The sequence below is a fragment of the Homo sapiens genome, chromosome 1, assembly GCF_000001405.40.
Source record: "Homo sapiens chromosome 1, GRCh38.p14 Primary Assembly".
Taxonomy (NCBI): Eukaryota; Metazoa; Chordata; class Mammalia; order Primates; family Hominidae; genus Homo; species Homo sapiens.
The window spans coordinates 105,860,290-106,148,647 of NC_000001.11; the positions used below are offsets into that span (position 1 = coordinate 105,860,290).

Sequence of the window (288,358 nt, forward strand, 5' to 3'; positions counted from 1 at the left end):
CCAAAGGTTTGATGTAAATGTCTTGTTTTAATTATCTGAAAATTATTGTTAATTCAAAGTCATAGAATAAGAAAAATTTGTTTACTATAAACTTTGGATCAGTCCATTATTTCTATCATTGTTGAATTGTTGAGCAGAATAAGTACTGTATGAGTATCTGAGGCTCATACAAGTCATTTAATCTGTATGAGCCTCAGATAGTAGTATGATAATAGCAATAATCTACATTTTTATCGTTACTAGGATGGCTAGGAGGATGATTAAGTGTAATAATCTGGGTGTGAACATTTTTACGTAATGAAACTCAGAATTGATATTAACTAATTTGATCCATGTGTTAGGCCACTCTTTTTTCATTTCTATAAAGTAATACCTGAGGCTAGGTAATTTTTAAAGAAAAGTGATTTAATTGGCTCACAGTTCTGCAGGCTGTATAGGAAGGGTGGTGCTGACATCTGCTTTGGGTGAGGTTTCAGGTAGCTCAGAATCATGGTGGAAGTCAAATGGGAGGCAGACTTGTAACATGGCAAGAGTGGGAGCAAGAGAGAAAGAGGTGGGAGGTGCCAAAACAACCAGATCTCACATGAGCTCAGAGCAAGAATTCACTTATCACCAAGAAGATGGTGCTAAGACATTTATGAGGATATGCCTCAATCACCTCCCACCAGGCCACATTTTCAACATAGGGAATCACATTTCAACACAAGATTTTGAGGGCACAAACATCCAAAGCATAATGATCAATCACAGTCTCTGAACATTTTACTAAGGTCCTTAAGGCAGGATCAAGGAAAAGCAAAACAGCTCTTTGATTTGAATTAAAGGATCTTGTGCATTTTCCTTCATGGAACTTGATTTTAGGTTAAGGTATTGGAAACTTTTTTTCAAAATAATGCATAAATAAGGAGAAGTCATTAACCCTTGAGTTTAAGTATATATTTTTAGATTTCTAAGAGCAAATGACAGTCTGAGATAAATAGGAAATAGATGGATTTTTCTGTGAAACAAGTAAAACGAATCTTGACCGTTCATTGCAGCATTTGCACGGTACCCTGGTGATGTCCCTGAGGTAGCTGGGAGCAGGGGTGCAAAGAAACACATGGGGCTTGAATTTCTTGTTAAATATTTTTGAGAAAAGATTTACTCAGGTAAAAATCATATGAAAAATAATAAATTTAGAGGATGAGCTATGAACAAATCATGAGTCATCAGGAAGTCAGTGGGTCCACACAGAAACCGTAAGAGAGAAGGGGTTAGATACAAGTTTACTTACATCAAAATTTCCCTGGACCTAGGCTGATAGGACACCCATCTTCCATTCAGAGGAGGGACATAAATGCAGCCAAGAGTCTTATAAAAACTGAGAGTATGGAAAACAGTTCTGCCATCAGAGTTTACTCTTTTCTGTCATGTTTTCTTCACTACCTCCATCTATAGTTTGCATATTTTGTCTGCTAATTTGCCAGTCACCAAGTGGCAACCATCTTTAACATCATGACCCAAAAAAACTTGGTTACAATCCCTAACCTGGGACCACAAATCTCTGTTGTGCTTTTAATATATTCTACGAAAGACCTTAACCAAGGAGAAAAATGGGAGATGAAATCTAGTTGGCATTAAACTCACTAATGCTTACTCCCTTGCTCTGGAATGCGTCCACTGAGGAAGAGGTACCCTTTCTTAACTTATAAAAGGGCAAGCTACATTTACTTCTTTCATGGCGTAACTTCCTGTTCATTCGGTGTGTTATCTTTAGCCAAGTAATAACGTAAGCACAATGGGTTGTAGTATCTCCTGTGTCTTAGTACTATCCTTTTCACATAGTACACATTCCCTAATCACTTTTAGGATTATTATTGAATGAATGTCCCATGTGATAAAATCGATCCACATAACTGTTTATAAAGAACTTTAAGAAGCTGCTTGTGCCTATAGACTTTATGACTTTTTAAAAAATGTTAACTGCAAGATATTTTTTCCACTATATAAATTTCATGAATCATATTTAAAAATACTTAATTCATTCTAAATCCCAACTTCAAATTAGGTTGTCTTCTACTTTGATTTGCCTGTCTGGATTCTTTAATTGCTGTGATAGTCTCCATTGGAGTAGATAATAAAAGGTAAACGCCACAGGAAGGTGATTCAATCATTGTTTCTCACTAACAAAACTAAAGGTTCCCTACTTTGGAAGGGAAGAGGGAGTTTCTGTCATGTGGCAGATTCCATGTCTACTTGCAATCATTCTATTCCACTTACGAGTGAGCTAACTGAGTATGAGAGAACTTAAATGACTTGGTAAAAGTAACTCATCCTGTAAGTGCCAGAAATGAAAGTCCAGTATTCAGACGAACAACTAATTTGTCTGGATGGTATTTTAGTTACACTGACTGTGCTTTCACAATGATGAAGTATTTTGTTTACCTGGGAATTTCAGCTAATTATCTCAGTACTTTTTCAACATAATGAAAAATGACCAATTTGAGTGATTGTATTCTCCCCCAATTAGGTAACATTTTTCTCATTTAACTGAATGTGTTGACACCATTATTGCAAAGTCCAGAATTCCCAATTTCCTACTGAATACAGGTACATGAAGTAAAACACTAAGAACCATTCACATAAGCTAGGGAAAATTTACCACCAAGTATTTACATATGGCCTTTAATGAAAATAAGTGTTTGCTTGTTTTAAACTCTTTTTTAACTATTGCTGTTTTTTGAGAACTTAAAAAAATTCCAGGCCAGGTGTGGTGGCTCACACCTGTAATCCCAGCACTTTGGGAGGCCAAAGCGGGTGGATCACGAGGTCAGGAGATTGAGACCATCCTGGCTAATATGGTGAAACCCCGTCCCTACTAAAAATACAAAAAAAATTAGCCAGGCATGTTGGTGGGCACCTGTAGTCCCAGCTACTCGGGAGGCTGAGGCAGGAGAATGGCATGAACCCGGGAGGCGGAGCTTGCAGTGAGCTGAGATCGTGCCACAGCACTCCAGCCTGGGTAACAGAGCAAGACTCTGTCTCAAAAAAAAAAAAAAAATAATAATAATAATAATTCCACTGGTGATTCTCAGCAATCTTACATAATATTCACTTTCTCAAAGAAAATAAACTATTCAGTATTAAATTATGCCTGGAATATACATTTCTTTAAAAATCAAAGATATTTAAGCATGCCAGATAATAAAATTTTGGAAATAACTTACATATAGGTCTTTTATATATCTGTTAAAATATATGCAAAGAAAGCAGTGAGAATTTAGCCCTCTGTCCAGAAATGTTTATGGAAAAATATTTATATATTTATGTGTGTGTGTGTGTGTGTGTGTGTGTGTGTGTGTGTGTGTGTGTTGGTTTAGATTTTGCTTCAATAAAGGCAGTCAAATCACAACCTTGCTTAGAAATGAGACTTTTCTTCAAAAACTGTAAACAGGATTTTAGATACATATCTAGGCAATATGCAAATGTAGGCTTCTTTAAATCAAAGGTAGTTCTGGGCAGGTATTTTAACCATGAGTTATATAGTTTGGCTCTGTGTCCCCACCCAACTCTCTTCTCAAATTATAAGCCCTATGTGTTGAGCGAGGAACCTGTAATCCTCATCTGTAGAGAGTAGAGGAAGGGAGGTGACCAGATCATCGGGGCGGTTCCCTCCATGCTTTTCTTGTGATAACTAGTGAGTGCTCAAAGTATCTGATGGTTTTATAAGTGTTTGACAGTTCCTCCTATAAGCTTGCTCTCTTTTGCCTGCCACCATGTAAGATGTGCCTGCTTCCCCTTCCCCTGTGATTGTTTCTTGAGGCCTCTGTGTGAGTTCCTCCATGTGGAACTGTGAGTCAATTAAACCTCTTTCCTTTATAAATCACCTAGTCTCAGGTCTTTATAGCAGTGTGAAAATGGACTAATACAATAAGCAAATGCTTATTTCATGTAGAACTGGTAAAATAGGTTTAACTAATAATTAAATTAAACATCAAACCACCTCACTCATTTGTGCCATGTTCTTTAAACAAAAATTAGTTCTCCAATTACATAAGAACATATGAAGTAATTTTTAGTTATGCATTTCAATGTTTTTTGACATATTTCTGGTAAAAGAGTGCTATGTGCTGCTATTCTTTTTTAAAAGATGACAATTTGTAGATACATATTTAAATATAGGTATAAGTATACATATAGATAACAGGTATAGATGATATAGATAGTGATCACATGAGTATTTCAATGAACTGGAATCTTTAGTTATGACTTTATGATCTGAAGATGTTTTGATATATATATATATTTTCCATTTTAAAGAGCAATAGGAAAGGTAAATGCATTTTATTCTTTGCAGTCAAGATTATAATCTTTTAGAAGAAAACTATAAATACAGAAATACCATAATTCAAGGAATAAATGTGTAACTACAATAATATAGGTGGGAAGCACTATGATGCAGCAAAATAAAATAAATCAGCACTTGAATACGTCTCCCTGTGATGAGGTAGGCTATCTGTTGTAGCTCCAGGTAAACGGTGACCTTGCCAAATCATTGAAACATGTGGTACTCAGTTTTCATTTTCAAAAAAATCAGTGAGTTGGTCCTAGGTTCCTTTAAGCTTCTATTTTTGATAACAAAATTGCCATGGCAACTGGTTGGAACTTTCATTAAAAGAAAAAAAAAACCTGCCTTTTGATGAAAAAGGAAAAGAAATTCCAGAGAAAGCAAAGTGTATAACACACACACACACAAAGAATTTCTTGAGATAAACAAAGCCGAAACCAAACTAAATAAAACTAAGCAACAAAAAGCAACATGGGACAAAAGAAAAATGTTCTTTAGGAAAAACATAGTTTCAATTCAGTTGGAGTACAATTTTATGTCATTTCGTGATAAGCAATAGGGTGAGGGTTGGAGATAGTTGCAGAAATCCTGAATGTCAGAATGTTATTACATTTATAGTTAATTTGGTAGGGGAGAGAGATGGTCATTGAATTCATTTGAATATGACTGGATCTGTTCTGGCAGATTAGTGAGAATAAGGAAGACCCTCGAAAGGTGTATAATTAGAAATCTATGCAACGAATTCAGAACCAAATTAATGAGGATCTAAATTGACATGACAAATATGAGAATAGAATGAAGGAGAGAGGAAAGGACATTAAAAAGAACAGAATGCATAGGGTTTTTTGTGTAAGAGTGTGGATGGAGAAAATTTGAAAATTTAAATGTGAATACCTGAATAAATCATGGTGTTATTTAAAGAAGAAAATCATGAGGAGCGTGTCTTTGGGCAGAGCAGACTAAAACCAAAATAAAACTACATATAACCTAAAAGCTAGGAAAAAGATTGAAAATCAGTAAGATAATTTATTTATTCCATATATTAGAAACCCAAGGGTCAAAGAAGTGATTTGTCTAAGCCAGATGACTAATACAGAAAAAATGTTGAAACATGCTTAGTCAGAGGGGCTAGTACAGAAGCAGGTGAAAATATCCAATAAGGCAGTAGGTTACAACTGAAGCCAGCAGTAAAATTACAGTTTATTGTAAGAGTTAAATGATTATCTCACTAAAGTAATAATTTGGAAGAACCCTACAAAAGACTGCCTTCTTACTATGTCAGGGATCGCATAACTATTGCATTAAAATTTTAGGACAACTGATATTCTTACAACATCTTCAGATTACCTACTGTAAAAATACTGGAAACATAAAACATTATGAAAATATTTTCATACAGAATAAATTTTCTGTAACTGATACTGCTGGAAACAAAAAATTAAGTATTCTATCTTAAAAATATTCAGAAAATATATATTTCCTATTTAATGACTCCTAGTTTTTATAAATTTCAACACAGTGATGGGGTTCACTACATTCTACCCCAAAATATGGCATCTTGTCATTTGAGAAAATAGCAGAAGCAAGATCAGTCTTTCACTTTTCCCTGCCCTTCTTTCCTGAAGCAGGTCATAAAAACTACAAAGGATTATCTGACATTTTCCTGAAGTAGGTCATAAGACTTTCATTTAAGAGGTGCCCTCCCTATACCTAGAGGCAAAGAATATCCTTATCTCTGAACACACAGGGATACAAAGAAGAATCTGAAAAAAACGGGCCTTGCTAAGTTAGCCCTACTTCATTATCATTATATCATACCTTTTGTCCTCCAATCATATTCCTCCACAACTGTCCACTATTAATTAAATCTAAACATAAAAATACACGTTTTTCTATTTCTTGAAGTCTTCATTTCTCAAAACTCTCATGCCATTTAAAAGTTATAATCAGGAATTTGTATACTTTTCTCTTGTTAATTGGTCTTTTGGTATAGGAACATCATTCGTAATCCTAGCAATTGATAAGAAAACATATTCCCCCCCCCTTACAATTTCAAGTAGATGATCAAACATGGAGGCATCTAGATATAAATATGTTCTGTGGAGACCACCACTCAGCCATCCAGACATCTTTGAGTACTGAAGACCATTTCAAAAAGTTAAATAAAGTAAATAAACAAAAGGGGAGAGACAAGTGAAGAAGATGAAGAAGCAGGAGAATAAGGAGAAAGGAATAGGAGAAATGAAAGAAATAAGGGAACAAACTAGAAAAGAAGAGGGGAAGAGAGGGAATCAGGAAGAAGGAAGGAAGAAGTCACAAAATCTGATCCCTTTCCTCACATAGTAGATCAAGTGAGGATGTTCAACTAACCTATATTCTCAAATATATGAGAGACTGGAAGGGGTTTCTTCACCTCTGCCTACATTCTGTGCCTAGATTTAGAAACATGGCTCTCCTAAAAATAAGGGACTCTGGAGAAGGAAAGCAGAGTTGAGAAATGAATGCTTGCATTGCCTCTGCCACGTAATTTTGATTCTTCAGGTTAATGCCTCCTTTGCACAAGGTATTGCCTTCGTCTTCCAAGTAACTAACACATAGCAATCTCATTCGGGCTTCATCATGGCTAGCTCTGCAATAACATTATTTGCTAAGTGGATCATCTTTGAGAATATTTGTTTTTTATTAGACAAGAAAACATTTCTGATTTAAATAATAAATAATAAATTTATATGGAATGAGAGATGGTGAAATCTAGTAACCTCCTCCATATTATCATTAAATTAACAGCCACCCACTTTTTCTTCTAACACCAATTATGATAACAGAGAATATATTAGACAATTGTTTCAATGTACTTTGGAAAGAATACAATATGCACACACATATAATCATAACACAAAATTAATAAAAATAATTTATTATATTTAGTGTTTTTACTTAGAAAAAGTATCATGAACAGGGTATAACATTTCTTTTTCTCCACATCCTTGCCAAAATAAGTTGTTTTTGAATTTTTAATAACAGACATTTTGACTGGTGTGAGATGTCATCTCATCTTGGTTTTAATTTGTATATCTATGATGATTAGTGAAGACGAGCATTTTTACGTTTGTTGGATGCTTGTATGTTTTCTTTTGAAAAATGTCTGTTCATGGCGTTTGCCCACTTTTTAATGGGGTTATTTATTTTTTTCTTGTTGAATTGAGTTTCTTATAGATTCTGGATATTAGTGCTTTGTCAGATACATAGTTTGCAAATATTTTCTCTCCCATTCTGTAGGCTGTTTGTCGATTATTTTTTCACTGTGAAAATGCTCTTTAGTTTAAACATAATTTGTCTATTTTTATTTTTGTTTCATTTGCTTTTGATGTCTTTCTCATATATTATTTGGCAAGACCTACATCAAGAAGAGTTTTTCCTAGATTTTATTATGGGATTCTTACAGTTTGAAGTCTTACAGTTAAGCCTTTAATCAATAGTAAGTTAATTTTTGTGTATGGTGAGAGATAAAGTCCAGTTTCATCCTTCAGCATATGACTATGTAATTTTTCTAGCACTATTTATTTAATAGAGTGTCCTTTCCCCATTGTCTGGAGTCAACCTAAGTGTCCATCAACAGATGATTAGGTAAAGAAAATGTGTATATACACGCAGGCACACACACACACACACACACACCAAGGAATACTATGCAGCCATACAAATAGTATTGTGTCTTTTGCAGAAACAAGGATGGAGTTGGTGGCCATTATTCTCAGTGAAATTATTCAGAAACTAAAAATCAAGTATTGTATGTTCTCACTTACAAGTGGACCTAAATAACGGGTATACAAGAAAATACAGAGGAAAATAATAGATACTGGGGCTTCCAATAGAGGGCCAGGTAGGAAGGGGTGAGAGTTGAAAAATTACATAGTAAGTACAATAGTCACTATTCAGATGATAGGTAAATGCAAAGCCTAAACATCACCATCATACAATATATTCATGTAACAAACATGCACATGTACCCCCTGAATCTATATATATATTTTTTAATTTAAAAAAGGAAAAAGCATCATGGGTGAACATCTCTGATTTTTCCCTTTAATTCTTTAGAATTGATGACAGCTCTGTATGCTTTATGTTAATTAGTTTGCTTAAATTAAAACTCATTTTTCCTAAAATTATTATTATTATTATTATTATTTTCTGAGATGGAGTCTTGCGCCATCACTCAGACTGGAGTGCAAGAGCGCGATGGGCTCGGATCACTGCAGCCTCCGCCTCCTGGGTTCAAGTGATTCCCATGCCTCAGCCTCCCCCAAGTAGCTGAGACTACAGGTGTAAGCCACTATGGCTGGCTAGTTTTTGTATTTTTTAGCAGAGACGGGGTTTCGCTATGCTGGCCAGGTCAGTCTCAAACATCTGACCTCAAATGATCCGCACATCTCGGCATCCCAAAGTGCTAGGATTACAGGCTTGAGACACCGCGCCCTGCCTAAAATTATGGTTTTTAACAGCTTTAATGAGATATGGTCAATAAACAAAATGCTGCACATATGAAATGTGCAAAATTTGATGAGTTTGGATATACGCTTAAACCTGTCAAAGATCACCATCATTAAAGTAATAAACATATTCATTACCTCCAAAAATTTTCTTGTGCTCCACTGTTAAAATTGCCTTTAATTGTTGATAGCTCTTTTCTGTTCCTTATAACTTTTATTTAGCTAAATATAATTATAAAACTGGCTACTACTATTAGTACAACAGATTCATAAACAATTGTTATGAGAAGAGATTAATCCTGAAGACAATTCTTCTAGGAAAATATTTTAAATCAAAATACTTTTGGGTAATTTAGTGAACTGTAACTGTCAAATATGACCAGAGATACTTCTATTTATTATACATAAGTAACCCTAATTAATTTTGCATTGTGATTGTTTACATATTGTATAATATTATATTCCGAATAGGGCAAACTGTTTAGAATAAAATGTTTATTACTTAATAAATATTTATAATCTCATAAACAACTAGAAAAATTTCGAGTGAAATTAATAAGAAACAAATATGCTATGATCTCTGCTCTGTTTGCGTCATTCTAAATTTAAAAGAATAATAATAACAAATGTCTCATTTCACAAAGCTAAGGCACAACTTTTAATTATATTTTTAGGCATCTGAAATATAATATTAACAAATGGGTACTAAACAATATGAAAGTGCTTATAATCTAAAGAAAATAAGGATACTGTCTTCAATCTTTACATGAAATTTAAGTTTGTTTAGACATTAAGACCATTCTGTCCACATTTTCCTGTCATGTAGACAGGTTTATTATTAATCAAAAAAACTACTGGTTTCTGTATAACCAATTGCTTATTGATTATATTATGTATACAGGGATAATATTAATCAGCATTTAATGTCAACCACTCAAGAAAATTTAAGAGCATCTCTAATATTACATTAACAAATACTATAAGTTATTGGAAGTCTATAGTTTAAATATCGACTTCTGGTTTGAAATCTTTTCCAGTTGCTAATGCCACTTCTACGGCCCTGTAAACTTTCATATAAACATCTACAAAATACACTTATTACATACATTTGTTTGGCAATATGTACCATAATGTGCTAAGAAACACATAAGTCAAACAGAAAAGTTTTAGCTAATTGATTCAATGATATCTTTTCCCTTTTACTTTCAACTGTTATTTTAGATTCAGGTGATACAAGTGCAGGTTTGTTACATGGCATATTGCATGATGCTGAAGTTTGGGTATGATTGATCTTGTCACTGAGGGAATGAGCGTAATACCCAACAGTTAGTTTTCAGTCCATGTTCCCCTTCCATCCTACAGCCTCCAGGAGTCCCCAGCATGTATTGTTGCCATCTTTTTTTTCCATATTTACTCAAAGATTAGTTTCCACTTATATGTGAGAATGTGTGGTATTTAGTTTTCTGTTTCTGTGTCAACTAAATTAGGGCAATGGCCTCCAGCTGCATCCAAATTGCTGCAAAAGACATGATTTTGTTTGTTTTTATGATTTATATGTAGTATTCTGCGGTGTATATGCACCATATTTTTTTAATCCGGTCCACTGTTGATGGGAACCTAGGCTGCTTCCATGCCTTTGCAATCGTAAATAATACTGTAGAAAACATACAATTGCATGTGACTTTTTAGTAGAACAATTTATTTTCTCCTGGCTACATACTTAGCAATGGGGTTGCTGAGTCAAATGGTCTTCCGTTTTAAGTTCTTTGAGAAATCTCCAAACTGCTTTCCACAGTGGCTGAACTAATTCGCATTCCTACCAACAGTGTATAAGCATTCCTTTTTCTCCACAGTCTCACCAGCATATTGTTGCTTTTGACTCTAATAATAGCCATTCTGACTGGTGTGAGATGGTATCTCTTTGCAATCTTGATTTGCGTTTCTCTGATGAGTGATGTTGATAATTCCTTCACATGTTTGTTAGCCACTTGTTTGTCTTCTTTTGAGATGTGTTTATTCATGTATTTTTCCCACTTCTTAATGGGGTTGTTTCTTGGTTGTTGTGTTGTGTACGTTCTTGTTGATTCTGATGTTAGACCTTTGAGATATGCGTAGTTTGCAAATATTTTCTCCTATTCTGTAGGTTGTCTATTTACTCTGATGATAGTTTCTTTTGCTGCACAGGGGCTCTTTAGTTTAATTAGGTCCCACTTCTCATTTTGTTGTTGTTGTTGTGGCAATTGCTTTTGAGGACTTAGTCATAAATTATTTCCCAAGCCCAACATCCACAATGGTATTTCGAGATTTTCTTCTAGATTCTTAGAGTTTTAGGTCTTAAATTTAAATATTTACTCCGTCTTGAGTTAATTTTTGTGTATGGTGAAAAGTAGGGATCCAGTTTCATTTTTCTGCATATTGCTAGCCAGCTATCCTAGCACCATTTATTGAATAGGGAGTCCTTACCCCATTGCTTATTTTTGTCAACTTTGTCAAAGATCAGATAGGCATAGGTGTTCTGGTTTATTTTCTGATTATTTATTTTGTTACATTGGTTTATGTGTCTGTTTTTGTATCAGTACCATGCTGTTTTGGTTACTGTAGCCACAGCAAGTTTGAATTTGGGTAATGTGATGCCTCCAGTTTTGTTATTTTTACTTAAAATTGCTTTAACTATACGGACTCTTTTTTAGTTCCCTTTGAATTTTAGAGTTTTTTTAATTATATACAAATGGCATTGGTATTTTGATAGGCATAGCATTGAATCTACAGATTGTTTTGTGAAGTATGGCCATTTGAAAGATACTGATTCTCCCAATACATGAGCATGGAATATTTTTTCATTTGTTTGTGTGATCAATGAGTTTTTCAGCAGTGTTTCTAGTTATATTTCCAGGGATCTTTCACTTTTTTTATTAGATGTATTTCTAGTTTGTGTGTGTGTGGGGGGAGGTGGGTGGTGTGTGTGTGTGTGTGTGTGTGAGAGAGAGAGAGAGAGACTATTGTAAATGGGATGTGTTCTTGATTTGGCTCTCAGCTTGAATGTAATTGATATATAGAAATTATACTAATTTTTATACATTGATTTTGTTTCCTGAAAGTTACTAAAATCATTTATCAGGTGCAGCAGCCTTTTGGGAGAGTCTTTAGGGTTTTCTAGATATAAAATCATATTGTCAGTGAAGAGAGATAATTTAACTTCTTTTCCTCTTTTGATGCTTTTTAATTTTTTCTTTTGCTTGGTCCATTCTATTCATAAATCTATTAATTGTATTTTCAAATTTCTAAAGTGAGTTTTTCAATTCCAGTAGCTCAGATTAAATTCTTTTTAATATGTTTATAATCTTTGTTTCCTGGATTGTTTTGGAAGTTTCTTTGTGTTGATTTTCAATGTCGTCTTGGATCTTGTTGAGCTTCTTTGCAATACATATTTGGAATTCTTTACTTGTCATTTCTGAGTTTCCATTTTTGTTAGGGAACATTACTGGAGAGCTGCTATAATCCTTTCATGGTGTTACTACATTCAGATTTTCTGTGGTGCCGTGATTTTTATGTTGGTTTCTCCTCATCTCCATATAATGGCACTTCTAATTTTTGTACTTATTTTCATGTGGGTAGGATTTTTTCTATCTTTTTCTTTCCGTATAATATTATTGTGTTTTTCTTTCCCTTTCCCTTCCTCCCCTTCCCTAGTGTGTGTGACTATAAATAATATTGAGTAGAATTTTTGGCTTCCCTTCTGTGGTCCAATGCACTTCTGTCAGCAGGTTTTATATTTGATTTTGTGGTCTGACTTACAAGCCAGTAGATGGCACTTATGGATAAGAGCCAGCTGAGGCCAATGTGACTGGGTATATACTTGATCCTTGTTTCCTGAAAGAAGCTCTCTGTTGCCTCTATAAATAGGCTAATCTGTGGGAGTGCACAGTTGTCTGAACTCCTTGGTCAGCCCGATGTCTGCACAGGATGGATGGGGTGGCTCAGGCTGTTAATCCAGGCAAATGGCAGCTCTGACTGCCTGGATATCTGCCTGGGTGTGGAGCAAAGAAGGTCTGGCTGCACCACAGTGTCTGTGAAATAAGGATGAGACAGCTCATGCTGCCTATCTGGATGAGGAGACGCTCTGAAGGCCTGGAGATCTGCCTTAGTGTGAAACAGACAGGGCCCCCTGCACCTAGGTCTCTGAACAGGAAGGGTTGGTGGGTCCGACTGCCAATCTGGGTGAGTGGGCGCTTTGAATGCCTGCCTGGGTGTGGAGCAGAGAGTGGGCCTCTACACCACAATCACTGTCAAGAAAAGGTGGGGCAGCTCAGGCTGCCAAACAAGGCACATCAGTGCTTTTAGAGCACGTGTTTCAGTCTCTGGCCCAAGACTAAAATGCTTGCATTGCCACATTGACAGGTCACCAAAGAATGATTGACTTCATGTGCCCCTGGATTAAGAATGGCATCCTTCTCTTGGCCTTGGGTCTGGGAAAATGCCAGAAGCTTTTCCGAGTGTCTCTCCCTCCCAGAGTCTCCAAGCCTCTCCCCATGTTAGCTCCAGGGCTTGGGAAAATCAAAGTGCTCTCCTTTAGCCTGAGTTGCTTGGATCCCCAGTGGAAAGGTGAGTTATGGAGGGAGGGATTCTCCTCCCTCTCCTGATGTGTCTTTTTTGGCCGCCTGAGCTGCCCCACCTTCTCTTGACGGTGATTGTGGTGTAGAGGCCCACTTTCTGCTCCACACCGAGGCACGCATTCCAAGCTCTCTCACATACTCAGACTTCACTCACTTTTATTGGCTATACACTGTCACAGGGGCTGTTTGCCCACATTCTCCTCCTTGGGATCTGGTGTGACCATCATGATTTTGGTGTATTCCCATTTTCCTTTTGGAATTAAAGCTCAAAGAGTTGATTCTTGAGCTCTATTTTGCTCTTTTGTGGCATTTGGAAATAGCAAAACAGTCACAAAGATTTGATGAGAGGCTACAAACACCTAATCCACCATTTTGGGGATAAAAAAAAAAAGAAACTCAGTTTACTTTTTAATTTTTCATTCCTGGCATATTCTTGATGTTATCTGAATAAATACAGATGATTCTTTGAATGCAGATTTCATAATTAAAATTGTTAATTAAATAATAATTAAAAGTGTTTTAATAATAAAAGTCCACAATTAAAATTATTTTTATGCCATGTTTACTTATTATTTATTAAACATGCATTGAATAATTGCAATATATCAAAGAGTTTTCTGTTAGTGTGAGATATAAAACTATAATGTTCCAGTCCTCAAAAGGGGAAGAAGGGAATAATCCCATAATGTGTGTATAGTAATGCTAACATCATCATAATTATATAGTATGTTAATACTTTAATATATTACTGTTACATGAATTAAGTGTGTATATATATATATATATATATATCTTCATATCATAGGTGAAATACAGATTGATTAACTTGATCGGGGATACTTCAAGACAGGTTCCATAACAGTAATAAAAATTTCAGCTTGGTCTTGTAGTTTAGACATGGATTATCCAGTCTTAAAGGTGGCAGGATACTTTAAAAAGGAAAGAAGAACATTTCAGTGTTTCAAAGCATCTCTCAAATGGGAAAAGAACATGGAAATGACTCTGATAAGTAGAGTGAAACCAAATCATGAGGCACCATTTATGTTATGCTAATACTTTGGGCACTGAGGAGGGGTTTTAAACAAATGATTAGCATAGCCAAGTTTAATTTTAGAAAGTTCTCTTAATATTTGAATGCAGAGGATGAATAATAGGGAAGTGATACTATTATGCTTCTTCCCCTTTTGAGAACTGGAACATTATAGTTCTATATTTCACTCTAACAGAAAACTCTTTCATATATTGCAATTATTCAATGTATGTTTAACCCCCATTTATCTTAAGCCAATTCTAAATTTTCTTTTCTGCTTGGGCGTGGTGCCTCATGCCTATAATCCCCGCACTTCGGGAGACTGAGATAGGTGGATTGTTTGAGCTCAGGAGTTTTGAGACCAGCCTGGGAAACGTAACAAAACCCCATCTCTACAAAAAAAAATACAAAAATTAGCTTGGTGTGGTGGCACACACCTGTGGTCCCAGCTATTTGGGAGTCTGAGGTGGAAGGATTGCTCAAGCCTGGGAGTTCAAGGCTGCAGTGAGCTGTGATCATGCTGCTGCACTAGAGCCTGGGCTACAGAGTGAGACCCCTTCTCAATAATAATAATAAATAAATATTTTTTCCCTGTGGCATGTATCATTTTCTCAAATATGTTGTAATTTATCTGTTTATTATTTCTTTTGACTCTCTCCTCTCAAATGCTAAATTACAAGCGGGCTGGGATCTTCACTGATATTTTGCAAGTACCTAGAAAAGTACCTGGTTTAGTGTGGGCAATCTCTTATTATTTGCTCTAAAAATATGCATTGTGTTACTTTGGAATATTAGCTATGATTTTTTAAGATTTATTTTATACCCAGTCCCTTGACAAATTCTCTTAATAATAATATACTTTTTTTTTGTCTGTTGTAAGATTTTCTAGGTGTGCAAGTGTATGATCACTGAATGGACTTTTTTTTTGGTATGTGCCAATATCTGTACAAATGTCTTGTTTTTGACTTACTGCATTTAGTTGTACATCCTAAACAGAGATACACAAAATAACAATAGTCAATATTCTTGTAATTTTCTTGATTTGAAATAAAAAAGTAGATACCATAGAAAAGTTTTAAATTATGTTGAGGGACCTGGTGATTTTCAAGAAAAACAAAATATTATTGTGTCAGAAGTAGAAAAAACTATGAATATGGTTAGATATTTTTCAATGTGTCATAATTGTGTCTCACATACTTTTCTGTATTTTCTCTATATTCTTTAGTTTGAATATCTTCTATTAATTGTTTATTTATACCTGCATCTCGTTGGATCTCTAAATTTATCTCTTCATTTTCATGTTACATCCTAAATCTCTGCTTGTATCTCTGTTTTCCAGAAATGATCCTTATCTTAAACATTTTGCTCATGCCCAGGACACAGAAATGTTTCCCTCAAATAAGTGGATGTAGCTTTTTGACAGAATTTCCCCTCTCTGGAATTTTAGATTTGGTAGCCTTCCTTACTTCCAGAGATTTTGATACTCCTAAATAATGTTTGTGGTTTTTTTTTTCTTTTGTATTTTCCCTGGTTTTTTTCTAGTTGTTTATACAGGTGCATTGGTTTTCCCAAGGAGATAATTTTTAAAGCTATGAGCTTAGATGAAATCATTCAAGGAGTAAATACAGGTAGAAAAAGATAGCATTACCTGGAACTAAAAAGAAAAGTACTTTACAGTGAGAATCATGTACTGTAATGGGAAAACAGAGAAGTATGTATTGTATAGTTACACATAATTGAAAGGTTGCTGGCAAAGGATGAGAAAGTTTTCTGCTAATGTATTTTCTCTATGAAATACATAGCAAGGTTATTGATATTTGAAATGGGGGGAACTCTTGAAAGTTTTTGAAGAGAGTACAAACTAAAAAATAGTTACATATGAGAGTAGAGAGTAAATGGTTTAGTAAAATATAGTAAGATATCTTCTGACACTAAGGGTTCATATGAGGTGCTCAGTCTTGAGTGCAACATTAAATTAGTCAATATATGTTGTTTTTACTAGTTACACTTTGAGAGTGTAATTAAATATTTAAATCAAATTTGAACCACCTTTGCATTCCTGGAATAAAATCCACTCATTTTTTGTGACAAAAAATAATTTTCATTGTTATCTAGTCTCCATTTCTTTCTTTTCAGTAATGGAACCCATAGAGTTAAAACTGTGAAATTGGCCATCTGGCCAAACACTACATTTATTTAATCCTTCCTTCAGCTAACTGTGTTTTTAGGACAGAATACAGGCTAATGGACAATGAGTAGAATGGTATGTTCAATTTTTAGTTGATTTCATTAAAAAACAAGCTTCTTGTCCTAGTTTTCTCTTTTCCTGTCCCACTGGCTACAAATAATATCTGGTAAGCTCCACAAGCTATGTGTTATGGAGGGCATAGGTGTCCTGCTTGTCTATTTCACTAAAGGACCTACATGAGCTGCACAATTTAATATAAGAAAAGTACACATTTATTGCTGTTGAGCTGCTATATTTGGGGTGTCCTATTAAGAAGCGCATCTTCTTAGTTAAAACAATAGAATATTATGATTATAAATTACTTGCTAATACTTAACTAAAATATTTGTATTTATAGGCATAAGCAAAATATAGCCATTTTTCTCATTTAGTATTATTATCAGTCATTCTACTGACTATATATATTGGTTTTTCAAAATTGAAAATATTGAATGGAGAGTTATGCATATTTTGCTGTTCTGGATCATTGAAATAATGTTGAATTATCTATTCTTTACCAGATCATATGAACTCAGCTATGTAAGTATCTATTCAAAATGTCTATTTTAAAATATTGACTTTGGCTATATGCATTTCCAAATCTAATTACCAATTTAAGGATACTGGTTTGTCTTGGGTCAAATTTGGTTACTTATATTTTACTAAGGCATGAATTTCCTATAGTTTTTCAAATTTATTACCACAATATTTGATGTCTTTCTTATTAAAATTGTCTTAATATTTCTCATTATATTTTTGGTCCTCTCTCTCTTTAAGCTTGTTGATCCAATCATTCAAAAGATCAAATTTTGAATATTTTCCCCATTTTGATTTTATCCATACCAGATATTTACCTCTTTTTTCCTTTTAAAATTTATCTCATTGTCTTTTCTGGTTTCTAAATAATTCTCTTATATTTTTCTAAATTTTGAGCAAAATAAACTTTCTTACACATTTATCATGTGCCAATACTTCTGTGTCTTGAGCTAATTTTTGTCTCTCTTTTACCTGGTAATCTTTATATGTTCTGTTATCAATATTACATATATTGGTAACAACTAAGTTATCAATTTAAAGACAAAATTTAATCTAGATCTAGGACCATAATAACCAATGCCTTTGAAACTGGTAAATCTAGACATATTTTTGTAAGTGGATTTAGATATAAACTTGGTAGATTATAATCAAATATTTTTATTATTCAGTTAGATATTGTTTCCATTTGCAAGCAAGAAAACTAAAATTCAGTAATATTTACATAGCTATATTGATGAGACATGCAGATGTCTATTGATGTAATTTTACAGACGAGAAGCATGTAAATATCCATTGAAGAAAACAAAAGGTTTATAGTGTATTAACATACAATCTAATTTGAATGATTGCTTGTATCAAAGTAGCTCTCATGCCACATAAATATTTACATCTACTATGTACCCATAAAAATGAAAAATAACAGATTTTTAAAGTATGGAAATACATTTTAAAAATTAGTCAGAGCAGGCCGGGCGTGGTGGCTCACGCCTGTAATCCCAGCACTTTGGGAGGCCGAGGCAGGCAGATCACGAGGTCAGGAGATCTAGACCATTCTGGCTAGCACGGTGAAAACCCATCTCTACTAAAAATACAAAAAAATTAGCCAGGTGTGGTGGCGGGCGCCTGTAGTCCCAGCTACTCCAGAGGCTGAGGCAGGAGAATGGTGTGAATCCGTCAGGCAGAGCTTACAGTGAACCCAGATTGCGCCGCTGCACTCCAGCCTGGGCGACAGAGCAAGACTCCGTCTCAAAAACAAAAAAATGTATACAGCATACAGGCATTGGGTGCATTATTATTATTATTATTATTATTATTATTATTATTATTATTGATACTTTAAGTTCTGGGGTACATGTGCAGAATGTGCAGGTTTGTTACCTAGGTATACACATGCCATGGTGGTTTGTTGCAACCATCAACCCTTCGTCTACATTAGGTATTCCTCCTAATACTTTCCCTCTCCCAGCTCCCCACCCCTCAACAGGCCCCAGTGTGTGATGTTCCTCTCCCTGTGTCCATGTGTTCTCATTGTTCAATTCCCACTTATGAGTAAGAACATGTGGTGTTTGGTCTTCTGTTCTTGTGTTAGTTTGCTGAGAATGATGGTTTCCAGCTTCATCCATGTCCCTGCAAAGGACACAAACTCATCCTTTTTCATGGCTACATAGTATTCCATGGTGTATATGGGCCACACTTTCTTTACTCAGTCTATCATTGATGGGCATTTGGGTTGGTTCCAAGTCTTTGCTATTGTGAACAGTGCCACAACAAACATATGTTTGCATGTGTCTTTATAGTAGAACGATTTATAATCCTTCGGATATATACCCAGTAATGGGATTGCTGGGTCAAATGGTATTTTTAGCTTCAGATCCTTGAGTAATCACCACATTGCCTTCCACAATGGTTGAACTAATTTACACTCCCACCAATAGTGTAAAAGCATCCTATTTCTCCACATCCTCTCCATGATCTGTTGTTTCCTGACTTTTTAATGATCATCATTCTAACTGGCATGAGTTGGTATCTCATTCTGGTTTTGATTTGCATTTATCTAATGATCTATGATGATGGGCTTTTTTTTTTCATATGTTTGTTGACTGCATAGATGTCTTCTTTTGAGAAGTGTCTGTTCATATCCTTTGCCTACTTTTTGATGGGGTCATTTGATTTTGTCTTGTAAATTTAAGTTCTCTGTAGATTCTGAATATTAACCCTTTGTCAGATGGATAGATTGCAAAATTTTTCTCCCATTCTGCAGGTTGCGTGTCCAGTCTGGTAAGAGTTCCTTTTGCTGTGCAGAAGCTCCTTAGTTTAATTAGATCCCATTTGTCAATTTTGGCTTTCATTGTCATTGCTTTGGTGTTTTAGTCATGAAGTCTTTGCCCATGTCTATGTCCTGAATGGTATTGCTTAGGATTTCTTCTAGAGTTTTTATGGTTTTAGGTCTTACTGTTCCTGTGTTAGTCATTAATCCATCTTGAGTAAATTTTTTGTGTAAGGTGTAAGGGAGGGGTCCAGTTTCAGCCTTTTGCATATGGCTAGCCAGTTTTCCCAACACCATTATTAAATAGGGAATCCTTTCCTCATTGCTTGGTTTTGTCAGGTTTGTCAAAGATCAGATGGTTGTAGATGTGTGGTGTTATTTCTGAGGCCTCTGTTCTGTTCCATTGGTCTATATATCTGTTATGGTACAAGTAACATGCTGTTTTTGTTACTGTAGCCTTGTAGTATAGTTTGAAGTTAGGTGGTGTGATGCCTCCAGCTTTGTTCTTTGTGGTTAGGATTGTCTTGGCTATGCTGACTCTTTTTTGGTTCCTATGAAATTTAAAGTAGATTTTTTTCCAATTCTGTGAAGAAAGTCAATGGTAGCTTAATGGGGATAGCAATGAATCTATACATTACTTTGGGCAGTATGGTCATTTTCACAATATTGATTCTTCCTATCCATGAGCATGGAATGTTCTTCCATTTGTTTATGTCCACTCTTATTTCCTTGGGCAGTGGTTTGTAGTTCTCTTTTGAGAAGTCCTTCACATCTCTTATAAATTGTATTCCTAGGTATTTTATTGTCTTTGCAGCAGTTGCAAATGGGAGTTCACTTCTGATTTGGCTTTCTGTTTGTCTGTTATTGGTATATAGGAATGCTTGTGATTTTTGTCACATTGATATTGTATTCTGAGATGGCTGAAGTTGCTTATCAGCTTAAGGAGATTTGGGGCTGAGACGATGGGGTTTCTAAATATACAGTCATGTCATCTGCAAACAGAGACAATTTGACTTCCTCTTTTCCTAGTTTAATACCCTTTATTCCCTTCTCCTGCCTGATTGCCCTGGCCAGAACTTCCAACACTTTGTTGAATAGGAGTGGTGAGAGAGGGCATCCTTGTCTTGTGCTGGTTTTCCAAGTGAATGTTTCCAGTTTTTGCCCTTTCACTGTGATACTGGCTGTGGGTTTGTCATAAATAGCTCTTATTATTTTGATATAAGTCCCATCAATCCCTAGTTTATTGAGAGCTTTTAGCATGAAGGACTGTTGAATTTTGTCTAAGGCCTTTTCTGCATCTATTGAGATTATCATGTGGTTTTTGTCTTTGGTTCTGTTTACATGATGGATTACATTTATTGATTTGCGTGTGTTGAACCAGCCTTGCATGCCTGGGATGAAGCCAACTTGATCATGGTGAACAAGATTTTCGATGTGCTGCTGGATTCAGGTTGCCAGTATTTTATTGAGGATTTTAACATCAGTGTTCATCAGAGATATTGGCCTGAAATTTTCTTTTTTTGTTGTTGTGTTTCTGCCAGGTTTTGGTATTAGGATGATGCTGGCCTCATAAAATGAGTTAGAGGATTCCCTCTTTTTCTTTTGTTTGGAATAGTTTCAGAAGGAATGGTACCAGCTCCTCTTTGTATCTCTGGTAGAATTTGGCTGTGAATCCTTCTGGTTCTGGAATTTTTTTGGTCAGTAGGCTATTAATTGCTGCCTCAGCTTCAGAGCTTGTTATTGGTCTATTAAGGGATTTGGCTTCTTCCTGGTTTAGTCTTGGGAGGGTGTATGTGTCCAGGAACTTATCCATTTCTTCTAGATTTTCTAGTTTATTTGCATAGAGGTGTTTATAGTATTCTCTGATGGTAGTTTGTATTTCTGTGGGATTGGTGGTGATAACCCCTTTATCATTTTTTATTGCATCTATTTGATTCTTCTCAATTTCCTGTTTTATTTGTCTGGCTAGTGGTCTATCTATTTTGTTGATCTTTTCAAAAAACCAGCTCCGGGATTCATTGATTTTTTTTTAAGAGTTTTCCGTGTCTCTATCTCCTTCAGTTCTCCTCTAATCTTAGTTATTTCATGCCTCGGCTAGCTTTTGAATTTGTTTGCTCCTGCTTCCCTAGTTCTTTTAAATGTCATGTTAGGGTGTTGATTTTAGATCTTTCCTGTTTTCTATTCTGGGCATTTAGTGCTATACATTTCCGTCTACACACTGCTTTAAATGTTTTCCAGAGATTCTGGTATGTTGTGTCTTTTTTCTCATTGGTTTCAAAGAACATCTTTATTTCTATCTTAATTTTGTTATTTACCCAGTAGTCATTCAGGATCAGGTTGTTCAGTTTCCATATAATTGTGTGGTTTTGGGTGAGTTTCTTAATCCTGAGTTCTAATTTGATTGCGCTGTGGTCTGAGAGATGGTTTGTTATGATTTCCATTATTTTACATTTGCTGAGGAGTGTTTTACTTCCAATTATGTGGTCAATTTTAGAGTAAGTGTGATGTGGTGCTGAGAAGAATGTATATTCTGTCGATTTGGGGTGTAGAGTTCTGTAGATGTCTATTAGGTCCACTTGGTCGAGAGCTAAGTTCAAGTCCTGGATATCCTTGTTAATTTTCTGTCTCATTGATCTGTCTAATATTGACAGTGGGGTGTTAAAATCTCCCAATATTATTGTGTGTGAGTCTGAATCTCTTTGTAGGTCTCTAAGAACTTGCTTTATGAATCTGGGATTCATAAATATTTCTCTATCCCTTTATTGGTAAATATTTCTCCATCCCTTTATTTTGAGGCTATGTGTGTCTTTGCATTTGAGATGGGTTTCCTGAATACAGCACCCCCGTGGGTCTTGACCTTTATCTGATTTGCCAGTCTGTGTCTTTCAGTTGGGGCATTTAGCCAGTTTACATTTAAGGTTAATATTGTTAAGTGTGAATTTGATCCTATTATTATGATGCTAGCTGGTTATTTTGCCCATTAGTTGATGCAGTTTTTTCATAGTGTCAATGGTCTTTACAATTTGGTATGTTTTTGCAGTGGCTGGTGCCAGTTGTTCCTTTCCATGTTTAGTGCTTCCTTCAGGAGCTCTTATAAGGCAGGCTTGGTGGTGACAATTCTCTCAGCATTTGCTTTTCTATAAAGGATTTTATTTCTCCTTCACTTATGAAGCTTAGTTTGGTTGGATATGAAATTCTGGGTTGAAAATTCTTTTCTTTAAGAATGTTAAATATTGGCCTCCACTCTCCTCCGGCTTTTAGAGTTTCTGCCGAGAGATCCACTGTTAGTCTGATGGGCTTCCCTTTGTGGGTAACCCGACCTTTCTCTCTGGCTGCCCTTAACATTTTTTCCTTCATTTCAACCTTGGTGAATCTGACAATTATCTGTCTTGTGGTTGCTCTTTTCAAGGAGTATCTTTGTGGTGTTCTCGGTATTTCCTGAATTTGAATGTTGGCCTGCCTTGCTAGGTTTGGGAAGTTCTCCTGGATAATATCGTGAAGAGTGTTTTCCAACTTGGTTCCATTCTCTGCATCACTCTCAGGTACACCAATCAAACATATATTTGGTCTTTTCACATAGTCCCATATTTCTTGGGAGGCTTCGTTCATTTCTTTTCACTCTTTTTTCTCTAATCTTGTTTTCTCATTTTATTTCATTGAGTGGTCTTCAATCTCTGATATCCTTTCTTCTGCTTGATCAATTCGGCTATTGATACTTGTGTATGCTTCACGAAGTTCTCGTGCTGTGTTTTTCTGCTTCATCAGGTCATTTATGTTCTTCTCTAAATTGATTATTCTAGTTAGCAATTCGGCTAACCTATTCTCAAGGCTCTTAGCTTCCTTGCATTGGTTAGAACATGCTCCTTTAGCTTGGAGGAGTTTGTTATTACCCACCTTCTGAAGCCTACTTCTGTCAATTGGTCAAACTCATTCTCCATTCAGTTTTGTCCCCTTGCTGGTGAGGAGTTGTGATCCTTTGGAGGAGAAAAGGCATTCTGGCTTTTAGAATTTTCAGCATTTTTGCACTGGTTTCATCCCATCTTCATGGATTTATCTACTTTTGTCTTCGATGTTGGTGGCCTTTGGATGGGGTCTCTGAGTGGATGTCCTTTTTGTTTATGTTGATACTATTCCTTTCTGTTTGTTAGTTTTCGTTCTAACAGTCAGGGCCCTCTGCTGCAGGTCTGCTGGATTTCGCTGGAGATCCACTCTAGACCCTGTTTGCCTGGGTATCACCAGCAGAAGCTGCAGAACAGCAAAGAATGTTGCCTATTTCTTCCAATGGAAGCTTCATTCCAGAGGGCCACCCGCCAGATGCCAGCCAGAGCTCTCCTGTATGAGATGTCTGTCGGCCCTTACTGGGAGATGTCTCTTAGTCGGAATACATGGGGGTCATGGACCCACTTGAGGAGGCAGTCTGTCCCTTATCAGAGCTGTGCTAAGAGATCTGCTGCTCTCTTCAGAGTTGTCAGGCAGGGATGTTTAAGTCTGCTGAAGCTGGGCCGCAGCCACCCCTTCCCCCAAGTGCTGTGTCCCAGGGAGATGGGGTTTGATCTATACTTCCCTGACTGAGGCTGCTTCCTTTTTTTTTCAGAGATGCCCTGCCCAGAGAGGAGGAATCTAGAGAGGCTGTCTGGCCACAGCGGCCTTGCTCAGCTGCAGTGGGCTCCAGCCACTTCAAACTTCCTGGCAGCTTTATTTATACTGTGAGGGTAAAACCACCTACTCAAGCCTCAACAATGGTGAATCCCCCATCTCCCTACCAAGCTTTAGCGTCCCAGGTTGACCTCAGACTGATGTGCTGGCAGCAAGAATTTCAAGCCATTGTATCTTAGCTTGTTGGGCTCCATGGGGGTGGGACCTACTGAGCCAGACCACTTGGCTCCCTGGCTTCAGTCCCCTTTCCAGGGGAGTGAATGGTTCTGTCTTGCTGGCATTCCAGGTGCCACTGGGGTATGAAAACAAACAAACAAATAAACAAACTCCTGCAGCTAGCTCAGTGTCTGACCAAACGTCTGCCCAGTTTTGTGCTTGAAACCCAGGGCCCTGGTAGTGTAGGCACCGGAGGGAATCTCCTGGACTGCTGGTTGTGAAGACCATGGGAAAAGTGCAGTATCTGTGTTGGAGTGCACCGTTCCTCCCAGTACAGTCTCTCACGGCTTCCCTTGTCTAGGGGAGGGAAATCTCCCTACCCCTTGTGATTCCTGGGTGAGGTGACACCCCACCGTGCTTTGACTTCCCCTCCATAGGCTGCATCCATTATCCAGCCAGTCCCAAAGAGATGATTTGGGTACCTTAGTTGTAAATGCAGAAATCACCTGCCTTCTGCATCAGTCTCTTTGGGAGCTGCAGACCCGAGCTGTTCCTATTAGGCCAGCCCACTGGGTACATTGTTGAAGTATAACTTTTCTGATCAAACACAATCATTTGTAAATACAAGTCCTATATCATAAAACTGAATAAATAGGAGATTTAAAAATTATAGATTTCAAAAAATAATAATGAGTCTTTTAGATAGATCAAATCAAAGAGAGGAAAACAATTTGGGAAAAATCATGATAGAAGTATAGTATTTGAAATAATTTCCAAAAATCAATTCATGATAAAAATTTTAAACTATTAATTGGATATGAATATAAGTACATATAATTAAATTAACATTTTAATAAATATGAAAATTAACTTCTATAAGTTGAGTTAAAAGCTGGCTTGCCCCTTCTGTAATGTGAGGACCTAGTGAGAAGATACTCATGTGTGAACCAGGAAGCACGCCCTCACCAAACACCAAACCTGCTGAAACCTTGTTCTTGGACTCCCTAGCCTCAAGAACTATGAGATGTAAGTTTCTGTTTATAAGCCACCCAGTCTGTGGTATTTTTGCTATAGCAGTCCACATGGACGAAGACACTCTATCCAGATACAGGGTTCCAAGAATGCCTAGGAAATAGGTATGAAATTTTATTATCACAGGGGCTTATGCTAACCAGCTTCAAAACGACTCCCAGTAATTCTTGCTTGCTTTTTGGTATCCAATACATTCACACATTCCACTCCGCTCATGTGTGGGCCAGACCTAGTGACTTGCTTTTAAAAATAAAATATGACAAAAGTGTCACTTCACTTCTGAAACATGTCTATAAAAAACTGTACCTCTGTTTGCTCACACTTTCTATATCACACTGTTTGTATGGTGAGATCCACATCACAAGGAACTTAGGGTGGCCTCTGGTCAACAGCCAGTGAGGAATTGTGTCCTTAATTACAATAACCCTTGAGGAATAACAACCATATGAGCAAGCTTACTGTGCCTTTTAATGAGATCATAGCCCAGCCAATGTTATATTTGTATCCTTGTGAGAAACCTTAAAACAGAGTACCCAGCTAAATCGTGTCTGGATTCCTAACCATTGAAATTGGGAGATAATAAATGGATTTTTTAAGCCTCTATGTTTTGGGTACATTTGTTATGCCAAAGTAGATAACAAAAACAATTCTCCTTTAACTTTGGTTTCTCCATTAAACCCAGGAAAATCTATAAAAAAGCATAGGTCTGAAGCTGAGACTGAGTTTAAATCTGGAGGAACATATTTCAGTAGATCCCATTCTTCTCTTTTGCTATAATTCAGTATATATTTTTTCTTAGGCTGAAGCTTCATACAAAATTAAGTTATGTTATTTACCAGTGTCTAGTGGTCTTAGATACAGAACTAGCAAATGTCAAAGAGACTCATTCAGTACATGCTTTCTCTAAATTCTAAACAGGCTATTAGCTTTTGTCATACCATGATGATTCATTTGCTCTCTGGTTAAAACAAACAGGTTATTTCTAAAGAACCATTAACTCTTTACTATATATGGAATACAGACAGCTCTAATTGTTTCTATTTTTAAAATAATAATTTGATGGAATAAATTATGTGTTTGAATTTCTAATATTGAGAGGCTATCCCTTCTAGAAAATCTCAGTTTGACCATGAAATACTCATCTACTTAACTCAATTAAACTCAAAAATATACAATTGTTTATAAGGAGATCTGTTCTCACTATGATGAAAAGCATTTGACATGCAAAAATAGTCCAAACAACTTCAGTAAAGTAAAATATTTTTAAGTTAAGTACTTGTGTATTTTATACTCACCATAATCCTTAAATTGCTAAGAACTTTTAAGTAAAGTGGGAGTGGTGACTTACACCTTAATCCCAGCACTTTGGGAGGCCAAGGCCGGCGGATTGCTTGAGCCCAGGAGTCTCAATCTGGCTGAGATCAGATCTAGCTCAATCTCAGTCTGAGATCAGTCTGAGCTATATGGCCAAACCACATCTCCACCAAAAATCCACAAATTTAGGTGGGCATGTTATCACGTGCTTAGGAGTTGGAGGCTGCAGTGAGCCCTGATCTTGCCACCCCACTCCAGCCTGAGTTACAGAGCAAGACCCCGACTCAAAAGAAGTAATAAGTGGATTTGAGACTTACATTTTTATTGAGATTTTTGTGTACTTTTTAATACCTATTAGACTATTTATGTAGTTGAAAGTAATTCAGCAGCTGGGGGATCTGCTGATTTCTCCAATGAGTAAGGAAAGATATGAAACTGTATTTTTGAAGGTAGTCATAGGAGAAAAATACAGCATTATTGAAAGTACTCTATTGAGTTCAACATAGTGATATAGATGGAAAGGTGGATGGATGAGTGGACAGAAGGCTAGAGACAGATAAATGAAAAGATATAAAAAACAGAGGGGTGTATTTTACATAATCTCCTGTATCATTTATTCTTCCTTCCCACAGGATTTCTCTTCTGACTGAATTTTCGTTTCATGCATGTACATCTTTAATGATTTTTCTTAGAGAAAGTATGTAAATAGTTATATTCTGGGTCCTGGAATGTTCAGATTGTTTTCCTTTTATTTGGATGTTTTCATTTTTATATATCTTGATTGAGGTATAATTTACATACCATAAAATTCACTCATTGAAAATCAATGACTTTTAGCAAATTTATAGATTTACAAAATAATCTCCATAATCCAGTTTTAGAAGATTTACATCACACAAAAAAGTTCATTTCTGTGCCTTCGTAGTCAGTTCCTTTTTCTATCCTCAACCAGATGCAACCCCTAATCTGCTTTTTGTTTATATAAATCTGCCTTTCTGGACATTTTACAGAAATGTATCATATGAGAGTCCTTTGCACCTGGCCTCTTTCACTTAATGTTTCTGAGATTCATTCATATAACACAATGTATGCATAATATATTCTTTTTATTGCCTAATAATACACCATCGTTAAGTTACACCATGTTTTGTTCATCCACTTACCAGTTAATGAAAATTTGGATAATGTCTTGTTTGGAGCTGTAAGAAACAGTACTATTTTGGATACCGTGATGGTTAATACTAAGTGTCAACTTGATTGGATCAAAAGATTCAAAGTACTGTTCCTAGGTGTGTCTGTGAGATATTTCCAAAGAGATTAACATTTGAGTCAGTGGACTGAGAGAGGCAGACTCACCCTGAATTTGGATGGGCACCATCTAATCAGCTGTCAGCATGGCTAGAATAAAGCAAGCAGGAGAAGATGGAATAGCAGACTTGCTGAGTCTTCTGGCTTTCATATTTCTCCCATCAAATGCCTCCTGCCCTCAAACATCAGACCCCAAGTTCTTCAGCTTTTGGGCTCTTGTACTTACACCAACAGGGGCTCTCGGTCCTTTGGTCACAGACTGAAGGCTGCACTGTCGGCTTCAGTACTTATGAGGTTTCGGGATTCAGTCTGAGCCACTACAGGCTTCCTTGCTCCTCAACTTACAAGCAGCCTATCATGGGACTTTACCTTGTGGTCGTGTGAGTCAATCCTCCTTAATAAACTCCCTTTTATATACATATACATCTTATTAGTTCTGTCCCTCTAGAGAACCCTGACTAATACAAACACTGACATGCAAGAATGTTCTATGGACATATATTTTTATTTCTCTTGTGGAAATACCAAAAATGGAATAAAGGGGCATTTACTAAGGGTTATATGGTATATTTATGTTTAATTTTTTTGGAACAATGTGAAACTCTTTTTAAGATGATTGAATCACTGAATATTCCCAAAAGCAGAGTGAAAGTTGTAGTTTCTCCACATTATTCACACTTATTATAATTTATCTTTTGTATAAACATATGAGAACGGATATCTTGTGTCTCATTCTCATGGGTATATAATGCTAACTCATTATAGTTCGAATTTGCATTTTCTTAATGATTAATGATTTTGAGCATCTTCTCATGTACTTATTAAAACGGAGATATCTTCTCCAGTGAACTGTTCATGTCCTTTGCCTTTTTATTTATTTATTTATTTATTTATTTATTTATTCTTTTTTTTTTGAGACGGAGTCTCGCTCTTTCGTCCAGTCTGGAGTGCAGTGGCGTGATCTCGGCTCACTGCAAGCTCCGCCTCCCCGGTTCACGCCATTCTCCTGCCTCAGCCTCCCGAGTAGACGGGACTACAGGCACCCGCCACTGCACCCAGCTAATTTTTTGTATTTTTAGTAGAGACGGGGTTTCACCATGTTAGCCAGGATGGCCTCGATCTCCTGACCTCGTGATCCGCCCGCCTGGGCCTCCCAAAGTGCTGGGATTACAGGCATGAGCTACCGCTCCCGGCCATCCTTTGCCCCTTTTAAAAACTGGATTCTTTGTCTCACAGGTTTCTGAAATACTGTTAATTTTTCTTAATGTATATTATCTTTTTCTTTTTTTTTGGTTAACATTCCAAACATGTATAACCAATGAAGATGGCCTAAGGTTTTCTTTTTACTGGTATTCACTTCAGTAACTTGAATCCACAGATGTAAGCAGTATATAACCAGAAAGTTACAAGCAAACACAAATTATACATGCAAATTTCTGTTCACAAAGGTCACATGTGCAGGTACATGAAATAGAAGCATGCATCTAGGATTATGGCCAAAATGTTTTTAAAATGCAGAAATGTAAAATTACATCTTGAAAATATGAAAAGATGGTCTACACACTTCAAAAATCAAATGTTGCTTATACCAGAGATGTGTGACAATTACAGGGTTCAAGTGACAAGCAATAAGATCTCAAAAATTAATACTGGTCAAAGAGAATGGGAATATTTTTACATTTCACTGAAAATACATTGACTACTAGAATATGAAATCTAGCAGGAACTCAGGGGAAAGATTACAAATTCTAAAGCCAATTACTTAATATTTCTTATTACCTAAACAACAGAATTAACATTAACAGAAAACTGCACCTGCATTTGCATTGCCAATCTCACATTAATGAAGTTCCCCAAAAATGAAATGCAACCAAAACAGGTTCAAACTCCAAATGAAAGTCTGCAAGGCTCAGATTAAAACATGGAATGTTTCAGATGAAAGTAATGAAAATACTATTGGTTTTGTTATTTATTGAATGGAATAAAATGTTGACATTTCTTTGAAACTTGGAACTACTACATTTCATTTTTCCAAATGGTTCTACATTTTTTTCTTAGTGGTGCAAGTTGTCTTAAGTAGCTTAGGAAGTCAATCTCTACAAATTACTTATGTCTGTTGCCATTCTGATAAAACAAAAACTATTCATTAACTTAACCATATGTGTATTTTTTTTTTGCTGTAACACTGAACACATGAACAGACATCTATTATTTCTCCACTAAAACAAAAGAGTACAATAGTTTTCTTCTAACTATCAGTATTGTATTTAAGAAAGGTTAACATTAAAAACAAAGGACCATTATTTTCTTTGAAATCATTAAATCTTCTTACATATCTTAAGTTCCCTTCTGTCTGCGTTTGTCTGCAAATTTATTCAGAAATTTCTTTAATTTCTGATAATGAGGAAGGCTGATACAATGAGTATTCTTTGCAACTTCTTCATTTGTATAAGAGTGATCACAGCTTACAGTAAAACCCTGTTTTAGGTATCACATAGTCTATACCAACAGGAATATTGGGCTGATATGGTCCAATTCTATACTCTTCTGGGATTGTATAGTCCTCCTTGTTCTCATCACTTTGACCATCTGCGTTTTCAGTTGTATCTTTGTTGGGATCATCAGCATTCTCAGCAGATTCAGTACCTGGTTCTGTGTTTTCCACATTTTTAATTCCATTTTCCAATGCTGCTTCGTTTTCTTGATTAAATTCCTCCATCTTGTCCACTTTAATTTCAACCAAACCATCATCATTTCTGTCACCAGATTTAAATGCCATGCCCGATTTACGAAGTTCCTGAAGTTCCAAATCTTTCTCATCACCAACCTCATCTAGAGTGAGAAAACCTTCCATACTCCCTGGGAAACGACGCTTTTTAAGCTTTTTCTTTGCTGCTGCTGAAGCACTTGCATCGTTTTTCACAGTACCTGAAGGTTCCTTTTCTCCATCGGAAGCCATATCACCTAAATTAGCAAGATCAGTCTCGTCTCCCACTGAACTGCCACTTTCTAGCAGTGCTGCTGCTGCTGCTTCTTCATCTACAAGTAACTCATCTTCAGATTCAAGAAGCATATTCGGTTCCTGCTCTGTCTGGTCATCCTTTGTGTCTTTCTCACCATCTTCACCGGACTTCTCTTCTCGTTCTTTATCTTCGGTTGAACTTTCAGTCTTCTGGGAACCATCTTGGATTTCTTGTCACTTGGAGATTCTTTGCTGTCTGGAGTGTTCTTGGGCTGCAGCCGCTGCTGCCACCTCTCACCAGCGCCGTTGCTGCGGGGGATTGTGGGAGCTTCCGCGATCTGCTCGCTGGGAGAGAGAGTTGTCTGCTGGTTCTCAGCTTGAAGAAGATTCTGCAGTCCTTACTGATCTTTTTTCTTGGCGTTAACATTTTTTGAAGCAAAGTTTACCTGGCTTTCTAGTTTGAATTTTCTTTTTGGCCGTCTTTAAAATTTTTTTTTTTAATCTATAAAATAGACAAGAGCTAGTTCTGCAGTGTCCAAGTCATTCCAGCAGTCATCTCCCAGTAGGGACTAACAGGGTCATGGGTGTGACCTGTCTGCGGCAGGCATAGGCCTTCCTGCTGCTGTTACCCAGTCTTTAAGTATGCCAGCATCTCTTAGGAAGGATGAACCAGGGTACTGCACGCCTTGCTAGTTGAATGAATCTTGGAACGAATTCTTCATTGAATCAAAAAGGAGCTCATAGTGCACGGTCTTCTGCTAGTACTTCTTCCTATAATTTACAGTCTATATTTAACATTGGAAGTAGAGGTCCACTCCCTTTATCTTCTCAACACTGTGGAGATGCAGACCAGGCCAGTAACATTTTGGCCAGCTTTGGTCTGTCTCCTAGAGACTTAGATGAACTGAGTCGTTATCCAGAGGACAAGATGACTCCTGAGAATTTTCCCCAAATCCTTCTACAGCTTAAAAGGAGGAGAACTGAAGAAGGCCCTACTTTGAGTAATGGTAGAGATGACAGATCTGCTGCATAGGAGCCACCATACAGAGTACCTAGGGATGATTCAGAAGAAAAAAAGGCACTTTAGAAGAGATAGTTTTGATGATCATGGTCCTAGTCTCAACCTGGTGCTTGATTATGATCATGGAAGTCATTCTCGAGAATCTGGCTATTATGACAGAATGGATTATGAAGATGACAGATTACGAGATGGAAAAAAGGTGTAGGGATGATTCTTTTTTTGGTGAGACCTCGCGTAACTATCATAAATTTGACAGTGAGTATGAAAGAATGGGACTTGGTCATGGTCCTGACCCTTTACAAGAGAGATCTCTCTTTGAGAAAAAGAGGGGCGCTCCTCCAAGCAGCAATATTGAAGACTTTCATGGACTCTTACTGAAAGGTTATACCCATCTGTGCTCTATATGTGATTTGCCAGTTCATTCTAATGAGGAGTTGAGTCAACATATCAATAGAGCAAGCCACAGTCGTCGATGCCAGCTTCTTCTTGAAATCTACCCAGAATGGGATCCTGACAATGATACAAAACACACAATGGGTGATCCATTCATGTCTCAGCAGTCTACAAACCCAGCACCAGGAATTCTGGGATCTCCACCTCCCTCGTTTCATCTTGGAGGACCAGCAATTGGACCAAGAGGAAATCTGGGTGCTGGAAATGGAAACCTGCAAAGAACTAGACACATACAAAATGGCAGAGTGGAAACGAGCAGAGTTGTTCACATCATGGATTTTCAGTGAGGGAAAAACTTGAGATACCAGCTATTACAGCTGGTAGAACCATTTGGAGTCATTTCAAATCATCTGATTCTAAATAAAATTAATGAGGCATTTATTGAAAGGGCAACCACAGAGGATGCTCAGGCTGCAGTGGATTATTATACAACCACACCAGCATTAGTATTAGGCAAGCCAGTGAGAGTTCATTTATCCCAGAAGTATAAAAGAATAAAGAAACCTGAAGGAAAGCCAGATCAGAAGTTTGATCGAAGGCAAGAGCTTGGATGTGTGATACATCGCAGCAATTTGCCCCATTCTGCCTATTCTGATAGTGCTGTTCTCAAGCTTGCTGAGCCTTATGGGAAAATAAAGAATTACATATTGATGAGGATGAAAAGTCAGGCTTTTATTGAGATGGAGACAAGAGAAGATGCAATGGCAATGGTTGACCATTGTTTGAAAAAAGCCCTTTAGTTTCAGGGGAGATGTGTGAAGGTAGACCTGTCTGAGAAATATAAAAATCTAGTACTGAGGATTCCAAACAGAGGCATTGATTTACTGAAAAAAGATAATATATATTATATTCTCTATGTCCTTCAGATTTCTATCTCTGTATCTTAAAGTATATGGATGCCTTCTTCTGCCATTTCAAATCTTCCATTGAAAACTTCTAGAAAATCTTTTATTTTAGTCTTTTTACTTTTCAACTCCAGAATTTCTATTTGTTTCTCTTAGTGTTTATTTTCTTTACGGGCATTCTGTTTATGTTGAATCATTGTGATCATTTTTTTTTTAATTCTTTGAAGATGGTTTTCATTATTTTTTTGAACGTATTCATAATAGCTGCTTTAAAAGCTTTGTCTGCTAGTTTTAATATCAAACACTTTCTATTGGCTGCATTTTACTGGTGTGTGTGTCATATATTCTGTTGTCTCTTAACTTTTCATGGAAAAATTGTCATTTTAGATACTATATTTTTAGTGAATTCTAAGTTTTCTTCCAAAGGTTGTTTTGTTGCTCTTTTTTGTTGTTGTTATTGTTTAGCACCTTGCCTGGATTAAATCTGAGCAATCTCATGACATTTGTTCACAGATATTTCTAAACAATTTTTGGAATTTAAATCTAAATTTTTAAGTCTGAGTCACTAGGGATCGCTTCTGTGTTTACATAGCTTAGTTTTCATGTCATCATTAGGCAAAAGTTGTGCTTATACATCTTGAGTCTAAAGGCTACCACCCTTACTGGTGGTCATGTGTGTGTGTGTGTGTTGAAATAATGCATTCAAGGTGTTTCACAAGTATGTGTCACTCTCACTTTAGCTGGCCATCTTGTATCTTTTCTGAAGTTGGGCACATTCCCAGTTAGCCAGGAATGTATGGATAAATGAGGCCCACTGTAGTTTCTCCCACAAACATGCAGCCTTCCAGCCAACCATAGGAATATGTGGTGTGTTTATTATAACCTCTTACAGTTATTCATTTCCTGGATCTTTCTTTTAAATTTTTGGCTAATCTGTCAAAATTTAAATCTGGTCTATTGTTTCTCATACATAATCACAAGCTCTGGCTAATGGATATGCTGGCCTTTGTCATTCACTCTCTCTAAACTCGCTTATGTTACTGTCAATCTCACAAAATATATTCCTCTCTGAATCTGGAGATCCAGGGTCACAATGGGCTCTCTTTAGTGATGGGGTGTTTTGTTTTTCATGACTGGTCTCTGGTAGAATAACTGAGTCACTGAGGCTGAGTTAAGGGAATGAAGGAAGACTCAGATAAGAATGCCATAGTCTCACATTATTTTGCACAAAGGTTTAGTAGTTTTCATGTATAAACCTTTTTAAATTTGTTGTATGTCTTTGTATATCTTTACCAGAGCTCTGATATATATATTTTTATATATGTCTTATATAAAATATATATAAAAATATATATTTTATAAGCTTATATATATATATATATTAAATGTATCTAGCTTGATCATTGCTTTTAGGGAAGATGTGATGATATCCTCATCCCATCCTGCCATAAAACCCATTGAAATGTCTTTCTTTGCTCCTTTGAACAGACGTATGTTATTTCTGATGAGTGCAAGATTCTGACATTACAGTTTTGTTTTCCTCCTCTCACGTATCTATAGATTGTATTTTACAGTTTTTTACATTGTGTCATTAGTGATAGATTCAATGATTGTATGATTCTTTTTTTTTTTTTAAATCTCTAAATTTCCCCTCTGAAACTTTGTAGTATATATTCATTGTCCCTGGAGTTTAGCAGCTTCACTAAAGTTCAACTCATGGAATCTTTTTTATATATATTTGAAACTCAAGAGAATTTGCCTCTCCCTCTAATGATCACATTCAGCAAATGTTCTATTTGGGTTTCTTTTGAAGAGATCCAATGATATCTGTCTGGATTCAGTTTCAAGAAAAGAAAGACAGGTTATATATTTTGTATGGCCATTTATTTTAGCCTGCTGCTAAGAGATACAAGGGCACCCACTCTCTGACAAAAATATCTTAGAAAACTTGCTGTTTCAGAATTGCAATTGTGATTCCCTCAATATGCTGAAATTTACTTTCTCCAAGGAGAAAGTTGGAAAAAAGAGGAGTTTAAATTATATACTGAGGCCATATTTTTTGTTCATCCATAAAATGTAAAGAATCTGATCATTTTTAATATTTGATATAGTATTGTCAAAAGTCCAAATAATTTGAGACATTAGAGTTGAAAGACAGTGATAGCATATCATACTGCAAACTATACACCATATAGGAAATACATTTAAAATATTAACTTTTGAGCCCAGAATTTTCTTTGAACCTGTCTCTTTTGTGTACCATAACATTTGCAAGTTATTCTATATGCTGACATTTTTCAAAAACCTTTTATCAGAAGCAACCATATTCTGACCTAGGTGATTTATTCATTGTTTCTTATATCCCTCTCCTACCCCCAATTAGATTTGCTATCAAATTGTTGCCCACATATTTACAGAATCCTATACACACATATATCTACTAAGAATCCAAGATTATATGCCAAACACAGTGTTTTAAAGTTATTGATCAAAATATTTAATTATTTGCTTTCTGTCCCTGAAAAAGAAATTATGGCGGGCTTGTTAGTGTCTCTACTTGCAGGAGGATTTTACTTCCCTATGCTCTTGGACCTAGGAGTGGTCAGATAACTTTTTGGCCACTTCAGAGCTGATGTTTTAAGAACTCACTTGTTTTCTGTGTTTCTTTTTCCTCAACACCAACAATATTATAGATATGAGCTGCTCTGCCTATTACAGAGATGGAATTAAGGCAATGTGGTATAGAGCAAAACTGACCCACAATGACCATTTAACTTAAATGACACACATTAGTTTTTATAAGCAGATGAGAATTGGGAGTAGTTTATGATCAAAGCAAAATTTAGCTTATTCTGATCAACGTACCTTTAAAAAATACAGTTTTCTCATACTTCTTTTGAAAGGTCAAATAAAAATTCACATAGAATGTTTTCATTTTTTATTATATTCTCTGCAAAACTAATGATAAGAGAAGGCAGCTATGGTAAAGAAAACAATCTGCCTTTCTTATGTATATTGCCATTACTATTGAAATATTTCACCTCTGTGTTATTGAATTTTCTTCAGTTCTCATGAACTGCATTCCCAGACAAACTACAAATCACACACCAAGGATTTTATCTGTGTCTGCTTATTTAGTAGACTTACCATTACTCAGCTTTAATGAGACCTAGTCAGGCCCATAACCCTGCTGATTTTCACAGATATAAATAAATCCAAAGTCCCAGACACTGGGCTACCCAATTACAAACTATGAAACCCAGATATTAGAGGCACAGTGAGAATTGGTTGAGCAAATGAAAGAAAATGAAATAAATATAACAACAAGTAAATTATTTGGCCAAGCATTGCTCTAGGCCAGAACCAAAGAAAAATTTCTGTAAAGAGCCAAACAGCAAATATTTTAAGCTTTGCAAGCAATATGATAACTGCTGTTGTAGTGTGAAATCAGCTGCAGACCTACAATTGATATGAGTGAGACTGTGTTCAAATAACATTTTATTTACAAAATTAATTTAATATTTCTTAAATTGAATATTAACATTTTACTATATGAGGTATATTCCAAACTATACCATTTTTGAAACCTGTATATTTGTTGATATGAAGAAGCTTACATTTTGACTTAAGTTTAATTTGGCTAAAATAATTTATTTTATGATTATTCACAAAAATACTATAATAAATATTTTATTTATTCAGAATTAGCAATTTTCTGATAGGCAATTTGAGTTCAACAGTGAAAATTAAAGTCAACCTCAATTATATCTGTCACTACTAAAGGTCAACTATTAATCCGAGAAGTTGTTTTTATTTTAACAATGTAAATATGCATAGACATGGAAATCTGAATAATACCCAAAAATGTTTCAATTATAGAATAAGTTATTAGCCATGAGAAGTAATATTTGTTGCATGTAATAGCATATTTTCATTACAATTATAATCTAAGTAAAGTTGTATTATAATAAAAAGTATAGCAATATAAAATAAATACAACGTTAATTATTGATTACATTTAAATAGTTAATCTCTTCAGTTACATATTTTATGCTTATCATTAACTACAAACTACTTTAAATTGCATGTAATTAATATGCATTGAAGGTCTACTTAATTACTTTTCATTTTTCTTATATACCACAATTGTATATTTTAGGCCCTTATTTATCTTTTGATGTTTTATTTTCAATTTTTAAAAGTCAATAATAATTTATAATAATAATTATAGTAAGAAATTATGTGCCTGTAATTCCAGCACTTTGGGAGGCCAAGGCTAGTGATTGTTTGAGGTCAGAGATTCAAGACCCACCTGACCAACATGGTGAAAACACATTTCTACTACAAATACAACAAAATTACCCAGGCATGGTGGTGGGTGCCTATAGTCCCAGCTACTTGGGAGGCTGAGGCAGAAGAATCACTTGAACCCAGGAGGCAGAGGCTGCAGTGAGCCGAGATCATACCACTGCACTTCAGCCAGGGTGACAGAGGGAGATCTCAGTCTCAAAATAAAATAAAATAAAATAAAATAAAGAAAAAAATTATATATTAACTTGAAAGTAATATTAAATGTTCCTTTATCTTTTTTGTCTAAGTTTTGTTTTAACTTCCAGGGTACATGTGCAGGATGTGCAGGTTTATAACATAGGTAAACATGTGCCATGGTGGTTTTCTGCAAAGATAAACTCATTTCCTATGTATTAAGCCCAGCATCCATTAGCTATTCTTCCTGATGGTTTCCCTCCCTCCTCCAGCTTCCTCTAACAGGCCCCAGTGTACGTTGCTCCCCACCATGTATCCGTATGTTTTAATCGTTCAGCTCACAGTTATAAATGAGAACATGCAGTGCTTGCTTTTCTGTTCCTGCATTAGTTTGCTGAGGATAATGACTTCCAGCTCCATTCATGTCCCTGCAAAAGATATGAACTCATTCTTTTTTATGGCTGTATAGCATTCCATGGTGTATAAATACCACATTTTCTTTTTCCACTCTTTTGGGTTGTTACAGAAACACCAGAGATCAATTTATATGTTTATGCAAAAACAACTGTTTATGGGACTCTTGGGCTGGTTTCAGTACCCCCTTTCTATTTATCAATTCCTCAATCATGAGGAATCCAGTTGTCAATCCTTCTGGGTACTTCATGTTGAGGAGGGGTGTTGTCAGAAGCTCCATACCATGGTTGACCATGTAGCCACCCAGGAATCAAAGGTTAATCTAATATAGAGTTTTCTTCTGACATACAATATTTCTCTTCAGTCCACCACTTCCACCAAAGACAAATCAAAGAAGGACCAATCTACTTGAAAAATTAGCTTTAGTCCCATATACTTGGCTTGATTACCCACAAAAAATGTGACAAGAATCATTGTCCATATATACTCTCCCTAATTGGCTTTACTGAAACATCTCAAAGGTCATTTTGGTCAGAGCCCTGAGAAAATAACCAGTTCCTTCAAATGTGTCTCATTACAAAAGAAAACTTGTGGTTATTAACTGTATGCAAACAAACACAATACCATGAATTAAGACGTTTCACAAATAGTTTACAAATTCTGGAGAAATTGGGCAAAGAAAGAGAAACATGACTCAAATTATGTTTACGAAACTATACACAATACACTTAAAGTATGTTCCAAGGCTATAAATAGCCTAAAAGAAAAAGATTCTCCAGATTTTGAAAAACAAAACAAAAAGCAATATTTCAAATAAAAAAAGCCATAAAAAATTATTTCTGTCCTCCATTAGCTTAGCCCATGCAATCAACTCTTGTTCTGCTTCATATTGAGTTAGCAATCTTCACAAATACATCAGACTTTCAATTAGTGTCCTGAAAGTTTTCTCTCTAATCAAATGGAAAAGTCTCCAAGTTATCAGAAACCTGCATTCAAGAGTAATTTTCATGAACTCTTCCAAGGAAGCAGGCCTTGGACTGTAGCTGTTTATAAGCCAATTTTTTTTGAGAAAGATCAAAGCAAACCATCAATTGTGGATGACAAAAGTCTTAGGACAGCCATAGTTAAAGACACAGTTGACAAGAAAATGTGTTTTTTCTGCTGCATACAACAATTTAATATAATCATAATTATTACTGACGACATAAATATCAAAACATATCAAAATTTTAGTAATCTCATACAATCCTGGAACACACATTAACAACACATCTATAAGGAAGCTAAGCACCACCTCAGGTTTGACAATGCATCCTGCCTAATACTAACATAACAAACGAGTCTAATAAGACTAATATGTCTGTCTCTGGCTTCAGAGAAACTAATATTCAAAAAAGTTATTTAAAGGACAAAAAGACTGAAATTAGATCTTAAAAGTTTGCTGTTGGAAAGTGTCAAGTTTTAAGATACTTGATGACACAAAGTAGGATCACAGTCATTATAAAATAGTCATTCATTAGCCAAAATGATAAAACAAAAATGTTTACTCTTTAATAGAGAGCAAACACAGTTTCCCAAACAATAAGACCTAATACTTAAGCAGCATGAGGCCAACTAAATCTCTCTTCCCCCTCCATTTTCTCCCTGCAGTTTACTCAAAGGTAAACAAATAATTTTACCTGTTAATATTATACTTTGTTAAAAAGAGGAAACTAAAGCTTACCTTTGTATGATGTATTGCTAGTATTAAAGCAATTTCAATATAACCTTATAAACAAATCTAATTTTAATCAGTTTGACCACAAAGTAAGATTTCCATAAATTTTTAGAAATTTTTCCAGTTTTTTATTAAAAAGTGGATTAATGCTTCAAGAAAGCCTTGTTATCCCAACACCTGGGCCCAGAGGTTGGCCTTGCATCAGTGTGTTTTTGATTTTAATGTTTAATTTATAGAAAAACTCTGAACTAATCTTAACTCTCAAAATCAACCCTTACATTATCACTCACCCACCTCTTCCCCATCAGTCCCTGGTCCTAGAGGAATTGAATAGTTTTAATTTATGGCCCTGTGTCTCACAAAAGCAGTTCATTTTGATTGTTTCTTTCTCTCAGATCCAATGATGATGCTTCAACTGATGTCAATGCTCAAAATTTAGCAGGAGTCAGTGACTTTTTCAGACCCAGAAGTCAAAGCCCTGTAATTTAACAGCACAAAATTAGTTAATAAGGTATTTTAACTACTGAAAGTCCTATCATTTCCTCTGACATGTTACAAATCAAAACACTGTTATTTGGTGTTTAGGAGTTCGCACCTGCAGAACTTCGAGCTACTGTATAAAAGTAGTTAGGTTATTCACTGCATACATCTAATTACTAGCATTATAGTAACAGGACTGTGACCAAAAGCATAAAAAATGTCATAGATCCCATGCCAAGCATATCAAAGTAAGACAACTTACTTTTCTCTCCATCATTAAAACCTGATAAGTGAAATAAGAATAAATTATCTCCTTTCACTTAAATACTGTACAACAAAACAATAAAAAAGTAAGAAAGGAAGAGTAATTTCTTTTCAGCTATTTAAAAAGAGCATTATTGCATATTTCCAAGATTGGTTTCTAGATACAGTACTGACAATGGATTTGCTAACTTTTTCCACCAAAATCTTCAAACCAGTGCAATACTTGCACATTTTTTGTTTTTGAGTACACACATGAAGGCTCATAAGTAATAAAATGGTCGGGATCAAAATTCATTAGAAAGTCTCACATTTTTATTACTACTTAATTCAAGTGAATGTTACTTAATTTTAATAATGGTCAACACAACTAAATAAGTTTGAGAGAAACTTCAATCAATATAATTTTCTAAACGACAAGGCCAGTCTCCTGAACATTAAAACTTTGCACCCATATCACAGATTTTCTTCATTATCTACAGGAAAATATCTGAAATTTACTCAAGCTATTAATTGAATTGAATTGTCCAGGAAATAAACATCATTTAAACATTTTTGTTCTCATCTACTTTTTCAAATAATAAATAATGTACTATTTCTGTTCAGAACTTATTTTAAAAGTCTTTTATGTATTTGTAGTTGTTGCTATTGTTGTTGTTGGCCAGTAAGCTTAAAGCTCTCATAGATCTCTAGATAATCAGAAGCAAACAAAACCAGCCAAATTCCAAATGGCTGGTGTGCTCCATCAATTCCTGCAGGCCCAACAAACGTAGCCTAGGAATTTTAGATGAATAGAATAAATGGACTGGGCTTGGTGGCTCATGCCTGTAATCCCAGTACTTTGGTAGGCTGAGGCAGGTGGATCACCTGAGGTCAGGAGTTTGAGACCATCCTGGCCAACATGGTGAAAACCCATCTGTACTACGAATACAAAATTAGCTGGATGTTGTGGCAGGCACCTGTAACCCCAGCTACTCAGGAAGCTCTGGCAGACGAATCACTTCAACCCAGGAGACAGAGGTTGCAGTCACCCAAGATCGGGCTATTGTATTCCAGCCTTGGTGACAGAGTGAGATTCTGTTTCAAAAATTAAATAAATAAATAAATAAATAAATAAATAAATAAAGCAAATGATGACTTGCTAGAAATCCACAGGAAACAAAATAACTATTCACAGAACCAAATAAAATTATTCCACTAGAAAATAAAAATCATCAATGGTTTTATATTTTTGCATACACAAGCCATAAACCCAAAGAAGAAAAAAACAGCAACCAAATGAAAATCAGAAGCAAAAAAAAAAAACAGGAAACTAACCCTAAATGTTTCCAACTCAGTCTACCTTGGGGGCCACTTTTAGAGCCTAAAAGTCACATGATTAATATTTTATTCCTGATACACAATTCAGTGTCCTTAAGTCCACCAATATTACCACACATCCTATGCAATCAAGAAGTTCACTTTAGGCACATGACCAGTAATTACTCCAGTGCTAGAACTATCCATGAAAAACAGCAAACATAATATGTAGTAATGCAAGCATGTATGTGAGATTTGGCTCCACACTAAATCTGGCTTCATGCTTAGTTATATTAAAGAATAATTGCTAAACTGCCAGTACATTTCCTTACAATATTTCATATTTTAACTTAATCAAGACTAAGAGTTTTAACTACGAAAAGTTTAATTAGACAAATTTCTCCAATTGTCTGTCAGATTTTAAATAATATTTTGTTATCTAAACTTTTTCAACTTTCTATTTTCTCCATATGTGCATAAAGATAGGTACACAGAGAAACAGGAAAAACCACATATGACTTACACAGACTATCCACAACATGTCTGGGCTTTCCATTCAGTCCCAGATTTTTTCCTTCTTCTTAAATAACTAGTCATTTTATCCTAGGTCAAAAAATTAACCATACAATGTCTTTTATCATATAAAATTATCTTTTTTTATAAATTTTCTCTCCAAAAATGCATTTTCATATACATTACTTTCCTCACATCTCTCTCCCCTACTTACTAGTTCCTTACTACTATGTTTCATAAATAACCTTTTAAAGTCTATAATTTAAATTAACTTTAATATAACTTCTGAATTAGATAACATAATTCTTTGTCCCACTAATAACACATCTTTAGGTATATTTTATATATATAACTATATATTAACTATAATTCTTATCCTTGGTAACCTTAAATTTTAGTGAAAACCAAGGAAGTAAGATTTAGTGAAAACCAAGAAAGCAAGAAATCCTAAGCTGCCTATCAGGTATTAGCATTTTATGAATGTGAAGAATTCCACATTTTTTAGAACATGTTTCTAACCTTTTCTGAATTAGAAATGATGTAACCATTTGATAAAAATATTTTAAATTGCACAAAAACTTCACCTACAGCACTTATACATTCATATTTTAAGAGTTTATCTAGAATATTTATGTATTTTCTTGTTATCCAGTTTATATTCTGTGAAAATTAAGGTTTACTACCTGGACATTTTCACCAATGAAATTCTTTCACCAGAATATTCAGCTGTTTTCATTAAACCAACAATATTAAATCAGTCTTACTTATCAAAAAATTGACACAAAAATTGTTTTGTTGTGGCTAGATTTATGATTCCGTAACTTTCTGTGACAAGCCCTTATATCTCAAAATATCTAGCAAAGACAAATAGAAAACCCAGACAAAAATGTATGCTGACAATTCTGAGGGTATTTCATTTTTATTTTATCAATAATCTTAAAGCCAGGTTGCTTATTAAAGGTTTACTTAAGTCATGTGAACATGAAAAATGCTTGGACATTTTTACTTAATTTATGAGTGCTCTTTTATTTGTAAGCCGATTTGGTAGACATAACATGTGTGTTAACAAACATTGATTGGTTAAAAACCCCAATCAATATCCAAAATATATATAGATGCAAAAATATGTAACATAAATTTAGAAAATTGAATACCATAATAAAGAAATGCAAAATGCATTATAACAAAGTGAGGTTAACACCAGATATTAAGATCAGTTTAATATTAAAGAATCAATGTAATTTATTATATGTATAAATATATGACCAATCCAGAGATAGTAACCATGCAGTATTTGAGCAGTTTACTGTAAAAAAAACTGTTAACTACAACAGGAGTTGAAATTATTATAAGTTGGTTAGTAAGAAGTAAGCATATCTCCAAAAATTACTGAAGTAACAGACATCGTAGGCATTTCCCATAGGATTGAGCTATAGGAGAGCCTTTGCCTGCAGTTCAAAGATATAAGACTGAAGATATATCTTGGAGATGGCAAGACTATTGCTTACTGAATGACAGAGCAGTCACTGTGGAGATGCACTGCTGAAATTTCCTGAAAATCATTCCTCTAGAATTTGCCATATGTTGTTGAAAAGCCCTTCATGTGGAGGTTTCTAATGCAGACACTCTGCTGCAGTCTAAAAAATGAAAATGTAAAGAATAAAGAAAATAATGATTCATATATACAAATAAATACATATACGTAATGAGAAACATAGAAAACATCCAAAGTTACCAGTCTTGATTTCTGTAATTGTTCTCAAGGCCTTAATTTATATCTATAGCTTCATTCAAACTACCATTTCAGTATTTCCCTGCCCTTGAGTTCACCTCCTCTGGTCAAGATTCTTTTCTGTATTGACCTAAATCTTCATTCTCAGAAAGTCTGAAATCCTCAGTATGTGTTTTTTTGTTTGTTTGTTTGTTTGTGTTTTTTTTTTCTGATTTCTGAGATTTTCTATCAACATTTACAATTGGGCATGGATATACTTGGAAAGTGCCCCAGAGAATCTGCTGGGTTGTACATATAGTCTACTTTGACTTCATTATGTAGAAGCAATACTTTTTCACTTAAAAGTTAAGGTGAATCACTCCATCCTGTAGATTAATCCTCCTTTTTTTCCATTAGTTTAATGGCATAGGTAGTCCCAAAAGTCCAGGAGGTAGTCTCCTCTTTCAATTTAGCGAAACCATTAATTGAGTTTTCTTTCTAGATTCATACCACTTTGAGAATTACTGTCTCCAAAGAAACTGAGCTCAAACATACTATGCAGGAAACAATTATTCGGCAATTGGGTAGATTTTTAGGTATATTATGATTCCTATCATAGAGCCACTCCCATTTCCACATTTATTTTTTTCAGACTCAAGGATTCTGGCTATGTGGAAAAGCATACTATATAAAGAATTTTGATTTAAAACATATTGTATCCTGAAGTACATTTTATCCTTTTAGGCATCTCTCTCAACTGGTGTCAAAATGAGTCTTCAATATGCCAGTGTATCTTTCAATTAGGCCAGCTTCTTCAGGTGATGAAATGTGTGGTAAAACAAATGCATTACATGAGTATAAGTTTATTTTTGCACTTTACTTTCTCTGAAATGAATTCCTGATCATGCCTAATGTGAGAAATGACTCAAAGCTAAGGTATGTTGATCATCTAAGGTTCCATGGTTGGGCTTTCATTCTCTACCAAGACCCAGTAGCAAGTCAGAGTCTGTTTCTCAGAAGGAGAATAGTATCATCTGCTAAACGTGGCACAGATTTTATTAAAAATCCTGGAGATTTTCTCTGCAATTTTTCTATTTCTGCTCACCAGAGACTCATATAGCATTCCTATATGCTTCATACATTATAAATATTAATAAATCTGTTGAATTACAAGGCCCAATTATTAGAATGCCTTATACTACAGACTGAATGTGAATTTGCTGTGGAGTCGTCTTCTTTTGCTATCGTACCCACTTATAAATGGCTATCTTGTGTACAATTCTGTAGATGAACCAAAGCAGCACACTAAAAGGTAATATACAATACTTGAAAAATCCAAAATAGACTACTAAGTATTGTGCACTTTGCTCATAGTACATAATGAGAGGTATGATAACTTGTCTTTCTCTTTGGAGAAGCTATCTTGACATGCTCCAGAGCATTGAAATAACAAAACCTACACTGGGAAGGCAGGTTTATGAAATTGTGTTGGGTACATTTTCCACCTACTTTTTCATAAAATGTGCTTGTGGCTTCCTCCTTATCAGGTTTAATCAGTAGAATGTCATTAGCTTAGTAGACTACTTAGATGTTTTTTGAATTGTCAAGATGATCAGTCTCCCTATTGACTATATTATGACATGGAAAAGAATTGGCAAAGCCCTGAAACAACATTCTAGAACTACACTGTTGGACCTGCCAGGTAAAAGCAAACCACTTGCAGATTAGTATGGAGAATAAGGAATTAGTCAGATCTATAGCTTCATATCGAGTGACAGAGATTGTGATAAACTATATACAGTCTCCCTAAGATGACCATGTCTTAATGTCAGAACCTATGAATATGTTACCTTACATGGCAAAAGAGACATTGTACATTCATTAAATTAAGGACCTTCACAATGGAAGATTATCCTGAATTATCCAGAGACTCCCAATATAAACACAAAGGTATTTGTATGAGGGAGGAAGAAGGGTCAGAATCATAAAGAAAAGATGTGCTTGTCAGATGTAGAGTTCAGTTAGGAGAGAAGCTTCAACACTACTGGCTTTGAAGATGGAAAGAGACCACAAACCAAGAAGTATAGGTGACCACTAAAAGCTGAAAAACTGATGAAACAAATTCTCCACTAAAATTTACAGAAAAGACCTGAGCATTTCAAACACCTTGATTTTAGCTTACTAAGGCTTATTTTGGATTTATGATGGCCAGAACTGTAAGATGATACATGAGGTTTTCAGTCACTAAGTTTTTGGTAATTTTAAAGCACAAGAAAATTAAACAGTGGTTATGGTGATTTGTCCCAATAAAAATATCAAAACTACAAATGAAAATTGAGTAATAAATTCAGGTCAATTGCCCTACCTACTTAAGCCTTTATATCTCCTACTCTGAATTATGCCACAGATGATATGGCAATTCAGTCTCATTAACTATAGTCTACAGCTGAGTCCAAGTCTCAGTCAACCAAACAATTTGTGAATGGAGATATATCTACCTGCATAAGATAACATACCCCAGAATCTCTAATAAATTCACTAGTGACTATAGAAAAAAAAGATCAAAATAAGAATTATTACTCCATGGCTGAGATAGAATATCCAAGAAATAGCACCCCCTTCCCCAAAGACACATATGGGCCTTACAAAATATCCTTGGAGAGTACACAGCTGTGATTCACTGAAGGGCAGAGAAATGGCTATGGTGGACTTGCCAGAAAAATGTTTTCCAAGGTGTGGTGAAAGTAATTCATGGGGGTGTGTCTCACCAGGGGCAGTTTTCTACAAAACCAGCCAAAAGTGGTACCAGAAGAGAGAAGCTGGTTGCTAAATGCCGGTGGCCTCCATGCATAGCAGAAGGCAGGCAGTGGTGAAGCTGTGGGCACTACAGGAGCCTAGTGCCAGGAAAAGCCAGGTACAGTGCAGGAACATACCAAATGAACGCAAAAACAGCAGAAAACAAAGCTTTATATTCTGCAGTGTTTCTTCACCTTTCCTTATTGACAAAGCTTCAGTGTAAAATGTTAACAGAAAAATATTTAGAAGGGTTGATTTATTCTCACAGAGCAGATAAAAAGGGGAAATTTCTACATTAGAGATAATAAATCAATAAGTGGCACAGCATTGAAAACATCTAAAAATGAAAGACCATGGGACCATCTCAATATTTGCAGTTTATCCAAATTCAGTTTTAAATGTTTTTTAAATATGAACTATTGTGTGCTGAGTGAAAAGCCTTTAAAATGATATATTCTAGATTTCTATCAGTTTCATTTATTAAACATGTTCGGTCCACTCCTACTATGATCTTAAAATAAAAATATTGCCAAAGGATTGTCATTCGTTTTCTTAGCCATGCTATTGAATTCACAGCATTAAAAATTCATAATGATATTTCTTTCATTTGTTCTGCTATTTCTAGCTGTAAACTCGATTTTAAATTGGAAAATATGCTTACAATAAGTGTTACAAAATTGCACTTGCAGATATTCTGGAACATTTTTCATAAATAAAAATAAGCATATTTCAAGTAGAATTCCAAAATATAGAAAGATGATTGAATTTGATCTTGGGGGAAATCTCCTTTGACTAGAAATAAACTAATCACACATTCAGAGAAAAAATTTACATATTTTAGATACTTATGTATAAAACAGGATGGCACATCCTAAAGTAACTCAGAAGACAACAGCTGTAGAAGACATAGCATATATGTTGGCCCACAAAATATACATAGTTTTTTTGCCATATTTTATTTATTTGGGAAATAACTACACTTTGAAAAATGCAGAGTTAAGTTTTTCCTAGTGGTAGGCAGAATTTTTACAATAAATAATTTAATCCGTGTAATTTGATTATGTTAAATTTCAACAAAAAGACTTTCTGAGAAATGTATTCATGGCCCAGAGTATTATTTAAGTATTATTCTATTATTTCATATACAAGTATTAAATATGAACAACTACTGAAATGGCTACAAAAAAAGACTTTCAGAAGACTAGTTTAAGGGATGGTCTGATGTTTAAACAGACACTATGGGATTATAGTGTAAAAAACACTGAATTATTACTTTGCAAAACTATATGGTCTTTGTAAACAATTTACCAAAAAAAAAACTTGGGTGACTCAGATTATTAACATTATTTTATTAGGCCTTTCTTGCCTTGCTATAAAGAAATACCTGACAGTGAGTAATTTATTTTAAAAGAGAGATTTAATTGGCTCATGGTTCTGGCATCAGGTTGTAGGGAGGCCTCAGGAAGCTTACAATCAAGTTGGAAGACAAAGCAGGAGCAGGCACTTCATATAGAGGAAGCATGAGCAAGCAAAAGAGAGAGAAAAAGAGAGAGAATGGGTGGGGAGGTGCCACACATTTTTAAACCACCAAATCTTGTGTGAGCTAGGAGTAAGAGCTCACTTATCACCAAGGGGATGGCCCAAGCCATTCCTGAGAGATTCACCCCCATGATCCAATCACCTCGAAGTGATAAGGTCGGGGGCAAAGAAATTCTGGGCAGAAAAGAATGTGTCCCTGACAAAACCCTACCCTCAAGACAAAATACCTGATACCATGGCCCAGAGTGAAAAATTCTGTCCTTGTTTTTCTGCATGAATGTTGCCTTTTCCTAAACTACCCATGGCCCACCCCGTCCCCCATCCTGTGCCTATAAAGACCCTACCCTCAGCCAGAAGAAAGGAGAGAATCCGCAGGATGTCAGAGACTACGGCTGGATGTTGAAGAGAAGCAGTTTGACTTTAGAGGGACAGTTTGACAGTGTAACTTTGGCGAAGAGTCTGGCTGGAGATGGCTGAACTCCAAAGGAAAATTACCTACCCACCCAATCCCCTTTTTAGATCCTCTTCCTGCTGAGAGCCACTTTCATCGGCAACAACATCCTCTGCATTTACCATCCTTCAATTTGTTCGTGTGACCTCATTGTTCCTGGATGCTTGAGAACCACAAGTGTGGATACAAATTGCTGTCACACTGGCCCTTTGCTCTCACTGGCCAAGGGCAGCTGCCTCATGTGAAAGGGCGAAGGGCCCACTGAGCTGTTAACACTTAAGCCCTCTGCAGACAGCGGAGCTAAAAGAGCACTGTAACATGTGCCCTGGGGCTTCAGAAGTCTCCGGCACCCTGCCTGGATGCTACCATATGGCCTGCATGGAGTTCACTCTTGCCAGTGCCAAAAAGCACTAGCTCCAGCTACTGCACCCACTCCCCTGTGTGCTCCCTCCTGTGAGGGGTGTAATGCAGCAGGTCTGAGTGAGTGGAGTTTGATCCCACCAGCACTGAAGTGTCTGGGTGATTCCAGAGCTCACGCACTCCAGTTTCCAGCTCATTCACTCATGTACTCACTCCCATGAGGCGTTGACAGTGCGGCAGGCTGAGTAACTGAGGCACCATTGTTCCAAGTCCCATGAAGGGGTCAGGGAAATATCCTGCTTCATAAGGGAGCTCGTCTGGAATTTGTAAGAAGGGTGAGTAAATGTGGATCCGCTGGATCAGTCTCTTCACTTTTTTTCCAGACTTCTTTTCCCTCAGACTTTCCCCTGAGCTGTGCCATTTGCAGAGGACAGGTTGCAACACTGCCACCTATCTCTTTCTTTGGGTAGAAAGAATTTTGGCTCTGTTTACCTACACAGAGGTCTAGCCATTGTGTGGGACCAGAATAAAGTCCTGGGGCAACTAAAAGCATTTGGATGTGGCCAGTCCTTGGTGTTGATAGAAGGCCCCTAGACTACCCCAGTCCCTGACTGCCCATTAGAGTGTCAGCCATGACCCCCAGACTTTTCTATGATATCTTTCTCTTTCTTCTTTCACAGTTTGAAATGGCTTCTGTTTCTTGTCTTATAATGATAAGGGGTTTGCTACAAACTGAAGAAATGTTACTAATTAGAATGAGTGTTTGGCCCAGCCACCAGATATGCAATTCAGAACAATAAGATTTTCATTTGACCTTAGAGGTAGGACCACCACTCCAACCCCGATAGCTGCAAGCATGTGTGGTGCACAGCAGCTTTCCTCCTCACCTCCTCCCATTCCAGCTGGGGTGCTTGGAAGGGTCTGCAGCATGCAATTGCCATACCCAACAGCTACATGGGGCAGGAGAGAACTGCAGCTGCCACCAGGGCCCCACGGAAATACTGGCGGCCAGGGGCTCCATGCAGTTGGCCAGTGTTTCTTGCTCACTGTCCCCTCCTGCTATGGGCCCATATAGTCTTTTCTCCCCCGACCAAGGGATCCAGCTTGGTTAGAGCCAGAGGAACGATAGAGTAATTAAAGGAACCCATTTTCATAGAGCAAGAGGCTTTTTCCCCCCACTTAAGCTGTTTTTTTATTTATTTATTTTTTATTCTACGTTTTTTATGCAAACGGGCTTTTCTTCCCTACTTCAGCATTCTGCTTATAATAGGGAAGCAGTGGAGGAATGACTCCACTGGCTAATAGCTGCAAATTTGGCAAGGCCCCTCTGGGACTTAATCTAAATGAATCTATGCACTCCCTGAGAAACCTTTTTGGCCCAAACTCAATTCTAAACTTTGGGTTGAAGCCCTAAAGAGGAAAACCAGATCTGAGGGATCCAAAGCCAGGCACCAGGCATGATGTAAATGGGCAGGACTAATTCCTGGCAATGAAGGTCCCATTTCATGGAAGGAGGCCATGCTCCATGGCATAGATAAGGTCCAGGGAACCCAAACATTGTCAACAGTAGGGAACATGGAGGCGTAGGTGAGTGTGCATAATTCCTATTCTCTAGGCCCTCCCTGCTTCATAGGTGCAGGCCACAATGGCACACATGGGTGGCATCCATCTAAGAGTACCAGGACTCAGGGGAAAAAAGACAAAAGAGATAAATGGGAATGCCCATTTTCTTTCTCCTCACACCCCAAGTTTTTGCTGAAAGAGGGAAGGGACATGAGGGATGTCTATTTCCCTTTCTTTGAGAATAGGCAACCAAATATCTTCATCATCTTCAGTCTATACTCCTCTGGAGTGTATCCTGAATCACTGGGACTGCTTTGGTCCTCAGGCTGTAAAGAAAAAATGCCTTTAGCCCTTTGCACAAAGATTTGGCCAAATAATGATCTGCAGGAAGGAGTGTCTTGGCCTCAGGAAGGAACCATTCAGTTTGATACCATCCTGCAGTTGATGTTTTCTGTAAACCTGAGGGCAAATGGTCTGAGGCCCCATATTTGCAGGATTTCTTTATCTTGAAGGGTAGTCTAGACCTTTGCTGACAGTGTAGGATTGATCCAGCCCTCCTGTTTGCCATCTCAGGAGAGGCTACAAGGGGCAATTCCAAGAAACTAAAGAAATGAAACTGAGTGGCACCTCCACCTCCAGCAGAGGAGCCAACTCCCTCTGGCCCTGCCCCTCCAGGACCACCCTGTCTTCCCTATCCAGTTTCTCTCTCACTTGCCCAATCTGAGGAATCCTTACCCAAGACAAGCCCCAGTCTTACTCTTACCCCTCCAACAGGTGCCTGGTGAGCTTGGCTCCAGTAAGGTCCAGGTCCCCTTCTCTCTACAGGACTTAAGGCAAATTAAGGTGGATCTTGAGAAGTTTTCCCATGATCCTGACAGATACATAGAGGCTTTCCAGAATTTAATGCAAGTATTGAAATCTCCTGGAAAGATGTTGTATTACTTTTGAGTCAAATCCTGACTAACAATGAGAAGCAGGCCTTCCTGCAAGTGGCAGAGAGATTTGGGGGTGAGCTTTGTATTACATATAGTGTTAAGAAAGGGCCTGAATTTTATCCAGCTGGAAGAGAAACAGTACTACTGGATGACCTTAAATGGGATCCTAATGATGAGATGGGACAATGGAAGAGGAGACCCTTTCAGTGTGCATAATGGAGGGAATATGTAGGACTGGAACTAACCCTCTCAATTATACCAAGCTATCCATAATAGACCAGGGATTCGATGAGAACCCCACTGCCTTCCTGGAGAGGCTACGAGCGGCCTTGGTAAAACACACCATTCTATCTCCTGATTCAGTAGAGGGACAACTTATCCTAAAGGATAAATTTTTATGCAGATAGTCCCTGATATCAGGAGGAAGCTGCAGAAATAGGCCTTGGGACCAGACAGTATTTTAGAGTACCTCCTGAAATTGGCCACCTTGGTCTTTTATAATAGAAATAGGGAGGCCCAGGAGAGAAAAAGGCAATACAGGAAAGAGACAGAGGCTTTAATGGCCATCATGCAAGCCCACAAACTCCAGAATTCCCAAGGTGCACCTATTAACTGCTACAGATGCGGTAAGCCAGAGCATTTTAGGAAGGATTGCCCAGGCATCATCAGGAACCCACCTGAACCACACATAATGTGGCAGAACTGCTGTCTTCTTAGGGGGGTCTCTGGCTAATGGACAACTACCTCCTCAGGTATCAAGCTCTGCTATTAGAAGGATCTTCAGTCCAATCAAGAACCTGCCTTTCCTTAAATCCAGCCACAATCCTCAGGAAAGGTACAAAAGACAGATGATATTATCAAAAAGCACATCAGAAAACTGTCTTAGGAGACTCATCTCCCCTGGACAACCCTTCTCCCCATAGCCCAACTACATATTAGAAACAACCCTTAAAGATAGGTTTGAGTCCTTTTGAAATAATGTATGGAAGGCCTCTTCTCAAAAATGATTTATTGGTAGATCAAGAAAGTTCTGATTTGATTAAACATATACCTTATTTGGCTCATTTCCAACAGGAACTGAAACAACTGCCAAAGGCCCAATCCCTTGAACTAGGGCCACCTCTATTCAACTCAGGAGACCTAGTAATGGTAAAGGTACTTTCTTCCCTTTCTCCCTCTATAAGTCCAGATTGGGAGGGACCTTATACTCTACTTCCTTCTACTCTTATGGCAGTGAAAGTCACTGTAATAGATTCTTGGATTTATTGTAACTGAATAAAGGCCTGGGAAGCTGACAGTTACCTCCGTCAACCCAGAAGAACTCCCAAAGTACCAATGTGAAGAGATCAGGGACCTCAAGCTAAAAAACATAAAAGGTAAGTATTAATAATTAACCTCCCATGAGTTTCCTCTTTATAGTCTTCTCTATGCTTGCTGTTCTTACCTTTGTTCTGTTCTATGTCATTTTCAGAATGTTTATCCTATTTCATTTCTTCTTTCTGTAATCTTTGGTACTAGATTCTCTCTTTTTAACCCCTTGTTGTGCAATACACATATTTAATCCATGCATACTTAACCTTGTAAAGCTTGTTTCTTCTTGCCTAGAGGCCATCAAACTCCAAACAGTCAGACAACTGGAGCCTCAGATGATGGCTCTCTTTTGCCAGGGACCCTTAGGTAGACCTCTGGAAGAAATCTGAATGTCATTCTCTCCAAAACAATGCCCCCTGTCAGCAGAAAGTAGCTAAGATCAGTCATTATCCATATTCCAATGGCAGTTAGATGCGCCTCTTCAGAGTGGGGAAATGATAGGGACAGAGGGCAGAGAAATTTTAGGCAGAAAAGGGTGAGTCCCTGACACAACCCCACTGTCAAGCAGAAAGGCCCGAAACCGTGGCCCAAAGTGAGAAATTCTATCCCTGTTTTCCAGCTAGAATGTTGCCTTTTTCTAAACTACTCATGGCCCATCCCATCCCCATTCTGTGCCTATAAAGACCCAGAGTCAGCTGACAGAGAGGAGACAAGCAGCTGGATGTCAGAGACTACGGCTGGATGTCACAGAGAAGCTGCTTGACTTCAGAGGAGCAGCTTGACTTCAGAGGAACAGCTTGATGGCGTAACTTCAGAGACGAATCTGGCCTGAGATGGCCAGACTCCAGGCAAGATTATTTACCTACCTCATCCCTGTTTTAGCTCTTCTACCCACTGAGAGCCACTTTCAGAGGCAATAAAATATCCTGCATTTATCATTCTTTAATTCATTCTTGTGACCTCATTTTTCCTGGACACCGGACAAGAGCTCAGGAGCCATGAGTGTGAATACAAAAGGCTGTCATACTGGCTCTTTGCCCTTGATGGTGAAGGACAGCTGCCTCATGTGAAAGGGTGGTGGGCCCACTGAGCTGTAAACACTTAAGCCATCCATGGGTGGCAGAGATAAGAGAGCACTGTCACATGCACCCTGGGGCCTTGTGAGTCTCAGGCACCCCGCCTGGACACTGCCACAGGGCCTGCATGGAGTTCACTCCTGCCAGCACCCAAAAGCACTTGCTCTGGCTCCTGCATTCACTCACCTGTGTGGTCACTCCTGTGAGGGGTGGAATGCAGCAGATCTGAGTGAGTGGAGTTTGATCCCGCTGGCACCGAAGCAACCAGCTGATTCTAGCACTCCGGCACTCCAGTTTTGCCTGGCTCACATGCTGCCTCCCACAAGAAGTTGAGAGCGGTGGGCTGAGCAACAAAGGCACCCTGTTGGAGTTCCACATAGGGGTCAGGGAAAAATCCTGCTTCACAACCAGGCCCCACCTCCAGTATTGGGGATTACAATTCAACATGAGATGTCAGCAGGGACAAATATCCAGACTCTATCAATTATTAACTCAAAAATTATAATCTATTAAGATTTTGGGCAAAATAGTTTTTGACAAGTGCAAAGAGTGTAATAAGTTAAAAATTTTAAATATAAAGAATATTAAGAACATTATACATAAGAGATTCTTATATACTACATTAAATACATTCTAAGCATTAAAAATTACAATTTGCAAGTTTTCTTTTAAATACCTTTCAGGTTTGAAAAGAAAAAAAACCTATAAACATATCACTCTAAGAGAACATTTTCTGTTTCATCTACAAAAGAAAACAACCAGAAGTGAGGCAGCTAATGAATAAAACAGTCATAAAAAAATTGCTTTTTACATAGGTAACAGGTCTTTCAAATCTTCCAACTTGTTTGCAAATCACTAAAGGAACAGAGGTAAGAATATTTTTTTCTATTTGAATTATCTGCCACTGCAAACTTTTGCTAAATCAACCTCTTTCTGTATTCACCTGTCTACATTTCTATTATTGTCTTTGTAAATAGTATGGAGACCTGATATTTCATACTAGTAAGGAACAAAGCAAATACTATGAAGGCTTGTGCAATTAGAGATAATGGGAACTGTGAGTACAACTGCCTTTATTCACTCTTACAAAAAAGAAATTGTGAGTTAAGAGCACCACATAGCACGCAATGTGATGTAGAAAAGTCTCTGAGCTGAAAGTCTATTTCACATTCACAAGTCAAGAGTGAGACACTCGACAAAATCTCAGTTCTACTTGCTATTTGCTGTTCTGAACTTAGAGCAAGAGAAAGAAAACATGGGCATGTGTGAAACTGCAGAGCTTCAGCTAACTTTTTACCTAAAACTATTAGTTTCCATTTTCTGTCTTCAAGGTAAAATATAATTCAACATCTATATCATCTTCATGTAAATAGCAACAATGTTAGTAAAATGTTAAATTACACCTACTTTCTAAATTTGGAAATTAATTTTCTCCTGAGAAAAATGCCATTATTTTCTCTAATGATCACTACACAGGAAAAGTAAGTTTGCAACTGTGATGAAACAAATTAAAATTTCTCTTTTAAAAAATCTCGATTATATATAATTTACCATCCCCCGTTCCTTTTAAAACAATGCAAGCCCTTAAAAAAGAGGTTTTTAAAAACATATTTTATTTCTGAAGCAGCCTTGAACTGACGGATCCCTAAATTTTAATTTTTTTTTTTTGAGATGGAGTATCACTCTGTCACCCAGGCTGGGGTGCAGTGGCACAATCTCAGCTCACTGCAACCTCCACCTCATGTGTTCAAGTGATTCTCCTGCCTCAGCCTCCTGAATAGCTGGGACTACAGTTGCCTGCCACCAAGCCCAGCTAATTTTTGTATTTTTAAGACAGGGTTTCAACATGTTGGCCAGGCTGATCTCAAACTCCTGACCTCAGGTGATCTGCCCGCCTTGGCCCCACAAAGTGCTGGGATTACAGGCATGAGCCACCGTGCCCGGTCAATTTTAAAAGTATTTAAGTCTCAGAAAACATTCTCTGGGTATTACATATTTTGTGATAGAATTTATATGCAGAATCAAAGTTCATAGGAATCGAGAGTATACATATTTTTAAAACATCTAGAAAGTTAAGTCAAAATATGTACTTCTGTAAATAATGAAATGCAGAATTATTATTGCATTTTATCCTATTTCTTTTTGTTTATTTTCTGCATGTCAAAACAAACAAGCTGTAAACCCTAAAATAGGAAAGTTGAAAGCATAAAGCAAGGTTTTCTCTTTAATGTTCTCACAGAACTTTAAGATGTTATAAGAAACATTTAGCCAAAGAAAAATAATGGACATAATTTAATGCCATTGAAGAAGTTCTTCCACCTCCACTCCAGTGTAAATTTTAGCTACCAATAAAGTTTCAAAGAAACAAAAATGGCTAAAATTTCACCTCAAAATTAGGGGTGAGTTAGTATTAGAGAAAAAGTCACTAAGATATAAGTAAAATATGTTTCATAAAATTCTTTTCAATCTGTCAATACCTTATAGTCTATACACACCTTCATTTACGTTAATCGTTTTAAAATTTAATGTAAGAGAAGGGTGTGCTTCATATTTACATTTCAATTAAAGTATTTTTATAAAACTATATTTTATATTTTAATTGTAATAAACAAACATTTGAAAATCACTACTGAGATCCTTTGGCCACATCATACTATCTTAGTAACTATTGACATACACATACACATATACATACATATAATTTTATATACGGTGATTCGGGATGAGCTATCTGAGAAGGTGAGATTTCGGCAGAGATACATATGAACTTAGAAAGCCTCTGAATATGTGGAATGAAAGAATTCCAAGTGGAGGATTGGCAAGTGGCCTGTGGCAGGAATTTGCTTGGTGGTGGTCAAGGAAATTGAAGCAGGTCAGGGTGACTAAAGTAGAATGCCTGATACAAAAAGATATAGAAAATATGGATATAAAGATACCTAAATTTTATAGATTTTAGAGTCTTATCAGCCACAATATGGACTTTGGATTTTATTTTGAATATGATGGGAAGTCTTCTTAAGGTTTTAAACATGGGAATGATGAAATGGCTTATTTTTATAGGATCACGGTAATTATAAAATATTCTACAAGTGTTTAAAGTTGAAAGCAGGAAGAATATCAAGAAGATTATTTCAGCGGTCATTTTGACTAGAGTAGTCTCGGCAGAGGAAGTACGAAGTAGTCAGAGTCAGCCTGTATTCTTGCATTCAGATGGTAGATTCAGTATATTTTACTGATACAATATATGATAGAGTTTGAAGAGTCAAAGATGACACTGAGTTTGCTTGTCTGAACACATGAATCAATGAGGATATTTTTTCTGATTTAAGGAGAACCCAGGATGAGCAGATTTTAGGCTTGGGCCTGGTAAGCTTGAAAAACCTGTTAGATACCTGAGCAGAAATGTTAAGGAGAGAAAGGTCATCATAGGTATTATTTGTGAGATATCACCCACTTGCCCCTCCAGATTGGCTTTCCACCCTTTTCCACTTTGTTCTGTGCCCAATCTTCCTTTTTTTTCTGTTTTCCATTGTTTATTTGTACAAATGTATGGTACATGTGGAATCTTGCTACATGTATATAATGGATAGTGATCAAGGCAGAGTACTTAAGGTGTCCATCACTAAAGTACAGTACAATTTTGTCAACTATAGTCACCATACTCTGCTATCGAACATTTGATTTATTCCTTCTATTGAACTGTATGTTTGTACTCACTAAGAAACTTCTCTTCATCCTCTCACTTCTCCTTACTCTTCCCAGTCTCTGTTCTCTATTTTTCCATCCATGTGAACAATTTTTTTTTTAGCTTCCACATATGAGTGAGAACATATGATGCTTGTCTTTCTGTTCCTTGCCTATTTAATTTAAAATAATGACCTCCAATTCCATCCACGTTGCTGTAAATGGCATGATTTCATTCTTTTTTTGTGGCCAAATGGATTTTTTTAAATGTAGTATATATATATACAATGGAATTCTATTTTTCTTTTGGTTTAGCCAGTTGGAAGACCCAGAGGGAAAAGAGAGGGAAGGAGTAGAATAATTATGGGTACCTATTATTTCTACTCCCACTAGAGTCATATCCAGCTTTAGGTGCTTGTTAAACGAAGGTCACTCCTGCTCTCAGGATAACCTTTTTTTTTTTCTTTTCCTTTTTCTTTTTTTTTTTTCTTTTTTTGTTTATTTTTGTTTTTTTGAGATGGAGCCTCCCTCTGTCTCCTAGGCTGGAGTGCGCTGGTGCAATCTTGGCTCACTGTAACCTCTGCCTCCCGGGACAACACTTTTATATTTACTTTTTTTTTTTCAAGTTTTGTATAGTGCTTCTTCTCCTAAACATTTGGGTCTTAAGTGTTTGTAATTCTATAGTTCTTAATCTCAGTATGCTGCATAATTTTCTGTGGTTTCTCTATTTTCTGCTCATACTTAATTAAAACCTCAAATTATCCTAATTTGATGGAATGCATCTGATTTGTGATTTAACTCATTTAATACAGTAATTGGTACTGAAATTGTCTCTAGGAAATAAACCCTCCCAATAGAATTCTTGGATTAGGCTGTTCACCTATTAAAGGAGCTCAGAGATAACCATCAAGCTGGGGGGAAACTGAACACAAGATATCCATGGTAAGCAATACAATTATGACTAATCAAATAACCAACTGGTTGTATGGAATATGGTACAGGTTCAGATCAATATACTGCGAGTACAAGTGACTATGCCACTGTTATGTTGGAAATAGTATTCACTACATTTATAGAGTCACCTGGCTTCTTAGAAGGGTGTTGAAGTGTGTATATGAAGAAAAAAGAAATTAAAAGTGATGGACATATAATTAAGCACTTCCATGGAAATTTAAAAATGTCCCTTGTCTCCTGCAATAATTGGGAGTTTCAGACTGAATCTAAGATTAAGAGATACAGAGTTAGATTGTCAAATGTTTCACGCTTTATAACTCTTATGTTAAAGTAAGCACACTGTTAAGGAATGAATAGGACCTTAGAATATGAGGACATTTTGGCAGGTATAGATAAGGCCAAGAATTCCAAATTTCCAAGCTTCTGTAAACCTCACTTGCTACTGGAGACAGACATCCTTCCTCTTTTTGAAGAAGCCAGTTCCTCCACTGCATGGAAGTCTTTCTGTAACTTCTTCTGGAAAAATTGCCTCAAAAGTTGAAGCTTAGTTACCTCAGAACTACCACTTACATTCTTATTGCTGTAAGTCATTAAAGAGGTTCACCCCAGCACCATCTCTCATAAGATATAAAGGCCTATATGAGGAGACAACCATTGAGGAAAGATAAAGTCTCACAAATCTATTTCTGCAGGACTGTGTGGTGTATATGTGGAGAACAGAAGAATAATTGAGCAAGTTGGGCAAAATTGAAGGCTCAGCGGGACACATTTCTTGCCACAGTGTTTAAAATTTAGTGAGTTGGGTAGAACACCTTGGAGAGGAGTAATTCATGTGCTATGTTAGTTAATTAAGGCCTAGACTCAATACGGCCTATGGTTGGATGAGGTAAAATTTGGAACTTTCCTGGCACACTGTAGAAGAGTGTCCAAAGGCTCAGGAAATGGGATGTCCCTCTTCCTAAACTTTATGTGGTCTCCCTACCAGAGTGCAGAGAGGCTATTTATAAAACTATTTTTAGGGTGCAGGAAAACTATTGAAATATCCTTTGAAATACCAAAGGATATTACTATCCTGCTGGTAGTAACAAAGAGGCTGTTACCACCACTGGGGCCATGGAGAAATGTGGTTACGGGAAATAAGATTAAATAATGACATGAAAAACAACAAATGAACACTGATTATTTAAAAAGAACTGACTTAAGCAAGCTAGACAAGCTAATAATGAGAGGTTTTGAAAGGGATTTGATGGCAGAAATTATAACTCTATTGGCATGCGTCACCTCTGCACATGGTTGCCTCCTAAAACCATGGTTTCTTTTTCTCTCCAAGCCTCATCCCAACCCTGACTTTCAAAAGGTACTTGGTTTATGAGCATTAATGTTTTGTTTTCCATTTTGGTGTGAGTTTTATTTCTTAAAACTATATCTAAAATTATATCTAAAATGGGGATAGCAATAGTCCCTACCTCATAAAGTGCTTATAAGGATTAAAAGACAAAGCACCTGCAAAGCACTTAGAACAGTACTCTCAGTACATTTTAACTTGTATTAAAACTAATAGGATTATGCGTATTATGAAAACGACAGTATCAGCTAGATCAGTCCTTTAATGTTCACCTGAATATATCATTTCTATCTCCACATTTATATTGATGTTGTACTCTCTGTGTCCTGAAAAACAATTCTTTTCTCAACTGCTATAATTTCATATTTAGCTTTTTGTATCTAAACAAATTAGCTCTAATTCACCAAATTACCACTTATTTTTATATTACCCACTTGGCATTTTAATTATCTTTTTTATTGCTGAAAGGATTTCTGTATTTATGGTTGTTAACTGTTAAAGGAAACCACAGTTGGACAGTTAAAAAACAAACAAAGAAACAAACAAATGAAAAAAAAAAGATTTTATTCAGGACCTATTGCAGTGGAGGGAAAGAGATCTCAGTATAGAGCTGGGCTCAATTCCCAATATAGGATGGGCAAGTGAGGGTTTATAGCTAAGAATCAGGATGTGGATCAGTGGATGGAAAATTACTAAGAAGAAATATCAGGCATTGGGGGAGATTCTGGTTATAAAGACCTATCAGGTTTCTTGCCGAACTTAAATCAGGGTGATCAGATATCACGTGGGGAAATGTGGGGTTGTGGAACTTCATCAGATATTTAGGGGATCATATATCAAGGATGAGAGATTCTCCCTAAACTAACTTAGCAAATTCCTTACCAAAATTAAGAAATGTAGGTATTACAATGACTGACACAAAGGTCCAGGTCTAGAGGGCTTAGAGGAACCTGACTAGAGTTAGAACAAGAAAGGTATATTGTCTTATCTCTAACTCACTGATAACTATTTTTAAAAATTGTCCTCAGAAATAATTTTTTTAATTTTATTATTATTATACTTTAAGTTTTAGGGTACATGTGCACAACGTGCAGGTTTGTTACATATGTATACATGTGCCATGTTGGTGTGCTGCACCGAGAACACATGGACACAGAAATAATTATTTTGAAAAAGGAAGATTAAATGCCATATTGCTGAATCATGTGTATTATTTTTAAATGTTTTTCTAAATTGTCTAAATCCGTTGAATAATTTCTTAATTTTAACAAAAGGAATCTGCAAATACCATCAAAGAAGTTTAGAATGTTCAGTTTTTAAGACTTGAACATTGTAGCCACATAATATATATTAAATAGTCACAAAATACCAACATTTAGATAAACTGATTTACATTGGTATAAATGTCATTTCAAGAAAGCATGACAATTTAGAATCCCTTCATTTGGTAATAATTACATTCAGAGAATTGCATTTTTAGATGTGTAGATTCCATGCCAAGTTATAATGGCTACTGTGCAATTATAAATACCGTTTCACTGCAACTTTCCAGTTAACTTCTAGGAGCAAAGGTATAACTGAAGTACATATATTAACATTTCATTCATTATCCAGGTCTTGTGTATTTTACTTCTGAAAGTTAAAATATCTGTTGGTCTAAGGATAATTTCTAGCTATAAAATCTTTGAGGTGGATTTTTACCTGAAATCTTTTTTGTAGTAGCTAATTTAAAAAACATTTTATAATGTATACTTGAATCTTTTATACCTACTTAAATATGATTAGTGTCAATGTTTGTGTCATAGCATCTCCTCTGATAATATAACACTCTGGCTTAGACAATGAGAGCTCACCATCACATATTCAGTGTGCTCCTTTATATTTCACTTGCAGGTAGGTTGTTCCCTTGTCACCAGTTTTGGCTAAGAGACTGTGACTGGAAGGGATGGAAATGTATTACATTGCTTGCTAATTAATTTGTCCACTTATATGTGGCTCTATTAGGCAGGCATTACATAGGTTTCAGAAAATAATAACATTTTCAAAAACTATAATCTGTTTATATTATCATGCAGCTTTATTAGACAGACATAACACATTTTAGAAAATAATTGCATAGTTTCCAAAACTATAATTTGCTCATGTTATTAGGATAAGCTAGACTATGCTGTGTTTTTGTGATAAATTAACTTAGAAATTATAGACACACAACATAATTTAGGCTTATTTTTTTTTCCTACTCTGAAGTCAGAGGTAGCTTTATAGCTGTCCTCCCTCTGGAAGCTATTCCATCTGAAACACATGACCTTGTAGGCCCTCATAGGAAAATAAGGGAGATATGACGAGAAACCCCTCCTAGTAATGCCCTCCGTGTGGCGATATGGATCACCTCCACCCAAAGACATGCTTGATATTTAAGGCTCTTTCCTTACTATACGAATGCCAAGTATAAAAGCAAGTAATTATAGGAAATCTTGACAGTAAATATTTACACACACACAAAAAGGAATATCAGGGTCTTCTAGATTATTAGCTCAAAAACCAGATGGAATATGTTAAAATACCATCAGTCCAGTTTATTTGACTATGTTCTACTAGACAATAATTTAACTCTTTGTCTCAGTTTGTTCAGACATCTATAATTAAGTACTATAGGCTGGATGTCTTACAAACAACAAAATTTTGTATGTCTCACAGTTCTGAAAGCTTGGAAATTTAAGATTAAGTCACTGGCAGATGTGTTGTCTGCTAATCTGAATATTTTCAAATTAAGAGCATGGATTGGGAAGTATGAAAAGTTGTATAGAAACCTAAAGTTTTAAAAATAGATTTGAAGTTACTTTATGTAACCATTTATTCATTCAGCAGCTATTTACCAAGAGTACTTTTGGCCATAGTGCTTTTATAGCTGCAGGGACTCTGTGTTGTAAAATAAACAAGATCTCTCTGCCTTCAATAAGCTTAAAGCTCAAAAGTGGGGGACACAGATAAGGATCTTAGAAACAAAATTGAAATGGAAAACATTTATTTTGTTAAGAGCATAAAGAATTTTATGTAGGAGAGTAAAATAGAAAAATAGTAAAATAGAAAGTGACAAATACTTAGAATATGTGAGCTGTGTCTCTCTGGTAATTTGATATTTTATTAAGATCTTGGTTATGAAAAAGAAGAACAAGCTATAGGACGATTTGGGGGCACAGCATTGCAAGCAGAGGAAAGAATAAGTACAAAACCTAAGAAGGGAATGAGATTGGTTAACTGTATGTAGGAACCAAAAGAAGGCCTATGTGGCTGGGGTACAGTGATAGAGAGAATTGTAGAAGAAAATAACAGACAGAAAATTAGACAGGGGCCAGATTATGTAATATTTTATAGACCTCAATCAGAAATTCTGATCTTTCTTTAGGTAGTTTGGGAATCTATTGGAGGGTTCAGAGCAGGGAGGTGTGTGCTCTGAGTGGCTTGCTGCTGTATGGAATAAAGGACTGTAGGAGAATAAGTGTACAAGAAACTCATTTGTAAAGTTGGATAAAGATAGTACCTACTTCAGAAAATTGTTATAAGTATTTAATGAGTGGATATATGTTATATTCTTAAGTAGTACCTGGTATATACTTAGCACTCCAAAAATATATGTTAAATAAATAATATTGGTTTATACTGAGGTGTTTTCAGAATTACAAATATAAAAATGCTAGTGATTATTTAAAAACTATTTCAAACAGAGCACAAAAATGATAGGTTATCTCTAGGGTACAGGTGATCAGTACATTTTATCTCTGATTGTTGAACTCTTGTTCTTTCTTCTAGTCTAGTTCAGTTATTATCTGCTATAGAAAAAAATTCTGAACTCACACCTTGAGTATAACAGTTACTATACTCAAATTTGCATTAAAATAACCAATTACAAATTCCTTCAGGGTAAAGATTCTCTATCACTTTTTATAGCTCCATAATAGGTAGTAAGTTTCCTTATATGCAGAGAACCAACTAAAATTGCCCGGCATTAGAAGGAGGGCATTGAAATTCAACAGAATTAGAAAAAGTAAGCATTTGAGGATGGTGATCACTAAGTGGAAGATTAGAAAAATAATTTCACAGGAACAGAATTCATGTATGCATTAGTCAGCCATTTAGCAATTAGTCTTACAGATACGATTTTGAAGATACTCTATTTTATATTAAAATATTAAGAGTTTTGTGGTCAGGTCAATTTTTAAGCACTCTTATTAACCAATTAAGCAAAAAAGTCAATAGACATATGGAAAAAATTGAGCTATACACATATTCTGATAAATCTTCTAAAAGCTCCTAAAAACTATTTCTTCACAGAGCCTGTGTATGAATTCCATTAATTCAAATGGAAATTCCACATATATTGTACCTCAAGTGGAGATGAAATTCCTTTTATATTCAACTCTATAGTTCAGTACTGTACATTAATTGTTTTGATGTATGATTCAAAGTATGGGTTATGCTTAATGCACAAAGCCTTAAAAGATGAAAAAAGGATAGCTGAAGCTTAACACTTACATTTCCTTAAACAAAAAAGGTGAACACAATGGAGAGAAAGAAATATCTGTGTTTTACACATAGATAAGGAGAGTATGTGTGAAGTTTTGTATAGTGAATGAGTTAGGGCAATGATGAAAGGGGGAGCCTGGAGCTTTCTTCCAGGGAAATTTTTTCAGCTACTTAATACTCATTGAAAGCCTTCAGAGATATTAACTGTTATATATATATATGAATGGGAAGCTTTTTATATTTTCATTTCTCAACTCTTACAGATTGATAATGGCTTAAGAATACTTTGCAATTTAAAACTTCTAATGGTCTCCTTGCTTTTGCCCTTGCCTCCCTATTGGCAGCTAGAGTGATCCAAAGAAGCAAAAGTAAAGGCATGATACCCCCTGCTCAAAATATACAGGTCCCTTTCATCACATTCAGGGCGAAATCCAAAGGTGTCACACTGGCTTGCAAAGCCCTAAATTATTCAACTCCTATTTCCTCTCTGACCAAGATACCTGCTTCTCTACCCACCCTGAATAGCAGGAACATAACTGCCTCATGTTCATTGTTCTTTCTGTTCCTACTGCTTGGCCAGCTTTTTCCCAAGGACAAAATGTGATTCACTGATTAGTTTCTTCAGGTCTTTGAACAAAAATTACTTCAAAGGAGGCTTTCTCTAGCCATTCTACTTTACTATTTAAAATTACAGCTGCTCACTCCCCAGTGCCCTATGCTTCTCTACTCTCTTCACTGCTTTATTTTCCTGCATAGATGTATCACCTCTAGACCTCATATTTTATTGTTTTGTCTCTGTGGGTATATGCACACGTGTGTGTGTGTGTGTGTGTGTGTGTATTCTCCAGTTAGAGCTTAGAATTCATGAAAACAAGATCTTTTGTTTTGTTCTCTGAAGCATACAACCCCTATATAGTGCCTGGCACATTCTAAGTGTTCAATATAAATATGTTGCACCAATATTTGATGAATCAATAAATGAATGATTCCAAAAATAAACTAACTGAATCATTAGGTAATAAAGTTTTACTTTAAACAAATTATATCCTTATGATCTATATTTTGAGAGCTTGGCAAAAAAATACTATGTATCTTCTATTTCTATAAGTCATTTATTTTTCTGTTCTTTGCATTGTAATACAATGTCTATGATAGTCATCTACTGAGAAAGAAATCTGAAAATGCACTGACATCATAGGTTTGTAATATTTATGGTTTTCTTTATTTATTATTTATTTATTTATTTATTTGAGGTGGAGTCTCGCTCCGTCCCCCTGACTGGAGTGCAATGGCACGATCTTGGCTCATGGCAACCTCCACCTCCTGAGTTCAAGAGATTATCCTGCCTCAGCCTCCCAAGTAGCTGGGATTACAGGTGCACGCCACCACATCTGGCTAATTTTTATATTTTTAGTAGAGATGGAGTTTCACCATGGTGACCAGGCTGGTCTCAAACTCCTGACCTCAAGTGATCTGCCCGCCTCGGACTCCCAAAGTGCTGGGATTACAAGCATAAGGCACCTCACCTGGACCATTTTCTTTCTATCTTTGCAAAATATGTCCATGTAAATGTGCAAGAATGGAATATACTGTTTATTTTATTTTTATTTATTTATTTATTTATTTATTTATTTATTTATTTATTTATTTGAGATGGAGTCTCTCTCTGTCACCCTGGCTGGAGGGCAGTGGCGCAATCTCGGCTCACTGCAAGCTCTGCCTCCCGGGTTCACACCATTCTCCTGCCTCAGCCTCCGGAGTAGATGAGACTACAGGCGCCCGCTACCACACCCGGCTATTTTTTTGTATTTTTAGTACAGACGGGGTTTCACCGTGTTAGCCAGGATGGTCTGGATCTCCTGACCTCATGATCCACCCGCCTGGGCCTCCCAAAGTGCTGGGATTACAGGCGTGAGCCACCATGCCCGGCTATACTGTTAATTTTTCTGTTTATGATCTGGTGTGTGATTTCTTTTTTCTATAATTTTGTTAAATTGATTTGATTGAGCAAACACATAAAGGGTGGGGAATGTGACTTAAGAAAAAATAAACAGTAGATTCAGCTTGATTGAATGGTAATGCTCTTTTTTCCAGTAGTTTTTAAGGGTGAAGAGACTAGCTGATTATGAAAACTGACTACCTTATAAAATGGGAAAACGTTTGGATTATCTGGTGTTTAGCTTAAAAATATTTTTTTCAATTATTTCTTAAAACTGCATGTGAATCCACAACTGTCTCAAAATAAAATATTCTAAGGATTAATTTTACTTTATTTTTATTTATTCATTTAAAAATCATCATTTTTTCCTAGCAACTACTATGTTGCCCACATATGGCTCAAGTATCTAATGAGAATACGGTGTTTGAATTGTGGTTAAAATTGCGGGAAAAAAGCAAAATGTCATTTTTCAAGTATCTTACATATTAGGAGACAGAAAACAAATCAATAAAGAGGTTTTGATAACAGCTCTAGAAGAAAATAAAGTGAGATAAAGGGTCAGATATTGCCAGATGGTGCCATTTTTGATAAGATGATGATGATGCTGGAAATTATCTCTGAGGAGAAATATTTTAGGAAAGGGAGTGACCATTTCAACTATTCAAGGGAGAGTATTTCAGGAAGAGAAACTGGCAAAAGCAATCCCTGGAAGCTTCATATAGGTGTCTAAACTCTGGGGCTGAAGATAAAGTTTTTATTGACAAAATGTACAAATTTGTTCCATTCTTCTATTGCATCTGTGGTTTCGGGTCATCCAAATGATGGGTCAATCTAAAAAATTACAAAAATATACACAGAAAAAGAAGAAATATTTACTATTTCATAATATGGAATTCATTATACACAATCACAGGGTGATGGGTGCTGACCAATAAAATAGCAAATGGGTGATTTATATATATTATCACAACTTCCTCACAGTTGCCTTCTTCCTTCTTTGTAACATGTAAGTATATTTTTGTCTTCATAATTATTAGGATAAATTTTAACAAACGGTTTATGGCATAATCATTTGCCAAAAGTATTTCAGTAGTTGCACAAGAATAGAGATTATCAGTGCAAATCCAAAGAAACCTGGGTACCTCAACTTCACTCTCCACCCACTCCTCTCCCTTTCACTGCCCAGTTCATTTTCCTTTGCTTCACTTTCATATTCTATTTATTCATTCTTCCTTTTTATTGACATTTATAATTAACATGTACGCACACACGCTTATATAAATACTATTCAATAAATTTCATAATGCATTTCAACTTAGTTTGGATATTTCAAGAGCAAGAATTACATATTTTCATTTTTGTATGCTTAACAATATACAATACTCAATACACGCAAGCATATTAAATGTTCCTTACATGAAATAGTGCTGTTAGATAGAGCATAATAAAGGCATAGAGTCGGGAATATACAAAGTAACTCCCCAAAATTGAGTTGTTGTTCTATGTAGGCTAATGGTTAAAACATGTGAAAGGAAAAATAAGACTCATTGTCAATATGGATTGAAGGGCATATTATTCCCTTTAGTTCTTATACCAACCATGGGATGTTGATAGTATCATCATTCCCATTTTACATAGAAGAAAACTTTGGCATAGCAAGTTTATACCACTTACTTCATTTGTTTAATAATAGAGGTTAGAACATAAATTATCAGTATTTTCTAACCTGCTACAAAATAGTGTGGAAGATTTCACTTGCAAATGACAAAAATCCCTATTCTAACCCATTTAAAACATCTGAAAAGCAAAATTGGTTTCACATAGAGTTGGATTCAGTTAGTCAAAAAAAAAATTGCACGGCAATATCTCTCTCTGTCTTGATGCTAATTTCCTTCGTGCTCCATTCTCACGCAGGTTCTTTCTTTATATTGTATATTTAGCTTCCAGCAGCTTCAGCCTACATTCTAATCCCTTAGCAGATGCAGTTATAAAAGGGGCATGGTATTTTCCAAGGATTGCCATGCCTTTTCAGAAGTCTTTTTAGTCTTTTTAGCTCTGGATGGTGTAACTACAGCCAATTATGCATGTCTGAACTGTAGCCCCTTATATAAAAGGCTCAGGTTGGTCAACTTTCAGCACTTTTAAGTACTTTTGAGACTGTCTTCAAAATACATTCTGAATTTGATTACTTCCATTTATTAATTTTTTGCCACCTACCCACACCATCGATTGGTAGCACTACCATAATATTTAACGGATTTTCTTGCTTCCAGTTTGATACCTTTAAGCTCTATTTTCCACAAAGCAGTGCAGATTGATTTTTTTTAAAGTTTAATCACAGTAGTCCTAGTTCTAAATGCATTTATAACTTCCCACTGATTTTAGTATAAAATTAAACCTCTTATCATGGCCTAAAAAGTTTTACATAATCTATCACTGCATAACTGTGGGACCTATTCTCTTACATTCTTCCTTTTATTCACTGGTCTTTTTTTTGCTTTTTTTCTCTTTCACACAATTGTACGTCAGTGGATATTCCAGCATTCACTGAAAATTCCCTTACCAAGCTTATTTATTTTTTAAAAGTTTTATCAGTGTCTCGTTTTCTCATCTGTACATTGAACACATTGCACCTATGATAAAATGGTGATTAAATGTACTAATAACCAAAATGTGCTTATGAACTTTCTCACTACATGAAAATTTGCATTATCATTGTCATCACCAACCTCACTCCTACTGTTACCAGACAGCGTTTCCAATCCAGACCTCAAGAGAGGGTTCTTTGATCTCATGCAAGAAAGAATTCAGGATGTGTCCGAAGTGCAAAGAAAAAGCAAGTTTATTAAGAAAGTAAAGTGGTAAAAGGACAGCTACCCATAGACAGAGTAGGAGGTTCCTGAAAGTAAGAGAAAGAACACATTCACCCTAGGTGCAATGTTTGTATATATGGGAGATGTGTTCTGCTTCAAGGTTCTGTGATAAAGAATTAATTTTCTTAATTACTATGTTTTGCAAGAATCAATATTATTATCTTTAAAGCAAAATTAGGAATGACTTTGTTCTCTAGATATCAGTATATCTGAACACTCTCAGTCTGGGTCTTAGTAAACACTATTGATTTGTTCCCTTAACCATAAACATCTAGAAGCTAGGAATGCCTAATTTTCTGGAAATTTAGCCCAGCAAGTTTCAGCCTCATTTTCCTAGTGTTCACTCAAAATGGAGTCGCTCTGGTTAGAATGCCTCTGACACTACCAGAAGAGTATTTTACTTATCTATATGTATTCCTGCATATTGTCTTCCTCCTTAGTTGCATTAACTTCTGTGGGTGCAAAGGCTTTGTAATTTACCCTTTATCACCAGAGACAAATATAACACCAGGCATCTAGTAAGAAGTCAATACATATTCATCGAATGAATAATTTGTGGAATAAATGTAATCATAACTCATATTGTCCCTCTGTATTTGTGCTTTTAGTTTTCAAGGGGCACAGGTATTCTCATGTGCCTTCACTCAGGTGGTAGTGTTTATTTTTAGAGAACACAGAGAAGTCAGGGAAAGAGAAAATCAACACTCTATAAAAAGGGCAAGATATCAAAGAGCACTGGAAAATCATTTATCACCATTCAGAACATAAAAGTAGCTCCAGTGACCCATAAGCAACTCTAATGACCCAGACAATAGATACGGTATACTAGTAATTTTGCTATTGCCTTTGAATCAGATGTCTATTACATTTTGATCTAGTAACCCCCACTAATGACTCTTTCTTCCCTTGTCTGTGGCTGTTTCTACTTTTAACACTTCTTATCTAATCCTTCCAATCAATGCATTATCTATTTATTTACACATATATTTAAATTCACCAAAAAAAGATGGATCAATCACTTGCATAATGATCATCTGTGGCAAATGATGCCATTTTTGCTCTTCTACTTGATAGCTAATACGGTTTGGCTGTGTTCCCACCCAAATCTCATCTTGAATTTCCATGTGTTGTAGGAAGGACCCAGTGGGAGGTAACTGAATCATGATGGCAGGTCTTTCCTATGCTGTTCTTGTGATAGTAATTAAGTCTCATGAGATCTGATGGTTTTAAAAACAAGTTTCCCTGCACAAGCCCTCGTTTTGCCTGCTGCTATCCATATAAGATGTGACTTGCTCCTCTTTTCCTTCTGCCATGATTTTGAGGCCTCCCCAGCCAGATGGAACTGTAAGTCCATTAAACCTCTCTTTCTTTTGTAAATTGCCCAGTCTCCCAGTTTTGGGTATGTCATTATCAGCAGCATGAAAATAGACTAATACAGTAAATTGTTACCAGTAGAGTAGGGTGCTGCTATAGATACCTGAAAATGTGGTAGTGACTTTGGAACTGGATAACAGGCAAAGGTTGGAACAGTTTGGAGGAGCTCAGAAGAAGACAGGAAAATGGGAAAGTTTGAAACTTCCCAGAGATTTGTTGAATGGCTTTGCCCAAAATGCTAATAGCCAAATGGGCAATGAAATCTAAGCTAATGTAGTCTCAGATAAAGATAGGGAACTTGTTGGGAACTTCAGCAAATGTGATCGTGGTATGTTTTAGCAGAGAGACTGGCAGCATTTTGCCCCTGCCCTAGAGATTTGTGAAACTTTAAACTTGAGAGAGATGATTTAGTGTATCTGGTCAAAGAAATTTCTAAGCAGCAAAGCATTCAAAAGGTGACTTGAGTGCTGTTAAAGGCATTCAGTTTTAAAAGGGAAACAAGAGCATAAAAGTTTGAAAAATTTGTAGCCTGACAATGCAATAGAAAAGAGAATCCCATTTTCTGAGGAGAAATTCAAGCTGGCTGCAGAAATTTGAATAAGTTATGAGGGGCCAAATGTTAATCCCCAAGACAATGGGGAAAATGTCTCCAGTGCGTGTCAGAGGTCTTCACAGTAGCCCCTCTCATCACAAGCGTGTAGGCCTAGGAGAAAAAAATTGTTTTCCTGGACCAAGCCAAGGGTCCTGGTGATGTGTGCAGCCTAGGGACTTGGTGCTCTGCATCCCAGCCATTCCAGCCATGGCTAAAAAGGGCAAAGATAGAGCTTAGGCCATGCCTTTAAGTGTGCAAGCCCCAAGCCTTGGCAACTTCCATGTGGTGTTAAGCATGTAGGTGCACAGAAGTCAAGAACTGGGGTTTGGGAACCTCCAGCTAGATTTCAGAGGATGTATGGAAACACCTGGATGCCCAGTCAGAAGTTTGCCGTAGGGGTGGGACCTTCATGGAGAACCTCTGCTAGGGCTGTGCAGAAGGGAAATGTGGGCTTGGAGCCCCCACACAGAGTCCCTACTGGGATACTGTCTAGTGGAGCTGTGAGAAGACAGTCACCATTCTCCAGACTCCAAAATGGTAGATACACTGGCAGCTTTCATTGTGCACCTGGAAAAGATGCAGACACTCAACACCAGCCCACAAAGGCAGCCAGGAAGGAGGTTGTACCCTGCAAAGCCACAGGAGCAGAGCTGCCCAAGAAAATGGGAACCCACCTCTTGCATCAGTGTGACCTGGATGTGAGACATGGAGTCAAAGGAGATCCTTTTGGAGCTTTAAGATTTGACTGCTCTGCTGGATTTCAGACTTGCGTGGGGCCTGTAGCCCCTTTGTTTTGGCCAATTTCTCCCATTTGGAATGGCTGTATTTACCCAATGCCTGTACCCTCATTGTATCTAGGGAGTAATTAACATGCTCTTGATTTTATAGGCTCATGGGCGGAAGGGAGTTGCCTTTTCTTGGATGTGACTTTGGACTGTAGACTTTTGATTTAATGCAGAAATGAGTGAAGACTTAGGGGGACTGTTGGGAAGGCATGATTTGTTTTGAAATGTGAGGACATGAGATTTGGGAGGGGCCAAGGGCAGAATGATATGGTTTGGCTGTTTCTACACCCAAATCCCCTCTTGAATTCCCAAGTGTTGTGGGCGGGACCTGGTGGGAGGTTACTGAATAATGGGAGCAAGTCTTTCCCTTGCTATTCTTGTGATAGTAAATAAGTCTCATGTGATCTTATGGTTTTAAAAACAGTAGTTTCCCTGTACATGCTCTGTTTTTGCCTGCTGCTATCCATGTAAGATGTGACTTGCTCCTCCTTCCCTTCTGCCGTGATTGTGATGCTTCCCAGCCCCATGGAACTGTAAGTCCATTGAACCTCTCTTTCTTTTGTAAATTGCCCAGTCTCGGGTATGTCTTCATCAGTAGCATGAAAACAGACTAGTACAATTGCCATAAGCTATTTTTCTTGCTAACAGATGCTCTATTTTTTTTTTAGGGGACAATGATCAGCTTTGGTGAATCCTCACAATTGCTGTAGATCAGTCATGCACATACAAATCCCTTTGAAATTGATTGTCAATGAGAAATGAAGGGTTGCCTATTAGGGAGCTTCTGGGAAAGTTGTTTTTTTTCTTTTTTTCTAATAAACGGGAGAACACCTGGAGGATAAAACACTTTTTCTCTTATTTCTATTTTGCATTGCAGGATGTCTTGGGAGCTCATAATGCTTAAAACTCTGATAGTCATGTTAGAACTGAGGTTGGAGCCTAGTGTCTAAAGCCAATATGCTGAAGAAGGTGGTATGTAATGGTAGATAGAGATGCATCCTCAATACCACTCTTGAATAGAATCATCCATATCTACCAATCTGATTAAGCAAACAGTATATTCCCTCGATGTTTAAACCACTTTTTAGCCAGGTTTATATTACTTCCACGTGACCAAATTCTAACTGACGTACCACCCAATATATGATACTAAGAGACTGAGTTCTCTAGACAAGACAACAAAGATATAATAGGATGCTTTTAATGTTTCGGGGAATTTTTTCAACCAGCGTGTTTTGACCATGACAGCACTCACAAGATTCAAAACATGGTCAATAATGTATAACTGACTGTCTATATAATCTGTTCTCAGAAGGCAGATGTGGGACAAACAGGCACTTACAGATATTCCAATGCATTTGCAAGGCATTCTGACACGTTATATTTAAAAGTTGAAGACAATTTTTATGTAAGTCCCAAAATTGAGACAGCCAGGTGGGGAGGACTCCCTGGCAAAACTCCAACAAGCCTGTGCACTGGGAGGAATGCACACTGGAGTGGAGCCACAGAAGTTCACCCACTTGCTGTGGGGAGGGGCCTGGGCCCTGGAAACTGGGAGTCAAACTGCCAGGTGGGAAGTTCACCAGCAGGGACTATGGCTTTGTGGAGGGTCACTGTTTCGCTTTTTTTTCCCTTTTCACCCAATAAAACCCTGCCTTACTCACCCTTCAAATGGTCTGTGAGCCTAAATTTTTGTGTCCAGGTGACTAGGACCCCACCTTTAGCTGAACTAAGGAAAAGTTCCACATCAAAATCAATCACAAAACAAGCACAAAGTCTTAGTTACCCCCTAACTAGATATTTGTCCTGTGTTTCCTGACCTTACTGGGCTTTCAGATAAGCTTCCAGTGTGAAAAGTTGACTCAGAACATTCACCTTATGGAAGAAAGATAGACTGTTAAAAAAGCGGGAATTAAAGAGATACAGACTATTGGGTGCAAAATAAAGCTGTGCTCCCACCTGAAAGACTGCAATGCAAATATTACGGCTTAACATAGAATGATTAATTGGCAGCATGTCTAGTATATACATTTGTAAACGTACATTAAAAAACATAAATCACCAATATATGTCCAATTATCTACTCTATTTCTAAATACAAAAGTAGTTTGTTAAAAGGATTATAGAACAAATACTATGTAAAAAAAATGAATATTTTAAATTTACTTATTTTTGTGTTATCTTATGTACTGAGTTAATGAAATATTTTACCTCTCCTCCTTACAAGTAATACATGAAGCAGTCATTTAAAGAAAATTGGATTATCCTACCAGATAACTCCTTCAGGATGTACATTTTCTTGTGCCTGAATAAAGCTTTTGTAGTACTTCATTGAAAAGAAACACTCTCAGTTGAACTGAATTATTAGCATTTCCAACAACTGTTCTTTTAAAGTATGTCAGAAAGTGACATAAAAGTACCAGTCACAGTCAGTCATGAAGCCATGTTATAAAGTGGCCTATCATATTTCAAAACCGTCATTTTGTCATTCTCAGAAGCTGTCTTCCTCCCTGAGTATCAGATAGTGATGACAGACTGAACCTGTCACCTAATTCCCTGTAGAGCTGCAGGCTGAGAGGGTATGCTGAAAGATCCAGAGTGACAGTGAAAAATGTTTATGTACTAACATTTTTCTATATATTTTAAATGAATGATTCAAAGTGTTGTTGCAAAGCAGCTGTTAAATACTTGGAAGGAAGTACCATAGAGTATATACTACATGTAATAATTTATTAAAATACAACTATAAAGCCTTAGAAAAGAGACTATATGTCTAAGTCAATTCTGATTAATAATAACTTCTGAAACCATGCGGGCAAAGTAAATTCATCTTCCTTTAATCAATAATATTCTCTTTTTTGCCTCCACATCACTGCATCTACAATAGTTAAACAAATTATTATATTATTGTATTTGATTCCATCACATATCTTTCCCACATTAGATTTTAAATCTACTAATGGATCTACCTGAGTACAATTATAACACTAGAGATACTCGATGGTTTCTTGATTGAATCAATCTTATCTACCAATACTGGTATTATAAATAAATACAATTTACTCAAAATACATTTTGGGCCGGGCGCAGTGGCTCATGCCTGTAATTCCAGCACTTTGGGAGACCCAGGCAGGTGGATCACCTGAGGTCAGGAGTTTGAGACCACCTTGGCCAACATGATGAAAGCCCCTCTCTACTAAAAATAGAAAAATTGGCCAGGCTGGTGGCACATGCCTGTAATCCCAGCTATTCGGGAAGCTGAGGCAGGAGAATCGCTTGAATCTGGGAGCTGGAGGCTAAACTGAGCCAAGATCATGGCACTGCACTCCAGCCTGAGCGACAGAGTGAGACTGTCTCAAAAAAAATTTTTTTGAGCACTTTATACAATTGTAGTATATATAATGAAAAGTAAACATAGAAGTGTAAAAACAATGAATGTTCACAACTAAACACACCTATAACATACATAAAGTGCAAAATATTTACATGTATTACTCATTAATCTTACATATGTTTACAAACACATGGAATAACCACCAAGACTGAAATATAGAACATTTCCAATACAACACGAGGCCCCTTTTGTCAATCTCAGCAGTATGCCTCCAGGGCTAAGCATTATTCCATCTTCTTTCTCCATAGATTAGAATTGGTTGTTCTTTTTACACCATTTTTTCCTCTCAGTCCTTCTGTTTAACATTTTTGTGTTGAATTGCCTTTATGTTTAGTAATCCTGCAGTTAAATTCATCCAGTAAGTATTTAATTAAATTCTATAATTCTAAAATATCCATTTGGTTACTTTCATCCATTTGAATTACCTCTTGAATTTCTCTAAATTCATCAGTTTTTTCTTCTATCTCATCCTCTGTTTTATTCAGCTTATCAATCACAGATATTTTTAAAAATCCCTTTCCACTAACTCCAATTTTTGGATTATGTATAAATTTTCTTTCTTTTAAAACTTTCTTTGATTTTTGGTCATATTTTTCTAATGCTTCACATATATCACGATTTTTTTTTAAATTTCATGAGCCGACAAAGAACTATAGAGACTGCAAATGTTATCCTCTGCTAGAGATACTTCTCCTTTGTCTTGTTTGGCAAATAGTCTAAGGATCTGCTTCTTTCAAGTTAATCAGAGTAAGATCTAGTTCACCTTGCTCCTCAGGGTGGCTCTCCTGAAATTTTCAGCTGAGGCCCCAGTAGGTACCTTATACTTCCGATCTGAGAAAGAGCAGGAATGTTAAGTTCTGCAGGTAGAGATTGCATGCTTAACTTTTTACCCTCCTTCTCCATACTGTTTCAAAATGTGATAGAAGTTATTAAGGAGAAATTTACTTTTATGGCAAACCCCATGCTTCTTTTTTATTTTTTATTGTGTTAAGAGCACAATATGAGATTTACCCTCATAACATATTTTTATGTGCACAATACATTATTGCTAACTATAGGCACGATGTTATGCAGAAGATCTCTGGAACTCATTCATCTTTCATGCTGAAAGTTTACACACATTGAACAACTCCCCATTTCTCCCTCTTCCAGCCCCTGGCAGCCACCATTTTACTCTTTGCTTCTGTAAGTTTGATTGATTTAGATTATACTGATAAGTGAGATAATACATTGTTTGTCTTTCTGTGACTGGTTTATTTCACTTAGAATAACATTTTCCAGGTTCACCCATGTTGTGGAATCTGCCTGGATTTTCTTTTTCTTTTTAAGACTGAATAATAATCTATGGTCATTTAGGTTGTTTGCATACATTAGCCATTGTAAACAATGCTGTAAGTTGATGTGGGAGTGTAAATATCTCCTCAATATCCTGATTTCAGTTCTTTTGGACAAATATCCAGAAGTAAAATTGCTAGTTCATATAGTAATTCTATTTTTAATTTTTTGAAAAACCTTCATAGCTTTTTTCATAGCAGTGTCACCATTTTACCTTGCCAGAAACAGTGTATCAGGGTTCTGATTTCTTCACATCCTCACTAACACTAGTTATCTGTTTTTTCTAACATACAGCCATCCTAACATATGTATGATAGTTATAAATGTGGTCTTGATTTGTATTTCCCTGATAACTAGTGATATCGAATATATTTTTAAATACCTTTTGGCATTTGCTTTTCTTTCTTAAAGACATAGCTATTTAAGACATATGTCCCTTTTTAAATTTAGTTATTTGGTTTTTTATTGCTGTTGGGTTGTACGAGTTTTTTTATGTGTTTTAGATATTAATCCTTTATAAGATATATGGTTTTCAAATATGTTCTCTCATTCCATAGGTAGCCTTTTGTTTATTGTTTCCTTTGCTGTGCAGAGACTTTACAGTTTGATGTAGTTCCACTGCCTATTTTTGCTTTTGTTGCCTGTGCTCTTGATGTCATAGCCATGAAATTACTGCAACATCAATGTAAAGTATTTTCCTTTATTTTCTTGAAGAAATTTTACAGTTTTGGGTGTTATATTTAATGTTGTAAACCATTTTGAGTTTTTTTTTTTTGTGTATGGAATAAGGATCCAATTTCTGTGTGTGTGTGTGATAGCCAGTTTTCCCAACATCATTTATTGAAAAAAAAAACTATCATTTACCCACTGTGTATTCCTGACACACCTATTAAATATTGGTTTACTACATTTATGTATAGATTTATCTCAGGGTTCTCTAATGTGTTCCATTGGTCTATAGGTTTGCCTCTATGCCAGTACCAAACGGTTTTAATTAATGTGGTTTTGTAATATATTTTGAATTCAGGAAATGTGATGCCTCCAGCTTTATTCTTCTTACTCACATTTTTTGCCTGTTTGGGGCTTTTTTTGCAGTTTTCTATAAATTGGGGGATTTTTATTTTCAATTTCTGTAAAAACTCTAATTGGGACTTTGATAAAAATTGCATTGAATCTTTAGATAATTTTGGATAGTATGATGATATTTGATAGTATTTAGTCTTCTAATCCATGAATACAGGATGCAGGATGCCTTTCCATTTACTTGTGTCTTCTTTAATTTCTTTCAACAATGTGCTTCAAATTTCAGTGTATAAGTCTTTCACCTACTCGGTTAAGTTTGTTGCTAAATATTCCATTTCTTCTAATGGAATGGAAGACTATTTTTGATACTACTATGAATGCAGTTTTTCTCAATTTCCCTCTTGGATAGTTTGTTGTGAATGTATAGAAATGATTTACATTTTTGATTTTATATCTTGCAAATTTGCAAATTTATTTATTAATTCTTACAGTTTTTTTAATTGGGTGCTTAGTTTTCCACATATAATATTATGGCATTTACAAACATGTCATTTAACTTCTACTTTTCTGATTTAGATACCATTTATTTATTTATTTTTAATTGCTTTGGCTAGGACTTGTATTATGCTACATAGAAGTTAAAGTGGACATTCTTGCCTGTTCCTGACCTTAGGGGAAGTTTTCAGTTTTTTACTGTTAAGTATGATGTTAGCTTTAGACTTTTCATGTATGGCTGTTATTATGTGGAAGTAATTTCCTTCTGTTGTTAGTTTTTTTGTTTATTATTTATTTTTTTCCATAAGTTTTTGGGGAACAGGTGGAGTTTGATTACATGAGTAATTTCTTTAGTAGTAATATGTGAGATTTGTGTGCACCTATCCCCAGAGCAGTATACACTGTACCCAATTCATAGTCTTTTATCCCTCATCCAACTCGCACCGTTCCCCCTAAATCCTCAAAGTCCATTGTATCATTCATATGCCTTTGCATCCTCATAGCTTGTGTCTCATTTAAGAGTGAGAATATACAATGTTTGGCTTTTCTTTCCTGAGTTACTTCACTTAGAATAATGGTCTCCAATTCCATCCAGGTTGCTGATATGCCATTATTTCATTCTTTTTTTATGGCTGAATAGTAGTCCATGGTGTGTGTGTGTGTGTGTATATATATTTATGTCTATATGTATATATATATGTCTCTCTATATATGTGTGTGTGTATATATATATAGACATATATATAGACATATATATAGACATATATATAGACATATATATAGACATATATATAGACATATATATATAGACATATATATAGACATATATATATATATATATGTATGTATGTATGTATGTATTGTGTTGAATAGGAGTGATAAGAGGGGGTATCCTTGTCTTGTTCCAGTTCTCAGGGAATGGTTTCAACTTTTCTCCATTCAGTAGTATGTTGGCTGTGGGTTTGTTATAAATGGCTTTTATTACATAATGTCCCTTCTATGCTGATTTTGCTGAGGGTTTTAATCATAAAGGATCCTGGATTTTGTTAAGTGCTATATATGTATATAAATATATAGTGATATATACATATATACACACACTATATATATACACACACTATAAAATATATATAGTGATATATATATATATATCACAATTTCTCATTGATTGATGGACATTTGAGTTGGTTACACATTTTTGCAATTGCTAATTGTGCTGCTGTAAACATTCATGTGCAAGTATCTTTTTTGTATAATGACTTCTTTTCCTCTGGGTAGATACCCAGTAGTGGAATTGTTGGATCAAAAGGGAGTTCTGCTTTCACTTCTTAGTTCTTTAAGGAATATATACACTGTTTTCCACAGTCATACTGGTTTACATTTCCACCAGCACTGCCGTAGTGCTCCCTTTTCACTGCATCCCTGCCAACATCTATTTTTTTTAATTGTTTAAATTATGGCCATTCTTTCAGGAGTAAGTTGGCATCACATTGTGGTTTTGATTTTTCTAATGATTAGTGATGTTGAGCATTTTTATACATTTTTATATGTTTCATGGCAATTTATAGATCTTCTTTTGAAAATTGTCTATTCATGTCCTTAGACCATTTTTTGATGAGACTGTTTAGGCTTTTTTGCTAATCTGAGTTCCTTGTAGATTCTGGATATTAGTCCTTTGTCAGATGTACAGATTGTGAAGATTTTCTCCCACACTGTGCATTGTCTGTTTACTGTGCTGATTGTTTCTTTTGCTATGCAGAAACTTTTTAGTTTAATTAAGTCCCACCTATTTATCATTGTTTTTGCTGCATTTGTTTTTGGGTTCTTGGTCATGAAGTCTGTGTCTAAGCTAATATCATAAAGGTTTTTCCAGAATTTATCTTCTAGAATTTGTATGGTTTCAGGTCTTAGATTTAAGTCCTTGAGCCATCTGGGGTTGAATTTTGTATAAGGTGAGAGATGACGATCCAGTTTTATTCTTTTACATGTGGCTTGCCAGTTATCCCAGCACCATGTGTTGAATAGGGTGTCCTTTCCCCACTTAATGTTTTTGCTTGTTTTGTTGAGGATCAGTTGGCTGGATTTGACCCTATTTCTGAGTTCTCTATTCTGTTCCAGTGGTTTATTTGCCTATTTTTATACCAGTACCATGCTGTTTTGGTGACTACGGCCTTATAGCATAGTTTGAAGTCAGATAATGTACTGTGTCCAGATTTGTTCTTTTTGCTTAGCTTTGCTTTGGCTATGCAGGCTCTTTTTTAGTTCCATTTAAATTTTAAGATTGTCATTTCTAATTCTGTGAAGAATGATGGTGGAATTTTGATGGGAATTGCATTGAATTCATAGATTGCTTTTGGCAGTATGGTCATTTTCACAATATTGATTCTACTCATCAATGAGCATAGGATGTGTTTCTATTTGTTTGTATTGTCTGTGATTTCTTTCAGCAGTGTTTGAGTTTTCCTTGTAAAGGTCTTTCACCTCCTTGGTTAGGTATATTTCTAATAATTTTTTGGCGGCTATTATAAAAATGTTTGAGTTCTTGATTTGATTCTCAGCTTGGTCGCTGTTGGTGTATAGCAGAGCTACTGATTTGTGAACATTAAATTTTTAATCTGAAACTACTGAATCCATTTATTAGTTCTGGGAGCTTTTTGGAGGAGTATTTAGTGTTTTCTAGGTATACGATCATATCAACATGTCAAGTGACATTTTAACTTCCTCTTTACTAATTTGGATGCCCTTTATTTCTTTCTCTTGTCTGCTTGTTCTGGCTAGGACTTCCAGTATTGTGTTGAATAGAAGTGGTAAGAGTGGATATCCTTGTCTTGTTCCAATTCTCAGAGGGAAAGGTTTCAACTCTTCTCCATTCAGTAGTATTTTGGCTGTGGGTTTGTTATAAATGGCTTTTATTACATAATGTCCCTTCTATGTTGATTTTGCTGAGGGTTTTAATCATAAAGGATTCTGGATTTTGTTGAGTGCTTTTTCTGCATCTATTTAGATAATTATGTCATTTTTGCTTTTAATTCTGTTTATGTGGTGTATCACATTTATTAACTTGTGAATGTTAAACCATCCCTGCATCCATGGTATGAAACCCACTTGATCATGTTGGATTATCTTTTGTGATATGCTGTTGGATTCAGTTAGCTAGTATTTTTTTGAGTATTTTTACATCTACGTTCATCAGGGATATTGGTCTGGAGTTTTCTTTTTCTGTTATGTCCTTCCCTGGTTTTGATATTAGGGTGATGCTGACCTCATAGAATGATTTAGGTAGGATTCTCTCTTTCTCTGTCTTGTGGAATAGTGTGAATAAGATTTGTACCAATTCTTTTTTGAATGTCTGATAGAATTCAGCTGTGACTCTTTCTGGTCCTGAACTGTTTCGTGGTGACAATTTTTTTATTACAATTTAAATCTTGCCACTTTTATTGGTCTGTTCAGGATTTCTAATTCTTCCTGGTTTAAGCTAGGAGGGTTGCATATTTCCAGGAACTTATACATCTCCCCGAGGTCTTCTAGTTTATGTGTGTAAAGGTGTTCATAGTAGCCTTGAATGATCTTTTGTACTTCTGTGGTGTCAGTTAAAATATCTCCCATTTAATTTCTAATCATGCTTATTTGGATCTTCTCTCTTCTTTTCTTGGTTAATCTGGCTAACGATCTGTCAATTTTATTTACCTTTTCAGAGAACCAGCTTTTTGTTTCATTTATCTTTTGTATTTTTTTAATTTGTTTTGTTTAGTCTCGTTTAGTTCTGATTTAATCTTGGTTATTTATTTTCTTCTGCTGGGTTTGGGTTTGGTTTGTTCTTGTTTTTCTAGGTTCCTTGAGGTGTGACCTTAGATTGTCTATTTGTGCTCTTTCAGACTTTTTGATGTATGCATTTAAGGCTATGAACTTTCCCCTTGGCACTGCTTTTGCTGTGCCCCAGAAGTTTTGATAGATTGTGTCACTATTACCATTCAATAAAAATAATTTTTTAACTTCCGTCTTGATTTTAGTATTAACCCAAATATCGTTAGGAGCAGGTTATTTAATTTCCATGTATTTGCATGGTTTTGAAGGTTCCTTTTGGAGTTGATATCCAATTTTATTCCACTGTGGTCAGCAAGAGTACTTGATATAATTTCAGTTTTCTTAAATGTATTGAGACTTGTTTTGAGGCCTGTCGTATGGCCTGTGTTGGAGAATGTTCCACGCTCTGCTGAACAGAATGTATACTCTGTGGTTATTGGATAGAAAGTTCTGTAAATATCTGTTATGTTCATTTGTTCTAGGGTATAGTTTAAATCCACCATTTGTTTGTTGATTTTCTGACTTGATGACCTGTCTAGGGCTGTTACTGGAGCACTAAAGTCCCCCACTATTACTGTGTTGCTGTCTATCTCATTTCTTAGATCTAGCAGTAATTGTTTAATGAATTTGGAAGCTCCAGTATTAGTGCATATATATTTAGGATTGTGATAATTTCCTGTTGGACAGAGTCCTGTTATCATTATATAATGTCCCTCTTTGTCTTTTTTAATGACTGTTTTTTTCCTTTTATTATTATTTTTTATTATACTTTAAGTTCTACGGTACATGTACACAACATGCAGGTTTGTTACATATGTATACATGTGCCATGTTGGTGTGCTGCATCCATTAACTCGTCATTTAACATTAGGTATATCTCCTAATGCTATCCCTCCCCCCTCCCCCCACCCCACGACAGGCCCCAGTGTGTGATGTTACCCACCCTGTGTCCAAGTGTTGTCATTGTTCAATTCCCACCTATGAGTGAGAACATGGGGCTTTTGGTTTTCTATCCTTGCGATAGTTTGCTGAGAATGATGGTTTCCAGCTTCATCCATGTCCCTACGAAGGACATGAACTCATCTTTTTTTATGGCTGCATAGTATTCCATGGTGGATATGTGCCACATTTTCTTAATCCAGTCTATCATTGTTGGACATTTGGGTTGGTTCCAAGTCTTTGCTATTGTGAATAATGCTGCAATAAACATACGTGTGCATGTGTCTTTATAACAGCATGATTTATAGTCCTTTGGGTATATACCCAGTAATGGGATGGCTGGGTCAAATGGTATTTCTAGTTCTAGATCCCTGAGGAATCGCCACACTGACTTCCACAATGTTTGAACTAGTTTACAGTCCCACCAACAGTGTAAAAGTGTTCCTATTTCTCCACATCCTCTCCAGCACCTGTTGTTTCCTGACTTTTTAATGATCGCCATCCTAACTGGTGTGAGATGGTATCTCATTGTGGTTTTGATTTGCATTTCTCTGATGGCCAGTGATGATGGGCATTGTTTCATGTGTCTCTTGGCTGCATAAATATCTTCTTTTGAGAAGTGTCTGTTCGTATCCTTTGCCCACTTTCTGGTCGGGTTTTTTTATTTTTTCTTGTAAATTTGTTTAAGTTCTTTGTAGATTCTGGATATTAGCCCTTTGTCAGATGGGTAGATTGTAAAAATTTTCTCCTACTCTGTAGGTTGCCTGTTCAGTCTGATGGTAGTTTCTTTTGCCATGCAGAAGCTCTTTAGTTTAATTAGATCCCATTTGTCAATTTTGGCTTTTGTTGCCATTGCTTTTGGTGTTTTAGTAATGAAGTCCTTGCCCCTGCCTATGTCCTGAATGGTATTGCCTAGGTTTTCTTCTAGGGTTTTTATGGTTTTAGGTCTAACATTTAAGTCTTTTATCCATCTTGAATTAATTTTTGAATAAAGTGTAAGAAAGGGATCCAGTTTCAGCTTTCTACATATGGCTAGCCAGTTTTCCCAGCACCATTTATTAAATAGGGAATCCTTTCCTCATTTCTTGTTTTTGTCAGATTTGTCAAAGATCAGATGGCTGTAGATGTGTGGTGTTATTTCTGAGGGCTCTGTTCTGTTCCATTGGTCTGTATTTCTGTTTTGGTACCAGTACCATGCTGTTTTGGTTACTGTAGCCTTGTAGCATAGTTTGAAGTCAGGTAGTGTGATGCCTCCAGGTTTCTTCTTTTGGATTAGGATTGATTTGGTGATGCGGGCTCTTTTTTGGTTCCATATGAACTTTAAAGTAGTTTTTTTCCAATTTTCTGAAGAAAGTCATTGGTAGCTTGATGGGGATGGCATTGAATCTATAAATTACCTTGGGCAGTATGGCCATTTTCACAATATTGATTCTTCCTATCCATGAGCATGAAATGTTCTTCCATTTGTTTGTGTCCTCTTTTATTTCATTGAGCAGTCATTTGTAGTTCTCCTTGAAGAGGTCCTTCACATCCCTTGTAAGTTGGATTCCTAGGTATTTTATTCTCTTTGAAGCAATTGTGAATGGGAGTTCACTCATGATTTGGCTCTCTGTTATTGGTGTATAGGAATTCTTGTGATTTTTACAAATTGATTTTGTATCCTGAGATTTTGCTGAAGTTGCTTACCAGCTAAAGGACATTTTGGACTGAGAAGATGGGGTTTTCTAGATATACAATCATGTCATCTGCAAACAGGGACAATTTGACTTCCTCTTTTCTTAATTGAATACTCTTTATTTCTTTCTCCTGCCTGATTGCCCTGGCCAGAACTTCCAACCTTATGTTGAATAGGAGTAGTGAGAGAGGGCATCCCTGTCTTGTGCCAGTTTTCCAAGGGAATGCTTCCAGTTTTTGCCCATTCAGTATGACATTGGCTGTGAGTTTGTCATAAATAGCTCTTATTATTTTGAGATAAGTCCCATCAATCCCTAGTTTATTGAGTTTTTTTTAGCATGAAGGGCTGTTGAATTTTGTCAAAGGCCTTTTCTGCATCTATTGAGATTATCATGTGGTTTTTGTCTTTGGTTCTGTTTATATGATGAATTACATTTATTGATTTGTGTATGTTGAACCAGCCTTGCATCCCAGGGATGAATCCCACTTGATCATGGTGGATAAGCTGTTTGATGTGCTGCTGGATTCGGTTAGCCAGTATTTAATTGAGGATTTTAGCATCCATGTTCATCAGAGATTTTGGTCTAAAATTCTCTTTTTTTGTTGTGTCTCTGCCAGGCTTTGGTATCAGGATGATACTGGCCTCATAAAATGAGTTAGGGAGGCTTCCCTCTTTTTCTATTGATTGGAATTGTTTCAGAAGGAATGGTACCAGCTCCTCTTTGTACCTCTTGTAGAATTCGGCTGTGAATCCATCTGGTCCTAGACTTTTTTGGTTGGTAGGCTATTAATTATTGCCTTAATTTCAGAGCCTGTTATTGGTCTATTCAGGGATTCAACTTCTTCCTGGTTTAGTCTTGGGAAGGTGTATGTGTTGAGGAATTTATCCATTTCTTCTAGATTTTCTAGTTTATTTGTGTAGAGGTGTTTATAGTATTCTCTGATGGTAGTTTGTATTTCTGTGGGATTGGTGGTGATATCCCCTTTTTCATTTTTTATTTTATCTATTTGATTTTTTTCTCTTTTCTTATTAGTCTTGCTAGTGGTCTATTTATTTTGTTGATATTTTCAAAAAACCAGCTCCTGGATTTATTGATTTTTTTGAAGGGTTTTTTGTGTCTCTATCTCCTTCAGTTCTGCTCTGATCTTATTTATTTCTTTCCTTCTGCTAGCTTTTGATGTGTTTGCTCTTGCTTCTCTAGTTCTTTTAATTGTGATGTTAGGGTGTCAATTTTAGATCTTTCCTGCTTTCTCTTGTGGGCATTTAGTGATGTAAATTTCCCTCCACACTGCTTTGAATGTGTCCCAGAGATTCTGGTATGTTGTGTCTTTGTTCTCATTGGTTTCAAAGAACATCTTTATTTCTGCCTTCATTTTGTTATGTACCCAGTAGTCATTCAGGAGCAGGTTGTTCAGTTTCCATGTAGTTGGACGATTTTGTGTGTGTTTCTTAATCTTGAGTTCTAATTTGATTGCAGTGTGATCTGAGAGAGTTTGTTATAATTTCTGTTCTTTTACATTTGCTGAGGAGTGCTTTACTTCCAACTGTGTGGTCAATTTTGGAGTAAGGGTGATGTGGTTCTGAGAAGAATGTATATTCTGTTGATTTGGGATGGAGAGTTCTGTAGATGTCTATTAGGTCCGCTTGGTGCAGATCTGAGTTCAATTCCTGGATATCCTTGTTAACTTTGTGTCTTGTTGATCTGTCTAATGTTGACAGTGGGGTGTTAAAGTCTCCCATTATTATTGTGTGGGAGTCTAAGTCTCTTTGTAGGTCTCTGAGGACTTGCTTTATGAATCTGGGTGCTCCTGTATTGGGTGCATATATATTTAGGACAGTTAGCTCTTCTTGTTGAATTGATCCCTTTAACATTATATAATGGCCTTGTCTCTTTTGATCTTTGTTGGTTTAAAGTTTGTTTTATTAGAGACTAGGATTGCAACCCCTGCTTTTTTTTGTTTGTTTGTTTTCCATCCCTTTATTTTGAGCCTATGTGTCTCTGCAAGTGAGATGGGTCTCCTGAATACAGCACACTGTTGGGTCTTTACTCTTTATCCAATTTGCCAGTCTGTGTATTTTAATTGGAGCATTTAGCCCATTTACATTTAAGTTTAATATTGTTATGTGTGAATTTGATCCTGTCGTTATGATGTTAGCTGGTTATTTTGCTCATTAGTTGATGCAATTTCTTCCTAGCGTCTATGGCCAATTCAATCAAGTGGAAGAAAGGATATCAGTGATTGAAGATCAAATGAATGAAATGAAGTGAAAAGAGAAGTTTAGAAAAAGAAAGAGTAAAAAGAAACGAACAAAGCCTCCAAGAAATATGGGACTACATGAAAAGACCAAATCTACATCTGATTGGTGTACCTGAAAATGATGGGGAGAATGGAACCAAGTTGGAAAACACTCTTCAGGATATCATCCAGGAGAACTTCCCCAACCTAGCAAGGCAGGCCAACATTCAAATTCAGGAAATACAGAGAACACCACAAAGATACTCCTTGAGAAGAGCAACTCAAAGACACATAATTGTCGGATTCACCAAAGTTGAAATGAAGGAAAAAATGTTAAGGGCAGCCAGAGAGAAAGGTCAGGTTACCCACAAATGGAAGCCCATCAGACTAACAGTCGATATCTTGGCAGAAACTCTTCAAGCCAGAAGAGAGTGGGGCTAATATTCAATATTCTTTTTTTTTCTTTTTTTTTTAAGTTTTTTTTTCTTTTATTATTATACTTTAAGTTTTAGGGTACATGTGCACATTGTGCAGGTTTGTTACATATGTATACATGTGCCATGCTGGTGCACTGCACCCACTAACTTGTCATCTGGCATTAGGTATATCTCCCAATGCTATCCCTCCCCCTCTCCCCACCCCACAACAGTCCCCAGAGTGTGATGTTCCCCTTCCTGTGTCCATGTGGTCTCATTGTTCAATTCCCACCTATGAGTGAGAATATGTGGTGTTTGGTTTTTTGTTCTTGCGATAGTTTACTGAGAATGATGGTTTCCAGCTTCATCCATGTCCCTATAAAGGACATGAACTCATCATTTTTTATGGCTGCATAGTATTCCATGGTGGATATGTGCCACATTTTCTTAATCCAGTCTATCATTGTTGGACATTTGGGTTGGTTCCAAGTCTTTGCTATTGTGAATAATGCTGCAATAAACATACGTGTGCATGTGTCTTTATAACAGCATGATTTATAGTCCTTTGGGTATATACCCAGTAATGGGATGGCTGGGTCAAATGGTATTTCTAGTTCTAGATCCCTGAGGAATCGCCACACTGACTTCCACAATGTTTGAACTAGTTTACAGTCCCACCAACAGTGTAAAAGTGTTCCTATTTCTCCACATCCTCTCCAGCACCTGTTGTTTCCTGACTTTTTAATGATTGCCATTCTAACTGGTGTGAGATGGTATCTCATTGTGGTTTTGATTTGCATTTCTCTGATGGCCAGTGATGATGAGCATATACACCAATAACAGACAAACAGAGAGCCAAATCATGAGTGAAATCCCATTCACAATTGCTTCAAAGAGAATAAAATACCTAGGAATCCAACTTACAAGGGATGTGAAGGACCTCTTCAAGGAGAACTACAAACCATTGCTAAAGGAAATAAAAGAGTATACAAACAAATGGAAGAACATTCCATGCTCATGGGTAGGAAGAATCAATATCGTGAAAATGGCCATATTGCCCAAAGTAATTTACAGATTCAATGCCATCCCCATCAAGCTACCAATGCCTTTCTTCACAGAATTGGAAAAAACTACTTTAAAGTTCATATGGAACCAAAAAAGAGCCCGCATCACCAAGTCAATCCTAAGCCAAAAGAACAAAGCTGGAGGCATCACACTACCTGACTTCAAACTATACTACAAGGCTACAGTAACCAAAACAGCATGGTACTGGTACCAAAACAGAGATATAGATCAATGGAACAGAACAGAGCCCTCAGAAATAACGCCACATATCTAGAACTATCTGATCTTTGACAAACCTGAGAAAAACAAGCAATGGGGAAGGGATTCCCTATTTAATAAATGGTGCTGGGAAAATTGGCTAGCCATATGTAGAAAGCTGAAACCGGATCCCTTCCTTACACTTTATACAAAAATCAATTCAAGATGGATTAAAGACTTGAACGTTAGACCTAAAACCATAAAAACCCTAGAAGAAAACCTAGGCATTACTATTCAGGACATAGGCAGGGGCAAGGACTTCATGTCTAAAACACCAAAAGCAATGGCAACAAAAGACAAAATTGACAAATGGGATCTAATTAAACTAAAGAACTTCTGCACAGCAAAAGAAACTACCATCAGACTGAACAGGCAACCTACAAAATGGGAGAAAATTTTTGCAACCTACTCATCTGACAAAGGGCTAATATCCAGAATCTACAATGAACTCAAACAAATTTACAAGAAAAAAACAAACAACCCCATCAAAAAGTGGGCGAAGGACATGAACAGACACTTCTCAAAAGAAGACATTTATGCAGCCAAAAAACACATGAAAAAATGCTCATCAATATTCTTAAAGAAAAGAATTTTCAACCCAGAATTTCATATCCAGCCAAATTAAGCTTCATAAGTGGAGGAGAAATAAAATCTTTTACAGACAAGCAAATGCTTAGAGATTTTTGTCACCACCCAGCCTGCCTTGCAAGAGCGCCTGAAGGAAGTACTAAACGTGGAAAATTACAACCAGCAGCAGCCACTGCAAAAATTAACCACTGTTGTTTTACAGTTTGTTTTTTATGATAGAAGAATAGCTACTCCTGCTCACTTTTGGTGTCCATCTGAATGGAATGTCTTTTTTCACCCCTTTGCCTTAAGTTTATGTGAATCTTTGTTTGTTAGGTGAGTCTCTTGAAGGCAGTAGATACTTGGTTGTTGAATTATTTTCCAGTCTGCCATTCTGTATCTTTAAGTACAGCATTTAGGCTCTTTACATTCAAAGTTAGTATTGAGATGTGTGGTACTATTCTATTAAATGTGCTATTGTTGCCTGAATATCTTGTGTTTTTTTTCTTTTTTTTATTGTGTTGTTACATAGGTCCTATGAGATTTATGCTTTAAGAGGTTCTGTTTTGATATATTTTGAGGATTTGTTTCAAGATTTAGAGCTTCTTTTAGCAGTTCTTGTAGTGCTGGCTTGGTAGTGGCAAATTCAGCATTTGTTTTTTCTGAAAAAATACTGTATCTTTTCTTCATTTATGAAGCCAGTCTCACTGGATACAAAATTCCTGGCTGATAATTGTTTTGTTTAGGGAGGCTGAAGATAGGGCTTCAATTCCTTCTAGCTTGTAGGGTTTCTGCTGAGAAATCTGCTGTTAATCTAATAGGTTTTCCTTTGTAGGTTACGTTGTGCTTTTTCCTCACAGCTCTTAATATTCTTTTCATCTTGACTTTGGATAACTTGATGACTATGTGCCTAGGTAATGATCTGTTTGCAATGAATTTCCCAGGTGTTCTTTGAGCTTCTTGTATTTGACTGTCTATGTCTTCTTGTATTTGAAGTTTTGCAAGGCTGCAAAACTTTTCCTTGATTATTTCCCCCAGATATGTTTTCCAAACTTTTAGATTTCTCTTATTCCTCAGGAACACCAATTATTATCAGTTTTGGTTATTTAACATAATCCCAAACTTCTTGGACGCTTTTTAAAATTTTTTAAAATTCTTTTTCTTTGTCTTTGTTGTATTGGGTTATTACAAAAACCTTGTCTTTGTGCTCTGAAGTTCTTTCTTCTGCTTGTTTGATTCTATTGCTGAGACTTTTCGTGCACTTTGCATTTCTCTAAGTGTGTCTTTGATTCCCAGAAGCTGTGATTGTTTTCTTCTTTTTCCATTTTTGCTGCCTATTTCACTGAAGATTTCTCCCCTCATAACTTGTACCATTTTTTGGATTTATTTAAATTGGACTTCACTTTTCTCAGGTTCCTCCTTGATTAGCTTAATCTTTGACCTTCTGAATTATTTTTCTAGCAAATCGGGAATTTCTTCTTGGTTTGGATCCACTGCTAGTAAATTAGTAAGATTTTTTGAGAGTGATAAAGAATGTTGTTTTGTCATATTACTAGAATTTTCTGGTTCTTTCTCTTTTGGGTAGGCTGTGTCAAAGGGAAGATCTCAGGCTCAAGGGATGATGTTCAGATCCTTCTGTCCTATTCAGTGCTTCCTTGATATAGTACTCTCCCCCTTTTCCTAGGGACATGGCTTCCTGAGAGCCAAACTGTAGTGATCATTATTTCTCTTCTGGATCTAGCCACCCAGTGGGGCTACCAGGTTCTAGGCTGGTACTGGTGTGTGTCTGCACAGAGTCCTGTAATGTAAACCATCTTCTGGTCTCTCAGCCATGGATAGCAGCACCTGCTCCAGTAGAGGTGGCAGGGGAGTAAAATGGACTCTGTGGGTGTTCTTAGTTGTATTATTGTTGTTTATCGCACTAGTTTTGTGCTTGTTGACCTCCTGCCAGGAGGTGATGCTTTCAAGATAGTATCAGCTGTGGTAGTACAGAGAGGACCAGGCAGTGGGCAAGACTCTAGAACTCCCAAGAGTATATGGCCTGTGTCTTCAGCTACCAGGTTGGGTAAAGAAATGCTAGCAGAGTGGGTAGAGAAAGACCATCAGGTGGGAAAAATGTTAGGTGTGTCTGAGCTCAGATTCTCCTTGGGTGGGCCTTACTGTGTCTGCTGTGGAGGTTGGGGTTTGTGGTCTCTGGTCAATGAAGTTATGTTCCCAAAAGGATTATGGTTGCCTCTGCTGTGTCATGCAGTTCACCAAAAAAGTGTGGGAAAGCCAGCAGTTAACAAGCCTCACCCAGCTGCCATGCAACCCAAAAGGCTGTTCTCACTCCCACCGTACCCCACCCCTAACTGCACTGCGTTTGTTTCCAGGGAGTGGTCAAGCACAGCTTTGAGCTTCTATGTCTCCCTGCCTGCCCCTGTCTGCACACCAGATTCACTCCCTCCCCATAGTTCTGTCGAAGAAACTTCATGTTCAGTTGGAATGCTTACCAAGTTTAGCTGGAGCCTTCCTTCTGCCTGTGGCCTTTTTCCAATTCCTCTGGCACCTCTCCCTAAGGACCCCTGTGAAACAAAGTCAGAAATGCCTTCCTTGGGGATCAAGAGAGCCCACAGGACTCTTCCCACCGCTTTCTCTAATCCTATATTTTGTTTTACTCTCTAAATTATCTCAGCTCTAGGTAAGGTCAAATTCTTCTCCCATGATCTGGACCTTCAGGTTCCCAGTGAGGATGTGTATTTGGGGGTGGAAGATCCCCTTTTCCCACTTTCACACTTAGGGCACTCACAGTGTTTGGTTGTCTCCCAGGCCCTGCAGGAGCAATCTGCTTCCTTCAAAGAGTCTGTGGATTCTCTCATCTTTCCTCATATGTTCCTGCAGTAGTTCTGGGAGCAAAAGTTCACAATGTGAGTCTCCACAAGCTACTCTCTGTCTGAGTGGGAGCTGCAATTTAGTCCTGCTTCCTATCCACCATTTGCCTATTACTAATTTGTTGACAGCCATCTTCTTCTTTTTAATGGAACTTTGTTTTTCAAGTAATATGAGACTGTGGGAGACTTCCCTTCACTTTGCCAGCTATGCCTATTAGAATTCCTATCTGTCCCCAGAAATCAGCAAATGTTTAATGGTGAGAACCAACTATGAATTTGGAGTTCCGCGTAGTTCCAATCTTTCATACCAGCCCCGTCCACCTATCAGATTATTATTGTTTTGTTGTGTTTTTCTAACCATAAAGGCTCTTTGCCTGGGTAAAACCCAGCTTCTGCCAATACTAAAAAATGGCAAATGCTTCAAGATTTTAAGTTCATCTTTTCTGAATTTATCTAATAGTTCTTCAAACTTTTTCAAATATATAGTTATACAGTTTATTTATTTGTCTTTTGTAGCAGTTGCATTAAGAGTGCTGGCTTGCCATGAACTTCTACACCTTACACCATAATATGAATACTTTCCATGTAAAGTTTAGTACTGTAATAGATCATCTACTTTTAGTTTTGATTTCTCCTACTTAAGCCCTTATCTGATCAGAGCAGTTCTTAAGAAATATAAATTTTTAAAGATTACAAATGTGATGAGCTTTAAATGAAATTGTATTTGTGTGTATATGTGTGTTGTGTATGTGTAGATGCTTGGAAAATAAAGATTCAACAACTTACTGTACATCACCATCTGAAGATTTTCAAAAAGCATGTCAAATTCCATGTATCAAAACTAAAATCCTTTCTATCACTGCCAGCCACCCATGTTGCTGTTGCCTCTGTTCCTACTGTAATAAATGGAGCTCTTTATGGCTGCTAAAGCAGAAATGAAATTTACAGAACAATTCTGAGATTATATTTGGTAAACTCATCTCTCCTTTCCTTCAATATGATTTTTCTTCTTGCCTTCAAGATCATTTTTCTTCTTGCCTTCATTACAACAACATTCCAAAGGACTATACTATTCCAGTATGATTCTCTTCCTATCATTCTTCTCCACTGTTGCCAGAAATATATTTCTAAAACAAGAAAACAGTATTTCAATTTTTGACTTAAATCTTTTAAAAATAAATTTTACTTTAGTAAGTACAAATACACTGGCTTTGCACATAAGGCATTTAATCATCTCAATCCTACCTATCTCTCTAGTGTATCTCTCACTCTTGCTTTATATACCCTTCACTGGAGCACATAGTAGCCCTTGAATTTTTCCAAATGCATAATAACACTACCACCTCTACATTATTTTCTTCAACATTTATCTTAAGTTCTGGGGCACATGCGCAGGATGTACTGGTTTTTTACATAGGTAAGCATGCGCTGTCGTGGCTTGCTGCACAGATCAACCCATCACCTAGGTATTAAGCCCAGCGTCCATCAGCTATTCTTTCTGATGGTTTCCCTACTCCCACCACCCAGCAGGCCCCAGTGTGTGTTGTTCCCTACCTTGTGTCCATGTTCTCATCGTTCAGCTCCTACTTATAAGTGAGAATATGCTGTGTTTAGTTTTCTGTCCCTGTGTTAGTTTGCTAAGGATAATGGCTTCCAGCTCCATCTATGTCCCTGGAAAGGACATGATCTCATTCCTTTTTATGGCTGCATTGTTTTATGATGCAATTCTCGCTACCTGGGCTCATTTTTTCTTTTCTCATTAAACATCTACTGTTCATTGAAATCACCTCCACATGCATGTCTTGATTGCTCTTCTATCATAGCAAAAATAGAGTTTCCTCTGCTGAGTGTCCAAAATACCCTCATGCATGCCTCTACCAGGACTTTTTTTAGTCTTCTTTAATATGCATATTGTATTGCTCACCCCAACTAGAAGGTAGATTCCTTGAGAGCATTTATTTGACTCCTTTGTTTCCCAAAACCAGTCCCAGAATCTGTCACAGAGCAGGTGTTTAAATGTGTGTTGAAAAGAGTGAGATTATGTTGATTAATAATCTGTAAATTAGTTTCATGTGCCTTCATATATCCTCTACATTCTTCTTCTACAACAGTTTATGCACATTACTCTAAAAACAACACATGGAAAAATATATTTTTATCTTTGAATTTTTCATTTTGCTTATGTTCATTCTCTTTTTTCAATAAAATTTTAGAATGTTTTTGGTGTGCTATGCTTGTTCTTGTCAAAAACTTTTAAAAATCAGTATTTATTTAGTGAAACAATTATTGAATAAAATCTTTAAGTTTCAAGTTGTTTTCCTGACTTCTGTTTATATCTGTGCTTTTTATTTTTAAATAATGTTCATTTTTAGCATAGAATCATAACAAGAGTATCTTATTTCTGCAACAGTCTCTTGCAGATCAGCACATACTTTCCAAGTTGTAATCTGACTCTGGAATTGGGCAAACAGGTTTTGATTTTGGTCACAGAAATTTATGACAACAGTGTAAAATCTTCACAATTTAAATAATTTGTTAGATTGTCTTATAATTATACTTTTCATATTTTATTAAAGTAAATTAAGCTTATACTTTTCACTGAATTAAATATTAGAAGCAGGTGACACTAAACTGATGCCATCTGCTGTGATGCCAGAATTTTAACACTGTGACAACAATGTCATATCAAAATACAAAAACTGATAGGTTTGGGGAAAATGAAGTCATGTGAAAATAAATGTTTAAACAATTAGTAAATGTGTTAATGGACATTTATTTAAAATGTGGAAGGTAAAGAGATCTTGGCTGTAAATATGATACAGATTTCATTTCTTGAATATCTCTTCAATGGAAACATTTAAAAATGTGTTTATCATCTCCCTTTTATTTGCAGTAGTATTCTAATCAACATAAAATCTTTCCAATATGATAATCTATTATTCCTGTATACCTGCTCTGCAAAATGATATATTTTCAGTGCCTAAATATTGATGAAGTCAACTAATACACACATGGGAACAGACCTAGATTATAGAAGAAAAATGACAGCATAAGCTCAGTGGAACTTTGGGAGAAAACTAGTTTTACTAGTTATTACTGCTGAATACTTTCATGTTGCACAAATTAAGGACTGTAGTATCAAGAGATAGTGGGCAAGTATGGCCACTCATGGTTTTCTGGGTGTTAATTTCAGAGCTATGCTAATATCCAAGCTTAACATGAATAAAAGATTGATTATGTTTAATGGGAAAGCACATCTAAATTCCCACAGTGAAAAATTAACTTCAAAATTAGAAAACGATTACACCGCAAACAAAATTCAGGGAGTAAATTTTTTAGGTGGATTACCTGTTACCTCTAAATGTTATGGGATATCTGATAAGATTTGGGAAAAAAAATTTAAAGAAACTTATGAAGGTCTAAGTTTTAAAATTTTTGTAGATCACTTTTAAAAATTAATTTTATTAGTCACTTAATATTTTAATAAATCTTATAAATTAAAATGACAATAATTTAAATGTAACTCTTAATGTAATGCTATACAATATGTGAAGTATTATATTCTCCCCAAAGTTATGCTGATAACATAAAAATAAATAAAATATTGTGTTAAAATTTATGGCATAGATAGGGGTTTATAGAAGGGAAAGAGACCTGTGCAGGCCAAATATTTGGAGAATATTTTGAAGAACAACTGGATTTTGAGCTGGACCTAACATAATGCTTTGGTTTTATAAAGTTGGCCATGACTTTGATAAAAATATACTAGAATATGCAATACATATAAAATAACTTATAATTAATAAATGTGCAATAAATAGTATGTATTTATTTTACAATAAAATGCATATACCTTGAATGTTTATATCAATGTTTTGACAGTCATATATATCTGCAGGACAGGTCCCTAGTTTACCTTAGCTAACCCAGTTCTCCCTCGTCTTTCTTGCTTGTAGCTCTCAGAATAATTGTAGAATATGCTGCGAATGAAGCATCCTGAGACAAAAAGGAACTGTCCACAGCAGGCTGTACTCTGTTCTGCTTCCTTCTGGAACAGGATGTCCTGCCAAACTTCAGTCCAGCAATGCCAATTATCCCCAGGGCATATAACTCAGAGGGGAGTGCTTTCTGGGGTCCTTCAGCAGCAGTGCAATGAGGAGCATGCACAGGAGAGATTCTATTTTCCTTGGATGGCTTTCTTGAGCCTTGGAAATCTGGCTCACCAGGAATTCTAGGCTTCTGTTGTCCCTTGCTTCCTATCTGTGAGTAAAAAATTTGCTTCACTTAATTTGCCATGTGATGTTTTGTTTCCTACAAATGGATCGATACTTAGTGCATGGTGAACCTGTTTCAAAATATCTGTATTTTCAAGCATCAAAACAAGATACATTAGGTTTCTATCACTCTAAAACGCTCCTATGTGCCCTTTTCCGTTTCTTCTTTCTTAGCTACATACCTTCCCCCAATTTCTGGCAAACAGTTTCTGATGTATGTCGCAGTACATTAATTTATTTTTATTCAACATGTAAAATTATACATAGTTATGGGGTAGAGTGTAATGTGTTGATACATGTATGCATTGTGCAAGGATAAAACCAGTGTAATTATCATATCTTTCACCTCAAACATTTATCATTTCTTTGTGGTGGAAACATTCAAAATTCTCACACATATATACGTAGTGAGGTGATATCTCACTGTGATTTTGATTTTCATTTCCCTGATAATTATTAATTAACATTTTTTCATATAAGTACTGGAAATTTTTATGTCTTCTTTTGACAAATATCTAAGGACATTTGCCCATTTTTAAAATAATTATGTGCTTTTGCTATTGAGCTGTTTGGGTTTCTTATATATTCTGGATATTTACCCCTTCTCAAATATATAGTTTGCAAATATTGTCCCATTCTGCAGGTTGCTTCATTTTGGTGGTTGTTTCCATTGCTGTGCAGAAGCTTTTTAATTAGATAAAATCATTCTTGTCTACTTTTGCTTTTGTTGCTTATGCTTTTGAGATCTCATACCAAAAATTCTTGTGTAGTCCAAAGTCGTGAAACATTTCCCCTATGTTTTATTTTAGTAGTTTCATATTTGCAAGTCTTATATTTAAGTTTGTAATTCACTTTGAGCTGATTTTTGTACGTGGTGAAAGATAGAGGTCCAGTTTTATTTTTCTACATGTGCATATCCAATGTTTTGGGTACCAGTTATTGAGGAGACTGTTTATATCACAATACGGCACCTTTTTGAAAAGGCACCTTTGCGAATAATCACTAGACTGTAGATGTGTAGATTTATTTTTGAATTCTCTATTCTATTTCATAGGTCCTTATGTCTAGTTTCATGCCAATTTCATGTTGTTTTGGTTACTATAGTGTGTCCGGAATTTATTCCTTCTGGTGGGTTCCTGGTCTCGCTGACTTCAACAATGAAGCCGCAGACCTTCCCAGTGAGTGTTACCGCTCTTAAAGATGGTCTGTCCAGAGTTTGTTCCTTCAGATGTATCTGGAGTTTCTTCCTTCTGGTGGGTCTGTGGTCTCGCTGACTTCAGGAGTAAAGCCACAGACCTTCACAGTGAGTGTTACAGCTCTTAAAGGTGGTGTCTTGGGAGTTGTTTGTTCCTCGTGGTGGGAGCATGGTCTCGCTGACTTTGGGAATGAAGCTGCAGACCCTCGGGGTGAGTGTTACAGCTCATAAAGGTAGTGTGGACCCAAAGAGTGAGCAGCAGCAAATTTATTGCGAAGACCGGAAGAACAAACCTTCCACAGACTGGAAGGGGAGCTGAGTAGGTTGCTGCTGCTGGCAAGGGTGGCCAGCTTTTATTCCCTTATTTGGCCCCACCCACGTCCTGAGATTGGTCCATTTTAGAACGCTGATTGGTTGATTTTACAGAGTGCTGATTGGTGAATTTACCATCCTTTAGCTAGACACTGAGTGCTGATTGGTGCATTTACAATCCTCTAGCAAGACAGAAAAGTTCTCCAAGTCCCCACTCAACCCAGGAAGTCCAGCTGGCTTCACCTCTCAATAGCATTTCAGGATATTTTAAAATCAGGTAGTGTGATGCCTCCAGGTTTGGTCTTTTTGCTTTGGCTGTTTATAGACTTTTGTAGTCCCATACAAATTTTATTTTTTGTTTGTTTGTTTGTTTGTTTGTTTGAGACAGTCTCACTCTGTGGCCCAGGCTGGAGTGCAGTGGCTTGATCTCAGCTCACTGCAACCTCTGCCTCCTTGGCTCAAGCAATTCTCCTGCCTCAACCCCCTGAAGTAGCTGGGATTACAGGTATGCACCACCTTGCCCAGCTAGTTTTCATATTTTTAGTAGAGGCTTGGTTTCTCCATGTTGGCCAGGCTCCTCTAGAACTCCTGACCTCAGGTAATCCACCTGCATCGGCCTCCCAAAGAGTTGGGATTACAGGCATGAGCCACTGTGCCTGGTCTTTAATTTTTTACTTCTGTGTAGAATGTCATTGGTATTGTGACAGGGATTGTATTGAATCTGTAGATAGCTTTGGGGTGTATGGCTATTTTAACAATATTAATTTTTCCAGTTCATAAATATGGGATATCTTTTCATTTATTTTTATCCTCTTCAGTCTCTTTCATCAATGTTTTATAGTTTTCAGAGTAGAGCTCTTTCATCTCTTTGGTTAAATTTGTTCCTTTTTTTGTATTTATTTAAAATTGATTTTTTTGTGACTTCTATTTTCGATAGTTTACTACCTGTGTATATAAAAGATACTAATTTTTGAATGTTAACTTTGTATCCTGCAAAATTACTGATTGTGTTTATCAGTTACAAGAGATATTTGATGTCATATTTGGAATTTGCTATATATAAGCTCATGTCATCTACAAACAGGGACAATTTGACTTCCTCTTTTCCAATTTGAATGTTTTTCATTTCTTTCTATTGCTGAATTGCTCTGGCAAGGTTTTCTAGTACGATGTTGAATATAAGTGGTGAGAGTGGGTATTTTTGTCTTGCTCTAGATCTTAGAGGAAAGGCTTTCAACTTCTTTCTTTTCCTATGTCAGCTGTGTGTTTTTATATGACCTTTATTGTGTTGAGTTACATACCTATTAAGTCTAATTTATTGCAGTTTTTAACATGAAGTGAGGTTGAATTTTGTCAAATGTTTCTTCTGCAGTTTTTGAAATAATCATATAGTATTATTTTTCTTTCTATTAATGTCCTGTATTACATTTATTGATTTGTGTATACTAAACCATCCTTACATTCCTGGGATAAATTCCACTTGATCCTAATGAATGACTTTTATAGTGGATTGTTAAACTTGGTTTGCTGGTATTTTGTTCAAGATTTTTGCATCTATATTCATCAGTCATATTGACCTGCAGTATTCCTTTTTGTTATTTCCTTGTGTGGTTTTAGTATCAGGATCACACTGACCCCATAAAATGAGTTTGGAAGTATCCCCCCTTCTTCAATTTTCTGAAACAGTTTAAGAATAATTAGATTTTGTTCTTAAATGTTTGGCAGTTAAGCCATCAGGTTTTTCTTTCATGGGAGACTTTTTATTACTGATTAAATATTTTCACTCATTATTCGTCTTTTCAGATTTTCTGTTTCTCTACAGTTCATTTTTGGTAGGTTGTATATGTCAAGAATTTTATCACTTTTTTTCTAAGTTATCCAATTTGTGTTCATAGAGTTGTCCATAAGAGTTCGGTCATGATCCTTTGTATTTTTGTGGAATCAATTGTAATGACTCCTCTTTTATCTCTGATTTCACTTCTTTAATCCTTTTTTCTTACTTTTGCTAGTGGTTTGCCAATTTTGTCTATTTTTAAGAAAAAAGATCTCTATGACTTTTTGTGTTATTTTTAGTCTCTGTTTTAATTATTTTTGCTCTGTTCATTATTATTTTCTTTCTTCCACTAATTCATGGTTTTGTTTGTTCTCCTTTTTCTAGTTCCTTGAGATGCAATGTCAGGTTGTTTATTTAAAATTGTTTTTCTTTCTTGATGTAGGCATTTATTGCTATAAACTTTCCTATTACAACTGCCTTTGCCATAACCAACAGGTTTTAGTATGTTTTGCTTATTATTTTTATCTGTTTCCATTTTTTTAACTTTCCTTTTAACTTTTTATTGACCTATTTGTTATTCAGGAGCATGTTTTTTAATATTCATGTATGTGTGTATTTTCTGTAGTTCCTCCTGTTACTGATTTCTGAACATTGTGACCAGAAAAGATACTTGATATGATCTCTATTTTCTTAAATTTGTTAATATTTGTTTTGTGTCATAACATATGACCTATTCTGGAGAATGTTCCATGCCTAGTTGAGAAGACTGTGTATTCTGGAGCTATTAGATAAACACTTCTATTAATGTTTGTTAAGTTGTTTTGGTCTAGAGTATAGTTTAAATCCAATTTTTCTGGTTGATTTTCTATCTGGATGATCTGGTGATTGCTAAAAGTGTGATGATAAAATCCCCAACTGTTACTGTACTGCAGTCTATTTCTTTATATCTAATAACATTTTCTTTATATATATATGAGTCCTTCAGAGTTGAGTACAGTACATATATATTTACAATTGTTATATCCTCTTGCTGAATAGATCCCTTATCTTTTCTTATAGGTTGTCACTTAATGTCCATTTTATTTTACATAAGTATAGCTAGTTCTGTTCAGGCTGAAACTGAAGGACAGAAAAATATACTAATTAAACATGAATCTTAAGACAGCTTAAATAAACTTTTTATATCAGATCAAAATTTTAGGCAGTAAACCAAAATAAGGGAGATTATATATATATAATATATATAATATATATAATATATATTATATATATATTTATATAATATATATATATAGTAGCTTTTCAACCAGGTAAAATTTTATTCCACAGGAAATATTTGGCAACATTTTCAGACATCTTTGATCATCACAGTGGGGAGTAAAGGTATGTTTCTGACCTCTGGTAGATTGAGGAAAGCGATTCTGTTAAATCTTTTAAATCTCCTACAATGCTTAGACTAGCTTGCAAAGCAAAGACTTATTTCAGTCAAAATGTCAATTGTGCTGAGTTTCAGACACTATATTAGAGTATTATATGTCACATTGTGTTCCCCAAAATTATTTGTTGAAATCCTCATTCCCAGAATCTCAGAATGTAAACTTACTTGGAAATAGAGTCTTTGATGATGAAATCCAGTTAATATGAGGTTAGTAGGACATATCCTAATCCAATATGACAGGTGTTTTTATAAGAAGATGATGTAAAGACAAAGACACACAGGGAGAATACCATTGGAAAACAGAAACAAAGATTTGCGTGATACAACTTTAAGCCAAAGAATACCAAGGATTGATGAGACACCACTAGGAACCAGAAGGAAAGAAAGGGGGAATTTTACTTAGACTCTTAGAGGAAGCATTGTCCTGCCAGCACTATGATTTCAGACATCTAGTATCTAGAAGGGTGAAACAATACATTTCTGTTGTTTTAAGTCGCCTAATTTATGATACTTTGTTGTTGTAGTCTCAATCAGCTAATACATAAGAATAATGGATAAGCAGATAAAGAGGATATAATGTTCATCATGCATTAACATTATAATATGTAAAGTGATAATTGACAAGACTGTGATGTCAAATATGTATATATCTATATCTTCCCTACCCTACATCTTTTCTTCTTGCCCTATCGATATTCTCAAAAGAAAAAGTATTTCCAAATATTTATTTTGAAGTTTTGATCAATTCTTTATGAAAACTGTTGGAACAAACAAAAAGCACATAGTAATATAATAACAGATAATAGTATATTGTGCATAAAAAGTTTTGTTATTCTTTGCTTCCTCCACTAGTTCTCATAACTTCTTACACTCTGTAATGGTTAATATTAAGAGTCAACTTGATTGAATTGAAGGATGCAAAATATTGTTCCTGGGTGTGTCTGTGAGTGTGTTGCTAAAGGAGATTAACATTTGAATCAGTGGACTGGGAGAGGCAGACTCACCCTCAATCTGGATGGGTGCCATCTAATTAGCTGCCAGCACAGTTAGAAAAAGCAGGTGGAAGAAGGTGGAAGGAGCTGACTTGCTGAGTCTTCTGGCCTTCATCTTTTTCCCATGCTCGAAGCTTCCGACCCTTGAACATCAGAATCCAGGTTCTTTGGTTTTTGGTTTCTTGGACTTACACCAGTGGTTTGCCAAAGTCTCTTGGGCCTTCTGCCACAGACTGAAGGCTGCACTGTTAGCTTCCCTACTTTTGAGGTTTTGAGACTCAGACTGAGCCGCTTCTGGCTTCCTTGCTCCTCAGCTTACAGACGGCCTATCGTGGGACTTCACCTTGTGATAGTGTGGGTCAATTATCCTTAATGAACTCCCTTTAACATATACATATATCTTACTAGTTCTGTCCCTCTAGTGAACCCTGACTAATACACAAACCTAATATAAAACTATGTGGCATATAACATATATATTTCATACATATGCAACATTTGATGTGTAGTACTACGTGTTACAGATTATATATAATACATATCAATACAAATTGTATATGAAATATATGTTGAATTATAAGTTCTAATATACATAGATATAGATATTTACCATATATCTATTTATACCTATATTTTATATTTATATATATTCTATCTCTAACTCTCTCACATATATAATAGGTATATTATATATAAAATATGTATAGTATTGCAGGCAGCCTATTGTGGGACATATATATATATGTGTATATATATACGTATATATATGTGTGTGTGTGTATATATATATATATATATAGAGAGAGAGAGAGAGAGAGAGAGAGAGTATTTGACAATTGACTATAATTCTGGCCAAGAAGAAAAACTAAATTTCAACTACATCAACATTACATTAGTTTACTTAGCAATACTGTAATATTTGTCCTAGGATTTTAAGAGCTATTAGTTATTTATTAATGAAAATACTAAAAATATATAAAACTATTCACTCCTAATCAAGAAAAAAATGAAAATTTGATAGATAGTATTGAAAATGCCTACACTAATGCCTTCCCTCTATTGATCTTCTTGATTAGTGCCCTTCCTCACTGATTCTGGTCTTGACAAGACTTGCTTTGGCCAGTCGGGTGATAGCAAACGCAGCACAAATACAAACTTTAAAAATGCTTGCACATTGGTTGCATAACAATGTGAATATACTTAATGCCACTGAACATTACACTTAAGATGGTTAATACGGTAAGTTTTATGTATTTTAACACATTTAAAAATAATAATACACAAAAAAGAAAAGTGCTTGTACTGTATAATATTCCTCTTTTCTGCTCTTTGACTAAGCTAGTGGAGAATCAGGAGCTATGTGGAGGCTAACTAAGTTACTTAGATGACAGCCACTAAACTCCAAATATATAAATGAGATTATTTCAGATTATCCAACCTCAGTTAACCTACCAATTGATAAGTGATGTGTGAACTATCAAAAGAGACATGTCTCTAGCTAACAGATACATTAGAACTGATAGCTGACCAACTAATTTGTGAAAAAATAAACGGTGCTTGTTTTAAGTCACCAAATTTTGGGAGAGTGTTATGTATAGTAAAAGTTAATTTATGTAACTCAGATTGAAAACTGGGAAATTCCAAGAATTATGCAAAGGCTAATCAAATAATTGTCAAATACTTTTACAACAATTATGTATCAATAAATTTGAAGGCACAGATATAAGAGAAACATTCCTGAAAAATATAAACAGCCAAAATAGCATAAAAGGAAAGAGAAAACTTTGAAATGCCTAAAAAGAGTAAATATATACAATCAACCTAGTCTAATATGATTGTACAGGTGAGCTCTATCGAATTTTCAAGTAAATTTGTCCCAATAAAATTTAAAAAAATCAGTCAAGTCAACTATTCATTGTATATAGTAATTATAGCCTTGACACTACAACCAGGCAAAGATAGTACCAGGAGGAAAAGTAAAAAACTGATTTTTTTCATCAGTATAAATTTTAAAATATTTATATATACATTTTAAATTTTTATATTGTGATCAGGCAAGGTTTGTCCTAGATATTGCAAAATGGTTATGTAAATGAGGCATGTTGTTGTTGTCGCTGCTGTGTGTGTGTAACATTAATATGAGCATATCAAAGGACTAAAGAAGGAAGAAAACAAATATAAATTTCAATATTTATAGGAAAAAATTTGAACATTTTCAAAATTTAATTCAGATTAAATTTTCTTAAAACAGAAGGATAGATCCTTACATTATAACAAAATTCAATTAATGGGAGTAAAACCGGCACATCCAAATTCATTTAAGATCAGAAATAAAACAGGATTTCTGCTATCATTTTTGTTCTTCTTTACAATAATGTGCATCTTGTTTAACAATTTAAAGAGACATATAAATGATTGTGTTAGTTTGCTTGGGATGCCTTTACAAGGTGCCACAGACTTGACGGCTTAAACAGCAGAAATGTATTGTCTCACAGTTCTAGAGGCTGGATGTCTGAGATTGACGTGTCTGTAGGGTTGACTCCTTTTGAGAGCTGTGATGGAGAAAATGTTCCATGCCTCTGGCGTAACTTGTGATGTTTTGCATCTCTGGGAAACAGTTATTTTATATAATAGTAATATGTAATATCCCTTCTTTAAGCTATCAGATTATAATTAGATTCGTGTATTGACATGAGTGAATAATCCAGTAGTAAGGTTTATCATATTCACTGTATAAACTTTATTTAAATTTATGACTATTCTCTTCATTCATTGTATGCTATTTCACATAGTAATATTCTAAGATAGCTATAAGATTATTCAATCATAATAAAGATTTATTTTGAATCTTACATTTGTGAAAAACATACTGAGTAGTTTTTAATCATGAAAAAAATGCATAAATTCTATTAAATAATAATACTGTGATTTGGTACAGAATGAGAACATTTTTGATTTTTGTTGTTTTATATTTCACTGACAAAAGAAAAAAAAACCTAAAAATAATTATTTTTAAAAGATTAAAGTTTAAATTAATTATTTTTACCAAGAAACAGATATATAATTCAATTAAAACAAAAACAATTGAGTCTTTCTGTATATCCCATAGCCAGCTGCAATTATAAAGATGCACACACACAAAAGAGAAAGAGGAGCAAAAAGAGTGAAGAAAACATGTCCATTTATCAGAAAATAAATATACAAGTACAATAGAAGAAAAGGGGGTAGAAAACATTTTGAAGATTTAGAAAGGTAAGTTCATTACCACATAAAATATCTTTCTAAAGCTCCGTTCTTTCAAGTGATTTTTTCTTAAAATTTCCCTTTGTGTTCTGAATTTGCCTATAAACTATTGCTGAAACTATCTCAGACAGTATATTTTTAATGATTTAATTCTTAGAGAATCTCCTCTGGGTGAACGCTAGGGGCAGGGATTGTTCTATAGATGGCAATGGTAATAGGCAAAGAGGTAATAATTTGAGTGTTAGATAAAAATCCAGGTCAAAGCTGCTTTACTACTCTATTTCAAATCATCTTTAAAAGCTATCATTAGATATTGTCTTTACTGATTAATATTAAAAGACTACTAGCAGTATTAAATTATACAACAATTAGTACTTTCTGTAAGCAATATTACCAATATGAATAGGGAAAACTAGTATTTAGTTTACATAGAGAGTTTGGAGTATATCCCTATGTTTCTCAGAAAACATCCTATTGTTTTGTGTATGTTCTGTATAACTCGTTTGTTTTTTAAAAAATCATACCAAGAGATAGAAATTTTTAGTGCCTGCCAGTGTGTAGCATTTACTTTTCTAAAAACTAAAAATTGTATGTGTTTATGGTATAAAACGTATTTTGACATATATATACATTGCAGAATGGCTAAATCAAGCTAATTACCTTTCCATTACCTCACAGACTTTTTTTTCTTTGTGTGTGGTAAAAACTCTTAAAATCTACTTTCTTAGCAACTTTTAAATACAGAATACATTGTTCTTAACTGTAGTCACCTTGCTGGGTCTCTTGAATTTATTCTTTCTGTCCAACTGAAATTTTGTATCCTCTGACCAACAGAGAAATAGAAATACTAAAAGGATGAATGTATGTATCACACATCATTCATCAGGTAAGAAAATGTGGCACATATACACCATGGAATATTATGCAGCCATAAAAATTGATGAGTTCATGTCCTTTGTAGGGACATGGATGAAATTGGAAATCATCATTCTTAGTAAACTATAGCAAGGACAAAAAACCAAACACCTCATGTTCTCACTCATAGGTGGGAATTGAACAATGAGAACACATGGACACAGGAAGGGGAACATCACACTCTGGGAACTGTTGTGAGGTGGGGGGAGGGGGAGGGATAGCAGTAGGAGATATACCTAATGCTAAATGACGAGTTAATGGGTGCAGCAAACCAGCATGGCATATGTATACATATGTAACTAACCTGCACATTGTGCACATGTACCCTAAAACTTAAAGTATAATAATAATAATTTAAAAAAATCAGTTTATCAATATCCACAAAATAACTTGCTGGTATTTTGATTGGGATTGCATTGAATTTATAGATTAATTTTGGAAGAACTGACATCTTGACAATATTGAGTCTTCCTACCCACAAACATGGAACATCTTTACTTAGTTCTTTTGTGATGTCTTTCATCAGTTTTGTACTTTTTCTCATATGGATCTTGTACATGTTGTCTTAAATTTATACCTAAGGATTTCATGGGGGGGTTAATGTAAATAATATTGTGTTTTTAATTTCAAATTCCACTTGTTCATTTCTAGTATATAGAAAATGATTGACTTTTTTTGTATTAACCTTGGATCCTACAGCACTGCTATAATCACTTATTAGTTCTTGCCGTTGTCTTTACTTTTTAATATGCACAAAAGTGCACATTAAATGGAAGTGACTCTCATCTTTAAAAAGAAAATGGTACTATTTGAAAAATGTCTAACCATTGCTGTTAATCTTGAATCTGCTGCACTCCTAATATCACATATTTTGTCATCTTTCAATAATTGCTTGAAATAAACACTAAAATGAACTGGTGTGCGTGCTTTGAGTCTAATCTGTCTATTGCCAAAAGCAGTGGCCCAAAGGGATCAGTTTCCTTAGTTCTTTGTTGCCCGAAAACATAAAGATACAAGATAAAGCTGTGTTTCAATTAAATATCAAAGAAAATCACAGTCACTAGATTAGCGGAGACCACACAGAGTTCTTATGCAGAAACTTTTGAAGAGGGTGTCATGATAAATCCGCTAAAATATATTGACTTTGCCAGCCTTAGTCCACATGGAAGATCTTCCATTCCGCAACCAGACCGTTTCATGTAGAGATTAACCCAGTGATCCTGCACTTGAAAGAGAATGCTGTAGGACCTAATTTATATTCAAGCCTCACTGTTCTTTGGGGAAAGGCAGGGTAATCCATATAAATTGCCAAGTGATGAAACCACAAGCAGACATGGAAATGACAAAAACTGTCCCTGATTCAACTACTTTTGGAAATAAAACCAAATGGAAATTGGTTAAAGTAAATATGCTGCTGTGAACTCATTAATAGTTTTGACTGAAGAGAATATAACATTCTCATGATAATATGAAAAGCTTTGGCTGTTAAATTAATATATTTTGGCCATAGAATCTAACCGTAAGGCTGCCCAATATTGGGTGTTTGTAATTATGTTTATAGATTTACAAAAAATTATACATAGCAATATTTTTAAAATACCGAAATGAAGAAAAATTTCCCTTAATTAAACAATATGATACCAATACGTACTGTATCAACATAATATTATTGGGATGACATAGCGATACTCTTCTTTTACTGGTATGTAATGTAAGTATATAGTATATATTTAATGTATACAATACGTGTTTATGAAGTGGAATTCTGGTTGGCTGAGCGTTAAAATAATTAATTGAAGCTATGGTCTTTCTTGTAAGCCAGTTTCTGTAAAAAGATGCCAAGCTGCCATCCTCACTATATATTTGTTTATTTTGTCTTAGAGATTTTTTAGAGATAAATAATGTAGGAATATTTTTTCCTTATGAAACTTATATTCTATTAAGGGAAGAAATTGGTTTGCCTCGTTTTCTTTCTACACAATTTTGGTACTTGTGGGGTATACAATTATATATGTATATAAATAAATAGATAATGTTCAGTTTCTATATGTTATTTCATCCAACAATATTTCAACAACACAGTTTTGGACTGTGTAGCATAAATCGCAGGGCCTCTTTTAAACTATTGTTTGTTATCTTTTTTTTGTCACATTTGCCTTTCTCAACCTGTATCATGGGGTTATTTCATCGTGCCTCAGCTACAGTGCTCTACTGCTCTTTGATAACTGCTATCTATGTCTTTGAGTCCATAAGTGTCTCTCACATTGAGGGTCAATTCAGCTGTCCTTGAAAAGCCACCATTTTACTCTTATTCTCCAACATTATTCATATTCACCTGTACTCAAAATGCCAGTCTTTGTCAATTAGCCTTTAAGTTGTAATTCCTCTCAGACTGATGCTTAGACACCATGACAATTATCTGTCTTTTTAGCTCTCAGTAGTGTGGAACTAAGACATTAGTGTAGACAGACTAAGACAGTAGTGTGGAACTAAGACATCTTCAGATTGGAATCTTGTCCAATATAATTTGTTTATTCCAATATGTTTATTCTCTAAAAGCAAAATTAAAATCAGTAACTTTGCAAGATTAAGGTGATATTCCCAACCATAAAATTATAGAAACATTTTAAACTGTAAATTTATGAAATCATCTCAGATTTCGTGTGAATAATGCACAATCCTACTATGCCTAAAATAAAAACGATATAGAAATACCTTAAATTCCTCAAAATGAATATTAAATATCTTAAGCAGAATCATTGAAAGTATGAATGAAATTCCTAACTTCTCATAATAAGGTTGAAAACAGAGAAAAATGCAGACAGTTTCATTTAGTTTGATTCACATGTAGTCCTGTATATGTATATGTATTACATCACACTAATTAAAACAAAATAATGAATAAAATATATAGACATAATACAATGATACATACTGATTTATACGAAGCCTAATTGTTAAGTCTAAGTTGTTGTTTATAATAAGAATGTGAGTAGCCTAAATCCTCATTATTCCCTGATGTTATCTCTAAATGGAAGGGAAAGACTAACTAAATGCCTTACTTATATTTTATGTATTTCTGCCTTCCCCATCACATTTAAAATTCTGCCAAGAAAACATGATAGATTTAGTTAAAGTTCTGTGCACTGAACTTAGTATGATGTCTGAGTTCATACAAGGAGCTCAATAGCCATTCAGTGAATGAATGATAAAATGAATAAATTTGCTTATGCTAGTATAAATGACAAGTATTTATATGAAACATAAAAAAATAAGAGTTCATGCTGTTATAGTAAAAGTTTTATTGACAATTCACTGTACAATTGTTTTCTGTAAAAACTCAGGATTCAAGATGTTTAGGATAGAAGTAGTCATTCCAAAATCTCACAGAGATATCTTACCTAAAGTCATGACACATAAAAAGGAAATACCTCCTGATGCTGTTTGTGTGTAAAGTAACTAAGCTGGCACTTTGACACAGATGCAGGGCGTTGGCATAAAAGAGGGTGTTTGTGTAGATGTGTCAATCAGTTTGTGGGGGTTTTCAGGAAGACAAAAAAAAGATAATACGTTAGCCTGTTTACTCAATCCTTGATATGATATAATTAATCAAGCTTGACTTTTATTGCTTTATTGCAGGAGCTTATTCTTTGGCCAAAAAATAAAGGAATGGCTAATAAAACTCTAGAATCTAGATTTTTAGATACATATACCTAATCGTTTGGCAAATGGGCGAGGGATATGAACAGACACTTCTCAAAAGAAGACACTTATGCAGCCAAAAGACACATGAAAAAATGCTCATCATCACTGGCCATCAGAGAAATGAAAATCAAAACCACAGTGAGATACCATCTCACACCAGTTAGAATGGCGATCATTAAAAAGTCAGGAAACGACAGGTGCTGGAGAGGTTGTGGAGAAATAGGAACACTTTTACACTGTTGGTGGGACTGTAAACTAGTTGGACCATTGTGGAAGTCAGTGTGGCGATTCCTCAGGGATCTAGAACTAGAAATACCATTTGACCCAGCAATCCCATTACTGGATATATAACCAAAGGATTATATATCATGCTGCTGTAAAGACACATGCACACATATGTTTACTGTGGCACTATTCACAATAGCAAAGACTTGGAACCCACCCAAATGTCCAACAATGATAGACGGGATTAAGAAAATGTGGCACATACACACCATGGAATACTATGTGGTCATAAAAAATGATGAGTTCATGTCCTTTGTAGGGACATGGATGAAGCTGGAAACCATCATTCTCAGCAAACTATCGCAAGGATAGAAAACCAAACACTGCATGTTCTCACTCACAGGTGGGAATTGAACAATGAGAACACATGGACACAGGAAGGGGAACATCAGACACTGGGGCCTGTTGTGGGGTGGGGGGAGGGGGGAGAGATAGCATTTGGAGATATACCTAATGTTAAATGACGAGATGCTGGGTGCAGCACACCAACATGGCATATATATACATATGTAACTAACCTGCACATTGTGCACATGTACTCTAAAACTTAAAGTATAATAAAAAAATAAAATAAAATAATAATACAACCACAAAAAAAGACAAGGATTTTCACTAATTGTGTATGTATTTGAAAAAACAAATAATTATAATAATATACTTTCTAAGTCATCAGGAAACTAACAGTGACTAAAGCCACTTTTCCTTTTCTTGTATTAGCTACGGATTAAGTCCCATAGATTGAAAGGGAGATAAATAACATTATCAATAAAATGATGGGATAAATGTATATTTTCGTAAGCTGGATTCAATTTAATATTGAACTATGACTAAAGAAGACTTTCAAGTTTTCCAGATAGTGATTCTTACCTCATCATTACAAAAAACGAAACCACATTTGTGTAGGAAATCATTATTTGACACTAATTTGTTAAATATTTTTGAGTTATTCATTTGTGCACACAAGTGCTAGAAGATACCCTAGAAAAAGCGAATCTTTATTGAGAATTTAACCCAATTTTGAAATTTCTGGCTAGGACAACAAGAGCAAGCATATATCCAGGAATTTCAATGCACAATAATGTGCCATTTGACATTCAGGAATTTATTGAACTCGTAAAGCTGGAAGTCATTTTCATGACTGGTTTAGTAATTTTCTTTGAACTACATGACTATGACTATTTTTTAAAGCACTTACAAAACCCAAGGAGCAAAATAAGAGAAAATTACCTGAAAATTGGAAAAGACTTTATTGCCAAGTAAGTTATAAACTAAATAGTATAATTTTTTTGAACTCTAGTTCTTTGAAATAAGACTTCTACAACCCATTCCAGATGTCTATATTTTCATTAGACTGGCACATAGCATTAACTCTACTTCAAGAGGTAAAACCTTGATAAATGCATGGAATGACAGCATATATTTGTTATAAGAGCAAATAGTGTACCACTAATTCATGTAATGATCATATACACATATATTCCTAGTGGTCAGAGATAACACTAGGAAAAAAACATATATTTTAAAAGCATTTTATGAATAGTATAGAGATAACTTATTATTATTTTTTCTAGCAATGTCTTTGAAAACTATGACAGATAAGAAACTTGAGTGGGTTTGGTGACAATTATGTAGCATAAATACAAAATACATAGTTTAAATACATAAATTTGATGTTAAAGTCAAAGTTGCAATGAATCAATAACATTATGCTGCTAACTCTTGCTGAAACTTAGAATAGATTTTAAAATACTGACTTAAGGCTTTCATTGGAATTTCCCAACTGAATGATGACAAATAACATACTTCTTCCATTTAATGAAATTTTATTGAATTATAAAATCCTTTCTTCTGGAAAGCAATGATTATGGAGTAATAAGTCAATTATATATTGAGTAAAAATTAAATGTGCCTTGCATATGTATTGGTTTATATGCCATTTCATTCATGACTTTTGATACATGATTATATTTTATAGAGAATATTAAATGCTTTTCTAAGTTATTTTTATATTACCTGATTATTTCAAATAAAACAATTATTTTAAATGAAAATCACATGGTTGTTTAATAATTGCTAAGAAAAAATATTTAAAATATTTGAATATAACCTTTCATTTTGTCAAAACAATTGCATTTGTTCTCATTATGAAATGCATAAATCACATTAATGTCTTTATTAATCTATGTAACAAGAATACTTCAATATGTTTGTTGTTTCTATAAATGCATGTTAATATGCATCATAAACCTCACATGTGTTTATAATTGTCATTCATTTTATGTAAATTGAGTATTATTTTGAGAAGGAATTGTGATTTACCAAGTATACACATGAATATTGTCAGTCATTTAATGTGACCAAATAAGTTCATTTTGGCCATTCTGTGTTGAGGTTCTAAGATTTCTGCCCTTGGCTTCTCCTCCTCTACCCCTACATATCCTACTTGGGAAATACTCTTACTCACATATAGATTCCCAATTCTTTATTTTCAACCAAGTCTTTCTTTACATACTTCAGATACATGTATCCTAACAGTATTGAAAATAACGAAAATATCCTCAATATTTTACACTTTAAATTTCTCAAACAGCTTATAATTCACTTTTCCACATTTCCACCAGCATCCACTTATGGTCATTTTGAGAAGTACTCTCTAGAGATGACTGTGGTTATTTGCCAAATATTGCCAATTCTTTGCTCTTTTAGCCAAATGTTAGACTTACATCTTCTGGATCTCTTATGGATTATTGTAACTACGTGACTATTTATGAGGCTGTTACTGATGTGAAAGTTCCTTCCAGATTTAGCATTTAATTTGTTAAGTTGTTTTAGAATTTACTTTGTTTATATTTTGCCATCCCAACTGTCAGTATTTAAGACTATGCTTACTCCACCACCCTGAAAAATTTTTCTCTTTATCTTTGATTAGTTGAGATATTTGCGGGCTGGGTGCAGTGGCTCACGCCTGTAATCCCAGAACTTTGGGAGGTCAAGGCGGGCGGATCACGAGGTCAGGAGATCGAGACCTTCCTGTCTAACACGGTGAAACCCTGTCTGTACTAAAAACATAAAAAATTAGCTGGGCGTGGTGGCGGGCGCCTGTAGTCCCAGCTACTATGGAGGCTGAGGCAGGAGAATGGTGTGAACCCGGGAGGCAGAGGTTGCAGTGAGCTGAGATCACACCATTGCACTTCAGCTTGGGCCACAGAGCAAGACTCCATCTCAAAAAAAAAAAAAAAAAAAAAGAAAAGAAAAAAAAAAGAAATACATTTTTGCTGCTACAAGTCACTAAGATTTTGAATTTTTTATTACTACAGCATAACTCGGCTTACCCTTGAGGATGTAGAAATTGGTATACAGATAGGCAATGCTTCTATAAAATAATCAATTGCTTATTATTTGGCAAGAAGAGCACAAGCTATAATTGAATGATTGAAGAATGAAATATGTATAATGTAGTGACAAAACCTTTGGTAAATAGTGAGCTACAATAGTGTTATAAGCAAATAATGTAGCAATGCAGTAATAGACAACAGAAGAAGTTAAAAAATAGAATGTTACCAACCTTTGCTTGTCATGACTGGCTACACTTCACAAGATACTACAAGGAAGAAATGAACATGTGAAATAATTGGCTGTCATTATAAAAAGGAATAAAAAGAAAGAAGCCAAAATTTGACAACCAGGTGTGTTGGAAAACACAACTACTTCTTGTCTCCAATGTGTAAAATATACAACTAAGAAGGTTTTGAGCAAAAATGTCTCTTAGAACTTACTTTTCTGCATAAATAAAATAAAAAATATAGTAGCTACACTCATATACTCATTGCAGAAACGCCTCAGTTGTCTGAGGTGATGTCCAGTAATTCTTTCAGATGAAAGATTTATAGCTTTTCTTCTTAATACTGATAGGCCTAATACACCATAATTTTTTCCAAGATATGAAGAAGCATGTCTCCAAACAATAAGCCAAAATCGCAACAAAATATCCAAAAGTCTATTTGAAATTATTGGCACATAAAACTCGTTAAAGTTTAAAAGTAGGAAGCTAAGTATGTGTAAGTGCCAAAGAATCCATCAATATGGATTAAAATAGTTTGTGACTTTTTAGAATGTAAAACAGCCCTTGGATCAACCTTTTGGGTATGAAGTTATTTGTAGAATTAATTTAGAGAATAGGATTATCACCTTGACACCTGAGAATATGGCTTAACGGTAAAGGAGCTGGATGAGACTTCTGTTTGTTTCTCATAAAGAGTGGGAAAATGGGCTTTGAGTGTGGGAAGGAGTGAAAATGAGGTTTTTGATAGCCAGAAAGGAAAACTCTAGTAGTCATGTGTGCTCTTTACATTTTTATTTCCTTCCCATTTTGAAGAAAATAATATAATTTTATTTCTGGTCCTGCTTGTGATTATGTGGGAACATTTGAGTAGTTGTGGCCAATGTGATAAAATCACAAGTGATGCATAATACTTCCACATCAGACATTTGCTTGACAGGTCAAACCTTAGGAATAACATCCTTAGTAAGGGCACTAATAATATTTGATTGAGGCTTCTCCATCAGTTTCGTTGCTGGGGCCTTATTAGGACACTGCCGCTTCCCACTCACTACTGACTTTCAATGGACATGCAACATAAGAAAAAAACACAATATTGTTGCTTTATGTCATTAAGACTTGAGAGTGTCTACAACTAAGGCATGACCAAGCTTTTGGTGAATGATGCATGGAAGTGTGCTACTTTGGTAAATTTTCCATTCCAAGGGGGATCAACTCCTGAAAGTCCCAAGAAGACTATGAAAATTAAAGCCTCATGTGGCATTGCATGTCATAAAGAAAATGAACTAGGATAACAGGATTCCTCGTGTTTTGTTCACAGATATGGTCTTGTGGCCTATTATGTCCAACTTGACAAATGACTTTTCTGGTATTACTAGGAAAGACAGTTTTAGGAAAGTCTAGGACTTACAGACTGGGGTAATCCAGATTGTGATAGAATAATCAGTCATATCCTAGACTAGTCATTGTGATTTGGGCTCTGTGTCCCCACCCAAATCTCACCTTAAGTTGTAATAATTCCCATGTGTCAAGGGTGGGACTAGGTGGAGATAATTGAATCATAGCGACAGTTTCCCACATGCTGTTCTCATGATAGTGAGTAAGTTCTCACAAGATCTGATGATTTTATAAGGGAACTCCTCCATCACTTGGCACTTCTCTTTCCTGCCTCCATGTGAAGAAGGATGTGTTTGCTTTCCCTTCCACCATTATTGTAAATTTCATGAAGCCTCCCCAGCAATGTGGAACTGTGAGTCCATTAAAATTCTTTCCCTTTAAATTACCCAGTCTCGGGTATTTCTGCATAGCAACACGAGATCAGACTAATACAGTAAATTGGAACTAAAAGGGTGATGTGCTTCTATAAAGATACCTGAAAATGTGGCAGTGACTTTGGAACTGGGTAACAGGTAAAGGATGGAACAGATTGGGGGCTCAGAAGAAAACAGGAAGATGTGGGAAAGTTTGGAACTTCCTAGAGGCTTGTTGAATGGCTTTGACCAAAATGCTGATAGTGACATGGACAATGAAGTCCAGGCTGATGTGGTCTCAGATACAGATGAAAAACTTATTGAGAACTAGAGCAAAGGTGACTCTTGCTATGCATTAGCAGGGAGACTGGCAGCAGTTCACCCCTGCCATGGAGGTCTGTGGGACTTTGAACTTGAGAGAGATGATTTAGGGTATCTGGCAGAAGAAATTTCTAAGTACCAAAGAATTGAAGAGAAAGCAGAACATAAAAGTTTGGAAATTTTGCACCTGAGGATGCAATGGAAAAGAAAACCTCAGTTTCTGGGGATAAATTAAAGCCTGATGAAGAAATTTGCATAACGAAAGAGGAGCTAAACGTTAATCACCAAATCAATGGGGAAAATGACTCCAGGGCATATCACAGACCTTCATAGCAGCCCCTTCCAACATAAGCCCAGAAGCCTTGGAGGGAAAAATGATTTCCTGGGCCAGGACCAGGGCCCCCCTGCTCTGTGTAGCAGCTGGATATACTGCCCTGCATCTCAGCTGCTTCAGCTCTAGCTGTGGCTAAAAGGTGCCAAGATACAGCTTGGGCCATTGCCTCAGAGAGTGCAAGCCCCAAGCCTTGGTGACTGGCGACTTCCACATGGTGTTGAGCCTGTGGGCACACAGAAGACAAGAATTGAGGTTTGGGAACCTCTGCCTAAATTTCAGAAGATGTATGTAAACACCTGGATGTACGGGCAGAATTTTGCTGCCGTCATGGAGCCCTTGTGGAGAACCTCTGCTAGTGCAGTGCAGAAGGAATATGTGGGGATGGAGCCCCTACAGATTCCCCACACTGGGGCACTGCTTGGTGGAGCTGTGAGAAGAGGGTGACCATCCTCCAGACCCTGGCATTGTAGATCCACCTACAGCTTGAACTGTGTGCCTGGAAAATTCACAGACACTCAATGCCAGCCTGTGAAAGCAGAGGGAATGGGAGCTGTACCCTGTGAAGTCACAGGTGTGGAGCTGCCCAAGGCCATGGAAGCCCACCTCTTGCATGAACAATGGAGTCAAAAGAGATCATTTTGGAACTTCAAGGTTTAATGACTGCGTATTGGATATTGAACTTGCATGGGGACTGTATCCCTTTTGTTTTGACCAATTTCTCCCATTTGGAATGGGTGTATTTACCAATTGCCTGTAACCCAGTTGTATCTAGGAAGTGACTAACTTGCTTTTGATTTTACAGGTTGACAGATGAAAAGGACTTGCCTTCTCTCAGATGAGACTTTGAACTTGAACTTTTAAGTTAATGCTGGAATGATTTAAGAATTCAAGGGACTGTGGGAAGGGCATGATTGTGTTTTGAAATGTGACAACATGAGACTTGAAAGGGGCCAGGGGTGAAATGATATGGTTTGTCTGTGTGCCCACCCAAATCTCACTTTGAATTGTAATAATCCCAACATGTCAAGGGCAGGACCAGGTGGGGATAATTGAATCGTACGGACAGTTTCCCCCATGATGTTCTCATGATAGTGAATGAGTTCTCACAAGATCAGATCATTTTATAAGGGACGTCCCCCTTTGCTTGGCACTTCCTTCTATTGAAGCCATGTGAAGAAGGATGTGTTTGCTTCCCCTTCCCTTCCACCATGATTGTAAGTTTCCTGAGACCACCCCAGCCATTTGGAACTGTGAGTCAATTAAACCTCTTTCCTTTATAAGTTACTGAGTCTCAGGTATTTCTTCATAGCAGTGTGAGAACAGACTAATACAGCAGCCTAAGATCAGAGGCCTTCCATATCACAGGAGGAGGAATTATTTTTTTCTTCCTAAATATAATGTAAATTACAGAATATAATTATAGAACTGGCATGGGCCTGAGATAAGATTAACCATTTATCTAAAATTTATCAGTAAGACTAAGTAGCCTAATTTTTAATATATTTTTATAAGAAAATAAATTTAAATGACTATAAAAGTGTTCCAAAGCTACAGGCATATATATCTACTAGAAAAGTGTCCTACTTCCCTGGTATAAACTTATGGAATTCTAGATTTAAAAAAAAATCTTTGGGAGTAGACTAGGAGGAAATCATAGAAGTTTGACCAAATTAAATAGCATTCTCACTCTTGGCAGCATGGTTTTTTGTTGTAGCAAAATAAGATAGAGTCTGATGGATAAGGTAGCATTTTGCAGTTTCATCCTTTACTCTGGTTAAGGAATAAAATGACAAGAAAGTTTCAATAGCATTGTAACAGGAAAGATAGGATCCTAGATTATTTTGAAAACTTTGAGAGAGCAAAAAGTCAGACAGCCTTTTCTCACATTTTTGCTTGAGGAAACATCATATCTTATTAGGCCACTGTCCATAATGTGGAACCAGTTTTGGCTAATGATCCTCACTACCATCGTGGCCATTATTACTTTACCAATGCTGATAAAGAAAATGAACAGCATGTTCTCTTAACCTGAATATATTTTAGCCTCTTTTCATTAGTAGTTTGTATAAGCTCCTACATGATTTAAATAGCATCAACAGTATGATTCTGTGCATTCATTTGCCATGAATTTGACATGTTTTAAAAATATTGTAGATTTGAGATCAATTTGCAGGACACTAGAATAAAACTCTTAGCTAACCTGATATTCTTCTACACAAACAGATCATATTTTTCCAAGTTGGGGAACTATGGAAGGGTTGAGACGTTTTTCTGTGTAGTGTCTGGTGGACGGCTCAGATGATGGCAGTTAATGAAGAGGTGTTTCCTGCAAGAAAGGTACTAACTTCTCTACAGTGCCAAGTTTCAGTGTGCTATGTTTTCTTAAATAAATAAATGAATAGAAACATCTTTCCAATTTATAGAATGGTAAAATTCAAAACAGAAATTATAAAGGCACACTCTTTGTGGGTATTCAGAATTGATAGTCATTCAGGTGGTGGACACAGAGTCCTGGCAAAAGAAAATAATTTAAAACTCTAAAGACCAAATGGTGCACATGTGAAACAAGCTTAAACAACAAAATGAAAAGTAAAAACATTCACTAGCAAAACAGTCTCAAGATTCAAGATTCCTTTTTAGAGAAACAGAATGTTTGGTTTAGCCTTGAAATTATTTGTCTTTTAACAAGAAGATGAAATATAACCTTTGATTTCCAAATCTCCCAACTATCTAGACTGAAAGTTAATTTGTTGCACTATCTGAGCAAATTTCTCTGAAATGTATTCCACTTCATAAAATAACATTGTTAGAATTCTTAAAGTTAAAAATAGACATGCACAGTGTTTACAGATTATATATCATGTGTATTTATTATACAGCTGTACACATCAGAGACACTAATAAAATGCTAACTGATAATCATTTGGGATACCCAATTTTTATACCTAATTTCTACAGGAAATTAATTCTTTACAAATATGTGATGAATTTAATATACAGGATAAAAATACCTCGCTTTTTGTAGGCAAAGATTATGTTTCAGTATAATGAAATATACTGAATATACTGAAATTATACATACATATATCGGGCTGATAGAGTTTGAAGCATGTTGAATTTAAATATACTGAATATTCTGAATAAATATTTATATGTATTTACATGTATATATCAGTATACTAAGTATATTTATATGTTTATATTATAAATATTCAGTTATATATATATACATAAATCAGGTTAATACAAAGTATATTGAATTGAAATATGCTGATTGAAATATACTGAATATACTGAAACATATAAATTAATGTGTTTTTGTGTGTGCGCGTGTGTGTGTGGCTAATGAAGTTCATATCTGTTCAGGGCAGAAGCCTGTCAAATATAGATACTAGGCTCTTTCCATCTGAATCAAAATTTGCTAGAATGTTCATTCAGTAATTCAGTAACACTCTCATCTTTATAAATCAACTCTATTTTAATTTCATTTTGAGGTATTCTCAGAATAAATAGTATAACGTATTTTTAAATATACTATTTATATATTAGGGAGATCAGAATATATATTGGGAAGTCTGAGAATGGACTTTTTGACAAAGTAATGTGGAGTGTACCAGAAAAAGTCTATCATACGTCATGCACTTATGGTGAAATGGACATTGAAAGATACACCCGAAGAATAGTTAGTGAATGGAGAGCAGCCCAAGATGAGTCTAGAGATAGGGAGGCAGCAGGTCATATAGAATATTGACAAAAACAAAACAAGCACACACACATAATTACTTATATGAATAAATATAATGCAAATAAGCATATGCATGCATGTATATTAATTATAGGTAAAACCCTACACTTCTTCCAATGTTGACATTAGTTAAATGTCAACATTGGAAAAAAAAAAAGGTCTGTTTTTAGAAATAAAATAAATCATGACCATTGATATGATTTGGCTGTGTTCTCACCCAAATCTCATCTTGAATTATAGTTCCCATAAACCCCACATGTCGTGGGAGGGACCAGGTGGGAGGTAATTTAATCATGGGGGTGGTTACCCACATACTGTTCTCATAATAGTGAATTAGTTCTCACAATATCCGATGATTTCATAAGGGGCTTTCTCTACTTTTACTTGGCACTTCTTCCTGAAGTGAAGAAGGACATGTTTGCTTCCCCTTTTGCCATAATTGTAAGTTTCCTGAGGCCGCCCCAGCCATGCTGAACTGTGAGTCAATTATACCTCTTTCCTTTATAAATCACCCATTCTTGGGTATGTCTTTACTAGCAGGGTGAGAACAGACTAATACAGTAAATTTTTACCACAGGCTGTAAAGATACCTGAAAATGTGGACGTCAGGTTGGAACTGGGTAACGGGCAGAGATTGGAACCACTTGGAAAGCTTAGAAGAAGACAGGAAAATGTGGGAACGTTTGGAACTTCCTAGAGACTTGGAGTACTCAGAAGACAAGAAGATGTGGGAAAGTTTGGAACTTCCTACAGAATTGGAGGGCTCAGAACACAGGAAGATGGAGAAATTTGGAACTTCCTAGAGACTTGGAGGGCTCAGAGGACAGGATCATGGGGAAATTTGGAACTTCCTAGGGACTTGAAGGGCTCAGAAGAGAGGAACATGGGGAAATTTTGAACTTTAGCCTAGAGACTTGGAGGGCTTAGAAGACAGGAACATGGGGAAATTTGGAACTTCCTAGGGGCTTGGAGGGTTCAGAGGATAGGAAGATGTGGGAAAGTTTGGAACTTCCTAGAGTCTTGGTAAATGACTTTGAGCACAATGCTGATAGTGATATGGATGGCAAAGTCCAGGCTGAGGGGGCCTCAGATGGAGATGAGGAACTTTATGGGAATTAGAGTAAAGGTCACTCTTGCTATTCAAAGAGACTGACAACGTTTTTTCACTGCCCTAGAGAGATGTGAAACTTTGAACTTCAGAGAGATGATTTAGGGTATCTGGTGGAAGAAACTTCAAAGTGGCAAAGTGATCAAGAGAAAGCAGAGCATAATAGTTTGGAAAAATTGCAGCCTGATAATGTGATAGAAAATAAAACCCCATTTTCTGGGGATAAATTCAAGCCTGATTAAGAAATTTAGTAACAAGGGGCCAAATGTTAATCACCAAGGCAATAGGGAAAATATCTCCAGGGCATGTCAGAGACCTTCACAGAAGCTCCATCTCTCACACGTCTGGAGACCTAGAAGAAAAAAAATGATTCCCTGAGCACACTCAGTGTTCCCTTGCTCTGTGCAGCCCTGGGACATGGTGCCCTGAGTCCCAGCTGGTCTAGCCCTGGCCATGGCTAAAGAAGGATAATGTACAGCTCAGGCCATTGCTTCAGATTGGTGCAAGCCCCAAGTCTTGGTGGCATACACGTGGTGTTGAGCCTGTTGGTGAGAAGAAATCAACAATTAAGGCTTAGAAATCTCTGCCTAATTTCAGAGGATGTATGGAAATGCCTGGATATCCAGGCAGAAGTTTGCTGCAGGGGCGGAGCCCTCAGGGAAAAACCTCTGCTAGGACAGTGCAGAAGGGAAATGTGGAGACGGAGCCATCACACAGAGTCTCCCATGCGGCCTGCCTGGGGGAGCTGTGAGAAGAGGGTCACTGTCCTCCAGACTCCAGAATGGTAGATCCATGAACAGCTTGTGCCGTGCTCCTGGAAAAGCCACAGACACTCAACATCAGTCCATGAAAGCAGCCAGGAGGGGAGCTGTACCCTGCAAAGCCACAGTGGAAGAGCTGCCCAGGGCCATGCAAATCACCTCTTGCATCAGTGCACCTTGCAAGAGATACATGAAAAGTCATAATTTTGGAACATTAAGCTTTAATGACTGTGGATTTTGGACTTGCATAGAGCCTGTAGCTCCTTTGTTTTGGCCAATTTATCTCCTCTGGAATGAGTGTTTTTACCCAATGCCTGTACCTCCATTGTATCTAGGAAGTAACTAGTATGCTTTTGACTTTACAGGGTCATAGACGAAAGGGACTTGCCCTTGCTCAGATGAGACTTTCGATTTGGACTTTTGACTTAACGCTAGAATGAAATAATATTTTAGAGGACTATTAAAAGGGCATGATTACTGTTTTGAATTATGAGAACATGAGATTTTGGAGCCTTAGGGTTTTCTAAGTGTAGAATCATATTGTCAGAAAACAGAGGTAGTTTGAGTTCATCTTTTTTTATTTGGATGCCTTTTATTTTTTCTCTTGTATGATTATTCTAGCTAGGACTTCCAGTACTATGTTAAAATAGGAGTTTTTACTCCTTACCTGATTCAGTTCTCAGGGGAAATTGTTTCAACTTTTGTCCGTTCAGTATGATGTTGGCTATAAGTTTGTCATAGATGGCTGTAATTATTCTGAAGTAATTTCCTTCAATGCTTGGTCTGTTGATGGTGTTTATCATGAAGAGATGCTAGATTTTTATCAAAAGTTTTTCTGCATCCATTGAGATGATGGTATGTTTTTGGTTTCTAATTTTGTTTTGGGGTGAATTTTGTTTTTGGGGTTTTGGTTATTCACCTCGTAACTATGTTGAGTCAACCTTATATTTTAGGAATAAAGTTTACTTGATCATGTGGAAATAACTTTTTGATGTGCTGCTGTATTCTAATTGCGTATATTTTGTTGGGGATTTTTGGGTCTATGTTTATTCAGGATATTGACCTGATGTTTTCTTTCTTCATTGTATCTTTGCCAGATCTTGGTGTTAGGCTCATGTTGGCTTCAAAGAATGATATGGGAAGAAGATACTATTCCATGATTTTTTTGGAATATTTTCAGTAGTATTCACACCAGTTATTCTTTCTATGTATGGTAGAATTTATCCATGTATCTGTCTGGCCCAGGGTTTTTTTTTTTTCCTTTTGTGGGGGAGGGTTGGTAGGGTTTTTGTTTTGTTTCTGCTACTGATTCAATTTCAGAGTTTTTGTCTATTCAGGTTTTTGGCATCTTCTTGATTCAATCTTGAGGAACTGTGTGTTGCCAGAAATGTATCCCTTTCCTCTAGATTTTCTAATTTGTGTGCATAGAGTTGTTCATAGTATTCTCTGGGGATTTTTTATATTTCTATAGCATCAGTTGTAGTGTCTTCTTTGTCGTTTCTGATTGCACTTATTTCAACATATGCTTTTTACCTACGTTAACCTAGCTAGTTGTCTATCAATGTGATTTATTTTTTCAAAGAACAAATTCTTAATTTTATCAAACTTTTGTAGAGATTTTTATATTTTAATTTAATCAAATTCTTCTCTGATTTGTTTCTTTTCTTCTGCTAGTTAGGGTGTCGGTTTGTTCATTCTTTTTTTCTAGTTTTTTTAGGTGCAAAGTTAGATTATCAGTTTAGATCTTTCTAACTTCTTGATGAAGGTCTTTTAAGGCTATAAACTTTCCTCTTAACACTGCTTTGTTTGCATCCCAAAGATTTTGGTAATTTCTGTCCCTAATTTTATTAGTTTAAAATTGTTTATTAATCCTTTATTTCAATGTTCACTCAGGAGTTATTGAAGAGAAAGTTGTTTAATTTCCATGTATGTGTGTACTTTTGAGAGATGTTCTTGATATTGGCTTTCATTTTTATTGCACTGTGGTCCAAGAGTCTACTTGGTATAACTTCATTTTTTAAAAATTTATTGAGATTTGTATTAGGACCTAGAATGTGATAAACCTTAAAATGTGTTCTATGTGCAGATAAAAAGTAGGTCCAATTGGTCAGGTGTCAAAATTAAGTCCAGAGTGTCCTTGTTAGTTTAGTGCATTGATGATATAATTACCAATGTTATTTTTCACAGAATTGGAAAAACCTTTTATAAAATACATATGAAATCAAAATAGAGCCTGAAAATCCAAAGTGATCCCAACCAAAAAGAAAGCTGAAGGCCTCACATCACCTAATTTAAAACTATACTACAAGGCTACAATAAGTAAAACAGCAAGGTATTGGTTTTGGTTAAACACACACACACATACAACACCCCAGAAAACCACACACATTGACAAGTGGGACAGAATAGAAAACTCAGAAATAAAGCTGCACACCTACAACCACCTGATTTTCGTCAATTTTGACAAAGACAAGCAATAGAAAAAGAACTCTCTGTTCAATAAATGATGCTGGAATAACTACATAGCTACATGCTGAAGAATGAAACTAGACATTTTACCATATAAAAAAACTAACTCAAAATGGAGGAAAGCTTTAAATACAAAACCTCAAACTATAAAAATTGTAGAAGAAAACTTAGGAAATGCCCTTAACAACATCAACCTTGGCAAATAATTTATGGCCAAATTTTCAAAAGCAATTGTAACAAAAACAAAAATTGGCAAGTGGGACCTGATTAAATTAAAGAGCTTCTGCATGGCAAATGAAACTATCAACAGGGTAAATAGACAACCTTCAGAAATGAAGAAAATATTCACAATCTATGCAACTGACAAAATCCTAATACTCAGAATCTATAAGGTACTTAAACTAATCAGTTAGCAAAAACCACATAGCCCCATAAAGAATGGTAAAAGACATCAACAGACACTCCTTATAAGAGGATATAAAAGCAGCCAACAAACATATGAAAAAATGTTCATCATCAGAGAAATGCAAATCAAAACCGCAATGAGAAACCATCTCACACCAGATAGAATGGCTATTATTAAAAATCAAAAACAACAGACGCTTCTGAGGCTGTGGACAAAAGGGTGTACTTATACACTATTGGCAGGAATGTAAATTAGTTTAGCCACTGTAGAAAGCAGTTTGGGGTTTTCTCAAAAAAGAAAAAAAACTTAAAACACAGCTATCATTTGACCCAGTAATGTCACACTATTGGGTATATACTCAAAGAACTATAAATCATATAAATCATTATACCAAAAACACACATGCACTTGTATGTTAATTGCCACACTATTCACAATAGCAAAGATATGGAACCAACCTAGGTGCACATAAATAGTGGGTTGGATAAATAAAATGTAGTTCATATGAACCATGAAATACTATGCAGCCAAAAAGAATGAAATAATGTTCTTTGCAGCATTGTAGGTGGAGTCAGAAATAATAATCCTAAGCGAATTAATGCAGAAACAAAAAGCCAAGTGCTACATATTCTCAGTTATAAGTGGGAGCTATACGTTGAACACACATGAACATATACCTGGGAACAATAGACACTGAAGACTACTAGTGGGGAAGGAAGGAGAGTATATGTTGAAATATTACCTATTGGGTACTCTAGGCTCACGACTTGGGTCCAATATACTCATGTAATAATCCTACACATGTACTCCCTCTATTTAAAATAACAGCTGAAATTAAAAAAAAAATAAAGTTCTAGGTTCCCTTCAGTGCATCTACCTGTGTTTCCAATGAGACTGGGGAGCTGTGGACTTGTTTCTCTTCAGAAATGCTGGTCTGTGAAGATGTAGTTATCTTAAACTAGTGGGGGAAACAAAACTCATATTGAAGTTCCCACTTAGATGTCTCTGTTCCTCTAGGTTAAGTAGGGCTATGTGTGTGCACACACATTAGTGTCTACACAGACATGAATTTGAGGATAAAGTCCTCTGCCTCTACTTATTTGATGTAGATCTCATTTCTTTGCACTTTATGAAGTATCACAGACAGAAGAAAAGTGAAGGTGGAGATATCCTGCATGTGAGAGTTCAATTTCTCATCTTGACATTAAAACAAAAAACCTATGTTTTTCAAATACAAATGTGAAGTACCTTATGTTATAATAAGCCAATTTCTTTTCTACAGTGGAATACAATAGCCCCATGTTCAGTTTTCTGGTTTAAAATATGCTCAAGCAAAAATTTACTGTAAGCATCAATCTGAAATGAGATTTAAAAGAAGTCCCTCTAACCAGCCTTCTCAAATACACTCATAGTCAGTGGAGACATCTATGTCTCATTTCTCTGAAGTGCAAATTTAAAAGTATATGGTGGTTAAGTCTATATTCATTTGAAATCAGCATTTTCTCAATCACTCTTATTGTTTATTTCTATTTTTGGTGCATTATTATTTATTCATCCTATGAATAATATTGATATCTAACATGTGCTACAAATGCTTAATGATGTCTCCATATTGAGTTATGTTTATTCATATCTTCTGCATAGTCCCTCTGGGTTGGAAATCTTCTGGTTAGCTGAGATATTTTGATCTTGATTTTATGTCTCTTTTTTTATCATTTATTTTAAGTTCAGGGGTACATGTGCAGGTTTGTTATATAGGTAAATGTTTGTCTTGGGCATTTGTTGTACAAATTATTTCATCACTCAGGTATTAAGCCCAGTACCCATTAGTTATTTTTTCTGATCCTCCCCCTCCTCCCACCGTGTACCCTCCAAAAGGCCCTAGTGTGTGTTATCTCCCTCTATGTGTCCCTGTGTTCTCCTCATTTAGCTCCCATTTATTTTCTCAATAATATTTGAATCTCCACAATTAATTATAAGCTATTATTTGTTTACTTTGTTTTGCTTTTTGCATATACCAGATGTCTGATGGATATTTTCTAAATATTTCCAAATGTAACTCATTTATACAATTTTTCACATATAGTTTATTCATGTTCTTAGCTAGTTTTCATTCTGAGGGTTATTCTTTATGTGTATTTTGGGGGAATATTGTGTGCTATGTAGGCCTCACAGCATTATTTTAGATCTATGTAAAATAATAAATCAAAATAAATAATATATTATGTCTTAGTCACAATTTCTCTTCTCTCTTGAATGAATAGTTCCTTTGACAAAAATAAAAAAACATGAAAAGATAGAGAAGTAGTGAAGGGAAGTGAAATAATCAGTGAGTTCTATATGTAGAAGTTGTCTTGATAAGGTTTTAAAGACTGAAAATCAGGTATACCAAAATGATAAAGAATTATACTGTGCATGGCTTCATCAAATTCTTCACATGACATAAAGAGTATTATATTTTTATGACCAGAAATGTGTCAGAAAGTGCATCTAATGCTAGAGAAAAAGTCAACTGGCACTTCATCAGGCCAATTGATGAATACAGTTGCTTCTATAAGTGAATTATGGTTGTAAGAGGTATAAAATTTTCTAAAAAAAATCTTTCCAGTGAATTAGAAAGCTCTTCAAAGTGTCTATTATTTGACCTGGGTCTCAAAATACAAAGAAGTATTCATTAACATCAGTAAAGGAATTGACCTGTCTAGAGTAATATTAGCCAACCTTCACTGAGCACTTACCATGTGCTACACACCATTCTAAGAACTTTATTTATAAAAACTTACTTGCTTCTCAAGACACTATAAAGTATGGAATTGTATTATCTGAATATTTCCTGAATAACAAAATGTTGAATTAACTTGCCTTAACTAGAATGTGGTAAAGTACAAAATCAAAAAGTGCATTATGTCATTGTGGAACGGTAAGCACCTTGGAATGGTTAAGGTACACAGAAATACAGATTATAACATTTTTGATGTTGGAACTGTATATTATATTTTACACAGAGCCTACCACTGCACATTGAACATAGCAGATGCTTAATAAACTTAAATTAAGCTGAAATTAATAATTATATTTATTCCTATTTATTAAGAATTATATTTTAATAGTACTTTTAACAGGAAGGCAAAAAGAACAGAAAAGTATTTTAAATGGCAGTAGATACAATATCAGTAAATTCTTAAGATAGGCAGCATTATTCATCAAAATGTTAAGCTATAAGCTCAGCAGTCTACATGGCTGCCATAATAATTATAAATCCAGCTCTGTGACTTACTACATGTGTGGCTTTGCAGAAGTTTCTTTATTTTCACTCTTCTTCAGCTCTCTTATCTCTAAAATAGAACAGTAATTATACTTAACTCAGGGGTTTGGTGAGAATTAATTAATTAGCATGCATACAGTGTTTGTAGCAATGCATAGAACATTCAAAATGCTCAATAAATGTTAGTTATGAAGACAATGATGGATATGACGGTTCTGAAGATATGATGAAAACATTAAAACATAAACATTGATTTTTACCTTTATACACTACAGCTAAATAACTTTCTGTGACACATTTCAGTCTGAAATCAGAAATTCTAGTTTCATAGTTGCACTTTCCTTTTACTATTCACCAGTATTAATCTCATTTCATTTCAGATATATTTCTTTGTCTATCATTATTTTTGTAATAATCACACACTACATGTGTCTAGTCTCCACTTAAAATTCAAGCTCATGAAAGCTGGGGGCTATGCCTTATATTCCTATTGCAACCACAACTGCAAACATGTCTAATAGGTGCTTAATAATAAACAATCAAGAAATAGGAATAACCCCAGCATTTGTCTGACTGCTTAATCATTTCAGATCATCTCAGGTGATGAAATAGGATGCAAATAAATGAACTTAGTGATTTAAACAGTATGACTTTACATAAGCATCCAGAGAAAAACTTGTTTGAATTTGATATATCCTGAAAAATCAGGCCAACTGATACTTATTTCAAAATAGCACAAAATTTAAGCCCTCAGTGAACAGCATTAAAGAAATGTTCATTTTGATTTTGCACAGGAAAGAAAGGGCATAACTTAGAAACAAAATCTGGAGTTGAGGTTAATCGTGACTTGAGAGGAGATAGCTGTTTCATAAGTAAATGCCTATTTCCTTCTAATTCATTTTATCTATTCTGGATGTCGATGTGGAAGCTGTGAGTTTTAAGTCAGGTCAAAAAAAGAAGAAGAAAGAAAAAAAGATATTTCTTAAAAGAAAGAATCTAGGCCACATTTGGCTTCAAAAGGCTTCTTTGCTCATCTATTTGATTGTTGTCCTAAATTTAAAAAGTCAAATTTCAAATAAAATAGTTTTTCTCTGTGTCAGTTTTTGGACTACAAATGAGAACACAAAATAATGATGTTTTTGGACTTATGTTTTTAAATTTCTAGCATATCTCTAGTGTTTATTGCACACAAACAAAGCTTAAAACCATATATCCAACTGTGGTTCAACATTTTTGACTTAGAAACACTGAATTTATAATGTATTTATTCAACAAACATTTATTGAATCTTTATTAAAATTTTCCACTCTACATAAACTTGAGAGTGGAGCTAAAATCTATTTCATCTTATTAAATCTATAATACCTTAGTGTAGCAGAAAGGGATTCTAATCATATATGTGCTGAATAAATCAATAAATTAATTAAATATGCCATATAGTATTTTCATTGCTGTTAGGAAAGAATTGAAGTCTTTACACATAAAATACGTTGTAGAAGATAAGTGAAAAAGTCTTACATCTACTTAGCACTATTTACTTGAGCAAAACTTCTACTAATTATGTACAAAAAGTCAAAGATATTTTAGAGTAAAAAACAGAAAATAAAACGGACGCTGCCCTCTAAGAGTGTACAATTTTCTCAAAGAGATAAAAGAGATTAAAATTGTATTTTACATAACAATATAAGAAAGATGATAAAAATTCATGCAATAATAAATGCACAACAAATAAAATATTTATGAATAAAAGATTTTTTACAGGCTTCAGAACCATATGAAAGCATCATGTCAACAAAAAGCTCTTGTTTTGACATTTCTGTGTAATGTAACAAAATCTCAATGAAACTGGAGCAAGAAATTAACTAGCCTGATTAATATTAAGGAAAAGCCAAGAGTTAATCAGGATTTAGGCACAGATGAATCTAAAGACTTAAATTTCATTGTCAATCCCTGTCTCTGGATTGATTAGACAGATTTTGCTACAAGTTAGGAAGTTGGCTGTAACATACTCACACACACACACACACACACCCCTTTCTTTCCAAGCATACATAAACAAGAACATACATACCTAATTTATATTTAGCATATTAGGTAATAGTGGAATTGCTTGGCTTCATATTCCATGTATATTATTTTCCTAGCTATGAGACCCTCGCCAGGTTTGTGTGTTTTTTTTTTTTTTGTTTTGTTTTTGTTTTGTTTTGTTTGTTTTGTTTTGAGATGGGTTCTCACTCTGCTGCTCAGGCTAGAGCGCAATGGTGTGATCACAGCTCACTGCAACCTCCGCCTCGCGGGTTCCAGCAATTCTCCTGCCTCAGTCTCCCAAGTAGCTGAGATTACAGGCATCTGCCACCACACCCAGCTAATTTTTGTATTTTTAGTAGAGATGGGGTTTCACCATGTTAGCCAGGCTGGTCTCGAACTCATGACCTCAGGTGATCCACCCGCCTCAGTCTCCCAAAGTGCTGGGATTACAGGTGTGAGCCACTGTGCCTGGTCTTATTTTTATTTTTATTTTTTAAATCCTATCTGAGGCTTTGATTTCTACCTCAGAATCCTCTGAAGGATTAAATAAGATGATTCAACTTGAAAGGCTGCTATCAGGCTTGACAAATAGTAGGTATTCAGTATAATTGTTGCTATTAATATAATTATTATTATGATAATTTTACATGCAATAAAAATGCCCTCTCCAATGCCCAAATATAGGCAACTGTTTCATCTTCTGCAGAATCCTAAGTTGATGTCATGGGGCAGTGGTTCTCTGAATCTAGGATGCTCAATATGATTTCTCGAAATCAGGTATGTTTGTAATTTATCATGGTCCAGAAATTCTGAGCTAAACAATAAATTTAACCACATGTAACACCTCCAACATACGATCATAGTGAAAGGCCAGCAAAAACAGCAACAAACAAAAGGGCAGGATAATTATAGTATCAAATGTAACTTGACAGTGAATAAAGAGACACAGAACACAATGTTTGGGGTTCTGTAGTGCATCCCATGTCTACCTGATGTGGGGAATTGACTACTCCCAGACTTGGCAATGGTGTGCACTCTGGATTCCATATATGGTTGCCTCTTTTTCTATTCTCTGAAACAACCTATTTTGCACAATTTATCAATAGCCATACCTGAAGAGAGGAGAAACGGGACCTATAACTCATTAGCAGGGCTTGTCTTTTTAAGAACCGGGGATTTCTGTAGGAGCAAGCTATATATTAGGCATAGGTTGTCAGGCTGAAAAAAAATCTGGAAGTATAACTCCCTTAAAACTCAGAAACATGCCTTTCATTTTAATTACTAGATACTATGGAAACAACAAATACAAATGTCGCCACTTCGTAATTGGCCATGTTCTGAAATCTACTTTTTCTGATAGTAATATAGCCACTTCAGCCTTTTAAAAATTAAATGTTTTTAAGTTATATTTTTACATATTTTAACTTTAACCTTCTTTTATAATTAACGTGAACTTATTTTAGACAGCACATAGTTGTGTCTTCATTTTTATAATTCATCCCTCCAAAATTTGTCATATCCCTCTCTACTGCCTCTCTCCACCCATTCTGATCACTGGCAAGCACTGATAAGCTTTCAGTTGCTTTAAATTAGTTCGTGTTTTCTGTAATTTCATATAAATAGAATCATACAATATGTACTCTATCTGACGTCTTCAACTTAGCATAATTATTTTGAGATTTACCCACTTTGTTGCCTACTTGAATAGTTCATTCCTTTTTATTGCTGGGTATCCCATTGTATGCATATGCCACAATTTATGTATCCATTCGCTTCTTAACATACATTTGGGTTGCTTTCAGGTTTTGGCTATTACAAATAAAGTTGCTATGAACATTCACATACAAGTCTTTGGATGGACATCTGCTTTATCTTCTCTCTGGAAAACATTAAAGAGTGGAAAAATTGAATAATAGAGTTGGAATGTGTTTAACTTTTTAAAAACGGTCAACATGTTTACTATTCCACCACAGCAGTGTAATGAGACTTTCAGTTGGTCCACATCCTCAGCAGTGCTTGCCATTTTTAGTGTTTCTACTTTTAGAGTTTCTTATAGGTTTGCAGTAATATTTTGTTTTGGTGTTATAGTTTGCATATCCCTCACAGCTAATAATGTGGAGCATATTTTAGTGTTCTTATGTGCCATCCATTTATCTTCTTTAAAATTGTTCTCCGTTTAATTTTGTTTTCCATTTGCATATCTTCTTGTTAATTTTGTACTATTTGTTACTAGGGTAGTGGCTATAATTAACAAGTAAAGCCAACTGGCAGTGGAGTTTTCTCTGTTGGAACATTTTGAACAATGAATTTAATTTTTGAATACATGTATAAGCATAAGACTATCCAAGTAATTTCTTTTTCGGTGAACTTTGCAGTGGGTATCTTTCCAGGAATTTTACTTATTGTGTCTAAGGTGGTGAGTATATTTACATAAAGTACTTTTTGTTTATATAGCATTCTACATATTTTTAAGATATAGTAAGGTAAGTAAGTAATTTATGTTTTTACTCTTTATTCATGATGACTCTGGCTAAAGACATCAATTTTACTAATCTCAACGATATAGCTTTTATTTTTACTAATTTTCTCTATTTTATATATTTTAATTCATTAATTTTAACTCTAATCTGTTTTATTTCTTTCTTAGTTTGGATTAATTTGTTAAATTTTTTTAATATTTAAAGGTCAAAGCTGAGATTATTTGTTTCTTCTCTTCTATTTATTTTTACTGTAAAATGACAAATTATAGTTGTATATAGTTATGGGAAAAAGTGATGTTATGATTTATGAATACAATAAAGAATAATTATGCTGTTAATATATCATCACCTCAAATACTTATAACTGTTTATAGTAAGAACATTTGAAATTTACTCTCAACAATTTTGAAATAGACAATTACAACTCTGTGCAAGATCTCAAAATAAATTTATTCTTCCTATTGAACTGAAGCTTTGTAATCTGTAACCGTTATCTTCTCATTTCCTCCAGCCTCCAGCCTCTGCTTCCTATCTATGAGGTTGATTGTTTTAGATTCTACACACAAATGAGAACATGTAACATCTGTCTTTCTGAGGATGGCTTATTTCACTTAGCATAGTGTTCTCCAATTCTAAACATGTTCCAAATGACAATTTTTTTCTTTTTCATGGCTAAATAATATCCCATTGTGTATAAGGACCACATTTTATTTATCCATTTATCTGTTGATAGACACTTCAATCATTTACTTAAAGGAATACTCAACATTTGCATCAAATGTATAAAAGTGCTGCAAAAAAACATGGGGGTACAGACATTTCTAATACATGTGTTTGTGTTATTTATTTAACTTTAAACACTGCTTAAGCCGCACCTCTCAAATTTGATAAGTTGTATATTTTTACTCAATTAAAATACTTTTGATTTTTAAGATTTTCTTTGACCCACAGTTATTCAGAATTGTGTTTTTTGTTTGTAAATACATGAGAATATTTCAGAAATACTCCAAGTATTTATTTGAAATTTAATTTCAGTTTTGTCAGAGTATATATTTTATGATTTGCAATTTTAAAAATTGAGACTTTTTTGCTTTACCTTATATATTGGGATGTATGTTTGTATATATGTGTGTATTTAAATTTTTACACATTAAAATTTGCCATGTTGACTTTTTTAAAGGTGCAATTCAGTAGGGCTAAGAACATTCACACTGATGTGCAACCAATGATAAGATGTTTCTCAGTTTGCAGAACTGAAGCTCTAAACCAATTAAACAATTAAACAATTCCTCATTCACACCCATCTCCCAACTACTATTCTACTTTCTGTCTCTATGAATTTGACTACTCCGGATATCTCATATAAGTTAAGTCATATAATAGTTGTCATTTTATGACTGGCTTATTTCAGTTAGTATAATGTCCTCAAGTTTTATCCATGTTGTAGCTGTAGCATGGGTCAGCATTTCCTTTCTTTTGAAGTATGAATAATATTCCATTGCATGTATATACCATAATTTGTGTGTCTATTCATTAATCAGTGTATACTTGCATTACTTCCAAATTTGGCTACTACGAATCATGCTACTATCAACTGTGAGATGTGTCTACATCTACATCTATCTATCTTTGTGTGTGTGTGTGTGTGTGTGTATTACTATGCAGTATTAGAGACAAAAAAATATGACTTTCTCTTCTGATCTTGCTTGCTCAACCTAACATTTACTTTATTATAATATATAATTTTAACTTTGACTTTTTCTAAGACTACCTTGGCCTAACCTACCAGTTTGTTCTTTTACTAAACAATGTTCTTCTCATCTTTGGAGCACCTTTATCAATGAGATGACAAACTTCAAGGAAATTAAACTCAGGTATTGCTTTTTACCGGCTTTTCTTGGAAGGCAATTAGCAAGGATTTTGATTGAGGGGCTTGATTACTGTCTCAAAAGAATAATACCACTAGGTTACTTACTAAGTGCTTTAGAAGATATCTCAAAGAAGCATGCTTCTTTCCATATTTTTTGCCTCTCTACTCTTCAATTGATTAAAAAAATTGAATTTAGCTATATAAACACCATGATAATTACATTCATTTATGCAAGCTGCTTAGCATTGTGCCTAATTATCATAAGGCACAATAAGGATTAGTCACATTATTAAATATGCTAGATAATTTTGCTATATATTTTATTTGATTGAAACCCTAGATCCTACATGTGTGTGTTCAGATACCCTATTACTTTTTTCAGGAAACACTATCAAATCACAACTCAGAAAAAAAGAAAGTTCATAGTTTCCTTCTGTTTGTCTTTTTCTGGTTTCCTGTCACTCTGAAGTTAATGGATACCATGACCTTTTATTTATATAGATGGCCCTAGCATGCTGAGGGTATGTGTGGGTGAAAGGTCCTCCATAATGATACTCTTTGGACTTTTCTTATCCACTCTTTTTCTAGGCTGTGGAGTTTCTCAGGACCACAGCATAGGCCATCTTCTCTTCATTCAGGGAGAGATTAGAGGGCTTTCATCTTTACACATGATTTTATGTTCCATCTATACAATAAAGATTCTAAATTTATATCTCCTGTCCAGACTGCTTGTATTAGAGCTCACTAGAGGAACAGAACCAATAGGGTATTTATAGATATATAAGAGGGGATTTATTATAGGAATTGGCTCAGGCAATCAGACAAGCCGAGAAGTCCCATGAAATTCTATCTTCCAGTTGGAGAACAGGGAAGGCTGGTGATGTAATTCAGTTCAAGGCCCAGGAGATGCAGTGGTGTAACTCTCAGTCTGAGGCCAAAGGTGGGAGAACCAGGGAGCCTGCTGATGTAATTTCTGGAGTCTGAATGCCTAAAAACCTGAAAATCTGATTTCTAAGGGCAGTATATGAACGAGCCAGCTCCCAGAGAGTGAATTCACATTTCCCCCACTTTTTTGTTCTATCATGGCCATTAGTGGATTAAATGATACCTGCCCACTCTGGTAAGGAATGATCTTCTTTACTCAGCTTATAAATACAAATGTTCGTTTCTTTCAGAAAGTCCCTTACAGAAACACTTAGATACAATGTTTTACAAGCTATCTGGGTATCCCTTAACACAGTTAAGTTCACACATCAAATTAACCATCAAACTACTTCTCTTTCCTTCTATTTCTTGACTGTGATGAATCAACATCTCTATTTTGAAGACAAGCAGTCATTTACAAATTAATGTGTTCAAATCTGAACTTGTAATATTCCACATGTATCCCTCAACCCATAGTTGTCATTATCTCATTAAGGGGTACTTCATATTTCACTCACTATACAGGTATTAATTTAGTGCCTTTTATGTGAAAGACATTGTGTTATGCACTAAATGATAGCTGTAAGCAAAACAAAACTCTGCCTTTATGGGACTTAACATCCCCATATACCTGATGCACAATTCATACAGTTGGGACACCTCTTTCCCATTAGCCCTCTACATCTTACCTCCAATATAAATAGCAAATTAGTCTACTTATCTTGTTCTTCACTACTACTATATAGTGCTTCTTCACTACTACTATATATAGTTATTGATGATGCCACCTCAAATTTATTAAAGTCTCTCACTTTACTTGTAACACGTTCCCTACCCTAGCCTTTATGGTTCTGTAAATTTTATCCCTATGAGAAAAAGAAAATAGAAAAGAAGAAAGAAAGGATACAATGAAAGATCTTATCTTTTTCCTCTTTCTATGATAACCTACATAATTTTCTAATCATGATTTTTTCCTAATATTTTCTTGCTATCATGAAATGTTAATTTGTGGACTCCTCCTACTGTTTATTATTATTTTTTTAAAAAATGAAGTATTATATTTAGGGTCTAGACTAAACTCCCCTAACAAGTATACTCCAAATAACTGAGTTTAATAAGATAGAAATTTGTCTCACATGGGAAAGACCAGAGATAAGCCTTCCATGGCTGTGGGCAACCCTGTCATCCTTGACATGAGGCTTTAATACCTGAATTAATGGTGGCTGTTCCACTTCTGCCTTTCTAGCAGGAAGACAGAAATAGAAAGTGCAGAGAAGAAATTTTAATTTTTAAATGAGATCAACTTGAAGTTGCACAAACATCCCATTGGGAACTTAGCCACATGGCTCTATCTATCTACAAAAATATATTGGAAAATGCATCTTTCCTTGTGCAGCCATCTTGTCCTAAAACATGTTGGAGAAATGGGTTGATATCTTTTCACCAAAAAAAGAAAGACACAATGAATACTGAAAATGAATCAGAAGTTTCTGTCCCAATTAGATCTTTTTCAAATTTTGCTTGGTTAAAACTATAAATTAACTCTGTCTTTTTATGTATGTATGTATGTATATATGTATGTATGTATGTATGTATGTATGTATTTATTTATTTATTTTTTGAGATGGAGTTTCACTCTTGTTGCCCAGGCTGGAGTGCAGTGGTGTGATCTCAGTTCACTGCAGCCTCTGCCCCTCTGGTTCAAGGTATTCACCTGCTTCAGCCTCCTGAGTAGCTGGGATTACAGGCATCCATCACCAGGCCCTGCTACTTTTTTGTATTTTTAGTAGAGATAGGGTTTCACCGTGTTGGCCAGGCTGATCTTGAACTCCTGACCTCAGGTGATCCACCTGCCTCGGCTTCCGAAAGTGCTGTGATTACAGGCGTGAGCCACCATTCCTGGCCTTTGTCTTTTCTTTCTAATTTTCCTTTCGTCTTTTAAAATGAAGCATAATGTATTAATCTGTCAATGTGTATGACTCAGTGAATATTTCAGAAAGTACTCTTTTGACATAAAATTTTAATCCAGTGATTCATAATTTTATAAGTGAAATATGACACATTTTAAATTCTAAAAATAGTAGGTTATATATTAAATGTAAGATCTATATCAACCATTACTAGGAAGCTGACAAAAATAGTATCTGTCAATAAGAAAATAATGACCGGTATTTTTCCATATTTAATCTAATTTAACGTTAAAAATTTTTATTAAGAGTTAGCCATATTGATTTCCAAGTAAAAATGATAGTGGGAAGCGTAGTTCTAGATTCACTACACAGCATGCATACTTAAATAACTCAAGCATGAAAAATAAGTAAATGAAAGGAAATATCTCCACTTCTACTAATCAAACAAATAAAAAATACTTCAACCTCATGCCATGAACTTTAAGTAGCAAAAGTCCAAGGAAAAGATAAGAAAGCTTCTTTATAACTTTGTTCTCACACTGCTACAAATAAATACCTGAGACTGGGTAATTTATAAGGAAGAGCTTTAATTGCCACACAATTCTGCAGGCTGTACAAGAAGCATGGTGGCATCAGCTTCTGGGGAGGCCTCAGGAAGCTTACAATCATGGTGGAAGGTGAAGGAGAAGCAGGCATGTCTTATATGGCTGGAACAAGACGAAGATAGAGAAAGGGAAGGTGCTACACATTTTTAAACAACCAGACTTGTGATAACTCACTCTCATCACAACACCACCAAGAAGGATGGTGTTAAACCATGAGAAACAACCCCCATGATCCAATCGCCTTCCAGCAGGCTCACCTCCAACATTCAGGATTACAATTAGACATGAGATTTGGGCAAGGACACACATCCAAACCATATCAGCTTCTAACATAGAGTAGTGAAAATTTTAATTCACTAACCACTTACCAGAACTGTGATTATATAAAGTAGAATTAAGCCAGGAAGGATATTTAACAAAATCTCAAGAGAGAAGACAAAGATTGTGTGCAATTAGCTCTAGCCAAGCTGTTTTCCTCTCTATTAATAGTTTTCATTTAGAGGACAACGTAAATCTTAAAACTGTGCCTAAGAACTGAAGACAATCAGGTCTCAAATGAAGCAGAAAGTGCAAGAAGAAAAAGACATCCATAGACCAAAACCAACAGATGATCTGAATAGAAGTCTCCATAGACATAACAAAAACATGTGACCTAAAAGAGGCAAAAGCATAAGACAATAATAAATATTTTAAAGAAAATGGGCAAAACCCTGCTTCTAAAAAAATATGAAAATTAGCCAGGCGTGGTGGCACACACTTGTAGTCCCAGCTACTCGGGAGGCTGAGGCAGGAGGAGAATTGCTTGAACCCAAGAGGCGGAAGTTGTGGTGAGCTGAGATCACGCCACTGCACTCCAGCCTGGGTGACAGAGTGAGACTCTGTCTAAAAAAAAAAAAAACAAAAACAAAAGGAATTAAAAAAATGAAAAGGATATTTAGAACTTAGAAAAGTCTGGCATGGAAGAATATATAATTTAAGAAATAGGAGAACATTCTGTAGTGTTAATTTCATAACATAGAAGAACTTAATATGATTGTAAATTTAATAAGAAAGCGATAGGTGAGAGACCATACATTCAAACAACGGAATGAGATTAAAATAGAAATAGCAAAACTGAAGTAACAAGTTAATGACAAGAATATCAATGTCCTGAGACGGGCGGATCACGAGGTCAGGAGATCGAGACCATCCTGGCTAACACGGTGAAACTGCGTCTCTACTAAAAATACAAAAAATTAGCCGGGCGTGGTGGTGGCTGCCTGCAGTCCCAGCTACTCCGGAGGCTGAGGCAGGAGAATGGCGTGAACCTGGGAGGCGAAGCTTGCAGTGAGCGGAGATCCCGCCACTGCCCTCCAGCCTGGGCGACAAACCGAGACTCTGTCTCAAAAAAAGGAATCTCGATGTCAACTAAAAAACAAATAATAAGCTAAAACAAAGGCAAAAGACAAAAGTGACATTTTACGTTTTACTTGATACAGGAAAAGTCTTGAATTAATAACTAAGTCAAAGGGAAAAATCACAAAATGATCATATCAATTCACAAAATGCTGTATCTTATAGAAGACAGGCAAAAGCATCCAATGAAATAATAATTGGAATCCTCAATAGATAGAACATAAATGTATTTAACTAAATTATCGGTGGATGTTTTCTTGTAGTGAAGAAAATATGTGTAAATTAAAAGAACACAGAAAACTTCAGAAAAAAAAAGAACATGATTGACATTAATAAATCTTGTAAATTATTAGCTTAATTTTTTTAAAATAAGATATACTCAAGTGTCCACATGAGAGGAGATAGGGCTAAAAATCAGCCTAGTCTTAAAGTTAACTACATAATATTCAAAGCCTACAATATTTAGATACAAAAAAAATTCTAAATTAAGAATTTTCAATTTTAATAAGAGAAACTGAAGTCTTATATGCTCACCATTTTTTTTACAAAGTGTTTTTAATCTAATAGTCAAGAAGAGTAATAAAAGAGTTTACATTGTTAAAGAACTATATTATAACATCCTACATAATAAAATATGTATCTTTGGCTATAGTATTTAATTTTACTTTTAAAAATGCTTTATTTGTATATTGCCTGTGTGGTTATAATTAATATAAACTATTCATTCTTTTAAATCTAAAACAAACAAAAACTTTGGGAATTTTGAAAAGTAGAATGAATAATCATAGTGATTATTCTCTTCAAACCTTTCAAATTTGTAAGAAAATCCTATGTTTAATAAGCTAATTTATTAAATATTAGTGTAATGAGCATTTTGTTTAATTGAATTGTGACTTCGCCATGCCTTATGGTATTAACAGTCTGGCTCCAGGTCTACATGGAACCTGATGTCTGCCCCATATTCATTCCCTTTAAAAATGTTCAACACTCCTCCTTAAGGTGATGTTTGATAATGAGAAATTTAGCTTTAGCTCAGAAACTCTTGTAGGCTTTTTTAAAAATGAAATATTTGTGTTTTGCATGTTCTTTCCTTATATTTTATATATTTTTTTCTAGATTTGGCAGAATACTACATATCTTGAATCACAAACTCTCAACCCCAAACTGAGAATGTGCCTTCTTTACTCCTTAGCTGTCCTCCTCTCTAAATGTGGAAAGGAGATGCTCTTCATCCTGCACTAAGACATATGGAGATTGCTTCTCCTGTTCACCTATTCAATTTAAAAAGTGTATCAGAAAACTTAAAAATAACACTTAAGTAGAAGCTCAGCAATATGAATTAGACCACCCTAAATAGAGGTGAGAAGCGGACAACAGCACTCACTTCAGCCACAACAGGCACTAAATTAATGGCCACAAGATGAGCTGAACGTCAGAACAGCTATTGGGACTGAATCTCCTGATAAAATATCTTAATTGAAAGAATTTATCTGGTGGTAGGGTAGAACTGAGGCTTCAGATTATGATCAGTAACTACATTTTATAGTAGCTGCTATTGTTTGAATGTGTCTCCTTAGAGTTATGTGTCGGAAATTCAATCAAAATTGTGCTTATATTAAGATGTGAGACCTTTTTGCTTGCTCTTGTGAATAGATTAATGTTATTACGGGGTTGGCTTTCTCATCAAGGGAGTAGTTTCCTTGTAAAAAGGGAGAGTTCCCTTCCCCCCAGTCTTGCCCTCTCTTGACCCTTTCGTCATAAGATGATGCAGCAAGAAGACTCTTGACAGATGCCAGCCCCTCGGTCACGGATGTCCCAGCCCCCTTAACTGTAAGCCAATGCATTTCCGTTCATTATAAACTACCTAATGTGTAGTATTCTGTTACAGCAGCGCAATACAGACTAAGACAGAAGCCAAGGAAAAATTAATACAGTACATTTTGTCAAAAATACTTAGCTGAAAACATTTTGAGTGCCATAGTGCAAAACACAGTCAGGAAAGACATTAATGGTAGATATCCCATGAAAACATTATGCTTCTATTTTGAAATTACTGTCCATATTCACTAGCCATAACTACTCAAATAAAATACTGGAACCAACATTGCTGTTAGAAAATCTTTGCCAGTGAAAAAAAAAATGGTTTTCTTTGAAGGCTGCATTTGGTCTATTGGGAACAGTACCAAATAAAACGTGTATTATTTGGAAGATGTGCTTTAGTGAAATACTATTCAAGATTTATTTTTGATTTGTTTGTTACTTGTTTTAAAGAGATTATTATTGATAGCATGGTCAAAAAGCTTTTCTTAAATATATCTGGGTTTGTGTACTGGATCTACTCCATATGATATTTAATATTAAACAAATAATCTAACCACTGTTTCTCTCTTCTCTACAAAGAAATGCATTTAACAACGACTTTACTTTTGTGGTCATAAGAAGTTATTATAGGTTATAGCTACTGTGAACTAAGCTACAGTTTACAATACTAAATTTATTCCAACAATGGATATTTTAGAGCAACTTCCACTCTAGGCACTTAACTCATTTAATACAATAACTGTTATTACTAAAAAAGTTCTATGAAATCTACAGTCTCTCTCTCTCTCTCTCTCTCTCTCTCTCTCTCTCTGTCTCACACACACACACACACACACACACACACACATTTCTATGTAACGCTAATAACCCCAGCCTCAGAGAAGGTCATGGACAGTTGTTAACCAACTTTGATAGACTTTTTTGATCCAGAAACATGAAATTAACTTTGCTAGTTAAATCCTTACATATTTGGCTGTCTATAATAATTAGTACCACCACACTTTCTGATGAAGTTACTCTGAGTTAAAAATCTCAAAGAGAATATATAACATGGTTGTTATTTTGTTTTATTTTCTTGTATTTATAAATAGAATAGCATCGTTATTATGCACAATGGGCATGGAAATACACACGCACGTGCACACACACACACACACACAGATACACACACCCTATTCCTACCCAGAGAAATAATCGCTTTAAGGTCAATATTACAACTGTTAGAGATCTTCCATAGTAAAAACAGCTCTGTTGAGAAATATTAAGTTAAACGAGATTCCAATGCTCATTCATTTTCTAAAATATTACTCATGTTAGAGTATTTTTAGTTAAAATATTCAACTAAGCATCCTAAACAAATTATCATTTAATTTTCCAAATACCAAAGCCACCTTATGGCAATCAAAACTGGTGATCCTAATGCTTTTTCACAACATGGCAAGTTTTTACTAATTCCAAAAATATGTGGTTTTGTGATATTAACCACATCTATTCAATTGACAACAATTTGGTTTCTTTTTTATTTTATTTTTTTAGTTGAAGGGTACAATGTTAAGATTTTAACCAAATCAGTGAACTACATTAGTAAATGAAAATATGATGAAAATATAAAAACATTACAGAGGTGTGATTTTCTAATACTGTATACAAATGCCTCACATAATTGCACTGTGCCTTTGCAGAATTTCTTTTTCATGCTATATTCATAAGCACTTTTTAGCTGGTTTGATACATGTTCAGTTTAATAATATTTCATAAATATTTCCAGAGCTGACAATAAGAGAAAGTGAATTACTTATACACTTTAAAGACAAGCAAGTATCCTAAAACTCTAAAAATTAATTCAACGTGAAAAACTACTTTTTGGAGAAAATATGTATCTTTTTTTTTTTTTACATATTGCTCAGGGGAGACAAAAGAGCTAGAATTTACATAACAGAACACTGGAGATGAGAAAGCTGTAGGAAGACAGGGCTTCAGAGATCTGCAGAGGAACTCCTCCAGTTCTGAGTATTGATCGACACTTCCACATGCTTTTGACAAGCGTGTTTGTGGCGCAGCATAGACACACAAGTAAAGATACGATGTGATAGCACCTGGCTCTTACAGGGATCCAAACCTAGTACTGGTCTTACAAACCATACTAAAGAAATTCACGTTGCTCAAGACATTGAGTAGAATATACAAAAGGGTCCTGCCTTACGTTTGTGGAATAACTAGCCCTAAGTCAGAGTTTCCCAAATTCAACTTTTTTGAAAAATTCAAATATTTGAGTTTAAATTCAAAAATTTTAATATTTTAGGCTATGATTATTTGTTGTTGGGGGCCTGCCCTAAGCATTACAAAATGTTCAGCAGCATCCATGGCATCTAACCCTTAAGTGTCAGTTGCATTCATCCCTAATTTGACAATCAATTTTGATTGCAAAATTGATTACAGGCCAGGCGCAGTGGCTCATGCCTGTAATCCCAGCACTTTGGGAGGCCGACGTGGGTGGATCATGAGGTCAAGGAGATCGAGACCATCCTGGCTAACACGGTGAAACCCCGTCTCTACTAAAAATACAAAAAATTAGCTGTGCATGGTGGCAGGCGCCTGTAGTCCCAGCTACTCGGGAGGCTGAGGCAGGAGAAAGGCATGAACCTGGGAGGTGGAACTTGCAGTGAGCTGAGATCACGCCACTGCACTCCAGCATGGGCAACAGAGCGCGACTCCATCTCAAAAAAATAAAAAAATTTGGTTACAAAATCCAGACCTTGCCAAATGTCTTCCAGGGGTAAAAAATTGCCTTTATTAAAAACTACTATTATAGAATGAACACTTCTATCACCCTGCCTAAAAAATTGTTAAAGCAAGAGCCAACAGGATCAAAATATTTTCAGTTAACGACTGTAGACTAGAAAAAATTCTGTGAATATTTATAAAGACACAAAATTACCCAGCCCATACCAAGGTAAAATTCACAATATTTGCTATTTAATTTTAGCTATTTTTTAAAGAATTCCAGTTATGCACAGAATCAAGAAAATAAAATTCAAAATATTGAGATAAATCAATCAAAAATTACTCAGAACTGAAATGGAGGGAGGCTAGAAATAGCAGGCAAGAAAATTAAAACAATTTTTGTTTCTTTATTATATACACCTAATGTAAAATAGAGGCAGGGGAAATGGAAAATGAAAATTTTAAATTGATTTTCTATAGTGAGAACTACAATGTCTGAGATATACTAGATGAGATCAAGAACTTAATAAATATTGCAGTAAAACAATATTACATTCAGAATACAGGAATACAAAGTAGTTAAATAAGGCACTGAGAGAACAGAGAAAAAAAAGAACGGAGCATCAATAACTGGTAGAAAGATGTCAAGGAGCCAACTGTATATATATATTGGAAGTTCTGAAGAAAAGGAAAGAGGAAAAGAAGAAAAAAATATATTTGAAGAAATAATTGGTGAATTATTTTTAATGTTTTATGAAAACTGTAAAGCCACAGATCTGAGAAGCTCAACAAACCCCAAACACAAGAAACATGAAAATAACTATAAGAACTACATCATAATCAATTTTCTCAATATCAGTGATAGGAGAACATCGTAAATGTAGCCAGATATGAAATACAATGTTATATAAAGACGGGAAGAAAATGTGACAGTAGCAGAAGATTTATCACTGGAAACAATGAAATAAGAGAGTAGATATCTTGAAACTTGTTTTATTTTTATTTTTATTTTATTTTATTTTATTTTTGAGATGGAGTCTCACTCTGTCACCCAGGCTGGAGTGCAGTGTTTCAGCCTCCCGAGTAGCTGGCTCGCCACCGCACCCAGCTAATTTTTGTGTTTTTAGTAGAGATGGGGTTTCACCATCTTGGCCAGGCTGGTCTCAAACTCCTGATCTTGTGATCCACCTGCCTCAGCTTCCCAAATGGTTGGGATTACAGGCGTGAGCCACTGAGCCTGGCCAAAACTTGTTTTATAAAGAGTTTCATTGTAGAATTCCACATCAGCAAAATAATCTTATGAAAATTAAGGTAAAGTACCCTTTCAGACATACAAAAGCTGAGAAAAATTATTATAGACAGTAATTCAATATAAGAAATGCTTTTAAAATATCCTTTATTACACATAGAAAAATGAGACCTGTAGGAAATTTAGATCTGTAAAAATTAATGAACATTATTTGAAATAATTGCATAAGTGTATAACATTATTTTATTATTTAAAATATAAATATATGTAGAAATTAATTAAAAATAATCTTTAAAGGATGATAATTTAACCAAAAATACTCACAATGTAATATTATTATTATACTAGCCCCACAACTAATGGCTGTTACAATAATAATGATGGAATAATTGAATTGGACACTAGAAGAGGCAAAGATTGGCAGTGACCACACGGCAAGTCAACAGAACAGATCTTAGTTAATAGTTCAACCAGGAGCACACTGACCAGCTGAGAGCATTTTTTTGCACATATCAATCTTAAAGACTATGCCTTTTTCTTATTTACTCTTCTCTATTCACTCCCAGACTCCCAACACAATTTCTCTTTCTTTTGTACCACAAACTCAAGGCTCAGATTCCTTCACTAGTGAATTATATCAGATAGCTAAGGAAGAAGTAATATTGATTTTACACAGAATACTCTAGAGTTTGAAAGGGAAGAAATACTCCACAACTCATTCTATAAAGTCAAACTTACCCGATCTCAAAACCAAAGGCATTACAAAAGAAAGAAAGAAAAGAAATAAAGAAAGCAAGAAGGAAGATATTGATGCGGATACAGTATGGGATAACATCTAAAATTATTTGTGACAAAAATTCTCAGCAATTTAATAACAAAAGGAATCTCTTTTAATCTGATAAATGGAATCCATAAAAATCCTACAACTGATACTATTCTGAAAGAAAAGTATGTACTGCCTTTCTCATAAGATCAGAAATAAGATAAATAATGTCCACATCCACTTTTACCACTTCCCATTTCTATCCAATCATTTACCAAAGATTCTATCCAGTCCAATAAGGCAAAAACCAAGACAGTGGGCTTGGTGGACACAGTGATGATGACAGAGACAGAGAGAGGGAGAAGGACACAAAGAGAGATGGAGAGAAAGCAGAGAGACACAGACAGAAAGTGGGGGAGGACAAAGCCCAGATTGGAAGGGAAGAAGGCAAAAATCATTTATTTAATGACAAAATTATTGTCTATGTACAAAATCTGATGGAATATACAAAATGTATTTAAAAAAAATTTAAAAAAATGAACCAGACCCAGACTTTATATGCTTCACAAAAATTAACTCAAAATAAATTGTAGACCAAAATGTAAAGCTTAAAACTAAAAAATCTCCTATAATATAACATATGAAAAAAATCTAGAGGACCTTCATTTTGGTGATGATTTTTAGAGATATTAGTAACACCAAATATATGAAATAAATAATTGATAAGCTGAAGTACATTACAATTAAAATTATCTGCTCTATCAAAGATACTGTCAAAAGAATGAAAGAGCAAGATACAGGCTGAGAGAAAATATTTTTCAAAGGGCATATCTGACGAAGAACTGTAATCCCAAATATGTAAAGAACATTTAAAACTGAAAAATAATAAAATGGACAACTTGATTAAAAACTGAGCCAAAAATCTTAACAGATATCTCAGCAAAAAGATATACAAATGGCAAATAAGGATATAAAAAGATGCTTCACATCATATATGTCATTAGGAATGTATAAATTAACACAGCAATGAGATAGCATTACAAACAAGATAACCACTATTAGAATGGCCAAATCCAGAGCACCAGCATCACCAAATGTTGGTGAAGATGTGGAGCGACAAGAACTCATATTTACTGCTTATGGGAATGCAGAATGATACAGTCACTTTTAGAAGACAGTTTAGCAGTTTCTTACAAAACTAAACATACTCATAACACATAATCCAGGAATTATGTTTCTTGGCTTTTTCTCAAAAGTGTTAACAAGTTTATGTCCAAGCAAAAATCTGCACATAGATGTTTGTAGTAGGTTTATTCATAATTACCAAAACTTGGAAACAACCAAGATGTCCTTCCATAAATGAATGTGTAAATAAATTGTTACATCCTCATAATGGGGTATTATCCAGCACTAAAAAAAAAAGCTACCCAGCCACAAAAAGACATGGAGAAATCATAAATGTGTATTATTAAATGAAAGAAACCAATCAAAAAAGGATTGCAATTATATGACATCTTAGAAAAGACAAGTATGGAGATAGTATTAATAAGAAAATAAAATCTGTGATTGCTATGGTTTGAGAAGGAAAGGGATACATAGGCATAAAACAGAGGATTTTTAGGGCAGTGAAGCTACTTGTATGAAACTGTAGTGGTGGATATGCATCATAAAAAGTTGTGCAAACAAACAGAATGTAAAATGTCAAGAGTGAACCCTAACTCTGGGTGGCATGATTTGTTAACATATGTTCATCAATCATAACAAAAGTACTACTGTGGTAAGGAATGCTGATAATGGGAGAGGCTATGCATGCATGGCAACAGGGTATATGGTAAATCTCTGTAATGTCCACTGAGGTTTTCTGTGAATCTAAAACTTCTCTGAAAAATGAAGTCTATTAAAAATAAAAATGAATATCTATTAAGAGAATCCCAGTATATTTTTTAAAATTAAATTTTGCTATTTTTAAATTTTTATAGTTACATATTAGATGTATATATTTATGAGGTACATAAAATATTTTGATAAAGGCACCAACATGCTATTTTTCCATTGGTGGAAATTGACAAACTGATTCTCAAATGTGAATGTAAATTATAAGAACTTAGAATAGTCAAAAATTAATTTGAAAAAGGAGCACTAACCCTATCTGATTTCAAGATTTATGTTAATCTTAACTAACATTGTGTTACTGGCATAAGATGGACAATTTGAATAATGGGACAGAATAAAGAGTATATAAGTAGCCTTAATCATATATGGACAACTAGTTTTCAACAAATATGTGAAGGCAATCTAGTAATTAAAAAAAAATAAGCAGTCCTTTAAACAAATGTGGATGGAATGATTGAATATTCATGTTTAAAAATGAACTTAGACCAACCTTGAATCATATACAGTAATTAACTCAGAATAGATCATAGACCTAAATGTAATGTCTAAAAGTATACTCCATGTAGGAACAAAACACTGGAGAAAATATTTGTGACTTTGGGTTAGGTGAAGAATATTTTAAATACAACATCAAAAGCAGGTTCCATAGAAGAATATACTGATAAGTGATTTTTAAAAATATTATATATCCAGTTTTCAATATGTATTGTTAAGAGAATGAATAGACAAATCACAGACTACAAAAGTTAAATAGTTTATTTTCAATTTTCAAGCACTTCATCATCATCATAATCTAAAATTATTTATTTATTCATTACCATACGTCTGGTACTGTACTGTTTTACATGCGTTATTTCATTAAGTCCTTTCAGCAATCCTATAAGGAAGATATAAATTTTCTCATTTCACACATGAGTAAAGAGAAGATTTAAAGAATTAGGTAAATTGCTTTGGGCCAAAAGATGTAGCATCTGAATATAATTGCCTATCTAATTTTTACTTTCTCTAACACTTGATACAATAAAGCCTCATAATTAATGGCTGATATAACCATAATTATTGAATGAATTAGACACCAAGAAGGACAAAGATTGGCATCATTCAACAAGTCCTCAGAAACAGAGCTTAGTCAGGGATTGAACTGGTCACAAACTTCCCAGCCTAGAGTATATTGTGTTATATGTGTCAATCCTATGTAATTAGCTTATTTCTTATTTGCTGCTTTCTCTTTCACTACCAAAATTCCAGTTAAATGTCTTCCTTTTTCCTGTTTTTCTTTCCAGAAAATTGTGCTGAATTGTCACTTAGAATAAATCTTAATTCCCCAATCATCACAGTACTTGACAGGTTCTCATTAGCTCTTAAGCATGCATATAGAAAAATACTGAAAAATGGACCGAATTAACTTTTGTGGCTTTTTCCTATTTTCTTTACTTGGGGATAAATGTTTATTCACATCTATACTCTTTTTTGTCCAGAGAAATAGAAGAACTCATAAAATTGAATCTATTCCTACCAAATTCTTCACAGAGAATTTTTGAAGACATGATTAAGATAAAGACAAATACAATTACTTAGTGATTACTATTACAGATAAAATTATGTAGAAAATGTCGGCTGGACGCGGTGGCTCACGCCTGTAATCCCAGTACTTTTGGAGGCCGAGGCAGGCGGATCACGAGGTCAGGAGATCCAGACCATCCTGGCTAACACGGTGAAACTCAGTCTCTACTAAAAATACAAAAAATTAGCTGGGCGTGGTGCCGCGCGCCTATAGTCCCAGCTACTCAGGAGGCTGAGGCAGGAGAACGGCGTGAACTCGGGAGGCGGAGCTTGCAGTGAGCTGAGATCACGCCACTGCACTCCAGCCTGGGCGACATACCAAGACTCCTTCTCAAAAAAAAAAAAAAAAAAAAAAAAAATTTAGAAAATGTCTATGCTCAGATGGTTTATATCTGTTTTTCACTCTCCTTAGCAGTTCCCACCATTTTGAACATGTTAATTCAAGGTGAATTTCACTTTCCTAATAAAATTGTATCTTAAAAAATAAGAAATAATATCTCCTACTGTTCCAAAAGACTTTCCTGAATTATCCTCTCTTCCAAATAGCATCTATTTCATTTCATATTTAAGTTCTAAGCAGTCTTCAATCATATTTATTGAAGTGTGAATTGCATTACTTGTCTCTATTCTGTAAAATATCAGCTGACTTTCTCAAGTGGAGCTCTTTTTCTTTGTTTCACAGAATCTAAGCAATTAAAATACACAATTTGGTTTTTTTTCCGATGTTTATTTTATCTTTCTGAAGGGATTTTGTCTGACTGAAAAAGAATGCTGTTGGTTTTTTGTTATTCTGTATTTTTTATATCTATATTCTAGTAGAAATCCTGATATTTGCTAAATAGGTTTTACATTGGCAGTTTTATATTTATTGCCTTGATCATTAGACTAATTGACAAATAAAAGAGTCAATTACTTGCCCAATTTTTGGAATCTGGGAAGGGGAAGCCTTACTTATCCATCTAGTTTTCAGGTATTCCTCTTCCTTAACTCAGCCTTGTTAAGCTTCTTCCAAGTCCGTGTGCCAGGCAGAAAGTAACAGTGATTACTGAAAACACTTTAAAAGAGATAGGTCTTATACTCTATTAAGGGACAGCTTACTGCCCAGAAAATATAAGTAGCCAATTTGCTTGTTACATACAAGAATCAATTAAACTAAAACATAAACATAAAGTAAAATCTCAATAGATATAAATGCATATGAACAATTTAAGATGAAGAATTTAACAAAAAAAAACATAAACAGAAGAAAATGTGTTTATCCTCACCAGTAACCAAATAATAACAAGAGTTAGGTTAATCTCCCACCTGATAAATTAACTAATTAAATTATTACTGAGTATTATTATTGATAATACTTGATGGCCAGGTGCTGTGGCTCACACCTGTAATCCCATCAATGAGAGGCTGAGGTGGGCGGATCTCTTGAGGTCAAGAGTTTGAGACAAGCCTGGCCAATATGACAAAACCCTGACTCTACTAAAAATAAAAAAATTAGACGGGTGTGTTGGCACGCACCTGTAGTCCCAGCTACTCGAGAGGCTGAGATCAGAGAATTGTTTGAACCTGGGAGGTGGAGGCTGCAGTGAGCTGAGCTGAATTCACACCACTGCACTCCAGCCTGGGTGGCAGAGTGAGGCTCCGTCTGCTTAAATAAATAAATAAATAAAATAATAATGCTTGATGGCAAAAATGCGATGAGTGTTGTATATCTGTTACTATTGGGAGCATTCAGCCCTTCACTTATTTAAGTCATTTACTGATCACATACAAAGTGTAATAAGCCATGATGACACATCAGTGAACAAGAAGAAAAGGTTTCTGCTTTCATGGAAAATATGGTTAATCAAGGAAATATTAAACAAATACTTACATGAAAATAATTATCAAAATTCTTGCAATCTTAAAATAAATATCTTGCCTATTTGAATTCAAGGAAGTTTAGAATTTGAAAATTTATTGCTGAAATTGAATTGCCTCACAATCACACATGGAATATGTTTATAACTCATAAGTTTTCCTCTTTCTTCAGCTGTAACTGATATTGATTAATTAATTGATTAATGAAGGTATTTGAGGTATCTTGATTGCTCCAAAATAATTTAAGGAATAATCAAAGTTACATACAGAACAATACTTATTGTCTAAATATTTTAAATACTCTAATATTCTTTTCTGTTGTCCCTTTAGATTCAAAGACAATTCAAGTAAATTATCAGGCATAGAAAGGAACAGAACAGGCTACAGAGTTTCTTAGAGACATAGTTTAATTCATGATTTTTTACCTTGATTTCTTTCAATGTTTTATAGCATTCTCTAGGAAACATATTTTTAAAACTAGAAAGCTCCACTCACTATTAATTTTCAGTGTTGGGGACCTAACAAATCTATGACTTGGTAGCCTATTGTTACAGGCCATATGTTGCTGTGTGTATGGTAACAGCACTCACTCTGAGGTCAAGGAACTTTGTATTAAAATCTCAACTCTCACATTTTTTTGTGACATTAACCAAAACAACTTTTTAAACTCAGTTTATTTTCATTTATATGGTAACAATAATAGTAATGTAGATTACGTCAGGGCAGGTATTATTCTTTTGTTTATTGCTGTATAATTAGTGCCTAAAACAGTTTATGGCAGCTAGTACCATGCCAATTAAATATTTTGGAATAAAATAATCAACCAATTAATGAACAACATACTCTAACTCAAAATATTCATGTGAAGATTAAACTGTAATGTCACTAAATCATTAGGCATTATTCTGATCCAACATTCCACTTCCTTTATGGCCTTTGAATTTACAGAATATATTTCATGTTCCTGGATGTTTCACTCTGCATTAGTAAAGGGTATGTAGAGAAGTTAATTAGGTTTGTTGATGTGATTGTGTAAATACCAATTCCAAATTTTTATCAAAAATATGAAATGACAAGACAACTCTAATTACAGTAATTCACTTACATGTTATACTGGATTGAGAGCTAAAGAAGAAGAGCACAATGAAGTTTCTTATAGTGATTTCAAAGCACAAAAATGAAAGCATTTGTAACTCGTATTATCTGGGGAAATCTATTATACTTAACCAAACAATGAGCAAAGTCATCTTCAAAATTAATATGTGATTAATAGAGTCTCTTAAAATAACACATTAATACTCTTAAATTACATATGTATAGTATGAATCACAATAATTCCAATTAATTTTTCTTTAATGTTGTTATTTTTTATACACTGATACATGCCAGACATATTTAGGACCTATATTAGGCTGTTCTCACATTAGACTGCTGTAAGGAAATACCTGAGACTGGGTAATTTCAAAAGAAAAGCGGTTTAATTGGCTCATGGTTCTGTAGGCGGTACAGGAAGCATAGTGGTGTCTGCTTCTAGGGAGACCTCAGGAAGCTTCCAATCACAGTAGAAGGCAAAGGGGGACCAGGTGAGTCAAATGGTGGCAGCAGGAGCAGGAAACGAAGTGGGGAGGTGCCACAAACTTAAAACTATGAGATCTGGAAAGAATCCACTCACTACCACGAGGATAACACAAAGTGGATGGTGCTAAACCATTCATGAGAAATGAGCCCTCATGATTCAATCACCTCTCACCAGACCCACTTCCATCACTGGGTATTACAATTCAACATGACATTTTGTTGGGGACACAGATCCAAATCATATCATTACAACTCTGACAATTCTTATGTCTCATATTCTCACACTGAAAAATGCAATTATGCCTTCCTACTAGTTTCCCAAAGTCCTAATTCATTCCAGTATTAACTTAAATGTCTCAAGTTCAAAGTCTCTTCTGAAACTAGGCAACTCCCTTTTACCTATGAGCCAGTAAAATAAAGAAAAAAAAGTTATTTACTTTCAAGATACAATAAAGGTACCAGAATTGGGCAAATATTCCCATTTCAAAAGGCATAAGTCAGCCAAAAGAAAGGGACTACAGTCCCATGCAAGTCTGAAACCCAGCAGAATATTCATTAAAACTTAAAGCTCTGAAATAATCTATTTTGAGTCCACTTGCTGCATCCAGTGCACACTGGTTCAAAGGGTGGGCTCCCAAGGCCTTGGGAAGATTTGCCCTTCTGGCTTTGCAGTGTTCAGCCCCTGCAGGTGCTCTCACGGGTGGTAGCTAACTGCCTTTGGTTTTTCTACACACAGTGTGCAAGCCACCAGTGGATACAATGAATATATACAATATACCATTCTGAGTTCTGGAGGGTGGTGGCTTTCTTCTTATAGCTCCACTAGACAGTGCCTCAGGGAAGACTGTGTGGGGTCTCCAATGCCACATTTTCTATCTTCACTATACTAGTAGAGCATCTGTGTGAGGGCTCCACCCTTGCAGCAGGCTTCTGCCTGACACCCAGGCTTTCCTATATATACTCTGAAATCTAGGTGGAAGTTCCCAAGCCTTAACTCTTGCATTCTGTGCACCCTCCGGCTTAATACCAAAAGGAAATCACCAAGGCTTATGGCCTACATCCTCTGAAGCAGCTGCCCTAGTTATACCTGTGCTCCTTTGAGCCACAACTAGAGCTGGAGTGGCTGGGATGCAAGGAACAGTGTCCCGAGGCTACGCAGGGCAGTGGGGCCCTTGGCCTGGTCCATGAAATCATTCTTCCCTTCTAAGCATCTGGGCCTGTGGTGGGAAGGGATGCCATAGAGTTCTCTGAAATGTCTTTGAGGCCTTTTCCTTATTGCTTTGGCTATCACCACTTGGACTCCTCTTAGTTATGCAAATATGTCTAACAAGTAGTTGCTCCACAGCCTGATTGAGCTCTTCTAAAAATAGGCTTTCCTTTATACCATATGGCTAGACTGCAAATTTTCCAAACTTTTATGCTCTGCTTTCCCTTTAAATGTAAGTTTCAGACTTAGATCAATTTTTGCTCATGCATCTGAGCATAGGTTGCTAGAAGCAACTACACCACACACTTAACACTTTGCTGCTTAGGAAATTTTTTCACCAGGTACCCTAAATCATCAGTCTCTAGTTCAAACTCCACAGATCCCTAGGTCATAGACACAATTCAGCCAACTTATTTGCTAAGAAATAACACATGTGCCTTTTGCTCCAGTTCCTCATTTTCATCTGAGCCATCCTTAGGCTGTACTTCCCTGTCCATATTACTATCAGCATTTTGGTTACAACCATTTAGTCACTCCCTAAGAAGTTCCAAACTTTCCCTCATCTTCCTGTCTTCTGAACCTTCCAAACTCTTCCAATCTTCATCTGTTGCCCAGTTTCAAAGTCATTTCCACATTTGCAGATATCATTGTAGCAATGCCCCACTCCTTGGTACCAATTTTCTGTATTAGGTGATTCTTGTATTGCTATAAAGAAATACTTGAGACTGAATAATTTACAAAGAAAAGAGGTTGAACTAGCTCACAGTTCTGCAGCTATACAGGAATCGTGATGCCAGCTCTGCTTGGCTTCTGCGGAGGCCTCAGGAAGATTCCAGTTATGTTGGAAGGTGAAGGGGAAGCAGGCACGTCACATGGCCAGAGCAGGAGCAAGAGAGGAATAGGGGAGGTACTACACAATTTTACACAGTGAGATCTCATGAGAACTCACTCACTGTCACAAGGATAGCACTAAGTGGATGGTGCTAAATCATTCATGAGAAATCCACCTCCATCATCCAGTTACCTCCCACCAGGCCCACCTCCAACATTGGAGATTACAATTCAAAATGGAATTTCGGTGGGGACACAGATTCAAATCATAACAGGACCATAGAAAGTTTCAAAGGTAAAGTTGTTCATCATCTTAAAAAATGTATTTTTTACTTTAAAATCTAAAAAAAAATACCATTTTACAAAATATTCAAGCTTTTAAAAATATTTTTAAAATAGACATAATTATTGTCACATGATTTAAAAATAAAAAATCTATATATTTTAATTTTCTTTAGATCCACATTTACTACCTTAGCCTAAATTTTAAAATAATGATTTATTTTTATATACAAATTAATGACATGTTCTTTTAATTATCAACTTAAATAAATTAGAATTTTATAAATATATTATAACATTACAGATGAAGTTATTCATAATATAGCTAGGTAATGATCATAGAAAGCATTTCTACATAGAAATTTTACAATAAAAATGCCACATACCAACATAATTAATATGACTGTTGATATTTTTAAAGAATTCTTAATTCATTGAACTTGAAAAAAATGTATGACTTTTTATCTATATTCTTATTTTTAAACCTGTAATTTACATAAAGTTCTCTTCATTCTCTCTTCCATAAGGTAAAATACAATTTTGTTTACATGAAAGGGGAGAATGTGCATATTTTTAAAAAATCTGCCATCAATATCTTTAAAATAAAGTTCTAATAAAGTAGGTATATGAGAACCCTATGATAATTATGTAAACAAAGTGCTTATATATGTAATAGAATTGTATATGTAATTATATGTAAAATATAATTATGTATCTCAAAGTGTTGGTATTATATCTATGAGCAATCATACGTGGCCCAAAATCATTGTTTTAGTAAATTTCAGTGAGTGACAACAGGTATACAACTTAATGAAATCAGAAAAACAATTCATAAAAAACAAGAGAAATTTTAGAAATAAATAGAAATCATAAAAAGAAGCAAACAGAAATTCTGAAGCTAAATAATACAATGAGTAAAATTTAAAAAGCAGTAGACAACATCAACAGCAATCTGAAATATTCTGTGAATTCAAACAGGCATTTGAAAACAATCACCAGAGGAGAAAAAAGACAAAATAGAATGCAAGAGAATAAAGAAAGCCTGTGGAATTTATGGGACTCCATCTAGAGAGTTAACATTTGTGTTATAGGAGTGAGATAGGGTAAGAGAGAGAAAAAGAGATAAAGAGCTTTTAACAATGGCTGAAAACTTCCCAAAGCTGAGGAGAGATACATGCATCCCGGTACATGAATCTCAATGGTCCAAACAGGTTCAACCCCAAGAAAACTTTACCAAGACATAGCATAGTCACACTTTCAAAAACTAAAGATAAACAGAGACTCTTGAAAGCAACAAATGATTTTTTTCTCACATACAATTTTTTTGTCTTTTTTTACAGTTTTTTATTCAAAGTATATTTTATCTGATATAAGTATAGCTCTCTTTGGTTTCTATTTGCATGGAATTTATTTTCTATCCATTTACTTTCTGCCTCCATGTGCTCCTAAAGTAATTCTCTTGTAGCGAGCACAGAGTTGGGTCTGACATTTTAAAATTGAGCTACTGGTTTTCTTTTGACTTACATTTAAACTAATCATTGATAGGTAAAGACTTACTGTTTCAATTTTATTAATTGTTTTCTGGCTGTTTTGTACATCCTTTGTTCCTCTTGCTAGATTATTTTGTGATTTGATAATTTTCTATGGTGGTATGCTTTAATTCCTTTCTATAACTTTAATGTATATATTATAGTTTATATATATGTTATATATATTATTACATATTATATATTATTATATATTACCTATTATATATATATTATTATATATTTATATATCTATTATAGTTTATATATAGTTTATATATACGTTTATGTTCCCCATAAGGCTGTCAGTGGAATCTTTCAGCAAGAAACTTTGTAGCCCAGGAGAAAGAAGAATGCTACATTCCAAATTCTGGGGAAAAAAAAAAAGCATGCAACTAATAATACTATCTTTACTGGGCAGGGCTGTGCATGAAAAATAAATAAAACTAAAGACCTTCCCAGAGAGAGATAAAGCTGAGAGAACTCATCATCACTAGACCTGTCTTGCAAGAAATACTAAAGGCAGTTCTTCAAGCTGAATTAAAAGGATGCTATTAGTAGCATGAATATATATAAAACATAAAACTGGAAATCATCCTTCTCAGTAAACTATCGCAAGAACAAAAAACCAAACACGGCATATTCTCACTCATAGGTGGGAACTGAACAATGAGATCACATGGACACAGGAAGGGGAATATCACACTCTGGGGACTGTTGTGGGGGGGTGGGAGGAGGGAGGGATAGCATCGGGAGATATACCTAATGCTAGATGACGAGTTAGTGGGTGCAGCGCACCAGCATGGCACATGTATATATATGTAACTAACCTGCACAATGTGCACATGTACCCTAAAACTTAAAAGTATAATAAAAAAAAAAAACATAAAACTCACTGGTACACAGGTAAAATTAAGTAGGTATTCAAATGTTAAAGACTCTAATACTATAATAGTGGTGTGAAAATAACTTACATCTTCAGTACAAAGGTTAAAAAACAAAAATATTAAAAATAACTATAACTCCAATAATTTGTTCATGAATAAACAATATGAAAATGTAAATAGTATCAAAAATATAAAATATGTGTGGGGAAGAAAGTTGTAAAGTTATTGTATGTGATCAAAGTTAGGTTGTTACCAGCTTAAAATATAAGATGTTCTGGTAAGCCTCATAGTAAATACGGAGAAAAGAACTATAATATATACATAAATGTTATAGAAAGGAATTAAAGCATAGCACCATAGAAAACGATCAAATCACAAAATAATCTAGCAAGAGGAACAAAGGATGTACAAAACAGTCAGAAAACAATAAAATTGAAACAGTAAGTCTTTACCTATCAATGATTAGTTTAAATGTAAATCAAAAGAAACTCAGTAGTTCAATTTTAAAATGTCAGACCCAACTCTATGCTCTCTACAAGAGAATTACTTTAAGAGCACACAGAGGCAGAAAGTAAATGGATATAAAAAAAAATGCCATGGAAATAGAAACCAAAAAGAGCTATACTTTTATATCAGATAAAACGTACTTTAAATTAAAAAACTGTAAAACAAGACAAAAACCCTTATTATATAATAATAGAAGTCAACTCTTTAAGAAGATATAACAATTGTAAAAATATGTGCTCCCAACATTTAAACAGTTAAGCATATAAAACAAATACTAATAGATGTGAAGGGAGAAATAGCAGTAAAACAATAGTAGAGTACTTCAATTACCGACTTTAAACAAAAATAGATGAGTCATCTGGAAAGAAATTGAACAAGAAAACATTGGACTGAAAGTATACCTTGACCAAATGGACCAACAGATATATACAGGAAATTTCATCTAGCAACAGCAGTACATACATTCTCCTCAAGTGCATATGGAACATTCTCCAGGATAGACCACGTATTAGGCTACAAAATATGTCCTAACAAATTTAAGAAGATTGAAGTCAAATTAAATATCTTATCATTATGACTCTGGTATGAAATGAGAAATCAATAACAAGAAGAACCTGGAAAATTTACAAATATGTGTAAGTTAAACAGCATTTCCTGATAAAATGATATATCAAAAAATAAAAACTTAAAAAATATTTTGAGACAAATATAAATGGAAACAAACTTTATTAGAGTTTATGACAGCAATTCTAAGATATAAATTTATTACAATAAATACCTATATAAAAATAACAAATACACAATCTAACACTACTTTTCCTCAAGGAATTAGAGAAGAAGGAACAACTAAGCCCTAAGTTAGTAGTCAAAATGAAATAATGAATATCAAAGCAGAAAAAAAATAAAATTGAGACTATGGGAAAGTGGAAAATATCGATGAAATTAAAAGATGGATTTTTAAAAACACATAAACAAGATCAACAAACCTTTAGCCAGACTAATACAAAAAGAGTAAAGACTGAATAAATAAAATCACAAATAAAAAGGAGATATTACAACTGATACCATAGAAATACAAAGGATCATAAGAGGCTACAATGGAAAATTGTATACCTGCAATTAAGACAGCCTGTAAGAATGGATAAATTCCTAAAATCATATCTCTACTGAGACTGAATCACAAAGAAATAGAAAATCTGCTCTGATCCTTAAGTAAGGAAACTGAATAAGTAATATCAAATATGCATCAGAGAAAATCCTAGGACCTGATGACTAGCTGGTAAGTTCGAACACACATTTACAAAAGAATTAACCAATCCTTCTCATACTCTTTCAAAAAATTAAAGACAGAGTACTTCCAAACTCATTAGTCCAACATCACTCTGACTCCAAAGCCAGACAAAAACATTACAAGAAAAGAAAATTCCAGGCTAACATTTCTGATGAACATCGATGGAAAAATCTCCAACAAAATATTAGCAAACCAAATTCAACAGCACATTAACAGAATCATTTGCCAAGATCAAATGAAATTTATCCCTGGTACGCAAAGATGATTTAATATATGCAAATCAATAAATATGATAAATCACAATGACAGAACGAAGAACAAAGTTACATAATCATTTCAATATATGCAGAAAATATTTGGATAAATTCAACATGCTTTTATGGTAAAAACTCTCAATAATTTAGGTTTAGAAAGAGTGTACCTCAACACAATAAAGGCCATATATGACAAACCCACAGCTAACCTTATACTCAGAAGTGAAAAGTAGAAAGCTATTCCTCTAAGATCTGGAACCACACAAGGACTCCCACTCTTGCTACTTCTACTTAACTTTGTACTGGAAGTTCTAGCCAGAGCAATTAGGAGAGAAATGAATAAATAAAAGGCATCTACATCAGAAAGGAAGAAGTAAAATTATCCCTGTATGTAGATGGCATAATTTTATATGTAGAAACCCAAAAAGACTCCACCAAAACACCTGTTAGAACTTATAAGGAAATCCAGTAAATTTGCAGGATAACCAATATATAAAATATAGTTGCATTTTATAAGCTAATAATGAACTATTCAAGAATTAAGAAAACAATCCCATTTATAATATCATTAAAAGAATAAAATACTTAAGAATAAACGTAGTCAATACAATGAACTAAAAATTATAAAATATGGATGAAAGAACAAAAAGTTTGTGTACAGCAAAAGAAACCACTGACAAAATGGAAAGTCAACTTATGGAATGGGAAAAATATTTGCCAACCTTATACCTGATAAGGAGTTAATATCTAAAATATTTAAGGAGCTCATACACCTCCATAGCAAAAAGCCAGATAACCCCATCATAAAATGAGCAATGGATCCAAATAGACATTTTTCCATTTTCCAAAGAAGACATAGAAATGGCCAACAGGTATCAAAGCACTCAATAAAACTAATTATAAAGAAAATGCAAATCAAAACCACAATGAGAAATAACCTCCTGCAGTAATCTTCCCTGCAATAGGTGAGGAAAACACTTTATGTAAGTCAATATCACCCAGGCTTAGCATTCATTACTTAGAGGGCTTCTTAAACTGCAGATTTCTGAATCCCTCCCCTTGTTTCTATGAATTAGTCTGTCTGGGTTGGTACCAGGGAATTTGAATTTTTAACAAGTTCCTAAGTTATTATTTTATTTTTAAAACACAAATTTATTATTTTACAGTTCTGCATGTCAGAAGTCTAAAATGAGTCAGCAGGACTGTGTTCCTTTTGGAGGCTCTTGGGGAGACTCTGTTGCCTTACTTTTTTTTCAGTAGAAGGCATAGTGGCTACTTGCATTCTTTGGTTCATTAATTACCCCATTTTCAAAGCACAGTGTCTCCTAATATCTCTGTCTCTCTCTCTCCCTCTCTCTCTCTCTTTCTCTCACACACACACAGACACACACATGCACACACACACACACACATGCACACCCTCTCTCATACCCTCTCTTTTTCACTCTCACTCCTGCTTCTGTCATCACATCTCCTTCTCCGATTCTGACCCTCCTGCCCTTCTCTTGTAAGGATCATTGTGATTACACTGAGCCCACCAGGACAATCTTTCGAAGTCCTTAACTTTTGATATGTACTGTAATGAATTCAGAGATTCTCAGAGTGAGGACATGGATATAACACAGTTTTGAAATATTATATTTGTAGGTACAGAGGTAAATTGGAAGCAAAACTAAAAAATGTTTTCCATTTAGCTCTGACTTTTAGTGAAACAAGCAACTACAAAACCTTGGCAAAGTCAGTAGACACATTTGAACATTTACTTTGTTGTAATAGAGGGATTGATCTAGTTATTTCTAAAATATCTAATAATTCTTCATGTTGTGATTATGTAACTAGAGGCTACCTCTGATTTTTTATGACAGTCATAGGTAAAAATAGATGTTGAGTTTTAAAATACAGATAGCACAAAATTCAGAATTAAAAAAAATCAGTACATAAGTATAGTTTCTTTCATGAATAAATTGTATAATTAATTATGCTACGTTTGTCTAAAAGTATTATCCTTCTTTTAGGAAAAAACATGGGATAAAATATAGTTTAGATGATACCTAGCATATAATCAGGCATGTAGAGATCTCAGGATTTAAAAAGAAATATCAAATGAAGTGCAATAAATTGTGTTTTTTGTATAGATCCTTCGAGTCGTATCTCAGAAAAGAGAGAAATGGCTTATCCAATATTTAAGCAGAGACAAATGGCATATGAAGAGGACTTATCAGGGCAGTGGAGAGAATTGGTGATGAAAATTGGTAGGGGGTGAGTAAAACAAGTTTGAGACTTTGTAAATTTTTCCCTAGATTGTGGATTTCTAATCAAAATTCAAATGGAAAAAGGATTCCATCAAAGAATCTAATTCAACATTGGTAATACCATTCACAAGGAGAAACACAGTGACACTTTTCATTTACTAAAATTTGTTTTACTAAATTTCTTAGGGGGATGAATCTACTAAACAACATTCAAGGCTGTTAGTTTAATCATGTCTGTTTATTAATGCAGAATACATGGTTTCAGTGTTTCTATTCAAATATATGTCAATGTGAACTTTGCTGTAACAGCAAACTGGTGTTTTCAGTATATTTTAAAATTTATTAATCACCACTAGAGGGCAGGGTTATTTCTCAATATTAGTTCCCTTATTGATGAAATTAACAAAATAATTACATCATACTTATATTTCTGTTAACTTTTTTGAAAGACAATTTCTATATGACGATATTTTTGGGTTAATCTTATTCTAATGATTTCTTAAGATGTCCTTTTAAAAAAATCTCAAATTCTATCCTACTTCACAAATTCTCTTAAATATATTAAACATTTAAAAAATTCATAGTCAATGGACAGATACCATTTTGAACTTAACTGTGAAACCTTGTCCCTACTAAAAATACAAAAAATAAGTATACAGGAAAACGATACAAGAGTGAAATTACAATATATTAAATATTAAATGTATATTAAATTATATGTAACATATTAAATATAAATAATACTGTTAAAATATTATTTTGAATTCAACATGGCATTTTTTAAAAATTACTGGCCATTTTGTTAGGCCCCAAGAATAAAAATGATAAGACAGTCTGTTTTAGATATGATTCTGTTTTAGAAATCTTTTACTTCCCTTTGCAGAACGAAATTATGTGCTTCTGTACTTCCAACTCAGATTGTAAAATATTATGTTAGAATTACTCACATGCGCTATCCCCTCTCTGGACTTGTGAACTCCTTAGGCACTGATTCAAGATTGTGTCAACACTTTATCCCAGAATGCAGACTTGACCTGCCATATAGTAGATAAATACTCAGTAGAAATTGGTGGCTATACTATAATGATGGTAGAAAAAAAAACAATGAAAATTTAATTATTTACTATGATAATACCTTACTGTGTTTTATTTTATCTTGCTCAATTTCATATCAATATAATATTGATTTTAAAACGATATATGAGCTGGGTGGGGTGGCTCACGCCTGTAATCCCAGCACTTTGGGAGGCTGATGTGGGCAGATCACTTGAGGCCAGGAGTTTGAGACCAGCCTAGCCAGCGTGGTGAAACCTCATAACTACTAAAAATACAAAAATTAGCTGGGCATGTGGCACATGCCTGTAATCCCAACCATTTAGGAGGCTGAGGCAGGAGAATCGCTTGAACGCAGGAGGTGAAGTTTGCAGTGAGCCGAGATCACACCACTGCACTCCAGCCTGGATGACAGAGTGAGACTCCATCTCAAAAAAAAAAAAAAAAAAAATGTATGGAGAAGAGTGAACCAACAATAACTTGATTATCAATTAAGGTGGATTCAGTAAGCATTTCTTGAGGACCTAATATGTTCCTTGTATTATGCTCAGTGGTGGGCATAACAAATTGAATAAAAAGTTTATGCCTTTAAAGGACCAGTGAATGGAAAAGCAGATACAACTGATAATTCTAATCTTTGTAATTAAACATCTTGGCCAACTTATAATTGGTCTTCAGGTTGACTAAGGTAGAAATGTCAAGAAATGTCAAGTTTGGGGCAGAATATGGAGAAAAGGGACCCCTATTACACTATTGGTGGGAATGTAAATTAGTACAGCTAAAATGGAAAACAGTAAAGAGGGCCTCAGAAAACTAAAAATATAACTACCACATAATCTAACAATGCCACTACTGAGTATATATCAAAAAGAGATGATATCGGTTTATATTTTAAAATGCAGAGTCTTCAGAAACTAAACTTTTCTCCCACATATTTATGTTAATGTTCAGCTTTATACTGATTTATCAAAATTATAGACAATTAATATGAAGATGCATTAGAAGTAGTAGTCCATAATGATTACTCTAAACAGGAAAGGAAGTAAAAATTAATGGGACTAAGCAGATTGGGAAAAAACATATCAGTGGATTAAGAATGCAAAACTTTCTTATTAAAGGAGTAGTAATGTATATGGAAAATAACAAAAGGACAAGGAAAGATAAAATAGTATAATTAGAGAGAGAATGAGACTTTGTGTTTCAATGTTAATCAGCTATCTGATTAAAAGAAGAAAAAAGTACTTATCATTGCTACCAGGATATTCCATGGAGTAAGAGCTACCTTCTGAGAGTGACTTAGATCTGTCTGCTCACATTTATATAAGCACTTTATTCTCACTTTCCATTTTACCACATTGTTTACCACCAGCAAGAATTAAAACTGATGTATATCCTCAGGGACTTGCTATCTTAAAGTGTGGGTATCTATCTATCTATCTATCTATCTATCTATCTATCATCATCTATGTTTTATACTTATATAAGATATGTTTACTGATATATAATTAATTATATGTATATGAGACAATCTTGATAAGACACTCAGTTTCTTTACTTCTTATGCATTCTCCCATTGTAAAAATGAAATGATTACTTCTCTGAATTTTGCAACCCTTCTTATTGTTTGCAAACACTGAGAATGATTGGCAATGTCCTTGAGTAACTTTACTAATACAGGAGGGTAAATATTTAGAGCAATATATAGGGATTTAGTCTGTGATCCCCATTCTTGTAAAGTAATATAAATATTTACAGTGCATTTATCCCACAGTGTCTGTCCTAGGAGTGAATATAACGAAACAATAAAAACTATTTTTTAAAAAATAGTTATCTGCAGCCTTCACTCTACTTACATTTAAATTTGTGACTTAAATAACACAATGTAGAAGATATTAAGGCTTCCTAACATCTCAGAATTCAGTAAAACATAATCAGTCTAAATATGGCCAACACTCCCGAATGAGAGATAAATATGAAATTAGGGCTATGAGTAATTTATAAATAGTTTGAAGAAAAAATGTACATTTTTTAAAAGCCCAAGTGGAAAAATAGAAAAGTGGTTAATTATATTTCTTCACCTTATTCCCATAAGTGTAGAGAGTCAAGTCAGCATGACAAATTTAACATTTTTTATTAATACAATATGTCATATACTCTGCTAGCGTAAAAATGCAAGTAAATTGACCTTAAACCATCCTGAAGATTTAAGGTCCATCGGAAGTTTTAAAGTAAGAAGATTTAAGGTAAATCAATCTGAAGTATCAGATTAGTAGAAGAGTAAGATGTTGTAGCATAACCTCTGTTTTAAGGCTAACAAAATTATATCATTTTTGCTTTCTCTCTGTTTTATTCACAGTACTGATTTGAAAAAAATTAAAAAGCTCTGATTTTGAATATAAGGAAACAACATCTTCTCAGAAACTAGCTAAGACACTGATATTACTCTTCTTGCTATGAACTTATCTGCTCTTGAAAATATTTCTGGTTCCCCAACTTGGCTGTGTTGGTATCAGTTCCATTAGGTTAAAAACAAAGCAAAACAAAACAACAACAACAATAAAAAAAACTCTCATAAAAGTTGCTTGCAGTAGTATGTTCTGTAGAGTATTTCACCTTGCTTGGTCTGGTTCAAGGAGCAAAATGGGAATCCTATCCTACCAAATGCCTTTCCAACTCACTCATAGAGAAGCCTCTTCTGTGCATTAATCCACTATGTGCTCATCACTACTGTTGACCTTGAAGAGGTTAAAATATGCTATTCTGGCATATTGGCTATTTAAGTTTAAAGTGGTTTAAAAAACAATACGTACAAAAGATCACTTTGACCTCTGTGCTGTCTCTCAAAAGCAGAAGATAAAATTCCCATGTGAAAGACGCCCTCCCTTTACTAGAAAGATGCAAAATCTTTATATTCAAGGATGAGAAGTCAAAACTAAAAACTATGTAAAGATCTTGTTAAAATACCTCTTGTCTTTTAAGCCTCCCACATGATTTAGTTGCTTCTTCGCAACTAACTATTCTTTGTCCAATTCAGTGTTTAAGTAACTGACCCTAACTGCCTCTTTGGGTCTTTATTTCCTTATGAGAGCTTCCATGCCCTGTAAAATTTGTATTACACTTTTATCTTGTTAATCTATCTAATGTCAATTTAATTCTCAGATCCAGCTGAAACCCCAAGGGGACGAAGGTGGAATTTTTTGCCCCTAGACCTACTCTTTGCACCATATTATATTTGTTTATATAGCTACTTTCCCCACTAGACAGTAAATTCCTTAATATAGGGAGTATGTCTTAAATATATGTATCCCTAATACCTTACACTATTTTTGACACCAAATTCTCCTCGAAATAAATCTTTGACTATTTAAATAATTTTCACCAAGGTTTATATGTATTCATAACCCTATCCTGAATGTGTTAGAAAACATGGCTTAGTTAAGAACTTGCATTTATATGAAAATTAACATTCCATTGAATAAATCTAATTGTCTCTTGTTTGACACTGAAGACTATCTAAATAAAATTCCAAGCCATTCTATACTGTTGTAATTCAGGTTTTACATAGTCAATTATCACATAAAACAGTTTTGCACAACTAACTCTCATGGGATTTCAATTTTCAAAATGTTAACCAGAGATACCACTTTAGTTTTCCAGTGAAATGATCCATGGCATAAAATGTGTGTGTGCATTTACATGTGTGTGTGCATGTTTCGCCCAGACAGAATTATACATAATATTTAAATTAATAAAAAAACAGCATATTTCTCTTCCAATAACAGAATAGGGAGAAAATGTTATAAAAGTTAACTTATTACAAAACTATTTATTTACTAGGAGAGAAAAACGTAAATACATCAAATAGACACACCTATTTTTTAGCTTTAGAGAAATGAGTTAGGGGCCAGGTATAGGGCACTGAAACTGCCTAAGCCAGTAAAGAGACTACCATGTGATTTAGCATAAAACACAAACATACCTACTCACCAGACATTGCTTTGTAAACAGTACTTACCGCTAAAAGAAACTAGGACTCCCTGAAGAAATGGTTGATTCCCAGGTGACGGCAGGGAAATTTCAGATGAGCCTAAACATCTTATTATATTAAGCCAGAAAGTAGAAATTCCTTTATTTTTCAGATATAAAGAATACTGTTTTAAAGAATCATAGGTAGGTATCAAAAGGGCACAGGGCCTAGCTTAAAGGAGATTACATTTCATTAAATCTGGGACAGTGTGGACATCAAAATAAATACAGAGTAATGAATTATGGCATAGAATAAAGCAAGAATCCATGAGTCTATACTTATGTGAAAAGGTAACAAATCTTTTGTAAGAAATGGGACATTGACCTAGTCTCAAAATATCTCCCCACTAACGCTTACTAATTATAAGACTTAAAAAATGAGTAGAGAAGCCTATCAAACACCACTTTAATTGAGCATTAAAGTGAATATTACCAAGTAATAGAACAAGTAGAATTTGTGCCTCCAGCAGATAGGAATGTCTGGGAACACAGCATCACTCCTGTAGTATTCCTTACAAAGATGCCTAGTCTGAATGTAATAAAAAAAATTTAGGCAAATCTAAATATAATGACATTTTGTATAATAACTGACCTGTAGTCTTCCAAAGCACTAAAGTCATGAAAGACGGTGTGAGGAGCTATTCCAGATCAAAAGAGGTTAAAAAATAAATGCAACACTTATTTTTGAACTGGATCTTTTTGGTATAAGGAATATTTGATAGGATGGAGGGTAGTTGGCAAAACTTGAATGGGGTTTGAGGATTAGATGTTTGCAATATATTTTTCTATTAATAGTTTTTTATTTCTGTATATGTGGTCCACTCTCAGCCTAGTGGCAGAAAGCCATAATGACTTCATAATGCTCATAAATCCTGTGGGTTAAGAAATTGAAAAGGACTCAGTGGAAATAATCTGATTCTGTTCCATGATACTGGGGGCTTCAGCTGAAAAAGCTTGCGGGCTGAAAGCAGGAATCCTCTGAAGGCTTGCGAAGTACAGGTCTAGTGGTTGAACTTGGACCTAAATAATGGACCTAAAGTATTTAGGCTGTTGGCTTAGAACCCAGAACTCACTTCAGAATCTCCACATTGTTACATGGGCTTCCTCACAGCATAGTGACTGCATCTCAATAGCGAGTGTATTAGGAGAATCAGCTAAAATTCTTTAAACTATTTATGCATTAGCCTCATAAGTCTCAGAGCCTTCCCAGATTCAAGAACAGGAAATAAAGACCTTCTCACCTTTCCTTTTCCAGGTCAAAACCACACATTTGATAGCAGGAGGATGAAACTCACTTTGTAATAAGAGCATGCAAGACAGAAGGGAGATTGAGTTGCAGTTGTTTTTAGAAAATAAAATCTGTAAATCAAATACTGCCTGTTCTCACTTATTAAGTAGGAGTTAAAAAATGGGTGTACATGCACACAGAGGTGAAACAATAGATAATGGAGACTCCAAAAGGAAGGAAGGAGGGAGGCGGAAGGGAAGGGTTAAAAAACTACTTATTGGGCACAATGATTATTATTTGAGTGATGGGTTCAATAGAAGCCACACTCCAAAATTAGGCAATATACCTATGTAACAAACTTGCACATGTACTCCCTGAATCTAAAATAATTTTTAAAAACAAAATAAAATAAAATTTCTGTCATTTGTAATTATAATTATTTTGAGAGTGGTGCTGTGGCTTTGTAAGATAGTGACCTCATATGTAGGAAGTCCATACTTAAATATTCATGGTCAATGAGGCATTATGTTGACCACTTACCCACAAATAGTTCAGAAAAAAAAAATGGAAATGTCTTTTTCTTACATACTTTTGTAAGTTTTTAATTGTTTTAAAACAAAAAAGTACAACAAATAAATAGCTAAAAATATAAATGGAGGTTATCAGGAGGACCTGATTTACATTACTTTGCAAAATAGAAATCGAGAAAGTCAGGTAAGAATACACCTGCATGTGTGTTAAGCTACAACCTGAGGCTGTGAATATAAGGCTTTAGTTAAATATGAACATTTGAATCAGATGCTCAAAGGTAATCAGCCATAGACATATCCTGTTTCTTACTTCACCTTCACCAGGGTATTTAGAAATTCATGGAATAATTTTTTATTTTCACAGTAAATGGGAGGCACTGTTGGAATTTAGTGGGAACTGTAATGGCAAATATCCCGTTCTTGGTACATCAAGAATTGTGTATCCAACATGATGCTACTAACACTTCCTTCAAAATAAACTGCTGGTATGCATAAGTGAATTAAGCAGGAGAGTTACATAAATATATCGTAAACAAGTAGAATAATATTCTTTAGAACAGTAGAAATAAAATATAACATTGTTTTATATGATGTGAGATAATGCATTAATAATGGAAATAGAATTACAACTGATAATTGGATTATCTAGTCTCAAAAGGTAGAGTTTGGTATCACAGATATTTTTGTTGCCACAGTGATATTAGTTGTGTAAGACACTAAAGACACAGGTTTTATGGACAGATCTGGTCCATATTACTTACTGGTTAGTAACCTTGGACAAATTACTTACATTCTTCAAGCTGTCTTTTTATTTTTCTGTAAAACAGGACTAATAGTCTATAGTATTCTTGGGAGACAATGAACCTAAAGTATTTAGCACAATAAATTCTTCATATTTAATAGAGGCCAGGCCTTGTGGCTCAGGGCTAAAATCCCACCACTTTGAGAGGCTGAGGTGGACAGATTGCTTGAGCCCAGGAGTTCAAAATCAGCCTAGGCAACATGATGAAATCTTGTCACTACAAAAAATACAAAAATTAACCAGATGTGGAAGCACACCCCTGTAGTACCAGCTACTTGGGAGGCTGAAGCAGGAGAATCACATGAGCCAGAGAGGTTGAGGCTGCAATAAGCCATGATCACACCACTGCATTCCAGCCTGGGCAACCCAGTGAGACCCCATCTCAAAAACAACAACAGAAAACTATTTTGTACATAGCAAACATTAATAATGATAGTATTGCTAGTGTTGGTGGTAACAAAGATTGTAGGAATAGTAAATAGAAGACTTTCTAAGTTTCATCTACCAAGGGGAATTTCACTATTATTGTCTAAACATTTCAGAGTATTCCTAAAGGGGGAAATTCGGAGTAGGATTTCAGCTTCTACTTCCAGTAGAAACTTTAAAAGAATTCATGTAAAGAAAGAAAATTCTTTTTATCTATTTCACAGAGAACATATTGAAGTTTTAAATTTAATGTAAATGCAGGAAAGATTGAAGAAAGTATTTTTCAGGTTAGAAAGACAGAATTGAAGAATCACACATCAAATCTATCTTCCTAGGTATAATGTTTATATTACTTTAAATTCCCAAGTGAGGCTGGATGCGGTGGCTCACGCCTGTAATCCCAGCACTTTGGGAGGCCAAGGTGGGTGGATCACGAGGTCAGGAGATCGAGACCATCTTGGCCAACACGGTGAAACCCCATCTCTACTAAAAAATAAAAATAAAAAAATAATTAGCCGGGCATGGTGGTGGGCGCCTGTAGTCCGAGCTACTCAGGAGGCTGAGGCAGGAGAATGGCGTGAACCCGGGAGGCGGAGCTTGCAGTGAGCTGAGATCGTGCCACTGCACTCCAGCCTGGGCGTGGGAGTGAGACTCCGTCTCAAAAAAAAAAAAAAAAATTCCGAAGTGAAAAGGAAATTATAATTGATATCAGAATATACTTTTTATCCTCCAGAGCTGGACTGTCCGGTGGAAATATAATGAGAGCCATATATTTAATTTTAACTTTAGTAGTATTTACATAAAAAGTAAAGTTAAAAAGATGAAGCTAATTTTAACATTTTGTTTAACCCAACATAATCAAATTATTTCAACATGTAACAGATATTTAAAATTATTGAGTTTTTAAAATATTCTTTCTTTTGGAATGTCTTTAAAATCGAATGTGTATTTTACACTTAGCTATGTCTCAGTTGGACTAACTGCATTTCAAAAGTGCTCAATAGCCACGTATTTTGTGTGGCTGCTATATATAACATATATATAACATATTATATATGTATATATATAAAACATATGTATAACATATTATATATGTGTATATAAATCATATATATAACATTATATATAACATTATAAATAATTATAACATATTATAAATAAACATATATATAACATAATTTTTTTTAGTTATTTCTGTTATCCACATATTTGGGGAATATATTGTATCAAATAAACTTTTTTAAGCCAGTCATTTAATTTGAATACATATGAATAAAACAAATTTTTTTTCAATCTTAGAACCCTTGGAATTGTATATCTCTACAAATTTGAAAAAAAATATTATTTTATCAGTGCCTAATTGTTTTCATCTCCATTAGCCTTAGTAGTCTCCCAAGCATTGTGTGTCTGCGTGTGTGTGTGTGTGTGTGTGTGTGTGTGACCACTCTGGATTCTATATCATCTTCCTCTCTGAATGACTAACACTTTAGTTTTACTTCCAACTTTAAAACCAAATGAAATTTAGTACTTCAATTTTTCTCTGTGGCTTCTAACATATTTCTTCTGTTCTGAACCAGTGGAGAATAACGACAGGCAGTAGAATTTCTCTATGCCCTAAACCATCCTCACTTATTCTGCTTACTGCATCAGAGATTCCCTAACTGAAGTCTCACATGTTCCCTAGAAATTTAACAGTAAACAGAGCAATACTCAATGTACTCCACCCATCAATTCATATACACACAGCTAGTTACTCAACCAGGGCTCATGGTGGGGGTAATGAAGTGTTTCCTTTGCATCCCAGAAATAGACACAAATTTATTTCAGAGCAATGAAACAGACACTTTTGCCAAAAGAGCAGTTTGTTTTCAAGACTTTTCTTGACTGGTGTCAATGCTGTTACTGCTTTTCCCCTCTCTTAGCTTGTGACTATCCCCAATTTTGAAAATATGTGGCTCCTCTAAATGCTATATTTGAAAAAACAAGAAGCCCTTATTATGTGACTCAAAATAATAGAAATCCACTTTTTTACTTAACATTATGTGCCCTAGAAATTTCCTGATTATCCTTTTTCTAGTTAGATTTAGCTAGGACTAGATAGCACCTTTGATTATTAATTGGAAAATAAGGCAACGTCTACTTTTCTTGATGCATTTAGACCAAGAGAACATACAAAATTCAGACATGAAACACAGAATTTTGGTATAAAAATTAGTGTTGGGAGGTTGATTTCTATAGTTGATAGAACAGGTGAAGCAAATCAATAGTCTATCTGAATGTTCTATTTTCATGAGAAATAAATCTATTGCTCATTGGGATAAGTAATCTTAAATAAACAATTGTATTCTGCTCTTTAGAAAGCTCCCTTTCTCTTTGTAGTCCACTTATTAATAGGACTAAAAACAGTAAAATATTATTTTTTTCAAATATATATTATTCTCGATGGCTGCCTCAGTTTTCATCTTGTATTGTTTCTATTTGTAAAGTTTGTACTGGTACTCCAGGCAAGCAGAATGACATAGTCACCTAAAATTATTTCTTTAGCTACTTGTATTCAAGCACCTAGAAAGGGAAAAACTACATGACAAGTGGTTGCTACCATGAAACAGTTTTGTAAAAATAAGCAGTAAAATTGAGTTGGTTCATTGCTTATAAAGTGCAGTGAAAAAATCATGCGGGAAAATGATATGCTCAAATGATAAATCCATACCTACTCAAGTTCAAGGGATTAGAAAACCTCTATGAATTTTCTGTAAGAAACTCTTATTTCTTATGGCTTCATGGTTGAGATTTCAGAAAACTAAACCCAAAGTCTATTCCTACGAATAGCTGAATTATAATACAAATTGGATTATCCTGTTCATAGGATTCCTAATGTTAGATATAGGGCATTGTTAGGGAAGGACTTAATTTCTGAGAATTGGGATGAGAACATAGAGGCGTATTTCCATGAAGCTGGAGACCTTAAACTGGTACATTCTATTGAACCATATTTGACAGTGGGTGTAGCCTTTTTCCCTCTCCCAGGAAGTTAGGCTTCCCTTGCTTGAAGAACTTGAAATGCCTATTTTTAAGGGACTGTTTATCCTCCTCAGAGGGATCATAGCCTCTAAACCTATAGCTAGACTTATGTACCAATTGGCCCCAGAGGATGAATTACGAAGTATGAACAACTGGTACTTTAATACACACCAAAGTAATTGCATTATTTTTTCAATTTCTATAGACAGAAGCCTGGGGAACACTATGTGGAAATGGGTCCTAAGGGTATTGGGTTCAGTTGGAAAGAAAATAATATTTGATGAGGTTGAATTTATTGACGTGAGAATCTCATTTGCATCTATTAGCTCAAATGGCAAGGAGAGGTTCCAAAGTTTACTGCTGACTGGCATATGGATCCAAATGAAGTCTGCATAGGAAAACTGAAATGCCAGAACTTTCTGGGTGTACAATAGAGGAAGTTGTCCAAAGATATAGGGAAATTTAAATGAAAGACTGGATTTATTACGTAAAAGTTTCCTGCTGTCCTCTCAATATATTCTCTTTAAGAGTCTATTAGAGAAGATACTCCTCCTTCATAAAGGTCATCAGAACATTCATGAGGGGAGGTTTGAAGATTTGTGTTAAGGCTCTTTATTCTTGACGAATATTGTTGTATTTGTTCCCTGTGATCTACAAATGAAAATGAGAAATGCCACCATCGTGGGAAAGGTCCCTTTATGCAATAGAGAGGATGAGATATCAAGGTGGCTACAGCCAAATGAGGGCTTCAAATTATCAAAGACACATAGGTGCTGTTAATGGACACATAGTTGCAGTAATCCGAAAAGTCTTATCTGAAGACATATTTGGCATTGACTATTGGGTCATGTTGCCCTATATGGATGGCCTATTAAAGATATTTCTGATTTGTGTTAGTTGAATAGCTCTAGGTCTGGTGAGCAGAAGTCTGACTTGAATTATCATGTATAGGTTTGGTTCCTCAATCAATTCCCTGATTATGCCATTTCACTGGCCCAGAGCACTTTGAGTGAAAGGGTGGTTTGTGGTGGTTTGTTCCCTTAGAGGATGGATAATGCTACAAAGCCAAAATGTTTTATCCTTCCTCCTGACTTTCCCTTATGTGACCTCTGAAGACATTTCCCAGAGTCTTTGCATTGGAATAGGGAAATTGTCAGAATTTAGAATAATTACCAAACACAAGATCTGCACTGATATTAATTCCTAAAGATCAAAAATTTCACTGCAGTTTACTGGTCATAGTAGGAGCTTATGGAGGTCAACCATCATGGGAGTTTTGCCTTAAATCTATATGAAATGAGTCTACAGCACTGCTACATTGCCGTCTACATTTTAGCCTGCACTATGAGTTCTCAGGTAGTTTCCTATTCTCAGTTGACTGAGGAAAAAAAATGTTCAACCCCAGTTTATAGATAAAAATGTGTGCTATGCAAAAATAGATGTTGGCAGCCTTGCGGTACAACTACATGATAGCCCTGAAGGGTCATGATGATGGCAAACCCCTCCCATAGGCAGAACTCCAAGAAATGTGCTCAGTTGGTTATTTTGTCTTGAATATATCTTTGTGAGAGTTATGGATCCCCAGATATACTTGCAAGCAGTGGCTAAGAACTTTGCTAAATGTTCAAAGATTGAATGAAGGGTAATTGACAACTGGTGACAAGGATGACTAGAGAATATATGTGTATGTAAATAGAGCTTTCTGAATGGTTACAGAGTATGAAGATGTTTGTACCCCAAGTGAATCTCACCAAACAGTAATCTCTTATCAGAAGATAATTTTAATAAGTATGTGAACAAGGAAACCCAGTGCGTGGATGCCATGCTAGCTTCTTACTCCAGCCAACCCAGTCATTTCCCAATGAACTCACGAATAAAGTGCTCATGCCATTGAGACAGAGCTTAAGTATGGCTCAACACTATGGTCTTCTATTTTCTAAAGGTTATCTCACTATAACTATTGCCAAGTGGTCAACATGCCAAAAGTAGAAACTGACATTGAGATCTCATTATAGCTCCATTCCCTAAAAGAGAATAGTAAGGTGTCATATGTCATGTTGATTGCATTGGACCATTTCTATCATGGAAGGAGCAACACCTTTTTTTCTCACTGAGACAGACACTTAATATCTGTATCTGCCTTTCTTGTCCATGATGCTTTTGCCAAAATCTATGAACTTACAGAATTCCTCACTCATGGAATTCAAACAGTGTTTCAAAGAAAGTGAAAGGAAGAAATTTGCATATATTCATGGCATTCACTTATCTTACCATTTTGCTCATCACCTTGAAATAGCTTTCCTGACAGAACAGTAAAATGTCCTACTGAAGTCTATGCTGGGACACTGTGGTAATGTTACTCAGGCTAAAGTGTAAACTTTAAATCAGTGATTACTCTATGGTTATGTTTTTACCATAGCCAGAATTCACAAGTCCAGAAGTGAAAAGGTGAACAGTGAAGTGTCGTTTCTTACCCACCATTGTGATCCAGAAAGGTTTGCTTCCCATCCCTGCAACTGTGGACTCTGATGGTCTTCTTATTCCTGTTTCTAAAGGAAAAGGATTCTTCCAAAAGATAAACCAATAGTTTTGTTAAGCTTAGAGTTGAAATTTCACATAGATGTTTTGTGCCCTAATGCTAGTGAACCATCAGGGAAAAAAGAACCTTAGAGACAGGTAATTTATTGTGACTCTCAGGAGGTATTGGGGTGCTGCTGCACAATATGGGTGAGAATGGTCAAGTCTGAAATGAAGGAGATCTCATGAAATGCCTCTTAGAGCTCTTATCCTTGCTGATTAGAGTCAACAGACAGCTAATCTGATGGGACAGAACTGCAAATGACCCAGACCATTTAGAAATGAAGTTTCGGGACAACACACCCTACAGGAAATAATGACTATCCAGAAGAATATGGAATGGCTAGTGGAAGAACTTTGGCCCTGACCAGTTAGAGCAATATGCACTGCAATAATTATAAACATTTATTTTTCACTTTCATATTGTCTGTGTATACATGTATCGATGTATTTCCCTCTCCTATTCCCCTATCATATAGCATTGTATGTGTTAGTAGTAGGATTTTTTTATAATTTCAGTGTTTAAGTTTTAATATACAAAACAATATGACTAATTTAAAAGAATAACTTATTTTTGAAAAGCAGCGACCTCTTTTGGGGAGCATGGTTGGCAAGTTTTCAGTTGTACGAGGGGTCATTTCGCCTATTAGGCAAAAGCATGGTTTGTTCTTGTCTTTATTTAGAAGTTATTTGCTTAAAGAAAACTGTGTGGGTTAAATTTTGCCAAAGAGTAGATTTTAGTGAATTTGCATTTTATCAGGTTACCTAAGCTAGGACTACGTTTTCCCTAGTTGTCTTTATTGTGTAGTTTGCTGTTAGTATTGTTACAAGACACATTTGATTGCTTTCCAAAAGGCATAAGAGAATCACCAGCTGTACACTTTTATACTCTGAAACCTGTGCATGGTACCACAATAGCTTTAGAATGTTGTTGTCACTGATCTAGAGCTCACCTTGCTGCTCGTAACATCTGGACCTCTAGCTCCTGCAAATCTTCTTCAAAGTCTCTGAGTCCTAAGCCAAGTGCACATGTAGCTCTGTGGTGAAAGGCAGCAGCTTTCATAACAAGTCTCCAATAGCTTCAAAGTAAGAGGTGGGAGAAGACAGATATTTCATCCTTTTGGGTTCCAATTTGCTACTAATCTTTTTCATATCCAGATTTTATTTTTAATTACTGTCTGGCCAAGCTATAATGACTTTAGATTCAACGCTAGACACAGGAGCATTAGCCAGCCAAAAATGTCCCATCAACTCCCATGGTTGCTTAGAGTCTAACTTTTGTAAATCATTTATTCTATACCCTTCACCTTGGTTCTCCTTTTCTTTGTACCATGACTGTTACAAATGCTACATAGAAAGACAGTGAAAGTTGCAGCTTGAGCTTCAGAAATTTGATTTGTGAAACATTCATTTAAACGTGCTGAAAGTTTAAAAATGACCAGGTTAACTACAGACCTGCTTGGAAGGTATTCCTGCCCCTTGAGAAAAAGTAAGAGGAACAAATGAAATCAGAGTTAGCTGATCGTAACCTATATTTAAAACTAATAACGAAAAAAGGAGAAAAAGTTAAAGAGAAAAACCAAATTTTCACAGTGGAACTGGCTAAATTTTGACTGTAACTACTTTCTGAATGATAGTATATTTCCATCTTCATTTTTTTCTTTGACAGTCTATTATAATTCACTTTTTTTTAGATCATAGAAAAAATTTTAAATCATAATCCACATGTAAAATGTATTTGGAGGGTAACACTTCCAAGTGTGTGTTCTACTTTGCAAAGTGACACTCATGTAACAGAGACTGTGAATAGCTTGGCCAGGCTTCTTTAGATCAACTTATTGAAAAAAAAAAAAATCCCACAATGCATTCCCAGTGCTGTAACCACATTGTTGATACAGATCTCACTGACTTTGTTCTGGTAGCTCCTCTAAATGTTTAGAGACACTGAAATTACCTTTATCTTTCCCAATTGATATTGGCATGTCAGATCTCATTTCAGGAATAAGCTTGACAACTATGTGGCTATATCTGTGGATTTTTTAAATTTAATTCTTTCTTTGTCTCTCTACTTTTCTTTCTCCTTTGTTGGGTCTTTTACTGCAGACTTTTAATAATGCTAAGGAAGAGTTCATTTGCTGCTTTCCATTTCTTTTTTAATTACTTGAAATTTTACACCCTGACACAAAAATTTGTACCATCATTTGAACTCAATGTCTTCATGCATAATCTGAGAAAATTTAAGCAAACAGAAAACAAACAAAAAAAAAACAATAGAAATAATTCAATTTTTAAAATCTCTGCACAGATTTCTTTCTACAAAGAATATTACATTTAAAGATTAGAAATCAGAATATATCAATGTGACCTTGGCCTCATTAAGTTTGCAGTAAGATGTCTGTTTTGTGATACAAGTAGTTTTACATCATTTTCAAATTAGATATGTTTTTCTCCTTGCAAATAGGGCTTGTTTTTCCTTAAAATGTAACCCCAGTGATCTATACTAAATGTTTTGACAGTAAGTTCTGACATCATTTCATCTTCCTTTCTTTTAGACCAAAAGCACAATGATGCCTTTCTTTTTACTCACATTTGATGACATCCATAGTGAGAAACAGCAGTTCCACTGTCCAACACCAGGAAATGTTCTGACTGTTTCACCGCTCCAGCTAATACTTACAGAGGTGTGGCCTATTCCCACTTGTATTGGGGGCTTTAGAATCTGACTCCTTACATTCCTAAGATTAAAAGACATCTTGTGCTGTTTTATGTTCTGAGAAGGATTGATTACCACAAAGACAGATCTATAGGTATGTATGGGTAAGTGAAAGGCTGACAAACAGCATGAGGCATAATCACTTTTATGGTTAGGAATCTGATATGCTGCCAGCAGAGACTGTTCAGTTCACACTTCCATTTCCTTTTAGCCTTGATGCTTGGGTATGGTGTAGGTAAAATGAGGGTTAGACTGTAAATGAAAATCTTTTATAAGAAAAGGAAAGCTTATTGATGAGCTGCTTCAATCATATCTTTTTGTAGATAAGAAAACTGAGGCTAATGGAAGTGAAATGATGGATAAAATCTTAGAAGAAATAGATGACGGCTAAAAATCTCAAATGGATAGGAAAAGCTACAAGGAGTCTGGATATTCTCAGGACTGTTATCTGAAAGACTGCATGAAGCAGAACTCATGTGAAGTGTGCCTAGTTACAGACATACAAAGACTCACTCCCTTTCCCTTCAATGACAGTGGTGATCCTGAAAGAGCTTCCACTCACACAGGTCCATAGCTTCCTTCCCCCCTTTGACCTGACACTGGGATATGAAGAGGAAGGATTGGTTTCTTCACTGGTATTCTGAGAACAACCTTATGGATGTCTGAGGGTAGCATAATCTGGCAGTCCTAGGAGCTCAGGTACTATCTAGGATGGCAGACTGCTGTCATTTCAAGCTTTGATCCAAATAACCAAGTCCCTAATTAGCTTCACACAATTGCTCTTTCATTTATCCTCAGTTATCTTTAACATGTCATATGATTTCCTAAAAATCACTGTGTTATACAAAGTCACACACACAATAAAAACAATAGGGCATATGGGGAAAGATGGAATCAAGAGCATGCCTTAGTCAGTTTGGGCCAACATAAGGAATTATCATAGACCGAGTGGCTTAAACAACAAATATTTCTTTCTTACAGTTATGGAGGTTAAAAGTCTGAGATCAGGGTGCCAGAAGTGTTGGCTTCTTGGTGAGGGGTCTTTTCCTGGTTTACAGATAGTTTTCTTCTTGCTGTGTCCACACAGGGTAGAAAGAGAGTAAGTTAACTCTCTGACCTCCTCTTCCAAGGACTCTAATTCTATTCATGAAAGCTCACAACGTAATTACCTCTCAGAGGCCCAGCCTCCAAATAACATCAGGATGGGTACTAGATTTCAACATACAAATGGGGGGAGGGGCACAAACATTCAGTTTATAATAGAACACAATAGTCAAAATAATGTAATAAATAAATAGAAGATAATAACCTAATAGAAATGGTAGCAATAATTGGGGCATGGTGGCTAATGCCTGTAATCCCAGTACTTTGGGAGGCCGAGGTGGGTGGATCACCTGAGGTCAGGAGTTTCAGACCAATCTGGCCAACATGGTGAAATGCCCTCTCTACTAAAAGCACAAAAATTAGCCAGACATGGTGGTGTGTGCCTGTGGTCCCAGCTACTGGAGAGGCTGAGAGGGGAGAATCGTTTGAATCCAGGAGGCAGAGGCAACAGTGAGCTGAGATCATGCCACTGCACTTCAGCCTAGGTAACAAGAGGGAGGAGACTGTCTCAAAAAGAAAAAAAAAAAAGCAGGAAAGAGAAAGAGAGAAAGAGAAAGGAAGGAAGGAAGGGAGGGAGGGAGGGAAAATAAAAAAGAAAGAAAGAAAGAAAGAAAGAAAGAAAGAAAGAAAGAAAGAAAGAAAGAAAGAAAGAAAGAGAGAAAGAAAAGAAAAGAAAAGAAAAAGAAGGAAGGAAGTAAGAAAAAGAAAGAAAGAAATAGGGAGATGGAAAGGGAAAGGAAGAAGGAAGGAAGGACAAAAGAAACAGTAGCAACATTTTACAAATGTTAAATGGTTAACAATGCTCTTTCATTTATCCTCAGTTCTCTTCAACATGTCATATGATTTCCTACGTGCTACAATACTACAATAATATTCCATGTTTCTTTAAAACCATCGGAAATTTGCTTGTGGAAATAGGTGTCAGTTTGGGGCTTATTGTAAAGGTGTAGCAAGAGGATTATTAGAAATTTGACAGAAAGTTTTAATCACAGATGTGATTGACTGTGGCTCATACCAAACGCAGTACACCAAGGTATCTGGGAGATGCTTGAGTTATGTATATGTGTGCATTTTTTGTGGTCCCCTACAGCTCAGTTCAGTTGAGTACTATTTTGTTCATTTATCCAGTATTTCTAATGGACAAAGTCAAATATAAGCAAATGCAGTATTTCTACTATGCTTTTTTTCCTAAAATATCAATTATCTTAGAACCAATTTTCATTTTTAAAACCAGCATTATAAGAAAACTGACTATAATTAAAAATGAGTCTTTAGTGTGCAAGAGTTACAAATTTTGCCTAAAAGGTCAAAACTTTGTTAAGGAAATAGACATTAAATAAATCATCAATTGAAGTATGATGAGATTTTATGAAACAGAACTACAAAACATTACAGGAATAAATGCAGGGGTGCTTATTTGGTCTGGGACAGAGATGGGCACTCTGGGCCTATGGAATTTACACTGAGACTTTAAGTGTATGCAGGAGTTGGGGAAGTGAATGAACAAAGATAGTGTTACTGGCAGAGAGAAGATCAAGTTTCAGAGCTTCAAGGCAAAATAATGCAGCATGTTCTAGACAACAGATGGAAGTTTAGTAATTTTGCAATATAATCTTAAGAGAAAACTAGCAGCAAATGGGGTAGTAAATTTAGAAGGGGCTGAGATAAATATTACACATAAGCATCTATGAAAAGGAGTGAACTTCATTCTAAAATCAGTGCATACCTTTAAGTCTTTAAACAAAGAAATATTAAATAAACTGTTTTAATTATCATGTGTATAGTTTGGAGAACAATTTGGATTACAGCAAGATTAGAAACAAATGTGGCAGAGTTTATCAGCTGATAACACACAACAAAAAAGCTTTCTTCTAAGAACAGTGCTACATTATTTTCCAGGCTTCCTTCACTTGATTCAGGGAAGTGACCATTTTATTTTATTTTTTTCAAAGAGAATGTGAGTGGAAACTATACGAGCTGCTAACGGGACAAGGCATTTAAGAATCATCCGAGTTCTGCTCTTCTTGCTGGCTGGAGGTAAATACCATTGTGGAGCCACAATATGGAAAGAGGCTGGGCCCCCAAACTGCTGCATGAAAAATAGCTGCTTGCAAACCAAGAACACTCAACTTGGATTTTTATTGATATAATGCTTTTGTTGTGCTTGAGTCATTGTACTTTGGGGTATAAGTGGAGGATCTTTCTTTTCTTTTACAGCTAAGAATTCAAGAACAAACACCAGCAAAGAGATTCAATACAAATATCCAATTTTGAGATAAGGGATGGATAACCATAGTGTGAGTTGAGCCACAGAAATGTGGATGAATTCAATAAATATTTGGATGATTGTTTAACATTACTTCATAATTGATGGGAATAAAAAAGTATAACAAAGAGAAGAAATCAAGGCTGCAGCATGACAAAAGGTTTATATTTTAACTTCAAGAAATCACACATACTCTGTTTTTTCCTCTACTGAAAGATTAGACTAACAATCCAATTTACCTGGACAAAATAAGCTTCTGGGAGATTCTGAAAGTTTGTTATCTTCCTTATCCTTGCCTTTTTGTATTTGAGAATTATATCACCATTCTCACCATTCTAGGATGTTTTCACTAATAATTTTTGAGATTTAATTTATAAATATCAAGCTTCCTGGTTCTTGAAACCTACCCATAGTTAACAACTGATTCCTAGTTCTAGGGTTAACAACTGATTCCTAGTTTCAGGGTTTTCCTGAATATTATCTTTATGCCAGCTTTATAGCATTTTGGAAGGCTCATTTATCCCACATTATGATATTCTCCTGCTTTCAATTTCTCTGTGTCTTCTCGTTTCTCTTAAGGCTAAGCTGGACATTGCAAACAGGATAGTCTCTTCTATCTTGCCCAGCCTTTTCTCCTATCCCATTTTTGCATTCTCTCTATTCTCTGATCACAGAATTGTTTTCATTTCTGAAGGTACAACTAGTGTCACATCTTATGCACATGCTGTTCCCTTTACTAGGATTATACTTTTCCCTTAAATTATCTACCCTTTGCTTGCTTTATTCTGACTTAACTTCAGATTATGGCTCAAATGTATTTCCTCATAGAATTCTTCCTTGACACCTCATAATAAATAAAGTTCACCATATTAAATGCTTTCTTCTCTCCCTGTACTTGTTTCTTTTTAAAGATATTGTTGTTTATTAACTACCTGTGTGATTATTTAATAATACCTTACTCAACATTTCCTCAGCTCCCTGAGGTCAGAGATTATGTATTTTGCTCTCCATGGCCTTCCTAACATCAAGCACAGTGACTAGTAAACAACTGGTTGTTACAGATATCAACAGTCACCTATCTGGCACCCATTTCTCACATATGCTGATTGACAGAGCCCCTGTTTGATTCAGGTGTGCATGATACCCATGAACGACTCCGGGACTATATTTCTCATTTCAACTCCTGAAGTAATTTTTGCTTGATTTAAACTGATTGTTATGAGCCAATTCCTTTTGTAAATGATTGGCTTAGGCCAGGTATGCAAAACGTTCTGTCTGAGAAGACTTGAAAATCTACTTGGAAATTTCTAGGAAAGCTTTCCTTGCTCTTAAAATGTGATGCATAAAAAGAAACAGTACTGCTTCTGAATCCTTCCTGAGTTCATTAGGGGAGCTAAGTAGAGATGACATGGCCGGAAGATGTAAAACATTCAGGTGTCGATTAACATTATTAAGCTACCAAATTAGTCCATTTTAAAGGTACATTACCGTAAAAACTTTATGTGACGGCCGGGCGCGGTGGCTCACGCCTGTAATCCCAGAACTTTTGGAGGCCGAGGCAGGCGGATCACGAGGTTAGGAGATCCGGTCCATCCTGGCTAACACGGTGAAACCCTGTCTCTACTAAAAACACAAAAAAGTAGCCGGGCTTGGTGACGGGCTCCTGTAGTCCCAGCTACTCGGGAAGCTGAGGCAGGAGAATGGCGTGAACCCGGGAGGCAGAGCCTGCAGTGAGCCGAGACCACGCCACTGCACTCCATCCTGGGTGACAGTGAGGCTGCGTCTCAAAAAAAAAAAAAAAAAAAAAAAAAAAAAAAAAAAACTTTATGTGACCAAAAAAATCTTCAAGTTCACCGAGAACTCCCTGTTTCCCATATCTAGAAGTTTTCTAACAGTATTTAAAAGTACTCAACAAATATTTCTTGAATAAATGAAAAGTGTCTATGTTTAGTGCCTAATAAACAATATGCACAGTACATGGTTGTACTTCCAAGCCTTGGCGGTGATGTTCACTGAAAACCTTTCTTATTTATACATGACAAACTCCCAGTCTTTCAAGAGTCAAAGTAGGTCCCTATCTCCAGGATACTCCTTCTCTCACATTGTTAGGTTAGCAGCTCCTCCATTATACTCTAAAACTAAAACTAGTTTAGATTTCTACCATTGCCTGTATTCCTGTAATATATTTAATTGCACTTCCCACATTCAACCAAATATATCCTGAAGGAAGGGGCTGCCAAGACTAAGGCAGAACTTGGCCTTTAGTACATGATGAATATATAAAGTCTCTCCAGGGGAAAAAGAGTTGCGTGAATGAAATAACCAAGGAAACCTCTGGAAAACAAGTGGAAACTGGGCTTATTGTAATAATGTGTAAAAGGGCAAAGAACAATGCTATAGCAGATCACAAAAGGGAAGAAAACAGAGTTGTTTCCCCAGGATATTGGTGGTTTAAAAATTAGCGTACATATTGGTAAAGAATACCATGCAAGAAATATTGAGAAACAAAATCACATGAGAGCAACATCTGAATCTCAGTGCAAGGAAATTGAAATTTACTTTACAAGTGTAGGAAGGCTATGTTAAGAATACTCATATAATAGTGTTCTATAAAAAGAGTCAGTGATGTTGGTGAATGATACATAAAATGTTAAATGTAATAGCCACACAAGGAATATAAGTGTTGAAAATAGGTGGTGATGTTACAAATAGAAAGGGACAGATACAAGGAAAATGTCTTGTACATAAATAATGAAAAACTGCATTAATACTACATACCTATCAGAATGGCCCAAATCCAGAACATTGAAAACACAAATGTTGGTAAGGATGTGGAGAGAAAAAGGAATTCTCATTCATTGCTATGGAAATGGAAAATGGTACAGCCTCTTTGGAAGACAGTTTGGCAGTTTCTTACAAAACTAAACATACTCATACTATACAGTCCAGCAATCACACTTCTTAGTATTTATCCAAAAGAGTTGCAGCATGTTCGTGCAAAAAAAAAAAAAAAAAAAAAAAAAAAAAAAAAAAAACTGCACACAAATATTTATAGTAGCTTTATTAGTAATTGCCAAAACTTGGAAGCAAACAAGATGTCCTTCAGTAGCTGAATGGATAAATAAACTATGGTACATCCAGAAAGTAAAATATTATCAAATATTTAATAGAAGGGAGCTAATAAGCCATGAAAAACATAGAAGAATCTTATTAATAAATTCATACAACTAATGATGGAAGTCAATTTGAAAAGCTGCATATTTACTGTGATTCCAATTATATGACATTCTGGGAAAAGCAAAACTATGGAGATAGTAAAATGAACAGAGGTTGGAAGAAAGGGAGGGTTAAATAAATAGAGCATAGGGAATTTTTAGGGCAGTGAAGCTCCTCTGTGTGGTATTATAATGGTGGATAAGTGTTACTATATATTTGTCAAAATCCATACAATGTTTAACACCAAGAGTGAGCCCTGGCAGGACATTATGGCTCATAATTGTAATCCCAGCACCATGGGAGACTGAGGCGGGCAGATCACTTGAGGTCAGGAGTTTGAAACCAGCCTGGCCAACATGGTGAATCCCCATCTTTACTAAAAATACAAAAATTAGCCAGGTGTGGTAGAGCATGCCTGTAATCCCAGCTACTTGGGAGGCTGAGGCAGGAGAGTCACTTGAACCCGGGAGGCAGAGGTTGCAGTGAGCTGAGATGGCACCACTGCATTCCAGCCTGGGTGACAGAGTTAGACTCCACCTCAAAAACAGAAACAAAAACAAAAACGGAAAAACAACAAACAAAAAAAGAGTGAGCCCTAATGTAAATGATGCGCCTTGAGTGATAGTGATTTGTCATTGTGCTTTCACCATTTGTAACAAATGTGCCTGTCTGGTGAAGGATGTTGGTAATAGGAGAGTCTATGTGTGTGTGGGAGCAAGGGGTATAATAAGAAATTTTTGTACCTTCCCCTCGATTTTACTGTGAACACAAAGCTGCTATAAAAAATAGTCTTTAAGAATATAGTATCTAATCAATAAGTTTTTGTAACTGAGTTTATCCACATGTTTAAATTACAATGAAGTAAAGAACATAGTTTTTGTGATTGAATAATCCTTTGTTGCATGTTCTTCTGAAAAAATAAAATTGAAAAAATTATCACTTACCATTTTGAATGTTCATACGATGCAAATCATTTATTTTCTTATCAAATATATTTATTGAATTTCCACCAACTGTATAGCTTAACAATAATCTGTGTGGTGGTAGTATTCTGCTCATTTTTAATTAAAAATTACACTGACATAATATATAAAGCAGTGAAAAACAATTGTGCGATACTATATGCTTATGTATGTCTTAATTTTGAAATGTTATGAGCAAGAGGAGATGCATTCCCCCAAATATGAAATTGAAATTCAGTGTCATCTCTTTTCAGTTTAACTCAGTGTTCTGATATAAATAATTTAATTGCCAGACCACCTAGATAATAAAACAGAAAATACTATGTATGTGTGAGCGTCCTTCAAGGGAATTTAAAAATAAATTTTATTGAGAAATGAACATGACTAATTAGACCATAAAGTGTTCATAAGTTTGTATGTTTACAAATAGAAATATGGAGGAAATTTTAAACTCATGGAAATCTTATTCAAATCATGTCCCTCTACTCCCTGCAGGCATGCCCTCAGAACTTTTAATCTTTATGAAACATTTGAAGACCTCGAGAAAGGACAATACCCTTGGTTCTATACAGATGCTGTCATGAATTCATCTTATATCAGTTTCATGTAAGTCATTTTACTTTCCTGCCCCACTTTTATCATTTGTCAACTCAAAGACATCAATTATGTCATCACTAAGATGCCTCACATGATTTCTGAAGACAGGAAATCCTCAGAAGTTGACATGTAATGAGAGAAATAATAAACATCAATAAAATATTCCCAGGTTTTTATGAGATTATTTTAGATAAAACACTTAATTGATAAGTTAATAACTGAAAACTTCAGGTTCTCAAATCAAACTAAATGAATATTTTATCACTTCTCTTCTTAAACTTTTGTTATAGCAAAATGATATTAAGTTATCTGTGTACTTGCTTGGATTTGAAAGGTCAGCATCCCTTTCATGAGGAAAATTTTGTCATGCCTCATATTAAACACAGAGTCAACATTGATACTTCGCTGTTTTTAATCAATGATGGGGCTACTGACAATATAATGAACTCTTATTCCTTGAATACCAACTTTTATTTTAAATCAGTTGCTTGTCTTCTTGTAACACTCAGAATTCTTATTTGCAAAGTTAGCCCCTTTACTAGTTGCTCCCCACCATTTCCAATATACAACCAGATAGATTTGAGAAACTGCAATCATTCACAAGGCTTACATATGGACAATGTGTATCAAAAAGTATTTCAAGATTGTTTCAAATATTATCTCAGTAATAAGGTTTGGCCTAATATTTTCCATTTGTTCTTTTATTGTTTCTATCTGTCATGCACAGCCACGTGTGATAAGCAATTACAGAAGATCCTTTATGAAATTGCATTATGTTGTGCTGTGTTCTGTGTTATGCGTAACCCAAGGCGTTTATCTTTACAACACTGAGTCAATTAAAAGAATATGGAATAGTTAGAGGATAATAAGAGCAAGTAATTCAACAATTTGACATCTAACTCTTAGGACTGATTCTCAAGGTTATAGCAAATACAAAGTGTTTTCTGTCCTTTTTTGTCTTTGTGTTTAGAAATCTGAGAAAACAAACTAGAGAGAAGGCAACACATATTTCATTTTAGCTGTGAGCAACTTCCATTGTGAATCAAGGATTCATTCAAAATACATCTGGTATGAGGTTTTGCTTTTCACAGAATGGCAACATCTAACCTCATCACACAGGTGAGGACAAAGCAATTGTATCTTTTAGAGAGGTACACATTTTAAAACTTCAGATGTGAGTTTTCAGATGTAGGAAAAAAAGCTTTGTAATTTCTCCTATAAAAAAGCCACCACTCACCTATATCTTGGGTGTGCTACATGAAGCACACCAAGGAATATGAAGTTCAACTCTGTGATTATGATTTTCAAATGTTAAATAAATAAACAAATATGGTGAACTCTCCTCATTTGTTTCCCTTTGGTAGAGAAAAACAGGGCAAAAATGAAGTACAACCTGGTATAGAATTTATAGTGTGACATGCAAAATGTGAGATTATGTGTTCTTCACATTGCTTGCTTTATCTAAATTTCATGTAGATATATGGACAAGACCCCATTCATCTTATGACTACAGTATATTGCACTTGAAAAAAAATAGTGTTCTTAAGCTTCATCTTTTTACAGAATCCATGTAGTCAAATACCATTGAGGATAGTTGTGTGGTCACTATGTTGTAATATCAGACAAAGATGACAGTGAATCTGCAAAAGAAGAAAGCATTCTGAGAACCACTGATTCCAGAGCAGGTGAAGGTAAGAGTATATTTCAAAACAGAACACAAAAGAATCTATGCTCACAGGCTATATTTCGAAGGATAGATTTTTCAAAAATCTTTCCAATAATTAATAATCATGGGATTTAGAGTTCTAAAACTATGTTTCTACCCATTATATGCATAGAGTAAAACTATTAAACAATTGCTAGATGTCTCATTTATGCTATGAGTAATCAGAATGTTGAGAAAATAACTTTCACTGGATATAATCATAAAGCAACATTATTTCCTAAACTGCATTGGGGGAGTTCTTTCTTGGGTACTAGATACAAACACGCAGTTCCATGCCTTTGCAGATAATTCTTAGATTAAATACAAATAATATTAATCCAGGCTGGGCACAGTGGCTCACGCCTGTAATCCCAGCACTTTGGGAGGCTGAGGCGGGTGGATCACAAGGTCAGGAGATCGAGACCATCCTGGCTAATACGGTGAAACCCCGTCTCTACTGAAAATACAGAAAATTAGCTGAGTGTCGTGGCGGGCGCCTGTAGTCCCAGCTACTCGGGAGGCTAAGGCAGGAGAATGGTGTGAACCCGGGAGGCGGAGCTTGCAGTGAGCCGAGATCGCGCCACTGCACTCCAGCCTGGGTGACAGAGCGAGACTCCGTCTCAAAAAAAAAAAAAAAAAAAAAATTAATCCAAAGGTCACTATAAGTTTCAAACAATGTCAAGGTATTTTGTTCACTCCTATATAATAGTCAAAACTCTTACCATTTGATCTAAAATGAAATATTCCCTCTATCGGCCAGGTTTGTAGTCTGTGGAACGGATGAATCCTTGTCTTTCCACTACTTATTCAGCTCATATTTGATATTTCTGAACACTCTGGAAGTGAAGTGAATATTGAAGACAGTAAAGAGATAAGAGAAGGGGCAGCAAAGTTCTTACTTAACTGCTACAGTCAGCAACTGACTCTAAGCTTTGTAGACCTGGCTTTAAAGCTTCCTTTCTCTTATAGGGGACTTTAATGGTGTAGCAGTGATATTTTCTGTGTAGCAAACCATCTCAACACTTACTACCTTAAAACAGCAGCTCTTTATTATATCCCATGAGTCAACAGGTCAGCTGTGTAATTCTGCTGATTGGACCAGACTTCTCTTATCTTGGCTGGGTTCTGTCAAAAGTCAGATGGTGGCTCCATTGGGGCTGAGTAGCCTCAGAAAGCCATATGTGTGTTTGCAGGTGGGTTGACTGTCATCAGAGACAACAGGTTTGATTGGGTCATGTGCCTCATCTTTCAATAGTGTAGCTTCTTCCCATGACAAAGTACAAAAAGCAGTAAAAGAGAAGGTAAGCCCCAATGCAAAAGTGCTTTTCAAATTGCTGCTTATGATGTTTGCTTTTATCCCATTGGCAAGAACAGATCACATGACCAAATATGAGTCAGCATGAGAAGGGGTTACCAGGGTGTGGTTGCAGGAATGTGGAAGAAATTCCAAGATTTCACTGCAGCATTGTACCACCTATGATCTCTTCAGAGACACTGTCCCTTATCTGTCATGTTTGCTTTTCTTGATGCAGATGGCATATTTCCTCTGTCTTAAAGGATCCACTGCTATCCTTGGTTTCTCTTTGATAAGGTTTCCAGACTATGGGAAGCCCTCTTGGACACGATCCAAGATACATTAAGGTGACCTGTCTTAGTCACATGACTGATAGCTGGTCTCTATAACACATCTGTATCCTTTGTCCAGTCAAACTCTGGGAAATACAGCCTCAGCCTAATGAAATCACCCATTTACTTCCAGATGTGGAAGAACTAGCTACCCCACCTCTCCCCATTTGAATTTACCAGCAGGACAAAGACAGGTCCATTATATTACCCCAACTTCATAGCATATCAAACTCTCTACACAGTCCTGATGAAGCCAGTCCTACTAAGCTTGAGATAAGGGTCAGGAACCCATATCTCTTTGCACTTGGGAATGTTTGGACTCATAGTTCACCAAAAGTTCTCTCTAAAATATATCTTTAAATCTCTCTTAATTACCAACAACATAATTTATTAACAACCTGGATCTAGGTGAGAATTAATAACTTTGTAATCAAATTTTTCTTTTAAAAATATTCATCTTAGTATGACACTTCAGTTTGGAGTTTCATAAATATCATTTCTATGGTCTCTTGGTTCCTCAGTTACAAATGCCAAATTAACATCTTTAATGTGGAAAGTGACAAAATTGGGGAAACAATTAGGCATTGTAACTCCAAGTAAAAAATAATGATAAAATAAATTATAAAAAAATTGTATTTAATTTCGTACTTATCGATTTAAATTCACCATTGTAGACTGGGCAGAGTATCTTAAAGATCACTCTTAAATCACTTTATTACCTCTTTCACCCAGGTCTACATCAATTAAAAATATGGTGGTTGTGTTCCTTATGCCTTTATCTAGGTAAACAGTAGAAGTATTAAAGACTAGAGAATCAAAATCAAAGTTCCCAGTCTTGCCATGAGTGAATATCCTCATTGTTGAAATAAAGCCATTCATAATTTATTAAGCAAATATTCTAGATCATTAGTATAGAAATTGCTAAAAGGAAAAAAAAATCACATGAAAACTTTAAAGAAATGGATTGAGCTATTAAACTGCAGGATTTGACACATGGTAAACAAGCAACAAATATTAGCATTCATACAATTATGATATCAAATACCCAATAATGTTTCCAAGGATCCTTAAATTAGCAATTGCTGAAGTTAGGTTTAAATCTCTCATGTGTTCTTTCATCTATATATCCAAGCCCTCCATCCCACAGAACACTCAACCAAAATCTAACCACACAGATTCTTACAGTTCATTTTTCTTGAAATAATTATTTTAAATATTACTTCTCCATCACATATTTATTATACTGGGGACAGAGTAAGTGTTCAGGAGAATAGCAAGCTAACGGTTCCTAGCTTTTCACATGACACAAAGTTGCCGCTACTCTTTGAGCAATATTTCTTAGACTCTCCCAAATCCCACACCAGATGTCACATACACTTTACTGTCTGATAATTACTTCTTTCTCTCCCATTTTTCTACTCTTCTTACATTTTGAGAAGACAGATCTTAACTATCTTGCTTAGGACCACCTCTTTCGTCCTAGACAGACTTTCTAGATTTCTTCCTTCCCTTTACCCAGTGGGAAGCTCTTCACAGGGAGCTGAAGACTCTTAAGTAGACACTCATGTGGCTTAACCATAAGAATCCTGTGACTCTTTTGTATTTGTTTCTGTCTTACCACTGAACCAAAAAGTGGTTTATTTCCATCTCCTTACTTTCATCTTCCCACAGAAGACAATGATTCCCACATCTCTTCAAACACCTGAGTATCTTCTTCACTAAGTCTTCTTTCAAGAAAGTGTTCTGGGATTTTTTTCCCCAATTACTCCTACCTTCTCCACTTAGAATACAGTTAATTAGTTTCACTTATTTTGATATTCTTTTTTTTTCTTTCTGAGATATCTAGAAATCATGTAATGTTTCTTCCAGGTGAGTCACTATTATTTTTCCTTGCTTTTAATACATCCTTCAGTTGGCACCTTAGCACTCATATATAGTTTGTTTTGTTAGAATTCACACTATTGTCTCCAACTGGAATGAGAGTAAGGCTTGCTCTTGCTTACCATGGTAGCTGAAACCTAAAAAGTGTTGGGTACATAGTAAGCTAAAAAGTGATGGAGACATAATAAAAGTGATGGATACATAGTAAGCTCTTTATGAATGATTGAATCAGTGGGTAAATTAATGAATATTCTTTTTCTACTTGAGTGTCCATGTACCACAATATTACAAGTCATTTTAATCAAAATAGTTAACCCACTAATCTTCCTAAAAAGCGATTTTATATATAACACTTCTATTATCAAAAGATAAATTTTATTCATCACTTTAAACAGAATCCAAACATTCTGGCCTGTGTCCAGTCATTTGTATCATTTATTGAATTCCTGCAATATAAAAGCATTGTGGAGTCCAGATACATCCTACCGCTCTTCCAGTCAAGTGAGAAACACTATGAAAGCACATAGTAGTATAAGTCACAGTAGGAAAATCATACCAAAAGAGAAATATAAAAATAAACTTTGGTAATGTTTAGGTAGTTACCATAAATAGCTACTACCTGGGGAAGGATTCAGGGAAAGTAAAATGAAAAAAAATTCTTTCTCTCTCTTTTCTTCCTCTCTTCCTTTCTTTTTTCTTTCTTTCTTCTTTTTTTCTCTCTCATTTATTCTTTCTTCCTCTCTCTTTCTCTTCCTCTTTCTTTCTTTCTCTCATTCATTCTCTCTTTCTCTCTCTTTCTTTCTTTCTTTCTCTCTTTCTCTAGCTTCCTTTCTATTTTCATTTATTTACTTTCTTCTTTCTTTTTTGCAAAGTCTGCTGGAAAGGAAAAGAGAATTTTGGGAGAACTAAATAGTAGACATAGGACACAGAAATAAGAATAACAAGTTTTCCAGTTTCACATTGGAAGATAATCTGGGCACACTTCAAATTCTATTCAATTTTTCCCTGTTCTCTATATATTTTTGCATCTACATCACAGTTGACATCCTTCCTTGAATTTGAATCACTATAGTCTTAATCTTCCCTAAATTATATTTCAATATCCTTATGTCACATGCAAAAAAGACACTCAATAAATTCTCTTGCTAATGATATATTATAAAGTAATTAAAAATGAACAAACAAACATTGGTGAAGCTTCCGGAATCCTGAAACCAAATATTAAGGGCAGTTCAACAATTATTTGGACTCTGTTGAGATTAGAAAGATAGGTGGAGGAAAATAAGCACAGGTCAATAGCTTCAGGTCTCTTCTGAACCTTTGAACCTTTGGTTTCTTGCTGAGCACCTAGAAAATGACCAGGTCAATACTCATGCTGTGGTCTGAAAATGTGTGTCTCTCCAAATTTTATATATCAAAATCTAATCCCCAATGTGTTGATCATAAGAAGTGGTGTTTTTGGTAGGGAGTAGGTCATGAGGATAGAAACCTCATATATGGGAATATTGCCCTTTTAAATGAGGCTTGTGGGAGCTTGTTTGCAACTTCTACCAAGTAAGATCACAGAAGGCAGTATCTAAGACGAAAAGGCTCACTAGACATCAAATCTGCTGGTGTCTTGATCTTGAACTTCTCTACCTCCAGAAATGTGAGCAATAAATTTTTGTTGTCTGTAGATTACCAGCTCTAAAATGTTTGTTATAGCAGTTCAAATAGGTTAAGACATCCCATATGACAATCAGCCTTTTTATCATTTATAATTTGCAATTCATAGTCATGAGTTTATTCCCTAAGATTTCAGTTTTAATCACTTTCTGAGATCGTCTTTTTCTGTGGTCATTCGCCATAACACATGTGTTTATTAGATGTTAATTGTGCTAGGTGCTCTGGTTATAAGGATTTATGAAGCATAGCACTCAGGGAATTTACAGAATAGTGTAAAAAATAGGTGAATGTCTAATTTGAATAAACTGATTTTTGAGAACATTTAGTATGTACTAGTTTGAAGCATGGCCAAGAAAAAAAAAATCACAGGAGAATTCTTAGAAAAAATAAACCTTGAAACTTGAAATGAGACTACAATGTTAGATAAAAGTCAGTCAATTGAAGATGACAAATACAGGCATCACAGGCAAAGTACTCAAATTAGGTATTTTTATATCTTTTATTCACGTAATATTCCAAGTAATGAAATCATTGCCTGCTGCGTAGTAGGTAAGCCATCAATACATATTGAATGAATATAAATATATGAATGAATGAATAAAATATCATCCTATAAACCAAAAATGAGCAGGGTGCAGAGGTGTGGGGAATCATTAACTGCGTTAGTACCACTGGAATCTTAGAAATCAGATGAAGAGTAGTTGGAGCTGATGCTGGAAAGGCAGGCAGGACCAAATTATGGAGGGCTCCAGGTACTACTGACAAGGAGCTAGAGAAAGATTGTGAGAAGAATTGTTTGGTTAGATTTCATTATGATAGATCACTCCAGGATGGGTTAAAGGATGGACTGAAGGACCAAGACACAAGGTAGCAGCACCAACTGTGAGGCCACAGCAAGGGCACAAGTCAGAGGTGACGAGTATCTCAAATGTAACACTGGGAAGAAGGAGAGGAGCAGACAGGTGAATCTTTATCATGCTGAAAGTTGGAATTCCCATGCTGACACACAGTCTTAGGATCACATGCATATTTTTAGGAGGTAGAAACAAGTCAGTATGTGGCTGGCTAAAATGTAGAAACATAATTTAATCTGAAAATTAAAACAGTGACTGTGTCCACAGAAAAGGGGAGGGATAATTTTGAGTCGGTAATGAAAAGAAAAACAGGCCAGGCACAGTGGCTCACACCTGTAATCCCAGCACTTTGGGAGGCCGAGGTGGGCTGATCATGAGGTAAGGAGTTTGAGACCAGCCTGACCAACATAGTGAAACCCCGTCTCTACTAAAAATACAAAAATTAGCCAGGCCTGATTGGGTGCACCTGTAATCCCAACTACCTGGGGCATGAGAATTGCTGGAACCCAGGAGGCAGATGTTGCAGTGAGCCGAGATCACACCACTGCCTTCCAGCCTGGCAACTAGAACTCTCTAATATTGGGGTTTTGTGTGGAAAGCAGTACAACCACTTTGGAAAAACACTTAGACAATTTTTAATGAAGTCTTTGTAATGAATTTGAACATATACTGACCCCATGACCCAGCAATTCTACCTTTCGGCATTTATCTAAGAGATATGAAGGCATACCTCCACAAAACATCTTGTGTAAGAATATGTAAAGTAGCTTTGCTCATGATAGCTCAAACTGAAAATAACAAGTGCCCATCAATAAGAAAATGGATAAGCAGGCAGGGCGCGGTGGCTCACGCCTTTAATTTCAGCACTTTGGAAGGCCGAGGTGGGCGGATCACCTGAGGTCAGGAGTTCAAGAACAGCCAGGCCAACGTGGTGAAAACCCATCTCTACTAAAACTAAAAAAAATTAGCCAAGCGTGGTGGTGAGCGCCTGTAATCCCAGCTACTTGGGAGGCTGAGGCAGGACAATTGCTTGAACCAGGGAGGTGGAGGTTGTAGTCAGCAGAGATCACACCACTGCACTCCAGCCTGGGTGACAAAGCAAGACTCTGTCTCAAAAAAAAAAAAAGAAAGAAAGAAAAAAAGAAAATGGATAAGCAAAACTGAGATATATTCATATGTTGGAATACTACTCTCAGCAACAGAAACCAAAGGAACAAGATCCTGACACATATAAAAACATGGATGTGAACAGTCTGACTTCAGGCCAAAATTTATGTATGATCTTTCAGGCCAGATTGTAGGCAAGTACAAGCCTTTGTTTAGCAAGCCTGACCCAGGGAAACTGTCCTCTCTACAGCAGGCTTGGTGCACAGCCAGGGCACTGCAATTTTCTGGAGAGAGTTGCAGTCAAGAACTCAGGTACGTTTGGGCCAGCCAGGTTTATACACGTCTGCCTTCCTAGTCTAGGTGTCTCCATGGGAAGTATAATTAATGGAGGACTTAACTGAGGCATTCTTTACTATCTGGACTCTGCCTTTCTATTTCTAGCCATTTTCCTTCTCCCTCCCACTGCCTTTTCCCTGGACTGAAGTCCAGAAGGAGGCAAGGGCTTTTTGTTATGCAGTGAGGCAATTCCTCCCATCTGTGCTGAGTCACCTGACTGATTCTTTTCCATTGCCAATCCATGCTGGGGGGAATGGAATATTAGGGAGGCAGCTTAGCATTTTGCCTATTTTTGGCACTGACATAGTAAGTGAATTAGAGCTTGATTGTTAGTTTCAATTTGGTCTATTGTCTTTGACCACCTTGACAGTTGATTGCTCGACCAGATGGAGCTCACAGTTTATGCATGATTTCATTTATCTAAAGTTCAAAAACAGGAAAAGCTAACCCATGATGAGCCCAATTAGAAAAAAAAGCGGTTCTCTTGGCAGTTGGGAAATGAAAAATAATGGTGAATGTACTGAGAAAAGAAATGAGGGAACTCTGTAGAGGGCTGGAAATGTTCCAAATTTTGGTGATATTTGAGATTGATCAGTAAATGGTGTGTGTCAAGATTCACTGAATTGTAGATGTAAGATTTGTGCATGTTATTATATTAATTTTTATGTCAAAATTATAAACAACAAAAAACCACTCTCAAGTTTTGAGGCCGTTATTATCAATTAATGTGACATAACTAATACATAAAAATCTGTAAAACTAAACCTGCAAGTCAAATTTACCGACAGTAAATGAATTAAATCTTAACACATGTGTCTCTAAGTTTCTACAAATGAGAAATAAGGAGAGTTCTCTCCTAGCTTTAGTTGTAAGTATAATTACCTTTGTTTATGCAAAGTTTATTATTTCCAAATTACTCACCAAGGGCCTGATTAAAAATGGTGTTCATGCTCCTTATTCTTTAGTTCAGTAATGTGTTTCTCAAAGAAAGAAAAAAATGCTTATTATGCACCCAAATTAATTAAATTTGAAAGGTTTGCTGTTCATGAAATTTCTTCTGATAGTGCAACTGTATCCCTTTCAATTGCACTACTGGGAGGTGAGAAATCTAAGGAAAGGGTAGTGGGAAGGAAAATAAAATTACAATAAATTTACACTGCCCAAATGCCATACATATATGGCCACTGGAGCAGAAGTCCTGTACATATAGCTGAGGGAATAAAAAAAAAAAAAAACCCTGTTGGGAAACTGACTATTCTCCACTAAGTAGCATGCGGCCCTCCGTTCACATCTGTTCCCAGGCTTCCACAAACATTCCATTTGCTGAGCATGTAAGTATCCTTTAATTTATCAAGATATTGGTAACAGCTCACCAATTCCTCCAATGTTATTTTGAGTTTCAAATGCAAGTCATATAAAAATAATAATGAACTTTGCACAAGGAAATTTGAATAAGAATAAATTTATCTTACTAAAAATTACTACCAGAAATATAAAATTCATTTTCTATTGCATATCTTTTGGTCAACCTGTGGAACAATATTATGTTGTTGTACTAAATGCGAATTGTTATTACCACACTAGTTCTTACTTTGAAGTCAAAATATAGCCAAACCACTAAGGTCATTTTAAACTCGAAACAGACAGCTATAAAGGTACAGGCAGAGGTGTAGATACAGAACTAGGAATAGAAATAGGACAAGAGTAGGTACAGGAATAGATATGGTATAGACAGAACAGTGCTTAGGTATGAAAAGAAAAGTGATTATGTCTGTAGGTTTAGGTGTCAAAACTTGGCTTGCATTGTTATGTACAAAAGGAAAAGTGTCAAGTAATAAGAATCATAAAGGATAAGGTAATAGTTTCCCATAAACCTGAGATAAGCATTAAATTTATCACCAACCTTTCTAAATACCTAATGATAACAAGCAAAAGGAAAAAAAAAGAAAACCAAAAACAAAACATTATTTAAAAAATGTCTTTTATTCAAGAGAAGCTTCTTCTTCTTCTAATTATTATTATTTTTTTACTACTTTTTAGGAGAGTTCTGTCATGTGGTACTTTAAACAAAAAACAGTTACATAACAGACAGCTGATAAACAGGATTTTCTTTCTAGATCTCAGCAACTAAAGTTCCAAGAACTTTAGGAATAATCCCCATATATTCATATATTTAAAAGACTTAAGCATTATTTCTAAAATGTTTTTATATATTATGATTCACCATATAGTGGAATTACAAATGTAAAGCTCAAATTTAAGAATGCAAAGACAAAAATGCTGTTGCATTTTTGATGACTAAACTAATCTCACTCCTTAGGTAGTGAACATTTTTCCTGGATTCTTAAGCACCTGGAGATTTTTTCTTTGTTAATTCTGAGTCGCTGTAGCTTATTCTGGTTCTAGGGATTTCACTGAAAGTTGCCTGTAATCCCTAGTTGATCTCTGCTTCACTGTTGACCTTATAGCCATAAACTACAGAATTGCTTTGTGCCTTCTTTCTTTAACATCTCTGATCCCATATATACACTTTCATACAACAATCAAAGATATTGCTTCTGAAGAAATCATTATCCAGTATCAAAAGCTCTATTTCTGGCTCTGAATGGAGCTGATAGTGAACTCTGGATCTGTGGTGTTCAAACTCAAACTGAGGGAAACTTAAGAAGAGAAATTCTGATCTTCTATCTGCCTCCTCACCATACCACTACTTTTACCCTGATGAGCAAATCTTCTTTACATGTTGCCACAGGACATCCCTGAGAAGCCCTAATCATCTACTTCCACAAAAATCCATATGGTGTGTGGGACACAAAATTCTACACTTTTGATTTCCATAATCTAATCTATCATTCCATTCTTGTTAGAATTTTGGCTCTGGAAAAGAAAGTATTGTGACTATGTTACGGAACTCTTGGGTATCTTCTCTTTCTTTGAGTTTCTCAGCCAGTAGTCTTTCCTTCACCTTTGCTGTTAAACAAGATATTGTTCTTTGTCATAATCTTTTTCTTGCTCAAGTGACATTCGTACTTTCCATTTTAATGGGGCCATAATGTCAGTATGACTTTCAAAGCTGATTCATGTGGGAGAGGCCTAAAAAGTATACTTGTTCATTTAATACTTTTAAAATATTATCTTCATTACACTTGATGGATTTTCCAGCTTATTTTCCATCTGTAGTGCTGCCTCTGACATCACAATTAAAATACGTTAATGCTTAGATGTCACACATACAACAACTAATTTTTCTGGCTTTGGGGAGAAAACACACAAGTGTATTTTCCAGCTAAGGAATCATACATATTGAGCCCAATGCTTTAAGTTATTTAGCCATATAAGATGCAAATACATTTTATCTTTTCATTTTAAATATATTGCTAAATAATCTACACAGTTTTCAAGAAGATTAGCATATGTAAGAAATTACTGCCTAACCACAAGTCAGAAGATTTACTCCTACATTTCATTCTGAGTGTTTTTAACTTTGGCTCTTAGGTTAAGGTCTATGATCCAATTTGGGTTAATTTTTGTTTATGGTCTTGAGGTAAAGGTCTTAATTTCTTTTTTTTTTTTTTTTTTTTTAGTAGATTCCCGTAGTTCCAACAGCATTTGTTGAAAAACTATGATTTCCAGTTGAATTATCCTGGAACACTTACCAAAAAATTAACTTATCATAAATGCGAGGATTTATTTTTGGACTTTCAATTCTATTTATTTCATCTATATGTCCATTCTTATGCCAGTTCCACATTGTCTTGATTACCATTGCTTTGTAGTTAAGTTTGGAAACTGAGAAATGTGAGTCCTCCAAATTTATTCTTTTTCAAATTTGTTTTGACTTGTCTGGGTCTCATGCCTTCCCACATAAAATTTAGGAACAAATTACTAATTTTTGAAAAAAAAAAGCCAGCTTGGATTTTGATAGCATCTGTGTTGAATGCACAGCTTTATTATTTGGTGAATGTATTTTTATAATGCTATTTATTTCTGAAGGATTGTCCCTTTTAGTATTATAAAACAGCCATTTTTTTCTAGTGATAATTTATCTATACATATATATATATATATATATATATATATATATATATATATATATATATAAAACGTGTGTGTGTGTGCATGTAAAGAAATTATACGTACATATGTGTATTTGATATCGGTATGGACACTCCAGTTCTGACTACTTGCCTGGCATATCATTTATATTTTAAACCTATTTACTTTAAACCTATTTTTGTCTTCAAATCTAAAGTGCATATTTGTAGACGGTACAGAATTTGATTGTTTTTTAAAAAATCAATTCTACCAAACCTCATAATTTTGATTAAACTGCTCATTCTATTTAATTTTAATGTAAGTGCTGATAAGACTCAAGACTACTAGTTTTCTATTTGTTTTTTATATATCTATGTCTCTCTTGTTCCTTTTTGTTCTTAATAATTAACTTTTTTGTGTTATGTATTTTTTTCTGTTTATTATTTTCTGGTATACTCTTTTAAATTCTTTCTAATTTATTTTACTCCTTAAATATTTTTCAAATATTTAATTTGAAATATTTGTTTAAGGGATTACAATCAATACGTATTACTGATCGAAAGTTTGTATACTCCCAATATTCATATTTTGAAGCCCAAACCCTCAATGTGATTGTATCTGGAGGTTGGGTCTATGAGAGATAATTAGGTTTGAAAGAAGTACTGAGCATAAAGCCCCCATGATGAAACTGGTGTTTAGAAAATTAAAAAAAAAAAAAAAAAAAAAAACAAAGGAAGAAAGACCAGTGCTGACTCTCTCCCTGTGTGCACAATAAAGAGATCATGAAGGGGCTCAGCAAGATAGCAGCAGCCTACAAGCCAAGAGAAGAAGCCTCAGAATAAAGATTTATTTTTCTGGCACCTGGAACTTGGATTTCTGAGTCTTAGAAGAGTGAGACATAAATTTCCACTGTTTAAGCCACACAGCCTATGGTATTTTATAATGGCAGTCCAAGAAGACTAAGACAACTTAGTTTTAACCTAGAACAATATGATTTGGATTAATACAACTTAATTTTAATACCATGTGAAAACTTTGTTTCAATGTTTTTGTGTTCTTTCTACCCTTTTTATAATAGCATTGTCATAAACATTTCATCTTTATACATTACAAACCCATTACAAACCTTTTGTTTACCTGGGAATGTATTAATTTATCTTTTATTTCTGAAAATAGTTTTGTGGTGTATAGAATTTGTGTTTTACATTATTTCTTTTGGAGTACTTTGTATATGTTGTCCTACTGCCTTCTACTGTCATTGTGTCTGGTGATAAGGCTGTTGTTAATGATACTGATGCTCCCAGTCACCTTTCCTTTGCTGCTTTCAAGATTGTGTCTTTGTAATTTGGTTTTTCAAAGTTTGACTGTGATGTGTTTAGTTGTAGACCTTTCAGTTTATCTTACTTGGGGTCTTTTCAGTTTTCAGATGAGTAGATTAATTTTTTTTCTACAATGTGGGGGTGTTTTAGCTATTATTTATTCAAATATTTTTCTACCCCTTTGTCAAACTCTTCTCTTATTCTTCTATGACTCCTATCATATACATGCTAGTAGCTTGATAGTGTTCCCTACTTCTCTGAGGCTGTATTCATTTCCATCCATTCTTTATTCTTTCAGTTTTTCAGAATAATCTTGATTAACCTATCTCCAATTGGTTGATTATTTTTTATACTCACTTAAATATGCCTTTGAATCCTTCCAATGTTTCTTTTTTATTTCAATACTGTAATTTTCAACTGAAGAATAACTATTAAGTGATTTGTATAATTTCCATTTTTATTGATATTTTCTATTGGAAAGACATTGTTCTCATAATTTTCCTTATAATTTGTTAGACATGGTCTCATTTAGTGTTTTGGAAATATTTATAATAGCTGATTTACAGTCTTTGCCTGGTACAAAGTAAAACATCTGGGCTTCCTCAGGGACAGTTTCTATTAACTACTTTATTCCACTGCTTTATTCAGTCATGCTTTACTTTTTGTTTGTAAATCTCTTTGGTTATTATTGAAAATTGGACATTTTAAATAATAAAAGTAGGTATTATGAAAATAAAATTTCCCTTTCCCCTCCCCAGGGTTTGCTTTTGTTGATGCTACTTCTTTTTGTTGATTTTATTGCTTATTTAAACTAAATCTGTAAACTGTGAATTATTTGCTGTGTATGGCCACTGAAGTCCTGCTTAGTTAGAGTAGTGGTCAGCTAATGATTGGACAGAGATTTTATTAAACATCTTGAACCAGTGAGGCTCCCACTCTTTGCTAAGGGCTTTGTGTGTATATTGAGACACATGTTAAACACTCCAGCAGTTTGTAACTGTATTAATTCTTACTTCCTGCTTGCAGCAGCCCTCACGGTCAGCCAAGGGGAGGAATAGAGCCTTCTCAGTCCTTTCCTGGGTTTTCACACACTCCTGCACATGATCATATCCTTCTAGACTCCCAGGAATACGTCGAGTTCTTCCAAGCCACCATGGATGTCTCATTTGACAGATTTTCCTTTAAGTTTTTGCCAAGCTTCTTGTTTGTCCAACTAGTGTTGCCTCCTCAGGCAGCTGCAGTGTTAAGGCAATGCTGCTGATTTTTCTTTCTTTCTATTTTATTTTTTATTTTTTTTTTTTTTGGACAAAACCCTGGGTATAGGGCTTTTATCACTAAGTGGACTCTGAGGCGGATCAAATAAAGACAAGCCCTGGGAATGGAACTTTTTCAAGGACCTGGTAAACAGGTCAAATAGTAACAATTCTCTTGGGATGTAGCTTTTTGAGAAGTTTCAAACCTATTCTGTATCCTCTAGTCATTGCTAAACTGTTTATTTTCAAAGCTTGCTGGTTGCATGACTGATTGCTTTAAAGTCTACTACCCTAGAGCTGAAGAGAAAGGAGGGGAATAGAATAAGACAAAATGCTCAAACTTGCAGTTCTTCCCCCAGTTTAATCATTGTCCTTGAGTAAATACTCCTCATATTATAGCAACCATTTAGTTAATTACCAGGACTCAAAAATAGTTGATATTGACTATTTGTGACAGTGTTCTCTTTCTTTTTAGAGATTTTTAGATGTCCTTACACTGCCATTTCTAAAAGTAAAATAGAGCTTAACAGAAAAGATGAATCAATCTGAAACGTATAATTAACAAGCAAATTTTATTTTAAAAACCCATTAAATTTATGCTGAGAGATGATAAATTTAAATACAAAAATAAGTCACAAAGTAGCTTTTTTTCCGAGATATAAATAGTAATTTGAAGTGAGAAGGAATAAAATAAAGCTGTCTTAGATGGGAGTGTATTGGTAATTTGTGTACTCTAATAATGTCACAATTTTTCCATTTTAATTGTTCTTCTAAAAACTAAAAATATACATCCATGTAGCTGTGTTTGTACTAAAAAAATTATGTAGATGAAAATGAAGTTACTTTTATTCATAGAAAAATAATACATGCCTATGGTTAATCTTTTAGCCTTAATACAGCTTCTCTCAGAAAGTGAATAAATATACCCCAGAGGGCCATAGTGGTTTTGTGTTGGTGGTATTGAATAATCATCTAATCATTTTTTCAAGGTTGTTAATCAATTGTCTGACCTACAACCCTGATTGAATATTTTAAAAATTTCTACAGAAAATTTTACCTAATAAGTCCCTGGATACCTCTGAACAGTTACGAATGAATATTTTTCTAAAGGACTATTTGAGATTGTACTCATATATAAAAGCTCTTTAGCAAATGAAGTACTGTCTTTAACCATCATATACACTAGTCATCTTGCATGACCCTGATTGTTTGCCTTGCCTCTATTCAATTAACCTGTCACCCAATGCTCCAACAAAGGACACAGAGCATTACACATCATAAATGGCTTTCAAGTGAGCTCACTCAGCTGTGATAAATACATTATGTGGGCCTCATGCAGAAGGAGAACTCATAAAGATACAATACTCCTGCCCCTTTATGTTGCTTACATTCCTCTCAATAATCCAATTCACCATGCTCTCTCAACACCCAGCAATTCCTCTCAGTCAAAACAAGTGATCATATCAAAAAAAAAAAAAAATGGAGTTTGTTATGCTACATTCCAGTCACATTTATTCTCTTATTTCAGGGAAGCCTACAAATGACTAATAAGTTAAGAAACTACACTAAATATGTATGTAAATATTCTTTAGAATTTTTTTCTGAAACCATGTATTCGTTATCACTAGCAGGTATTTTACATATAGCTTTCTAAATATAAAACATGCATGGTTTCCTATTCTGCATTAGTATGTTTGAATAGATAAATTTTTTAATGCTCAGAAGATGTTGTCAGCATTTTGTTTCTTTTTAATTTGAGAATTACTTTACAGCTTTATATAGTGAGGGCAATGTGTACAAAGGTTAAGAGTGATGGTGACACATTAAAGCGAATTCTTTAACTTGCTGACTTTGGAGTATTCAAGATCATCATCTCATTGGTGATCATGCTTGGGTAATGCATTTGAAAAGCTATCTTTTTTTTTAACTTTAAAGAGTTACTTTCTGCTTCATTGTTTTGCTTATGTAAATATAATTAATTCATTAACTGTTGCCATAAAGCAATGCAACTGATATTAAGTGATTTTTCTACATGGAATTTCAGAAATTATTTTTTTAATTTCCCAATTAAGGGCCGATTTACTGCTAATCATAGAGCCATCTGTGTGAAACTCAGTGCCCTTCAGTCTGAAAAATGAGGAGCTTGTATTCTGTATGAGGAGGAAAAATGCAGCCCGTCTTTCCCCTGAGGAGAAAGCTTTGAAATTCAACGATTCTGGAATTTGAATCCCAGAATAGCACTTACTACCTGTCTGACCTTTATTGAGTTTTTTTTTTTTACCTATCCCAGCTTCAATTTCTTTAATTGAAACCCAAAGTTGATAGTATTGTTTATCTTATAGGTCACTTGTGAAGATAAAATGAGATAATGAGCATAAAATTCCTAAAGTCTTGAAAAGTATGATACATTTTATCCATCTATCATCTATCTATCTATCCCCCCTTTTTAAGTCACTCTTCTGTATTTCTCTCTCTCTCTCACACACACACACAGTGTAAAACAAATAAATAGAACACACTGTATTGGGACAAGTCATCACATCTTCTTTGCCTGAAAAAAAGATTCTAGTTATTTCATTACTATCAGTGTTTATAGAAATCCTATTGTCAAATGATTGTAAAAAATAAAATGAAATGACTAATGACTCAGCTATGTTTTGAAAAGGCATTAAATTCTCAGTGATTTGAGGTTTCTTTCTTTATCCATTACATGTTTTATTTTTTCACAAACTGTCTAATTGCAAGATCACTATGGAATATTAATGTATGAACTGAAAGCAGCTATATTTAGTTAACCCTTCAGTAAACCATAAAGAAAATCTACTAAATCAGGACAAGGACTGGTAGTTTACTAAGTTTTTTTTTTCTTAAATCACTGTTGTTATTGTCATATTATTATAAATTCCCTGCTGACTATACACCTTTATATTAGTATTTACATTAACACTTAGGAATTTAGCTGTCTGAGCCATAAAAGATACTGAATAGCCAAAGCAATCTCGAGGAAAAAAAATGAAGCTAAAGGCTTCATACTACCTGACTTCAAAGTATACCACAAAGCTATAGTAACCAAAACAGCATGGTACTAGCATAAAAACAGACATATAAACCAATGTAACATAATAGCCCAGAAATAAATCCATGCATTTACAGTCAATTCATTTTCAACAAAGTTGTCAAAAGCACACAATGAGGAAGGGAGAATACCTTCAATAAATGGTACTGGGAGCTGGCTGGGTGCAGTGGCTCACGCCTGTAATCCCAAGACTTTGGCAGGCCAAGGCAGGCAGATCACAATGTCAAGAGATCAAGACCATTCTGGCCAACATGGTGAAACCCCATCTCCACTAAAAATATAAAAAATTAGCTGGGCATGGTGGCTCGTGCCTGTAGTCCCAGCTACTCAGGATGCTGAAGCAGGATAATTGCTTGAACCCAGGAGGCAGAGGTTGCAGTGAGCCAAGATCGCGCCACTGCACTCCCAGCTGGTGACAGAGCAAGACTCCATCTCAATAAATGAATAAATAAATTAATTAATTAATAAATGGTACTGGGAAAACTGAATAACCATGTGGAGAAGAATGAAATTAGATTTCTACTGTAGGCAATATAAAGAAATCAACTTAAAATGGATTAAAGACTTAAATGTACTACCTGAAACTGTGAACCACTAGAAGAAAACAGGGAAAAAGCTTCATGACTTTGGTTTGGACAACTGTCTTTTGGATATGACCCCTCAAAACACAGATAGCGGAAGCAAAAAAAAACAAAAAAAATACATGAATGGAATTACATTAAACTGAAAAGCTTCTGTATAATAATAAAAACAATTGACAAAGTGAAAAGACAATCTAGAGAATGAGAGAAAAATATTTGCAAATTGTGTGTCTGGTAAGGGGTAAATATCCAAAATATCTGAAGAACTCAAACAACTGAACAGCAAGAAAACAAATAGCCCAATTAAAAATGGGCAAAAGACCTGAAGAAACATTTCTGAAAAGCCATATAAATTGCCAATAAGTACATGAAAAATGCTCAACATCGCTAATCGTGAGGGATATGTAAATTAAAACCATGAGATATTACCTCACACATGTTATTGTCAAAAAGACAACAGCTAACAAGTGTTGGTAAGGATGTGAAGAAAGAGGAACTCTTATACACTGCTGGTGGGATATTAAGTTCCATAGTCACAGACACAAGTAAGGAGGTTTCTCAAAAAAAATAAAAATAAAAATAGAGCTTCCAAATGATCCAGCAATGCTGTTACTGGGTATATATCCAAAGGAAATGAAATCAGTGTGTCATAGAGGTATCTGCACTCCCATGTTTATTGCAACACTATTCACAATAGCTAAGCTGTGAAATCAACCTAAGAGTCCATCAAGTGATGAACAGATATAGAAACTGATATATCTCTTATCATTCAAGATTATTCAAGGCTTTCTCTTTTCTTAGACATCTCTGTTAGTCACAAATTACTTCATGTATTGAAAATACATTGTTGTCTAATTAAAAGTTTTAAAATCAACCAATCAGCATAGGATGATTTTGTTTGCCTAATGGAAAAACTATTAGAATTTAAAAAATCAAAACAACATAGATAACTGGTTCTGAAATATGTGTATCCAAAAATTATGTGAGGATCCTTTTAATATGTAGATGATTATGATTCATGAGTCCTTGTGGATGGGTCCAGAAATTTTGTATTTGAATAACAGGCAACAACTCAGTGCCCATTCAGAAATTTTAGTTTAACTGAGGAAGAGGGTCAAGCAAGCCCAGAATTAAGCAGGAAAGGGCCAGAGTTTTATCTGTATAAAGGCATATTGAACAAGGTGCGATCCAGAATATCATTGGCATGATGAGGACGAATGTTCTCAGTGAAGTTGACTAAAGCAAGAACTGCAGCTCTGGCAAACTAGTAACAAGCCAGGGACCTGGCAAACCAAGAAGCAGAAAAACCTATACTAGACAGATAAAAAGTGAGCAGTTGATCCCAGGAGAGACTGTGCTTTTGAAAATCAATAAAAAATAGATGTATTGTTATTCATTATGATGATGATGATTATTATTATTAATTTTTTCTAATCTGGAGACTATCAAGTAAATGGACGCATCTCTTTCCACATATTCCTAAGCTTATTCATTGTCTCTTTTTATTTCCTCCTTCATTGAATATTTAATCAAAATTGCTACTAAATCTTTTTTGTCACTGACATTTTAGCTAGACTGCAATCATCTGTCAAGAATTACAATTTTAGTTCATTTCTTTGTGTCATGCATGTATAGCTTAGCTCCTGGCATACAATTTAAAACTTTATTTCTTTATATGTGCTTAAGAACATTATCAGAAAACTGCACTTTTTTCCTCTAGCTCAGCTCTTAGGAATCCCTAGAATTAAAAACTAATCATCTAAAATCATCAAGACCACTTGTACTTATTGAAGGCCATATGAATTATGTACCTGACTGTGAGCCTAACGTATTTTGATTATTTGGAGTAAATATATTACTGGTTCTTTCTCCCACTGTGAAAATTGTCCTAAAATACAAAGCTAAAGCTATTCTTTGTAAAATAGTTATTTTCATATATTCATGCATATGGAAACATTCTTTTCATAGAGTTGTTCAACACTGTATGAAAATGTCTTTCTAATAATATCATCAAAGGCAACAATAACTTGTTCTGAATATGAAAAGTTTAAGCTCATATTAATGGTTAATAAATAACATATTTCCTTACAAAGTTTTACATTTATTAGCATCTATACTTATCATTTTTGGCAATTCAAAAATGTCTAAAAAGACTATAAAAAGAGTATAACAACTATAATAAATCATAGCTATAAAAATGATTGACACTGAGAAAATGCAATGTGTATATTAATCCCAGGGAAGAATATTTAAACATCTTAAATTTAATCTATGTATTTGTTATAGAAAATCATTTGAGAAAAGATACGTCACCAAAACACAGTGTTTGAGGTATTTGCATCAGAGTTTACTAACTAGGTGATTTTACTGTTTTTAAAATGAGAAAATACGATAGTACTTAATGTTATATATTTTTAAAAATAAGTAGACCATAGCTTCTGTAAAATAAGGAAGTAACATAGTGATATAAAAATTAGCATCAAGGTTTTACATTATTATTTTCCTTTCTATTTGCTGGTTCCTGCTGATATAGTAAGTGTGTTAATTTTAGGTAGAGTAAAACTAAGATATACTAAATATATTGAATTACTGAAAATATTGAAATAACCACATATATCTTGCCATGATAATGAATTCCTAAGCCAAATAATAAAAATCTATATTCTGGAGTTTAAATGAATCTGTGAATCAGAAATTGATTTTATTCTTTCTGAAAAATTTGTTTCAAGTAGTTTTAATTTAATAGTTTAATAGTCTTTACCACATAACTACAAAATATGGATTATTAATTTCCACAAAACTAACCTTAAGATATTTGATGCAAATTAGCTAATCAAATTTTTGAAAACTAACATCAATAAATACATTTCAAAATCAGTAAATTGCAAGGTAAGTCAGTTATCAAATATTTTATGTGCTTGTCTTTTCCAGGAATTCATTATTTCTTTTCACTTGTTGGAAAATCAGGGGAATCTTAGCTATAGGTTGAGAATTCATACTCAAAGAGTAAAGAGAAGCCTTCGAAAAACAAAAGATAGAGTTTCAAAGAAAATGGTGGCAAGTCAAGCAGGTCAAAAGCTCTAGACTGGATGTGAAATTATTGCAAATGCTATGTCAGCAGAGTAATAGGGATTGAAGTCGAACTGCATAGATTGAGAAGGAAGAAAGTAAATATAAAAGGTAGGACTCAAATATCAGAAATATAAGAGGTGCTTTGGAAATTTTCATAAAAATTTAATAATAAAGGGAAAGGTATAAAGAGAGAGCTTGAGAGAGAGGAGATGGTACTTAGAGAAACTGCTGGGAAAGACAAGACAAAATATTTCAATAAGCTACTGACAGAGAAGAAAGGAGAGAAGAAAGATAAAAAGAAAAGAATATTTAAAATTTTTTTTTTTTATATTTCAGACAGTCCTCTTTATTTTTTTAGGAGAATGAAATCCCCTAAGAAGATCCCCTACCATAGATTTTTAATAACGATCCCCAAATATTCATGAGAAAACATGCTTCTTCCATAAACTTTCATAAAAGAACAGGCACACAATAAATATCCGTTGCATAGAAACATGAAGTTAGGTAGTGCTTTCTCTTCATGTGGCCCTTTTCTTTAAGTTTATGAACCTCACCTCAGGTATTTAATAATTTAAAATATCAGGAGTGAGAAAGGTTTGAACAAAGAGAAATGGCAAAGAAAGTTGGAGACAAGCTGGAGAGAAAATGAAGTATTTATACTTTATTTGTCTATTTATGTCTCCCACTGAGGGGGACTGATTGCAAAAATGGCTTTAATTCTTCACAAACTCTATATCCATACCATTTAAATATGATTTTACAATGCTTTTCATCAAGAGGCAGTCGACCTCCCATTCTGTAAATGTAAGTTGGCCTTATGGCTTTGCCTGAAAGTGTGACAGTTCTAAGTCTTGTCCAAAAGACTTTGCAAACTTTCTTCCCATGTCCCCGCCTCCTGTCTTCACCAAGAGGACATACATAGGATAGCTTTCTCCTGGATGTCTGCTTAGGCTGTTACAATAAGCCCAACTAGTCTGCTGGAGTACTAGAAATAGCATGATGCAAATATAAGTTGTCCTACCTAAGATCATTTTAGATAAGCAAAACCACACTGTTGATCCACAGACTAATAAAAAAAATAAATATTTATCACAGTATGCCACCCAGCATTTTGTGGTTAGACGTTAGGTAGTATTGTTGTTGCTATTTATAACACACATCTAATCAAAACCAATATATCTTTGAAAGAGAAGCAGTACTTTGTTTAAAGTTGTAGCCCCAGAATCTATCATAGCCCCTAAGACAATAGATTAATTTCAAATTGTATTTGTTTTATGAATGAATTATGACAGATGGATGGATGAATTTATAAATAAATGAGATATTTTAGAAAATGTAAATACCAGAAGTTTCCTACTGGCTATTAAGAAAAGACAGAGTCCAACCGAGGCGGGTGGATCGCTTGAGGTCAGGAGTTCGAGACCATGGCCATGACCCCATCTCTACTAAAAATACAAAATTACCTGGGCGTGGTGGTGCGTATGTAGTCCCAGCTATTTGGGAGACTGAGACATGTATAAACTGATGTTATTTTAGGATAGATATAGAGGTTTTAAAAGAGTTTTCTTTTTAATTAATTAATTTTATTCTTATTTGCTTTCCACAGTAAATCTGTGTGTCAGTTAAGTATGTATACGCACACTTCATAGACATGAAAAAGATATTTTAGGGAGATTATACTAATCTCCTATGTCCAAGACTCAAACCAAAGTATTCTAATATAAAATATACCTATCTTTCCATTATTATCATAAAGACCAACTGCTCTAAAAAAAGAAACTTAGAAGAATGACAGATATTGAAGGACTTCAATGAGAGACACTGATTACTATTTAAGAAAGAAAATGCTAAAGCAACATCCTGCCATATGAAATAATATAAAAGATAAAAGTGATTGCATGGTACATAATAACACATAAATCATCTTTTTTACTAATTTAAATATATTTAATATAAATACTATTCTTTTCTTGGCCTTAGATATTACAAATTACTAAAAACAAAGAAAAAACGTGAAATCAAATCTAGTATTTACAACATTGGAGCTAATTAAGATTTTTTTGTTATTTAAAAAAGTATTTCCTTGAAATCATTTGGCCACTGGTGTATTCTACATTCCTTTTTCCAAAATTTTGAGATATTATTAAAATACTCCCTATTCGATGTTATTTTCCTTTCAATTTTCTTTCTTAAAAGTCAATACAACAAAAACTAAAAAGTCAATACATGTAAGTAGTAAATATATGTAATAATACAAATAAAAGTTGAGGACATGAATGTGGCTATGCCTAAATAAAAGTAAAATATTTTTAAAATTATCTTCACACAGCAATGGTTTATTGAAAATTGTTACATATACTTGATTCACATAAAGACCTACAAAGAAACAGATCACCTCCTGATATCACCTCTATCTTCCATGCCTACCAAAAGGTACCCAGAATCTATGGATCAGCAATTACAAATCTATGAAGATAATCTGATAATGTCGTTGAAAGTCTCTTTAGAGATTTCTTGTTCTAATTATATATTTCTCAGCAGATGTCCCAGAAGTCTGTAATAAATACAAACTGCAAAATGAGTTGTACTCTATTAACATTCCCCTTTTCTCACCCACCTGACCACCAGCACTGAAACTCACTTTTTTCCAAGACCAATTTTTAAAATTTATAACACATTTAGTTTCCCCCATCTCCCCAATCCAGATTTTCTAAACTGTCTCTTATTGACAACCCCCTAGCTCTTTCTGTTCTATAAAAGCAGATTAGACCAACCTATTTTTGGGGAAAAATATCTTAGAAAAAGGACCCTGGATCCTCTAGTTTTATTTGAAACATAAGAATAAAATTTTGGTGAGAGAGTAGCACTCAATAGAATAGGTAATATAATTGCATGACAACAATTTTAAGACATGAAAAAATGAGAGCACACTCATTACAAGGTATTTCTTTTACATATTTACCCATCAATGTCCAAAAAATTTTAAAATAGCTATTAGTAGGAGACAGATTGTTACAAGATGAGGATGTGACAATAATAACTAAAATGCTACCTTGACTAATGGTGCATAGAATTCGGTGGAGGTGACAAATAAGCATACAAGAACTAAAAGGATGATATAAGCCTTTAAGGGTGGGCAGTCTCATGTAATTATCATATATTTTAATAACATGGAATTAATTAAACCAGGAAGGGAGGAAAGAATAAAGGGGTAGAAAAACAATGCTTATTCTTACTTTACATACACTGTGAACAACCCAGACCACAAAACCCTCCAAGGCTCCTTATAGAGAACGATCAGAAAAATGATCCTAGATGGTAGAGAAATGGTTATTAAATGTTCAGCATAGATAACTCCAATTCACACGTTTAAAATTCTCTTCAGATGTCAAATCACGTAGACCTCATGGTTTCTTATCTTTCAGCATCTGTCTCAGCTATCAAAGTGGTACATGACCCCAACTTCAAGGAGTTAAGGTCCAAATACAATTAGAGGCAACAGTCCCTGAAAAGCCACCCTCACTTCTGACACCAACTGCACATTTTCAGGTTTCCCAAAACCACCCTGAGGTTCAATAAGTCATTAGTAAGACTTACAGAACTCATTGAAAGCTATTCTACACAGTTATGCTTATTACAGAGAAAGAATACAGAAAATCAACAAAGGCAGGCATGTATAGGGCAGCCTGAGAAGGTACCAAACGTGAATCTTTTATTTTCCTCATGATGCATTATTCTCCTAGAATAATGTAAAACCATGTACCTGGAGTGTTGCCAACCCATGATGCTCACCAGAACTTTGTTGTCCATAGTTTTTATGAAGACTTTATTGCATAGGTATGATTGATTAATATGTTGCCCATGTGGTTGAACTCAGTCTGTAAGTCAACTGATACCACGGGGCCCAAGCTCCTACACTGAATCCTATGCTTTGTCGTTTTTACATGGCCGGTTTCACTCTGACTACTGAGTATGGCCAGCTCATAGAGCCATCTTGTTACCATAATATATCAGATGAGGTTCTAGGGGCTCACATAAATGACAAAGCTATTCCCACTAAGTTCTAAGTTCTAAGCACTATGACCTCCTAGCATAGTGACTTTAATAATAACTAGAGAAATTATATAAAAAGTAATAGAAAAACTATTTAATGTTATAAAATTACCTTTAATATGACGAGAGACATATCTCCTTTATGTCATTAGAGGGAAAGAAGTACAACCATACAGTAAAAACAGAAGTGAAAGTGAGTAATAGGAAATATAAATATAGACATACTGAAAATGACTTCTCTGGGAGGATGCTTATACCGATATTGGTGGGAGATTTTTAATGAGTGGTGGACTTTTAGCGGATTTTGTACCTTTTCATAATCTCGTTTTGTATTGGCTGAAAATAAAGCCTGGCAATATATCTATTCTATAATATGTCATATATATGACATATATAGTAGATGTATCTATTTAAAGAAAGTTAATAAAAGAAGGTTTTGATATATTAAATTTTTCTATTTAGATAAGTGGTTGAAATGTAAACATTCTTAAAATTAAGGCATATTTGTACTGTAAATACATAGAACTGTAGTTATTTTCTAGGAAAATTATTCTTTTACTTTAACAGAAAATCAACCATATTACCAATGCTACTTGTACTGTGACTACATAGAACTGTAGATATTTTCTAGGAAAAGTAGTCTTGTAATTTACCAGAAAAATAACCATATTACCAATGCTTTCATACATACCAAATGTTTTATTCTTAAAAATTAAGCATGTAGTTGCTTTAATGTAAAGTACAATAAGTGCACTTATTGTAGACATATTGAAGTCCCACATGTACATATATTGAATATTAAAATAATTCATAGGTAATAAATATTTGAGAAAAAATTGACTTTTAAAAGGAAAAGAATGATAGAGAATGTTCGGCATGGATTGAACTAGAGAAGTTCTTTCTAATCTAGGAACTTCTTATAACTCCTGATGGGCTTTGCAGATTGTAACTTAGACTCCTGTTTCCTCTCCCATAAATAAGGGAGTTTTGTAAAGTTTCCATCTACTTCTGGTAGATTAAAGTCAATACAACTTAGATAGATAGATGATAGATAGATAGATAGATAGGTAGGTAGATAAAGAAATTGTAATACAAAATATTTTCTATTAACAAATTCTATTTCATCTTTAGCAAAATCTTTTTGGTTTTCTTTCTTCATGTTCTATGGCAAAATACTCACATTTGTTTAACTTGGTACTTGATATTTTTCTGTAGTTGAAGTCAATTGCTTAATAAGTTCGCCTTTAATCTTTCTAAAGCTAATTTAGGTTTTTAAAAAATGTATCGTATCTGACAACATTTACCTTTTACTTTAATGCACATGCAGTCAGTCTGCTAGACATCAGTGCCTTATTTCTGGCCATTTTTCTGGCCTTATCACCTATGAATATCCTTCTGTCTATGCCTTATCATGCAATTATACAGTCGCTAGTGGTTTCTTTCTCTTCTCAGAGTAGTACTGACTCTACCATATCAGTGTGACAGGTTACACATTTCTAACAGAAATGTGCAATGGTGACTATGGTGTTGACCAATAGTATGAGAAAGTTATCCATTTAAGATTGTTTCAACAAATCAAATGCTTTTCAAACTATAATGTTTATTTCAACAATAAAGAATGTTAAATCACCAAAACACATATAATTGTATCAATATACAATTGTAAGAGTAAAGATTTTTTTAAAAGCAATGATAGCATATGATTTGAGCATCTCCTTTTCTCTCACTGGGAATAAGCTAGCCTGACACAGTTACTTGAATAATTCATGAGAGAAGAATAAAAGATTTATCAATAAAAAACAGGGTCAAGTTCTATTGAGGAGCTTTGGAATATAAGTATATGCTAGAGCAGCTTCAGAAGAGAGTTATATATTTGAATGCTCAATTTAAATTTCCATCCACTGCAGGTCTTTATTAATAACTTAATATAAGCAATTCCCACCCCACCACAAAGTCTGTGATTTCAGAATCACTGATTTTTAAATGTTGCTCTTGGGAAAAATCTTCTCATGACTATAAAATAATTTTTAACTATGTCAGTTTTTAAGAATCACTCCAGTATTCTTAACAAAATAGGAGAAGTGTTTCCTCCCTACAGAGGTACTTGCATAGCTTTACGTAGCATGACGTTTCAGGAGAGACTACCAAATAGATTTCTTGTCATCTACATATGATGTGATGCTTTGCTCATATATGAATGAATATATTTATGCTACATATACTCATACCTGGTGAAGCTATAGGTGAACAAGACCACATGTGTGATTACACTGCAGGTATACATTTACCAGGAGAAGAACTGTCAATGAATGCTCCTGCATACAGCAATCCTAACTACCATGACAGGTTGCTGCCAAGCAAACAGGGGCATTCCAGAGATAGCACAACTGCCAAAATGCAAGACAAATGTTTTTAGAATTAGTAATAAATCACATTAGCTGTCTCAAATTTCTCCTTAGTGTATTGATTAAAATTAAGTAATTAGTTAGAATTATAATATCGACACATATAAATGTTAAGCTTATAGATAAAAGGAAATTGGCACTATGGATTCTCAGGGTGATGTTTAACAGTGATAGGGATGAACTGAATTTAGAAAACTCACCTGCTAAGCATCTTGAGAAATTACCACAAGTATTTTACACAAGCATTTTGACCATCACAATTTCCTTTGTAAAGGCTTTTGTTCTTGTTGTTTCTTTCAAATCCTTTCCTCCCAGGAAATCTTCTGGCACAAGGCATGGTATAATGTTAAGTTGTTGGCCACTTTTAATCACATTGTCCTAAGAGTGCCATAGTGTCAGAGTACAGATTATTTAAAACTTATCATTAACTCTTATTAATAATAGTGAACACACATATAAGAATTCACAAGACATATGTGTGATAATACACAACAGAAGGATTGTATTGGTCCTTAAAATCATATAATGATTTTTATCACCATAATTGTCTGCATACATTTGACAGTTTATTGTTCATAAGTGGAAATGATGAAAGGCAGACTTTTGAGACTGGGAAGGCTAATGTCCCTAAAACAAGTTGTTCGTCATCCTATCCGTGGTTTCAATATCCTAACAATGCTGCAGAACTCTTTACAAGTTTTGTGCAGTTTAACAAATGTGAATTCATAGTATAGAGAACAAAATATAATCCTTAATATTCACTCAATCTTGTATTTCAATGAATAATTTAAAAATATAATATCACTATACATGACTAACCTTCAAAACCAGATCGTTTTTAATCCTTGGGAATTTTTGCTCATTAACTTAGAATTGACTAGGAATAGCATATATACAAAAGAAATATTAAATTAAAAACAATTGGCCGGGCGCGGTGGCTCACGCTTGTAATCCCAGCACTTTGGGAGGCTGAGGCGGGCGGATCACGAGGTCAGGAGATCGAGACCACGGTGAAACCCCGTCTCTACTAAAAATACAAAAAAAAATTAGCCGGGCTTGGGGGCGGGCGCCTGTAGTCCAAGCTACTCCGAGAGGCCGAGGCAGGAGAATGGCGTGAACCCGGGAGTAGGAGGTTGCAGTGAGCGGAGATCGCGCCTCTGCACCCCAGCCTGGGCGACAGAGCGAGACTCTGTCTCAAAAAAAAAATTAAAATAAAAAAAATTTTAAAAAAAGAAACAATTTCACCATCTCCCTTGCTGAGAACATTTGTATAAGGAAGAGTGGATTGAGACAGAATGAGCCAGGTCTTCACTGTAAATAGTATTTTGTGAATTATAACTACAAATGTTGAAAGTTGTGTTCTTATGATTTTAATATATTGCAGGTATACTGTCAGAAATGGCAAAATAGCAATTTTTCAAATTCCCTACCATGTAGTGAGAGATGATTTCTTAATTTAGTAGGATCTGATAACAGCTATGAAAAATTCATAATTTCAGATGAGCAATGAACTTTTTTTATTATACCTAGGTGTGTATATCAGCTTTGAATTAAACTATGCATTTCATGAGCAGTCATACATTACTGTTATTTCCATCCATTTCCTTGAAATAATATCTGATGATAATAATAGTTAATATTTATTTTATAAATATTATGTTCTAAGGACTCTATATGGGCTGTATTTGCATATATCCCTTTTATTCCTTAGAATAACCCTGTTTATAACATAGATTTTATCCCTGATACACTTGGAGATGTTGTGTCTTGCCCAAAATAACAGAGAGTGGCAGTGGCTGACCCAGTATGTGAATGCAGGACAAAACATGTTTTGAAGACAGAGGTTTCGGTCATAAGCATAAAAACAAGAATTATAATAGATTAAGGCTTACAGAATGATATAGCCTATTATGCCATTAATCCCCAGATGTAATCAAGAACAAAGCTATAGTCTTTGAATGATGAAAGCTAAGATTCACAGGTGGTTTGGGGTGAAAATAGTCTTTATTAAATACATCAGCAATTGACCTAAGGGCTTCCTTATAATTAAACACCTGCTCACCCTACTACTTTTATGTACATGAATCCTTGAGGAGAAAAGTGGTAACATCTCTAGACTTCCTTGAAATACATTACTTTGAAAAAATAAATTCTCGGAAATGTTTAAGTAAACATAAATTTGTAACGGGACTCATTCAGTTCAACCTGCATATATTCAATGTCTTTAATGCATAATGCACAGCACTGGTTTATTGCAATAAAAAGTTGTATAAATGAAATCCTTCCCTCACGTTACCCTCAATGCAGTGGGATAGACAAACAAGGATTTATGACTATTTGATAAATGTTAAGATAGGGGTATAGCCATGGTACCATTGAAGCAGAAAATACGGCTCAAATATGAATCTGCCTGTTTCAGTCCGGTTTGATCCGAGAAGCATAACCACTAGAAGATAAGGTAAAATCACACGACAAGGTGTTCTGGAGGAAAGATGGGCACAAAGTGTGGGAAATGAGGAAACATTAGAACATGCAAGGGTGAGCCAAAATCCACTAGGATGGACATTGGTGCCAGTGTCTCTTCACCCATAAACTCCCCACCTCTAAACTGATGATAGTGGTGGTCTGTATGAAAGGTCGTGCCTTTCAATTCTGAGCTAAATATGCACCTAGTCATGGAGTCAGTGAGGTGGAAGACAGAGGTCCAGCCAGAGAAGGAAGAACTGCAGTCCTGGCTGCTGCCCTGCACCAACACAATAAGCCTGCAAAAAAGTGACCACAATGTGTCTATGGTCTCTGCACCAATGATCTTCTGTGTAAAACAGGGATACCCACCTGTTCTGCCATCTATTTCTCCTACCAAAAAAAAAATGTTTGTGGCTCACTATAATTAGAAATATAAAAGAGGGGAATTATGGGAAATGTAGTTCCGGCTTAGCTAAATTGACAATGGAAATCCACCTCACTGCCTGAATATTTAAGGGAGGTTAGATAGAAGAGATGGGTAATCTGAATGAATAACACATTCGCAAGTTGATAAGAATACAATTATATTTGAACAATGCTTGTTATTATAGAAGAAATGTGTCAGGTACCCATACAGAGATACAAAATACTCCCAATTTTTCTGAATGCTAACAATTTTCACTTTTATTTTATACTTTATGGTTGCTTTAAAATGTGAACTATTGCAAAGTGTCCTATGCTAGTAATGTTTACTTTCTAAATATCAAATGAGGATTTTACATATAAATTTTAAATAGGTGAATGAATTATCATAGCTTAAGATGAGGGTGGTAAGATGTCACACACACAATAATGTGCATTCAATATTTTTGAATTGCAATGCGAATGCCATTAAAATGAATGCTATATTTATGATGCAATAGAAAATAAGCTCTTTAAAAACACATTAAAAAAAAACACGAACCACGTCAAAATGAGTTTTTATAATGAAAATGTAATAAAAGAATACTGTTTTTTGTTTATGTGTTCTTTTTACATAGGCAAATCAGAAAATTTTATGTTCACAAACCAATCTATGCCAGTTATAATAAATAAAAAATAAATAACTCTTGATAGAAGGAGGTTGAAAAACCAGCTCCCCGGCTTAGATGAGAAGGCATTACAGCAGAGTAGAAGCTTATGTCAAGAATTTGAACCAGCATCCCCGCATTCACATCCTGACTCTGCACTGTGTATCCTGATACAGTTTACTGAATGTCACTGAGTCTCAGTTTTTCATCTGTTAATAGGGGCAATGATACTGTTTAGGCCACATAGCTTGATTTTAAATAGAGACTAAATAAAATATTTTATATAAACGCAATCTGTTGAGTACTTATTAAGCACTAAGCACCATGGAACTCTTTTGAAAAGTGTAAGATTTTAAGCCCTGGAGCCATGGGGAAGGTGAGTTTGGCTTAAATCACTATGTTTTTATCAGCCCTCTCCCTTCCCTGGAGTCACATGAGTTCTACATGATGTCCCTACAATTTTATTTTTGTGATGTGCAAACTAGAAGTATCTAAAGAACATTATGCTAAGTTAAATAAGTAGGACACAGAAAGATAAATGTTGCATGATCTCACTTACATGTGGAATCTAAAAGAATTTAAATTCATAGAAACAGAGAGTAGGTCTTGAATATAACACACCTTGTTTCACCTTGTTCCTTCCCTCGATGTGATAATTACATTAATAGTTTTGACACCAGTTGCAATGGTCACACTGACTCCATGACTAGGTGCATATTTAGCTCAGAATTGAAAGGCACAACCTTTCATAGAGACCACCAGTCTGTGTAGCGAGGGCACCAGTCTGTGTAGCGAGGGCTACACAGATGGCGAGGGGGGGGCCCTACACTGTAAGGTGGAATATAATTGTGTTGGAGCAGGGCAGCAGCCAGGACTGCAGTTCTTCCTTCTCTGGCTGGACCTCTGTCTTCCACCTCACAGTCATCAAAGCTTTAACCAGATCTTCTATTTTGTTAATTTATTTTCTTCTACAAATGCCCTAGAAGTAACCATGTGAAGATATATATGTGTGTATATAACTGTTCTGTTTCTATGCTGATTCCTCATGAATTTTTGCCCTAGAGATTATCATCATTCATCACTTTTGTGCTAAACAATTCGTATGTGTTAACTACCAAATCTATATATTGTGATTTATATAGATAAATATATAGACAGGCAATATATAAATATACATATGATGTGTGTATATATCAATATCTATACTTCTCTATAGCTCTCTGTATAACACTATATGTATCTAAATCTATACCCCTTTCTCTTGAACCACAAATCTGCTTTTTCAAATAACTGTTCATTCTTAACGTTTCCATGTTCCAAACTCAATTATATATAACAGTCTATCCACCACATAAAATCTCATATGTTTTCTATTGCTATAATCCTAGATTTTACAAGCCTTGCTACCCTGAGGTACCCAATAAAATAATTGATTTTATCATTTATTTAATCTTATTTTTTTTTTTTTTGGTGTGAAAATACTCTGTTTAATAAAGACCAGGCGGAGGGAGGTGAGGTTGTGGGTTCTGTACAGGAAACTGAGTCCCAGCCCCAGGAAGGGAGAAGGAGGACGGACCAGCTGGCAGCCTGGGAGAGGTCACAGGTCAGTGGCCGGACCCCAGTCGTAGCCATCTTCATCGGGGACTCCGCATCGCGGACTCGTGTAAACTTTTTCTTCAGGGCTTCCGGTTCACAGGTTCGCATGCTGTCCTGTCGCCTCTGACCCTGGGGGTGGGGGCTGTCCACTTGGGGCCCCTGATGAGCCGAGATTCTCCCACGAACCCTCGGGCTCTGGGGCTCATCTGCTTGCACGGGCTCTGAGGACCTGTCCAGGGCTGGAGCCGGGAGCTCATCATCCGCATCCGTGTAGGGCCCCCCGCTAGCCGTCTGTGTAGCGCTCGCCATCAGTGTACGCGCCGCCCTCGCCTTCCGTCTCCTCCAGTAGTCGCTGTTAACACGGCTGTCGCAGCTGAGGTCAGCAGAGCTGTCGGCCAGGCCGCGGTGAGGGTTGTCCTCCAAGGAGCCATCCAGCTTATCTTCCGCCGTCCAGATGGGCCGCGTCTGCTGCTCTCGAATGATAGCCTTGAACTCCTGGTACCAGGTGTCACTCGTGCCATTCAGAGGGATGGTGGCTGTGAAGAGGTGGCTGCTCTGCTTCCGCAGCTTCTGGGCTTGTGCGTAGAGGCGGCGGGTACTGCGGCAGGAGGCAGGCGCCAGCCAACTTAGCTCCTTCTAAATTGTCCTCATACATCCAGTGATTTTCAGGTAGTATTTTTAGTGTTCAGGTTTATTGAGGTTTAATTGAAAAATTAAAATTGTATATATTCGGAGTATATAACACAATGTTCTGACACACATATACATTGTGAAATAATTAACATAAGCTAATTACCAGATCCACCACCTCACATCGTTACTCTATGCGTGTGTATTGTGGGAATCTACTCTCTTAACAAAAGTCAAATATACATTTTAGTTCACTATAGTTACCATGCTGTATATTAGGTCTTCATCACTTATTCGTTTTATAATTTTAAGTTTATACCCTTTGATCAACATCACTACATTTCCCCTACCCTCTCTACCCACCCTGATCCCTGGTAACCTTCCTTCTACTCTGTTTCTATGAGTTTAATTTTTTTTAGATTCCACATATTAGTGAGTTCATGCAATATTTGTATTTCTGTGTCTGACTTATTTCACTTAGTATAATGTCCTCCAGGTAAATCTCTGTTGTTGCAAATGGCAGGATTTTCATGTTTTTAAGACTGAATAATATTCCATTGTGTGTGTGTGTTATACACACTCACAGAGGCACACACACACTACTTTTTTATGCATTTATCCATTGATGGACACTTAAGTTGTTTCCACATCTTGACTATTGTAAATAATGCTGCACTGAACATCAGAGTGGAGGTATCTCTTTGAGATAGTGATTTTATAAGGGATCAATATCCAATATATAAGGAACTCAAACAACTCAATAGCAAAAATAACAACAAAAAAGAAACAAGTAATTTAAAGATAGCAAAGGAGTAGACACTTAAATGCACAGTTTTTTCAGAGAAGACATACAAATGGCCAACAGATATATGAAAAGGTGCTCAACATTGCTAATCATCAGGGAAATGCAAATCAAAACCACAATGAGATATTGCCTCATATTTGTTAGGATGGCTATTGTCAAAAAGTCAAAAGATAACAAGCATTGATGAGGATGAGGTGAAAAGAAAACCCATATACATTGTTCATGTAAAAGTAAATTGGCACAGTCATTATGGAAAACAGTATGGAAGCTCCTCAAAAAACTACAAATAGAATAACCATATGACCCAGCAATCCCACTTCTGAATATATATTTTAAAGAAATAAAATCAGTAGTATCTTATTCATGTTCAAGTTTTGTCTTCTCATATTCTTCTACTCTAACACCTTGGTCTTTAATATCTTCTGTCCAGTAATCCACTTTTGGGGACTTAGAGTCTTCCTTCACCAATATTGCTTCAGAAATGTTAATTTTCACAACAAGGGTGCCATCAAAATTGTACCTTGGCTACTCCACCCTTACGGTACGGTCATTTTGGAATGGAAACAATTTTTCTCCATAATACTAAATGTCTCTTAAAAAAATAAGTTCCCACAGCAGTAGTGTTGGTGTGGTTTCAAGAAAAACTACTGCAGATTTTATTTGCAATACCTCTTTCTATAAGTTTTAGATGGAAGCTATCTGCAAACCAGATCTCAAGTATATACAACAAATTTTCATTATTCACAGTATTTATATTCTTTTTTTTTTTTTGAGATGGAGTTTCGCTCTTGTTGCCCAGGCTGGAGTACAATGGGGAGATCTCAGCTCACTGTGGCCTCCGCCTCCCAGTTTCAAGCTATTCTCCTGCCTCAGCCTCCGAGTAGCTGGAATTACAGGTGCGCCACAACACCTGGGTAATTTTTTGTAGTTTTAGTAGAGACGGGGTTTCGCCACATTGGCCAGAGTGGTCTCGAACTCCTGACCTCAGGTGATACGCCCACCTTTGCCTCCCAAAGTGCTGGGATTACAGGTGTGAGCCACCGAGTCTGGCCGTTTTTTAGATTCTTTAAGGTCGCCACAAACATTGAATCAGCAAATACTGAACTACTGTTCCTAAGGGAAATGCAGGGTTAGGATCTTTAGAGCCTCTAGTCATATATTGGTCAAGTGAAACACCATTTGTCTTGTATAGATTCCTTTGCCAAGCGTCCATGTAAAACAAACCACTGTCATCAGCATTGAAAATCTGCTCTTTTATAAAACCCTTTCTTTGTATACATTTCACAGGTATTTAAAAAATTCTTCCACATCCTCTTGATCTGCAGAAACTTCCTCACCTGCAAGTTAACATTTTTCATGCCATATCACCTTCTGAAACATGGAAAGCAGCCAGTACTAGCCAGAGTGTTTAACATGACAAATTTCTTTGCCTTTCAGCCTCACAACAATTCTGTCCACTATACTTTTTTGAAATCAGTTGTTGTCTCATGAATCCACAGATGTAGCTGCTTTTCCATCTTTCATGTACCGTGGTGTTACTTTGACACTTTCTGGAGCAGCCTTACATGCAGATCCATGAATTTCCTCTTCCTTTTCTGAATATAAGGCATTGTTGATTCATTAACATTGAACTCGTGGCCAACAACACTATAATTCATGGGTGAACAATGCTTATCTAACACCAGTATTTTCTCCATAAGTCACATCACATCTTTCTTGCACTTGGAAACACCAGACACCACATCAGCTTTACTTGAAGGGTCATTTAAAGTGGCAAAGTTGTGAAGAAAAAGCACAAAAAAATGCAAATATGTGATAGCAAATAGATTTTGAAAAGCAAACTTTTTATTACACTTCAAAAGTTGAAGAAGAAGACGGAGCACTGTCTCATTCGACTTGAACTGGGAACATGTGAGTTGGGTGATTCAATTTTTTGTCAGTTCTGCAGATGTATGGAAATGACTGCAAATGCATCAAGAATGTCACTTTTAGAGGTTCAAATACATTTTAGCGAGTAGGCAGATTTGCATATACAGATTCTGCACATTATAAGGATCAACTCTATTTTGCTTTTCTTTTACAATTTTGGGATATTTTATAAAATTTTATAAAGTTGTATTATACCAGGAGAAAAAAAAACAGTATCAATTATATTGAACACTTGTCTATCTAGTCCATATCCATTATCGAAACTATCATTGAATATATATTGTTTTTGATTTTATGATTTTTCTTGTAGATCATTTTCATTCAAAGACTGATTGAGAAAATCTCAGAAGATTAAAGAGAATAAAGGATCTGACTTGAAATATTTGTGATTTTGTTTTATTTTGGTTTGGTTATTTTCTAAATATAAAATGAAATATTTAAAGGTTCACATAATAGAAGTATGAATTATGTCTATTTTCTCCCTTTATAATATAGAAAATATTTTCCAAACACTGAATATGTTTGAATTTCAGAGCTACTAAGAAATAGTAAACAATGTTCACCACAATGGAGATGTCCTAAGCAAACCTTATGGGAAAGAATGTTCTTAGTGTAAAAATACCCACGTCTTCCCAAACCACTAACTATAGTTCCCACCTTTAAACCAGTTTTCCCTTATTAAACACAACTTTAATGAACTGGTAAGATTTCTTGCATTAAGATGTGCTAAAGAAGGAAAATGTACAAAATAGGAATTAAGATATGAGAAAGCAAATCTCATAGACAGTATTGTTTTCATCTTTATTGATTTTTAAATTACTTAAGAAATAGTTACCTATGCAGATCTTCCTGTACTCAGTCCTGTAACAATTTCTTAAGTAATTTAAAATAATTTGAGTAATTTGAGTCTGTTAAGACTCAAGAGTTAAGAGTTTTCCAAAAGTGGTTTGCAGAACTTAAGCACCTCTGACAGGTTAAGAATTTCTTGTAGCAGGGATTTAGTGGTTAAAATAAGTGCTAGCAACTCCGCATATGATGTTCCTCTTGGATATTCAAAACAAATATTAAATATTCTGAACTATCTTGTGTTCAACTGAGTTTACTCTGTCAAAGCCAGTGTTTCACAAGTTTATTTAGTTAGAAATACACATTTAAGAAAGTGTGAATAATGATTACATTCCCAGGTTATGGAATCAGACTGCCAGACTTTGAAGCCTCATTTGACTGCTCAATATCTCTGTGAACCAAGACAAACTTTAACCTCCTTTCAAATCAGTTTATTCATTTATAAAATGAAATAATAACAATATTTACCTAGAGTTTTGTGACAATTCCATAAGAGTAATGCCTACATGTATTAAATTACCACAAAGCATTAGTTAATGCAAAAAAGCAAATGTTCTTCTGTAGAAGACAGTTTGGGAAACATCATCAAAGCATATTCAGTGAATTTAATCCTTTGTTTTTTATTTAAATTTATTTCAAAATCGAGTCACATAAATCTAATCCTGAAACTTAGATACAATTTACTTTTGTGGATAAAGACAGTGAACCTTAGAAAGACCAAATGACTTGTCCAAGGTCATGCAACTCATTTACGGCACAATTAGATTAAGATATTAGACCTTCTACTTGCTAACTGAATGATATTTTCTCTGCACTTGGCTGCCTGTAATATACTCAGATATTCATATATTGATTCCCTTTCAATCTAAGGGAAAAGACACTATGCAAAGGGAAAGAAGTTAGGAAATCAATTTTCTATTACATTAGTCATTAATACTATCAAATATCATGCTCTTTTATCACCAGTCACTCCTTATCATTGAAACACTGCAAAGTTATGGCCCACTATGTCACAAAGATTATTTCCTACCCAAAATACCAGGACACAAAACCTTGCATTTTGCCAGTTTGTGCTTCTGCTCATAGTATAGTATTTATTAATTATAATTTAAATTTTATTTTACTAGTATGTTCTGATTTCACATTCTACATACAATCAGTTTTAATTTTAAAGTTATTTAACAAAGGCCCCAAAATCTACTATTTCCAGCATTTATATTTTGTAATTTATTTTGTTATTTTGGTAAGTAATAAGCTATATGATACAGATAATCATTTACCTATTTCGGGTTAATATTAACACATCCATAACCACAGTTTTCATGTATCTTTTAAGTCAGTCAATTATATGACTGATTATTAAATGATATAAATCTCATTACTTCAATATTATTTCACATAGCTCAGAATGAGAAATTCTGTAGAAGTCAATATTGACTAAAACATATATAAGACACCTACAAATTTGTTAGATAATGATGACTATGCCAACAGAAACACACATAAATAACTTGAGCAAGAAATTTATCTTTCAGAAGTCCAATAAGCATATGTAAATTATGCAGATTTTAACATCAATAAAGCAAATTGAAACAAAATCTTGCTCAGCAGAATTATTAATGTAAAGAAGGGAGTAACTACTTGCACAAACTGATTTAACTGTGTGGCACACATTTCCTGTAAGGCCAATTGGACAGTCTCCCAAAGGCTTTACAAAGGGTTACAGAAAAGATGTTCCTAAAACAGTGCATATCACAAAGTTGATTATAAAAATCCAGATTTAGAAACTACCAAAGTTGCCAAAAGTAATAGTATCGGTTAAATACGTGATGGAAAATAGAATATAATTACCATTTTAAAAAAACAGTGGAAAAAAATTATTACTATAAAAATTTGCTATATGATCCCATTTTCAAACTAGACATGTAAAGCTTAGATTAGGTTACAGAGGGTAAGACGTTAACAATACCAGTTTCTAGGTAATGAGATTGTGAATGTATTTTTATTTTCTGGCTCTTGAATAGGTATTACTTTAGTGAGAGAGTTGTGTCTTTTTAAAAATCACAATACCTTAATTTATATTGTACTATTTCCCCATATGGAGAGAGAAGAGGTATAAAAATCTAGTTATTGTTCATTTTTAATTGCTGTGAAAGTATTATTATAAAATTAGAATTTAAAACTGATTTTACCTTAGAGATACCAGAGAAACACATAAGTATGTGGACAGAGTTTGCTTCTCACAATTTGTTAAATACATAACCATAAAATTAGAATTAAGAATAACTTTTACTTAAGTTAGTATCTTCATCATTAATTTCAATCTTACCTTAAATGATTAATAATATATATTAGTCCTTAATTGATAACTTAGCATAACGTTTTAAAATTCTTAAAAATTCTACTTGGAGTAAATTAAGAATGACATATTCTCTTCTCCATTCCATTTTATGAATTGTACACACAATATCATCATGTGTGCTCTGTAAAAGACATCTTTCTCCTCACATTCTTCTGTTATCTATCTGTATCCCACAATAAAAGCTCCCTCCATTCTAAGTCTGCACATAGAAATGAAATAAGGTTGTACCTGGTCTCCTCTGCCAACTAACTAAATTTTTTGTAATGATTTTATTTAAAGCAAATCTTTGCATGTGGGAAAATCATCATCACTTTAGCTTTCATTCATTAAACAGACCATTTTTGCAAGTGTTATATTGTCATGTATTCCATAAGCAAAGGACCTTACACAATTGGAGAAAGTAATGGTAAGGCCAGCAGTCATGACGATGCCCACATAGTAGGTGAGCACATAGGGAAATAAAACATCAATGATATAGTGCCTTATTTTATTCAAAAGGGACTGATTATTTGGAGTCAATTTATACAAGTATGATTATAAAATATTAATATAGCTATTGTACCTGTACTTCTCAACTGGAAAATAACAAAGATCACACCAAACAATGCTCTTTATCCTCCAATGCTATTTTCATCTTCACAGTGGCATTTATCTAATACTTCTTATAAAACATGTTCACCTGTTACCCAATAGTAGGAAGGAAAATATTCTTTGCATACACGTTATGACAAACCCTTTTTAAAAAATAAGATCTCTCAAACTCTTTGGAAATGGAGGAAAAGGGCAGAGATGATCTTATTCGTGTTAGCAGAAATTTGAACATAAAAGTTGCCAGGTTGTTCTACCTACATGTAATCCATCTTCCTGGGAGTCGCTGACCTTTGCAAAGGGCACTTTCCTCAGAGCTGCCTAAACTCACAGAGAGAAAATTATCTCTTAATACCCTTGTGTTACAAATAATTGAGATTGCCAACATATTTTTACTTCTATCATCTTATATAGGCATCATAACTTGTCATTTATTTACCCTTCAAATTTTCTAATTTTATTTATATTAAAATATATATTTGATCTTCGTTTTCTACCATATACACAAAAAAGATCATTATCCTTTAGTCATTCTGATATGTGAATATATATAGCTTCCTAAGTAGATCCTCAAGAATAAAGTAATCTATTTCTAGTTCATGTTTCTTATGCTTGAACACATTTCAAACAGAATGCTTTCTCAACAATTGAAATAGGAAATAGATATCTGTGTTATATAAAATATTTAACCTCTGATTACTTTCAAGAGTATTTTTTCCATTACATTATAATCTTTCATAAAATATTATTTTCCTTCAAAATAATATGGTCATGTTTTTATTGCTTAAATTCAATTTCAGTGGCACAGCACTAGTACATTTCTATAAACAACACTTAAGACATATTTTTATTTCAGAATAAATTCCTAACAGACTTCCAATAGAAGAAAGGAAATGGATCTGGAATTGAGCTATCACCACCTGCACTTATCCTTTGTACTCTCACTTCACCTCCATTCTAACAAACATGTGCTTTTATAAAGGCTGTCCTTTTGTTTTAGCCATCTACAATACCCTTTTTAAAGTACTGATTTTCTTTTTTTGATTGTTATTATACTTTAAGTTCTGGGATGCATGTGCAGAACGTGCAGGTTTGTCACATAGGTATATACATGGCATGGCGCTTTGCTGCACCCATCAACCCATCATCTACATTGGGTATTTCTCCTAATGCTATCCCTCTCCTAGTCCCCCACCCCCCGACAGGCCCTGGTGTGTGATGTTCCCCTCCCTGTGTCCATGTGTTCTCATTGTTCAACTCCCACTTACGAGTGAGAACATGCGGTGTTTGGTTTTCTGTTCTTGCGTTAGTTTGCTGAGAATTATGGTTTCCAGCTTCATCCATGTTTCTGCAAAGGACGTGATTTTCTAATCGCTGAAGTTTTTTTACATTGATGACAAATTTCCTCATTATTAAATTCTCCAGCAGTTTTCAATTTTACATTGTAGTATTCTCATTTTAACTCTTATTTTCGGCTTCTAATCTCTGTATAACTTTTACCATCAGAAGGGGGGTGGTAAATACGCTTCCACTTTCAGACTAACCGATGAACAGGTGACAACTGCCTACTAGGAAGAATTTGAAGCTGTATCTATACATCTTAATTTCTTAAAGTATCACCTCCCAGAAGTTCTCTAACAGAAATAGTCGCTTTTTCCCATTTGCACAGCAAAGCAACTTGCATAATCCTTTATCATAACACATATCACATCCTACTCTAAGTTTAATTTGCATGACAATCTAGCTCATTAGAGAAGCTTTGAGCTGGAGTCTGCACTGTCACCTCTCTGTTCCCTGTTCCCTAGCCCATTGCCTAGCCCACAGAAGCCACTCAACAAGTGCTTTTGAATAACTGAATAAACTAAAAAATGGATGAATATATACCAAATTATCTACAGCTTTGATGTCTAGGCTTAAATTTTTTGACAGTTTGATAAAGGAATTTGATCAGAAAAAAAGGCTGTTTAACAGTATACCATTATATTGATCATCAAAAAATATATTGATTTGACTTAAAATTTAAATAAAGATGCCTCCATATTTGTGATATTTCTGTTGAGAAGAAGGAAAAAAAACTTAATTTCCAGAAATACCAGCTTCCTCCAGCACAACCTTCTGAGAGGAATGAGCAAAATGATGCAAATGGACACAGTAAATGCTATTTTATCAATTATTATATTTTATACCATTTCAAAATCACAATATTTGGAGATCAGAAATCGTATTTTACTTTTTTGTACATACTTTATAGGAACTAATAAAAGATTCCAGAAAATGTGACAAATTCAGAAAATGCTTGTTAACTTGCCTCAATACACTGGCCATTCTCTTTGATTTATTGCCCCACTTTTCTTTAAAAAAATAAAAATATAGGGTGAGGGTTTGATAATTATTGGGTGATAATCATGGTAAAAACAAATAGATAAAGGATATCTTCTCGGATCTGCTTTGTTTCCGATTAAATAATTATATTACTTATAATTATAATTGTTAATATAATTATAAATTATCAATGCTTGATCATTTGTAGTATCAACAAAGCTACTAGCAAAGTCACTACCATACACACACACACACAACGGAGACAGCAGCCATTTGGCTATGTGTCAGACTCATTTGGTTGGAGGAACTTTGGATTTATCTGCAGGCAGATTTATGAGAAGTATTTTGGAGCATTACCTATAATTAAAAGCTAGCATCTCTTTGTTTCATTGTCTTAAATGTGCAGCTATCTATATCAGAAACAGATAACACAGTTTACTTCAAATAATTATCATGAAATCTAAAAATAAAAAAGGAGAACAGTTGATTGACCCCATTGCATAACTTGCTATAACATTTTCAGGTTTTGATTGTGTGTGTTTGTGTAGGTGTGTGTTGAGTTTTCATATGCTATGTCCTGAATGTTTATGTTCTCCCAAAATTCATATGTTGACATTTTAACCCCCAGGTTGATAGTGTTAGGGAATGGGGACTTTGGGAGGATAATTAGTTTATGAGAGTTAAGTAATGGCCATATGAAAGAGGCCCAAAAATGACCCCTCATATCTTTTGTCATGTGAGAACACAGTGAGAAGGCACCATCTATGAAGCAGAAAGCAAACTCTCATCAGACACCGAATCTGCTAGCACCTTGATCTTGGACTTCCCAGCCTCCAAAACTTTGGGAAATAAATTTCTGTTTTTATAAGCTACCCAGTCTATGATATGTTATAGCAGCCCAAATGAACTAGGACACAGCATGTTTTTGCCACTTTCATGAGAAATTTCAAATTCGTTTATTTAAATTTCACATTGCATTATATTTTTTTCTAATAATTTTATAACAAGAAAATATTAAAACTACTAGTCGCTTTTGACTTTACACATTGCTATATAAGTGTATGTGTGTATATATAGGTATACATATATATATTTAAATCAGAAATATAGTTGAATTGTTCTTTCATAATAGAGTGTATTTTGAACTTCTTCAAAGTAGTTCTAAATTATTCAAGTATATTTGTTACTTGTGATTATATACTTGAAGGCCACTAAATATAATATCTCCTATACATCTTTCAAGTAAGGTTAAGTAGAGCAAATTTTGAAGCAAATTTCCAGTGACAATTCTGATTTTGCACATCATCTGTAGCTCAAACTTAGCAAAGTAAATATAATTTGATTTTAAAGGAAGAACAAATTTCATGAATACTTATTTTATTTTACTTAAATTTCTTAAAAAATTACAAAAAAGGGAAGTACAACATTGTTTTCCACTGGGAGTCACTTGATCATATGAGTGCAACCTTCAAAACGCCTATAGGCATTCTATCAGTGATCTCAGAAGTCACATTCTCGAAGCTACATTTCCTATCAGTGATCTCAGAAGTCACATTCTCAAAGCTACATTTCTTTTCTTTTTTTTTTTTAATCTTATTTTCAACACACCCTCTGTGGCAAATATATCTACCCCTCTTCACAAAGGTTCAATAATCAACTTTTGCACCTCTCCAAAATATAAAATAAAATAGAAATTTACACCTTTAAGTCAGATGATGAATTTACTCTGAAAATATCTATTTTTTTCTATCAAAACCCAATTCAAAATGTCAATCATTAATGCAAAAAAAGTTAGTTGACTCATTTTTTGCAGTATATATTATAATTCATAATTTTTTTTCTGTTAGGTTTTATATTACGCATTGTAATAATTTAAGAAGTTTTAGATATTTAGTGATTTAATTTTGTTATTCTGTGTGCCTTACTTAAAATACTGAGATAACTTTCAATGGAAGTTTTTCCTTTAAAAGATTTCAAATCTTAATTTATGACCTTTTTAATCCCATTTTCTTCTCTTTTATTTTTTAAATTGACATTGGCATTTTGTCATAATCATTTTTTAAATAATCTTAATAATCTCAATGTACAATTGTAGGAAAATAATGACATTTACCCACTGTCTTTCCAGGACACGATAGTACCTTTAATATTTGTTGCACAGTTATTTTTCAGCTATTACATTTGTCACCAATCCCCTGCCTTTCTAAAATTCTTTTTTATTCTGTATGTAAGGTAGGATTTAATGTCCCTGGCTTTGTAAACTTGTCAAAGACTATAGTAAACACTCTCTTTGAACAACCTAATTCTTATATTGCATTCCACCAGGAGCTCAAAGCATGAATGTAACAATTATAACTACTCACTGAAAAACTTTTTTTTTCTCTTTGAGACAAGGTCTTCCTCTGTGACCCGAGGTGCAGTGCAGTGGCTCTATCACAGCTCACTGCAGCCTCAACATCCCTGGCTCAAGCAATCTTCTCACATCAAACCCCTGAGTACCTGGGACCCAGGCATAAACCACCACATCTGATCTGAAAAGTAAACATGTCTTCCTATATGGTCTTTATTTCTGTATGTATATCACTATTTGTATTTATTATTTTTAATAAGAAAAATGTAAAAGTTCACAATACAATAGTTGCATACATGATTCCAAGGTGAGTAGAACATATAGATTCTACTTAGAATAGACACACCTCTTACCCATGTGATTGCTATGACATCCTAGAAAAATAATTGGACTTTACTTTGATTCATGTTTGTGTTCTGACTTGTCTAATTACCAGCAAGATAATCTGTTCTTAGAACACATCTGTGGGGCTATTTTGTCAATGTTTGTGGTCCCCTAAATTTTTATGTTGAAACTTAATCACCAACGTGATGGTGTTGGGAGGTGGAGCCTTTGGGAAGGTTATTAGATCATGACAGTGGGTCCCTAATAAATGGTATTAGTACCCTTATATGCCCTTATAGAATAAACCCAAAGGAGCTGATTCACTCCTTTTACCATAGAAGGACAGAGTAAGAAGGCTCCATCTATGAACCAGGAAATGGGCTCACACCAGACACTGAATCTGCACCCTGCTAGATCTTGAATTTCCCCAGCCTTCAGATCTGTGAGAAATAAAATTCTGTTGTTTATAAGCTACCAGTTTATGATATTTGTTAGAGCATCCATAACAGATTATGACAAGGGCTCAGACTTACTCGACTTTACAATACAGAAACTCTGAGAAGTTGTTTATCCTGTTGGTAATTAGACAAATGAGAACACCAACACAAATCAAAGTAAAGTGCAATAATTTTTCTAGGATGCCATAGGAATCACATAAATAAGAGAAGGTGTGTCCGTACTAAGTGGTATCTATATGTTCTACTCACCTTGGACTGTGCTAATAAAAGTGTCTAATGTATAGGAAGACCTCATAAATACTAAAAATTATAGCTGATACTAACTTCATTAGGTAATTAATATACTAATAAATTGTTAGATAAATAATAAGAAGCCCTTAAAACATGTAACCTAAATCATTTTACGAAAGGGCCTTGTCATTATTTACTGAATATGCATGTAATTGATCCAAATACAGAAATGCACATTGCGTATCTGAGAGCTTATGTCACACTTTTACTCTTCACTTATATTGCCCTTAATTTACTGCCTTACGCTACTACTTCTTCAACCTAAGGTAATAATTTATATAAATCTATAATATAAAATGGACCCTTTTAGTAGTGCTGGTTATAACTAATATATGAAATATTAATATTGTTATTAGTCAAATAATTAATTTTCTTTTAGCCCCAGGAAATTACTGTAGTTTTTTTCAGGATGGAGACTATTTTTAATTTATTGCAATCATTTTACTAAGGTATCAATATTGTACACTCTTTCTCCCTAATATTTTCCATATTCAATGGAATGAATAAATTCATTTTTTCTGTTGTATAAGTAATTAAAATAAGCTTTAATTTGAATAAAAATCTTAGACATTTAGAAAGCACTAAACAAAGAGTTATTTACTTATTTTCTCAATTTAATACTGGTTTAAAAATTACTTTCCATTTTATTTGTAAGACCCTATATATTAAGAAGAAAATGGACCAATTTCATTTTTCAGTTTGGAAGCTAAACTATGTTTATTAATCCTCAACTTTAATATATTTACTTCAACAGTGTCATCCTTTGTTTTTATAATATTATTCACTGCAAGTGAGTAAAAATACCTTTTCATATCCTTATCTGAAATTAATGTTTCCCTGAGGATCATCTAATCTATTTGTCCATTTTGAGGTCTTTTATAACACGAATTTATTTACTAATGTTGACTTAATGATTACTAGTGTTGGACATAGTAGAAGCTACCCAAGCAATGTCAACATTTAGGAGCAAAATCTGGAAATAATATTAATATATATTATAGTATAATATGATTTTTATATGTATAATTTTAAATATAGACAATATATAATTAGTTCCTACATGTCCATAATTTAAATGTCTCAATTACATACACAATTACATGAGCAGCCATTTTAAAAATAAGTAATACTAATGGTAAATATATTTTCAAACATATTCAATCTTCTAAAAATGAACAGTTTATAATTTTTTTCTTGCACACTTAATGCACACATGCATACACAATCCCTCATCTCCCACATACACACGCTCTCTCTCTCTCTCTCTCTCTCTCTCTCTCTCTCTCTCTATATATATATATATATATATATATATATATATATAATTTTTTTTTTTTTGAGACGGAGTCTTGCTCTGTTCCCCAGGCTGGAGTGTGGGGTGCAGTGGCGCGATCTCGGCTCACTACAACTTCCGCCTCCCTGGTTCAAGCAATTATCCTGCCTCAGCCTCCTGAGTAGCTGGGACTACGGGGGCACGCCGCCACGCCCGGCTAATTTTTTTGTATTTTTAGTAGAGACGGGGTTTCACCTTGTTGCCCAAGCTGGTTTCAAACTCCTGAGCTCAGTCAGTCTGCCCGCCTCAGCCTCCCAAAGTGCTAGGATTACAGGCGTGAGCCTCCACGCCCGGCCCACACATTCTTAAAAAAGATGTTGAGATATATACTTTAACAAAGTTGAAGACCAACATGACAATATGTACAAAGAGTTTTAGAAATATCACTAATTTTAATTCTAGTAAAGCTACCAACTCATCCAATAAAAATAGTCTTAGCATAAATGCCTTCAAAGTATTAAAAATCTAGTATGTTCAGTGCTGTCTTATTTGTGATCACATAAGTAGCAAATAAGCTTAATGTTCAAGATAGAAGATAAATAAAACATTGTTTATGTATAGAGCTTCAGATATCACATTTTCAAAACTGCCTAAAAATAAGATATTGTACATAATCATAATATAATTGTAAGTAAAAAAGGCAAGAAGTAAAACTCTGTGAAGTAGAACATTAACTTTTCTAAATATGCATGTACATTTATGTCTAAATACGTAGACAATAAAAATACTACATTTTTTAGAGTAGATGCTACCAGGTGATATTCACATTTTTAAATTCACTAAATTGTATTTCTCTGTATGTATTACATTTACAATTAGAAAGAAATACATATTGCCAAAAAGACTAAAAAGGTATGTATTTTATATTCGAAAAGATAGTGACATGTAAAATATACATAAATTAAATAGAACAGTAAGAATTTTTGTTAAGCTGAATTTAAATCAGTTTTTACAAGTAAACCTCTGCGTAAAAGGTGTATATAAAATGAAAAGATACAGTGGACAACAAAAGAGAATAGGCAGTCCACCAAAGTTATACTTTAAATAACTATAGTATAAATAACTAGTAAAAATGAGGAAATTGTTCATAATTGTAAAAACTCAAAAAAAAAACATGTTAAATGTTTACCTCCAAATTTGACAAAGATTATGTAAAACATGCGTACTACACAATGTTAAAGGGGTAAAATGAAATGGGAAGTCTAATGCACTACAGTTGAGAGCTAAAATAAGATGGTATTTCTATAGAAAAAAATTTCAAAATGAAGAGTTTGCCTTTAAAAATACAGATATGTATATAAGTATGTATGTTTTCTATACATGGAGAGCTAGTTCATCATAGTGGTGAAGAGCATGATCTATGAAACCTGACATCTTTATCTCAAATCACAGCTCTTCATTGATGAGTTTTGGGTCCATGGGCAACCAATACTTTATTTGTTTCAGTTATCAAAGCTCTAAAACGTGAGTAATGATCATTCTTACCTAATGGTATTGCTGGGAAAATTAGATGGATTTACATATGTAAAATTTTTAGAACAATCCAGCAAATGTTGAACACTCTATACACGTTAACTATTATTACTATTTTTCAGTAGTATTACTGGTATTATTAGAATTCTTTTTTTTCCTTTTTACAGATGGAGTCTCGCTCTGTTGACCAGGTTGGAGTGCAGTGGTGCAATCTCAGCTCACTGCAGCCTCCACCTGCTGGGTTCAAGCGATTCTCCTGCCTCAGCCTCCCGAGTAGCTGGGACTACAGGTGTGTACCACCATGCCCTGCTAATTTTTTTGTATTTTTAGTAGAGATGGGGTTTCGTCATGTTGGCCAGGCTGGTCTGGAACTCCTGACTTCAAATGATCTTCTCACCTTGGCTTCCCAAAGTGCTGGGATTTCAGGAGTAAGCCACCATGTCTGGCCTTAGAATCCATTTTAAATTTAGAGGAAACAGATCTGTTTAAAGAAGGATCAAAATGCCCATGTAAGGAAGAATAGTTGGAAATGTAGACTGGCTTCATATCTCCAGAGTTTTAATATCTTACTAAAATCCACAATCAATCCCACTCTAGTCTTTGCTGAGCACTGTTTATCTTTTATTTGTTTAAAACCTATTTGCATGACCATTCATTGATTTTCCCATGACTGCACCAAAACTGTCCAGGTATATTTTGCATACTAGAGAGCAACAAAAACAAAATAAATGAAGAATCTATGGAAATAATATGTAAAAATTGACATTTTTATTATGTCATTTTGTAAAAGTTATTTATAGTTTAAAGAGATATCTCTCACTCTCTTCCTTTTCTGTCTCACCTCCGGGAATTAGAATCTTCCTTTCCCTCAAGCACAACTATATTTTTTGAAGCAGAGGTTCAAAAGAATATTGCTTGGAAAATGTGTTCTCCTTCCAGTCTGTCCAGATTGTCCTCCTTCCTAAATCAGTTTCATTTTGGGGATTCCATTTATTCAGGAGAAGTCCACTCCCTATCTATAGAACTGTGAATTTACTCTGTGACAACTTCATGGCAATTTATGAAAATATTGGACAAGAAGTCTAGTATCTTAACATAAAAGGAATACACCAAAACCAGATGTATTTTTATAGCCATGATCACATAGATTTATACAGTATTATTTACTGAGGTAAATAATTGGAAACCAGCTAAATATCCAACAACAAAAAAATAAACTATGTGCAGCCATAAGATGAAATATCAATATATTAAAAATAAGTTTTTGAAGTTATAGTGCCAGAAGTTTTTTTAACAAGTATACTGTAAGTGTGTCTCTGCGTTATGAAATCTACTATACCATATAGGGTTGTTTGTGAGTATACAAATGGAGAAATTGAATATGTCTTTGCATGTATAGGACCAAAACAGGTTTCAGAAAACATACTATATTTTTATGGGGGTTATATTTGGTGTCTGGAAATTATGGAAATTATGGAAAATTGGGTGTCTGCCTATATTTGGTGTCTGGAAATTATGGATTTTTTTATTATGTTTTTGCATTTTCTACATTATTTTTAACAAGGAAATATTCAGTAGCTCAAATTAGCTACTCTTATATTTCTGATATAAGGTTGAAAATTTTAAAATAGGCTTTGTGAAACTTAGGCATGAATAAAGTTAGAAATCTGTTGACAAAAAAATGTCAGTATCATTCATAATGAGGCAATTACAAAAAGCATAAATATTATTATACATTCAATCTGTCAAACTGAAAATATTAAGAATATTTGTATTATCCTATATACATGAAGATGTGGGGCAAAAAAAGCACACTCATGTAAGTGCTGGGGACAGTTAATGGATGCAGCATTACAGAAGGCAGGATGGTGAAAGAAATACACTTCTGAATGTATATAATCTTTTGCCTAGAAATCCCACTTTAAGGAATTAATAATTTTTCTAATTAAAAATTATGTATAAAGTGATTTACTAACTTTAAAGCTGTCACTAATCATAAAAACGTATAAAGATAAATATATATGAATCATCCCTTGACATGTTTTCCCACTAGCAAAAATCTTACATAAAAACAATGCAATGCTTCGTACTTATAAAAAATATGTGAAGTAGTAGTTAAGTAAAGAGGTAGAATATCGACCAACATATTTGTTAAGAAAAACATCTGATTTCAGAATAAAAAGTAAAATTTAATTTCAATCTTTTATAAAAACAATTATGTAAATTTTTTATCTGCATAGAAAATTAAGAATACACTAAAAATCTTTTGACAGCAACTATCTGAGTAGTATTGATTGAGGTCCAGAAATTTTTACTTTCTACTGTTTTGTTTCATGGTATATATACTACCTTTAAAATAGTATTATTATAGTTAATAATAAGAAGACAACAAACATGGCGACAGGGCACGGTGGCTCACGCTTGTAATCCCAGCACTTTGGGAGGCCGAGGTGGTCGGATCACGAGGTCAGGAGATCGAGACCATCCTGGCTAACACGGTGAAACCCCGTCTCTAATAAAAATACAAAAAAAATTAGCCGGCCTTGGTGGCGGGTGGCGCTTGTAGTCCCAACTACTCGGTAGGCTGAGGCAGGAGAATCGCTTGAACCCAGCGGGTGGAGGCTGCAGTGGGCCGAGATCACACCACTGCACTCCAGCCTGGGAGACAGAGCAAGACTCCGTTTTTTTTTTTTATGGAAAAAAGAAAGAAAGAAAGAAAGAGAGAGAGAGAGAGAGAGAGAAAGAACAGAAGGAAAGAGAAAAAGAGAAAGAGAAAGAAATCAAACATATCATATTCACTGGCATTAAATTTAGAGCTGATTCATTTTTCTTAATTAGTATGCTGAGTATGTTATTGTCTTTTGAGACTGAAAAATTATAAATGCCATCTCTTTTTACCAAGGGAATAAACATCTACACATTCATAATAACGACCTGTTTTGTTCAGTCATACTTTTTTACTGTTAGCCTGAGTTTCACTAAATCCTCCTGTGTAATCTGGATGTTATACAGAATAATAAACATTTTATTGCATTTAATTATTTTGGCAATTGAAAGCTCACTCATGCTTTTCATTTTTACTTTTTTTGCTTTTAAAAATCATGATTTTAATCAGTCAGAGGGAATTCTTAACAAGATTTAAGAAACACACCTAAAACACTCATATTCTGGAGGTAATCAGAATACTTAGAAGAAATTAATACTCCAACCATGAAAAACAAAGGGTCAGCGATGTTGGATAATAGTTAACATATTGGAGGTCAGCTTCAGATATAAGTCTCAATAATATCCAAAAACTAAACATAAAAATCCTCAAATTTCAATTGAGGGTCGTAGGGTAATTATTACAATATCTTTGTTACATCAATTATTGCATAAAAAGAAAGCTATACCAAATCCAGAGTAACATTAAAATTGCAATTATTGGCTACTCTTTGCCACCACCACTAATTTCAAAATAGAAAATGTATGTGGCAAAATAGTATCTCACTGTGTGTAAATATACTCTACAATTACTTCATTTTCTAAAGAAACTTTCATGAACAGTATGATCCATTACTAAAAATAGGCAAATTAATGATACAACTTTATACTCTAGAAAATCCTAAACACACACGCACACAAACACACACACAAATAAACTCACCAATTCTTCACTTATATCTCAAAGAAAAAAGGGTATCAATAAACCAGTGACAGTTTCTCCAAACTGATATTTCCTTATTCAGTATCTTTGAATATTAACAGGAAACATTAGCTAAATTTGTTTTCACATGAGCTATAGGCACTGCACATAAAAGATAAAATAGGATGACTAACTTCAGTTCTCAAATTAAAGCTTTCCAATCGATCTAATTGTTCTTACTATAATCATTTCTAGAGTTCCCTTCACTCTGTCCTCTTATTGTAAAATGTAATTTGACTTCTATAATTTGATAACCTACTGCTCACCCTGCCCCTGCCCCTCCAACACACAGGCTCACAAAATAACTCTATGTTAAATATGATTTATTTTAACATAAGCATATTATTTTGATGTTCAATTAACAGGACAAGAGGAGATCTAAAATAAGAAATAGTTGTGATGTAAAGAATTGCTTTTTATTTCTCACTGCTCTCTTGGGGAAACCCTGACTATTAAAAATAAGTGGCAAAAGAAGTAGCAATTATTTATTTACTATTTTTGAGGCAATTATTAAGACACAAAAGTACATCTTGTTGACATGAGAATCTCATCTTCTAATCGGGGCTCTAACCTACAGATTCACAAATGAGTAACTACATCATAGACTCTGGAAACACAGGCAAATTGGAGTGTGTTTGCATGTGTATTTCCATGGGGGTCCTAAATATTCATTGACTGCAAAAAAGTGGGGAAACTCCTTCCACAAAAGAGGTAGTAACTGAATAAGGATCATAAATCATTCTTTACTATTATTTTTTCCTCTACTGAAAGCAGAAACAATGGTTGCTAGGCTCCTTCTATAAGGAAAGCAAATTGTTTTCATAGTAATCATCTACATCAGGTATTGATTTCAGAATAAGATTCAATTCTGAAATTAATTGTATCACTTAGAGATTTTTTAAATTATTGAGCAAAAGTCATTATACATGCCAGCCTTTTATGCCTTTAAAAGAGAGTTAGGAAAAAATGAAAGCCTTTTATTTTGATGTTCAATTAACAGGATGAGAAGGGATCTAAAATGAGAAATAGTTGCAACCTGAGAGTTACTTTTTGTTCCTCAATTCTATTTTACTAGCTGAATATATTGTTTACAAAATAATAAAGTTAGACCCTAGTGCCTCATCTATTGTCTGGTGTTAAGGTAGCAGCCCTAGAAGAGGAGCTCCTATTAAATATAGGTGTCATTTTTGTTCTGTATGCACTTCTTTCTATTCCATACAATTTCCTGAGGGATGTGAAAATAAACATACTTAAGAGATTTCACAAGAACAGTACTACTTTAAGGTGATATGCTGTAATTTGACCCCACCTGCTAACATTTTTCCTCCAAAAGATATCAGAACTTTTCTTATTGTGTCACTGAGACTTATATTTATATATTGAGCTTTTAATCTATAATTGTGACTGTGTCCAGAGCATACATACAATACATAGTATAAATGTATTTAAGCGGAACACTAATCAATTTTTGTTAATTATAACATTTGAACTTCACTGAAGCTTTATACCACATATTACAGAAATAAAACTAGAAGTCCAATTAAACAGCAGTAAAGAACCCCTGCCACAAATAATAGTACAGTTTGTGTCTTATAAGACATGCAGAATGTTTGTCTTAGATAGAACTTTAATATTATTTTATTGTTGGTTAATAGTTTTATTGAGTTATAATCAGGGAGCAAAATGTACATTAAATGATTCAATTTGAGAATGTTGTTTGAAAAGCCTTTATGACTTATTATACAGACATGAAGAAAATAGGTATCCTTTACTTCTCATGAACAAGATCGATCTATCTATCTATCTGTCTGTCTATCTGTCTATCTATCTATCATCTCCCTCTCTACCTTCATACCTACCTATCTTTTGGACACTCAAAAAGATAGGATCTTTTGACTGTGCTGTGGACACAGTCACAATTATAGATTAAAAGCTCAATTTGTGGCTGGGTGCAGTGGCTCATGCCTGTAATCCCAGCACTTTGGGAGGCCAAGGCAGGTGGATCACAAGGTCAGGAGTTCGAGACCAGCCTGTCCAACATGGTGAAACCCCGTCTCTACCAAAAATACAAAAATTAGCCAGTTGTGGTGGTAGACACCTGTAATCCCAGCTACTCGGGAGGCTGAGGCAGGAGAATCGCTTGAACCTGGGAGGCAGAGGTTGCAGTGAGCCAAAATCACGCCACTGCACTCCAGCCTGGGTGACAGAGAGAGACTCTGTCTCAAAAAAAAAAAAAAAGCTCAATATATAAATATAATTCATCATACATTCAATACGTTTTATTTATTAATATAAATAAAATTTTTACTTTTTCTGTTCAATTCTTGTATTTCTACTATTTTAAAGCATTACCTAATCATCTCAGTTTATTTTTTGTTCAACTCTTCTATTACTTTAATAATTAATTAACTGCTTTATCAGTCTCTGAGAAAGTTGTGGGAAAATGTCTCACTGTCATTGTGGACTTGCTAGTTTCTCCTTTTAATTATTACCATTATTTTAGGTATTTCTAGTAGTGATTTTAGTAGACTTTTAGTGGACTTTTTTGCTATTAAACATTACTTTTTACTTCTATAATCATGCAAAGGAGGGATTACTAAAATCAAAAAGGGAATACTTCTGTAAAATTTACATTTTACTGAAGTAGACAGAAAATAAATAATTAAAACTGATTATTTTGTAATATTGGGGTTGATATTGTATATAAGAAAAAACAAAGCTAGATAAAACAATAGTCTGTAATGGCAAGACTCTTAGAGGAGGTGACTTTAGAACAGAGTCCTGAGGGTGCCCAATTGATCAAATAAATCATGTCACAGTGTTCCAGGAAGTAACTGCAAAGGTCTAGAGAGGGAACCCTACAAGCAATGTTCAAGAATTAGAAACAAGGCTATAATCCTAGCACTTTGGGAAGCCAAGGCAGGTGGATCACATGAGCCCAGGAGTTTGAGACAGCCTGGACCACATAGTGAGACCTCATCTATAAAAAAAGACCAAAAGTAGCCAGGTGTCATGACATGCACCTGTAGCCTTAGCTACTCAGGGGACCAAGATGGGAGGATCACTTGAGCCCAGGAGGTAGAGGTTGCAGTGCACCGAGATCCTGTCACCGTCTTGACTAATGTAAACAATGGGGACAGTGGGATAAACCTGTGAGAGGGAAGAGGCAAGACATGCAGGGATTAAATTTTGGTTTTATTCAATTTGGTACTGAAAGCTACCAGTCCAGGTTTAAATCTTCTCTAGTAGATTTATGTGTGTGACTAGGTGTGCTTTTTCCATTCTTTATGTTAACATAGCCTAAGTCATTTTGCTTTACATGTCTCTTCTGAAGAGCACCTTGCTGTATATTGTTGTTGTTGTTGTTATCTAACCTGTGATGGCCCATTTTTTAAAAATAAGGAAACAGAACCGTGATGGACAAGGTATTCCCTGGACTCAGTTGTGTGAGCTTCAGCAAATTTATTTAAATTATCTAGGCTGTAGTTTCCTCTTGTATTAAATAAGAATCAGTATAGTACTTATATGAAGGGTTTGCTAGGAGAAGTAAAATATTTACTACATGTAAAGCCTTTAGAATAGTGACTAGTTTGTGGAAACTGCTAAGTAACTGTTAGCATGTATGATTAAGTGGATTTATTTCATTCACACTTATTGTAATTACAAAATTCTTGCCCCATTCCACAAGCTCACACAATTATTTGTCATATCTTATTTCGAGTTTTATTTTGCTTTGCTAATTTTATTTTAGCTTTATCTTAGATTAATAGATGTAACTATTTTATTTCCCTTTACTCACTCAGAAGCTACATATTGTATTTCCGTTCCATTTGTGGTTACCTAATAAAAAATTTCTTGAAATTCTACTGTTAGAAATAAGAAAAGAGTGTGAGGTGTTTATGAACTACAAGTGTAATGAAAATGTATAAGCAAAATCTTAGTGTCACAGCACTCTTATCTCTACACTAGTAACTATTAGTAGTTAGTACACTCAATTATTGTCTCACTCATCCTGATATAATAACCTCTTGTGACATGGACTACTAAAAATAATTCTTAAAACAAGAATTGGGAGAAGTCACAATAAGATATTCTTTTAATCACTGGCTTGAGATGTTTAAGTCAGTGGCTTAATGATTTGAAATATGCTTTAAGAGTAAATTAATCCCCTTTGCTTCCTGTGTTAAAAAATTGAAGTTGTAGACTCTGTATATTCTAACTTTGCCCGGAAGAACACATGTCCACAGTATTCTTTAAGGGAGGACACCTGGTCCAAGGAAGTATGCTATTTTGAGACAATGGATAAAACTGAATATTTGTTTTGTTCTCCATAGGATTTACCAGTTGCAACTTTTTTTAAGGTTCTAGTGTTGTCTGCTTTAGTTCATTGTCCTAAATGAATGGGGTAAATACACTGGAATACCCTGTTTCCTCTAGTGCTGAGGATCCTCCATGTAACTCTAGTTCCAAAAAGAAGAATGTCCAAAATCACTATTGTTAATTTTAGCCCAAAGCTTCATTTATTAAAGATAATAGTTTGCAAGTCAGAGAAACCCATTGAAACTATCTTAAATAAAAGAAAATAATGTTTTTGATGGGAATACAGGGAGAGTACATGAAACCAAAGGAGAGATAACTTACCATTATTTATTTTTGCTTCTCTCTCACCATCTGCTTCATTCTTCTCTGACTCCATGGACTGACTTTCTCTGTTTTTAAAATTATATGATGACATTTCCAGGCATTTACAGATTCTTTCTTCAAAAGGTAAGCACATATTGAAACTGAAATCTTTTAGTAATAATTCTAAATTCCCAGGGAATGGCCATAGGTGCTATCTCATTGTGGTTTTGATTTGCATTTATGTGATGATTAATGATGTCAAGCATGTTTTCATACACCTATTGGTCATTTGTATGTATTCTTTTCAGAAAAGCCTGCTCAGGTCCTTTGCCCGTTTTCAAAACAGGTAATTTATTATCTTGCTATTGAGTTGTTTGAGTTCCTTATATAGTTAGTATATTAACCCCTTATTCAGATGTATGGTTAGCAAGTATTTTTTCCCATTCTGTAGGTTGTTCCTTTACTTTGTTGATAGGTTCCTTTGTGGTGCAAAAGATTTTTGGTTTGATTTAATTTATCTATTTTTTTTATTTTTGCCTGCCATATTGTGTTCATCAATGGATGAATGAGTTTAAAAAATGTATTATATATACAAAATTGAACACTATTCAGCCTTTAAAAAAGAAGAGAATCTTGTGGCAACATGGATGAACTTGGAGCACATCGTTAAGTGAAATAATCCAGGCACAGAAAGGCAAATACCTAATGATTTGAGTTTATGTGGAATCTAAAAAGGTCAAACTCATAGAAGCCAACAGTCAAACAATAATTACATGAGTCTGGGGGCTGGGGTGCAGGTATTGGGAAGATGTTGGTCAAAGTATTCAAAATATCAGTTTGACTAGAGAAATAAGTTCAAGAGATTTGTACAACATAGTAACTTACAGCTAATAGCAATGGATTGTATACTTAGACATTGCTTACAAAGTAGATTTCAAGCATTCTCACTACAAAAAAACAATGGTAAGTATGTGAGGTAATGCATATGTTAATTAACTTGATTTAGCCACTTTGCAATGTATACATATATCAAAATGTTATGCTGTACACCATAAATATATACAAATTTAATTTTCCAATTAAAAAAGAAAAAACACTTACCTGAGAGGCTGGCTGAGACAGAAGAATCTCTTGAACCCGGGAGGTGGAGGTTGCAGTGAGCTGAGATCTTGCCACTGCACTCATCACCTCTCAGGAAAATAAGAGTTAAAACTTATTTTCCCATTAGTTTATCTTACTAACCAACCTAAAATTTCTCTGTTTCATTTTCTGGATTATTCATTGATTTTATCAAAACACCACCATTATAATTCACAACTATAATTCTTCCTGAGACCTATGGTGGTAAATAAACTGTTGCCAGGATCTGAATGTGTCCCTCTTAAATTTATGTATTGAAACTTAATTGCCAATATAATAATAATAGGAGGTGAGACATTTAGGAAGTAATTAAGTCATGAAGGGGAGGTCCTCATGCCTAGAATTAGGGCTGTTATAAAAGAGCTTGAGGACATGTGTTCTCTCTTCTGGCTTTTTCATCATGTAAAGACAGTATGTTTTTTCTTTTGCCCTTTTTACCCCTTCTGCCATGCAAAAGATGCAGTAGGAAGACCCTCATGGAAAACGTAATGGTGGCACCTTGATTTTGGACTTTTCAGCCTCCAGAATGGTGAGAAATAAATTCTGATTGCTTCTAAGTCATCACTATCTGGTATTTTTTTTTGTAGCACCAGAAGGATTAAATGAGTAATTGGTACTAGGAGTGGAGTGCTACAATAACAAATTCTTGAAAATGTGGAAGCAATTTTGGAACTGGGTAATAGCAGGGCAGGAACAGTTTTGAAGTGCATGCTGCAAATCACCTAGATTGCCAGGAATGGAAAGTAAAAAGCAATTCTGGTCAAGGCTCAGAAGAGAAAACTATAGAGAGATTCTTGGTCTTCTTAGAGATTATCTAAGTAGCCATGATCAGCAGTCTAGTGAGGTCTTAGATGGAAATAAGGCAATTCTGATGAGTTCTTAGATGGAAATAAGAAATATCTTCTTGGAAACAGGAGGAAAGGTCATCCTGGTTACAAAGTGGTAAAGAACTTAGCTGAATTGTGTCTGTTTGCTTGTATGTTGTGGAAGGCAGACTTTCAGAGCAATCAATGAAGTGTATATTTGGTGGAAGAAATATCTAAGCAAAACGCTGAAGGTACTGCATGGCTTCTCTTAATTACTTACAGTAAAATTAAAAAGAGAGAGAAACAAATTAAAGGCATAATTTATTATTGAAAAGGAAGCAGACTTTAAGATTTGGAAATTCTCAGCCTGGCTGTGTAAAGAATAATAAAGCATATTTGTTAGAGAATACCAAAGTGTGGCCAAGCAAGCGTTTGATAAAGACAATGGTATAGATAGAAGGAAGCAAGATTCTATCCAACAGGATAATGAAAGAATGACCCTGAAAGCATTTTGAAGATCATTGAGGCTGTTCCTCCTATCACTGGCTCAGAGTACCAGAAGCTTGAAGGAAGAACAATTTCAAGCGAGGGGCCAAGGATGTCCATGGGACGCCAGGGTTCTCTGTCCAGGACTGCCTCAAGTTTCTGCTCCACACATTCTAACACAGCTCTCCTTAACTGCGCTACGCGGGGCTTGGGCCATCACTCCATAGGGCACAAGTGGAAACCTGGGTGGCATCCATATGGTGTTAACTCTGCAGATGCACACAGTACACAAGCTGTGGCAACATGGTTACTTCCACCTAGATTTCAAAGAATGTTTCAGAGAGTCTCGGGAACCAGGAGGAGGAGTGTTATGGGGCAGAGCTGCTGCAGAGATTCCCTAATAGCTATGGAAATGCCAAGTGGAGCTGTGAAAGTGGGACCACTGCAAAGAGTCCATACCAAGACAATCCATACCAAGACAAAGAGTCCATACCAAGAGCTGTGAGACTGGAACCATGAGAGAGCCCTCACTGGGCAATGTTTAATGGGGACATGAGGGCAGAATCACTCTTGAGACCTTAGATATGTAGAGCCATTAGCATGCAATGCCAGTCTCAGAGAACTTTAGGTGCCTGACAGCAATTGCTGATAGCTCTTGTGTGAACCACATCCCAGAAAGCCATAGGGTGGGGCTTTCCAGGGCCTTGGAGGTTCAACCTCCACAACAGTATGTTTCAAAGTCAGAACAAGGAGTAGAAGATTACTTTTACCACTTTAATATTTAATATTGTTTGCCCTATTGAGTTTAGGGCTTACTTTGGAACTGTTACTACTTTTTTCTTTCCTCCTACTTTCTTTTGAAATGTGAACGTCTATTTTCTGCCTTTCCACCATTGTATTTTGGAAGCACATAATTTGTTTTATCTTGCATGTTCACAGCTAGAGAGCAATTTTCTTCAGATAAAGTTTAACTTGAGTCTATCCATATCTGATTTAGTTGAGACTCTAGACTTCAGACTCTTGAGTTGGTGCTGGAATGAGTTAAGACTGTTGGGGCTGTTGGGATAGAATAAATATATTTTGCATGTTAAAAGGATATGAATTTGTTGAGGACAGGGTGAAATACTATGGGTAGATATAGTTTAAATGTGTCCCCTCAAATTTATGGTGAGCCTCAATCACCACTATAATGGTATTAAGAGGTGAGGCCTTTAGCAGGTGAAAAAGTGATGAGGGCAGAGCCCTCATGGTTAGAATTATAAGCCCTTATAAAAGGGCTTGAGGGAGTGGGTTTTTCTCTTTTCTGCTTCTCTGCCATGTGAGGACACAGTGTTTTTTCCCTTTTGACTGTTTTACCCCTTCAGCCATGTAAGAAAGGCCCTCATCAGACACTCAATTCTAGTACATCAATCTTGAACTTCCCAGCCTTCAGAACTGCAAATAATAAATTTCTACTGTTTAGATTATTACCCAGTCTCAAGTATTTTATTATAGCAGCATGAATTGACTAAGATACCCATAGATAAGAGTGGGAGATTACTAAACATTATAGTTTCCCATTAAAATATTTGAAAATGATTTTGAAAATAATTTAATAAAAAAGAACTAACTCTCCTTTTAACATTTATCTTATGTGTACAACTGAAAGTTTAGAGGGTGAAGAAGACATATTGCTCACAAAACTGTAAATTTTTACATATATTTAAAGAAGTTAAAGTGAAATAAAGAAGCTAAAAACTTTCCCAAGACTTAACATCTATCATTAAGGACAATATTTTAAATTACGTGTAATGGACTCTTCTCTATAGTTAGAAAATTGAATATTTGTGGCCAGGTGCAGTGGCTCACACCTGTATTCCCAACACTTTGGGAGACTGAAGTGGGCAGATCACCTGAGGTCAGGAGTTGAAGACCAGCCAGATCAACATGCAGAAAACCCGTCTCTACAAAAATACAAAATTAGCCAGGCATGGTGGTGCATGCCTGTAATCTGAGCTACTCGAGAGGCTGAAGCAGGATAATTGCTTGAACCCGGGAGGCGGAGGTTGCGGTGAACTGAGATCACGCCATTGCACTCTAGCCTGAGCAACAAGGGTAAAACTCCAGAAAAAAAGAAAGAAAGAAAGAAAGAAAGAAAGAAAGAAAGAAAGAAAGAAAGAAAGAAAGAAAGAAAGAAAGAAAGAAAGAAAATTGAAATAATTATTTTTTCAAGACTACAACAGCAATAATGGCAAAACTTAATTTTACCACGCAAGCCTGGTCTCCACCGCTACTTTGTCATTTTCACACACACTCATCATGTAGCTTTCCTGCTACTCTTTTATAGGTGGATTCAAAGTTTTTTGTTTGTTCTCATATCTCAATATAATGTATTTATTGGTAGCAACATACATTGTTTCTACTAACTAACTTGGCATTGGATGAGATGGCAACACTGTTAATATTTACAGTGACAGAGCTCTGGATATTTTTGGTTTAGAGCAATTTGGTTGAAATCAAGTTGACCAACAACAACAAAAAAAATACATATTTGAAATGACAATTAGAACATTACCCCCAAACTGTCTACTTTTAGATATTTAGTTTTGTTCAAATTCTCCTAAGTGTTGAACATCTAACTCCTTAATAGTATCCAAAGCCATCTCTGCAATTAGAAATAATTAATTATAAATTTACAGTTTTAAAGTAAATAAAAAGGCTGAAACATTCATAAATACTTGCAACTCCACATCTGGTTTGTCTACAAATGATGACTTAAGCCCAAGTTTTCTATAAATTAAAATACTCTCAACAAAATGGCATATAGCTCTATCATTCAGATTATTTCACTAGCTACTATGAATGTTGTACTATAATTTATTTTGAGATAAAAATATCTATTTTCCCTACTTATGAAGTAAATTGATATTGATAAAGATGTTATGATTCCTTATTAATAAACTAGGCATGAATTCAATGAGTTTGTTGCTGAGAAATAAAAACAGACACATAACTATTTCCATCACAATAATACTTTTAAACTGTTCATGTAGTCTAGGTTTAAAATTGAGGATGCCCAATGCTTTTTAAGAGGAATGATAGAGGGGATATTTTGTAACTAAAAACAGACAAATTTCTTCTTCCAAACATGAGGAAGTATTTTCTTAGAAAGAAATTCCTCTTACAGAAGCCAAAGGAACATTTTCATGTTTTCACCTGAAATACTTTTCCCATTTCTCTTGTGGAAATTCCATAGTTCTTGGAAAGTAAAGAAACGTCTTTAAACCATTGCTTATCTGAGCTTTTATATAATTCCTTTCCATTTTATTGGAAAATGAGTTTAACCTTCAGACATTCCAATAATTTATCTATATTTTATGACCAGCTGCTTCAAGAAATGCGTAAGATTTATTCCAAGAGCTATGGTCAGTCACCAAGGCAGCACGTAGTAATTGAGTATTAAGTGCATAGACATAGCTATTTTAGGCATCGGCTTCATAGTAGATAACTTATATTTTAGGATCAAGTAAAAATATTCTCTCTGACTTTATATTCCCATTTTTAATTTCTTAGGAAAATAACAATGTTATCAAAATGCATATGACTATATATTTAGTGAGATTGGTGGTAATTATGATGTGACTAAAAACATCTTTCCTGAAACACTGGCTGTTTAATGTTGACAGCATTCCTGGTGGATTTTACAGTTAAGTCATTGTTTAATAAACATGTTTAAGAGGCTCAGCTAAATAGGAGTAAACTAACTGCTCATGAATATATATTAACAGTTTTAATTCTTCTTCCAAATTACTTTTAGTCTTCCAATGAAAAATTACAAGAGTTTAAAAGTTAGTAAATTTTTTTTATAAAAACACGTAAGTCTTGTATTTTTCAACCTTTATTGGAAATCCAGGCTTTTGTTTTGAAGAAAGAAGCTTCAGCCCAGGCTGTGACCCCATTCGTGCATTAAGATGGCAATAGCAGGGCTCAGAAGCACATACTCACTGATTCCTTCTGGTCTCATTAATGGGTAAGGAATATGTATGTCATAAACTCAGTTGGGGTACATCAGCAACACTACATTAAGCAGCATATACAATTTGCACATTTATGGACTGATATGCTTAGCATTTATGAAGACTCATTTTTCTATTGCCTGAAAAGAAACAATACTAATAGTGTGTGCAATTAAGAGCTCACAAGAATAATGGAAAAATTAGTGACCTGTAACCACTTTTAGTACAATGTGCTGCCATGAAAGTATAATGAATTTCTCTCTATTCTTTTTGCTGAGCATCAATACAGATAAATAATCTACAATACTTCATGAATAACCCAAGAGATGATGAAAGGATATTGGCCAAGTTACTCCCTAAATATGCAGATTTACTTCTCTGTACATCTGTCTATTACCTACTTACTCCTCTTGATAAGTCAATTCAATTCTAAAAACATTTATTAACACTTTTCTTCTCTGATGAGTGATGTATAAATAAAAAGGAATTCTTTCTCTACAGTAATAATAAAGCATACTAAATAAAAGGGACACATAAATGAAAAAGTTTAATAGTTCTATAGGGAAGTATAGTGTTAAGAAGCAAAATGAGTGATGAAAATAACATTTAAAGAATTCAAAGAAATATGCAATCAGAAAGTGACATAGAAAATGGAGAATCTTTACAATGGAGTAATAGCTTGTATTACACCAGTATATGGATAGGAAAGTGATATGTGTGTGTGAGAGAGAGATAGAGAGAACAGATGGCAAATGACTAAATGTAAGGAAGGTCAGGTTTCCTGGTCTCACTCTGCGGTTGCTTTATGTCCTAGTTTAGATGAATGAAAGTTTTTCAGAAACAAAAAAATAAGTAGATCTCATTACTCTAAGCAAAGGAGAAGAAAAAAACAGAAAGAATAAGTATTTTTGGGTTAGAGTAATACCTGGGTCAATCTTCAAATCATAGGGAACAGTACAGACACCAACGTTCTCTTTTACAGTTTATGGAAAACATTCACCAAGAAAGTGTCAGCCTGGTAACAGTACAAGTTTTCTTGTCTCTACAAATACCATTACCCACTTAACTTCTTAGATCAAATACCTCTTTATTCTCCGAAGAAGACGCAGTTCTAAAGTAATCATAAAATTGTAAGGGCATACATTTTCAACTCCTAATTATTAGAACAAGTTCCATGGCCACAACTGGGCATTGTTTTATGTAGTGATTGCTTATGTTAATAAGTTAATTCTCTCCCATGGCTACCATTTCCTGTCCTGCATGCTCTGTGCACTTCCCTTGTTTTCACTTTAACCACTCCCTGATCTGGTCCTGACCGTCAGTCTTTTTGTTTTTGAGACGGAGTCTTGCTCTATCACCCAGGCTGGAGTGCAGTGGCATGATCTCAGCTCACTGCAACCTCCACCTCCCGGGTTCACGTCTTTCTCCAGCCTCAGCCTCCTAAGTAGCTGGGACCACAGGCGCCCGCCACCATGCCTAATTTTTTGTATTTTTAGTAGAGATGAGGTTTCACCGTGTCAGCCAGGATGGTCTCGATCTCCTGACCTCGTGATACTCCTGCCTGGGCCTCCCAAAGTGCTGGGACTACAGGCATGAGCCACCGTGCTCAGCCCGTCAGTTTCATGATGCATGTATTTTCTTTGGATTTATGAGTTCCCTCCTAGTTTTATATTCTTCTTTAATTAAGCAAAAATTGCTGTACTATTTTATTAATTAGTCTTGTGAGCTTTCTCAAGTTCTTTCATCTTTTGATTTTTCATATCTATAATCCTGGATCAATCTATTCAGTATCTCCATATCTACACACGCAGATACATGTGAGATTCAATTTCAAATGGACCCTCAGTATCTGTATTTTTATTCTGTTTTTTGTTACCTCAGTTTTTTTTATACAAAGCTTACTTGATTTTAAATACCTTGCTATACCATTAGATCATTTATTTCCAACAACTAACATTATCTCCTACAGCATACAGAACAGTGAAATCATCAGGTAGGAGAATCCTCAGCTTAATGACCTGAGACCTATAGTTATCTATTAAATGCCTATTTTTACCTCTGTCCTTATTTATCAGGAATTGTGCTGCCTTCAATTATCTTTTATTCTAATTCCTTCTTCCTAGCTTTTTGCTTATCTTGATCTATCAATTGTTTTCTATATTTTTAGAAGATTGTACTCTGAAAGCACCTTTTCTTCAACCTATTTATCTATTTATTTCTTTTCTATTTATTTTAGATACTACATTCACTACACAAGAGATTGAACTTTTTTCTGAAATGTCTACATAAACTTTTGAAAACTACATAATTCCCATGTGATGTATTAGCCAAAAGGGACCATAACTGAGATAGTAAAATGGTGATATTAACAAAGAAAACCAGAAATGTTAGAGAAAATGAGATACAAGTGATGGCAGCGGCAGCCCATCAGTGGCCGCGGCTGCAAAGATGTAGGCTGCAGCAGGGGAGGTGTGTCCAAGGCTGCATGGCCCATGGAGCCCATGGGCGTCCTGCCCCCTACCAAGTCAGAGAGGCAGGAGCCCCAGGCTCCCAGGCACAGCTGCAGCTGCCCATTTGTGGCACTGCACCCAAGCTTCCCTGCACTATCGGGAGCCCAGGAAGCCTGCCCTGCCCCCCACAGGCTCGGAAGTGCTCCCTCCTGCTCCCTGGCCTCCCCTGGCTCCAGGAGCCTGCTCCAGTGAGAAGCAAAGCTGTAGCCAAGTCCAGGTGCCATCATGACCTGATCAAGTGTGCACATGCTCAGGGTGGCACTGACATGCCAGACCCCTGCTGTCTCAGCCCCCTCCAGACTTTGGGCACCAATGAGCAAGGGAGGAAGGATGGGGAAGAGGCTGAGGGCAGCTCGACAAGGGTCTGCAAGCACCCCTTGGCAAGAAAAGCCTGGGTGCCATGGGCGGCATGTTGATGGTGGGAGGCAGACAGGTTCCTGGGCAGTTGAGGAATTAATAGCCTACCAACCAAAAAAAAAAAAAAAAAAAAAAGCCCAGCACCAGAAGGATTCACAGTGGAAATCTACCATAGGTACAAAGAGGAGCTGTACCATTCCTTCCAAAAGTGTTCCAAACAACAGAAAAAGAGGGACTCCTCCCTAACTCATTTTATGAGGCCAGCATCATCCTGATACCAAAATCTGACATAGACACAAGAAATAAAGAAAATTTCAGGCCAATATCCCTGATGAACATCAGTGGGAAAATCCTCAATAAAATACTGGCAAACCAAATCCAGCAGCACATCCAAAAGCTTATCCACCATGATCAAGTGGGCTTCATCCCTGGGATGCAAGGCTGGTTTAACATACATGAATCAATAAACATAATCCATCACATAAACAGAACCAATCACAAAAACCACATGATTATCTCAATAGATGTAGTAAAGTCCTTTGACAAAATTCAACAGCTGTGCATGCTAAAAACTTTCAGTAAATTAGGTATTGATGGGACATATCTCAAAATAGTAAGAGCTATCTATGACAAACCCACAGCCAATATCATACTCAATGGGCAAAAACTGGAAGCATTCCCTTTGAAAACTGGCACAAGACAGGGATGTCCTCTCTCACCACTCCTATTCAACACAGTGTTGGAAGTTCTGGCCAGGGCAATCAGGCAGGAGAAGGAAATAAAGGGTATTCAATTAGGAAAAGAGGAAGTCAAATTGTCCCTGTTTGCAGATGACATGATTGTATATCTAGAAAACCCCATCGTCTCAGCCCAAAATCTCCTTAGGCTGATAAGCAACTTCAGCAAAGTCTCAGGATACAAAATCAATGTGCAAAAATCACAAGCATTCCTATACACTAATAATAGACAGAGGGCCAAATCATGAGTGAACTCCCATTCAGAATTGCCACAAAAGAATAAAATATCTAGGAATCCAACTTACAAGGGTTGTGAAGGACCTCTTCAAGGAGAACTACAAACCACTCCTCAAGGAAATAAAAGATAGGACACAAAGAAATGGAAAAACATTTCATACTCATGTATAGGAAGAATCAATATTGTGAAAATGGCCATACTGCCCAAAGTAATTTATAGATTCAATGTTATTTGTTTCTTGTAAACAAATTTACAAGAAAAAAAACAACCTCATCAAAAAGTGGGCAAAACATATGAACTTACACTTCTCAAAAGAAGACATTTAGGCAGACCACAAACATATGAAAAAAAGCTCATCATCACCGGTCATTAGAGAAATGCTAATTTTTGTATTTTTAGTACAACAAACCACAATGAGATACCATCTCAGGCCAGTTAGAATGGTGATCATTAAAAAGTCAGGAAACAACAGATGCTGGAGAGGATGTGGAGAAATAGGAACGCTTTTACACTGTTGGTAGGAGTGTAAATTAGTTCAACCATTGTGCAAGACAGTGTGACAATTCCTCAAGGATCTAGAATTAGAAATACCATTTGACCCAGTAATCTCATTACTGGGTATATACCCAAAGGATTATAAATCATTGTACTATAAAGACACATGCACATGCATGGTTGTTGCAGCACTATTCACAATAGCAAAGACTTGGAACCAACCCAAATGCCCATCAATGATCAACTGGATAAAGAAAATGTGGCACATATACACCATGGAATACTATCCAGCCATAAAAAAAAGATGATTTCATGTCCTTTTCAGGGACATGGATGAAGCTGGAAACCATCACTCAGCAAACTAACACAGAAACAGAAAACCAAACACCGAACGTTCTCACTCATATGTAGGAGTTGAACAATGAGAACACATGGACCCAGGGAGGGGAACATCACACAATGGGGCCTGTCAGGGGATGGGGGGCTTGGGGAGGGATACCATTAGGAGAAATACCTAATGTAGATGACAGGTTTATGGGTGCAGCAAACCATCATGGCACATGTATACTTATATAACAAACCTGCACGTTCTGCATATGTATCCCAGAACTGAAAGTATAATAATAAAAATAAAGTGAATATCCAAGGTATAGGTATATTTAAAATGCCTTTAGGTCTTTTTCCCTTCATGGATCTTGTTGTTCTGAAAGAAGGGTTTTGTTTTATTCTCAGTCAACAGAATTACTTTTTTCTATTTTTGTCGCCACTCTTAATGCACACGTGAGGGGCCCTAAGGTAACTTCTGATGGCCTGGGACTACTTGGAAAAACAGAGGAGGCATCAGTGACCTTGTTTTGGGAGAAAACTCCTCTTTTCCTCATGGAACATCAGTAATCAGAGGCAGATTGTTCCCTCTCAAAATCTGTTTTTGTCTTTCAGCTATGCCTGTTGATTAGGCTCTAGAAACTGCATGTTTTCCTAGCCCTGTTTCTTGAAGGGCTCCACTCTGAGGCCAGTAATCCAATTTGGAGATTGGCAAATGAAAAATCTTACAACTAGTGGATCTTCTTCTGTCTATGTTATGTGTTTGATGTTTATATGAAATATATATCTAATTGATTAGCTTAAAGAAAAATAAGCACTTAGATAAAATATTTTAAAAAAATAAAGCTATAATGCCCCTTAGTTGATGTGACTTTAATCTTTGAGAAATAAAAACAGTTTTAAAAATTATTGGTAAAATAATAATGTCTTCAAAATATAGACATGTGGTCTAAATTATGCAGTTCACAAACTAGGTTCTAAATGCTTTAAGGTCATAAACTGCTTCTTTGGCTTTTTTTTTTTTTTTAATTAAGACAAAGTGTTGCTCTGTCACCCAGGCGGTAGTACAGCAGCACAATCTTGACTCACTGCAACCTCCCCTGCCTGGGTTCAAGAGAGTCTCATGCCTCAGCCTCCTGAGTAGATGGGACTACAGGAGTGCACAACCTTGCCCGGCTAATTTTTGTGTTTTTACTAGAGATGGGGTTTCACCATGTTGGCCAGGCTGGTTTTGAACTCCTGACCTCAGGTGATCCACCCACCTCGGTCTCCCAAAGTTCTGGGATTACAGGCGTGAGCCATAATTCTGGCCTTCTTTGGCTTTTGAAAATTGTTTAACTAACCTTCTTAACAATTTGTCAAGGCCTGGGGACATACAAAGGCAACCACCCCCTAACTATGCTGGAAAGAGTCAGACCTTATCTGCACCTAGTACCTAATTAAAATATCTTACCAGGTTTTACGCCAAATTAAAATTTGCTAAGAGTTACCATTATAATATGTAACTGAGACCAATGAAAACAGATTTACATGCATGGTGTGTAAAAAAAGTAAAAATTTTTTAGTAAAAGTTTATAGGGCAGCATGGGGATGTATATTTTTGCCTAGTTTAGAGGGTTAAATGATTGTTTTAAATTAGTAATAATAAAGTTAAAAGTTTTAAGTTGTGGAAGGTTTGTAAAAGTTAATCCTGTAAAAGCAATTCTTGTGTGAACATATTGAGTAAATTCAAAAGGAAATTATTTGGTTTTTCTGTAAATTACACATTGGGAAAAAAGCACAAGAAGAATTTCTTCAGGTACTGACCTGCTTCGTAACAAATATTTTCAAAGGGTTATGTAAGTTTTATGAAAATCTCACCTCATGGTCAAACTGGTTAAGATCGGATAGATTTGTCTATAAGGTTTTATTAAAATAAATTTGGCTTGACATCAATAATAGACTAATGTAAAGGAAATTTGGCTCTCCTCTCAAACAAGATTTTCATGTAATGTTAAAAGACAATGAAAGATTTTTGTTAACCTTGTGAATAAACTGCTGAAAAAAGAAGGAAAAGACAAGAGACAGATAATTTGGAAAGCTAAGTCTTTCTGCTTAAAGAGTAAAGTTTTTTGCTTTTTTAAAATTGCTTGAGTCATTATTTTGGTTAATAAATGACTTATCATAACCTGTAATTCTATTATATAATATCAAGTGTTTTAAACATTGAACATATTTGATAGTCTTTCCAAAATCAAATTACAGCTTTAAAATTGTCTTTTAAAACCCCTAGCTTTTGGAAACTACAGAGGACCCTTGGAGTATCCAAAAGAGAAGTAAACAGGATTATTTTACATGTTTAGTCACATGGGTTTGCCAAAATAAAAATAACAGTCTTTTTCAGGTTATATTTTAGTAAATAATATTAATATATGTTCCAAATTTGTATGGGATTTTTAAAATTCTAATGTCTGAGTATATGCTATCAATTATATTAACTTATTGTACGTCACAGACATAACCAAATTTCTTTGTCAATTGTGTTTTTGAAGTGACTACTCAAAGATATTTTGTCATTCACAATTGTCTTCTTTTGATCCTCTTGAAAAGATGGTATATATTAATCTATAGAACTTTGACAAGTGCTCTTAAATGCAGGTTTCTGATATCTTGGGCAATTTTGACATTCGAATAAAGGAAAAATGTTCAGGACTCATGAAGAGCAGAAATGTTCATGAATATCAAGCAGAATAAGAGTTAACTGAATGGACTGAACTAATAGAAAACTGAAGTAATCTTTTCTAATATTTTGCTTAAAACATGGCTGATCTTTTTTGTTAAAGTCAGGAAAACTTTTATTTTGAGCTATTTATAGCTTTTGACAATTGAGTAAGGTATACCTTTGTGAACAAAATTTGGAGCATATTTGTTTCTCTGCCTGGTTTCTTCAGAATTTGGAAACTATATGTGAATATTCTTAACTATGGCAACATAGTTATTTGCATAAGTGTAATAAGAATCCATTTTCTGGGCTGGGTGCAGTGGCTTATGCCTGTAATCCCAGCACTTTGGGAGGCCAAGATGGGCAGATCACAAGGTCAGGAGATTGAGACCATCCTGGCTAACACTGTGAAACCTCATCTCTACTAAAAATACAAAAAAACTTAGCCAGGTGTGGTGGCAGGTGCCTGTAGTCCCAGCTACTCGGGAGGCTGAGGCAGGAGAATGATGTGAACCCAAGAGGCGGAGCTTGCAGTGAGCCGAGATCACACCACTGCACTCCAGCCTGGGTGACAGAGCGAGACTCCATCTCAAAAAAAAAAAAAAAGAATCCATTTTCTTTTGCAACAGGATGCAATTGGAGAAACTGGTTGTTTTACTAAAGTTTAGCCTCAAAGAGTGTGCTTCCTTTTAAGGTATCAAGCTTAACTTGCAGAACCAATAAAAGGTCCTTGGGAAAACTGGCCCCATAGCCTGTGTACACCATTCCCATACCCCACCTGGTCCCTAACCTTTGGTCTGTAAAGAATGTCACTTTCTAACAGGCCCTGGAACCCCAAGTTATCTTGGGACTTTGAGAAGAGAGGAATTTATTCAACTCATAGGTATTTGAGGGGAAAAACTCATTGTAGGGCTAGGCTTTAAAAGGTCTTATCTGAGGTTCCTTTAAGAACAGAGTTCCATCAGAGCCAATTTAAAAAGCCTATATAAAATAATTATTCTTGTTTCACTTTACACAAATAATCAGGCTAAACGTAAGACTAAAATTTAATATTCTGCAAACAAGTCAGTCTTATCATGATTTGTTTTTAACAAACATGAGGACTGGAGAGAGAAAAATTATACTTCAAAACTTATTGCGCACTTGCCATTAAATTCTAATCTCAAAGTATTTGTCTGCATTTTAGACTAACCCTGCTCATTTCTATGAACCAACCAGTGATCTCTGGTTGCAGCTCAGAAAAAACAAAATGGAAGGGTAATGTAAAACTCTGGGCCGGGCTCAGTGGCTCACACTTGTAATCCCAGCACTTTGCGAGGCCGAGGCAGGTGGATCACGAGGTCAGGAGATTGAGACCATCCTGGCTAACACGGTGAAACCCCGTCTCTCCTTAAAATACAAAAAAAATTAGCCAGGAATGGTGGCAGGTGCCTGTAGTTCCAGCTACTTGGGAGGCTGCTGCAGGACAATGGCATGAACCCAGGAGGCAGAGCTTGCAGTGAACTGAGACTGCGCCACTGCACTCCAGCCTAGGCAACAGAGCGAGACTCTGTTTCAAAAGAAATAAACGAACAAACAAACAAAAAACAACTCTTGGTCAGTACTGTAGTTCTGGGCAATTATCCTGCAAATCCTGCCAGGTGATAGGGGTAAATAGGGTGCCTATACTCGAAGGTTTCTTTTTTGAGAAAATAAGAACAAGAGAGCTTACCAAAACCAACCCCCTTGCACCCAAGTCTTAGCAGGCATAACTATAGCCACCAGTTATCTGGGCATGTCAGCAGCCTCAAGATTTTTGAGCTGTCCTTACCCCCTTGTTTCATTTTGATATATGTGTTCTAATAACCCAGTTTGTCTCTTCTTGCCTTCGGGCCATCAAACTCCAAATCATCATGCAAATCCAGCTTCAGACAATAGCTCCCTTTCACTGAGAACCCTTAGATAGGCCTCTGAGAGAAGATCTGACTGCTGCTTTCACCAAGACAATGTCACCTGTCAGCATGAAGCAATTAAGACAGTCATCATCCCTATTCTAACGGCAGTTAGATGTACCTCTTCAGAGTGGAGATCAATGGAAGCAACAACTTATTTAGAGTGGCTGCTGTGAAGACACCAGCTGCAGAATGGGAGTGGGGCAGGAACCACTGGGGAAGGAGCTGCATGCTCCCAGGCACAGCTGCAGCCACCCAGCCACAGCTCCAGATCCTGGAATCCCTGTGATCTTGGGCTCAGGATGCTCCCCCTCCTCCTGCATGCTCAGTAGTGCCTGCTTTCACTCCTTGGCCTCTCCATGCTCCTGGCACTCTCTCCAGTGCAGAACAAAGTAGTAGCCAAGCCCAGGTTCTGTCATGACCTGGCTGGGCGTGCACATGCTTGGGGTAGTGCTGACCACTACAGCCCCCTGCTGCCTTGACCCCCTCTGGGCTTTGAGGACTGATGAGCATGGGAGGTTGGCCAGAGAGGGGGCTGAGGGCCACTCAGCATGGGCCTCCAGGCACCCCTCAGCATGAACAGCCTGAACACTGCAGATGGCATGTTGACGACAGGAGGCAGACAGGTTCCTGGGCAGAAAGGGGCAGGTCCCTGATAAAACCCCACCTTCAAGCCAGGAACAGCCAGAAGCCTGTGGGCCAGGCTTCTCATTCTGGATGGAGTCCATGGCCTGAAGTGAAAACTTATGGTGCTTTTTCCAGGCCTGCCCATGGACCAATCAGCATGTACTTCCTCCCTTCTGAGCCCATAAAAACCCTGTACTCAGCCAGACTCACACACACCTCAGGACAACCAGCTGTGGGAAGGTGCTACCCACTTCAGGTTTCTTCAACTTGTTGGAATGACTTGCCTGTGGGGAAGGAGCTACCCACTACAGGTTCATCACTGCTGAGAGCTGGACATTCATCAAGATGACCTGCCTGTGGGAAGGAGATGCCCACTTTGGGTCTCCTGAGAGCTAGTCTATCACTCAGTGAAGCTGCTGTCTATCTTTCTCACCCTCTCGTGGTCTACATACCTCATTCATCCTGGACGTGGGACAAGAACTTGGGACCCACTGAATGGCAGGACTGAAAGAGATGTAACACAAACAGGGCTGAAACATGACCCCAACTTGCCACACTGTGGGTGATGAGAAGGATAGAAGGGCTGTGACCCTTTGAGGACCCCAGTCCTAGGGAATCCCAGAGCCAAGGCTGTGACATCCTCTTTAGGGCTCTATAGTTTCTGGCATCTCCAGGCTTTCAGGCATGACTGTGTTCCTTGGTGCCCACAGCAGAAGCTGCTTGTGTTACCCGTGATCCAGCCACAGCCTCGCATGGAGTCAGTGCCTGTACTAGTGCTTGTAGCTGCCCACCCCACCCCTGCTGGAACACATGGCTGTGCACAGTGGCTGGACCCCACACCCACTCACATACCCCTCACCACTCTGCACCTGGCTCACCCTTGGCAGGTATCGGATCCAGGCCAGTAGTGCGAGCTGAGCACCGTGGGCTGGGTCAAGTAAATGGAATGAGCCCAGCGAGCCTGAGCAAAACTCAGGCACTAAGATGCCACTGCTACATAGGTTTCCAGGTGAAAAATTGATGCTCTAAGCATCCCGTGACACAAGACCATCAAAATAATTAACTAGCTAAATTTACCTTTGTATTACAAATGATTGAAGTATGAATGAATGCCTGGTCTATCATGGAGAATGCAGAGGGGGATGACAGAATACCCTGAGTCGAATTGCTGCAATGATTACTGAAATAAATTCATGTTACCACATTTTCAGGTAGTTGTTGATTAAATTAAATAATATGCGTAGGGTGACTCATGTATGAATTGGCACCTAGAAATTCTGTGTATAGTAGAAAAGTGTTTTTTTATAAGAAATATAAAAGTCATTCATTTCTGAAATGGTACAAATATTTTGTTTTATAAAATCTGAGAAAGTGATCTTGATATTCTATTTGTATAATGAAACATAAAAGAGATTCCAAGTCTGAAGAGCTAATAATTAATTTGGTTCTTTTCTTTCTGGAAGTGTAGAAAGCAAGGAGTTTATAATACAATATTTAATTAACTTGCATTTTATTTCCGCTTTTTCTCAAGTTTAAGTCATATCTGTAAATTTTCTTGAAACTGTATAAAAAGTATTATTTTGCAACTTATAGAAAACTTTGTGTAGTACTCTTTGTGTAGGAAATCTAATTTCTCAAGGAAAAACAAATAGCCCTTGTACTACATTTTTTAAATATCATGTACTTTAAACACTGATACACAAAATGATTACATACATTCAAAAAATATTTTTTTCTATGTCTCCAGATGATCAGTAGGGAGTTAAATGCAATAATGCTTTTTGACATCATATATTTACTTTATGACAAAAATTTATACTTTTACATAAATATATATGCATGTGTCTTGTAGTTAATGCCAAAATAAATTCACAATATTACCACTTTTTCAAATTGGTGTTGATTAACTGATTAACTTGAAGAATATATTTAAGGTGATAAATATATGTGTAAATTAGTGTATTTAAAATGTCCCCTAAATAAAGAATTCATTTTAAGTAACCTGAAATCTAAAGCAGAAGTTAGATGAATATTATATTTTAAAATATATTTTCTCCAATAAATAAATAAAAAGAGGCTTTGATTCAAGATAAACAAAAAGCATATATGATGTACATTCTCAAGTGTCATGGTTGACATTCTCAGCTTTATCTTTCCAGTAATATTAAGATATACACTTTTTAATATTTTACATTGACATTGCTCATCAATTGGCAGCAGTTTATGAATTCAGAGTCATTTATATTAATGCTATTGGCAGTTTAGTACACATTAATAGGAATAGTTTAGATAAATTGTGGTTATGGAATAATTATTAACTTTACATTTTTTCCTTTAGCCCTGAATTTTTTGCAAATTTGGCATAATTTAAAAATCACACATACGACACCCACACTTCCACTGCAATAGTTAAGAGAAGTGATTATGTAGCATAGTATATTCCAAATTATGGAATGTTAACAGAAAACATGTTAACAGATGCTACAGGTTAAATTGTGCCCTCACAAAAATATATATCTTAAAGCACCATAGCTTGGAAACCCAGAATATGACTTTGTTTGGAAATAAGTTATTTATTAATATAATCAGGCAAAAATGAGGGCATTAGAGTGAGCCATTTTCCAACATGACTGATGTCATTTTTTAAAAAAAAGGAAATTTGAAAACGTATGAAGAAAGAGACAAACATTGGAGTTATGCTGCCAACAACCAAGGAACATCTGGGGCTACAAAAAGCTGGAAGAGGCAAGGATGGACCTTTCTCTACAAGTTTCAGAAGGAGCACGGCCCAGTCCACACCTTGATTTCAGATTTCTAGCCTTCAGAACTGTGAGACAATATATTTCTGTTGTTGAAAGCCACTCCATTTGTGGTATTTTGTTATGGCCCTAGAAAACTAATCAATAGATATTAAGGTGAGAAAAATAGTTTCATTGCAAAATAATTTCTCCACAGCAAGTTCTAAGAGTGAACATACTTTTAAATGCAGCTAAATAAAAATGAAGAATGTCTCAGTGACTTTACTGTATTAATGGCTATCTTGATGCTCCTAGAGGAGAATTGTAACATAAAATATTTTCATTTCTTAATTAGTTTTGTTTGTTAGTTTTTGTTTTTTTAGATACAGAGCACTCTCCTGTTGCCCCAGATGGAAGGTAATGGTGCAATCATGCGCAATCACACCTCACTGCAGCCTCAACTTTCTGGGATCCAGTGATCCTCCTGCCTCAGCCTCCCATGTAGCTGGGAACACAGATTTGCACCACAGCACCAGGCTAATATAAAAATATTTGTTAGTGGAACAAAACATTTTCCATACTGGTCATGTCACATAACTACTACTCAATGGAAGCTAATTTGGGAAATGCAGAATGTCAAAATTAAAATAATTACCATAATACCTAGAAAATTCAAAGCAACTTCTTATTTTCCTCCAGGCAAAGAGGCAATATACTTTTTGATTCTGCTTTATTTTTTGACCTTAAAATAAATTTTTACTAAAAGCTCTTTAAATGCCAGTTGTGCTCTTGAGGATGAATCTCAGCTTGTGAATTTTTTGTTACAAGCAGTTTACAAAACCAGATGTTCAGATTGTTAAGAACAGCTGTAAAAACATAATACTACATTCGTTTCAAGAATTCTTCTGCTAGATAAACATAAAACAATAACAAATGCAACAATACAGATATCTGGTCAGACAGGTTTCATAATAAACATGAATTTCTCCTTGAATTTTTTGTGGAATGAGCAAGATGTATTTGAAACACTGAAACTTAGTTACAAATTGTAATTGCTTAAAAAATTATACTTATGCCTTCATAATGCATTGAACACTAATGTGCATCACTAGATATTCAAATTTAAGCAGACATTCTAGGTTTATTTTGTCCTTTACATTGTTGGCTCTGTCAGAAGTGTTACTTCTTTATCAAATCCATTTCCTCTTCTAACTAGACAGGTGGCTAAATGTAGCCATCTGATTGAGTGCTAGCTCATGGAATATGACTGGAGAATTTGAAAACCAATTCAAGGATAAGCCCTTAAAAGTGTTCCCAGAATGCTCTTATAATGAACACAACTCCCAAGATGATTTTGAAAACTGTATATGAAAATGGTTGATTCATGCTGTAGAAGGAGTCAGAATCCTTGAATCATCATTTAAGGAAGAACTGTTGACATGGAACACATGTATCAAACTACTACTTACGCAAAGTTAATCTGCTAACAACTTAGGTATATCTAGTGTAGCAGCTGATGTTACCATATTTAAAACTTTTGTCATTTTTTTCTTGACAAATTGAGACCTGCTTAAAATTTTGAGTTTTGTTTGTGAATTCACTTTTCAAAAATTTGTTTAATAAAACTTATTGAACACTTACCATGAGCCAGATAAATGCCTGTACATAAAGCAATAAACAAAAGACAAAAAAGTAATCCTAAAGTTTTCACTGATTCACAGGTGTTTGTCAGATATGTTTCAGTGATAGAACAAGGAAAATAAGTATAAAAACATATAGTGATTAAGGGCTATAAAATATACTAGAAAAAATAAAATAATTACAGTGGAAACAATATATTGGGAGGAAATATAGTTTCAAATAGATTGACCATGGAAAGTCTCATTGAAAACATGGAGTTGGGGGGAAACCATTTGAATATCTTGAGCACAAATTTTTGTAAAAAGTTAATACCAGGGGCAAAGTTCCTAAGGAGAGTGAATGTCTGATACGTTCAATGATTAGCACAGGTGTATGGAGAGGGGAAACAGTAAGTTATCGTGACAGCAGTTAATAAATGAGAGAAAGAAAATGAACTGGAAACATACCAGGAACCCATAGGCCATTGTAGGTTTAGGGCCATGGCTTGTACTCTGAAGAAAATAGAGAACAATAAGAATGTTTGAAAAGAAAAATTCATATATATACTATCTGACAATATTAAATATATTGACTGCTTTGCTGAGGTTAATGCCAATAGGGTAAGCATATAAGAGGGGAAGCCACATATATATATATATATATATATATATATATATATATATATATATATATATATGAGTCTAGTGAAATGTTCAAGGAGGAGATGTTTGTTGGTGACTTGGGCCATAATCTTAACAGTGGTTTAATCGTCAAATTTTGGTTATATTTTGAAGGTGAAAAGAATAAGATTTTCTTATATTTCAGATGATATGGTATAGGCAAAAAAAGGAGTCCTATATAACTACAAAAATTTGCCTGAGTAATTGAATGATGGACTTTCCATTTTCTAAATAAATCAAACTTACGGAAAGTCAAATTTGATGGAAGATTGTGAGTTTTCTGTCATTTATAAGACATCCCAATGGTAGAGTAGAAGGCATTTGGAAACAGGAATTGCTGTTCAGAGGAAAAGTTGGAGCTGGAGATATAAATGTGCAAGATTTTAGTGCATAGAGATATTTAAAAACGTGATTGAGGCATGGGCAGCAAGTTTTAAGTGCAAAATTAGGAGGCTATGGTGTAGTCAATATACCTGGAATATTTGACACCTGGAGTGGATAATTTTTTAACACTCATTTCTTTACACGACAAAATTATTTTTAGTATGAATTATGAAATGAAGAAAAAAATAATTATGGCCAGACATTGAAAGTACAGACAGTTAATTTTTTTATTTTGTTAAATGTAAAATATATGTTACGGGTTGAATTGTACTCCTCATCTCCATCTGACACACAATATATATTGAGTCCTAACCCCCAGTTCCTCAGAATGTGACATTTTTCAGAGATACAGTATCTACAGAGTTAATCAAGTTAGAATGAGTTAATTATAGTGGGCCATAATTCAATGTAACTGGTATTATTATAAAATGAGAAAATTTGACAAAAGAGATGTATACACATTGAAGGTAGATAATGTGAAAAGCCCGGAGAGAAGACAGCCACCAAAAGCCAAAAAAAAAAAAAAAAAAAAAAAGTTCTGGAATAGAAGGAACCCACTTTGTTGACACCTTAATTTTGGACTTTCAGCTTCCAGAACTGTCAGACAATACATTTCTGTTTTTTAAGCCAGTCAATTTCAACAAAAAATAAAATATAAAAATAATTTCATAGTGCAAATAATGAATTAGTATGTTGCCACACTAATCTGTAATAAAATTGCAGTTTCTAATCTCATTATTTTTAAAACAAGCAACAGCTAAAACAATACTAAATTGCCATTTAAAAATATAATTCCAATTCAATAGAATATTTCACGTATGCCCTACAGCATACAGCAAACAAAAACATTACACATTGCAGTTCACTCTGTATTTATTTGTGTATTCCATACACAAAGAAAAAATCCAAGTTAACACAGAATGACAGAATTGGACCAAGTCGTAATCTGTCCATCTTTATAGTCCCTGGTGCATCACTCTTATTTGAACCCATTGTTCAAGTGCTGGATCCACAGGGATTGGAGATAGCAACCACTTTGGAAAGGAGCTTAAGCAATTGCAAATCGTCACAAAAGTACTCTGAGAAGGAGAGCTTCCAGCTGATTCTGTGTGGATCAAAGGCTAAAAAAGTGCTACCATGAAGATTAAATATAAATTATCAAAATTTTACAGCAACTACAATTCCTGAAAAAAAAAAATAACAAAAACGCATATTTTCCCCTAGGAAATAGTATTGCCAGCTAATGGTGACAATAAAAACAAAGCATTTTAGTAAGTCATGTTATCATTTTCCACTTCTCTATAGACAATGAATAAACTTTTTGACTGCACTTGGGGCAAACACCCTACTCTTGGAAACAATAGGTGATGTGTTATGAAAGTCAAATGTAGAGATTATTTTAAAGAGGAGATAGCAGTCAACTATTCTCATGAGTCCTGCTGATGGTTACTTAAAATGAGCTCCAAGGTGAGCTCTGAGAATTAACAACTGTAGCTGACAACGATGATGTTATTGATGTCCTTGATGCCGGCAGGTTAAGCTGATGGGGTGTTGAGGAAAGTTTGACCAAAGACGTTCAAGAGAGTGCAAAGAAAAGGAATTGCCTCTGTAAGCATCAGCAACTTCTGAGGAGTACTTACTCTAGAGGGAAGAAAATAAATTAATAGAAAGAGAAAATGTAGAGTGGGGAAATCGTTTTTTAAAATAAGAAAAAGAACATGTTTCCATGTCTGTAAGAAGTCATTCATTAGGGAAACATAAAGAAAGAGGAATAAATACAACAGGAGAAGAAGAATGAGCAAAATGATAGATTAATTGGTTGGTCTCTTGGACAATGGGGTGGATTGAGTTAGCAGAGCTGGGTTTAACAAAAGTGGGCTTTTACCAATATAGGTAATTACATAAAAGATGTAGGGTTTTCAGACTGTGTTCTTGAAAAGTGGACATAAGGGGAGTAGAGAAAAGGAAAAAGTAGTGGAATCCACAAATAAATGAATGGTGTACACATTTAGACTTGTTTAAAATATTTTTATAAACTTCAAGATTAAAATAGTGATGGAGGTAAATCTCTATAAATTAGAGAACACATAGAAATAAAAGTATGTAGTTTATTTCCTGTAGCAACATTTTTATGTGGGAAAAAGTTACTATTAAAATTGTGAAATGAAGTCAACTTTAAATTATGGAGGAAAAGCTTATTCTCTTTTTAAGAAGCATTCAAAAGCAAATTCCATTAATGTATTTATTTAATTATATATTACTTAATTAATATAAGCCTGCTGCATTTTAGCAAGTATGCTATACATTGGAGACAAAAAGACAATTGAGACACTGTTATGACATGTTAAATAAATAATTAGTCTTACATTTCAAGTAAAAAGTGCTAGGATAACAGACTACACTAGGTGGTATGAGAGCACAAAGAAGAGACATCTGAATTTATCAGATTATAGCATTTAAAGAAGGACTCCTGGAAAAACTGAAGTGTGGTCCAGTCGAGAAGGCAAAGAAGGATGAGAATGTCCCAGGAAGAGGAACAGCGTGGGTAAATCCATGATGGTGTGAAAGCATATGGTAAACATGGAGAACAACTTCAGTGTGAATGGTGGGAGGGACCCCACAGGTGAACATTAGGTCAAGAAGCTAGCCAGCAGAGAGATGTCTCAGACACCATTATGCACAAATTAGAGAAAATCACTTTGCATCTTGAAATTATGGATAATGTTTATGCATTTCTTATCTACTGTTACATGGGTCAATACATATAAGAAAGATAAGAAATTATTTCTTCTGAGGGAAGTATCACAATCTTCATTTAGTAGATCAAAAATAAAACCTAATGAATGACACAACATATATTTTTTTTCTGAAATTGCAACCAACAAATAGATTATTACTTAAAAAAATACAATGAGGCCACATACTTTTTTTCATGGCGATTGTAAAGCTTATGAATTTATTGCTAAGGGGATGTAAAATAACCCTCACATTCCTTGATTTCGCTGATGAAAGGTCAGGATCTGTCAGCGTATTCTCCATCCAGCTGAGAAAGGCAGAATTAAACGTTCCTAATATGTTGGAAATAAAGGCAATGTCTTGATTTTACCTGCTAGCAGCCAAAGTCCTTCAGTAGATTGGTGTTTGTCTTCTCCTGGGAAATCACCGAATGCAACTGCCCTCATCAATGTTCCTTTCCTGCTCCTCTTTCCTACTGCCATGGCTTAGTGACAGGCCTCCTGAAAGATGGTAATGTAACCGGACTGCTACAGAATTAGAGTCCAGGCTGTTTCAGGAAAGCAATGTATTTAGTTAGATGTCCTGCCTGCTGCAGTAAAATAACTTAGAAACAAAACACTGATGTTATGGGAAACACTCAAAATTGATAGGCCAAAAAGCCAAGATGTTATAACTTTGCTAACATAATATTCTTTCATTAAAAAGACAAGAATATGAAAATATTGCTAATATTTCTTTAAAATGAAATATACGATGACTCTAATAATTTATCTTATATAAATTGTTGCAATCTATATTTTGGTCTTTTAAAATTGATATTATTTTTACTGTAATAATCAGTACAATACTAGGTAAAATGCACAAGATATAATGGAACAAAAAAGCACCCTAAAAACAACCCTGACTTTTAAGAACATGAATTTATTAAAAGGTTATGAGTTCAATGAGTGAGAGAATCTGAAATGCTAAATTGCTCCTGATGACTAATTTTATTCATATGCATGCTTCAACCATAAATCATGCTCATTAGATATTAAAAATACATAAATAAATAAAGACACTTTATAATGAATTCCACTTTGTTCTCTTTGGTTTTGTTTCAAATCTGTATGGAAGTCCTGGAAATCTTTGTCTGATCATTTGTCTGTCCACATTCGTGCATCTGAAACCCAAACCCTGGGAATGACTAAAAAGTCTCTCCCTCTGAAAATATTTCATAGATAAATGATGTATATGAGAAAGTAAAGACAATAGACTGGGTCACCTTATACCTTTAAATACTTCTCAATTCTCATATATTCACTCTGTAGACTCAGTGCTTGCATTTCCTATGGGTATCCTTTTTTTTTTTTTCCTTTTGTCAGTACTTGGAGAATTACCCTGAGGATCTCTCAGGAAGTCAGAAATGTAAATATAAGTTGAAAATATATACATCCTCTAAAGTTATACTGTAAAAATAATACATTAGTGTCTAAGAAAAGTTTTCCTTAAGAAGCTATCTCTCAGGATTATGAAAATTGACCATATACTTGTTGGATTTACGTAACTCATGTGAAAAACAGTAGTGAAAAGGGGAGAGGTTGGGCAAGTTGATCAACTTTGGACCTATAGAAGGAGAGTAAGTAAAGTAAAAGTTGAAAGTGCTCAACTAAGGCCTGTGGGGGTGTGTGGGGTGGGGGGGCGGGCAGGAGCCAAAGCTGACGGAAAGAACAGACTAGGGCCACTGTTGATGGTATGGCTCTGAGTGGTGGGGTAACATGGGAGGCTGCGAGCATTTTGAGTACCTCCAGTATGGTTGATTAGGTCAATCCAAAGTTAAATAGTTTACAGGGCTGCCCTATTTAATTTAATTTGTTCTGATAATATTCTGACCAAAAAATTTTCTGATTATGCTATATTTCTACATTGATTTAATTCAGTATTTTCATCTATGTGACACATTTATTTAAGACATCTATATAACACATTTATTTAAGACATAAATGCATGCAACTTCTGGTTTTATCTATTATTCTTTTGGAAACACCTGAAATGATTCTATTTCAGCAAGACAATTGTCACTAAATTTCCAAAGTTGAAAGGTATACCATGGGTAAGACAAATAACTTCTGTGATAGGATACCTAACATAAGGTAAAATATGGGCTAAAATAAGTAATCAAGGTAAATAATCCAAATTATAAGTACTCCTTGTAATATTATCCTAGGCTTCTCAGCAAAAACTTCACTGTGTAGGAATCCAGGTATTAAATTTGTATTTAAATGGATTGCCTTCAAATCTCATTCAAAAAATGAGGTTTTATGATTATATGGACAGAGAGTAAAAATAAATTATTTTAGTTATGAAAATTTCATTCGAAAATTATCAATAAAAGAAAAATATACTTCACAAGAAGTAAAAGATTTTCAACTATCACCAACCAATTGCCCATATAAGATCTTTCTAATAATATTGATGATCAATTAATTCAAAATTTTAACATTTGCATATTTTTGGTTTAGATGAATTATGCAACAGATCACACTGATCAATTAATACTTTGGGCATGTCCTTTTTTCAAAGGATTTTCAAATTTATAAATAAATGCCAATTCCATTTGTAGCCTAAGAAACTGAATTTATATCAGAAAATTTTAAAATTACTTACATCTGTCAAAGAAAATATTCCTGCTAGATTATATTATGTTCCAAATTTCTTGGAATTCTGAAACAGACAAATGTTTCTCTTTCTGCTTTATTGGATTATATCACATATATTTAAAATAGTTGTCTTCAATTTTCTGAAGTAAAGAGCATAAAAGGTGTCAGGAATAAATTTCTTACAAGTTTTTGGAATATACATGCAAATGCTATGAACATTAACAGTTTTTGGAACCACTGTTAATGAAAAAAATTAATGATCTTGTGTCTGTTGCAAATGTTTACTGGCTGAATTGTGAAGAGTCTTACAAAGACTCTATTGTTATTTCAAAGTCAAGATCATGAAACAAAATAAATGCTTACCAATTATTCAATAATCAAAAACAAAAAGTGACAGTATGGTTGATGTTTTCTCACTGACATCGCACTGCACATCAATGAAAAAATTGGAAGCACCAATGAAAATGAAAGGAAAAATTTCTTGTGACCTAGTTAAATAGGTTGAGTTGTGTAAAATAAGAGAAAGTGTTGAAACTGAAGCGGTACATATAAGGATGTGAGTCTGCATTTTTCTATCATAAGGCAACATTCAAAAGTTTTTTATTTTTTTATTTTTATTTTTTTTAATAATCCACAGAGTCATAGGCTTTGCCTGAAAAAGAGAAGAAAAATCTGAAAGGAGCTTTTTAGATATTAATAAAGTTATCATTACTCTTCAATTCAGGCAATGTTCGTTTCAATTTGATGAAACTAACACCAAGCAAACAAAATAACTAGAGAAGTTGTGCAATTTAAACATCTGTAGATTTTAATGAATATGCTTTTATTTGAAAACCAAATTATAATTATAAGGAAACATTGTTTTCTATCAAATGCAGATTTGAAAAACATTATTTTGATACTTGATATACATTTTTTTTTTTTTTTGAGACGGAGTATTGCTCTGTCGCCCAGGCTAGAGTGCAGTGGCCAGATGGCCAGATTACTGCTCACTGCAAGCTCCGTCTCCCGGGTTCACGCCATTCTCCTGCCTGGCGCCCGCCACCACGCCCGGCTAATTATTTTTTATTTTTTATTTTTTTATACGTATATTTTTAGTAGAGACGGGGTTTCACCGTGTTTTGATCTCCTGACCTCGTGATCCGCCCGCCTCGGCCTCGCAGAGTGCTGGGATTACAGGCGTGAGCCACCGCTCCGGGCCACACATTTTTAAAGAAAGATAATTTTGAAAAATCATAGTTAGATGAAACTACTTGAACTCTACATTTTATGATATCTATAGCTAGATGTCATATTTGCAATGAAAATTCAGAGCCTAAATTGAGATATGCTGTAACCACAAAATAAACATTAAATTTTGAAAACTTTATAATGAAAAACACAATGTAATATGTCTCAATATTTTTTATATGTTGAAATAATCATTTGTGTATATTGTAATAAATAATGTTAATAAAGTTAATTTTACTTATTTTTGTTTTTACTTTTTACATGTGGCTACTAGAAAAAAATTAAATTATATGAATGATTTACATTAAAATTCTGTTAGACAGAACCGATATACTATTGTTTTAAACCAATTGTGTAAATTTTATATAATGCAGCCAAATTTTTGGCATTTTTGCAGTTTTTATCTCCAAATAGATTATGAACTCATGAAAGGGATTCACTTCTCCATAAAACTATACATAATTTGCATATTCAAAAAATATTTGTTGAACTGATTGGATAATGGATGTGGCTATCAGCAGTAGGAAGAGGGTCAAATTTAATTTTTGATGGAAAACTTTTATCTCTACCAAGTATAGACAATGTCAGGGTGCCAAACATTTAATGGTTCCATTGCCTTTATACATCAAACAAATATTTATCACAGGTTACTATTTTCCAAATGTTGAACATATTTAAATATTTTTCATTCATAATATCATCCCTCAATAAATGTTTCTGTAGTAGAGGAAAGCAACAAATTATCAAGTAGATATAATGCCGTTTGATAAATAATTTTAGGAGCATGAAAAAGGCACTATTGAATCACTCACACACACCCGCACAAATGAAATCTAATTTATTCTGAGCATAATTAATTGAGAACCCTGGGAATGCCTGATTTAAAGGGAGACAGAGGAAAATAAATCTATGAAGAAGACAAAGAAGTAGTGGCGTATGAGGATTGAGGAAAACCAGATGGTGTAAAGAAAGCCGAGTGAAGAAAGTGTTTAAGTGAGAACTGACAAGATATACATGGATAAAGCTAGGGCAATTATAAGAATTACAATATTCTCAATAAAATTAATAGCAATGAGAATCATGTATGTTACTGGAAACGTTTGCATAAAATGATAGGGACAGAGCTAGATGGCAGTAGACTGAGGATAAAGAAAGAAGAAGTATAAACATGTGGACAATTTGTAAGGATAACTTAGTCAACAAACAATACAAAATAACATGAAGGAGAGAAAGAGTACTAGTTAGGATGCAGCAAGAGGTTGAGAAGACTTTCTTAAGTTAGAAGCATTTAACCTGTGAAGCAATGTCAGCAAAATAGCAAAAAAAAAAAAAAAAAAAAAAAAAAAAAAAAACAGAAATGAAGAGAAAAAAATGTGGGACAGAATTCCTGAAATTTTTGAATATTTTGATATATAGGCATTCAGGTCAGAGGAGGAAATGGCAGGGGGGAGACATAAATAAGAGAGTTCACAAGTAGATGATATTTGGATTTATAAGACTTCTGTAGTGAATGAAGAAAGAATAAGATTACAGAGGGACCGAGACCAAGAAGGGAGTACCTCTAAAGCACTGCAGCATAGGATAAATCAACAAAGAAGAGTGCATAAAACATCTAATGAAATACGAAAATAATCAGGATACTGTGGACTAACGGAAGTCAGCAAATAGTTTTAACAGGAGAGTAAACACAGCTGAAAAGATAATTATTGCATTGGAATGTATATTAAAAGACAAGAAGAAAAAAGTAAACACAGAAGAGAGGGAAAGATACATAAATACTACTATGAGGAAGTCTAACATACATGTTATCAGAAGCCTAGATACCAATATATATCTGTGATTATATTAGATATAAATAGACAAAATACAAATATGTCTGCCTTGATTTCTTAAAAACTCAACTGTGTGACACAACATACAAGAAGAAAGAAATATCAAAAGTAAAATCATGGAAAAAAGATACATCACTAAATAACTGATCAAAATAAAGCTACTGTGGTTATATTAAAATTAGATTTTAAAGCAAAAAGTATTGTGGGAAATAAAGAATATTTCATAGTAATACAAGGTTAATACCATCAGGAAGATTTGAGATTTATATATTTGCGTGCAAGTAAGCACAGCCTCAAAATAAATAAAAAATTGACCCAAATATAAGATAAAATGGATAAATCTACATTCATAATGGATAGTTTAAAGCATCTCATGAAAAGCTGCACAAAACAATTACATGAAATTAGTAAGGATATAGAAGTTTAGAGAAGCATGATTAACAAAAGAGATTAGTTGAGAAATACAGTGCACTGCTTCCCAGAAGTCAGAATGCATGTTCTTTTCAACTACACTTGAAACATTTTCAAAAATTAAGCATATCTTGGACCATTAATCAAGCCCTTAAAAATTTCAAAGGATTAAATTATACAAAGTATGCTTTTGAACCACAGTAGAAATAAGTTAGAAGCAGTAACAAAAAGATAACTATAAAATTACCCTTAATACTTTCAATTAAGAAATACATAAAGAAGAAATTAAACAATGAGTATTGGGACATGTTTTGAATTGAGTAACAATATAAATAATACGTGTTAAAATGTGTTTAATTGGAAAAGGATAATTTTATAAGGAAATATAATCTTATATGTTAGGAAATAAGAGATTTTTAAAATAACCAATAAATATCAGTTCTAATAAACTGGAAATATAGCAGCAGGAATTAAGGTTATTGAATCAGCATTCTACTCATTTAGAAGTTAGATACTTTAATGTACTTAATTTGGGCAGTGTCTATTTGATCTCAGCTAGTCTTCCCAAAGTTCACCAAAACACTAGTCTATTTGGGATTTGGATAAAATAATCAAAATCTTTAGAATTCTCAAGAATACACTCTTCATTGAGGTGGTGTTGATAGATAATCTATCGGAGAAAATATATTACTATCTTTTCTAAATACTCTCCCTTGACATACTGGAAAATTGTGCATAATTCTTATGAGCATTTGGAACTGTCTCAAAGGATATTGTCAGAATTTTTGTCCTATATGTGCTATGAGTGTGTTCAAGATGCCTATGAAGTGCACTAGTCAATGATGTTTTACACTGCAGTGATTTAAAACATATCTGACAACAAGGTAATGGATTTCTTCTTTCTTATAAAACATCTATAACATTCTTTATTTTTTTTACTAATCATTACTGATACCTAAAATTGTTTAATTGAAGAATTATTAATTTGAGCAGCTTTTACAAAGAACCATAACATGTTGTGAAAAACTTGATCCTAGAAAATACCAGTGAACATTATTGGGTATTACAATAACAATTAAGGTCTCCTAGCAAAGTTTATAGCATTACACAGAAACACATGTCAAAATTGTAAATTTAAAGCTTTATTTTGTTTCCGAAACTTTTTATTTTATTTTATGGAACATCATATATAAGATTTCTGTAGAATATATATGCTCGTTAACATTAATTTTATTTGCAAGAATGACAGAGCCTTATGAGTAAACAGAGTCACACATATACTAATATTTTATAGCAAGGACTTTAAGAAACACTGACTGATTTGATGATGATAGCTTTTCATATTATGCTCCCAAAAATGACAACCTCAACTTTTTACAGAAAACAAGAACAAGAAATGGAAACATTTTCAGCTTGTCTTCAATGAATTCCTTTAATCAGTAAAGCCCTTTTGTTGACAGTTAAGCTTTAATTATTTCAAGAATATTCAACTTTCTTGGCATTTTTTCAAATTTTGTGACTGATTTTTTAATGAGTTAGATTACATAAAGGTAAATACGTTAGTGATAAAGGCAATACTGTCATTTCAAATGATTTTGGGTAGTGGTGGGCAGAAAGCTTCAGTATGGTACCTGTGGCATGGGTCTCTCACTTTGGTTTAAGAGGTTATCAAGTTTGATGGGTTCACTGTCTTGAGGCCATGTCAGCCTAGTACCACACATTGAGGAAAGCCAACATCAGAAGAAGAAGGAGAAAGAGGGATTTTCCCTAGAACATAAATCAGAGCTAGTCTCATCTGCCCATCACCATCTTTCTTAAGTGAGAGTCTCTCTTTATTACCTCAGCCCAAAGGATTAGGGATCACAAGTTCCAAGTGAATAACTCAAAGAATGATGCCTTCCCCACAGAAATTAGGGCGTCTAAATACTCCATTGCCATACTAAAAGCTGTTGTCCATATCGCTGAAGCCTAATCAATGTTCTTGCCTATATTTTGTGGGGCCACTTTTCTGTTTCTTGACATTGTTTTGGACATGTGAACTTCATGAATTACCTTGCATCCATGAGCTTTATAAGTTATCTCTTAGATATTGCCCCCAGATCCAATTAGTGAGAGCATGTTTTCATTTGAGTTTGCCAGTGACCATGTTATATAGTAAACTAAATAACATTCTATTTGGTTATCTTTGACATTATGTTTGAGGATGTTATCCATTCAAGCTCACTTAGCAAAGTAACAAAATTGCCACCTTGCTCTGTCTCCATTATACAAACACACAGATAACATTTCAAAAATGAGGGAAAAAGAAAGCAGTTTGCAATGTGAATTGAAACAAAAATAAATGAAAAATAAAAATAAAAAGATCCTGGTCTCCTTGACTGTTTCTCATCCTCCCCTCTCAAAATAAAATAAAATAAAATAAAAATACATTTTTTCCCTGTAAGTTACACATTTCCTACAAAACAAAATTTTATCTGTGAATTTTGGTACAGTGATATCTGGAGATAAGCAACAACATTTGCAGAGATAATAATTCAATGAAAAACATGTTGCTTTTCTTTCTGGAACAGCTGTTAAGAATATTTCATAATCTTTTGGAGTTTCTGATTTTGCTACAAATACCTGTTTCATTTATGTTTATCTGTTAGTCAAAGCCGAACAGTCTTGCTTTTTTAAAAAAAACATAAAGAAGACTTCTGAAAATGCTTATATCTCTCAGTCTTTTTTTATACTTTGTTACAAAAGCTGTTATAATATGCATAATATAGCAGGGTAACTCCAAAATACAAAACTAGAAGCAGGAAATTTCTTCCTTCTCATGAAAATAGACTGTATACCTACTATCATTACAAATATAGTGAAGTCTGTGGAATCAGATTGGCTTGGTTTATATCTTAACTCTGCTAATTCCTAGCTCTGTGTTCTTTAGCAAATTACTTCAGTCAACCTCATCTTCATCAGTAACATTGAGTTAATAATAGTACCTTGTTTATGAGGCCTTTGAAAGTATTGAAGAAAATAGTATATGTAAAGAACTTAGCTTAGAGGCTGGTATATTAAGCAGCCAATACATTTTAGCTATAATTACAATTACCACGAATTCAGATTCTCATGTGAAAAAAATAATTCTCTCACATATACTTTTTCATAATTCTCACCCCTCAGGAATATTTTAAGAAAACTGAAATTTACCAGTGGAAAGCCATATAGAAACTCATTTGGGGCCAGGCACAGTGGCTCATGCCTGTAATGCCAGCCCTTTGGGAGCCCAAGGAGACGGATCACCAGAGGTCAGGAGTTTGAGACCAGCCTGGCCAACATGGTGAAACCCCATCTCTACTAAAAATAAAGAAAATTAGCCAGGCAAGGGGGCACACGCCTGTAATTCCAACTACTTGGGAGGCAGATGCAGGAGAATGGCTTGAACCTGGGAGGCAGAGGTTGCAGTGAACCGAGATCGCACCACTGTACTCCAGCCTGGGCTGCAGAGCGAGACTCTGTCTCAAAATAATAATAAAAATAATTAAGAAATTAAAAGAAATCTTTATTTATTCAATAAAAATTTATTGCCTGGAAGAAGTGCAGCTACTTCAATGAGGTATTCAATGAGCTTATAGCTTACTAATTAATGTATCCCACATTATCGCTACCAAAATCTAAACTGAATATATATGGCATAGAAATGATGATTATGAAATATGTTCATAAAATTATACCACAGATGAGTATATCACTATTAAATAAGAATAAATTTTAAAATAGACTAGGTTTCCATCTGGGATATGGTCTACATTTCTAATAAAACACATTATATAAGATACAGGTAGAAAAATAAATTTAACATTTTAATACAGACAACAAATATACATTTATTAAATTCTAGTTTTAATAATGACAATGAAATCTTCAGAAAAGGGGAGTTATTTTTTAAGTAAGAATGCAATACTATGCAATCAGAACTTTAAAAGTAACATAGACATTTGCTGTCTCTAAATGATTTAAAATCGGACAATAATGGAAAGAATTAAACTTAGGAACTCTTACCTTGAATGGTGAGTTTACCAAAGAGAGTCCATTACACTCCAACAACCTCTAGATATTTCTCTGGAGTAGATATTTGTTGTCTTATTTAACATTTTCTGAATATCTAAATATTAAAGAAAAATATGGGGATTCTAATCTTTGTAATATCCCTGTAGATAATATAGATTTCATAAAATGAAGAATTGTCATTGAAAGCAAGTTTATTTTCCTCTCTCACTAAATAAAATTATCTAATGTTGAAATTATTGAGCATATTTGGTTGAAATCCTATGAATGCCATACAAGTACAAGAACGAGTTTCAGCAAATATCAGAATTCAAAAAGCCTTTTAAAAAGTTATTTTTATTAAAAATTTAATTATCTCTGTGTTTCAATGAAGTTTTCATAACAGCGAAGAGTAAAAAATGATTAAAACTACTTTTATGGTCAAGATGGAGTAGCACAGACTAGAATTATTGCTAGTATGAATGTAAAATAGTGCAACTTTAGAAGATATAGCAGTTTCTTAAAATACTAAACATATACCTACCTACCATATGATCCAGCCATTCCACTGCAAAGTATTTCCTTCAGATAAATAAAAGCATATGCCCACAAAAAGACATCTAGAGAGATGTTCACAGCAACTTTATTTATTATAGCCCAGATATAGTTTGACTGTGTCCCCACCCAAATCTCATCTTGAATTCCTTGTGTCGTGGGAGGGACAATGTGGAAAGTAATTGAATCATGGGGGCAGGTCTTCCCTGTGCTGTTCTCATGACAGTGAATAAGTCTCATGAGATCTGGAGGTTTTATAAGGGGGTGTTTCCCTGCACAAGCTTTCTCTTCTCTTGTCTGCCATCATGTGAGACGTGCCTTTTACCTTCTGCCATGGTTTTTAGGCCTTCCCAGTCACATGGAACTGTAAGTCCATTAAACCTCTTTCTTTTGTAAATTGCGCAGTCTCAGATGTGTCTTTTCCAGCAGTGTGAAAACAGACTAATACAAGCCCCAAACTGGAAAGAACATAGTAACCTTTAATAGGTGAATGGATATAAAACATTGTGATACTTATATAGAGTGGAATACACTTCAGTAATAAAAAGTCTTAAGTAACTAATACTCAATGACATGACTATATCTCAAAATAATTATGCTTAATGAAAAAAGCTAGATACAACAGTACATACCATACCACATAAATCCATATTTATAATGCAAAGTAATCTGTAGTGACAGAAAGCATGTCAGTGATTTTATGGGGACTATGTGGTGGAATGAACTGGAGAGATAGATATCAGAAGGAAAGAGAATTTAAAGTCAGATAGTTGTCTCTTGGAAAAATATTTGTGCTTTTGAATGAGATGCCAGTTTCATAGCTTCACAGAATATTATTTGTATTTGAAAGAAGATAAATTGTGATTATTCAGATTTCAGTTTTAAGTGGATATAATCTGGAGAATAAAGAAAACTTGTCAATTTAAGAAAATGAATTGATAGCATTTTTGTCAATAATACAGTTGACTCTACAGTGAAAAATTATAACTTGGGAAAACTTTTATTAGCCACTGTGAGCTTGACTTCTTCCAAATACTTAAGGTTTCTTATGATGAGATTAATGATAACAACAAATGTGATCTTCTGATATTGTAAATGAAATGTATCTAGACTTTTGAAATATCTAAATAAATCATTGAACCAATATTTTCAAAATGATCAATGCATCATATTATAAAATCATACATGGGGTAAAATACTCATGCAAAGTGCAAGAGCAACCATTCAGTACTAAATGTGTAAAATTTCACTGGACTGCATAGGTACAATGGACTGGGCTATTGACTGCACACATAAGGTGTACTTCCTTTGGTAGTAAATACCGTCTAATTCTAAATTTTATCTTTAGGTTACACATGCAAAAAGAAGTGAATACAATGATTGAAAAGCATCAATTTTAAAAATGATTAATCTTGTCTAACCACAATATTTACCATAGCCAACTGGATTCACGTTCAAATTTACCACTGTAATGAAATTATCATGAAGACCAGGGGTGTCAGTAAGGAATTTATTAACATACAAAGAAGCCACTGATGCTCATAAAATCTCTACTACTTGAAACTTACCTGGGCATGTGCTTTTAAGCAAGTCCAATATGGCTAATGAGAACAAATATTCTAACCTATTCAATAACAACCCTTATGGGTGTCTGTCAAATATCATGACTGTTTTTTCAAGTCAAATATTGCCATACCCAATAAAGGCTCTTGTATTTTAAGTAAATTCCTAGGCAAACTTGGAAGGAGAAAGGGAAGAAGAAGTTCATGTGATTTGTTGGGGTTGTAATGTTTCTAAATCCTAGTACAGCAGGCCCTAGAATAACATTGTTTTGTTCAATGTTGTCTCATTTAACATTGATGAGAAAAAAAAGAGATTGCTGACTAGGGCCACTGTCTATGTAGAGTTTGCATGTTCTCCCTATGTTTACATGGATTTTTTTCTGGATACACCAGTTTTCTTCCACATCCTAAATATGTACATGTTAGGTTAATTGGCAGGTCTGAATTGTTCCAATCTGAGTGAGTGTGAGTTCCTGTGTGAATATGCCCTGTGATGGGATGTCATCCTTTCCACAGTGGGTCCCACCTGGTTCCCTGAGCTGCCAGGAGAGGCTCTGACTACTTGCAACACTGAACCAGAATACTTGGGTAAATAATCACTTTATTTGTTTTTATTACTCGTTCTTAAATGTATGTATACCTCACATTTATTTCAATGTTTAATATTAGAAATGTTTTGGTCTTCACATAGGATTTTAAAAATATTTTTGTGACCAAAATATGCCATGAGAACTTAACTATTGTTTTTTTAAAATAGCCTATGATCTAACTGGTCATTTTACACAAAGTCACAGTTTCTAAGAACCTATCACTGACCTTAAATGAGGACTTACTGTTCTCTGTCTCTCTTTCTCTCTCTTAATTTACTTTGATTTCAGCAGATGGTAGAGAGGTTCTAATTGCTTGAATTGATAACAGTTAGAAGAACACAAATTTTGGTGTTCTTTAGTCTTCAGGACAATACATAATGGCCATGATCTCCAGAGAAATAATTCTTTATTCTTGCCAAGAGTAATGGCAAGCTTTTCTCAGACATAGTTCTGAGATTGGAGGATGTTGTAGTAGTTCTTATGCCCATGCAATTGAATCTTTCTACTTTGCAGCCACACTCGCCTGAGACTGGGGTCATTTTCATGGCTAATGTAGATTTCCTGAAAAGCTTAATGCTCAAAGGAAAGGACAAACAGGCTCATACTGAAGAGAATACTAGAGCAAAGATTATCTTAAAATTCTCCCATTTAAGAAAAATATTGATGGTCAGAACAAACCTCCTGCCTATTTTTCTGTTTATAATTTTGCCTATCAAAATTGCTATGAGGCCAGTTATATTTGGTTAATGCATTAGATAAAATCAAGTGCATAGATTTCATTATACTAGGAATAGTTTCATCATCGTGGACTCCATCAAACATTTTAAAAATAAATAGTTTGTTTTATAAGGCTAAATGACTATGATTCTGTTAGCCTGAATCCATTGATCTTTCTGGAAAAAATAAACAAACTGTAGTTATAAAATAAAGAAATCTGAATACACAGATGCCGATCATTACTCAACCCTATTGAAATTTATACCCTAAATAGTATAAATAAATGCCTAAGTGCATTGTATTCAGAAAAGTCCAGGTTTATTTCCTGATTCTGTCAGTAAGTTTTCTGTTTTGGGAAGTTGTTTTTTTTTTTTCTTTAATCCACCCTGAGTTTTAACTTTCTCATCTAAAGAATGGGAATGATCATATTGTCTGGAGAAGTTGTAAATATCACAGTACCTATCACGTGAGAAATATTTAATAGATATGAGTCACATTTCCAACCATTCTTTTAATAAAAAGTTGTTCTAATTGTCTGAGCAGCCTTATAGATATCTTTTAATTTGATTGTATTTATTAAAATAAAACTGCTCCCGTTAAGACTATGGATCTAAGTCCACCAATCTGCATTATTCATTCATTGTTACATGACATTGTAACAGAGATGGATCCATTGTGTAGTGAGTAAACGCTATCAGTAATTGGTCATCGTTCTTTCACTCATACATCCAGATTTAAATCTGTCATGCTTTACTCCTCAAAAAAGTTGTGAATAATGAAAATTTCAGTAATAACGTATGCTGCTTTGTTGAGAGGTACAACTCATTTGTAGCCGGAATGATAAGAAACTGCAATTCCACTGCCATTACAATTGGAGTTCTGCCAGGATACATCCTTTCTCAAATATTTTTTTCCCTTTATTCTTGAAGTGATGTGAAAAGGCATTTTGAGATGTGTTCTATAGCTAACAATCAACCACATGAAGAAGAAAATAACTAGAAGGCTGTTTCACAAAGGAGTCTGTGGTTCATTTATACCAGTATTGTTTTAATTGTTTTTAAAATACAGATTCCAAGGCTTTATTCCAGAACAATTGAATCAGAACTGGGGGGAGTGGGTATTCCCAGAAATATACATTTTAAAGACATATTTCCAGTTCTAAAGAACAATGACAAAACATGAAGAATCATTTTCTAACATGCATATCCTACAATAATTGTGGCTCCACTTCAGCGGGAAACCCAAGCTGTTACAAATCTTAAGGAAGTGCCTAAGCTACAAACACTACTTGAATGCTTGGGTATGTGAACTTCATGATTTCATTCTGCCTCATATGCTGTGATACTATGCTCATCTCTAGATTCAATCACAATTGCGGATTTCATTTAGTCATTTTTGGATGTGCTCAAGTATATTAATTGAGTAGCTACAAAAGAAATAAACTGAATGGCGGACATTACAAGGAAAAATAAAACACATATCTAAAAACTTATGATAAAGAAGAAAAGAAAAACTGCAAATAATAATAATGTAAATTAAAATAAAATAGTGTCTTAGCCAGCTTGGGCTGTCATAACAAATTATCATAGACTGTGTGGCTTCAACAACATAAATTTATTGTCTTACAGTCTGCGGGGGGCAAGAGGTCTGAGATCAGGATGCCAGCATAGCTGGGCTCTGGGGAGGACTCTTCCTGACTCGTAAATGGGTGCCTTCTCTCTGTGTCCTTACCTGACCTTTACTTGATATTTGTATATCGAGAGAAATCTCTCTCCCCCCACCCCCTTTCTCTTTCTCTCTCTTCCTGTTCTTACCAGACCACAATCCTATTAGATTAGGACTTCACTCCTATTTGCCTCATTAAACCTTAGGTGCCTCCTAAAAGCTCTATCTCCAATTACATTGGGTGTTAGGGCTTCAACATGAATTCATTCCATAGCATATAGATTCCAGAAAAATGGTAAAACTAGCATGTAATTATACAGAGAAGAAAGGTTCAAATTCAATAGGATAAAGGACCATCAAGAATATCTTTTATGGTAAATGTGATATTAGATTTACACCTTGAGTTGCCAGACCATGAGATGATAATAATAGATGTTTGGAGGACAGAAAAAGGATTAAATTACCCTCAATATGAATTCTTGAAGTACCCTGTCTTCAGGTCATTTTTTCCTTTCTTATATTATATCCTTAGCTGGGGTTTTTGGATGTCACTTATATTTTCTCACTGTAATGTTGGTATCCAAAAAATGCCTGGGGATGAGTTGTTGGTCTAAAGATTGCAGGCATTTTCTTGCTTAGGTAAAACTATCACATATCAGACTCAGAAAAAGAGAAATCTTTATAGATCTTAAGTTTAAAACTTTAAAGTATTAGCAAATTCTTTATCTAAGGATCAAAAATCTTTTGAAGAACTGTGAGTAAAGCACAACTGAGACTTTGCATGCTTCGGGGAGCAGAACCCTGTCAGTGGCTGATTATTATTGTTTCACCCGTATATCCAGATTTAAATCTATCACACTTTTCTTTATAAATAGCAGCTGTAACTTATATTTTATATATAAACACTAAATACCTCATTAAAAAAAATTCTATATTCCACCTACAATAATTTGAGGAGCATCTGTATGTTCCTAAAAATGCATTTCTAGCAACAACAATTAACTGGTGGTGTTGAAACCACTTGAACAAGCAATTTATATTCTCCAGTCCATTTGCATAAACTATATTCTAAGAAAAAATACACAAATATGAATAGGACTAAAGTACAGTAATTAATTTTATTGATGTTCAAGTGGAGAGATGATTTAAATGCTGAGAAAGATGGAAAAATATGTAAAAACAAGACAATCTCACGTACACAACGACAGTAAATTTATAATACGGGAATTGCACTCACCAACTAGTAAAGCTGTAAACTAATAAAGCCTTCAGTTTCTTAAATAAATAAATTTATAATCTTTTGTAGAAGAATTACAGAGGTAGCCAGTCTAAGGTTAATATGGTGGTTTCAGAAACCCTTGAAGGACTTGAAGTCCTTCTGTCTTTCTGAGCACCATAATTTCTATCTATCTTCAAAGACAGGAAATGGTTATTGGAACTCTTATCATTAGGTTCAAGTTGCAGGAAGCACAGAGGGTGTTTTTTCAGATGAGAAAATCCTTTTCAAATGATTTTTCAGGCATTTCAGTTACATCTCATTGTACAATCAATGTGAAACAATGGCATGGAGAAAGAATTTTTTTTTGTTTGCTATTACTAATCTAATTTTGTTTCTCCATCCAAATAAGATCAAGAAGGGAAACAGGATGAATGCATGCTGGATACTCCATCATAAGAAAGTTAAAAGTTTATTATTTTTAATCTACAAGATAGTTATCCTACTGTTATTGAACTAGTTGGAAAAGACGTCAAAGACTTGTCTTTTTGTAAAAAAGAATAAAAAGCACTGCTCAGACATTCACCATGCCAAATCAGGACTAGTTCCAGCTGTGACATGTCTAAAAATGTGTTCTCTGGTTATGCTTTAAATTTAGTTGAAAATGTCTTTGTTCTTGATATTTTACCAACATATTTTTGTTACTTTACTTGTTCCAGGACACGTGGATCACATCTAAAACGTAAAACATCACTTGAAATGTTCACAGTATGTATCTCTCAATTTCTAGCCAAGAAATGACTATGTAGGTTATATATCTCACTAAAAATACAAAAAATAAGATTACATTGAAGAAGAACACTCACAGAATTGCTTTAAGCCAAGATGTGTCACAATAAAAATGAAACTTCTTGCTACTAAATGTAATTTAGAATAACGTGATTATAATGAATTAAGGCAAAAATTAACTCTTATAGAGACTGGTATAAAGCAGGGTGAAAAAGGAGGCAGTTAGTTTTTCTATAGTTACCTTATAATCACATTGTTTCTTGTGGCCATGATCACAGGCTAGTCACATAGAAATATTGTAAAGTACACAGTTTGTAAATAACTTGCCTCAAATCACATGTCCACTCATCAGATATATTAAGTTATTTAACTCGTTTCTTAGTAATGCCTGTTTCTGTAAATGACCCTTGAGAAAAAAAATTTAAGAAATTAATATACATACAGTTTTTGTAATACAGGCAGATCATTCCACATCTTATCACTGAGAATGAATTGAGCCATGAAATACTAGTGATAGCATGGGGTTAGCACCAGATATCTACATTGTTGTTTAAAAAACACTGGAGGATTTATAATATAAAACATGTGGTTTAATATTAAATCTCAACTTCTTAGTAGAAATATTTGTCTGCCTGTCAATCATGTTTTTAGGAAAGAGTTGTCCTCCAATTTATTTCCTAAGATTTAAGTTGTACTTAGTATGACTGACTTCTAGTTTAAAGTTTACAGCAGCGATCAAAACCTGGTCAATCATAATTGCTACTCCACGGGTCACAGAGTTTAATCCAGGCATTCATGTCACAAAGTAAACTGATCTACGTCCTTTTGTGGGGACCACTATGGATTCTGAATAGAGTTTTTCCTCTTTATAAGATAATAGCAAATAAAACCCACAATGTTATTAGCTATACATAAAAAATTTAAAAGCCCTCAGCCTGACAAATAATAGGCAGATAAAATGGTTGACAGACAAATAAAAATCCTTAAACTTATAAGATTGACAATAGATTGATATTTTTATTTTATACCTGAAAATAACATAGATCCTTATAAGAAAGTTCAGGTAATACAGGGTAATAGAAAGAATACAAAATATTAATTTTGAAAGTCTACCCATTGCTAAGTATATACATTTATGCAAATTCCTTAACATCTAGGTCATGTTATCACCTGAGAAATAAGTTTAATACTTTTTAAAACTTATTTGGTTAATGCATGTAGTCAGAAATGGCTATAGAATTTGTGGTGCCTTGTATAAAAAGAAAATGTGGGTTCCTTGTTTTAAAAGTATTAAAAATGGAAACACAGTGATGCAGAGAATTAATCTAAGTGTAGGGTCCTATGTAACTAGACAGATCATATGTCCATGAAGCAGGCCCTGTTTGTGGTGGATTAAATATGGTCATCATTCTTTACAAATTCTCCCATATAGCTTTAATTTTCCCTTCTCTTGAAATGGAATTAGCTCTGTAACTGGCACTGACTATTATAATATGGGGAGAATGATGCTGAAGCATTGTACATTCACCATTCTCAAAACTATGGGTGAAGTTTGAAAATTCTGAGACCACCATACCATGAGAAAGCCAAGGCTAGCCATCTAGACAGAGAGAAAGGCCATGTAAATGAGCAAGGTGAGAAACATGTGAGTGAAGTTTTAGTTCCCCCTCACCAGACAAGGCACCCACTGATTGCAGCCAAGTTAATGAATCCAACAAACCCCACCGCCCAAATTCTTGACCTACAGAATCATGAGGACAAAAGATGATATGGTTTTAAACCATTAAGTCACAGGGAAGTTTGTAATAGAGTAATAAATAGCCAAACAAATAGTACTGAATATTTTTATAAACTTTCAATAATATTAATAAAGTAACATTACTTTACTATTATTCTCTCTGGGTTGAAGCAAACAATCTGGATTTGTTATGAGCTATTTTTGACCTATAGTAGTCCCCTGAAATTAAAAGTATTTTGCATGATAGTATCAGTACAGTTGTAGATTACATAATATCATAGGCAAAATAATGACCTTCAAAGGTCTGCAAATCGTAATTTGCAGAACCTGTGGATATGTTACTTTATATAGTACCTTAGTTCCTAGAACTGTCATATAAAAAATGACCACAAAGT

At 35.0% G+C, this 288,358-nt stretch overlaps 5 long non-coding RNA genes and 3 pseudogenes across 7 annotated transcripts, besides 2 other annotated features; 4 read left to right on the forward strand and 4 right to left on the reverse strand.

Moving 5' to 3' along the window:
• On the reverse strand, positions 29,246-31,187 carry MATR3P3 (MATR3 pseudogene 3; annotated as a pseudogene).
• On the forward strand, positions 31,242-33,230 carry LOC401957 (matrin 3 pseudogene; annotated as a pseudogene).
• Positions 52,892-54,091: an enhancer, noted in NCBI's record as "BRD4-independent group 4 enhancer chr1:106455803-106457002 (GRCh37/hg19 assembly coordinates)". NCBI's record gives its function as "activates an origin of replication core promoter dependent on BRD2, P300/CBP, MED14 and CDK7 cofactors, and independent of BRD4, by STARR-seq in HCT116 cells {active_cell/tissue: HCT116}" and the evidence as "EXISTENCE:reporter gene assay evidence [ECO:0000049][PMID:35650434]".
• On the reverse strand, positions 67,335-167,964 carry LINC01677 (long intergenic non-protein coding RNA 1677). Its single transcript, NR_146609.1, has 6 exons — positions 167,517-167,964; positions 166,914-166,993; positions 162,793-162,923; positions 131,877-132,055; positions 128,161-128,218; positions 67,335-67,425 (listed from the first exon to the last, which is right to left on the reverse strand). It is a non-coding gene; the product is annotated as a long intergenic non-protein coding RNA 1677 (long non-coding RNA).
• On the forward strand, positions 167,858-168,295 carry LOC124904595 (uncharacterized). The gene is made up of 2 exons (XR_007067036.1): positions 167,858-167,923; positions 168,180-168,295. It is a non-coding gene; the product is annotated as an uncharacterized LOC124904595 (long non-coding RNA).
• A 9,765-nt stretch (positions 168,296-178,060) lies between these two features.
• Positions 178,061-182,469, forward strand: LOC107985116 (uncharacterized). Its single transcript, XR_001738170.3, has 3 exons — positions 178,061-178,315; positions 181,278-181,362; positions 181,543-182,469. It is a non-coding gene; the product is annotated as an uncharacterized LOC107985116 (long non-coding RNA).
• A 3,786-nt stretch (positions 182,470-186,255) lies between these two features.
• Positions 186,256-188,544, forward strand: LOC105378886 (uncharacterized). 2 transcript variants are annotated; one of them, XR_001738171.2, is made up of 3 exons: positions 186,256-186,375; positions 187,337-187,485; positions 187,930-188,544. It is a non-coding gene; the product is annotated as an uncharacterized LOC105378886 (long non-coding RNA). The 2 variants fall into 2 exon arrangements; XR_007067037.1 differs by lacking the exon at positions 187,930-188,544 and having other exon boundaries at positions 187,337-187,703.
• Positions 187,919-212,867, reverse strand: LOC105378885 (uncharacterized). Of its 2 annotated transcripts, none has more exons than XR_947668.3 (3): positions 212,669-212,867; positions 188,794-188,907; positions 187,919-188,006 (listed from the first exon to the last, which is right to left on the reverse strand). It is a non-coding gene; the product is annotated as an uncharacterized LOC105378885 (long non-coding RNA). The 2 variants fall into 2 exon arrangements; XR_947670.3 differs by lacking the exon at positions 212,669-212,867 and adding an exon at positions 192,198-192,235.
• Positions 220,339-221,090, reverse strand: LOC126987 (tight junction protein 3 (zona occludens 3) pseudogene; annotated as a pseudogene).
• Positions 260,021-260,537: an enhancer, noted in NCBI's record as "NANOG hESC enhancer chr1:106662932-106663448 (GRCh37/hg19 assembly coordinates)". NCBI's record gives its function as "activates a minimal SCP1, AML or CMV promoter by ChIP-STARR-seq in naive H9 embryonic stem cells {active_cell/tissue: H9 hESC(naive)}" and the evidence as "EXISTENCE:reporter gene assay evidence [ECO:0000049][PMID:30033119]".